The sequence below is a fragment of the Notolepis coatsorum genome, assembly GCF_963971535.1.
Source record: "Notolepis coatsorum genome assembly, chromosome: 2".
NCBI classification, from domain to species: domain Eukaryota; kingdom Metazoa; phylum Chordata; class Actinopteri; order Aulopiformes; family Paralepididae; genus Notolepis; species Notolepis coatsorum.
In genome coordinates this window covers 127,097,857-127,314,907 of record NC_140166.1, presented here as the reverse complement: position 1 = coordinate 127,314,907, position 217,051 = coordinate 127,097,857, and the positions used below count along the sequence as shown (strand labels likewise).

The following is a 217,051-nucleotide window of genomic DNA, read 5'->3' as shown; positions in this document are numbered from 1 at the left end:
GTGGAGAAAGGAGGAGGTTCTGCCGGGAGGAAGAAAGAAGGGGGGAAGTTTGTTGGGAAAAGAGGACACGAAGGGGAAAGTGCAAAGGACTTGGGAGACTTGGAATATTAGTTTTGACTTGCATGCGCATCCGCAGGGATTTAGGCTGTTTAGTCCTGTTCTAGAATCAGAATTTTGCACAATCTGGTGTCAATTTGATGGCAGTATTGGATTGTGGTTGATGAATAAGCAGAGACTATGGGTGGTATATAAATAGACCAATGCAGGCTAATGTAGAGTTTAGGAGGAGTAGGCTGTGCCTTACTGATCTTTATACAACGGCATGCAAATTTCTCGATTCTGATTGGCTGAAACAGTCCATTTACACGTATGTATAGGGCACAATCCACGCTCCTGGTCCCAGGACCCGCCCACAACCGAATCACATCACTCCGCCGTGCGGATTCTTCGGAGAAAACAAGATGGCGGACAATAATCTTTAACAAATGGATATGTTGATAGCGTCATAACGACTAATATAAAGCGATTCTGTCACGGCGAACGTCTTAGTCCTTTAAACAATGTTGGATGATGTAATTGATGGGTCATGAGTCATTGTAGAACAAAAGAAAAATCGCGGATTGATTGATTGATTTTATGCAATTTTATTTTAAATTTCTTCTTCCTTCCCCCTGACTGCAGAGCTCACTCTCACACTGTCTGGCACACCCACACACACACACACACACACACACACACACACACACACACACACACACTCCTGTCTGCAACGGCGGAGGAGAGTCAGACTGAGAGAGAGCTGGGTGTTGCGATGTTTTAAGTGAGCATGGCCTATTGAATTGATTGATTGGCTGATTGCTAATTTTATTACTGTACGCCTGGTTTCCAACTGGTTAAGTTTAGGCCCTCTAAAGTAGGTTTAAAAAAATAAATAAAAAAATAGGGCGAAGAAAACTTTTTTTTTCCTATAGGGCAAAGAAAACCTTTTAAATTGTTTTACCTACTTTCTATAGAAGCATCTAAGAATGAAGTTATATAGAAAGTAGGTCTGCATCCCCTTAACAATTGTGTGTATTGAGCCGTACTGTATTGTACCCATTCTGCATCTGGTAATAAAATGTTCAATCAATCATTCCAATAACACACAGTTGGATGTGTTAGTTGGTTGGATGCACTTCCGAGCTGCTTCCACATGAGGCAACTTCTCTCAATCATTCCAATAACACACAGTTGGATGTGTTAGTTGGTTGGATGCACTTCCGAGCTGCTTCCACATGGAGGCAACTTCTCTCAATCATTCCAATAACACACAGTTGGATGTGTTAGTTGGTTGGATGCACTTCCGAGCTGCTTCCACATGAGGCAACTTCTCTCAATCATTCCAATAACACACAGTTGGATGTGTTAGTTGGTTGGATGCACTTCCGAGCTGCTTCCACATGAGGCAACTTCTCTCAATCATTCCAATAACACACAGTTGGATGTGTTAGTTGGTTGGATGCACTTCCGAGCTGCTTCCACATGGAGGCAACTTGTCTTTTTTGTTGTTGTGGGAACTACTTTTTCTGGCGGATGGTTTTTTCAATAAATCTTCGATTAATGTGTGCTTATTGTATAGCAATAAGGTTGGATGAATGTGGCAGTTGTATAAAAGCATTACACCACTTGCAGTCGTGATTTGTGAACAATAAACCATGCCTTCACAAACCACTCCTGCGCGTGATGTAATGCTTAAATAGGGTCACTGGCCTGCAGTTCCCTTTGATCATCTCCTTCATAGTGGCTTGAAAAGGGCAAAACTGATTACTAGCGGTAATGCTGCTCAGATAACTTTATTAATCTCCAGAGGGAAGCGGATCATTATCAGTAGCAACAGGCACATCAACAAGCATACAGCTGTGTGTACAAAGACCAATCAAGATATACCAAGAGATCCAAAATAATAGGGATAAAAAAAATTGTAAGACAAAAAAATACAAAATAAGAAGTTGCTCTACACTGTCTGTTTGCATATTTAATGATTTACATAATATGTTTATTGTAGGGCTGTCCATGACTAAAGGAATTCTTAGTTGACTAATAGTCATGACTTTGTCAACTAATCAATCGGTTGATTTATTCGACAAAGCTGTAAAATTGTGTTTTCCACATGCAATCATGCAGACCTCTTGAAGTCTAGCGCTTATCAGAGATGTGCTTATTATCTCTCAGGAACTAATGAATTCATCATTGAGGAAAAAAAATAAAGACTGATGAACAAATTAAGTCTTGGTCGACTAAGAACAAACTGAGCGACTAATTGACTAAGAGGAGACAGCCCGTATCTATTCATATATATTATACATTGTGCATAATTAGCGGATGTGCAGAATATGTCTATTCATAATATATACTGACATACTGGCTTACAGAAGTCTGGAGATTTGTCGTGCAAAATACCGACTTGTGTGCAGTGTGGTCATTCTTTGTAATTCTATACTTAAGGTCAAGTTCTGAGGTGCAACAAGTCTGGCAGAGAGAGAGATCTTAGGGTCATAGACTATAGTAGTTTAAAATAATCCTGCTTTGGGGGGGGGGGGGGGGGGGGGCGCCCTCGTGGCGCATACCATAGTGCCTCGCGCACCTACGCGGCCGACCCGGGCTCGATCCCAGCTCCCGTCGTTATTTGTCGCATGTCCTCCCCACCTCTCCTCCCGTTCGCCCTCTCCTCTGTCGGTCCTGCGTGACCAATAAAGCTGTAAAAATGCTAAAAAAATAAATAAAAAAAAAAATGCTAAAAAAAAAAAAAAAAAAAATATATATATATATAATCCTGCTTTCACACCACGATGCTCAGAGGTAGCAATCACACCATAAGATCGCTAACGAGAACTAACAAAGAGCCCCCACCCACCCGAGATGAGATATTAAATGTCCGCCGCTATTTCTTCAGCTTTACCCGTGCTGGAGGTCTGTCCCCCCCCCCCCCACCCAAACACATCCACTATCCTTTATTTATCCTTCAATCATCTCAGCCTCTCGCCACCTCCTTGGCCTGTTATCCCTCTCTCCCACTCGTTTCACCAAGAACTCTTTCCTCTCTTTCATCCTCTCTCCATCTGCTTCCTACCCCCGCCCCCTCCTCCTCCTCGCTCTCTCCTCCTGGACCTTCCTCCCTTAGTCCTCTGTCCCTATCCCCCCCCCCCCCCCCCCCCCCCCCCCCCAGTGATAAATGAGGCTGTCTGCTGGGTGCAGTTCATATTTACTGAGCAGGGGAGCGCACACTGTCAGTCTCCACATCTCTATCGCTGCGCTAAACAGACAGAGAGAGCAAAAGGTTACGGTGTGATGAGAGTAGGAGGGAGGCCGTCGGTCCAGAGATCCACTGCGGACAAGTCGCCACGGTCCTGAAGCACGGCTTCCCACAGTGTGCTATAGTGGCTGGAGGTGATTGGAGGAGAGGAGTGTGAGGAGCTCCTGAGAGCCAACTGTCAACGTGGTGACGCTAATAGGGAATAAACAGGGTCTTATTCATCCATTTGTGTGCAAACGCTGAGCGTTTTTCAAACCGGGTGTTTCAACAGCCTACTCTCGGCACTCAACGCAAAACACAATTTAATGCTCTTTTCTTATTCCTTTGTGTAGGCCATGCTTTTAGGCACATGTGGACTTGAGAGGGAGACAAGTAAAGAGATGTTACCAGCTGCGGCTTCTTACCAAAGGCCCACAAAATACCCGGTTCCATCTACACCCACGCATCAGTGTGTTGCGGGGAGTCAAGCGGGGTGTTTTGACCCATGCGCTGACCCCTTCATGAATGAGGGGAGTGGATGTGGGCCTGCCGGAGCCCAAAGGGACCGGCCGAGAGCCGCCCCAAAACCCCGCAGAGCCACCGTCTCTTCCCACACAGTGACCTCCGGGGCCAGCCGACGCCAAAACCACCGGAGCGTGACGACACCGGTGACACCTCGGCGCCGATGCGGGCAATGTGTTCCTCTGCCAAATTGACAAAAATATAGACAGTAAATACAAGGGAAAATTGGATAGCTCAAATTACATCACAAAAAGAAAATCCCCCCCCAAACTGGACTTTTATAAGATCCAATATGGGGTAATTCAATTTTCAGACTGCAACCTAAAAAGACCACCAACTGTCTGTCGGAGGGACAGATTGAAAATGCCTTTGCCGTTTGGCTCTGGGACAGGGACGGCTAAATAAATGTTAGGTTTTATGTTTCGATTTGTTGATGATTTGCAGTAGACTGGCAGCCACCATAGTGCATCTATATCTGCACTGATGAAACATAATGTCATTGTAGACATTCATAGTGTGTAGTAGAGCATCACAAATACATCTATGGACATACAGAAATATAACTGGTGGGGGATAAGAGACGAGAAGGAAAGAAAGTAGTATATTGCAAAGGAGGGAAGGAAAGCATCATGCCATAATCATCTCAATATTAGGGGAAATTGGACACGGGAAAAGAGAAAATTGGACATGGGAAAGATTTTAGAGCAAAAAAAAAGTGAATACATCAAATGTGAATACAATGACCAATATCAAAAAACAGAACCATCTGGTTATAACACATGGTGTTATATATATATATATATATAGCCCATCCTTCTAAAAGCTACCGTAGCTGGACAAATGACAGGGTCATGGCCGCGTGTTATACAGGGTGCATACAGCCATGTTGAGTCGCCTAACATTTGTGACAGAAGAGGAGACATGCCGTTCCTTTGAGGGGAGAGAAAAACCTCTTCCGCTTCCCCCACATGAAACACCGTCCTTACACTCCTTCTATTGCCCATCTATTGAGTTATAGCTCTTCTCACTGCCGGGGCTGAACTAAAGAGGGAGAGACAGATTCCTGATCTGGCCTATTCCCAGAAGCACACTTTACACGGCTATCGGTTTCCCCCTGGTGTCTCCAGAGAGGAACTACTGCCGTTCCATCAGGGCCTTTCAGGGACAATCCACCGGCCGACTCATCTGCATTACGGCTGATCTAGGCCTCAAACTGTCACATATCCGGCCATCACCCGCCGCCCCAAAAACTAAAATGAGAAACACTCACTGCACGTGCGGGCTGAACAATAACACTGTTATCTGTTAGGATGCGTTCTCTGCCGCCCTGTGTGTGTGTGTGTGTGTGCGCTCCTTCCAGCTCAGTCTTAGATCATATTTGTCCATCTGGCTGCCAAACCAATGGAACATTCCAAAAACGTCAGCTGTGCAATCTATCACAATTTTCTAAATCTATTAACTTTCTTTTTTTGTGGCCGGCCTCTCCCGAAGCCCGATCTTTAAAAACCGTGGTTGTTCAACAATTATGATAACTGCAACAGGGGGAATTAGAGGACCTCCGCCTCATTCATCTCCCGGCCCCTCCTCCGCAGCGACACGGCTAAATGAAAAATGGACATGCTTTAAGAAGTATTGATTCCAGCTTTAAACAAAAGGTACACTCAATATTATTTAGCCCTAAATACATCTTTGTTATCTGTGCAGGAGTCGCAGTTACTGCTCCGTCCTCATAATCGTGGGCACAAAAATAATAGGCCAATTCCCTCCGAATTGACCTGGACAGGCATGTTTGGGCTCCTTCTCCAAGTGATGCATAACCTGGGTGTATAGTAACGCTGGCTTTCGATGACTACCCAAATTGAGTGAGACAAATTGATCCATCCTAATCTTAACAAAAGTACTATTAAATCAATGAGACACATTGGACATTAGGATTACAGGCATGCAGCACTTTTTTATTTTTTGTGTATGGAACTTGAAATATTGAACTCACAAATCATTTATTGACATAGTTTGCTTGTTTGTTATCACGATATTTCTCAAAGGAAAGAGGTGATTTTAAAAGGGGACTGTAGAAATCTCATGTCTTAGGCTAGATTTACACTGCCAATTCAAATCAATTTTATATTTTCAATGCCGTTTAAGAATGAAAAAAGGAAGAAAACAAACTTGGGAGGTGCGTCACGTTTCTTGAAAAGATAACAGTCGGGGTAAACGGTCAAAACGAAGCTAGGCAGCACATACGGTAAGTTATTACCACTCAACGACTTCAGGGGAGGATTCAACACATTCATACCGGAATATCATAATAGTTAAAACTAACTTCACGGTTAGGGTTTAGGCGAGGCTATCAAAAAAGTGGGTCTCAGTAGTCAATCATAATCATTAATCATAATCATGATATTCAAGTACAAGGACCTCCATTTAATGACATATTCAAAACTAATTTAAAGGGTTCATGGCTAGAAAAACAAATCATCAAAACTATCATCAATGATGTGAATCAGAGAACAGGGGAAGCCAATTTCTATATGATTTTAAAGAAAATTGGAAAAAACATTCGCAAATCGTCAAATTATAGTAACTATTTGTAGCCTATATTCCCATACAATAGACCTACATGATACAGTATTTCTCAGGGCAACAAAAAAAACATACAGAATTATAATTCTTTGGGATCAGCCATGATTTAGTTCCAAACCACAACAAAAAAATATCAACCATTTACAGTTTCTTATTAAATCACTGATAAAGAGACAACATTTTGAAATTATTTTCCACTTTCATTGTCCGAATGAACAAAATGTTCAGCACCAAGTAGAAATATTGTCCCACACCTCAGCAGCACACATTAATTTCTCAGCTTCTTTCTTTTCTCATAACGGTTTGTGCAACACTGACATTACTTTGTCCTAATACTTTTTGCAATGAAGTATCCAAGCCCAATGAAGTTAGCACTTTGGAGTGATGACTACACAATCCATAATCTTAACATCATAAATAGAGGTCTGTTTTACTTTAGTGTTTACAAATATAAAAAAATGTAAACAACCCTTTTATGTTTAGCTGTCTTACATGACTAAAGAAATATCTTCTATCCAATAAATCACTATGTAAAATAAAAATAAAAAAGCAGTGGGGTGACAATGTTGGAACAGTGGGGGCTGCATACGGGCGATCGTGGATTGTGTCGTCACTGCCTGATCTCTCAAACTCCTTATTCAACCAGCTTCCGCTCATTTGCATGGAAGACCATTACAGTACAGGTATATCTACCAAAGGTCTCCATCCCACTGTCAAAAGCCAGGCAACAAATCTGGTCATATAGGCTTTACCACTGCCATCAATCAACCAGACCCCGTTTCTCTATTAATACTATGGCTTTCCTTTTAAGACATCTGCCGAGATGCTTCCTGAGGTGCTCGTTGCGGCTGAAGCCCCTGCCGCAGTAAAGGCACGGATACGGCTTCTCCCCCGAGTGGATCTTCCTGTGAGTCTTCACCTGTGCCTTGTAACGAAAGCTGTTCCCACAAATGTCACACGTGTACGGACGCGCGTCGGAGTGGACGGCCATGTGCAAGTCCCGCGACCCTTTGCAGCTGAAGGCGCGGCCGCAAATGGCGCACGCGTAGGGCTTCTCCCCGGTGTGTCTCCTCTTGTGTTTGGTGAGGTCCCCGGACTGAGCAAAGCGCGCCTCACACTGGTCACACGCGTAGGGTCTCTCGCCGGTGTGGGTGCGTCGGTGGTTGTAGAGGTGGGCCAGGCGCTTGAAGCGCTTGTTGCAGACCGTGCAGTGGTACGGCCTCTCGCCCGTGTGTTTGCGCAGGTGGATCTTGAGTATCCCCAGGCTGGCCACCTTCAGGCCACACTCCCCGCACTGGTGCCTCTTGTCGTGGATCCTGCGGTGATACTTCAGGTTGTTCTTGCTACTGAAGCTCTTGCCGCACTCCGAACAGGCGAACGTCTCGCTGGACGGGAAATGGACAAGCGTGTGTCTGTTTAGAGTCTGCTTGTAGGCGAACGTCTGCCCGCATTCCGAGCAGGAGAAGGGTTTCTCGCCGGTGTGCATGATCATGTGTTTGCGCAGGATGGCCGCCTCCGAGAACTTCTTCTCGCACACCTTGCACTCGTGCGGCTTGAGCCCGGTGTGTATCTTCATGTGTTTACGGAGAGAACCCACATCCGAAGAGGTCTTACCGCACTCTTTACAGGAAAACGGCTTCTCGCCGGTGTGCAGAAGCATGTGCCTACGCAGACTCTGAGGGGTTTTCATGGTCTTGCCGCACTCTTTACACTTCACACCTATGACGAGGGACACCGGCTTTGTGAATTCAGGATGAGCGAAGCTGGTTTTGGTCTTCCTGCCGACACACTGGTGGGGCCCCTGTCCCCAGGACTTCCTGAAGCTCCTCCTGCAGTCGGAGCACCGCAGGTGGCCCCTGTGCATGTGGACAGACATGTCGTGCCAACTCTGACAGTGGTTCCTTAGGTTCCTCAAGTAATCAAAGCTACAGGCGCAGACGGGGCACGTGTAGAGTTTCTTGGGAGGAGCGGTAGGGTGCGCCTGGTTCACGTGCACAATTAGTTGCCTCGAAAGCGGGAAAGTGCACGTGCACTGGGAACAGCCGTGTGCGGCCGCGGGTTCCTGTTGGGCCTGGCGCCTGGAGGACTGTCGTCTCACCGTGTCGATGTACTCCTCGCGGTGGTGAGACTTCACATGCTGCTCCAGGAACGACGCCTCGGTGAAGGAGTTGGTGCAGTATGGACACGGGTAGAACTCTGGGATTTGAGCTAGAGGGGGAATAGAGATGGAAAAAAAAACAAGGCGGAAAGCAAAAGGTGATACGTGAGGACATGGAAGAGAAAACAGAAGTAAAAATATGCTAGATTCTGCATTACGGACGCATCGGCAGACAATCGACCCGTCTCAAACCCTGCCCTCTTCTCTTGATTCTCTAGTGACAACTGTCGCAAACAGTGTGTCAGAGGGAAGCAACCGTTGTGATTGGAGGATCAAAAAAAAGAGGGTTGGGTTTGAGATATGTCAACTGGCATCGGACGATATAAAAAGCACAATTGGTGCAATCTTATTTTTACAGACGCTATTTAGCCGATTGTAGAATTGGCATTCTTTTCAGACCTTTATACGGTTAAGTTTTGCTCGGTGTGCGTGTTAAGCGAGCAAAAGAATAACACTGACGAGGAGCTTTCTGGGTCATTTGCTTTCTGTAATATATATTAATGATATTTCCTATGTATTGGCCAATTCTCTGGGGCACTACAGTATATTTGCAGATGATATAACAGTGTATACTGCAGAAGACTTTTAAGGAGAAATAGGAGACGTATTAAAACTGGAGCTTGGGAGAGTCAAAATAATCTGAATAAGCTTGTGCATTTTTATTTATTTATTATGTTTTTAGTTTTTTTTATTGGCCTTTTACTACCGGGCAGTCCGGTAGAGAGAGAGAGAGCGCGAGGAAGAACTGGAGATAGACGGGGGGGGGGGAGACATTCAGCAAGGGTCGTCGGGTCCGGGAGTCGAACCCGGGACGGCCGTGTTGCGAGGCAGCGCAGTACATGGTGTGCTACTTGAGCACCCCATGCTTGTGCATTTTCTAATCCGAATCCTTTACTTCTGTTGTGATAATTGGACATAAATCTTATATACATATACCAATGTGTCCTGAGAGCTTGGCTCTCAGCCGCCCCAAGAATCTCCACCGACAGACGTCACCTGGCAGAGAGCAGCCTTCTAGCGACCTGCAGACTATCTTCAATTGTAGTAGGAGGCACAACAGGAGAAATGTTGAGGATATAGTACCTGCAGTTCAATGGAGGTCGACTCTCCACTAAGTGATGTCATCCAGGGGAGTTTCTTGGGGGACGATAAGGCCAAGCTCTCGACACACAGTATCACAACTATCACATGACCTCCTCACAATAGGACGATTCAGGTGAAAATGCCCAAAATGCCCCTTTAACATGAAGAAAACTAAAGTGATGGTGATTATTAGTGATGCAGACACCGATACTGGTATCGGATACCGGTCTGATCCAACGCTAAAATAGAATATCAGTATCAGAGAATTTTCTGGATACTAAAATCGGACACCAAGAAACATGCAGAAGAGGCCGGAAACCAAAGCAGTGACTTTGATTTGCTGCAATTTTTACACGTTAACTATCTCTCATGGAGAACAACAATGTATTATATATCAATCAGGGCTGTCATCTTTTAACATTCAAAGCTTCTATTGAAGTATTCGAACGAAGCTTCGAATGTCTATAATAAAAAAATTCAGAAAATTTTAATTACATTTCGAAGTATTCGAACGAAGCTTCGAATGTCTATAATAAAAAAATTCGAAAATTTTTAATTACATTTCTTTTTTATAGACATTCGAAGCTTCGTTCGAATACTTCAATAGAAGCTTCGAATGTTAAAAAATGACATTGGGTACAGCCCTGATTGATATATAATACATTGTTCTCCATGAGAGTTAGTTAACGTGTACAAATTGCAGCAAATCAAAGTCACTGCTTTTGAATAAAGTGATTAATCTGATTAAATGAGTATTTTTCTTTTATTAAATCAACTTTCTTCATCAGTTTCGTCAATAAATAATCCAATAAGGGCACGGTTGGTATGAAAGTGATGGTGACGTCTTATAGTATAATATTATAATATTAGTGTAGCCTATTCTTTAACTGCAACTGTGAAGAAACCCCCCATTGGTTTAAACAGATTGAATAGACAGAAAAAAAGATTTTAAAAATAAATAAATAATTATTAAAAATTAAAGATTCTAATGTTGATTTAGAATTCGAATGTCAACATTATGATCGAAGCTTCGAAGCATTCGGTACAGCCCATCATGCGGAAGCGGAGCTAATGATGGAGCATCGCCGTCGGTTGTGTGATAGTAAAGGGTTAACCGTCTGTCGTGTGGCAGTGAAAGGGTTAAAAGTAATAGATTCGATCAGTACTCGGTATCGGCCGATACCCAAAGCCCAGGTAAAGGACTGAAAAAGTTGGATCGGTGCATCCCTACTCCCTAGTAATTATCTCTAGTAGGAAAAGGCTAATTCAGCCCTCTCAGTGCAGAAGGAGTATTCTGTCAAACAACCAGAATGGCCCAGAATGGGCTGTTTTTTTACCTCAAAACGGGTGCTTTTCAAAATGCTCTCAAACGGAAATGAAGCGATAAAAACCAATCTGCCTGGACAGCACTGACTGAAAATGATTCTTTGATAAGCGACGGGCAGATTAGACACATAGCCATAATTTAAAACATAGATTAGGCGATATTAACGTTAACATTGAAGTGGATGGTGGCATTCAAGCACTAAGTCGTGCGCCCCCTGGGCACTGAAAGTGTTAATGAAAAAGAAAATCTATGCATATTCAGCATGATAATAGGGAGGTGTAGTGGTTATGTCATTGGTGTTTCCCGTGCAGTCCACCCTCCTTGAAATTGCCTTGCATTTCCAATGGACCCATTTCTAAATCATCTCGTCTAAAACAAATAACGATCACGCAAGTAATCGTAAAAGTAGCAAAATAACAACGTTTATGTTTTCGTTCACTGAGGAACTACGTTCACTTTGGCGCTGCTGACTGACGTCACCACAGCGTAGACTCCTGGCTGTATTAAGATGACAGCACTGAACGACAGGCTGGTAAGTGTAGTTATTTTTTAACAACAAAATAAAACCCTTATAACTAACTTTATTTCAACCAAAAATGCTTTTTTTCTTTTTTCCCCTCCATTTTCCTCCGATTTTCTCCCATCCCAATGTTAGTCGTTATGCCAATTCCCAATCCCCTTCCCGGTCGCTGCGCACTTACCCCCCACAGTCGGTCTGGGAGAGTGGAGGCTACCACGTGCTTCCTCCGACACACGTCCAGCCAATCAACCGCTTCTTTTCACCTGGCAGCGCGGATTCTCATTGAGAGGGCGTAGCGTGTGGAAGGATCACACTATCCGCGCTTAGCAGGCGCCCCGACCGAACTGTATGAGTCGCTGTTTACAACGACCCGGACCCACCCCGCCAGCTTCTCCCACCCTCTAATACTGCCAATTGTATTAGTGTGAACGGCCAGCCAAGCTGGTGACAACCCCGGAGCTGTGAGCTGGATTCGAACAGGCGAATCCAGCTCACAGCTCCGGGGTTGGTGACGAACGCAATCTCCGCTACGCCACCTAACCGGCCTAACCAAAAATGCTTTTAACAATAATGTTAATGATAGAACGGAACTCATTTTGTGCAAAAATGGAAAGCTTGCCAATGTTCATCATGAGGCAGAATTATTACAATAGCCGATAATAGGGCTGCACGATTAATCATTTTTTAATCAAAATCGTGATTTGGAATGATGCAATTATCAAATCGCAAAAAAAAAATATTCGCAATTTTTTTAACCAGGAAGTCCCATTGAGATACAAGATCGGTTTGGGAGAGGGAGGTAAGGGCTTTTAGATTGTGTGTGTTGTGAAGTTTACACTTCAGAGAGGGAGAGTAAAGTACAGAAAAAAAGGTACCGTTGGGTACCGGTATCGATTCCCAGGTAAAAAGAAACATTTTCAGACTCCGTGTCCTGAAGAGAAGACCCACCGCGTAGGACAGATGCAAGCCGCATTTTACAATAAACCTCTGTGGGGCTGCTTTAAAAAAATGATAATCGCAAATTTAATCACAATCGCAATATCTGTCAGAAAAATCGCAATTAGATTATTTCCCAAAATCGTGCAGCCCTAGCCGATGATACATTTTCCCAATGATAAATCCCTATACGGGCGGACCGCACAGGAAACTAAAGTGACGTCAGACTACACCTCCCTATAGCTGCATTATGACTTACTTGCAGCGCCCGTCTCTGGGATCATCCCTCTCTCACTTTCTCTCTTCACGACGGTGTCCAGACCTTCAAACATCCATTTCCCAATCCCTGTTCCAATAGCACCCGGCGGTTCCTTTTTCATTTGCTTTAAGTTGAGACTATATATGTTCTCTTGGTTATTGTCCAGTTCTTCTCTATTGCTACACTGTGGAATATTCTTCAAAGGACTTCCAGGGCCTTTTGTCATCATCTTGTTGACAACACGATGGTCCACCTCAGTTTGTAAATAATCATCTTTGGGGAGTGCATGTCCCCTTTTTGTTGATTTGGTTACCTTGTTGATTGTGTGACGGTCCTCTTCAATTTGTACAGTTTTCTTTTTAGGTCGTCCTGGGCCCTTTTTAAGGAGACAATGATTATCGTTTTGTAGTGTACTCTTCTTTACCTTAATAGTAGACTTGATCCTTTTGTCAACCAGGGAGAATTGTTCCTCCTCAGTTGACTGGCCTATCATAACTGTCTTTTTAGGTCGTCCCGGGCCCTTTTTAAGGAGACAATGATTATCATTTAGTAGTGTACTCTTCTTTACCTTAATAATAGACTTGGTCCTCTTTTTGAGATGTCCAGGTCCTCTTTTGGCTGATTGAGTCATCTCTGTGACTGATAAGGAACTTTCTTCCACTACTTGTTTAGTCTTTTTGGGACGTCCAGGTCCTCTTTTGGCTGATTGAGTCATCTCTGTGACAGATAACGAACATTCTTCCTCCACTTGTTTAGTCTTTTTGAGATGTCCCGGTCCTCTTTTGGCAGACTTGATAATGCCATTGACTAATGGCGTACCTTCCTTCTCAGCATGTGCAGTTTCGTTAGTGTACTTTGTTCTCCTTTTCACTGATTTCATAAGTTCATTGTACAGTGAGGAACAATTGCATGTGTGCTCTGCAGTCTTTTTTAGTCGTCCTGGCCCTATTTTGGCAGACTGAGTGTCAAACTCATGCAAGCAGGGATGGTCTTCATCAGTCTGTGCAATCTTTTTGGGGCGTCCAGGTCCCCTTTTTGTTGATTTGATCATCTTTACTCGGCTTGGAGTCTTGGCCTCTTCCTCTTTGGTCAATCTCTACACACAAGACAAAATAGATTGATTGATTGATTGAAAACTTTATTAACAGATTGCAGAATGGGTACATTACAGTTCAATACATACAATTGTTAAGGGGATGCAGACCAGAGAAAGACGTTCGTCTTGTTTACATCAGGGTCCCCCATTTCCAATTCATCATAACATAGTAAAACATAGTAAGGTGTTGAGCAGCACAGTAGATGAGTATACAGCTAGCCAGCAAAACACTACAGGGCTATCATGCAGCTAACTAACGTGGTTGCTTAGAATATAAACCTACACATTCCAATTAAACTTTAACGTTAGCCATGAACCCAATGTATGCTTCGTCATCAGACTAAATGCTATAATGTCACATACCCTGCTAGTTATTATTATTTTATTTAAATAAGGGTCCGTGGTCCTGGTCCATATTTAGCCTGCTGGCCACGTTAGCTCGCCTCGGAGTCTGGAGTGTTTTCAGTGCTAACGTTATAGCTGACTGGCTAACAAACTTGCATCCCATAATAAACCTACATCATGGCCTTTTACGCGTCTGTTTCTACCCGTTTGCCACGCTGTGCATGTAGCTTAAACTCACACCACCGGTAAGCTACAGGAAAAACACATACTCCTCGCGACTAATGAATCGTGCAATACTCACAAAGTTATAATAATAACAATAACCGCTGCTAGGTAGCGAGACGAGAGGACGACCACAACACTCACTGCAGGCTCGAGCCACGCCACGCCCACATGTGTAGCGCGCGCTCAGAGAGTAGGGGGTATCTGCAGAGCCGCAGAGCCAGGCTGGACAATAGGGGGTATCTGCAGAGCCGGAGAGCCAGGCTGGACAATAGGGGGTATCTGCAGAGCCGCAGAGCCAGGCTGGACCAATAGGGGGTATCTGCAGAGCCGCAGAGCCAGGCTGGACCAATAGGGGGTATCTGCAGAGCCGCAGAGCCAGGCTGGACCAATAGGGGGTATCTGCAGAGCCGCAGAGCCAGGCTGGACCAATAGGGGGTATCTGCAGAGCCGCAGAGCCAGGCTGGACGGGTTGGAGGCGGTCTGGACAAGTATTAGTGGTCTGGACAAGTATTTGCACTACTGCGCACCATTTTCAACTTCACTTTCGTCTCGTTTACATAGATCCCCCATTTTCAACTTACCTTCCCCCATTTTCAACCTTAACTTTCGTCTCGTTTACATAGGTACATAGACAGTAATGTTACATCTAGACATTTATGACATGTAATAATAGAGTAAACTTGTACATAGACAGTAATGTTACATCTAGACATACCAGATCTAGTAATAATAGAGTAAACTTAACTTTCGTCTCAGTAACAATGTTCATAAAGTGTACATCTAGACATTTATGACATACCAGATCTAGTAATAAATAGAGTAAACTTAACTTTCGTCTCAGTAACAATGTTCATAAAGTGTTGAGTGCTACAGTGTAGGTTAGTTTATTAGGACAAGTGCATGACAGTAAGGTTAGTTAGGGTTAGATTTTTTTTATTTAGATAATGGTTGAAGTAGTGAGTCTTTAGTCGACGGCGAAAGATTAGATGGGATTCGGCTGTCCTAACTGGGGTGGGTAGTTCATTCCACCATTGTGGGGCAAGGACTGAGAATAGGCGACTTCTCTTTGATGACCCGACTTCTCTTTGATGACCCTCCCGGAGCTTGGATAGGAGTAGGAATAAACTGTACATATACAGCACTGTTTGAACCTGGCACACAACATACTTCACATGTCATTTTTCTTTTTGTGGAGACGAAGATATTGAGTACCGGTCTTCTCCTCAGACATATAAAATCAGTTTTTCAATACAAGTACGACTCAAGACACAGAACATTAGTATGCAAAATAAAAAATGAACACAGATTTTGAGTGTGAATGAAAACTTTATTTCAACAAGATTGCAGAATGGGTACAAATAATACAGTACGGCTCAATACACACAATTGTTAAGGGGATGCAGTCCAGAGAAAGACGTTTGTCTTGTCTTCTCGTACTGAAAACGTGACTGTTAGCACAGAGACGGCTGCAGTTACACACAGGGCCATTTTCTTGTTCTGCCGGCGCAGTGCGCCCACCACACTGTGAACGAGTTCTTCTTCTTCTTCTTCTTCTTGTGATGTGAGAAAGAGTTAGGAAAAAATTGACTCTTTATACTCTCATTGCGCACCAGGGACGTGCACAGGACTTTAGAGGGGCAGGTGCTCAAAGGCTGAAAAGGGCACTACACTTGTGTGTATATATTAACCGAGCGCGCGTAGCACGCAAGCACGATTTTTAAGGGCCCTTTTCGGGCGGGGGGGCCCCTTTTTATGCTTTTTGGGGGGTTTTGGTGATCAAATATTGAATATTAATAATAATCAGTGCAGGAGCTCACTTATCCTTGAAAGACACTTTTATCACTGACTTAAAAGGCCCATACATCTCCATAAATGTTCAGGGGGGAGGGAATAAGTGCTTACCCTACAGACCCCAAGAAGTGCTGTATATTCTGTATTGTTTAATATAAATGCATTTTTTATTCCAATCCCGATTTGTATTTGAGATTCCCAAATCCCATCGGACTTGACTTCTTCGTGTCCCTCAATACTTGTCCAGACCACTAATACTTGTCCAGACCACTAATACTTGTCCAGACCGCCTTCAACCCGTCCAGCCTGTTGGACCAGCCAATAGGGGGTATCTGCAGAGCCGCAGAGCCAGGCTGGACGGGTTGGAGGCGGTCTGGACAAGTATTAGTGGTCTGGACAAGTATTGCGGATGGGGGGGGGGGAGGCTCTCTCGCTAATGTGTTGGAGTGCGCAACAGGCACGTGCACACATAGAGGCCAAGGGGTGCCTGAGCACCTGCCTTTTTGAGCCTCATCAAAAAAGTGTCCTTTTTGGAAAAAAATAAAACAAATTTTTTTTTTTTTTTTACCATTACGCATATAGACTGCCCTTCCAACTGAAAAATGTCAGGATAGAATCAAAATATTAGGTAAAGAGAGAGAGATGCCCCATATTCCATTGCAGTTTGCACGGCCTCCTCAGCGTGCATCTCCGCAGACCTATATATTTTATGCATAGCGTGGGTGGTGATGATGATGATGATAGAAACCGCTGTTGAATGCTGGTATTCCACTCATTGAGGGACACGAAGAAGTCAAGTCCGATGGGATTTGGGAATCTCAAATACAAATCGGGATTGGAATAAAAAATGCATTTATATTAAACAATACAGAATATACAGCACTTCTTGGGGTCTGTAGGGTAAGCACTTATTCCCTCCCCCCTGAAGATTTATGGAGATGTGTGGGCCTTTTAAGTCAGTGATAAAAGTGTCTTTCAAGGATAAGTGAGCTCCTGCACTGATTATTATTAATATTCAATATTTGATCACCAAAACCCCCCAAAAAGCATAAAAAGGGGCCCCCCCGCCCGAAAAGGGCCCTTAAAAATTGTGCTTGCGCGCTACGCGCGCTCGGTTAATATATACACACAAGTGTAGTGCCCTTTTCAGCCTTTGAGCACCTGCCCCTCTAAAGTCCTGTGCACGTCCCTGGTGCGCAATGTGTATGCGCATGCGTGTGGACTGGAGCACGTGAGAGTATAAAGAGTCAATTTTTTCCTAACTCTTTCTCACATCACAAGAAGAAGAAGAAGAAGAAGAAGAAGAAGAAGAAGAAGAAGAAGAACTCGTTCACAGTGTGGTGGGCGCACTGCGCCGGCAGAACAAGAAAATGGCCCTGTGTGTAACTGCAGCCGTCTCTGTGCTAACAGTCACGTTTTCAGTACGAGAAGACAAGACAAACGTCTTTCTCTGGTCTGCATCCCCTTAACAATTGTGTGTATTGAGCCGTACTGTATTGTACCCAATCTGCAATCTTGTTGAAATAAAGTTTTCATTCACACTCAAAATCTGTGTTCATTTTTTATTTTGCATACTAATGTTCTGTGTCTTGAGTCGTACTTGTATTGAAAAACTGATTTTATGTCTGAGGAGAAGACCGGTACTCATCATCTTCGTCTCCACAAAAAGAAAAATGACATGTGAAGTATGTTGTGTGCCAGGTTCAAACAGTGCTGTATATGTACAGTTTATTCCTACTCCTATCCAAGCTCCGGGAGGGTCATCAAAGAGAAGTCGGGTCATCAAAGAGAAGTCGCCTATTCTCAGTCCTTGCCCCACAATGGTGGAATGAACTACCCACCCCAGTTAGGACAGCCGAATCCCGTCTAATCTTTCGCCGTCGACTAAAGACTCACTACTTCAACCATTATCTAAATAAAAAAAATCTAACCCTAACTAACCTTACTGTCATGCACTTGTCCTAATAAACTAACCTACACTGTAGCACTCAACACTTTGTGAACATTGTTACTGAGACGAAAGTTAAGTTTACTCTATTTATTACTAGATCTGGTATGTCATAAATGTCTAGATGTACACTTTATGAACATTGTTACTGAGACGAAAGTTAAGTTTACTCTATTATTACTAGATCTGGTATGTCATAAATGTCTAGATGTACACTTTATGAACATTGTTACTGAGACGAAAGTTAAGTTTACTCTATTATTACTAGATCTGGTATGTCTAGATGTAACATTACTGTCTATGTACAAGTTTACTCTATTATTACATGTCATAAATGTCTAGATGTAACATTACTGTCTATGTACCTATGTAAACGAGACGAAAGTTAAGGTTGAAAATGGGGGAAGGTAAGTTGAAAATGGGGGATCTATGTAAACGAGACGAAAGTGAAGTTGAAAATGGTGCGCAGTAGTGCAAATACTTGTCCAGACCACTAATACTTGTCCAGACCGCCTCCAACCCGTCCAGCCTGGCTCTGCGACTCTGCAGATACCCCCTATTGGTCCAGCCTGGCTCTGCGGCTCTGCAGATACCCCCTATTGGTCCAGCCTGGCTCTGCGGCTCTGCAGATACCCCCTATTGGTCCAGCCTGGCTCTGCGGCTCTGCAGATACCCCCTATTGCGCTCAGATGAAATTGTAGGCGTGTTTTGTTTCTAGCGGAACCCCGTGGGGGTTTGATTGATTGATTGAAAACTTTATTAACAGATTTTTTATTTTCAATTCATCATAACATATGACATACACGACATACAGACAGTACTGCTACATCTATACATTTATGACATACCAGATTTGCAAATACAGTACTGTCTGTGAGGACAGTGATACAAAAAGAGTCCAGAAAAGAGAGTATATACATTTGACGTAGAAACCGTACATTGGAGGAGGTTGGGTAGGTGGGGTGGGGTGGGGCGGTGGGGGGGGGACTGTACATTGGAGGTGGTTGGGTGGGTAGGGTGGGGGGGGGGCGGTAGGAGGGGTGGGTGGGGGACACTGTACAACTGTACAAGCAAAACTGTACATTGGAATATTGACAAAACCATACTTGGTAATTTACTGTACATTGGAGGGGGTTGGGTTAGGACATTTACAGGGGCCAGTTTCGAATTGCAGTCTCCCGTAGCCTACGGGCCGTAGGTGTTCTTTGAGAGTGGTTTTGAAAGTGGATAGTGATTCACATTCCTTTACAGCTTTGGGTAGGGCGTTCCACATCGATGTGGCATAATTGCTAAACGTGTTTAGTCCCTTGTTTGAGCCGAATCTGGGTTTAACATGATTTGTGGAGCTCTGTAGACCAGGCCCATTGCAAGTTGCTGTACTCGTTCGTCTACTCTAAGCCATCCTAGGTTGTCAAAGTGGGCAGGGGTGAGGTGGGTTCTAAGAGTAAGGTCAAGCAGTAGTCTGACCAGTTTGTTTTGAGATGTTTGTAATTTTGTTTTTAACACATTTGAGGTGCTTTGGTACCATGAGGTGCAACTGCATAGTTGTAGTACCCTTGAATGAGTGCTCCTGCCAGAGTCTTCAGGGTATTCTTGTTTACCAGAGAGGAGATCCGGTACAAGAATCGAGTTCGTTGGTTGACTTTTTTTTATTACATTGGATGCCATTTTGTCACAGGAAAGATTAGCCTCTAGGATGGAGGCCAGGTAGGTAATTTCTTCTTTCCTTGTGACAATATTGTCACCCACTGTAACTGAGAAGCCGTCGGTCTTGCTGAGTTTGTTATTTGAACCGAAGAGAATGGACTCTGTTTTGCCCATGTGTAATGATAGTTTGTTATCAGCGAGCCATATGCAGATTTTGCCTAGTTCCGAGCTGAGGGTTTTTTCAACCTGTAACTTGTTCTTGTCAGAGACCAGCAGGGCTGAGTCGTCCGCAAACAGGAACAAGTTGCAGTCACAAGCTGACGACATGACATTTGCATAAATTAGGAACAATAGCGGTCCTAGTATGCTTCCTTGTGGAACACCACAGCTCACTGTGAGGGGGGGGGATAGGGTACCGTTTACCTCCACCATCTGTTCTCTCCCCTCCAGGTAGGATTGCATCCAGCTCACTGATAGACTATCAAAACCAATTGCTTTTAGCTTGTCAATCAGAATGGTGTGATTGACAGTGTCGAAGGCCTTTTGTAGGTCCAGCATGACCATGCCGCAGTATTTGCCCGCGTCCACCTCTTGCTTGATGTGGTCGTTTAAATAGAGAAGGCATGTGTCAGTGGAGTGGGATGTTCTGAAGCCAGATTGGAATTCGTAGATTAGATTTTTTTCCGCGAGGTACTTTTCGACCTGTTCGTATACTATTTTTTCCATGACTTTCGAGATGGAGGTAAGGATAGAAACAGGGCGGTAGTTGCCTGCATGGGTCTAATTTGCTGCCCTTTTTGTGGGTGGAGTCGGTCGGGATGCCCTGCGATTTAAATCAGCGCTCATGTCTCTACACCTTCTATCACTAACATTATTGTTTAAGCATTGGTTGGTTTAAATAAAATTCTGTCATTTTCTTTACGATTAATTGCGAATATTTTCATGTTGAGCTATATATTGTGGATGAATACGCACAGAAAGGTACACCATTCAAATGTTCATGCTTTATTTGCGAGACGATTTATGGGCAATGGGGAAATACGTTGCAATTTTGCGAGGTGGACTGGCCGGAAACGGCAATGATAATAATAATAATGGCTTGGATTTATATAGCGCTCTTCATGACACCCAGAACGCTTCACAGAGTCCATTATTCGTTCATACACAGTCATACCGGTGGTGGTAAGCTACAATTGCAGCCAGAGCTGCCCTGAGGCAGACTCACGATGATGATGTAACCACTACACCTCCACCCACCCCACCCAACAACCACCTCCAATGTACAGTTCCCCCCCCCCCCCCCCACCCCACCTATACCCAACCTCCTCCAATGTGTTTCTTCGTCAAATGTATATACTCTCTTTTTTGTATCACAAGCAGTACTGTATTTGTAAATCTGGTATGTCATAAATGTATAGATGTAGGGGCGTAGCTGGGGGGGGGTAGCTTAGGATGATTCCAAGGGCCCAGCACTGGGGGGGGGGCCCCCCAAAAAAAAAAAACATCACTCAGGTGTATTATTGATGCTCTCATTGATACTATGTTTGTTTCTGAAGTGTGTGTGTGTGTGTGTATGTGTGTGTGTGTGAGATATATAGAGAGAGAGGGGGGGCTTTGGTAGACTATTGCATTGGTCCATTCATTGAAGATGAACGCAATGCGACATCCTTTACTAGGCTCACCCACCAACAGTGCAGGTGCTGAACTGCTGATCCGAATGTATAGGTAAAAACCATATTATGCGTTTTCATTAATAAAAAAATTGCCCAAAAAAATTCCGCTCACGCGCGCTCGCATTCACTGGGGGCCTACAAATACATTCTTTCATGGGGCCCAGAATCTGGAGCTACACCCTAGCAGTACTGTCTATCTGTATGTCATGTATGTCATATGTTATGATGAATTGAAAATGGGGGACCCTGATGTAAACAAGATGAAAGTCTTTCTCTGGTCTGCATCCCCTTAACAATTGTGTGTATTGAGCCGTACTGTATTGTACCCATTCTGCAATCTGTTAATAAAATGTTCAATCAATCAATCAATCAATCAATCAATCAATCAATCAATCAATCAATCAATCAATCAATTAATCAATCCCTAAAACAAACCGTCGATTAATGAGTGAAGGCCAGGAGAGCTAGGTTATGTTCTAATCTAGACAGTACTCACACTCCGAGGCGGCAAATATATACCGGGAATACCACCTAAATTAATAATCCAAATGTTATTATTTCCATGGCCTATGAAAGCTCGATCAATATTTGTGAACATGAGCTCCTCCCTCGAAGCCAGCAGAGAAGTAAAGTATCAAAGGTGTGATGTCAAGTGGCGGCTGGGTGGCGCAGCGGAGATTGCGCTCGTCACCAATGCAAGAGACTCCGGTCTCGAATCCGGGTGTCAGCGTTGCCTCCAGCTTGGGCCGGCCGTCATACTGGCTCAATTGGCAGAGCCAGCGGGTGGAAGTCGATGGGTGGGGATTTGGACGATGTGGACAGCGACTCCTACAGGTCGGTTGGGGGACGCCTGCACAGCAGAGACAGGAAGTAGTGGGGGTAGTGTGAGCCTCGTGCTGGCAGGTGAAAAGATGCGACAGGCTGCCTCCTCGTGTACCGGAGGGGACACATGATGCAAGGCTTCTATCCTTCCTACAACCGACCAGTGGGAGGCATAGTCGAGCAACGTTCAAGACAGGGGAGGGGAGAATTGGAAACACGAAATTGGGATGGGAGAAAAATAGAAAAAATAAGGAGAAAAAGTGGATTAAAAAAAAAGGTGTGATGTCATCAAATATAAAATATGTGACAATGAATGGAAGACTGAATTTGTGGAGCCACAGAATGTTTGTTTTCTTTGTATATAGACGGTTTCAAAGTGACAACAATGATATTCTAAACCTAAATGGACCAATTTCCTGTTGCAATGTTTACTAATGCAAGAGTTGACAGGAAATACATTTGGGTCCAAACTGGCCCCTAGCAACAGACCGTCTATCAGTGTTTTCAGTTCTGAAACAGAAAATGTCCCCATACTCAGAACATTTCCCTGGGTGTTCTCAATGTCACCTATAACATCTCCCCCAATTAATTGTTTATGGAGCAATTCCATACTTTATATTTGATGACATCACAAATTTGAGTTTTAGCACTCAGATGTGGGTGTTTTTTTTTCTCGGATAGAGTGCTTTCGTTCATTGAATTAACTAATAGCTATATTTGTTAGGTTTGTTTTGAATTATGGACATTTTAGTATATATTTCCATATCTATCTCATCGTACCACGGTGACATCGTCTCAACCCCCTCCAGAATTCTGTTGCCTATATACTCAATTAACTTATTTACTGCCTACAACGGTCTTACACTGCACTCATATCTACTTTCATTGTACCACTATATTCAACATAAAACTGTAACACTGTATAATAACAATGTGCAATAACACTGTACACTCTGCATATACATTTATCTCGATGACACAGTAAATGAGGGTTGCCTCTGCTCTGTGTCAAAATAAAGATTGAATGAATGAATTAAACTATCTGTATATATATATATATCCATATCTACTCATATTAGTTAAACCACCGGCTAGATTGATCTATTATCATAGTGTATTCATACTTATACCACTGTATATAATAATACTGTACATATAGTTTAGCATATTAAAAATGTTGGCATATATAATCAATATATTCACATGTTATACTGTGTACAGCAATGTACTTTATTGCTCTGGTTAGATGGCAACTTAATTTAGTTGCACTCTGTACTGAAAAAAAGCTGCAAGAAAACGGTAAATGTCTGGCATCAATGGTTTCCAAATACTTACTGTCAAATTACAGTAAAATCAAATACATTTACAGATTACAACCTTTATTTAATGGTTAATATTTTGATAAAAGGTAATTTACTGTATTGTTATGGTATTTACACTTAAAGTAGAAAAACAAAGGTAATCTGTAAAATAATAGTGAATTTCCTGTTTACAGTGACAATACATTTAATAAAATGTAATCTCAGTTTCATTTTATTCTATGTAGTTATTGTGTGGGTGTTGTACTGGCCCTGGAAATTCTGTTAGCACCTTCTGAATCCTCCAAACTCACTTCATCGAGACATTTTTGTTTTGGTTCATTAACTGATTTTAGATTTTTTTTATGGAGATACAAATTGCACTTCTATATTTTCTGTTTTCTAATGTTTGGTGTCTGGCGGTTCTCTTCAATATAACTATTTGGTCCCATGCAGCTATATGCATAGGCAACAGTGGGTCAGGAGGTAGAGCAGTCATCTGGTAATCTGGAGGTTCCCGGTTCGATTCCCGCTTCTCTGGGCAGTGTGTCGAAGTGTCCTTGAGCAAGACACTCAACCCCCAACTGCTCCCGATGAGCAGGTTGGCACCTTGCATGGTTGCCTCCGTCGGTGTGAGAATGAGAGTGAATGGGTAAAAATGTGAACAACAAATTGTAAAGCGATTTGGGTAAAAGCACTATATTAATGCACCATTTACAGTGTAAACCAGGGTAACTTTTTCTACCAATAATCCCAATTTTGTGGGCACTTGTTGAATTTAAGAGACAAGAGCATGTTTGTTCCAAGCCCTTGTTCATTATATATTTCTACACTTGCAGTGACATATTTGTCTAGCCACTAGTTTTCCCATGCATGGATTGGAACTGGCAACCTTCTGTTCACATTAGCTTCACTAAAATGCCATCCAGCATCTAAGGATGCGCCAATCCAATACTGAGTAGTGGTCCGATACTGACCAAAAACACTGGATCAGATATCAGAAAAAATAGGATCCATTTACAAATGTATACAAAAACGATCACTTGAATGCTTGTAGCTTCACTTTCAGAAACATATCGTACTTGAATGTTTGAATGCCGCTAAAAGATATTCTGTGTGTGAAAAGGTTTTGACTCAATAAAAAGCAGCATAACTGAGTCATGTTGTGAGCAATGTATTTCTTCCCGTTTTGCAGATGTAAACTGGATTAAATTTAACTAAATAATAGCTTTACAGATTACCAAGACAAAGCACTGATTTGCCATGGGTCTGCCAAAGATAGTGATGACTTTAATAATGAGCTGGACAACAGATAATAATGTCCCATAATAATGTTCCACATTGTTACAAATTACGCTTAGTTCATGCATTAAATAAATAATTTATTACATTGCTGCAAATCACAAAACATTGTATGCAGTAGTGACGCTTTGGAATTTGGGCCAGCAGGTTTAGATGGCTGCCATCTCGGCCAGCCACCAAATTCTGCAGTCAGGGATGGGCATTTGAAGGCATACCAATAATCGAATAGCACCCCAATAAAATAGATCAATGAAATTGAACTAAATAGCTTTACAGATTACCAAGACAAAGCACTGACTTGCTATGGGTCTGCCAAGATAGTGATGACTTTAATAATCAGCTGGACAACAGATAATAATGTCCCACATTGTTACAAATTACACTTAGTTCATGCATTAAATAAATAATTTATTACATTGCTGCCAATCACAAAACATTGTATGCAGTAGTGAAGCTTTGGAATCTGGGCCAGCAGGTTTAGAGGGCTGCCATCTCGGCCAGCCACCACATTCTGCAGTCAGGGATGGGCATTTGAAGGCATACCAATAATCAAATACCCCCCCCCAATAAAATAGATCAATTGGTTAACCATACTACCAAAAGAAAAGCACTTGTACAGTAATGTAGCCTGAAGGGCATCTATAATCTTCACCTTCACTAAGCAAGCATAAATGTGATTAGTGCGTTTTGAATTTATTAGTCAACTGAACGTTGTATTAGGGCCATTTTGGGTAAAGAAATATATATTTATGGAACCGTGGGAGGGTGGTAATATTTCTGAGAAAATAAACTTGGATATTCTCGGAGATTAAAGTAATACATTTGCTAGAAAGGTTTAAAGTCACAAATCTATGAGAAAAAAAACACTTCTAAAGTAAGAAATTTACAGGAAAACCTGTTACCACATTTCCCCTGAAACTGTATTATACGAACATTGATTTTTCAAATGACAATTACGCCTCTTGCGTCAGTGTGGGTCATTGGCATTACCATGACCTCCAGTACGGTTTGGTCTGCTGCAAGGACTATAGTCAGTCCTTTTGCTCCGCGGCCTCTCCAGGTAGAAATCTCCAACTATCATTTTATTTAAAATAGGCAAGAGCATGTCTGTTTTCGAGCCCTTGCTCATTACCTATATATTTCTACACTTCCCAGGCACATATTTGTCTAGTAGCCACTATAGTTTTCCCATGCGTGGATTGGAACTGGCAACCTTTTGTTCACACTAGCTTTTAATTAAATCTTATTTTTCATACCAGCACTTGTATTCCTATGCTTTTTTGTTATTAGTTGTATTATTATTTGAATAAAGAAAAACTGAAATACTTTAGATACTATTGCTACCATGTATATGTGTTTATATTATGTTTCTTCTTGATCTATGAAGCCCATGGGGCAATTTGTTGTGATTTCGGGCTATACAAAATACAATTTTGATTTGATATACACACAGAGGAATGCCATTGGGACTTTATTATCCCAAATAAACTCAACTTTGCACCTAAAGCCTTCATGGTTGTTCAGTGAGAAAATGCACTCTGCACCTGCTCTTCCATTGCCTAGCAAGTCTTTTTTCTTGTAAATTTACGACTTTAATCTCAGAAATTCCGTTTCTTCTCTGAATATTAGCCCCCCTCACATGGCTCCGAATCCCTTTTTATTTTATTTTGTTTGACCTACAACGGCCCTAATATGCTGCCATAGGCAAATCAGTGCAGTTGACACAAACAAAACCATCAGCTATCATCGAATACCTACATTATTACAAATAGTTGAATATTCAAATAACCGTGCCCATCCCTATTCAGGGCAGTTGAGCACAGGTCTGGGGGGAAAACATACTAGCCACAGGCAACGCATCTCCAATGCATTGAATATTATTCATATTTTCTAATCATTTTACAGTTGCTTCAGGAAAATGAGTTGCATCCACTTCATATAATTATTTACAGCCGTCTTGTTGAGATTAACACATTCATTTAGTGAAATAGCCTAATATAACAGACTCGTAGGCGAACAGCTGCCACACACAGCTCCCATCTTGCACCATTTGCACAGATTTTATAGAGCAGTTTAGCCTAAATGGAGGGGTGGACCAAGAAGCAGTCTCAGTTCAAAGAATTATATTATATATACAGTACATACCTCAGTCAGTTGAATGGGATTTTGCCAGACATTTAAAAAAAATATATATTTTTAAACATATCTAGCAAGCAGACTTATTAGCAAGCAGTCATTTTGAAATAAGAGTTGTATTTTGTGCTGCGATTCCAAATGTTAAGATATGGGCTTGTTTATTTGCATGCCCCCAATTTAAAAGAAAACTCCCAACATTTTGGGAAATTACCGTAGCTTATTTGCCATCTACCCTGGAGTTAGACAAGAAGATACATACCTTTTTTCTTCTCTGTGCATGCAGTAGGAGTAGGAAGACGCGCACCGTTAGCCTAGCTTAGCGTCAGTCACTGGAAGTAGGTTCCTCCATTACTAGCCTAGTTCCCAACGTCTTCCTACTCCTACTGCATGCACAGAGAAGAAAAAGGTATGCATCTTCTTGTCTAACTCCAGGGTAGATGGCAAATAAGCTAATTTCAAAGTAATTCAAATAATTTCAAATAAGCTAATTTCCCAAAATGTTGGAGTTTTCCTTTAAAGGGGAACTATTTTACTATTTCTTTCACTATTTGGGCACTTTTACACAATTCCTGTGAGTCTATGGAACACCTCTGTAATATATATTTTTTTTTATTCATTGTTTTGTATTTCTAATCAAGTCCTCAAAAACAGCATTTTTCTACCTCAAGATCTCGAGCCGTTTTGAGCCTGGGCTCCTAAACCACTGTGTGCAGCTCATCTTGTATCTCAACATTATCATGCAGCGGTGTCTCTCTGACATCACAAATCATCACATTTTCAGATGACTCAGTTCAGTGAGGGTGAATATTGTGAGAGGAGAATTGGAAGAATGCGCCAATATGAGAATTAGAGACATAGATCATATTAATATAAGTTCACATAGCTAGGAAACAATGCTAAACACTCAAAAAGGCCATTTATAAGATAGTTCACCTTTAAGGAAGTCAGGAAGAGCCAATCTTGCTTTTCCCTAACTTATCTGGTACAATTATAATGTTGGCCCTTCTACCTGATGGTGAGGAGGTCCAAACTAGAGAGCAAATAAGCTAATTTCCCAAAATGTTTGAGTGTTCCTTTAACCAACACTCCCTAATGTAGTCCTCCGTCTGTGGCGAGTCAGCGACACCTGGCCATGTGGCCGGAGAGGTGATGAGAGCGGGCGAACCTCCTCAGGCAGTTGGGGCAGGAGTACGGCTTCTCGCCCGTGTGCGTCAACATGTGTGTCTTTAAATGTCCCGACAAGCGGAAGCTTTTCCCGCACTCTTGACACGTGTGAGGGCGCAGGTTATTGTGGCTCCTCATGTGCTTCCCCAGGTCTCCAGAGTTAGTGTAGCAACGGTGGCAATGCAGACATTCAAAGGGCTTTTCCCCAGAGTGTGTCCTCTTGTGCTTCACCAGGTCACCCGACTGGACAAAACTCTTGCTACATTCGGTACATTTGTAGGGCCTCTCGCCGGTGTGGGTGCGTTGATGGTTTCTCAGGTGCGAAAGGCGGATGAACCTATTACCACACACCGTGCAGTGGTAAGGCCTTTCCCCGGTGTGAGTCCGCAAGTGTATCTTTAACGCGCCGAGATCTCCGATTTTCAGTCCGCATTCCCCACACTGGTGGACCTTCTCGTTGGTGTGGAGCTTGGTGTGCATCCTCAGGTTCCTCCTGGTGTTAAAGGTCTTACCGCACACCGTGCAGTTGAAGGGTTTCTCGCCCGAATGGGACTTCAGGTGGAGATTCAGACTGGCCTTGAGGCCAAACTGCTTCCCACATTCAGAGCACGAGTATTCCTTCTTGCCAGAGTGCGTGGTCAAATGGTACTTCAGGTGATGCGATCGCAAAAAGGCCTTCCCACAGACCTGACATTTGTACGGCTTCTCCCCCGTGTGTATCAGCATGTGCTGGCGCCAACCGCTGGGCTCGGTGAAGGTCTTGCCACAGTCCTTGCAGGCGAAAGGCCTGGCTCCGGTGTGGGTGTGCATGTGATGTGCTAAGCTCTGAGGTGTGCCCAGCCTCTTGCCACATTCCAAGCACTGCACACGAGTGTCCAGGCAGATGGGCCTGTCGTCAGGCTTCTTATCTTCCTCGGGTTTGTTACAGAGATGAGGCCCTTGTCCCCACGTCGTCTTGAAACTCTTCCCACAGTCGGCACAACCGAGGTGCCCGCCTCTGGTGACCACGGCCATGTTGTGCCAACGATGACAGTGATTCTTCAGATTCTTCATGTACTGGAAACTGCGGGCGCAGGTCGGGCAGGGGTACCGTCTCCGGGGCGGGGAAGAAGGGTGCGTCTCACGCAAGTGGATCCCGAGTTGTATTTTGGAGCGAAAGGTGCCGCTACATATGCTACAGTCGTGCACCGGGGGAGGCTCCACTTTGCAGCCGGAGGAGGATTGGTTGAGCATGGCGAGATACTGTTTCTGGTGGACCCACTTGACGTGCTTCTCCAAGAAGTCCTGGTCGGTGAAGGACACGGTGCAGTGTGGACAAGGGAAGAACTGAGATGAGGACTCTGGGAAAGACAAGGGACCAGAGGGGAAAGAGAGACAAACATTAGAAAGTATCAGGGAAAGAGGACATTTCTGTCCCTCCCTGCAAAGACTCCATCAGATCACTGGTGTTGACAAGAAAGCTGTTGATCAACTTATGAGGTTAACTCACAGTTAAAGATTAGCAGCTTTACTTTGTTTCACTACTACATGTATGTGTTCTAGAAAACTTTTGTTTGTCCAAGGAAAACAAAGGAACAGTTGTAATTGGAGGTTCGAGAAAAGAGTACGGAGCTTGATAGGTAAAATTGTTTAGATAATAGATACTGACAGAATGATTGTCTCGCACACTTCTCTCAGTGCACAAAATACTACTTTATTTGACCAATATATTGTGACTGTGCCCGGTGTGCCCTCATCAAGGTGTGCCCTCATCAAGGTGTGCCCTCATCAAGGTGCAACTGAAAACATACATGTTGGTCCAACAAATAACCCTTTTTTTTTTTTTTTTTTTTATTTAATGGAGAAAGGTATGCGATTATCAGCAGGGGTGTAAAGTGAAAGTATGGGTACTGTCTCAAAATCTGACTCAAGTAAAAGTCAAAGTATCTGGCTAAAAACACACTTGAGTAAAAGTAAAAAAAGTCCTACTTTTAAATGTACTTAAGTACTAAAAAGTAAGAGTAAATATTTTTTTGAAAGGGATAGACCAGGGGTCTCAAACTCATTCCATCGTGGGCCAAGTTTTCATTTTAACTATACATTGCACCAGGTGAGTTAGTTGAAGAGGTGAGCCAATTAGTGAAATCATCAGCTGGTGTTTAGGCAAGGCTGGAATGAAACCAAGCAGACACTCTGCCCACAATGGAATGTGTTCTGCGATAGACAATGCTGAAATTAAAGAACGGAGGACACTTTTTTTTGCATAAAAATTATTTAATGCACTTCTCCATTGAAGGTAAACTAACATGGACGGCATTCACATCACAGCATGAATAATATCACAATATTAAAGACCGATTACTGTAGTATCCTGAATAATATGACAATATTAAAAACAGAATGGTGTATCCTGAATAATATCACAATATTAACCACAGCATACTGGATTATCCTGAATAATATCACAATATTAAAAGCAGAATACTGGAGTACCCTGAATAATATCACAATATTAAAGACAGAATACTGGAGTACCCTGAATAATATCACAATATTAATAATGCAGATCTGACCGTCTATTCTTCTGATATCAGGTATTTAATCAAAGATCCCCGCTTTCTAGTGTTGCACAAGGACCAATCAGCATGGGTATGGGCGGGTTCATTTTCCATTGATGGGGATTTGATTGGCTGTTTACCTGCGGTCGCAGGATTAATAACATTAACGTTAGTTCGGCCAGATAAACAATTAAAATATACTAATTAAAATGGTTGGACCTGTGAGATTTGTACTTTGTACTTTGTAGGTCTGCATTTTAAATGTAAGGAGTAAAAAGTATGTTTTTCTTCTCTGAAATGTAATGGAGTAAAAGTACAAAGTATATAGTATAAATACTCGAGTAAAGTGCAAATCCCCCAAAACAGTACTTAAGTATTGTAACGAAGTACAATTACTCAAGTACTTTACAGTACACCCCTGATTATCAGTCTATTATTTTATTAACTTTATTGGGAACTACACCCAATTTAAGAATTCATACATTCATATTCCCATAGTCTAAGACAGTCAAAAATGATTAGTGACCACCACAAACAACTGCATGCCAACCCTAAAAACAAGAGTGCTAAAACTCTAGTCTAAGTCTGAGGCTGCTCCATAAACAATGAATTGGGAAAAATAGTAAATATGACACAGAGGCACACAGGTAAACATTCAGATTATAAAACGTACAGGGCTGATAACACTACAATAAAGCTACTTTGGGTATATCAAAGAAAATGAACATCCATTGTCAATGGAGAAGCTCCAGACTTTAAACCTGATGATGGTGGAGGTGAACGGTACACTGTCCCCCCTCCTCCCAGTGAGCTGTTGTGTTCCACAAGGAAGCATACTAGGACCGTTACTGTTCCTAATCTATGCAAATGACATGTCATCAGCTTATGATTGCAACTTGTTCCTGTTCGCGGACGACTCTGCCCTTCTGGTCTCTGACAGGGACAAGTTGCAGGTTGAAAAAGCCCTCAGCTCTGAACTCGGCAGAATCTGCACCTGGCTCGCTGATAACAAACTATCATTACACCTGGGTAAAACGGAATCCATTCTCTTTGGATCAAATAACATCGCAGCGACAACCAGAACCTGCAGATTCCTCCTGAGCAACGTCAGAAGGATCCGCCCCTTCCTGACAAAAGAAGCCACCAAACTCCTCATCCAATCAACAGTCATCTCCCGCCTCGACTACTGCAACGCACTGCTAGCTGGCCTCCCGGCCACTGCCACCGAGCCTCTTCAACTCATTCAAAACGCAGCGGCCCGCCTGATCTCAAACCTACCAAAGTCGGCCCATGTCACCCCACTTCTTAGGGACCTGCACTGGCTCCTCATTGCTGCACGTATCCGCTTCAAGGCCCTTGACCTAGCATACCGTGCGGCAAAGGGAACCACTCCCGCCTACCTCTGGTCAATGGTCTCTAACTAAACACACCCTCAAGGCCCCTACGCTCTGCATCTTCTGGCCGCCTCAGACCTACTCCTATCAAAGCTCCCGGAGGGTCATCAAAGAGAAGCCGCCTATTCTCACTCCTTGTCCCACAATGGTGGAATGAACTACCCACCCCAGTTAGGACAGCCGAATCCCGTCCAATCTTTCGCCGTCGACTAAAGATGCACTTCTTCAACCATTATCTGAAATAATAATAAAAAGGTAAAAAAAAATCTAACCCTAACTAACCTTACCGTCATGCACTTGTCCTAATAAACTAACCTACACTGTACACGCAACACTTTGATGAATATTGTTACTCAGAGTTGTACCCTTCCTGATGACCAGAACTTGTAAAGTCGATTTGGATAAAAGCGTCAGCTAAATGCTAAATGTAATGTAAATAACAAATATCAGCAAGGCCAACGGCTTCTCTGTTACAGTGGATGACAATATTGTCACAAGGAAAGATGAAATTACGTACCTGGGTTCCATCCTAGAGGCAAATCTTTTCTGTGACAAAATGGCAACCAATGTAATCAAAAGAGTCAACCAACGAACACGATTTTTGTACAGGATCTCCTCTCTGGTAAATAAGAATACCTTGAAGACTCTAACAGGAGCACTCATTCAAGGGTTATATGACTATGCTTGCACCTCATGGTACCAAAGCACCTCAAAAGGCCCTAAAAACAAGGCTACAAACATCACAAAACAAACTGGCCAGACTACTGCTTGGCCTTACTCCTAAAACCCACCTCACCCCTGCCCATTTTGACAATTTAGGATGGCTTAGAGTAGACAACAGAGTACAGCAACTTGCAATGGGCCTGGTCTACAAGATACACTACACGACATGTCGAAATACTTCCTAACGTAAAGGTCAGTGAAGCCCACGACCACAACACCAGAGGGAGTTCCACAAATCACGTCCAACCCAGATTCGGCTCAAACCTCAAACAAGGGACGAAACGGAGCTAACAATATACTCGTTATTATCACCATACATAACGCTCGCTTATATTGAAACACGTTGAGATTAGGGCCGTTCTTTCAACCTGAAAGTGCACTTTCTTCAACCTCGAAGTAAACAAATCACAGAACGGTAGCCACTGCCGGCACCATCCAGGTATCAACGTGAGCTAACGGTAGCTAGTTAGCCGGCACCATCCAGGTATCAACGTGAGCTAACGGTAGCTAGTAGTTAGCCGGCACCATCCAGGTATCAACGTGAGCTAACGGTAGCTAGTTACTTAGCCGGCACCATCCAGGTATCAACGTGAGCTAACGGTAGCTAGTAGTTAGCTCACGTTGATACCTGGATGGTGCCGGCTAACTACTAGCTACCGTTAGCTCACGTTGATACCTGGATGGTGCCGGCTAAGTAACTAGCTACCGTTAGCTCACGTTGATACCTGGATGGTGCCGGCTAACGGTAGCTAGTTACTTAGCCGGCACCATCCAGGTATCAACGTGAGCTAACGGTAGCTAGTTACTTAGCCGGCACCATCCAGGTATCAACGTGAGCTAACGGTAGCTAGTTAGCCGCCGGCCGGCACCATCCAGGTATCAACGTGAGCTAACGGTAGCTAGTTAGCCGCCTGCCAGCACCATCCAGGTATCAACGTGAGCTAACGGTAGCTAGTTACTTAGCCGGCACCATCCAGGTATCAACGTGAGCTAACGGTAGCTAGTTAGCCGCCGGCCGGCACCATCCAGGTATCTACGTGAGCTAACGGTAGCTAGTTAGCCGCCGGCCGGCACCATCCAGGTATCAACGTGAGCTAACGGTAGCTAGTTAGCCGCCTGCCAGCACCATCCAGGTATCAACGTGAGCTAACGGTAGCTAGTTACTTAGCCGGCACCATCCAGGTATCAACGTGAGCTAACGGTAGCTAGTTAGCCGCCGGCCGGCACCATCCAGGTATCTACGTGAGCTAACGGTAGCTAGTTAGCCGCCGGCCGGCACCATCAAGGTATCAACGTGAGCCAGTTGCATTAGGATTAAAAAATGTCAACACTCACTCACCCCGTTTTATATTACATTCCCAAAGAGGTGCCTCTGTCTCGCGTTGTGCTGGATGAAGTCACACTCACTGGCGAGTCGACTCGTGGCGAGGGTTTTGCTTAAATCCGAACAGAGTCCTTTAATTGTCCAAATGCGACAGTGTGTGCAGAAAAGTTTAGCTCTTGTTTGACAAAACGTTAAGCTCATCGTGGGCTGGAGTGACGGTGGTTAACTTCGACGCTTCATCTTTCAATGGTAACGTATTATTATTATTGCTTAAGCTTTAGCAGTCTGCTCAGAGATAGAGGAAATGCATACAGGTTAGTGTGACGCACCTCTGTGTTCTCCTCACGTGACTCACAATAGCCAATCAATCATTAGGAAACAGACGGACCGCCTCCCCTGCCCTCTGCTGGCCGTGCTGTGTGTATGCACTACAACCAATGCCGTCCCTGTCGAAACTCCGTTTCAGTGTAATAGAAACCGAAACCCAATGCCGTCCCTGTCGAAACCCATTCTGCAATCTGTTAATAAAGTTTTCAATCAATCAATCCGGGCCTGTGGCGGTCACGTGTACCCATTCTGCAATCTGTTAATAAAGTTTTCAATCAATCAATCCCGCAGTGCAATACTCCAATTCAGCCATTGGGTGGGACGGTCACGTGACCCAAATCAGCCAATGGAAGCGAGGGTCCTTAACATGTGGGTCCTCAGAGTGTGGGTCTTGAGAGTGTGGGTGCTGTCTGCCTGCAGCTGGATGCATCTCGTCGAAACTCTGTTTCAATGTAATAGAAACTGAAACCCAACTGTGATTTTGACGGTATTGATTTTCAATACCGTGGTATACCGTAATACCGCCCAAGCCTACACACAGGGTACAAAATAGTTAGACGCCCAGCGCCATTGGCTTGTAGATTTATTCTTTGGCGATTAGAATTTAAGGTCTGCCCGCCACCTGGCGGCTAACAAAATACACTGCATGCATCTACCTCGGCCGGCAGGTAATGGGTCGTCAATATGATGCGGCGGTGGTGAGTTGAAACTGTGTGTGTGTGTGTCACGTGTCCGTTCTAATGTTTACAAACAATGAACCTTTAAATGTAAATGAGATGCGCTCTGTTCACGAGGTCAAGTTTGTAACATGAGACGCACATGAGGTCTTACATCACCCGTTCTTTAGCCTACAAGAAAACCCTGCAATCGCGTTTTTGATTGTGCTCTGATATTTTATTATTTCGCATTTGATTTGACCAAATATGTGGAGGCATATTCCCTGCAACAGGTTCAAAGATAACTTCACATTTATTGGCAATTCGTTTCCTTATATCGCTTCCTCCAGGGTTCCAACTTGTGTTGACAAAATGCAACCTTGCTCAGCTACGGAGAATCAGCGCTCTCTCTCTAGACTAGAAAGGTGCACTCAGTAGAGCACAGATGTCCGCCAGGGCGGCAGCCACACATAATAATAATAGATTGGATTTGTAATGCACTTTTTGTTCACTGGGATCCCAAAGTGCTACACTACATGGTTAAAACAGTAAATTTTTTTGAAATAAAATAGTTATTAGTAAAACAAATAAAATAAAATACAGAATAAAAATAAGATAAAAATAGAACAGTTAATTAAAAACATAGTATAAACAGACAATTTAAAAACAAAAGCGCAATCAAATTAAAATAAAAAGCTAACAGTCAAAGGCCTTTTTGAACAGGTAGGTTTTCAGGCCTGCCTTCTCTCTCTCTCTATCTATCTATCTACCTCTCTCTCTCTCTGTTCAATGATTTAAAGTGGCCAAACGTTACAATATAAATACTAATTGGATTTTTGGCTGGTAAAAAATCTGCCCGGCTGGTAGTTTTTAAAATCTACCAGCCAAATGGCTGGTAAGTCAAAAAGTTAAGTTTGTTCCCTGCCTACACAGTACCGTATATTTGTATGTCATAAATGTCTTGATGAATTGAAAATAGAGGACCCTTATGTAAACAAGACGAAAGTCTTTTTCTGGTCTTCGAATTCCAATCTGGCTTCAGAACATCCCACTCCACTGACACATGCCTTCTCTATTTGAACGACCACCAAGAGGTGGACGTGGGCAAATACTGCGGGACCCATCCAACTCCCTCCAATGTACAGTTTCTTCCCCCTCGAATGTATATATTTTCTTTTATGATCTCTGTCTCTTAAACAGTACTGTATATTTGTATATCTTGTATGTCAAATGTCTGGATGTAACAGTACTGTATATCTGTATGTCGTGTATGTCATAAATGTCATGATGAATTGAAAATGGGGGACCCTGATGTAAACAAGACAAGTCTTTCTCTGGTCTGCATCCCCTTAACAATTGTGTGTATTGAGCCGTACTGTATTGTACCCATTCGGCAATCTGTTAATACAGTTTTCAATCAATCAATCAATGACATGACAAGTTTGAATAGTATTTCTCTGGTTTCTGGCTGGTTTATTATGCTGACAAATATTGATTGAACTTTCCAAGGCCATGGAAATAACATGTTGGAATACTTCATTTGGGTGGTGGTGGTGTTCCCCTTTACGTAGGCTACCAATAGTCAGCCTTTTTGGGGACAGCTATATTTTCTGTTTAACTTTTTAAACTGATTATAATATATTTAATTATGAGTATTTACCTTTATCGTCTTCTCTCTCCCCTCTGACATGTACAGAAACATCCCTCTGGGTGTTCTCAGCGACCTGGATCTGTTCCTCATCATCATCGCCCTCCTCACTCTCCTCTTTAACAAGTGAGTCCAGTTCCATCTTAATAACGTGCAGCCCCGTATCATGGATATCATATTCTGCTTCAACATCAGGTTCCAGTTCAACTTTAACGTTTACATCACTCTGTCCGATTTTAACCTGGCTCGGTTCTGACTTGGGCACGACAGCACCAGAGTCATCGCTGGTGTCGGGATCTAACAAACACACGCTCCTTCCATCGTGTTCCTCACTGATCTGGTCCCCTGGTTCCTCACTGATCTGGTGCTGGTCCCCTGGTTCCTCACTGATCTGGTGCTGGTCCCCTGGTTCTTCACTGATCTGGTGGTGATGATCCTCTGGCTCCTCACTGATCTGGTGGTGATGATCCTCTGGTTCCTCACTGATCTGGTGGTGATGATCCTCTGGTTCCTCACTGATCTGGTGGTGATTATCCTCTGGTTCCTCACTGATCTGGTGGTGATGATCCTCTGGTTCCTCCTTGATTTGGATGTTCGGATGATCAACACCATTATTCGTCTGAGCTGGATCGGTGACGGGCTCTTCTTCCAGCTGTGGTTCTTCAGGCTCGGTTTTAATAATTATGATCAGGTCACCGTGTATTTTAGTTTTTTTTGCTTTGTTGCGCAAAGCCGTCCCCCTAGCAGATTTGGGCTTCATGTTGTCACCATTTGAGGATTTCTTCTTCTGCTACCCTGTGAGACAAAGATAGTAATGGGTAAACTGACACGGGGGTTAGTTATATGTAGCAGCGAGCTAATGCGTGCTAGCCTCACACAACAGTTCAAGTGTTACTTGCTTGGTTAGCTAGCGTCGTTGCTAAATACACACTAGCGTTAATTCTCTAGCTAGCTGGCGTTCTTTGCTGCAGTTTCCCGACTGTCATCGATCTCCCCGATGTCTGACAGTCCACCTTGTAGCAGCAAGTCTGTCTCACAGCCAGGCTAACCTTGTGTTAGCTTCCTTTAACAATAACACCGGAAGACCCACCCATCAGGTACTTCCGGTCAGGTGGCTGGACTGCTGGCCAATAAGACTACAGGAGCCAAGATGGTTAGATGAAGACAATTTACATAGAAATATAATTATGGAAATTAACCAGGAAAATGTACTATGCTCTTGTGTTTTAGAGCAGATAATGTATCGTTATTTGCCAAAGGCCCAGCGACATGTATGAAAATAGTCTACGAACAGGTCGAAAAGTACCAGTGACACACAAACAACTCCATGTCAAACCTAAAAACAAGAGTGCTAAAACTCTAGTCTAAGTCTGAGGCTGCTCCTGATGTAAACAACACAAACGTTTCTCTGGTCTGCATCCTCTTAACAATTGTGTGTATTGAGCCGTACTGTATTGTACCCATTCTGCAATCTGTTAAATAAAGTTTTCATTCACTCCATAAACAAGCCCCGGTAAATGTCCAACCCCCTCCAATGTAGTTTCTTCCCCCTAGAATGTATATATTTTTTATGATATCTTTATCTGAAACAGTACTGTATATTTGTATATCTTGTATCAGGGTGTAAAAAGTACCCAGAAATTATACTTAAGTGAAAGTATGGGTACTGTCTCAAAATCTGACTCAAGTAAAAGTCAAAGTGTCTGGCTAAAAACACACTTGAGTAAAAGTTAAAAAGTCCTACTTTTAAATGTACTTAAGTACTAAAAAGTAAAAGTAATTTTTTTAAAGGGATAGACCATGGGTCTCAAACTCATTCCATCATCGGCCAAGTTTTCATTTTAACTATACATTGCACCAGGTGAGTTAGTTGAAGAGGTGAGCCAATTAGTGAAATCATCAGCTGGTGTTTAGGCAAGGCTGGAATGAAACCAAGCATACACTCTGCCCACAATGGAATGTGTTCTGCGATAGACAATGCTGAAATGAAAGAACAGAGGACACTTTTTTTGCATTAAAATTATTTAATGCACTTCTCCATTGAAGGTAAACTAACATGGACGGCATTCACATCACAGCATGAATAATATCACAATATTTAAAACAGAATGGTGTATCCTGAATAATATCACAATATTAACCACAGCATACTGGATTATCCTGAATAATATCACAATATTAAAGGCAGAATACTGGAGTACCCTGAATAATATCACTATATTAAAGACAGAATACTGGAGTACCCTGAATAATATCACAATATTAAAGACAGAATACTGGAGTACCCTGAATAATATCACAATATTAACCACAGCATAATGCGGATCTGACTGTCTATTCTTCTGATAGCAGGTGTTTAATCAAAGATCCCCGCTTTCTAGTGTTGCACAAGGACCAATCAGCATGGGTATGGGCGGGTTCATTTTCCATTGATGGGGATTTGATTGGCTGTTTACCTGCGGTCGCAGGATTAATAACGTTAACGTTAGTTCGGCCAGAGAAACAATTAAAATATACTAATTAAAATTGGACCTGTGAGATTTGTACTTTGTAGGTCTGCATTTTAAATGTAAGGAGTAAAAAGTATGTTTTTTTTCTCTGAAATGTAATATACAAACCTAATAATACTTGAGTAAAGTACAAATCCCCCAAAACAGTACTTAAGTATTGTAACGAAGTACAATTACTCAAGTACTTTACACCCCTGCTTGTATGTCATAAATGTCTGGATGAAACAGTACTGTAGTATGTCATAAATGTCTTGGTGAATTGAAAATGGGGGACCCTGATGTAAACAAGACGAAAGATTTTCTCTGGTCTGCATCCCCTTAACAATTTTTATATTGAGCCGTACTGTATGGTACCCATTCTGCAATCTGTTAAAGTTTTCAATCAATCAATCAAAGCTTGGTACATTGCAGTTCGAGATAGCAAACTAACCTCTTCAGTGACACCGCAGGATGGCTTTGCTCATGTAGTGTAGTAACACCCTCATCCCTCCAGGAAAACACAAGAAATCTCTTTCACAGACTTTATTGTCGCCAACTCATCAGAACAGAGAATCTTCAGTCATACACAACCATCTTCTGTACACTGTTCCCTTATTTGAAAACAAAAACAAACTGTAAAAGAAAGGTATGTACAAAAATAAGAAAAGGTGTTAAAAAAACGAACTAAAAGAAATATACAAGACAAAATGGTATATTAATGCTCTTTTGTGGAAGTCTGTTTATAAATAGTGTGTGACAGTTACATTATCAATTTAACTTAGCTTTATTCTGCTTTATAAGTGTTGAATATTCTGTTCAATAGAATATTGTAATTTGTTTTCTTTGATGAGGAATCCAGTAGCACCGTTCTTATATTTTTTTCACGACATTGTATGTCATCCATCCACCAAGGGGAGCTCTCTCCTAGTGATTCACATGAGTTACGGAGCCCATTGCCTCCATACAGTGCAAAAACAAAGAAAAACAACCATAACAGAAAAAGTAACACAAACCCCTTGAAAATGAAAATACTGATAATTATTCCCGCAATGTGATTTCTTTTCTTTCATACATCTCTCACCAGGAGAAAAGTTTCCACACATATTGTCCCTTTCTGTTATCAATGTAATATCAATATATTTGACACAATCGCCATATAGCTTTTTATCCAATTGACTTTTGTTACATGACCAATTAAAAATATGTTTTTTCTTTTATAATCATTATCAAACTGTAGCTCTGATTGGCTAGTACAATCATCGACCTTATCAAACTGTATGATTGGCTAGTACAATCATCCAAGCAGAAGATCTGCTTAGAGACAAAGCAGTCCAGCGGAAGTAGCCAAATGCCAACATAGATTACACTTCCAAGAAATTTTTTAATTAAATGCTAAAAAATGATACATGAGACCTTCATTCTTGTGAGTTCAATGACAAATGCACGGAGCCTGTGTTTAGGCTGTCAAATCATAATAGCAACAGCAACTGAAGACGGATATCAAAGCAACTTATCCTTCATCTTTTACCAACAAAAAAAAGGTTGTGTACCAAAATGTGAAATGTTAGGTGTATTCAGTCTTCCGTGAGCTGCACCATATAGTACAGAACACAGGAGTTAAGTGTAAAGCCTGTTGACTCACAGACAAAAGGCAATAAGAAGTGAAGGCAGATGAGAAGAAACACAAATACAACATTAACCATGTAACAGGGCATATGAATGAATATGCAAAAGAAAAAAAAGACTCCGGGGCTTTAAGTCAGTTCAACATAGACATGTAGCTTAGAAGCCTGCCATATATTAAGTTACGATTATCATCACTCATATTTACTATGATATAAAACCATCTGACAAACAAGTTTCACTTTGCTCATTTCTCCTACACTGACGAATCAAATCTTGCACATTAGGGTGGACCGATCCTACGGCCACTTGTTCTCAATGGCAAGTTTGATTGTCACTTTTTTCTGTGGGGTATAAAGCACATGTCGGTTCCAAAGTACACAGGGGTCTCCTTCACCACCTCCGTTGGTTGGTCATCGCAAAACAAGACAGTCCAGCTGAAGTCTCTGTGTGACTGGCCGTCCAGTGCGCTCCTCATACCTCTTTAGTGTACACAGACCGGGGGGGGGGGGGGTGGGGGTTGTGACATTGTTGAGCTGATACGTATAGCAGTTGTAGTGCATTCCAGAGATAGCTGGGCTTGGTCAATGTGAAGCATTGAAATATAGCAATACATAAGACAGTAAAACACTCAGTTAATCATACAGTGTATGTACAGGTCTGTTCATAACACTAACCTCCACTGGCTTCTTGCAAGAAATGTTTATAGAATTTTTGGCCTTTTTTTGCTTTGACTTGCAAACTTTCTCTTTCAAATTCCTGACATGTATCCTGTCTCTTACAGTTGTTCCTACATGGCCATAGTGGTGAGGTGTTGGTGACCCAGCAGCCCCTTGCGCCCCCCGCCCCCCCCCGGGTGCCCTCCTCCAGTGCCGTGGCCACAGTACTCTTGCAGGTTCTGGCGTAAGGTGACCAGCGCCGACCCCAGGCAGGCGCGGTTGGGGGCCAGGATGCCCCCGGGCAGCTGGATGAGCACGGTGGCCACGCCCGCCATGCCGTCGTCCGTGGGCTCCAGGGTGATGGGTCCCACCTTGAAGGAGGAGTAGGAGAAGCCCATGAGCTGGGAGAGGAAGGGGTCCGAGCGGCAGAAGTGCTGGTAGCCGCCGTGCGTGGACGGGTGGTGGTGCGAGGTGGGAGTGCCGGTGGTGGTGCCGGCGTAGTGGTGGGTGTTCAGGTAGTGCAGGGGCAGGTGCTGCCCGCCGTTGCCCCCCGTGCCCAGGGCGAGGTGGTGGTGATGGTGGGAGGCGGGTCCGGAGCCCGGGTCGTGCTTGTAGGAGACGGCCCCCGCCCTGCCCCTCTGGCCCGCCACCACTCCCCCCAGCTTGCCGGTGCGGGCATGGGCCAGGGACACGGTGCTGCCGCCCCCCACCCCTCCGCCCGCCGACGGCAGGTAGATGAGCTGCGGCTCCTCGGGCTCCAGGTAGACTGTGAGCTTGGCGAAGGGCCTGGACGCCATCTTGGTCATCTCCTGGATGTGGCGGCGCTGCTCCCGGCGGAAGTCCAGGAACTGCTTCACCTTCCAGAGGAGGACGCAGACGGACAGGAAGAGGAAGAAGCAGGAGAAGAAGACGGAGAAGAAGACAAAGAGGTCGATGTGGGCCTGGTCCTGGCGCAGGAACAGCAGGCCCTGGGACTCGCCCTGCTCCTCCGCGGTGCCCAGCCCCCGCAGGGCGATGTAGAAGCGGCTGGACTTCAGGGAGTGGACCTCGTGGGGGAAGGTGATGACCACGCGGTCTCGAACGTCGCGGACGACCAGCACCGTCTGTGGTTTCCACACGGTGATGTAGGAGATGAGCCCCTGGGCGCGCTCCTCCCTCACCTCCCTCTCCGCCCCCGGGGGCTTAGCTTGCAGCTGCAGGGGGTTGCTGGTGAGCACGGGACCCCCGAGACTGGACGAGGCGTTGGCCAACACCTTTATAGGGGAGGGGGGCGAGTCCTTATCCGCCCCGCTCCGAGCCGCCGACGACTCATCCTCGATCTTGACGGTGTGGATTCCCGTGTGGCGGTCGACGTCCACGATGAAGGTGTCGTGAGAGTTGGACACGTACACCTCCACCCAGCCGAACGTAACGTCGATGGTGACGCGGATGTCCACGTTGGTGAACTTGGGCTGGGCGGCGAAGAAGACGGTGCGCCCCTTGGGCAGATTGCGGAGGCTGGGGTCGTGGAAGCAGTTGGTCTGGGACGTGGGGTCGAAGCAGTACTCGCTGTCCACGTTGAACTGGCGGTAGCACTGGCGCCCGTTCACCGGAGTGCCGTTGAAAGAGTCTTTGCACTTGGCGCACTAGGGGGTGTTTGTAAGAGAGAGAGAGAGCGAGAGAGAGAGAACATACGGTAAATATAAAGGAGTAGATACCGGATTACCGCATTGCTAAATTCTGAGAATACAGGAGCCCAATAGTTCAATCACACAATACACATTTGATGGTATGGGTTAGTTTAAAAAAATTATCCAAGATGGCGCTGCGCTGTTCAGCTGCCTCTCTGTCTTCTACCTCATTATTGCACTTAGTTTTTTGCACATTTTAGCTTTGTATATTGTATATCTTGTATAGTGTTTGGTCTATATTCTTAAATCTTTCTACTGTATGATGCACAATCTCAGGAGGGTCATACAGAACCAAGCATTTCACTATAATGTACATGCGTCTTATATGTGACAAATAAAACAAAACTTGAACTTTGTGCATATATACCTGTTGTCTGTAGCAGTCTTTGCGGTCGGTCTGGCTGGCGAGGCAGTTGGAGGTCTCCGTGTTGTTCTGACAGGGACAGCCCGTGCCGTCGTGCTCGTTACAGGTGTCCGCATGGCCGTTACACTGACACCTGTCGAGAAGCAGGTCAGAAGAGCCATTCATCTTCTATTATCTTGCTTCCCCCAATGTATCCAAAACGTTTTGGGTAAAAAACTCTAGCTCGGTTTCACAGTCGGCGACTAAGCGTTGTTGTAGACTGTAAAAGCCCCCCTACACTAAAGACCACCATCACTTTGTCGTATATTATCTAGATGAAACATGTAAAATATCAATGAAAACTGTACAAAATTATACTAGACGGAAATACTGGTGGAAAATTGTAAGGCATTTGGCAGAGGGGCCACAGGGGCTCCGGGAGACATGGTGTCAGCTGGCACCAGGCCTAAAGGAGAATAATCCTCCCCCACGATCGAACCCATTTGGTAGGAGACTAGAGAGTCAGGTATTATCTTTAAAACAGGCATCAACAGGATCAGCTCGGGGGGGATACATTCTGTAGGATGATGAAACCTAGAATTTGAAGGCTCAGAGATTGTAGAGGTTAAAAGGGTCAAAGCGCAGAGGTCTTGTAGACAATAGCTGACCAGCCGTTGGGCCCTTAAGGACTGGAGGGTAAATCCAGGCTACGGCAGCTGGTCAGAGATTAGGCTTCAGAGTATAGAAAATTAAACAATACAAGTATCATATAAAAATACTAAAGGTTAGTTTAGAAGCAAGGGAGTTTCAGAAACATTCAGTTAGGTATCAAACATGATTAACATTGGACACTAGAAAAACCAAATAGAGTTAAATACATTCTAGAATTAATGCCTAGCATACTTAACTACAAGTAAACTGTCATACAAAATCACATTAGATAATAGGTTAGCAAGCCTGAAAAGTTGACAACAAGTGAACCAAATAATAAGACATAGGTAGTAAATTAAGGTTTAAGCTAAAATAAGGTTAAAGGAAAGGTTATTACTAAGAGAACAGACAAACCATCAGTAGGATGGAAACATTTAATAAGGCAATTACGAGTTACCATATGGCAGGGCTATTCAACTGGCGGGACCGGCCCGCCAAAGATTACATGATAATAATAAAAAAAAAAAAAAAAAAATTCATCTGACACAGACGATGATAGAAGATCGCCTTGCAGCAGGGGAGCCAGACTCCACCGAGCCTAGACGAAATCAAGCGCTCCCAGCTTGGAGAATCACGGAGACCAAGGTTGCCTTGGCAACCAGCCACCACCAAGAGTGCCTCGTGTTGTCTGGACAACCCGAGACCAACAGCACCACCACTGGAGAAACGAGTCGGACGGCATCCGCCGATCAGAACGGGACCAACTGCTCCACCACCAAAGAGACGATTAGATATACCATGAAGACCCTGTACTTGTTTGATTCATAGATATGTTTTAGTAAGAATGGAATAAACACCCCAGTTTGTTTGATTCAGACCACCTCGTCTGCGTTTTCCTTCATAGAACCGAACACCTGAAAATGCAAACAATGCAGAGAGAAGGGTAAAGACTATCGCGCTTTCCGATCACCAGAACTTAGATAAATGAAGGGAAGACACTTCAACTTACTTGTCACACTTGGCTTGGAGCAGGAAGTAGCCACTGAGACAGCTCTCACACTTGTCACCCACACTGTTGTTCTGGCAACTCACGCAAACCGCGTTCTCCTCCGTCGGACCCTCCGACACCCAGTTCTGAATCTGATGGGAGCCAATAAAAGTTGACCAGAGCCACAGAGAAAGGGTTGAGCAAGGCAAGAAATAGGACAACGTATTTATATTTATACAGGAATCTCAGTGGGAATACATTGGATTTAAAAAAAAATATATATACATTTATTTTGTGATTATACGTTTTTAGTGAAAAATGAATGTCAGAATGTAGTGGTGTAATGATAACATTTCAGTCTATACGATTTTCGATTTTAAGGTCACGACTCAATTAGATTTTTAGATGATCCAATTATAAGTTGTAATACACATACATATACACACACTGCACAGCTTGGTTTGGCTCAGATTTTTTTTATTATTTTTATCTCAAAGTCGTAAACAATGAAAATGAGGCCTAACATTATGCTAATAGGGTAGCCGTACCATACCACAAGTTAAACTGAGAGAATAATTAGACCCAAGGAAGAGAACGAGAGAAGAATCGCCGATATAGTTTTAAATCTCGATACACTGTATTGAACATACTTTCTTCTTCAAATTCATTACATCCCCATCAGAATTGCTAATGAACTTAAGAACTTCAAGGGTCAGAAATCTCACTTTATATTACTAAAAACAGGACTCAATTTAGAATCTTTAGACTTTGGCACAGATTATTAGATGATTATATGTTTATATATTATACGATTATATGTATTCGTGCATGACTTGAAGGAGCGACTGAAAGAGAAGAGGCCGTGCCATTAAATATGACCCTCTTGTGGTTCAATGACTGAAAACATGGCAAACATGGAGGATAAGAGACAGCTCCTAACAATAAACTGATAATCGAGAAAATGCTGTTGACTCAAATGACAGGTTCCTGCTCACGGGACAAAACCAGCGACCCCAGAAAGTGTGGTGGAGAATACACTTTAAATGCTTATATATATAGGTAATATATTTGCTGTATTTAGATGGTGTACTGTGTCTTCATAAATGTTGCTCTCACTAACTAAGCAATGAGAGCAAGGTAGGAAGTGCAGGAAAAGACAGGAAGCGGCCAAGGACAGGCGCCAGGGAGCTCCGATCATAATGACCCTTACACACATGTGTACACTCACATACTCACACACACATACACACACACATACATACACACACATAGACACGCACACCCATCAGTTATGTAATTAACAGGAAACATCAGAGAGAGACGTTAGGCGCCAGTAACACACACACACACATACACACATACACTTTATACACGTGGACACACAGATACCCCGATTTAGAGCGGTTATGTAAGGGGGCCTTTAGACATTAGGCGTCAGTAAGCCACACACACAGACACATACACACATGTTGACATACGGTCTTTTGCACCATATGCCGGTAAGCCTCTGATCAGCTATATGTAGGAACGGAGGGAGGCCTATAGGATACTATAATACTGTAGGGCTATAATTATGAACTATGCTATATTTAAGTAAATGGACCCTGTTGTGTGAACTGTTGTGCAATCACTAATAGGAGACAGTCCGTCTCATTTGGATTTGATAACTACAATAGAAGGATATTACATAACAGTAGCGCTAGCACACACACCTTTACACGCACGCACATATACACGCACGCACACACACATGAACTCACACACACTCACACCAGCATAAAGTCATTTGCACACATTTTGCGCCCATTTTGGTAAACAACTTAAACACGTAAGTCTGACGCATGTCTGACGTAGGTTATGTGTAATATTTTCTATAAAAGACAAGATGCTAGTTTTGGACATTAGGATTTTCTGGGTTGTGTTGTTCGGTGATCACTGCAATAAACCTTTGTCCTCCACGGCTGTTACAATTGAGTCCTGTGTTCTGACGTCTCCTTTAAACAATGAGCTATAAACAGACAGCTCTTATCTTCTATATATTGGCGACCACGAAGGTTGAATTAGCACTTGAAGGACTCGAGACCGTGAGACAAAAAAGACAGCGGCTAGCAAAAATAAACAAACAGAAGGTGAGATTTCTCTAAATTTACTTTAAAATGCTGTGTTTTTGTCTGACGGACCGATACTGGAAAGATGTTTTTTCAAAATAACCTAAGAAAAATTGAGATGGGAGACTGGATTCAATTGTGAATAATTAAATGCTGTGTTCTTTTCTTTTTTCTTTCTTTCTTTCTAAAAGGCTAGAAATGTTTTCTTTTTCTGTTTTTTTGTTGTTGGACAGTAATTATCTGTGGAATCAGTGATATGAAATATACCAAGCATTATGACCCTATTATAGTTACAGAAATGCAGGAAGTGGGACTGTGAGGTGACTGGGCATAGGGCCAACAGCTGTTTTTCAATTGTGTGGGAGAGCAGGAAGAGAGTCTGTGACTCTCCAAAAAACTGCATGCAGACACAGACGAGTATTATGGTTGTAAAAAGAGCATGAAATCATGGTTTTATCTTTTGAACAAAAGTTGCTTGTCAGACAAAATGTGTTGTTGTTTGTGCTACAGGGGCTGGTTGGTTCAAAGAGACAGTTGATTTTCTTGAAACTACATGGTTTTATCTTTTGAACAAAAGTTGCTTGTCAGACAAAATGTGTTGTTGTTTGTGCTACAGGGGCTGGTTGGTTCAAAGAGACACAGACAAGTGTTATAGTTGTGTTTTATTTGGTTTAAGGAAAAAGCTGTAGTGTGATACAGGCTGTTGTGTGAGTTGTCTCTTTGAGGAGGCTGAGTTGTCTCTTTGGGGAGGCTGAGTGTCTTGTTGATGAGACTGAGTTGTTTATATAAGTTGTCTCTTTGAGGAGGCTGAGTTGTCTCTTTGGGGAGGCTGAGTGTCTTGTTGATGAGACTGAGTTGTTTATATAAGTTGTCTCTTTGAGGAGGCTGAGTTGTCTCTTTGAGGAGGCTGAGTGTCTTGTTGATGAGACTGAGTTGTTTATATAAGTTGTCTCTTTGAGGAGGCTGAGTTGTCTCTTTGAGGAGGCTGAGTGTCTTGTTGATGAGACTGAGTTGTTTATATAAGTTGTCTCTTTGAGGAGGCTGAGTTGTCTCTTTGAGGAGGCTGAGTGTCTTGTTGATGAGACCGAGTTGTTTATATAAGTTGTCTCTTTGAGGAGGCTGAGTTGTCTCTTTGAGGAGGCTGAGTGTCTTGTTGATTAGACTGAGTTGTTTATATAAGTTGTCTCTTTGAGGAGGCTGAGTGTCTTGTTGAAAAGACTGAGTTATTTGTATACGGTGTCTTGTTGATGAGGCTGAGACAGACTGTGGTTTAGAAGAGCTGTTGGAAGAGACAGTTCGTTGTTTATTTGTGAAACAGGAGTCACGCTGTTGGAAGAGACAGTTCGTTGTTTATTTGTGAAACAAGAGCGCTTTGTGCAGAGGTAACACGTTGACTCTGGGTTTTTAAGTGATTTAAGTGATTAAGTACTTTTCCTCTGGGGAGATCTTGTGAGAATCTAGCCCTGGACAGAGGAAAGGAGTCAGATCTGTATTTTGACAGAGGTAACGAGTTGACTCTGTGTGTTTTAGTGATTGTTTTATTTTTGGAATTCCCTTTTTTTCTTCTTTTTTTCGAAGCCATAAGGCTGTGCGCGCGGATGTAAGAGAGAGCGAGGCAGTAGGTGTGTGAGGGACGGAGGCGGATCTCAAGTGAGCTGAGTTTCTAAAAACAAACAGACAAGATCTAGAGGGCGGAGCCTCACAACTCACAAAAGTGGGGGCCACGAGGTCTGTGACTTTTCGAATGCACCAAGTTACAGACAGACAATACAGTACATGTCAAAGTTCTTTTTCAAGTTCTGGAAGGCTTCTCAGAGTTAAGAAGATATATTTGTGATTCAAAGTGAAATGAATTAATCATTGTTTTTGTTATTCCTTTTTTTCTTTCTTTCCTTTTCCAACAAACGAAAACAACGAACCAAAACAACCATCGACCATGCAATGAGAGGTGATGACACAGGAGATTTCAAATAGCAGGTTGTATAAATTGGTCAAACGTATGGATCAGCTACCCTCCAGAAGTGTCCTCTAATCTCATTACATGCAAATAGTTGATTTATATTATGGTCATTTGATTAATTGTATGTATAATCATTGTACCCAACACATGAAATAAGTGGGCAGATTGAGATAATTAGACTATCATGTGACATGACACTGTGTGTTTTGTCAATTATAAATAAATAAATAAATTCCAAGTTGTGTTTTTCCCCCCAAAAACTGTATTCACTGTATAAGTCGAGGCATCTATCTATGGCGGATCTATAGCTGGCAGTGGGATGTCTGAGGGTCATATTTGTGAAACAGAGAACTAATTGCAACCCTAGTTGAGAGTCACTAGGAGAAAGAGTGTAGATGTTGAGACAGTCATTAGTCATTCTGTGATCTTTTGAGCACGGCTCTGAGCATAAGGCGTATAACAGGCTGATCACGTGTTGCAATAATTAAGGCTAATCATGGTAGCCTGATTGTTATTGTAATTTTTAGACTGTAAAACCTAGTTTAGGGAGTGGCCCTGGAAAAGATATAGTCTGTGGGAACTATTAGGAAGTGTCCCTGTACAGATCTGGGGGAAATGATTAGAGTGGCCCTGTACAGATTATTGTCGTACTGTAGCTCTGAGCCAGACCAGAGGGTTGATAGGCACAGAGTGGAGAGTTTTGGCTCGGAGCTTGCATGCTGGAGTCTCAGTTGTAGAAGAGGAGGAGGACTGTGAATAGTCAAACAGGGGATCCCACAGGACCCACCCGACAATAGAGTTTTAGAACTGATAAGCCTATAGAATCATGTCAATAACTTACAAATTCTGTTGTCGGTCCTGAAAAGACCTGTTTGGTTCAAGAATCCTAATCCAGCATAGATTTATATAAGGGATGTGTAAGAAGGGGGGTACATAGGTTGGTATGTTAAAGCAGAGGAAAATGATATCTGTGTCACAGTTTAATAGAAAGTGAAAACATAAATATAAGAAATGTCAGAGTCAACTATTGTATTTGCCATGTATGGACAAATCCGCATTGGGATACAGGTACAGAGCAAACACTGTGTGTCTACAACTAATCCAATACAGGAGTAGAGTAGAAACAGTACAGAAAAAATATGTAAAAACATATGACAAAGAGGCCTGCGGCTGGGTGACCAGAGGGGTCGTTGATAATGCCAGAGGCACGGGAAAGCAGCCTGGCGCCATAGATCTAGTCTAGAGCTGGCAGGCTAACCCCCGATTGTCTTGCGTGCGAGACGCACAATCCTGATCAGAGATTTCTTCTCCTGGTCTGTAATGTTACCAAACTATAGTAGTTGTGTAGAATCACCCTGTTATTTGTGAACTCTTTCAGTTTCCTAAGGAAGAAAAGACGTTGCTGGGACTTTTTAATAATGGTTCTGGTATTATAGAAATTTAAAACTGAACTGCGTGGTGAATTGGCAGTGAGTTTGTGAGAATGGGTTTAGGCAGAGCCCAATAGCTGAACACAGGAGAAGAGAGAAGGGAGAATGAGGAGGAGTGAAGAAGGTGTGGTGGAAAAGGGAGGATGAGGAGGAGTGAAGAAGGTTTTGCTGTGAGTATGACAGAGTTTCAATAAGACAATCACCTAAGCAGGAAACAGGGTCATTTCCCCACAGGAAGTCTGGGCTACAGGCCAAGTTATGTGCATGTGTAAATCCGAGCCGCTTGTAGCCGCTAAAGCTGTAGGATGGACACAGATGGAAACCATCTTTTGCCTAAAATATTTATAAAGAGATGGATTCAGATTCAGATTCCTTTATTGAGCCATTTGTGTAAAACACATTGGTAATTGTTGCAGCAATACAGTGTATGCATTCTTTCTTTTTTCACAGTAAACAAACACCAACACAGACAAGAAAGCGCTTTTATTAGTTTTCATGCGATTACCTCATAACAAGTAGTAAGCATTTGCACAGGTTAGATGGAGCTCTTCAGAATTTAGCAGAGAGCTGTCAGCATTAGGTTAGCTGTTACATATAGATAGATAGCACTTCATATCATACAGATGATCAAGGGAGGGTGAACATGCATTAGTAAAAAGAAAAACAACAACTGCTGCAGTGTTTATGACGAGACCGTTAACCTGGTTGTTCCCGCAGCACTGACGGGGGACCAAGCCGGTCCATGTTGTACGATGTGATTTTGGATCTCCCTACAAAACTAAGCAATTATTTTTGTTTGTATTTTCATTTAAAACCTTTAGTTAACCAGGAAGGCCCATTGAGATACAAGATGTTTGCAAGAAAGACCTGGCCAATATGACAGCAGTAACATTTGCAATATATCAGATAGCAGTAAGATATGCAATACATCACACAGGGACATGGTAGGGGTTTTTGAGTGGGGATTTTAAGGAGTGCAGGGATGTAGCGCTACGGATGTTTGGAGGGAGTGAGTTCCAGAGGGTGAGCAGCCACAGAGAAGGCTCTGAGACCAACAGTCCGCATGTTGGTGGTGGAGATGGAGAGGAGACCGGAGTCAGAGGGCCGCAGCCTCCGGGGCGGTCTGTAGGAATAGAGGAGGTCCACTAGGTACCAGGGGCGAAGGGCTTGGTAGGTAATGTGTAGGGTGAAACATTTTCTATGCTTCGTTTAGCGTAATAATATGAACATGATTCACTGGCTGTGAGCGAGCCCTTGTGAACACCATGAATTTAGTTTTCTTTACATTTAAAACTAGTTTAAAGGGGAACTATCTTATAAATGGCCTTTTTTCAGTGTTTAGCAGTTTCCTGGCTATGTGGACTTATATTATATTAATAGGATATATATCTAAAATGTACAGATTTCTCAGCTGCATAATAATGTGGCAGTTGATGTGGCAGTTGGCACCAGGCCACACAGTGGTTGGAGCCCAGCCTCAAAACGGCTTAAGATCTTGAGGTAGACAAATGCTGTTTTTGAGTGCTTGATTAGAAATACAAAACAATAAAAAAAAAATTGGAAAAAGGAGGGAGTACTTGTATACAGGACGGTGACGTCCGTATAAAAGATGCAGCTTGGCTGTATGGCTTTTATTGTCCATGTCATTTATAAAAACATAGAATAAAACCGGAGCCGAAAGTAGACTCTGGGGAAACACCTTTGTGATTTTTAAATTTGTATTTTAAGATCAATTACCAGAGACGTGGAAAAGGCAATATGGATGTAGTAAAGGGACAAGAATGGAGCAGGTTTCATTTTCACGATGTGAAATGTGAAAACGGGGGAGGATGAGAAGAGAGAGAACAACAAGACGTTATAAAGACAAGAGTTGTGGGACAAATGACAAAGTGGGTAAAAGAAGTGAATTGATTATGGTAAATAGGAGTGAATGTGTAAGTATGGGCGCGCCATGGATGCTAAATAATGTTTTCTGAATATCGCTAACCGATTGTTTTTCTCTAATAGGTTGTGGAGAGTACGGGGGAAATTGTTTTTGTTTTTCTCTAATAGGTTTGCGGAGAGTACGGAGGAAATCCTGTTAACTATGGTTTAGGTCACAGGCCTATAGTGAAAAGGGGGTAACTATTAGGAGAACTGTTTAGAAGAACTAACCTGTGCAAATGCTTACTACTTGTTATGAGGTAATCGCATGAAAACTAATAAAAGCGCTAAGATAACATAACAGGCCAATGCAGCTTAAAAGGTCCTGCATAGGACTTTTGCATGAGCAGCCCGTTGCCAACGACAAACAGGCCACTGCAAGCCATGCAATGCAGCTTAAAAGGTCCTGCATAGGACTTTTGCATGAGCAGCCTGTTGCAAACAGTGCAGAAAAGGCAGTCTGTCAAGATCCTGTGAAGGAGAGAGAGACCAAAGTGGGGCGAGCCAATCCAACAACAGTCCGAGACAAAGAAGCACGACTCTGGCATCACCTGGAAGCGACACGGAGTTCTGCACAGAAACAAGGACAGTGTTGTAATAAGATAATGATCAACAAAATTACCATGTGCAAGCCAGCCAGATGGTGTAAGTGTTTTGTTCTACAATCAGGAAAATCGAGTGGGACAAGCAGAAGGGACAGCAGAGGCTGGACCAGCAGAGACTGAAGGCCCTGGGGTGACCAGGGGAAGATGCATGGGACAGAAGGTCAAGTCCTCATCGAAACACCAAAACCATGAACCCAAAGCTAAGTACAATGCAACTACACCTGTGCTAGGCCATTGAGAGGGTCATCTTGCCAGCAATCTCACTGTATGAACATATAATAGTCTATAAGGACATATGAAGGAAGTGTATAAAATATGAGGTGACACCTTGTTGCCCTTAAAGTGGAAATGAAGCAGTGAGCAATGTGATCCTAGTTTGTTTGTTGTGTACCTTGTGTAAGACAGGGTTCTATAATCAAATGTGAAATCTATCTTATTTGTCTGAAAAATCAAATATAATATCCCTGTTTTCAACATGGGCGCCGCCATTTTGTTGCTGACGTCATGGCTGACGTCATGGAGCTTGTTTGGTGTATACACTGCTGGTTAGTTGCCTATAGTGAATGGGTCAGTCAGTAAATAAAATGTTGCCTACAAAACAATGGGACCGCGGTGGTTCTGTTTGTATTGCTCCTGGCTGTTCAAACTAATTTTACCATGTGAGAGAGAGGAAAGTTGGTTAATTTCCACAAACTACCAGTGAAAAAAACAGTGTTGTTGGCATGTTGGCTCAGGCTGGCTGCACTCAGGCGGCGTGATCAGCCTGTTGGACAGGGAAGGAGGATCTGCAGCGAACACTTCATTGCCTCGGATTATGTTGTTGGGGGTGGAAGGTTTGTCCAGAAGACCACTAATCAGCTGAAGCCTGATGCGGTTCCCTCGGTCTTCGACAGACAGACCGGCGTTAGCTCTCGGGAGCGATCGCTAGCTAGTTGGCACCAGCCGGGGACGCCGGGCGTCGGCGTTAGCTCTCGGGAGCGATCGCTAGCTAGTTAGCACCAGCCGGGGACCGGCGTTAGCAACCGGGAGCGTCGCGGAGCATTCAGCCTGCTGGCTACCTAGATCCACTTCAACCAGCCGAGCGTCGGGAGCTCCAGCAGCTTGTCGATGTGCTAATAGCCTGGAGCCAGCTACCGTTAGCTTGCAGAGGCTCCAGCACACCGACAAGCTGTGTAGCCAGCTACCGTTAGCTTGCAGAGGCTATTAGCACACCGACAAGCTGTGTAGCCAGCAGGCTGAATGCTCCGCGACGCTCCCGGTTGCTAACGCCGGTCCCCGGCTGGTGCTAACTAGCTAGCAATCGCTCCCGAGAGCTAACGCCGACGCCCGGCGTCCCCGGCTGGTGCCAACTAGCTAGCGATCGCTCCCGAGAGCTAACGCCGGTCTGTCTGTCGAAGACCGAGGGAACCACATCAGGCTTCAGCTGATTAGTGGTCTTCTGGACAAACCTTCCACCCCCAACAACATAATCCGAGGCAATGAAGTGTTCGCTGCAGATCCTCCTTCCCTGTCCAACAGGCTGATCACGCCGCCTGAGTGCAGCCAGCCTGAGCCAACATGCCAACAACACTGTTTTTTTCACTGGTAGTTTGTGGAAATTAACCAACTTTCCTCTCTCTCACATGGTAAAATTAGTTTGAACAGCCAGGAGCAATACAAACAGAACCACCGCGGTCCCGTTGTTTTGTAGGCAACATTTTATTTACCGACTGACCCATTCACTATAGGCAACTAACCAGCAGTGTATACACCAAACAAGCTCCATGACGTCAGCAACAAAATGGCCGCGCCCATAATGCTAAATGCTTCAGAAATGCACACAACAAATCGTTTTTTCTTAGAAACTGCTTATTTTTATAACGTGATTTCTTCTGTGGCTTATCTAAATACTAATGTGATGCTATGAATATGTATTTATCGCACTGCTTCATTTCCACTTTAAGGTCACAGTGCTTTGTACAAGAGAGCAACAGGAAGCCTCCATAGGCATAAAAATTAGCAACGCCGGTGACAATATAGCACGGCTAAACAAGATATGAGCAGAATAAATATGAGTATCATAAAAAATATGATATGACGATGACATGACCCTCAACGATACTATGAAGAAAAAAAAGAAGAGACCAGAGAAAAAAAACATGTCTATGAAAGGGAGGACTAGACACACATAGAATCATAGCTCTATAACTGGTCTCATCGTCAGGAGAAGGGACGGGCAGAACATTGTCCACAAATTTGATTATATGTTAATAGTCCGGGTGACTAATAAAGTCAGTAATGAAAACAAGGAGTAGCAGATGTGTAATGACACACCAAGGGAATAGTGTTGAAAACTCGCACTTATGCTATAAACACGCAAAACAATACATCTGGTCTATTCATTGTGACTGGTCCAATGTAGCTGTGGTGTCCATTTTAAATAAAGGTTTTCATTCATTAAGGTGCCCCAATTTGAGGGCCAAACGATAAGGATAGTCATGACGGCTGTGATGTATTTACCACGGAATGTGATGAAGTCAATGTGGGGAATATGCAGATGTAGCAGATGTACTACTGTGATGTTGTGCAAAGCATGAGAAAAGTGTCAAAGTGCTAACGACAGTGCCTATTGTTAAGTCTGCACATACATTGTTTCCTCAGAATTGTGAAGTTCAGGTATTAAAGGGGAACCATCTTATAAATGGCTTTTTGAGTGTTTAGCATTGTTTCCTAGCTATGTGAACTTATATTAATATGTTCTATGTCTCAAAATTCTCATATTGGCGCATTCTTCCAATTCTCCTCTCACAATATTCACCCTCACTGAACTGAGTCATTTGAAAATGTGCCCTATATGTGATGTCATAAAGACACTGCTGCATGTTAATGTTCAGGCGGCGGGGAAGTGGCGCAGTGGTTTAGGTGCCCAGGCTCAAAACAGCTCGAGATCTTGAGGTAGAAAAATGCTGTTTTTGAGTACTTGATTAGAAATACAAAACAATGAATAAAAAAAAATTATATATTACAGAGGTGTTCCATAGACTCACAGGAATTGTGTAAAAGTGCCCAAATAGTGAAAGAAATAGTAAAATAGTTCCCCTTTAAAGAAGCTATATATTTCAACTAGCTTTTTTTGCTATTCCTGTTTCCGCTCTTCAGTGTTTCAAAGCATTGTAGAAAGTGATATATGCATGAACAAAGAGTGCGTCACCTACAAAGTATGCCAGAGTAACTTCCATTATCATTAATAAGCCAAGATAATTTGGGAGCCCTGTATCACTGAGTGAATAAATGTAATTATGCTGTGGAACATATTATGATTATGTACATCCACTATACATTCCTCTTCTCTATTTCAGTGGGCTCAGTGCCACGAGTAAGCAGTTGCATAGTCACAAAGCATTAGCAACTGAGGGGGGTGTGTCCTAAGGGACAAAGAGGTGTACTCTACCAAAGGGAGGATCTAAGGGACAAAGAGGGGTACCCTACACAAGCAGGTTCTAAAGGTCAAAGAACCTGTGGTGGTCAAAGTGAACCAAACAAATTAAAGGGTCTTATTCATCATTTCTTTCAATGTATTATAGAATTGGATATTTCCAGTAAGCAGTTACTGCACAAGTCTGGTTTAGCAACTAATTGTGTCAAATGTGTGGAAATTGGTTGTGCATTTATTATATTTCCATTTAGGGTGTGAGGACACAAACCAGAGCTAAGGGCAGTGACTGATGCTACGACACATCACCTGACTGTTAGAAGTTGTATGTTAAAGCCGATATGACTAGGAGAGAGGTTTAAGGTGGAAGTTGAGTTTAATAATACTATTATGTGTATTAAATATACAGGGAAGATGTTGGCACGAGACTATACAATGGAGCTTGGCTAGATCAAATTTAGAAGGGGAATAGTGGGATAAACAAGCAGTTATATATGGGAATTTCTAATTGTAATTTTCCTGTTGGACATGTTGCATTGGCCTGGCGAGATGGTGTGGACGGATGATGGACAGACTGTGGGTCTACGAGCAGGCCAGAGGTGGAGAAGGAGGACTTCGCTGCAGACTGTCCTCGCTTACAGAGGATTGGGTTGTGGCCATTCCAAACCTGAACACGGTTGATCTGATCTTAGAAGCTAAGCAGGTTCGAGGCTGAGTCCCTGGTGTGGTAACATCAGGAAAGCGCATGACAAGATGGAAAAATGAAAAGACTGAGCCATGGACTATGGACTGGACAGAGACATTGAGTGGACAGTGATAAAGAGTGTTTGTTATAATCATGCCATTTTAGGTATTCACGGTTGTTGTTTGTGCTTTTTGTAAAATAATCATGTTTATATGATCCTTTTTTCCTTTAATGTTTAAACTAAGTATTGAAGGGGGAGTTACTGGCGTAAGTAAGTCACGATAGGTTGAGTTTTTACCTCTCTTACAACTTTTGACATCAGGGAGTTAATTTTTCTCCTGTAAGGGCGGAAGTTTGCTTAACATATTGTGGGCCTTTTGACCGGAATACCTCGAATTGACTTAGATTGGTAGGTCTCTGAATTAGATAGGCCCGAGCGGTGATCTTCACTGCTTGGTCGACGTATTTCTGTCTCTGAGCACGGTAACTGGGGGGAGTTGCTATAAGGGAGGGGTCAGAAAGTGTTTTGAAGTATGGAGAGAGTCAACACACATAATGCTAGCATAAAAAAGCATTAGTATGTATACTCACTTTGCATTGTCATGGCATTCTGCCATGAAAGGGAGGATTATGTGGTGGAGAATACACTTTAAATGCTTATATATATAGGTAATATATTTGCTGTATTTAGATGGTGTACTGTGTCTTCATAAATGTTGCTCTCACTAACTAAGCAATGAGAGCAAGGTAGGAAGTGCAGGAAAAGACCGGAAGCGGCCAAGGACAGGCGCCAGGGAGCTCCGATCATAATGACCCTTACACACATGTGTACACTCACATACTCACACACACATACACACACACATACACACACACACATAGACACACGCACACCCATCAGTTATGTAATTAACAGGAAACATCAGAGAGAGACATTAGGCGCCAGTAACACACACACACACATACATAGACACACACACATACACTTTATACACATGGACACACAGATACCCCGATTTAGAGCGGTTATGTAAGGGGGCCTTTAGACATTAGGCGTCAGTAAGCCACACACACAGACACATACACACACACACACGTTGACATACGGTCTTTTGCACCATATGCCGGTAAGCCTCTGATCAGCTATATGTAGAAACGGAGGGAGGCCTATAGGATACTATAATACTGTAGGGCTATAATTATGAACTATGCTATATTTAAGTAAATGGACCCTGTTGTGTGAACTGTTGTGCAATCACTAATAGGAGACAGTCTGTCTCATTTGGATTTGATAACTACAATAGAAGGATATTACATAACAGTAGCGCTAGCACACACACCTTTACACGCACGCACATATACACGCACGCACACACACACACATGAACTCACACACGCTCACACCAGCATAAAGTCATTTGCACGCATAAACACGTAAGTCTGACGCATGTCTGACGTAGGTTATGTGTCATATTTTCTATAAAAGACAAGATGCTAGTTTTGTACATTAGGATTTTCTGGGTTGTGTTGTTCGGTGATCACTGCAATAAACCTTTGTCCTCCACGGCTGTTACAATTGAGTCCTGTGTTCTGACGTCTCCTTTAAACAATGAGCTATAAACAGACAGCTCTTATCTTCTATAAAAGATGCCGGACACTTACGCTCACGGAGTCCAGAGGGTAGAGGCGCGGGTTCTCTTGGGCTTTCTTGTGTTCGTCCCGGGACAGACACACGGCGCTGTTCCCCCTGCAGAACTCTCGACAGGGACGGCAAGTCCCGCCTCCTTTGGCGGAGCCCACGTACAGAGGCTTACACTTCTCACAGTGCTTGCCCTGGAAACATGTGGGGAAAGGACGGTTGCAGTCAGTACACATCAGATTATGGACCGCTGGATATAAGATAGAGGAATGTTTATATGCGTGTGTGCAGGGGAGGAAACAAACTTTTTGGCTTACCAGCCAACTGGCGAGTATCTGATTTTTTTTACCAGCCAAACAGATTTTTTACCAGACAAACAAAATCGCTAATTGTGATAATTACTTCTTTGTATGTCAAGCCGCGTCAATGTTGTGTATGCATCTGGGTAGGCACACTGTGCCTTTAAGACAGCACGGTGGTCTTACGACAGTGCTGTGAAGTACCGTCAAGTGTTGTGGTAACGTCAGTTGGGTTGGTGTGCTGTTGACGTTGTGCACAGTGCACTGGTTGAGCTAGCCCCTTTCGTGACTGCGATGTGCAAGCCAGGGGCTTTTGAGCATGAAATAAAATGTCTAACCTTACGTCGTAGTCCGGTGCTTTTTCGGAAACATTATAGTCATAACAGATACACCTAGCTGGCTGCTTTGAGCACACGGGCCTAACGTTAGCTAGCAAGCAGCTATATAACGCTAACTAGAAGCTAACCACTGTATACAGTTCCAGTAGACAACATTACACCTCTGTGATTTAAATGTGTCCTTAGTAACTTATACTCGATGGTTGTACTAGGGTTGGATGCAGTTCCCCGTTGGTCAGTCTGTCTGTTTTCCATATTCTGCTGTGTTTAACGTTATCTGTTTGCGAGTGCTCCTGATGGCTAGCCTAGTAGTACCGCGGGACTTTTATTATTATATGTCCGCGGGTTGGCCAGTACTGCGCAAACGTTTATTAAACATTATATGTCCGCGGGTGGTCTTGTGCAGTGCTCTCGTGGCACTGTCAACTAAAGCGAACACTCAGAAGACGCGCACTGTTTGCCAGTGCAGTGATTGCAGAATGTTTTATTTTTTTGTATACTCGCCAGACTGGCGAGTGGTCTTCATGAATCACTCGCCAAACGTAAAAAATACTCGCATTTGGCGAGTAAAGTGGCCTAATTTCCTCCCCTGCGTGTGTGCGTGTGTGTTGCCTATCCACTCACTATGGTGTTATTGTGGCACTCCAGGCACACGTCTGGCTTGTTCACACTGGCACAGTTGCTGTGTTTGTTGCAGCTGCACTGTGAGGAACAGTTCTCCCCCACGAAGCCAAAGTGACACTGGCACACCCCTGGTGACACGCACGTCCCGTTCACACAGCCCTGCGCACACACCGGCTCGCACTGGCCAGAAACACTGGACAGGAGGGAGGGAGAGAGGGAGGGGGAGAGAGAGAGAGAGAGGGAGGGAGAGGGAGAGGGAGAGGGAGAGAGAGAGAGAGGCAGGGGCACGGGTCACACTTGTCCAGGTATTGTGAAGAGACCATCAAAAAGGACCATACCGGTATGGTTGATAAACCTGGATTAAATCCATTCCCCCACCAACCAAGACGTAGCCTCCTAGCACAGAAACTGATGCGTGCGTTGGACTACGGAGAGCGGTGAACTTGGGAGTTTTGAATTAAATTCTGCACGCCAAAAAAAAAGTTCTGCACGTGCGTAAGTTAGTGGTTAGCATACCGTTGCAATCGTTCGGTACACAGCCGTACTGAACCAAAGGTCCAGTACTGAAACGGTTCAATACGGACACGTGTACCGTTACACCCCCATCACTCACACATTCACACACCGACCGCGGAGGCGACCATGCAAGGTGCCAACCTGCTCATCGAGAGCAATTAGGGGTTAAGTGTCTTGCTCAAGGACACATCAACACACTGCCCGGGAGGAGCGGGAATCGAACCGGGAACCTCCGGATTGCCAGATGGCTGCTCTACCTCCCGAGCCACTGTCGGCCCATAAATAATAAGTAATAATTATTACTTATTACTAATAGTAATCATTATTACTAATGATTTATACTTTATTTATTACTTGGTTCAATGGTGCAGAAATCCTCAACCTCCTGCAGGTGTGGGACGTAGCCTGGTGAGGCTTACCCACTGAGGGCGTAGCCTGGTCTTACCCACTGAGGACGTAGCCTGGTCTTACCCACTGAGGGCGTAGCCTGGTCTTACCCACTGAGGGCGTAGCCTGGTCTTACCCACTGAGGGCGTAGCCTGGTCTTACCCACTGAGGACGTAGCCTGGTCTTACCCACTGAGGGCGTAGCCTGGTCTTACCCACTGAGGGCGTAGCCTGGTCTTACCCACTGAGGGTGTAGCCTGGTCTTACCCACTGAGGGCGTAGCCTGGTCTTACCCACTGAGGACATAGCCTGGTCTTACCCACTGAGGGCGTAGCCTGGTCTTACCCACTGAGGACGTAGCCTGGTCTTACCCACTGAGGGCGTAGCCTGGTCTTACCCACTGAGGACGTAGCCTGGTCTTACCCACTGAGGACTAGCCTGGTGAGGCTTACCCACTGAGGGCGTAGCCTGGTCTTACCCACTGAGGGCGTAGCCTGGTCTTACCCACTGAGGGCGTAGCCTGGTCTTACCCACTGAGGGCGTAGCCTGGTCTTACCCACTGAGGGCGTAGCCTGGTCTTACCCACTGAGGACGTAGCCTGGTCTTACCCACTGAGGACGTAGCCTGGTCTTACCCACTGAGGACGTAACCTGGTCTTACCCACTGAGGACGTAACCTGGTCTTACCCACTGAGGGCGTAGCCTGGTCTTACCCACTGAGGGCGTAACCTGGTCTTACCCACTGAGGGCGTAGCCTGGTCTTACCCACTGAGGACGTAGCCTGGTCTTACCCACTGAGGACTAGCCTGGTCTTACCCACTGAGGACGTAGCCTGGTCTTACCCACTGAGGACTAGCCTGGTCTTACCCACTGAGGACTAGCCTGGTCTTACCCACTGAGGACGTAGCCTGGTCTTACCCACTGAGGACGTAACCTGGTCTTACCCACTGAGGACGTAGCCTGGTCTTACCCACTGAGGGTGTAGCCTGGTCTTACCCACTGAGGACGTAGCCTGGTCTTACCCACTGAGGACGTAGCCTGGTCTTACCCACTGAAGACGTAGCCTGGTCTTATCCACTGAGGACGTAACGTGGTCTTATCCACTGAGGACGTAGCCTGGTCTTACCCACTGAGGACGTAGCCTGGTCTTACCCACTGAGGACTAACCTGGTCTTACCCACTGAGGACGTAGCCTGGTCTTACCCACTGAGGACGTAGCCTGGTCTTACCCACTGAGGACTAACCTGGTCTTATCCACTGAGGACGTAGCCTGGTCTTACCCACTGAGGACGTAGCCTGGTCTTACCCACTGAGGGCGTAGCCTGGTCTTATCCACTGAGGGCGTAGCCTGGTCTTACCCACTGAGGACGTAGCCTGGTCTTATCCACTGAGGACGTAGCCTGGTCTTACCCACTGAGGGCGTAGCCTGGTCTTACCCACTGAGGGCGTAACCTGGTCTTACCCACTGAGGACGTAACTAGAGATGTTCCGATACCATTTTTTCCTTTCCGATCCGATTCCGATACCTAAGCTTTGGGTATCGGCCGATACCGATATTTATCCGATACCAGTGCATACATAAAAAAAAAAAAAAACGATATTATATAAATTTTTTATAAATATATTTTTTTTTTTTTTTTTTTAACAAATACTGTTTTATATATACTGTTTTTTAGTCATAACTAGAAAGTAATGGTATTTATTCAACAACAGGTGATTGTATAGATTTGTATTAGTATCATTAATCAATGAGTATGGGGCTTCAGCACTGCAGATATACCCTACTCCAATGATCCACACGGACATTATACGTTGCTGCACTCGCTACCCACTGGCTCTGCAGATATACCCTACTCAGTCTGTCTACAAGGCTCCGTTCAGTAGCAGTCGCATCTGTTGTGATTTTTGCACAATAAATATTCAACATTCTCTTTTGAGACTCCGCCTCAGACTCTTATCATTTGGCACTAAAAGCTAAACATTGTCGCCGATATGGCTGTCGGCAACATGTCATTAATTGTGTACGCGACGTGCAATTGTGCAATGACAACGTTACCGTTAGCTAGCATGAGCTACCGGTATATGGGAAGACCATAGAAGACTGTAACGTTACTGGTGACATTGTGATTTAACTTGGAATACTCCTTTGCCAACTTGCTGTACTTTGCTTGCAGGTCTGCAGCCATTATTGCTGGATTATATGAATAGCCCCAACTTTAGCCAAGGTAATGTTAAAGCTAGCTTTCGGTTAGCTGTTCAATGCTAATAGTAATAACACCAGCCACCAAGCGAACCCATGAGCTCTCCGTCAACACCGCTCTGTCGGGACGATGACATTTAAGAAAGTATCTGCTGTTAAAATGACAAATGGCATTGACACTTTAATCGATTAAGCACACGTTTGTTTTATAATGCTTACTCAACAGACCACAGTGTTGTTGATAAATTACGTCATATGGTATCGGAGCGCAGCATTAGAGGGTACTCGCCGATACCGATACCAGCATTTTAGCCAGTATCGGCGGCTTTTCCGATACTCGTATCGGTATCGGAACAACTCTAGACGTAACGTGGTCTTACCCACTGAGGACGTAGCCTGGTCTTACCCACTGAGGACGTAGCCTGGTCTTACCCACTGAGGACGTAGCCTGGTCTTACCCACTGAGGGCGTAGCCTGGTCTTACCCACTGAGGACGTAGCCTGGTCTTACCCACTGAGGGCGTAGCCTGGTCTTACCCACTGAGGACGTAGCCTGGTCTTACCCACTGAGGACGTAGCCTGGTCTTACCCGCTGAGGGCGTAGCCTGGTCTTACCCACTGAGGACGTAGCCTGGTCTTACCCACTGAGGACGTAGCCTGGTCTTACCCACTGAGGACGTAGCCTGGTCTTACCCACTGAGGGCGTAGCCTGGTCTTACCCACTGAGGACGTAGCCTGGTCTTACCCACTGAGGACGTAGCCTGGTCTTACCCACTGAGGGCGTAGCCTGGTCTTACCCACTGAGGACGTAGCCTGGTCTTACCCACTGAGGACGTAACGTAACCTGGTCTTACCCACTGAGGGCGTAGCCTGGTCTTACCCACTGAGGACGTAGCCTGGTCTTACCCACTGAGGACGTAGCCTGGTCTTACCCACTGAGGACGTAGCCTGGTCTTACCCACTGAGGGCGTAGCCTGGTCTTACCCACTGAGGACGTAGCCTGGTCTTACCCACTGAGGACGTAGCCGTGCTTGCAGGTGCAGTGGTAGCCCCGGGCCAGGTCGTGGCAGTCCTGGGTGCTGTTGCAGTGGTGATGGCTGTTGGCACACTCATCCTCCTCAGGACAGTGGAGGAAAGACCAGCTGCTGTTCCTCAGGGGACACACCCCCTCACTCACCCCTGGGAGGGAGAGAGGGGAGGAGGGGGGTGAGAGAGTTAGATGCTAGAGGTGAGTCGTATCCTAAGATCCTTTTAAAAAGAGGGGGGGGGGGGGGTGGATGGAGTGCCCTCAAAAAAGGGCCGGGAGAAAAATAATAATAAAATAAATAAATAAAAAGCTTTAACCCTCCATCGTTTCGTGTCCAGATTTATGTGTGGTGTGTTGCAGTAAAGCCACATACGTTGCGAGGGCACAAACCAATGCTGGAAGAAGTACCTAAACCCTTTACCGAAGTAAAAGTAGAAATACTCTGATACTCTGATCAAAGTAAATGTCCTCAGTATATCTATTTTATGGACTGACTGCATGTCTTGAATGCAAACCCTTCTATTGAAACGAACACTTGCAGGTGTTACAGATAAATAACGTAAAAAGTAGAAGATTTCCTTTGAAAGTACAAATACCTCATAATTAAGTGCAGTACTAGTCAAATGTAGTGGGCTACTTTCTACCTCAGACTTCCCTCTTACCGTCTAGCCCCCCCTGCAGGCAGCGTCCGGCTCCGTTCCCCCCGTGGCCAGCGCACCAGCCACACTGGGGCCTGGCGATACACTGGGAGCACTGGGTGAGCTGGGAGCACTGTGGGGAGCAGGAGTCGCCCCCGGAGAGCAGGCGGCCGCACTGACCCGCCTCGCAGCGCAGGGGCACGAAGGACGGACTCATACACTGAGGCACGAGGGAGAGAGGACAAATGTGGAGAATAGAGATTCGATTACATTTAGTCATGCATCTTGTCCAGAAGAAAGTCACTGACAATCGACTATGTTATTAGATTGATTGATTGATTGATTGAAAACTTTATTAACAGATTGCAGAATGGGTACAATACAGTACAGCTCAATACACACAATTGTTAAGGGGATGCAGACCAGAGAAAGACTTTCGTCTTGTTTACATCAGGGTCCCCCATTTTCAATTCATCAGGACATATATGACATACATGACATACAGATAGTCAGTACTGCTACATCTATACATTTATGACATACCAGATTTGCAAATACAGTACTGTTTGTGATACAGAAGGAGTCAGGAAAAGGGAGTATATACATTTGACGTAGAAACTGTACATTGGAGGAGGTTGGGTGGGGGGGGTTGGGTACACTGGGATATTGACAACCATACTGGGTAATCTACATTGGAGGTGGTTGGGGGGGGGGGGGGGGCACACTGTATATACAAGCAAAACTGTACATTGAGGGGGGGGGGGGGGGGAGACACTGTACAAACAAACAAAATTGTACATTGGACTATTGACAAAACCATACTAGGTAAATGACTGTACATTGGAGGGGGTTGGGTTAGGATATTTACAGGGGCCAGTGTTGAATTGCAGTCTCCCGTAGGTGTCCCTTGAGAGAGCTATAATATTTAATATAGTTTTAGCACTGCAAACACCGGCATTTATCCCCATTGAACAAAGCGCTGGCACACAACGGCCATACGCCCACAGCGACCTCTGGCGCTGAACCTGTTAACACAATGGGGACGAACAACGGATATATACGTGTTTCGAGAGGCTTGGTGGCAGTGGCCGGGAGGCGATTACCGGTAGATGAAACTGTATCGTCATTATACATACAGCACAATAGGCGAGTCAATATATGGTTTAACCCCAAAAAAATGTATACAAAAGGTTTTTCAATGGATTCTGGTAGTATTGGGCGTGCTAAATAACATACTAAAAGTCGACCAAAATCGACCACTCCGAAAGCCGTCATTTCCAAGATGGCGTCGCAGATGGCGCCGGGGCGATTAAAATGGCTATATCTCAAATTAAGAAAATGGTGCAAAGGATTTCTCAACTGATTCTGGTACCTCTGGGCATGCTCACTAACATACTAAAAATCTAGGAAAATACACCTTCCAGAAAGGCTTCATTTTCAAGATGGCGTCCAAAATTGCGGCTGGCCAAGCTTAAAATGGCTATATATATGTCAATATAAAAATTATATAAATGATTTTGTCATTTGATTCTGGTACCCCAAGTACCCCTAGACATACTTAGGAACATACTAAAGTTTTAGGGAAATACACCTTCCGAAGAGGCTTAATTTTCAAAATGGTGTCCAAAATGACGACTGGGAGCTTAATGCCTATATCTCAAATGGGAAAACATTTCTAAAGGATTTATAAACTGATTCTGGCACCTCTATACATTAATAACGAGCAAAATATCTAGCTAAATATATCTGCTAGGAATGCATCATTTGCATCATCAAAATGGCTGCCTGTAGCATATTTTGGCTAAAATTAAAATTGGTTATTATATTCAACCTAGAAAGCTGGCTTTGGTGTTGAACACAAAATAAATGACCCACTTATTGTGGTCTTTAGGCCTACTCATCATCATCTTCAGGATCCTCTGGGAGAAACTTGTTATGTGGATTGTCACATTCATGAAGTTGACATGGTCCACAGACAGTAGTACAAGGTAGTCCATATTTTCTGCATGAGCAGCGAAGTGTCTTGCAGGCAGTGGTACAGTTACAATGAATGACCTTCAAGAGACTGTCTGGAGCAGCATTCATTGTTGACATGAGTGGGACAAATCTATTGTCCTGCAGGTTCCAGCCCCAGTCTAGAGCATCTATACCATCATCTGTTCCCATCCAGACCATGACCTGGTAGTATGCTCTACGACAGTGGAATTTGGTAGCAGATTCAGTTGGTGGTAGACGTTCAGGCGTTACCGTTGATGAAGCTGAGACAACCTTCTTGCTGAAAATGTTATATCTCATTTTTGCAAGCGAATCTGTGCACTTTTCACCAAAAAAGACAGCCATTGCTTGGCACCCAAGGTCATCGATCACATCTGTTGTCTGGTTTGGTACAGTGAATGCATTGGCACAAGCCTGAAGGACAGGATCCCCTTTTACAAGTTTTTGGAATGCTGTCTTTTTGCCAACTCCGAAGATCCGGGAAGTTGTGTCACAGCCAGTCACAGCATGGATGAACAGCAACTGAGAACACACATCCTGTCCGAGTACTTCTTTCAAATGGTTTATGGCGTACACTTTAAAACTGCCATCAGCTTTCGACTTGTCTGATCTGAAATAAAGGCCCTTGCTATCTCTCTGTGCATAGTAAAGAAGTAAGACGAGGAGATCAGTATCTTCTCCAATCAGCGTCGTGGTGTGAAGAAGAGATGATCCCACTGCGGCCCTTACTATGTCTACATCAGCATCTCCAAGTGAATTGACCACAGTGCAATCCCGTTCTTTCAGTTCATCACTTATCATGTGGATCAGTTTCTGTTTATTCAGATCTCTTGACAGGAACTCCTCCTTCTTACCTGAGAACTCTGTCTCAGCAGTGAAGTTGACAATGGGATGAATATTGTTTCCTCTTCTTTGATGTGTGTTGTCTTTAATGGATGGCCCATCCTCATAGCCATCAAACACAATGGTTGTAGCTGAGCCATAATGTTGGATGGTGAAGTCTGCATATGACTGTGCAATTTTACCATAGCTTTGTCCGTGCTTCCATTGTATTCGGTGAAGGAGTGAACCACCATCAAGAACATAATGCTCCGTTTCTGGTACAGAATCTAGGATTGCATCACTTGCATGATCACAGATCGTGTGCGCTAGTTGTGGTTTATCAGCTTTGCGGAAGACGTTTCCGGCTTCAAAGAGGGCAGGAGGGAAAGGACTGAGTTCGTAACGCATAACCTCCTCCAATGACAGCTCTCCAGTTTGTGAGACAATAAGGAAACGTTGAAAAAGAAGTGCAGAATCAATGATTCGATCAGGAGCAACCTTGATAGACGATTTTTGTCCAAGGGTTATGGCTTTATCCTTTCTACTAAATGAAAATGTGAATGCCGGCTGTCCGATAATTTTGTGCATGATGTTGCGTCCAACAGAGTCATAATCATGCACGTTCACTCCATCCTCAGCGACAACACCTGTAACAACATTCCTTAAAGAAGAGTCTGGAGAGAAAGGTGAACATATAGCAAGTTTTGAAGTGATCTTCTCCAGGTCAGCAGCATCCCTTTTCATCCTTGCCTCTGTTGAATCCTTGTGCTGTTCTGATGTTGTGTATGTCTGGTTTGAGAACTCCTGCATTGCGGTGTTATACTCTGATGTTATGCCCTTTGACATTGTCCAAAGGGATCTCTGATTGTCGGTCATTCCACTTCCATGTGTCATCCCTCCTGTAGTCTTCAATGACCTCATCAATGTTGTTTCGATTACAAGGTCTGAGCTGAGGCCTGCCCATGATTGGCTGCTGCGACGGATAACATGAAAACCCTTTTCAAATTGTCTGAAGACATCTGGGTGGTTGATGTGAAGCTGACTCATCTCTTGGACATAAAAGTGTGCCGATTTCAAGTAATTGTAATGCCCAGCCGCAGAGAATATCGGCATGCATTCAGAAACAGCGCGTAGGTGCAAAAGCCAGGAACCTGTGCGATCTGCTGTTATCAGTGACCTAGCAACTTCTAACATGTGTTGGTAATTTAGCCACAACTGACTAGTTTTGGATCTAGCACACAGTTCCATCTTCCTTTTTCCCAGCTCTTCATTTTTTGTAATGAGGGTCTCTGATGTGAACACTGTTTCCAATGGCATTTCACCCTTAACTATTGAGGTATACATTGCTTCAGACTGTTCAACCATTGCTGCAAATTCATGACTATCATCTACCATTTCTGATATTATCATGCGGTTAAGACATTTGTCAACCAGAAGATGGCCACGGAATGCTCTCTGAACTGATTTGCCTGTCATCATATGGGCTACTGAGTTCTCCCCATAGACTACCCCTAGAATGTCCTTAAGTCCTGTACCGTCCATCAGTGTACCAATTGCTCCTAGCAAATTCATAAATGTGTGAAGGTGTATTTTCCTAGATTTTTAGTATGTTCACAAGCATGTCTAGAGGTACCAGAATCAAGTGAAAAATCATAGTTATATATTTTTTTCTATTGAGATTCCATCTTGAAATCCTTTGCACCATATTCTCAATTTGAGATATAGCCATTTTAATATCTCCACCGCCATCTTGGAAATGGCGGCTTTCGGGGGGGTCGATTTTGGTCGACTTTTAGTATGTTATTTAGCACGCCCAATACTATCGGAATCCATTGAAAAACCTTTTGTATCAATTTCTTTTGGGTTAAGTGCTTTTTTTTCATAGATTGACTCGCCTACAAGTACAGCACAACGGAAAAAAAGTCTGGCAGCCAGAGTGCAAATGTAACAGTAAAGTGAAATAGTAATATACAATGTATGGGTGATTAAACTGGGTATAAAATATATAACAGAGTTGTAATATTTGATTTGAAATCTTTATTTCGAACATGTAAATACAAACAATATAAAACAAAAACATCATTGATCTCTAGCAATGAAATGTAATTTCTTTTATAAAAAGAAAAAAATAAATAAAAAAATAAACATAACTCAATTTACATGTTCGAAAAGGAGTAGGAAGTATACGTAAGGGATAATGTATAGCTACGAGGTCATTGTCGCAAAATAATTGACCGACACGGTGTTCTAAACGCAGTGAAGGTCAATTATTTTGCGACAATGACAGAGTAAAGCTATACATTATCCCACTTATTACAGGGCTAACTTACTAACAATATAGGTAATTCATTTTACACCATCGACAAGACAAGATCAAATGCAGACGCAGTTGTTCTGTTGCTCCTCTGTCATCGCCGGCAGGTGTGTGGACTTGATTGCACCTGATGTAGTGCAGCTGTGCATAATGGTAAAGCTTAGCTTTCGTGACTGCGATCAAAATGCTTGATTGTGATTGGTCAATAGCGCTCTGTTGCCCCTAACAGCGGTCATTATTGCCCGTAGCAGCGGTGAATTATCGAGAAATAATTGATCGCTGTTAGGGGCAACTGAGCGCTATTGACCAATCACAATCAAGCATTTTGGCGAATGTTAAAACGCCATGTAATAAACTTATTTAATCCTACCCCTTTTCCACTACTCAAAATTAATGTACTAATTTAAAACCTTACAAAACAAATATATATGCAAAACATAAAGAAACAATTTTAAACATAAAAAAATTATATATATTAAACACCCATGAAATAAATAATAGTAATAAATATTAATGTACAGGTATAAACTAAGACAGTAACTAGTAAGAGTAGGTCAGTGATATGTACAGATATAGTATCTACAGATATGTAAAAGGATTATGTGCAGGTATATAGAGACAGAAATGGATAGATATATACACGGTAAGAATAAATATATATAATATCCTTCTGTACTATTACTGAATGATCTCTCTAAATTACCGACCTCTATACAGGTGAAAAAACTAATTTTGGCCGGCCTCACAGCCGCAAAAAAATTGATTGCCTCACGTTGGTTTCATCCAGATAGACTCTGTCCAAAGGTATGGTTTCTCACCTACCTTGATGTGATCTATTTGGAGATATCCACGGCACGTGTTATAGGGGTTAGGGAATCTGATATCGTAATTTGGTTGGCTACAGTGGCAAAGTTGAGGGAACGCATATAAGTTTGGAAATGTTTGTTTAGATTCTTGTTTTTTTTTGCTGAGTGATGTATTGTGATGTATTATGAGTGTGACTCATGTTGAGGTCCTGGGGTGAGCGGGGGGAGGGGGGGGGGGGGGAAGAGAACGAGCGAGTGTCCATGTTAGGATGATCACTGTACAGTTGTATCAGTGGTTGTCTTGTCATGTGGTGTTGAGTAAGTCTTTTTATGTATTGTTGTTGTTGTATTGTGATATGTTTTGTTTCATGTTGGAAAAAAGAAAAGAATAAAAATATTTGATCAAAAAAAGAATAAATATATATGGTATATACAGCACTGTCATACATGCTATCATACAGAGTTATATTGGTAGACTATAGTATGAGGTAGGAAGTTATTACTATTATTTCAGTGTAGGGCAGTTGTAGACAGTGAAAGCAATAAGTAGGCATACGTTGAGTAGGCAACAGAGAGGGGGAGGGCTGTCATTATGGCACAGAGTTCAGAGAGATAACAGAGTGAGAGATTAAGAGTGAGAGATTAAGAGTGAGAGATTAAGAGTGAGAGATTAAGAGTGAGATTAAGAGTGCGAGATTTAAGTGAGAGATTAAGAGTGAGAGATTAAGAGTGAGAGATTAAGAGTGAGAGAGAGTGAGAGATTAAGAGTGATAGATTAAGAGTGAGAGATTAAGAGTGAGAGAGAGTGAGATTAAGAGTGAGATTAAGAGTGAGAGATTAAGAGTGAGGGATTAAGAGTGAGGGATTAAGAGTGAGAGAGTGAGATATTAAGAGTGAGAGATTAAGAGTGAGAGAGAGTGAGATATTAAGAGTGAGAGATTAAGAGTGAGATAGAGTGAGATATTAAGAGTGAGAGATTAAGAGTGAGATATTAAGAGTGAGAGAGAGTGAGAGAGAGTGAGAGATTAAGAGTGAGAGATTAAGAGTGAGAGATTAAGAGTGCGAGATTAAGAGTGAGAGTGAGAGATTAAGAGTGAGAGAGAGTGAGAGATTAAGAGTGAGAGAGAGTGAGAGATTAAGAGTGAGAGATTAAGAGTGAGAGATTAAGAGTGAGAGATTAAGAGTGAGAGATTATGAGTGAGAGATTAAGAGAGAGAGAGATTAAGAGTGAGAGAGAGTGATAGATTAAGAGTGAGAGAGAGTGAGAGATTAAGAGTGAGAGAGAGTGAGAGATTAAGAGTGAGAGATTAAGAGTGAGAGATTAAGAGTGAGAGATTAAGAGTGAGAGATTAAGAGTGAGAGATTAAGAGTGAGAGATTAAGAGTGAGAGAGAGTGAGAGATTAAGAGTGAGAGATTAAGAGTGAGAGATTAAGAGTGAGAGATTAAGAGTGAGAGAGAGAGTGAGAGATTAAGAGTGAGATATTAAGAGTGAGAGATTAAGAGTGAGCGAGAGATTAAGAGTGCGAGAGAGTGAGATATTAAGAGTGAGAGATTAAGAGTGAGAGATTAAGAGTGAGAGATTAAGAGTGAGAGATTAAGAGTGAGAGATTAAGAGTGAGGGATTAAGAGTGAGAGAGTGAGAGATTAAGAGTGAGAGAGAGTGAGAGATTAAGAGTGAGATATTAAGAGTGAGATATTAAGAGTGAGAGAGTGAGACATTAAGAGTGAGATATTAAGAGTGAGATACGTACGGGCCGTTAGGGGGAAGATGGCGGCGTAGAGGAAGGACATAGTGGAACGGGCTCCTACACAAAAATCCTGAAAAACCTGATGTATCGAACATACTCCGCCTAACTTCAGTTTATGTTAACCCACGCTTATTAAGCACATAACCAACAAAGAAATGCCACCCAAAAGGACCGAACCGAGCAGGAAGACGGTGACATCGCCCACGTTAGCAATAGTGCTTGCGAGACCGCAAGGAGCTAACGCACCGGCTAACGGGGAAGCTAATGCAGCTAACGTCGAAGCTAACGATGAAACACCGCCGATATGGTTTACTGGGGAACTGGAGAAAGTATTCGACAGAATTCAAGCCATGATGGAACTTAAGATGAACTCTCTAAGCATCTCGGTGGAAAGACTTATCAGTGACAACCAGGCACTGGGGCAACGTGTTAAGGAAATGGAGGGAGTGCAAGCTAGCTTCGGTGATAGCCTCGACTACCTACAACAAGACCTCAGCGATCATAGGAAAGACACAGAGGAGGAGATCTGCGGTCTGAGGGAAAAGCTGGACGAATTGGAAAACAGAGGGAGAAGAAAGAATCTGCGACTGGTGGGATTCCCAGAAGGTGTGGAGGGGAAAAGCTCTATCGATTTCCTACAGGAATGGCTCCCCAAAATACTGGAGCTGGACACCGGGCAAACCATTGAGATAGAGCGGGCTCACCGTACGCTCCAACGCCGTCCCGAAGAAGGCAGCCTCCCCCGAGCCATAGTGATCCAGCTACTCCGTTTCACCGATGTGACGAGAATCCTGGACGCGGCGTGGAAAAAGAAATCACTGGCATACGGTAATTCTACTATCAAGATCTTCAAGGATATGTCCACGGCCCTCTACAAGAAGAGAAAAGCTTTCATGCCGTTGAAGAAGAAGCTACACGAGAACAACGTATCCTTCAAGCTGCTCCATCCCACTAACTTGAGCGTGGAGCTACCGGAGGGCAGACGTACTTTTACTTCTCCGGGGTCGGCAGAGACGTATCTGAGTAAGCACCACCCGGCTATGCTGAAGTGATCCAGCGGTCGTCACTCAACCATAAAGGAGCGGTAAATAAAGACACATACCAGGCAATAAGCCTCATACTCTAATTACTTTTTGAAATGTTAACCGCCGGGTAATACATGTCGTTATTGGCGACACTGGACTTGAGATGTTGTTAAGCCTCACGGGACCTTTTGTTGTGAGTTCATATTACTAAGTTTAATTTCAAGACGGTTATGTGCTAATGGGTATATGTAGGTGTACATGTTTATTCATACATGTGTGCACATTACATTTATGCATTTTAAGCGTTGATATTACCCCTGGGGAAAAAAAAAGATATTAAAAAAAAAAAGGGTGTGTATATATATATATACATGTTTTGAAATGCTTAAAGGAGATGTTCGTACCCACACCTTTAATTACTTAACCTAAACCTGGTAGGGAGCCCGGCTCCGCTTGGTAGGATAGGGTATGGTACTACGCAAGATTACGGGAGGATTTATAGGCCAGGGGGATTTTTTATTTTTTTTTTGGGAAGGGGGGGGGGGGGGGGGGGCATTAAGGGGAAAAGGGAGGGGTTCAGACAGGACTGTTTTTGTGAATTGGTTTATAATGTTTACACATCTAGGTATTGTATACCATGTTTTCAGGTATCCCAGTGTCCTACTAAACAGCTATACCAACCACATGGGTGAATGACATACTCGTTTCTGAGTTGGAATATTAATGGTCTTAACCGGCAAGTTAAACGCCGTAAAGTGCTTAGCTTCATCAGAAGACATCAAATAGACGTGGCCTTCCTGCAAGAGTCTCACTTGGATGACGCAGAGCACAGTAAACTGGGGAAACAATGGCAAGGGCAAATATTTTTCTCCTCATTCACATCGTCAGCAAGGGGGGTGGCTATTCTGGTAAGAAGAGGGATCCCCTTCCAACCGAACCTAGTTGAAAAGGATAAAGGGGGAAGATATATTTTAGTCAGGGGATATATGGGAGACCAACTGGTCACTATGCTGAATGTATATGGTCCGAACCACGATGACCCTAACTTCTATGTGAACCTTTTTCTTAAAGTGACATGCGCCCCTTCAGAACTTATAATTGGTGGTGACTTTAACCTGGTATTAGACCCTGCTATGGACAGATCCTCCCCTACCCCTAAACCTTTGACCTCAGCGGCCAAGGCTCTTAAAAAAGAACTTATGGATCTTAATTTGTTGGATACATGGCGGGAGGGGCATGCATCTCAAAGGGAATACAGCTTCTACTCACACATGCACAATAGCTACTCTAGGATTGATACGTTCTTTATACATACAGCAAAACTCCATCTTGTTTCGTCCTGCGAATACTTAGCCATGACACACTCAGACCACGCCCCCCTTTTGACTAAAATAGCCTTAAGCGACTCTCACACAAACTCCAAACGCTGGAGGTTTCCTAATTTTCTAAATAACGATGAGGATTTTGTCAAATTAATTAACAAACAGTTGGACTGGTATTTATTGAGTAATAGGGGCTCGGCCTCACCAGCTATAGTCTGGGAGACCCTTAAAGCTTACATAAGAGGCTACATTATTAGTTACTCTTCCTGGAAAAAGAAACAATATCAAACCAAATTACGCTCACTAGAGTCTGATATAAAAGCGCTTGAAAATCAACACTCCCTATTACAATCACAGACCTTATTGGTTCAGATAACGGCAAAAAAGGCAGAATATAACACTATCACCTCGCGAGAGGTAGAAAACGCTATGTCAAGGTTGAAACATCGCTACTATGAGCAGGGTGACAAGGCAGGGAAACTACTAGCGTGGCAAATTAGAAGGGAGGATGCCGCTAGGTGTATTCCGGCCATTAGGGTAAGCGACAAAGGGGAGTTGACCCGGAACCCACTGCTCATAAATCGGGCCTTCTCAGACTTCTACAAGTCTCTCTACTCCTCGCAGGGGGAGAAGAGACAGGAGATGTGTGAGTTCTTGGACAACCTAGACATACCTACGATAACAAAAGGCACAAGGGGGGTCCTTGACGAGGCGATAACTAAGCAAGAAATACTAGATGCCTTATCAAAACTGACGCCAGGGAAAGCTCCAGGGCCGGACGGCTTCTCCATAGACTTCTACAAGGCATTTAATAGCAAATTGATAGACCCTCTCCTAGAAATGTTCAACTACTCTATTGAGAATGACCAACTACCTGATACCCTTGAGCAAGCTCTTATTATAGTCCTGCCAAAACCAGGGAAGGACCCTACCTTATGCGGGTCGTACAGACCAATTTCGATCCTTTCCAACGAATATAAAATATTTACTAAAATCATAGCCACTCGACTTGAGAGAGTAACCTCCTCACTTATTAATACGGACCAGACCGGTTTCATACAAAATCGCTCATTAATAGACAACGTGAGAAGATTTCTTAACTTGACGCATTGTGCCAAATCCATAGAAGACCCAGTCATAGCGATCTCGTTGGACGCGGAGAAGGCATTTGACCGAGTAGAGTGGCACTTTCTCTTCGCTGTTCTACAAAAAATGAACTTTGGCCCAAATATGCTAAGAATGATCCATATGCTGTACCTTAACCCTACAGCCAGGATACAGACCAACTCAGAGATTTCACCTTCTTTCCCTCTAAGGCGCGGTACTAGGCAGGGTTGCCCTCTTTCCCCGACACTTTTTGCGCTGGTAATCGAACCCCTGGCTATAGCAATAAGGTCACATAAAGCTATTAGTGGGATCAAGGTGGGTCCTGAGAGCCATGTCATCTCTTTATACGCGGACGACATAGTCCTGTTTCTAACCAATCTCGACTCATCCATGCCTGCCCTTATGGAAACACTGTCAAAGTATAATGTAATCTCAGGCTACAAGATTAATGCACAAAAAAGCGTGGCCATGCCACTTAACTCACTAGCCGAAAAAATGCCAAGGTCCAATTTCCCCTTCCAGTGGAACTCACAATTTGTAACATATTTGGGTCTAAAAATCCCGAACCAAATAGATACAATTTTCTTACTAAATCATGACCCACTACTTAAAAAGGTGGAGAAGGACCTAGATAGATGGATGCAGCTGCCTCTCTCGCTAATCGGACGTGTGAACTGCATTAAGATGAACATCCTACCTAAATTTCTCTATCTTTTTCAAACCCTCCCTATATCTATACATAAGAACTTCTTCAAGAAATTACAAAGGATAATATCTGCATTCATATGGAGAAGGAAGGTCCCTAGAATTAAAATTAAAACCCTATATAATTCCCCCCAGTGTGGTGGACTGAAACTCCCGGACTTCCAACGCTATTACTGGGCTGCACAGACAAGGGCTCTGTGGATTTGGCAGAATGAGTCGACTAATTCCCCTGCCTGGAGACAAATAGAACAATGCCATACGATGGACGTACCGCTGGCCGGAATTCCTTTTATCAGGAAGTACCACACCCTGAAGAATTGTTCAGATAACCCATTTATTAAACACACAGCAAGAACATGGTTTGAGATTCAGACACATCTTGGTAGCTTTATTGCATTTCACAGGAAGACCCCCTTCCACAACAATCCAGCTTTGCCAGAATCACTTAGAGATGGCATCACCAAGAAGTGGTACACTCAGGGAATTAAAACTTTTGGGGACCTATTTGATAATAACATACTTATGTCCTTTGAACAGTTACGTGCCGCCTTCCACCTTCCAACTACTAATTTCTTTAAATACCTACAGGTCAGACACTTCATAGGTACAGGTCAGGGAGGAAACGCCACTCTTCCAAAACCCCTCCTCATAGATGATATTCTAAAAGGAGTTATTCACACTAGAGGCATCCTATCATTAACATATGATAGAATCCTGACCAGTACAGAAATTATACCCCTAAATGCCAAGAACAAATGGGAGCGGGACCTGGACTGTACCTTTGATGAAGATGAATGGGAATCACTATGTGAGTCTGCACTATCTTTTTCATATAACACTCGACATAAACTTATGCAATTTAACATTCTCCATAGAACCTATTTTACGCCGGAAAGACTTCACAGGATGAATGAGGCTATCTCTGACCTTTGCCCTAGGTGCTCAACGGAAACAGGTAGCCTGCTCCACATGTTCTGGGAATGTAACAAACTGAGACCTTACTGGGGCTCAATTTGGGAGACTCTCGAAGAGGTCACAGGCCTTGAGATCCCATGTACACCTAAATTAGCATTATTAGGAGACATGTCTGACATTTCTCCAGATAAGAGAGGCAAGGTGCGGATCATTAAATTGGCCATGATTGCAGGGAACAAGTGTATTGCCATGCTGTGGAAAAGTGCTGAATCCCCCCCCATGTCTATGTGGCTTAGTGAAATCTCTTCGTACATGGCATCAGAGAAAATAATGTTCAATCTTAAGAAAAAACCACGTCTCTTTGATAAATGCTGGGCTGGGTTTAGGCAATACTTAGAACAGATTACATAGTAGGTTGATGATATAGGCTATTATTGAAGCTCCCTTTTGTCTTTCTGAAGGGTATATATTGCAATGAATGATACTGTAAATGTTATTAGTTGCTCTTTGAAGAGAAAAGATGTAATGGTAGACATTTATTTGTTTGGTGTAGTATGGGCACCTGTTAGACGGGTGTAACTGGGTTTACAAAACTCTTAAAATGTGTAAAAAAAGAAAAAACTGAATTTGTCGAGGTCCTAGTCTGGGGGGAGGGAGGGGGGGGTCTGGCCGATTTTTTTTTTTTTTCAGGGGGGGGGGGGTTAATATGCATTTATTTTTCTGTAACTCGGGGAGGGGGGGGGGGCAGTTGGCAGCATTTCCTTTTGTATGGTTGTTGAACTGATGCTGTTAAACTGAAAAAAAAAAAAAAAATACCTATAAACATATTGTTTAAAAAAAAGAATGAAAAGGGAACAAGGGAACTATAAAATAAATTGAAATGTAAATTAACAAGGTAAAGATAGAATTGACCGTTGAACCCATGTCACCCCCTCTCTTTTATTTTTGTTTTCTTTTTTAGTGATGCACGATATATTGGCCGCTGACATAATATCGGCCGATATGGCCGTTTTTTTTTTACACATCGGTATCGGCCCGATATCAAGATAGGGCCGATATGGGCCGATATAATTTCTTCTTTTTTTTTTTTTTTATTAAAATGTAATATTATTTTTTCTTTTTACATGTTTTGGCCTTAAATTGTTTCAAAATATCAGTAATTTCTGAAAATAAGTTACAAAAGTAAAAAAAAAGTATGCGTTTTGGAAAGTAGCTCTTTGTTTGATTATCATAAAAAAGTGTTTTCTGTGCAGAGATGTCGACATCGGTGGATGTCGGTGCCGACCAGAACAGCAATATTAATGTCGGTTAGCGGTATCGGCCACCATTTTCACATCGGTGCATCACTATTCTTTTGGATGTTATAATTTTCTCTTTATTGTTTCTGTCTGTTTAATTGTATTGTCTGAGATGTCTGTAAATCAAAAATGCAAATAAAAATATAAGTAAAAAAAAAAAAAAATAGTGAGATATTAAGAGTGAGATATTAAGAGTGAGATATTAAGAGTGAGAGATTAAGAGTGAGATATAGTGCGCATGAGAGAGAGAGTGAGAGATTAAGAGATTAAGAGTGAGAGATTAAGAGTGAGATAGAGTGAGATAGAGTGAGAGATTAAGAGTGAGAGAGAGTGAGAGATTAAGAGTGAGAGATTAAGAGTGAGAGATTAAGAGTTAACCTGCTGTTGCGTGGCAGTGAAATGGTTAACCCGCTGTCCGGTGGCAGTGAAATGGTTAACCCGCTGTCGCGTGGCAGTGAAATGGTTAACCCGCTGTCACGTGGCAGTGAAAGGGTTAACCCGCTGTCGCGTGGCAGGGTTAACCCGCTGTCCGGTGGCAGTGAAAGGGTTAACCCACTGTTGCGTGGCAGTGAAAGGGTTAACCCGCTGTTGCGTGGCAGTGAAAGGGTTAACCCGCTGTTGCGTGGCAGTGAAAGGGTTAACCCGCTGTCACGTGGCAGTGAAAGGGTTAACCGGCTGTTGCGTGGCAGTGAAAGGGTTAAGCCGCTGTTGCGTGGCAGTGAAAGGGTTAACCCGCTGTTGCGTGGCCGTGAAAGGGTTAACCCGCTGTCGCGTGGCAGTGAAAGGGTTAACCCGCTGTAGTGTGGCAGTGAAAGAGTTAACCCGCTGTTGCGTGGCAGTGAAAGGGTTAACCCGCTGTCGCGTGGCAGTGAAAGGGTTAACCCGCTGTCGCGTGGCAGTGAAAGGGTTAACCCGCTGTCCGGTGGCAGTGAAAGGGTTAACCCGCTGTCGCGTGGCAGTGAAAGGGTTAACCCGCTGTCACGTGGCAGTGAAAGGGTTAACCCGCTGTCCAGTGGCAGTGAAAGGGTTAACCCGCTGTAGTGTGGCAGTTCGTCCCCATTGTGTTAACAGGTTCAGCGCCAGAGGTCGCTGTGGGCGTATGGCCGTTGTGTGCCAGCGCTTTGTTCAATGGGGGTAGATGCCGGTGTTTGTAGTGCTAAAACTATATTAAATATTATAGCTATGGATCTAATAACATAGTGGATTGTCAGTGACTTTCTTCTGGACAAGATGCAAAAAACAGATAATCTTTTTCATCCATACATTTCCGTTTTATACCGTGGTGAATATGAGTATAGTTTTAGAGTGATTATGTGTAATCCCAGGAAACTCCGCCAAACAGCGCTTTACTGCATTCCACTATAAATCGTGCCATTTCTCACCTGGATCAATAATCAATCTGAAATCAATGCTAAATTATCTGTATTATGTTTCATCATGCATGCATGAAAGGGCGGGGGGGGGGTAGTTTTTCTATGCTTCGATCGCCACCAACGGAATACGCTACACAGTACATTACAGACACACGCTCCGATCACGGGGAAATAATTATCGGATCAACGCAAGATTGATAACATATAGTCCTTACCTTGTCTATGATGTACTGCAAAAAGAATAATCCAATTATCTAATCGCCATTCCAAATACTGATCGCGATCGTGTTTCCAACGTAATCCACCAAAGAACACCAAAAGTTTCCTGGCATTAAAGGTAATGTGTATCCCGGTCTGTGCCAGGGAAGATTTTGAGCAGGATCATCCTGGAAAGACTGTCCAAAGAAGTGGACAAAGAATTCCGAGAAGAACAAGCAGGTTTCCGACAGGACAGATCATGTACAGATCACATTGCCACCCTCCGCATTATCATAGAACAGACCCTGGAATGGAACACATCTCTCCACCTCACATTCATCGACTTCCACAAAGCATTCGACAGTCTAGACAGAGACACTATATGGAAACTCATAGCACATTACGGTATCCCAACGAAGTTCATAACCATCATCCAACACCTGTACCTACAATCATCCTGCAGAGTAATACACAACGGCCAGCTCACAGACCGCTTTACAGTAGAGACAGGAGTCAGACAGGGCTGCCTACTGTCCCCTTTCCTCTTTCTTCTGGCAGTCGACTGGATCATGAAACAAACCACAGCCGAACAAAATCTGGGCATTCAGTGGACAATGTGGTCTCAATTAGAGGATTTAGACTTTGCCGACGACATAGTCCTCCTCTCACACACACAAACACAAATGCAGACCAAACTCACAAAACTTGCCACAATTGCAGCTACCACAGGACTACACATCAATAAAGCAAAAACAAAGGAGATGAAGATGAACCACAATTTAGAAGAGGCCGTACAACTGGATGGAGAAGCACTGGACGAGGTGGACACCTTCACATACCTGGGAAGCATCGTGGGGAAGGACGGAGGCAGCGACAAAGACATCAAAGCAAGAATAGGGAAGGCAAGAACAGCATTTTTAATATTGAAGCAAACATGGAATTCAAACCACATCTCCACAAAGACCAAACTCCGCATCTTCAACACCAATGTCAAATCAGTTCTATTATACGGAGCAGAAACATGGAGAACAACAAAAGCAACCTCAAACAAACTGCAAACCTTCATAAACAGATGTTTACGACAGATCCTGGGAATCTACTGGGCAAACACCATCACAAACGCACAGCTCTGGCAAACCACTCAACAAGAACCACTTGAAACCCTAATCAAACGCAGGAAATGGGGCTGGATTGGACACACTCTGAGAAAACCATCCTCCAACACAACCAGGCAGGCCTTAACCTGGAACCCACAGGGGAAGAGAAAGCCAGGAAGACCCAGAACCAGCTGGAGAAGGTCTGTCGAGGCGGATCTCAAGGAAGAAAGAACATCATGGAAGGAAGCAGAGAAAATCGCCCAACACCGAACCAGCTGGAGAGATTTCATGAATGACCTATGCTCCCCAAAGAGCAAAAGGGTTTAAGTCAAGTAAGTCAAGTATCCCGGTCTAAATGGGTTAACTAAAAACCTGCAAGGTCGAAGCCAGTCATGATGACTCAGGCAGGACTATGATGAAAAACAGATAAGAGAAGGAAACTCAAGTCATTAACCAGAGACAGATGATTGAAGAAGAAAAGAAAACTCAGTCATTAACCAGAGACTGATGATTAAAGAAGAAAAGGGAACACAGTTGTCAGTATCTAAGAGGTGAAAAGCTGTGCTTCAAACTATACTGACTGAAGACTGAAGAAGATTAATCTCACTGGAACAATGGCGTTCTCGTCTCTACTCAACGCATTCCCTTCAAATATCCACTGTTGTGTTTGGTGATGAAACGTTGTGATTCAGTGTTGACTTGAAAAGCATTGATTTAAAAAAAGAAAAAAAATCATTAGTCGATGAGTCAGAGAGTCTCATCTATTCCGTACCATGTCACTTGTATGTAACGACAGGGGACTAATGTCTGACTTAGTTCAATATGTTGCTCGGAGAATAGTTATAATCCAAGGAATACCATTATCTCCATCAGCTGATGGTTCTTAAAGACTTTTAATTTTGGCGTTTTTGCATGATCCAGTGTTTCCTTTTCTGAATCTTTTGAGGACATGGAATACTGACATGACCTCATAATGATGTCAGATAACACTCTGGAAAGTTAGAGAGATAAAAAATAACTGACTACACTGCTCTGAGTTCTGAAAGGCCTTGCATTTCATCTAGTAAATGTTTCAAACCGTTTCTCATTCATATAATTTATTTTGAAAAGATATTGCCCTAAGGGATACCCTTTCAGTTAAATGAAAACGTAAATCATATACATTTCAGTACGATACAGTATGGAACCACAATACTATCACGGTGATATGTTGATATGTTGAAGAACATGAAAAAATGTAAGTAGCATTTTTTCATTTAAGAAATATTGCCAAGGTGCAGCCATTTTTAAACCAACAGGATGCTGAAAAACGAATTAATGCTTTTATTTCAAGTAGTTTAGATTACTGTAATGCTCTTTTTACTGGTCTTCCAAGAAACTCAATTGAGAAATTAGTTGATTCAAAACTCTGCTTCCAGACTTTTTAAAACACTCCTGTTTTAGCTGCACTACATTGGCTCCCTGTCTCTTTTATCTATCTATCTAGGTCCTCCATGCATCTGGCTAGCTCGCCGGTGCTTTCTGTTCCCGCATCTCTCCCGAGTACGTCCACGTAGGTTAGTGTGGGATGTCCTCGTGATCGATGCCCGTGTTTTGGTTCCCACAGCACAAGTTTGCTGGTTGGCAGCTCATGGTGTCTCTGGCAGTGACCTGCCAGCCTCATTCTCCTGACTGCCACTTTATCGCTCACCTTTAGCACCCCCCCATACAAGTTTGCATTAGTGACATGCTCATCCCTGTTGACGTTGAGCACCACACGCATCATTCTGGTGTAGCACCCATCCAAGGACTTCTGCAGGGTGGGCTTCAGGGTCCAGCATTCACTGCCATACAAAAGGACAGACTCAACTGTTGCATGAAAGAAGTTGAGCTTGATTTGACGGGGGAGGTTGGATTTCCACACACTGGTCATGCCGTTCAGAGCCCTCCACGCAAGTGCCTTCCTCACTTTAAGGTCTTGCTCGGACGAGTTGACCCACGAGCCCAGGTACTTGAAATCACCAACTTCCTTTAGAGCAGAGCCTCCTGTTGTCCTTAGAGGTGGATGATCCGGGAGGATGTTATACATTATGACCTCGGTTTTCTTGGCATTTAGCCTGAGGCCAACCTTGGCGCACTCCGTCTCCACTCTGCACAGGAGTTCCTGTGCTGCTCCACCTGGTCAGAGAGCAGGCTGATGTCGTCCGCGTAGTCAAGGTCTGTTAGGACTATGGCGGGGTGTCGTCTCGATCTCCTTGGGGTTATTGTGAGACCAAGTTCCTGCTCCCGTCCATTGATGGCCTTCCTGAGCGCATAGTCGAGGACTATGATGAAAAGGAAGGGGGCAAGGGTGTCCCCTTGCATCACTCCAGCCAGGATGTCAAATTCTTCACTGTTGCCCGTCTGGGGTTACCACCTTGGCCCTTGTACCCGTGTGCATGGTCCCTATGGCCCGGAGTAGATTGGGAGGGACTCCGTAGGCCTCGAGTATCCTCATCATCACGGCTCTGTGTATCGAGTCAAAAGCCTTTTTCGAGCCAAAATAATTGATTTAAAAGTTCCTTTACTTGTGTATAAGGCCTTAAATTACTTAGCACCATTTTATATCACAGAGTCTCTGCTGTTTATTTTTTTTTTTACTTCATTTTTTAGCGTTTTATCGCTTTTCTGGTCAAGCATGACCGACAGTTGTAGGGTGAAACGGGAGAGAGAGCAGGGGAAGACATTCGGCAAATGACGGCGAGTCCGGGAATCGAACTCGGAGTCAACCAGATCCGTGACGCAGCACGGTATTCTGCGACGCAGCGCGGTACATGGTGTGCTACTGGAGCACCCCGAGTCTCTGCTGTTTAACACCCCTTCAAGAACACTTAGGTCCTCTGAAGAAAGTCTTTTAATTGTCCCCAAGGTGCCCCACAGAAAGATTGCAGAATCAGCGTTCTTTTACTATGCACCGAAACTGTGGAACACTTTATCTAAAGAAATTAGAGAGGTGGGGACAATGGACCTTTTTAACACTTTGTATGCCACTCACGGCTTTTCTCGGGTTTACGCCCCGACCGTTGAATGCCACGTCACGAGTATTCTCTGGGTTTTTTATTTTTTATATTAGCGATCTGAAATCATATTGCATCACGCGAGCCTACCGTTGGAGATCCAGGGACCGCCGGTGCTCAGATCTGAAAAAAGCGCCCCCTATCGTCTCTCAGATGGTAAATCACCCTTTTGGAATGGACTCAATGAAAGTGAATGGGAGAACGGATTTCTGACTCCACATTTTACTTCTCACTGATGCAGCCGGGGTCTACCAGAGTTCATTCTGGAGCCTCTGAGCCACGGCGAATATGGGTTATACTGTACACACGATGGATCAATACAATTATAAATTTTTTCAAATGGCGATCGGAAATTGGAATAAACCATTTGGATACCATCTGATCTCAGGTAAGGAATCTATGTTATCAGTGTTAGGATAATCAGACTCGTTTTCACGGATATATAAGCGTTTATGTGATATGTGATATGGCTGTTTTGACTGTAAAAGCCATGAGGAAATAAGAGCAGCGATTATCAGCGCACGGCACGAGCGTGCGTGCGCACACATATACTATCGATCATCTAGCGTTTATTTGAAAACGATTCATAAATAGGCCAACAAATGACAACGTTCTGGAATATTCCAGTAAAAGGCGATTATCATAGGCATGGGTTGTTTTTTCCCCGAAAACGGGTGATTTTCAAAATGCTATCAAACGGAAATGAAGCGATAAAAATACAATCTGCCTTGACAATGTTGACTGGAAAATGATTCTTTGATAAGCGACGGGCAGATTAGACACATAGCCATAATTTAAAACATAGATTAACGTTAACATTGGCCGTGGATGGTGGCATTCAAGGGGGTAAAAAGGAAAACACGGCTGGCGCTCAAAGTGTTAAACAGCATTTGAAAACACATATTTATATTTTTCTATTCATTTTATTGCTTGTGATATGCAATTTGTCTACCGAGTCCTGCATTTCATTATTAATTTGTAAATTGAATCGTTTGTTTTGTCAAAGCACTCTGGGCTGCTTTTATTGCATGAAAAGTGCTTTATAAATATAGTTTATCATTGATATTATGTTATTGGGGAGCTCTCTGGTGATTTCCACTTACATACATTTTACATAAATGTAAAAAAAATAATAATAAAAATTTAAGATTCTGCGAACAACAGAAGCAGGTCAGTGTTACCTGTTGCAGAGCCATGCTCCACACACAGTGCTGCCACCCCCCATCAGAGCCTCGCGACCCCAGACAGAGGCTACAGTTGTGGAGGCCGTGGCATTGGGGAGGGCAGGGCAGAGGGGGCGAGGACTCCACCTGCATGGGGGAGACGTTGAGCAGGGCGTAGCTGAAACACGTCCAGTCGTAGGTGGGATTCACGCTCAGGATACGCCTGGTCTCACCTGTAGGAACAGCAACGAGGTGTGTGGTTGTGAATCGGTAGTCAAGGAACCACTCAAACCTACATGTCTCTCAAAGTCCGCTGCAACCTAACGTTTTGTGTATCATACCACCAGCCAGTTTGACAATCAAAAGAACCTTTTTGTGTTCCAATAAAAAAAATGTCACCCTCTTAACACTATCCCCCCCGATTGCCCCATACCTGTGCGTTTGAACTGGCGAGTCCACATGCACTTCCCCGAGGCGGTACACTTGGGGCAGTCGGAGGCCTCGCAGCTGGTCTCAGTGCAGTTGCTGGACAAGAAGATCTCCCTCTGGTTGATCCTGCAGTCGTGTTCCGACGTGCAGCTGACGGAGCTGCTGATGCAGGCTCCCTCTGGACAGTTGGTGCACCACTTGCACTGCAGGGCCGGCTGCGGGAGGACAACAGCAGAGAGAAGAGAGTTTAGCGACAGCTCGCGCTCCGTCCGTGTTCGGAGGTCAGCGGCGGGCGGTGTGGGACCGCGTGTGATCGTGGGTTATACCTGTGCCGGGCTGGAGAAGGTCCTGGGGTGCCTGGCCAGACACTCGCTGCAGGTCTTCAGTCTGCGACACTGGTCTGGTAGACGAGGGGTCGGGGAGCAGGGGGACTGGCCGGGGGAACAGCCCATTCTGATGGAGAGGGGGGGGGGGGGGGGGGGGGAGAGAGGTCAGTGGCTGGTCTGACTCACCAGGGAGGAGTTACACTGATGGAGGGGGGGGAGGAGTTACACTGATGGAGGGGGGGGAGGAGTTACACTGATGGAGGGGGGGGGGAGGAGTTACACTGATGGAAGGGGGGGGAGGAGTTACACTGATGGAGGGGGGGGGAGGAGTTACACTGATGGGGGGGGGGGGGGGGGCATGCCATCTGACACACACACCCCCCCCCTAACCCTAGTGACCTCATCTAGTGACGTGTTCTCATCTAGTGACGTGTTCTCATCTAGTGACGTGTTCTCATCTAGTGACGTGTTCTCATCTAGTGACGTGTTCTCATCTAGTGACGTGTTCTCATCTAGTGACGTGTTCTCATCTAGTGACCGTGTTCTCATCTAGTGACGTGTTCTCATCTAGTGACGTGTTCTCATCTAGTGACGTGTTCTCATCTAGTGACGTGTTCTCATGTAGTGACCGTGTTCTCATCTAGTGACGTGTTCTCATCTAGTGACGTGTTCTCATCTAGTGACGTGTTCTCATGTAGTGACCGTGTTCTCATCTAGTGACGTGTTCTCATCTAGTGACGTGTTCTCATCTAGTGACGTGTTCTCATGTAGTGACCGTGTTCTCATGTAATGAATTACTTCTAACTCATGAGCACCGCAGGTAGCAACAAAAACAAAAAGAGAACCCAGAAGGTGGCACCTCTCAGCAGCGTCCGAGGAGGCGCAGGTCCCCCGACACCAGACGCAGCTGCCCGTGGTGGTGTTGCAGGCCTCCGGTGTGGTCAGCAGGGCACAGGGGTCAGAGGGCAGGGTCAGGGTCAGCAGGCGGCCCAGCGTCACCCCGTTAAAACCTCCCGACAGGTAGAGACGACCGCCCCAGCCCGTCATAGCCAGAGACACCGAGCGGTTAACAGGCTCGCCCACCGCTGAGGCTAGAGAGAGAGAGAGAGAGATGGAGAAAGAAGCAACGAGATTACAAAAAGGACAAAGTATGTTTCTAGGAGTTTCATTGAGAATACAAACCGATGGGCCACAGAGAGCTACCTGGCTGGATCCATGTGTTACAGTTGATCTGGTAGAGGGACACGGAGTTACTGTAGTCCTCGTCTTCTGTCCTCCCTCCCACGATCACCATGGTGTCTCTGATCAGGGCCGCGGTGTGGAAGAAACGGGACAGGGGCTGAACAGAGACGAGGGCGAGAGAGCAGAGGGAAAGCTGTATGAGAAAACTATTTGACAATCGACTTGTTTCTGGATCAATTTAGACCGGGTTGGGATAGCTAGCATACTGATTCAAGATATGTATTTATCATATGCACAGTTAAACAGACAAGTTAAACCGTACAATGAAAATCTGACTTTGCTAGTCCCCCCCTTCACACAGAATCACAAAATATAGACTTAAACTAATATATATATATATTAGGGGTGTCAGTTTATCGCGTTAATTAGATTAATTAATTCTACAGCAAATTATCACGTTCTTGGTATCTGATTCTAGGGACATCTATGGATCTCAGGGAATGTATTCCCAGTGTCAGAAATACTGTCTGTTACTAGGCTTGAGTAAATTGTAATGAACCAAATGAGAATATCAATTACATTTTTTTAAATCTTTGACTGTGAATAACACCATGCTCAAATTGACCAGACCTGAAAAATCTAAGCAAATTAATAGATGGAAGATGATTAAACAGAAGGTTTTGTAGATACAGTACTGAATTCTGCCATCCGGACACATGCAATTTGAAATATGATTATAGAATATCAGGCATAAAATGGTTATGCGATTAAAATGCGATTACATTTTTTTAATCGCCTGACAGCACTATTATATATATATTAGGGATGCACGATAATTATCGGGCCAATATCAGCAATTATGACGTCATCCCGATAACATTATTGATAGCTCTGATAATATATAATAAATTTTTTGGTTAAAAGAAATCCGGTGTGGGTGGATTGGGATGAAGGGCGTTTGTTTTTACTGTAGGCTCCTCCCGTTTTGCCAGTACTGTGGTACGACTGATAGCATGTGGTTTAGGAAGAGGGAGTTTTTCACAAATCCAGCGCTCCCTTTCTCATGCCTGGCTGTGACGTAGCCACGTAAGTTTCAGAAGCAGCACAGATAGTAAACAAAGATGGCGTCGTCAGACTTTTTCAAAGTTTCAGAGGGAAACAATTTGCTTGCTATTTGTAACAAATGCAGAAGTTCCACGAGGAGGGAAAGGGGCAACAAGCTATAACACATCCAACCTAATAAGTCACCTGAAAACATCACCACCGATACGATGGTGTATTAAAATCAGACGACGCCGAGCAGCTAAAGGCTAAGCTAATCCAAAGCCAGCTGCAAAGGAACTGGTGCGGCTTGTACCTATTGACGAGGCGTTTGCAAAATTAAAGACGTTTGACAGAGATGATTTGTCTGGTTTATTTAATTCTTTTTGAGGCGTGCTGTCCTATAAATGCCAAGTAATAGTTGTTTCATGGACCAAGACCACAACAGTCTCCTCTCCTATAGCGTCAAATGTTTTATCTGCTGATAAAGCACAATACCTGTTGGTTTTTAGTTCACTCATTGTTCAGGGAAACACATTGTTAATGACATTGACGGATTGTGAATTTTGTGATTGACTCAAATAATATTTATTTAGAAAAATAAATATACCGGTAGTCACTTTATTTGAAGAGTCAAAACTGTTCTCTTGGCTTTGTTTTGTTCATAGTAGTAACGCTCATGTCATGATAAATCTGGTTAGGTCAAAACTACAGGAATATACATAAAAAAAAAAAAATTATAATACAATAAATATATATATATTATCGGTTATCGACCTTGCGGAGCAGAAAGTTATCGGTATCGATATCGGGGTAAAAAAATCAATATCGTGCACCCCTAATATATATATATATGTAACGGTTGTGAGATCGACGCCTCAAACTTCGATGCCCCGAGGGAGTTTCGAACCCGGGTCTCCCACGCCGTGGGCAACACACAAACCGCTATACAAAGAGGTGAATTCCCCTCGTTGAGAAACCTGCCCGCCGTTCCCCACCCAGTCCATGGCTGACAGATCCAGTGAGAGAACAAAGACAGGTCCTGAGAGCGGCTGAGAGGAAGTATAGAAAGTCACGCCTCACTGCTGACATAGACACATATCACAACCTCTTGTTAACATTCTCCAAAACCATTACTAATGCCAAAGCTTCCTTCTTTCACCATAGGATCGAGGCCTCTGCCAAGAATCTTCACAAACTGCATGCTACCATGTCCTCCCTCCTCACTCCCCCCCACCCCCTCCCCCCTCATCTTTCTCTGCCGAAGACTTCGCAATCTTCGTGGAGGAAAAAGTGGAGAACATCCGCAGCTCCTTCTCCCAACCCCCACCCATTCCAAATGCTGAATCGAGAACCTCATCCTTCACTCTGTCATCTTTCTCTCCCATTACAGACGCAGAGTCCCTGACACTGGTAACGTCGAACCGTCCGACTACATGCCAGCTGGACCAGCTACCCTCCCCACTCCTCCAGACCATAGCACCGGACATCCTCCCATTCCTAACTGCAACCATCAACTCCTCACTCAACTCGGGGGTGGTCACCACCTCCCTAAAACAAGCCAGAGTCACGCCGCTCATAAAAAAACCAACCCTGAACCCCACCGTCATAGGCAACTATTGTCCTGTCTCTCTTCTCTCCTTCCTTTCTAAAACACTTGAACGTGCTGTATCCAACCAACTTACTGCTTATCTCTTACAGAATGACCTCCTAGACCCTAATCAGTCTGGCTTCCGGACTGGCCACTCCACAGAAACGGCCCTCATTGCGGTCACAGAGGCACTTCACTTAGCAAAAGCGAAAGGCCTCTCCTCTGTCCTGATTCTCCTAGATCTATCTGCAGCCTTCGACACAGTCAACCATCAGATCCTCCTCGCGGCCCTCGCAGGAATGGGTGTCCCCCAGGGCTCGGTTCTAGGACCCCTTCTCTTCTCCCTCTACACTAAATCACTGGGTAACATTATCACGTCTCATGGCTTCTCCTACCATCGTTATGCCGACGATACTCAACTCTTCCTCTCCTTCCCTCCCTCAGATATCCACGTCTCTGAGCGGATCTCGGCCTGTCTGTCCCACATCTCCGCCTGGATGACGACCAACCACCTCAAACTGAACCTAAGCAAAACAGAATTGCTCCACCTGCCGGCCAAATCCTCCCCCCTGACCGACCTTTCCATCACAGTCGAGAATGCAGCTGTGACCGCGTCCCCGACCGCCAAGAACCTTGGTGTTGTCCTCGACGACCAGTTGAACTTCTCTGCTCACATCGGAGCAACAACCAGAACCTGCAGATTCCTCCTGAGCAACGTCAGAAAGATACGCCCCTTCCTGACAAAAGAAGCCACCCAACTCCTCGTCCAATCAACAGGCATCTCCCGCCTCGACTACTGCAACTCACTGCTCGCTGGCCTCCCGGCCACTGCCACCAAGCCTCTTCAACTCATTCAAAACGCAGCGGCCAGCCTGATCTCAAACCTACCGAAGTCGGCCCATGTCACCCCACTTCTTAGGGACGAATCCGCTTCAAGGCCCTCGACCTGGCATACCGTGCGGCAAAGGGAACCGCTCCCCCTTACCTCCGGTCAATGGTCTCCAACTACACACCCTCAAGACCCCTACGCTCTGCATCTTCTGGCCGCCTCAGATCTACTCCTATCCGAGCTCCGGGAGGGTCATCAAAGAGAAGTCGCCTATTCTCAGTCCTTGCCCCACAATGGTGGAATGAACTACCCACCCCAGTTAGAACAGCTGAAACCCGTCCAATCTTTCGCCGTCGACTAAAAGACGCACTTCTTCAACCATTATATAAAAACATATATATATCTAACCCTAACTAACCTTACTGTCATGCACTTGTCCTAATAAACTAACCTACACTGTAGCACTCAACACTTTGATGAACATTGTTACTCAGCTGATAGAGTTGTGCCCTTCCTGATGACTTGTCGTACAGAACCTGTAAGTCGCTTTGGATAAAAGCGTCAGCTAAATGACTAAATGTAAATTCACTGCTTTGTAACGTGTCTATGTGTCTTTTGAGGATGAGAGTGAGTTTAACCCATAGTACGGCTACCGCTACTCACTCCAGCCACTTCACAACATCTGAAGTCCATCGTGACTGCGCTTCGCGGTACCATCCGTTACATATATATAGACTTAAATGCTAAAATGAAGAATCTTAAAAAAAGATAAAAATAAAGTAGAAAGATAAGGCACAGAGTAACAGCATTGCACATTCACTTCACAGTGTAGTGGTAGAAGGATATACAGTACTGGCCTATAAGAAAGCAGGACGGACGACAGAGTACAGAGCTACCTACTAGGGGTGGACGGTATGGTCTAAAATTTATATCACGGTATAATTTGAAGCATGGACGGTAACGGTATATATCACGGTATCGGTGTTTCCGTTAGAATAATTTTTTTTGCCTGATAGGCAGGCTATATAAAGAATGACATCCTCAAGGCATGTAGATTTATAATATTTTAACTTAAAACTAGGCTACTTTTGCGTATAAAGTCATTATATTCCAAATAAAATAAGTCCCGAGTCGAGACTCCGTGCTGCTCCCATTGCAAACAGCGGGGCTGGATTTTGCTAGAAGCATATGTAGCTGCAGAGCCACAGAGCCAGGGGCTCTTTCAGGTCAATTCAGGGCAATTCAGCCGTTGGGTGGGGGGGCGCTGTTGAGCGGCCTGTGACCAGACCTGAAAGAGCCCCTGGCTCTGCGGCTCTGCAGCTGCATGCTATTTTGCAAATCCACTGCTGCAGCCGTCCTCCCGTCCTCTCGTTATCATAACACTACACGTACACGCATATCATAATGTTTACAGCAAACTGTAGTTGATCACCAGGTATGTTTTATTAATGTAGAATAATTCATATAAGAAAAACGATAGGTAAGATCTCTTACCTTTCTCCACTGGTTAAAAATGCCAGGAACTGAAATTGAAACTTGCTGTGCGCCGCGGTGATATGTGTTTATTATGAAATGACAATTGCGTGTTGACTGCGCGAAGCCTCCTAAATAACTTTTTCCAGTTTGCACATATCTATTATCTTTTTTTTTTTTGTATTTTATTTTTTTATTATTTTTTAAACAAACACATAAACAAACATGACAACACACAATAGGATATACAAATACACATATGCTCCAGCTCGTACCCCCCTCTCCCGGACCCCCCATTGGATAATCCAACCATTATAATTTGTTCCTAACCAGACACTACCATTATATGCTGGCTTTTATTCTCTCCACCACTTCTAACCACATTGCCATTTTGGATTCATTGAGACCCAAAATTCTAGCTGTTGATATTTCTTGATAAATCACATCGAGATATGTAAGAATCCAGACCTTACGGCACATTTTTTCCGGTTGAAACCATCGTGATGCTATCAGCTTTTTAGCCACTGTGATACCGGATAAAACCAATCTCTTTAGCTGTGGAGGTACTGCATGCTCAAAGACATCATTCAGCAGTAATACAGAGGGGTGTACAGGTATATCCAGAGTTAAGATATTTGACAATTGCTGGGTCACTTCTTTCCAAAATATCTTAACTGGTGGGCAGTCCCAGTACATGTGCATAAATGTCCCTTCGTCCCCATTTGTACATAAGGAGCATTTGGAGTCTTGTTTAAGACCCATTTTGTTCAGTCTTGTAAAAGTTAAGTATGTCCTGTGAATATAGTTAAGATTGATTTGTTGATGGTCCGGGTTCCTTGATGCAAGGCGTACATTTGCCCAGGCTTCTTGCCAGTCAAAGTCTATCTCCAGGTCTGGTATATCCCTCCTCCAGACTGAGTCTAGATGTAGGGTTTCATACGAGGCCGTTAGTAATTGATGATAAAAATCTGAAACAAAACCTCTCGATGTCTCTCTTTCATAGAAGAATTTGTGGTATCTGTGGTGTACAATTGGTATCCTTAATGGAACACCGTGAGCCTTCAAACATGCCAATAACTGTGCGTAAAAATAATATGAGGACTTGGTGAGATTAAATTTTTTGCATATCTCATCAAAACTACAAAAACCCTGTTTGTTGAAAACGTCTCCTAATGTGTGTATGCCTTGCTTTTCCCATCTAGGGAATCTTATAGGTTGTTTTCCAATCAAGAGTGCATTGTTATTGAATAAGGGAGTATGATTATGCCATTTATGTGGGATAGAGTCTTTTTTTTGTGTTTCACGCCATATCCGGATTGCATGAGTGATTATGGGGCCAAATTTCCGTTCGCATTGCTTAATTGATAATTTGGTGTACACTATGTCCTTCAGCCTATGTGGAGCTACTATATTTTCTTCTAAATTTCTCCAGGATACTGATGCTTGGGGATCAAACCATGTTGTCAGTGGTCTTAAAGTGTATGCCTTAAAATAGTGGTGGAAATCTGGAAATGCCATACCACCGTCTGCTTTGTTTCTCTGTGCGGTGGATCTTTTTATACGTGGTGGTTTGTTATTCCAAATAAATTTGTATGTGGAGGAGTGTAATTCTTTCCAGTAACCCTTTGGAGGGGGTAACGGTAGCATTGAGCTGAAGAAGTTGATTCTAGGTAGGACGTCCATCTTAATTATTGATATCCGTGCTTGTACTGAGTTTTTAAGTTTTGACCACCTGACAAGGTCGTATTTGATTTTGTTTTGGATTTTTATGTAATTGTGCTTCACCGTTTGGCTTATGGTAGGGAATATTTCAACTCCCAAACATCTAAAGTGTTTTACCATCGGTATCTCTTCTGGGAGGGTTATATTTCTTTTTGCAGGGGCGTTAAGTGGGAGGAAGGCCGACTTCGGCCAATTTATCCTAAATCCCGATAAATCTCCAAAGTCCTCAATCAACTTGAGAAGATGAGGCAGTGCAGTGTTGGGGTTTTGCATGAACAGTATTACGTCGTCCGCATATAAACTAATTTTGTGTTGTGTGCCCTTGATTACGATTGGTTCTATGGATTGGGATTGTCTTATATATTGTGCTAAAGGCTCTAATGATAGATCGAATAGTCCGGGACTAAGGGGGCAACCCTGTCTGGAAGACCGTGATACTGGAAAGATTTCGGAGGTGATTGTACCTGTTGTAATCATGGCCGATGGGTCTTTGTATAATACTTTAATCATATCAATGAATCCTTTTCCTAACCCCATCCTTTCTAATACTGCCCATAAATACGACCATTCAAACCTGTCAAAAGCTTTCATTGCATCCAGGGACAGCATCGCCTTAGGTGTGTTGTCTTCCTTGTTAGCATCTAGTACGTGTAGTAATCGTCTTATGTTATCAGTGATCAGGCGGCCTCTTATGAAGCCTGTTTGGTCCGGATGAATTAAAGACGTCATATGCTTTTGTAGTCTGATGGCTAATACCTTAGAGTACAGTTTGATATCGGTTCCGAGGAGGCTTAAAGGTCTGTAACTACCGCACTCGGTGGGGTCTTTGTCTTTTTTGAGGAGGACTGTTATGAGTGCAATATTGTCATTCTTATGGAAGTTCCCCTCCTTGACTGAGTATAAAATCATATTTAGTAATAAGGGTCCAATTATGTCCCAACAAGAGAGGTACATTTCTGGTGGGATACCGTCTCTTCCAGGGGCCCTTCCACTTTGCATTTCAGATATGGCCTCCCTAAGTTCATCTAGTGTGATCGGTGTTTCTAACCGTTTAGCGTCATCCTCTGAAAGTTTAGGGAGGTTAATTTGATTAAGATATGTGTCCATTTTGTTTTGATCGAAGGTCGTTTCTGATTTGTATAAGTTGGAGTCAAATTCTTTGAATGTCGTGTTTATTTCTTTGGGTTCTGTAACAAGCCCTTGTTGTGCTCTAATGGTAGTTATATCTGCAAATTTTGCGTTGACTCTTAGTCGCATGGCTAATAGGTGACTTGGTTTGGAACCTTGGGAGTACTGCTGTTGTCTTGTGCTACGTATTTGCAATTCAGATTGTTGTCTGTATATGGCGTTAATCTCTTTTTTTAGTATATTGACTTGATTTTCCAGTTGAACCGAGTTGTTGTATTGCAAAGAATTAAATAACGTTCAGTAAAGTGTTTCCAGTTCAGCCAGTTTTGAGCATCGATTCTTGCGTATTTGGGAGGAAAAGCTATCAGTGAAATCCTTGATCATTCCCTTTGTCGACATCCATAATATTCTGGGGTCCTGCACTGAATTGGCATTTATCCGTAGGAATACCGTAAGAGCTTCTTTGATTTGTGTAATGAATTCCTTGTTATTAAGCAGCATCGTGTTAAATCGCCATCTTGGGGCTCGGGATGATAGTATACCAAATGTTCCTTTTAAGAGTAAATAACAGTGATCAGACAATGCATTGGGTATCATTTCCACATCGTAGTTATCAAATAGTCTCGGGGTTGTGAAAACGTAATCTATTCTGGATAATGTATTATGTCTCGCAGATCGACAAGAGTACTTCCGGGTCATGGGGTTGAGTGATCGCCATAAGTCATTTACACCTGTAATCTTCGACCAATCCTTTAATGCATTAGATGCATTTTTTTGTTCATTGGAAAAGGAGGGGTTTGATTTGTCCATCCTTGGGTTCCAAATGGCATTAAAATCCGCACCGATTATAAATGAGTATTCGGGAAGGTCTAACATTGCTCTGGTAAGTGTAGTGAAGAAACTAACTTCGTATAAATTTGGGGCGTATACCGCTACCAACGCTATTTTTCTGTTCTTGTGTAAAATCTTAGCTATAGTTATCCGACCATCTGCATCAGACCATACTCCCTTCAATTCAATATTCAACTTCCGTCTAACGACTATGGCTACTCCCCGAGTTCTCGTTCCAAAGGAAGAGTGACTGATGTTATGATATGTGTTGTCCGCTAACATATCTATGTCTTTCTCTAAAATGTGCGTTTCGCTTAGCAGAGCTATGTCCACCTGTTCTTTTTTCATCAGTGTGAGCACGCTTTTTCGTTTGTGTTGTTTATTTATTCCACCAGTGTTCCATATCATTATGTTCAAACTAGCCATAATCTATACATGTTGTTGTATGGTTGTTGGTAATGCAATATTTTTTTGACGCTTCTATTGAGGCTAATGTGGGCAGGTCTCTAAATGGCTGGAATAAGGGGGAGGTGAACGGAGGGGGGAGGGGGTGAAGTACATAAAACAAAATAACCCTAACGTCTTGCACAGACGGGTTACACATAAAACACATATGGCCCATCCCTAATGGATGGGCTAAAATGATTAACAGAACATACAAACAATAACCCAAGGCCACTCCATTCAAACCCATTAGCCCAAGGGTCTGGGTGAGTAGCCCAACGTTAACCGCATTTCCCTAGCCAAAGATGAGGGAAAATATAATATAATAATATGAGAGAGAGAGAGAGAGAGAGAGAGAGAGAGAGAGAGAGAAAGAGAAAGAGAAAGAGAAAGAGAAAGAGAAAGAGAAAGAGAGAGAGAGAGAGAATCAAACATTGACCTGAAAGAGAGGGTGGAGAGATAAGAAGGAAAAATTAAATAAATGAATTGGAACAAACAAACAAATGGAATGGATATGAGATTGAGAAGAAAAGAAAATCACAAGAGATAAATGAAAAGAAAGGAAGACTTGCATCTGCAGCACTGCATGCAGTGTCCTACGTGTATTCAGTCAGGTCCCGGGTAGTCATAGCAACGAGGACGCCTTGGTGATGATGACATATCTATTATCTATGACTAATTCTATCTATTTTTAGGGGCAAATGCGATTGAAATAGTCGCGCTGTGGTTACATGACGACGACGTCATTGCTATTTTAGAGCTGCTCTACCGGTTACACGGTATAGTCAAAATCCATACCGTAGAGCAAATTCATACCGTTTATACCGTATACCGTTTATACCGTCCACCCCTACTACCTACCTTGTTGCCCTGCGAGGGGACGAGCAGGGACCAGGTGAGGTTGGGGTAGTACAGGCTGTAGAGCTCTCCTGAGGGCTCCACTGTCTCCACGTGGAAGCGGTAGCCTCCAAACACATAGACGGCATCAGTCTGCTCGTGGTACACTGCTGAATGCCCGTACAGACCTGAGGGAAGAGGATAACCAGCAGCCGTCAGTCAAAGTGCCTTCAAGTAGACTTGGAAAGAAGACAAGAACTTCCAAGGAAAAATAACTCTGGCGAACGTACTTCAAAAAAGACACCCACAGAGTTTCTCTCCGTGTCACTTTACCCCACTGGGGGGTGCAGTATTATCCAGAGCCAGCTCTAACCGGAGCCAAGCCCTCTTTGTTACTCATCTGTAGGGTTGATTACCTTTCACATTTGAACCGATAAGCTGTGAATCGATACCGGTACCCAACGGTACCTTTTTTTCTGTACTTTATTTAGTCTCTAAAAATTTAATCTACCTACCTCAGTTGTAAAAAAAAAAAAAAAAAAAAAAATCCAAACTTCAAATTATTTATATCATTATTTATTTAGAACAATTTGTTAATATATATATATAATATATAATATTGCAGCGAGCGTTGTCTGCATCTAGCTTTGTAAAGTGTAACAAGACTTGCGACCGTTTTCGGCTTGCCCCGACTGCTCTGTTGTTGAATCAAGTCAAATCCTAGGTAAGCGTGTAGCACCGACGTGATTCGGTCAGTAGTGGACCCTTAAAAGTACATGATTCGGTAGCCATCCCTACTCATCTGACGTGCTCTTTGACCAAACGGAGAGAGGATCTGTAGGTGGTTTTCATATTATTTAGCAATGAGGTCAATAGACAATGTGCATTTTGGTGACGTTCGATGTCACAAATATACAACCCAGGTATCGAGCACCATCAATCGTAATCGTGGCTTATATGTAAACATAGCCACAGGCTAATAAAGGTTAGCAGCACTTTACTTCACTTTTGAAAAGTAATATAGATCTAATGCGCCGCACTCGATTTGAAAGTTCTACTAATAACCTAGCAGATGAGGCTAGACCATTCAAGTATGTTGAATGGAAAGTGAATACCACTATCTAAGTTTTAAACTAGCGTTCGCTAGTGCCACGTTTATAGCTATAATACGTTTCTAAAGTTACCAATATTGATGCAACTGTAAATTAATTGGAGCCTTGTGGTTTTGAATGTAGACGATTAATTTACTGCCTTATATGCTGATACCAAACACTTCTACACCAAGGTCCAGGAACATGTTACTGCTACTAGCTGACTGGATCCTTGCTATAATTGCAGACAAAAACATTAAAAGTCCAATCGAATGCTCCAGGGTATCTGACCAACAACTTCCAGATGATAACAGGACCAGACGCGTGAAGCCTTTTTACAACGCATCCGCGTTTCCGGCGCTCTGATTGGCCAGGTCATGTGACATGTGCGCCCAATAGAGTGTTTGCCCATTTCCGCGTCGAAAAGCCTGCAAACTACCTGGCGTTCTATCGCCATGCTCTAAGTCTAAGACAAACTCTAACCTTAACCAACTTCGAAGAGTGCCTAAGCTTAACCAGTGTAGAAACTTGCCGTCCCACGATTGGCGCTCATGTCACATGACCTGGCCAATCAGAGCACAAAACGGGAAACCAGGAAACGCGGATGCGTTGTAAAAAGGCTTCAAGCGGACCAGACCCCCAAATCGCTTGGAATGAATGATATGAACTAGGGCAGAAGTGTGATTAAGGGCATGTGATGCTACTACAGGAAGTGCATGCTACTACAGGAAGTGCATGCTACTACAGGAAGTGCATGCTACTACAGGAAGTGCATGCTACTACAGGAAGTGCATGCTACCTCAGTCACTGAGGGAATGAGCAGCAGAGGGCGGCTCACAGCCAATCGTCCGTGACCCAACCAACCATGTGATATTTGAACCAATTGCCAACGGGGAAGGTGTGAACCGCTGCCTAGAGTTGGTGCTGGAAGGAACACCACGACAGAAAAACTATAAAAGTGTCCCTTCTTGTCACCCCATTTGAAAAACGTCTTTTTGATCATAATAAAAATTATATTCTTTGCCGTGTCATAACTCAAACCAGTCAAAGACCTCTTGGTTGGAAGCCAGAGGTGAGGGCAGTGAGATCAACTCAAATAAGATAAGATATTGCTTTATTGATCCCCTTGGGGAAATTCGGGAATGTACCAGGAGCTAAGTTGGGTAACATTATTATGCCTCCAGACCTGTAGGGGGCGTGCCAGTGTGAGAGGCGATGGTCCAGTTCCCAGTCTGGGGGCTGAACTCCAGCAGGTGGTGGTTGAAGCCGTTCTCTGGAGAGTAACCTCCGATCAGCAGCACAGAGGAGCCTCGGCGCACCGTCAGGGTGTGGCCCGCCACCGGGGGCAGCGCTGAGCTCTAACAGAGGAGACACAAGCTCACGTCAACGCTGCCGAGATGGTTCAATATCTTTTCATACTGCCGATATACTCGCTTGTATTTCTACAAACCAATGCTGACCTTGTACTCTCTCCAGACTAAACTGCTGAGGTTGAGACTCCACGCATCCATAGCGACACCCTTCTGAGTGACTCCGCCCACCACCAGCATGAAGTTGTGATTGGCTCCCTGGCCGACAGAGAGAGCCTCGTGAGCGGTCAGCAGGGCGGAGGCGTGGTGGTAGCGAGGGCTGGGGGTGGAGCCATCCTCCACCGAGCTCGTCAACATCTGGGTCCAGCGCCGCTCCGACACGGAATACCTGAACCGACCAATCAGAGGCTTAGTTACGAGGGAGAAACGGTCGGAATAATATCCGACGTCAATGATGTAAATGTCAGTCTTATCAGATACCGTCTTATCTCTCAAATGTGAGCATATTTGCATAAAACGGCATCAACCGTCATCCTCCTACCTGTAGACATTTCCCAGAATGCCCTCTGAGAGAGAGAGTCCTCCGTACATCCAGAGGCTCCCCTGGGGTCCTGACACCAGAGAGTGGCCCATCCTGTGCAGGAACCTGTGGGCATGGTTCTGTGGGGGGGGGGGGAATACACTTTATTTGTATAGCACTTTTCATACAGAAGTTGCAGTTCAAAGTGCTTCACAACAGTAAAAAATACAGGCGTAAGCGAGCATAAAAAAGATAGAGAGGTAGCAATAGTTCAATAAAAATATAACAACAGAGCAGTGCAAAGTTCTAACATACAACAGAGCATCGCTCTTAATACTTTGAGTTTCTTTACAAAGTTCTAACATACAACAGAGTATCGCTCTTAATACTTTGAGTTTCTTTACAAAGTTCTAACATACAACCAAGCAGTGCGTCAGTTTTGAATTATAACAGAGCAGCGCTCTTAAAAGTACAGTGCATAGGAGGTAGTGAGATACAATTTGCATAGAAGGGTGGGGAAACAATGTCGTCGCATACATGTTAAAGATTCATAGATCAGCATTCATATGAAGAGTGTGGTGCGTGAAAACGGAAACGTAAATATGCTGTTGTGACATTTCAGGAAGGTGTGATTATGAATGGCGTGTTATGTCCTCACCACTGTGAGCCGTGACACTTCAGGAAGGTGTGATTATGAATGGCGTGTTATGTCCTCACCACTGTGAGCCGTGACACTTCAGGAAGGTGTGATTATGAATGGCGTGTTATGTCCTCATCACCACTGTGAGCTGTGACACTTCAGGAAGGTGTGATTATGAATGGCGTGTTATGTCCTCACCACTGTGAGCTGTGACACTTCAGGAAGGTGTGATTATGAATGGCGTGTTATGTCCTCACCACTGTGAGCTGTGACACTTCAGGAAGGTGTGATTATGAACGGCGTGTTATGTCCTCACCACTGTGAGCCGTGACACTTCAGGAAGGTGTGATTATGAACGGCGTGTTATGTCCTCACCACTGTGAGCTGTGACACTTCAGGAAGGTGTGATTATGAATGGCGTGTTATGTCCTCACCACTGTGAGCTGTGTGTCCAGCAGCGTCTCCCACACCAAGCTGCTGGAGTCCAGAAGAGTAGAGCAGTCTGAGGCGGCCCAGGCGTCCGAGCACACACACACGCCCAGAGACTGCCACGAGCAAAGAAGTAGAGATATTACGGTTACTGTTTTTTCCTCAAGACTGGTGTATGAGTCCAGGGTGGCCAGTCGATGTACTGTGAGCTTTTCTTGTGTGTGTGTGTCTTCTCATGTTGCATAACCTTTTAATTATACATAAAGCATGTAGCCCATTATTATTAATATTATTATTATAATTAGTATATCATGTGGTCAGCGTTTGTTCTTTCCTACCTTTCATGGTAGACAAAGCAATATTCCAGCACGCCGCTTATGAAAATAGTTGTGGTTATGATAGTATTACCTACAGCTAACCCCCACCGAATGAACCACATCGTCAAAACATCACACCGTTGCAGAGGTCGTGCACATAAGTCCAAGTCAAGTCCAAGTCATTGAGGGGCAAGCTCGAGTCAAGTCTCTCTACTCTCTAATGTATAATTGTTTTTGTCTCAATATAGAGAGTGGGAAAAGATTTATATAGAGACGTTACTCAGGGTAACAGGACATTAATAGGCATGCAATAATAACTGTAACCTATTCTTCAATAACAGTTAAGAGTACAACTATATTATCATCACTCCTTTATCTAAAGTTTGAATGTGGACTGGTGTCTCTCCCGTTGCCATGTACAAAACAATGGTTGCTATGTTAGAGGCAGCCATCCAGGAAGAAAGAGAACTGCAAAGGTCTATATTGTCTAGTGGTCACCAACCCGTCGATCTTGATCGACTGGTCGATCTTTGAGACTGTCCCTGTAGATCCTTCCATGAAAATTAAAAAAAAAAAGAAAAAAAAAATTGTATAGATCTTACCCTGAGAGTCCACATTACAGTTCTACTTTTGTTTTGATGTGAAAAGTGATGCTGCACTTAGCACTGACTGAGAAAGTACACATTACAGTTCGACTTTATAAAATGCTAATTGTAAATATGTTTGTCAATGTTAATAATATGAGAAAGTCCACATTACAGTTCTACTTTTGTTTTGATGTGAAAAGTGATGCTGCATAAGATGACTGCACTTAGCACTGACTGAGAAAGTACATAATAGTTCTACTTTGACGTTTTAATGTTGGACCAAAGCATTGCATGTAATTAGAATACAGGCAAATAAAAGTCATTTAGTTTAAAGTACAATCTTGGCTGTCTTTTTCTCTCAACGCTTCAATAGGTAGATCTTGCCTTCACCAAAAAAAAAGTGATCTTGGGCTTAAAAAGGTTGGTGACCACTGGTCTACATGGACCACCTCATCTCTATCGTCTACATGGACCACCTCATCTCTATCGTCTACATGGACCACCTCATCTCTATCGTCTACATGGACCACCTCATCTCTATCGTCTACATGGACCACCTCATCTCTATGGTCTACATGGACCACCTCATCTCTATCGTCTACATGGACCACCTCATCTCTATCGTCTACATGGACCACCTCATCTCTATGGTCTACATGGACCACCTCATCTCTATCGTCTACATGGACCACCTCATCTCTATGGTCTACATGGACCCCCTCATCTCTATCGTCTACATGGACCACCTCATCTCTATCGTCTACATGGACCACCTCATCTCTATGGTCTACATGGACCACCTCATCTCTATGGTCTACATGGACCACCTCATCTCTATCGTCTACATGGACCACCTCATCTCTATCGTCTACATGGACCACCTCATCTCTATGGTCTACATGGACCACCTCATCTCTATCGTCTACATGGACCACCTCATCTCTATGGTCTACATGGACCACCTCATCTCTATGGTCTACATGGACCACCTCATCTCTATCGTCTACATGGACCACCTCATCTCTATCGTCTACATGGACCACCTCATCTCTATCGTCTACATGGACCACCTCATCTCTATCGTCTACATGGACCACCTCATCTCTATAGTCTACATGGACCACCTCATCTCTATGGTCTACATGGACCACCTCATCTCTATCGTCTACATGGACCACCTCATCTCTATGGTCTACATGGACCACCTCATCTCTATCGTCTACATCAGGGGTCAGCAACCTTTTTGACATGGAGTGCCTGTTTGAAATATAGTTGTAACTAGTGTGCCTCAACAATATTCCATGCATCGTAATTTTTTTTTCTCATAATCAGGTCTTTTTAATGATAATTTTTACATTATTACATCATTATTGTTATTGTTATTATTAACAATATTATTATGATGGTTGTATCAACCCTAAATCTGAGTTGGGGGGGGGGGATGCAATGCAGACAAACAGCTGCATACAGTGCGACCATTTCACTCACATTTGCCCATTCATTTTTGGACACATCACACACCATCGGTGTGTGTCCTGTACGTGTGCTGTCATAGCTCCACCTACAGGCCTAATGGAGAACACCAGGAGAACACCAGGATGTGAATGGAGGGTGAATGTGAGGTATATCGTGTAAATAAGTTTTGATTGATCGCAAGACTACACTGTAAAAAAAAAATTATTAGTTACCAGAACTTAAAAATATTGAGTTCAGTTACTGTGCATTAAGGTTTTCAGTTTTCAATCCATAATAAGTTAACAGAAAAATAAGTACACAACCACATTATTTCATCCTAATAAAACTAAAAAACAATGTTTATTGTCATTGTTTTAAGAACACAAGTTGACTTGGTAATACTCACATTTTGAGTAAAAAAATGGCTTTTAACATGTGCAATGTTCAATGAAATAGAAAAATAAATAATACAATTTGTTGATTAATCCCACTGGTCACAATGGTGACCGTAATAATGTTTTTGTTATAAGGCTCTGCAAATGTTACTGAATGATGTAGCAATGTATTTCCAGCTAAATTGAAATAATAAACAAATAAAGGGTCTCAATTAAATATGTGGAAGTAAAAAGAACCTGTGGGAGGATTTCAACAAGATAAATGCGACAACAGTGCAAAATAGTTCACTATAATATTTCAAAGCAAAATTTTTTTTTTTTTTTTTTTTTTTTTTTTTTTTTAGTGCTGCCCCCTGTGCCTATGCAAATGCCCCCGCGTGCCTATGCAGGCACGCGTGCCTAGGGTTGCCTACCCCTGGTCTACATGGACCACCTCATCTCTATCGTCTACATGGACCACCTCATCTCTATCGTCTACATGGACCACCTCATCTCTATAGTCTACATGGACCACCTCATCTCTATGGTCTACATGGACCACCTCATCTCTATCGTCTACATGGACCACCTCATCTCTATCGTCTACATGGACCACCTCATCTCTATGGTCTACATGGACCACCTCATCTCTATGGTCTACATGGACCACCTCATCTCTATCGTCTACATGGACCACCTCATCTCTATGGTCTACATGGACCCCCTCATCTCTATCGTCTACATGGACCACCTCATCTCTATCGTCTACATGGACCACCTCATCTCTATGGTCTACATGGACCACCTCATCTCTATGGTCTACATGGACCACCTCATCTCTATCGTCTACATGGACCACCTCATCTCTATCGTCTACATGGACCACCTCATCTCTATAGTCTACATGGACCACCTCATCTCTATGGTCTACATGGACCACCTCATCTCTATGGTCTACATGGACCACCTCATCTCTATGGTCTACATGGACCACCTCATCTCTATCGTCTACATGGACCACCTCATCTCTATGGTCTACATGGACCACCTCATCTCTATGGTCTACATGGACCACCTCATCTCTATCGTCTACATGGACCACCTCATCTCTATCGTCTACATGGACCACCTCATCTCTATGGTCTACATGGACCACCTCATCTCTATGGTCTACATGGACCACCTCATCTCTATGGTCTACATGGACCACCTCATCTCTATCGTCTACATGGACCACCTCATCTCTATGGTCTACATGGACCACCTCATCTCTATGGTCTACATGGACCACCTCATCTCTATCGTCTACATGGACCACCTCATCTCTATCGTCTACATGGACCACCTCATCTCTATGGTCTACATGGACCACCTCATCTCTATCGTCTACATGGACCACCTCATCTCTATCGTCTACATGGACCACCTCATCTCTATCGTCTACTCTACACCATGGACCACCTCATCTCTATGGTCTACATGGACCACCTCATCTCTATCGTCTACATGGACCACCTCATCTCTATCGTCTACATGGACCACCTCATCTCTATCGTCTACATGGACCACCTCATCTCTATCGTCTACATGGACCACCTCATCTCTATCGTCTACATGGACCACCTCATCTCTATCGTCTACATGGACCACCTCATCTCTATCGTCTACTCTACACCATGGACCACCTCATCTCTATGGTCTACATGGACCACCTCATCTCTATGGTCTACATGGACCACCTCATCTCTATGGTCTACATGGACCACCTCATCTCTATGGTCTACATGGACCACCTCATCTCTATCGTCTACATGGACCACCTCATCTCTATTGTCTACATGGACCACCTCATCTCTATGGTCTACATGGACCACCTTATCTCTATGGTCTACATGGACCACCTTATCTCTCTCTAGTGTGAGAAACGCCTGCAGTTGTTGCCGATGTTCTCCGTGTCGGAGCCAGAGAGCTTGCGGCCAAAGAAACAGTGGAAAAAAAGCTGAACCCCATGGATGGAATATCATCTGCTTTTCTTACCATGGATCAATGGGACAGAACTGGACTCAGTTATTATAAGTGATAGCTGATGTCAAAAGGAGAGAGGACCTTGGTCGCAGAGTGGAATTAATGTCTTTGTAGAATAAGCTAATATATGACCCTCGCTTACGGAGGCTGGCAGAATAATTATAACTTCGGGTGACTTTTGTTGGAAAACTTTTCTGACACAGAAAATAAAGAATAAAGATTTCGCGTGAGTCCCAAAGCTCGAGTACGAGTCGAGTCGGAGGTCTTTTCAATTAGAGTCTCAAGTCATGTCGGAAGTCTATTATAACAGTCAGACTCGAGTCACGGTGACTTGTGTACATCTCTGTACCCCTGTCCCCGCAATGCCGGGCAGTCCCTTTCACACAGATGCTGGGGGGCGAACGCACATTGTCAATTTGTCTATACCTGAAGAAGACGGCATAATGCATAAACTTTGACCCCCCCATTCCATGTTGGTACCCTTCACACAGAACGGCATGGCGGAATAATGGGGTAAGATTCCCGGCTTGAATGGCCAGTGTGAAAGGGCCCCACAAGGTTGTGTAAGCTAAGCAGGTGAAGTGTTTGCAGGTTAAGTATTTAAAGATCACTATTACTAGGCCACCGTAAGCAGGGTTGTGATTATAGGTGAAGTATTTACAAAATGCAGCATCGATAGGGATAAAATAGGATAAGACTAATACCTGGCGTCACTTTCACACCATATAGTGTATTGAAAATCAAATGGAAGCCTATTCCTCAAGATGAAAAGAACCGGCAGCTCTAATTAATGTTTGTGGGTCTTTATTACACCATGGTGGAAAAGCAGACGACAATGAGCTGAAGGAACAATATAGTTCCATGAAATGTAGTCGCTGGACGAAAGGTTCAGGGTAATTTTGGTCAAAAGGGGTCTTCAGTTGACTAATCGGTGGTTAAAGGTCTTCATCTTTTAATATTTTCAAGTCAGTAATATAATTAATTTTTCTTCAGTTATTACCGGAAAATAACAAGCATGTCAAAGGACATTAGCATGCGACATGTAACTTAAAATATTTGTTGATTACATTATAGATTAATTTTTCAGACTAGGAATTTTAGTTTGAGGAAAGCCGCAATTGACACTAAGCCCATTATAATAAGGGCATAAACTGCCTCCACACATACCGCGTTACAGGTTCCTCTCCCCTCTGCTATTCCACAGTCCTGGGGACAGATTGGCCGGTCGCAGTGGGGTCCTCCGTAGCCCTGGGGACACTGGCACAGATCTCCTTGGCACTGCGCCCCTCCCTGGCATGCTGGCGCCCCATCCTCGCCCCCGTCGGAGGTCTGTCGACAGCGCCGCACCCAGAAAGAGGCATTGAAGCCCTGGGGTCTGTCGGAGGACACATTGGCCTCAAAGTAGACAGAGATCACACCTGGTCGACAAGAGGGTTTAGAGATGGTATGAAAATTCCTCCTACATATTTATTTAGTTGGATTCCAATGCATTTTCTTTTTGTTTCCCATGACTATTACATGACAAATAACACAATTTCCATGACCAATATTTGTTGTTTGTGGTTTATGTTCAGCTAAATATGTTACTGTTGAGAAATTATTTTGGCTTGATTATGGCCAGCTCCAACAATCACTTTGGACTCGAGTAACCAGGAAATATTCTTATTAGGAAAAAGGTTATTAGCGATAAACAAAGCTTGACATGTATCATTTGACCGGGTGAAAACAAGATTATGAACACATTTCTAAGACATTCTGCAAACCCTTTTGGACCTGTATAATTTTCCAGGTCTGGGAAAACCCAAACCCCTACAAATTCCCTGACTTTCCAGATTCTCCCATATGACCGTAGGAACTCTGTTGCCAATGTAGTTTCCTAAAAGTGGCGCCATGTTACTTGTTGCAGCATGGAGCGGCTCAGTAGCCAGCAGGGTCACCTGAGGTCGCCTCCACAGTGACGGGCTGAGTCCTGGTGGTCCCACAGAACGCTCCAATCAGGTTGTGGTCTGAACGGACCACTCCGTTGCTCAGGAAACGAGGCAGGCCATCAAACACGTAGACGTAGGAGCCCTGCAGGACAAACAGGAAGGACGTTGAAGGACAACGCCTTGTGGGAATACTGACGGGATACATGCAGAGCTCTGAAGCTCTAGCACAGTAAACATGTGGATCCTCTCTCTGTGTGTGTGTGTGTGTGTGTGTGTGTGTGTGTGTGTGTGTGTGTGTGTGTGTGTGTGTGTGTGTGTGTGTGTGTGTGTGTGTGTGTGTGTGTCAGAGCATGTGAGCGGAGCGGGCGGTTTTGACGTGAGCGAGGAGTGGGTTTTAAAATGGGTCGGCGCGACGTCCGGAGCGAGAGTTCTCCTCCGCTCCAATCCACTCCGGGCCGCTCACAGTGGTTTAACACTGTTGATGTAATATACATGTAGTACAATGCCAAAGCAACAGGTGGCGATGTACAAACAGCATTGCCTTCGGCTTGGGCCGGCCGTCGTACTCATAGATATATATAGAACACTAGATAGCTTGCCCGCGCTGCCGGCCAATGGAGAGCGACGTCACTGAACCGCCGCCATCTTGCTCCAGTTAGCCTTGAGTGAGAGTGAGTGAGCTGCACAGACAAAAATACTCATAACTCGCTGAAATATTGACGGATTTACAAACTGTTTGGTTTATTACACGCATTATTAACGTGGCTATGATTCAAGCGGTTTGTAAAAAAAAACATCTTTAAAAAATTTCTTTTTTTATAAGTATGCAGTATCATAACTACATCTTTGATGTTTATAGCAAACCAACCCGTTTGTAAATCCGTCAATATTTCAGCGAGTTATGAGTATTTTTGTCTGTGCAGCTCACTCACTCTCACTCAAGGCTGACTGGGGCAAGATGGCGGCGGTTCAGTGACGCTGGTGACTCCGCCTTAAGCTATCTAGTGTTCTATAGATATCTATGGTCGTACTGGCTCATTTGGCAGAGTCGGCGGGTGGAAGTCGATGGGTGGGGATTGGACGTTGTGGACAGCGACTCCTACAGGTCGGTTGGTGCGCCTGCACAGCAGAGACAGGAAGTATCGGGGGCAGCGTGAGCCTCCCACACGTTACTCCTCGCCACTGAGAGTCCGCGCTGTCTGGTGAAAAGATGCGACAGGCTGCCTCCTCGTGTACCGGAGGGGACACGTGATGCAAGGCTTCTATCCTCACTACAACCGACCAGTGGGGGGGCATAGTCTAGCAACGTTCAAGACAGGGGAGGGGAGAATTGGCGATACGAAATTGGGATGGGAGAAAGAATTTTTTTTTTAAAACTAGGAGAAAAAGTGGATAAAAAGAAACTGGGAGAGGAGGAAGGAGAGTTAGTAAGTGGAAGAGGAGAGAGGGAGAGAAGAGGATGAGATTGCTGTGTGCATCATAACCAATGCTGTGTATGTATATGTTTCTGGAAGGAGATCTACGAGTACCACGCTCTCAGAGGCCGGTACAGAGTACTGATCCCATCCATATAGGATATATATACTTAGTTTGGGGTCATTGAATAAAAACATCATTGAGATATATAATAATTTTTTTCTCCATTAGAGAGAGATCTAACACTATGTGTTAAAAATGCAGCACATCAAGTCACTTTTTTTTTTTGGGCCACTTTTTCTCCCATTTTCTATATTTTCTCCCATCCCAATTTCGTATCATCCAATTCAACCCTCCCCTGTCACGAACGCTGTTTCTTGCCTCCCACAAGCCGGCTGCAATGTGGACTAAGTCATACATAGCACAAGTCCCCTCCGGTACTTGAGGTAACAGCAGTCGCATCTTTTCACCTGCGCAGCTCGATCTCTCAGTGGCGAGGAGTAACGCGTGGGAGGCTCACGCTGCCCCCGACACTTCCTGATTCTACTGCGCAGGCGCACCAACCGACCTGTAGGAGTCGCTGTCCACAAGGCCCGATCCCCACCCATCAGTTTCCCACCCCCTAATACGGCCAATGTGTATTAGTACGGACGACCAGCTAAACTGAAAGCAAATGTGGAGCGCTGGGCTCGAACAGGCAAGCCCAGCGTCTCCAGCATTCGTGGCGAGCGCCTTGCCCACTACGCCACGTAGCCGCCGCACATCAAGTCACTTTTACACATTTCTTAGTATTGTATTTTAGTACTGGGGGGGAGGGATCCTCTGATGCGATGCCCTATTTTAGCCCGGTATTGGACTGATACCCAACACCGGTACCGGTGCCAGTGCACCCCCTAGTCGGGTCAGGTCCGTACTTACGGAACACTGCGTGTGGGAGTCCGGGTGCAGAGTGAGGGCCACCGGGGGACACAGCTGGCTGGGCGTGCAGGGCGCCAGGCTCTCCGTCACAGACAGGACCCACAGGCAGTGGGAGAGGCCTCCCGTCCCCCCGGTGCCTCCTCCTCGCCAGCCCAGAGAGGAGGAGAGGGGCAGCGGGGAGGAGGAGGTGGAGGAGGACAGGAGCACGGAGCGCCCCTGACACTGTCTGAAACACGTGCCGTTGTCGCTGCGGAGAGAGAGAGAGAGAGAGAGAGAGAGAGAGAGAGAGAGAGAGAGAGACGCAGATATGGAGATGAGCGGGAAACACACGAGCAAGAAGAACGCCCAACAAAACCACACTTTTCCCACCTCCACCCTCTACCTGCCAGGCTTCACCACCTCCACCCTCTACCTGCCAGGCTTCACCACCTCCACCCTCTACCTGTCAGGCTTCACCACCTCCACCCTCTACCTGCCAGGCTTCACCACCTCCACCCTCTACCTGCCAGGCTTCACCACCTCCACCCTCTACCTGCCAGGCTTCACCACCTCCACCCTCTACCTGCCAGGCTTCACCACCTCCACCCTCTACCTGCCAGGCTGCTTCACCACCTCCACCCTCTACCTGCCAGGCTTCACCACCTCCACCCTCTACCTGCCAGGCTTCACCACCTCCACCCTCTACCTGCCAGGCTTCACCACCTCCACCCTCTACCTGCCAGGCTTCACCACCTCCACCCTCTACCTGCCAGGCTTCACCACCTCCACCCTCTACCTGCTGCCAGGCTTCACCACCTCCACCTGCTGCCAGGCTTCACCACCTCCACCCTCTACCTGCCAGGCTTCACCACCTCTACCCTCTACCTGCCAGGCTTCACCACCTCCACCCTCTACCTGCCAGGCTTCACCACCTCCACCCTCTACCTGCCAGGCTTCACCACCTCCACCCTCTACCTGCCAGGCTTCACCACCTCCACCCTCTACCTGCCAGGCTTCACCACCTCCACCCTCTACCTGCCAGGCTTCACCACCTCCACCCTCTACCTGCCAGGCTTCACCACCTCCACCCTCTACCTGCCAGGCTTCACCACCTCCACCCTCTACCTGCCAGGCTTCCCACCTCCACCCTCTACCTGCCAGGCTTCACCACCTCCACCCTCTACCTGCCAGGCTTCACCACCTCCACCCTCTACCTGCCAGGCTGCTTCACCACCTCCACCCTCTACCTGCCAGGCTTCACCACCGCCACCCTCTACCTGCCAGGCTTCACCACCTCCACCCTCTACCTGCCAGGCTTCACCACCTCCACCCTCTACCTGCCAGGCTGCTTCACCACCTCCTCCACCCTCTACCTGCCAGGCTTCACCACCTCCACCCTCTACCTGCTGCCAGGCTTCACCACCTCCACCCTCTACCTGCCAGGCTTCCCACCTCCACCCTCTACCTGCCAGGCTTCACCACCTCCACCCTCTACCTGCCAGGCTTCACCACCTCCACCCTCTACCTGCCAGGCTTCACCACCTCCACCCTCTACCTGCCAGGCTGCTTCACCACCTCCACCCTCTACCTGCCAGGCTGCTTCACCACCTCCTCCACCCTCTACCTGCCAGGCTTCACCACCTCCACCCTCTACCTGCCAGGCTGCTTCACCACCTCCACCCTCTACCTGCCAGGCTTCACCACCTCCACCCTCTACCTGCCAGGCTGCTTCACCACCTCCACCCTCCACCTGCCAGGCTTCACCACCTCCACCCTCTACCTGCCAGGCTTCACCACCTCCACCCTCTACCTGCCAGGCTGCTTCACCACCTCCACCCTCTACCTGCCAGGCTTCACCACCTCCACCCTCTACCTGCCAGGCTTCACCACCTCCACCCTCTACCTGCCAGGCTTCACCACCTCCACCCTCTACCTGCTGCCAGGCTTCACCACCTCCACCCTCTACCTGCCAGGCTTCACCACCTCCACCCTCTACCTGTCAGGCTTCACCACCTCCACCCTCTACCTGCCAGGCTTCACCACCTCCACCCTCTACCTGCCAGGCTTCACCACCTCCACCCTCCACCTGCCAGGCTTCACCACCTCCACCCTCTACCTGCCAGGCTTCACCACCTCCACCCTCTACCTGCCAGGCTTCACCACCTCCACCCTCTACCTGCCAGGCTTCACCACCACCTCCACCCTCTACCTGCCAGGCTTCACCACCTCCACCCTCTACCTGCCAGGCTTCACCACCTCCACCCTCTACCTGCCAGGCTTCACCACCTCCACCCTCTACCTGCTGCCAGGCTTCACCACCTCCACCCTCTACCTGCCAGGCTTCACCACCTCCACCCTCCACCTGCCAGGCTTCACCACCTCCACCCTCTACCTGCCAGGCTTCACCACCGCCACCCTCTACCTGCCAGGCTAACTTTCTATACGTTGTGCAACATTTCATGAAATTTGGAAACAGTGGCTGCAATCATTTTTTGCGCCGCTGTTTCAGAATTTTACAAAATGTCACGGAATTGCAATTGCCAGACTCTGCGGATCGGTCTGCTCCACTGAACTCCGTTGTCCCTTGTTGTTCGCCTGTTAAAAGATGGTCACGGTGTTGTTAGCCTGTTAACACTTTGAGTGCCAGCAGGGGGCGCACGATTTAGCGTTTGAGTGCCAACGCTGTAGTCAGTGGGAGGGCAAGCACATTTGCGAACGCATAAACTACATCTTAAATTATGGCTATGTGTCTAATATGCCCGTCGCTTATCAATGACTTGTTTGCAGTCAACACTGTCGAAACTGATTGTTTTTTTTAATTGGTACATTTCCGTTTTATACCATTTTGAAAAACTCTGCAGGAATCGCGCTTTAGTGGAATACACAAAACACGTTGTAATTTTTCTGCCTATTTATGAATCGTTTTCAAATAAACGCTAGATTATCGATAGTATATATGTACTTATGCACGCTAGAGAAGCGGGCTGAAAAATCGATTATCTTATTTCCTGATCAGCACACACACACTCACACACACACATATGGGACACGCTGAAATATGTGAAAAAACTCTGATTATCCCAAGACTGGTAAAATAGATTCCTTACCTCAGATCAGATGTTCTCCAAAAAGATTATTCCAATTCCTGATCGCCATTCCAAATATCGATCGCATTTATTGATCCAACGCTGGGTACTGGAAACACATATTCCACGCTGTTCTGCGGCTCGGCAATGAATGGGATCGTCTCCGGTTACATGCCTGACAAGTAAAATGTGGATTCCGGACTCTTTTTTCCCCATCCATTTCATTCAGTCCAATCCAATGGGTGCAATACCATCCGGAGAGACGATCGGGGGCGGTATTTTCCCTGTTCGAGCTCAGATAGATCCCCACAACGTGAGGCTAGATTGATTTCTCGTGGCTGGCACTCAAAGTGTTAAAGATAGTCACAGTGTTGTTAGCCTGTTAAAGATAGTCACAGTGTTGTTCGCCTGTTAAAGATAGTCACAGTGTTGTTCGCCTGTTAAAGATAGTCACGGTGTTGTTCGCTTGTTAAAGATAGTCACAGTGTTGTTCGCCTGTTAAAGATAGTCACGGTGTTGTTCGCCTGTTAAAGATAGTCACGGTGTTGTTAGCCTGTTAAAGATAGTCACGGTGTTGTTCGCCTGTTAAAGATAGTCACGGTGTTGTTCGCCTGTTAAAGATAGTCACGGTGTTGTTCGCTTGTTAAAGATAGTCACGGTGTTGTTAGCTTGTTAAAGATAGTCACGGTGTTGTTCGCTTGTTAAAGATAGTCACGATGTTGTTCACCTGTTAAAGATAGTCATGGTGTTGTTCGCCTGTTAAAGATAGTCACGGTGTTGTTCACCTGTTAAAGATAGTCATGGTGTTGTTCGCCTGTTAAAGATAGTCACGGTGTTGTTCGCCTGTTAAAGATGGTCACGGTATTAGAAGGGGGTTGGGTGGGGTGGGGGAGTGGGGGGGGATTTTGACATTTACAGGGGCCAGTTTCTAATTGCAGCCACCCGTAGGTGCTCTTTGAGAGCGGTTTTGAAGGAGGGTAGGGATTCACATTCCTTTATGGCTGTGGGTAGGGCGTTCCACATTATTGTGGCATAATTGCGAAGCGTGTTTAGTCCCTTGTTTGAGCCGAATCTGGGTTTAACATGATTTGTGGAGCTCCCTCTGGTGTTGTGGTCGTGGTATTCACTGACCTTTAGAAAGTATTTCGACATGTACATGGGTACCTTAGTCGTATAGTGTATCTTGTAGACCAGGCCCATTGCAAGTTGCTGTACTCTGTCGTCTACTCTAAGCCATCCTAGGTTGTCAAAGTGGGCAGGGGTGAGGTGGGTTCTAGGGGTAAGGTCAAGTAGTAGTCTGACCAGTTTGTTTTGTGATGTTTTGTAATCTTGTTTTTAGCGCCTTTGAGGTGCTTTGGTACCATGAGGTGCAAGCATAGTCGTAGTACCCTTGAATGAGTGCTCCTGCCAGAGTCTTCAGGGTATTCTTGTTTACCAGAGAGGAGATCCGGTACAAGAATCTAGTTCGTTGGTTGACTTTTTTTTATTACATTGGATGCCATTTTGTCACAGGAAAGATTTTCCTCTAGGATGGGACCCATGTAGGTAATTTCATCTTTCCTTGTGACAATATTGTCACCCACTGTAACAGAGAAGCCGTCGGTCTTGCTGAGTTTGTTATTTGAACCGAAGAGAATGGACTCTGTTTTGCCCATGTGTAATGATAGTTTGTTATCAGCGAGCCATATGCAGATTCTACCGAGTTCAGAGCTGAGGGCTTTTTCAACCTGCAATTTGTCCCTGTCAGAGACCAGCAGGGCAGAGTCGTCCGGGAACAGGAACAAGTTGCAGTCACATGTCATTTGCATAATGCAAATGTTCACTCTGAACGGCGCCAGCACACCCAGTTACAACAAAACCCCTGGAGGAAACACTGACTTGCACTTGATCTTGTTGAATTTGACTGTGCTCAAATAAAAATAAAACACACACACGCAAAGAAATATCAACTCTGCTTGCCCCTTCCTTGTCCTTCAAGTTCAATGAACTATTGCAGTGCCCCCGGAAGTGCCGCTTGCAGCAGTACTTTTAAAACGTGCCTGTTCACACATGAGGTGCTGCTCAATCATGAGGTTTGTTGTTGCAGCGCCACCGTCTGGCCAAATGGCACCACGATCAACATCTTGGGTCCTCGCCAAGTGTGCCAAGAGTAACACACCAAGTGTGACGTGGATCAGACGAGCGGCTCTGGAGATGTGTGTAAGGTTCATGGGTTAGGATTGTTATCTGGCCAAACGGCACCATTGCACTCCCCATGGTCTTCGGCAAGACGCCCCACCAAGTGTGCTGAACGGTTCTCGAGAGACAGAGATTCCTTTCTTTATAGTTGGATGCTACTTTTATTTTGGAGTAATAGGCAGGCGTTGATTTTGGGCAGAACTTAAGAGAGAAATATTTTCAAATCCTTAAACCGATTTCCGACAACGGCCTTTCCAATCAGAACGCATCAGGATGCCTCCAAAGCCACACCCGCTATGTAGCTAGCAGGCAGCTATGCGTTAGGAGCAAGCCTTTGTGTACATGCGCTGCTGTTATGCGCATAACAAGCTTTTTATTCTGTCAACTATATGTTGATTTTATGCCTATGTTAATTTTCATACTAATTGCCGTGGGGCACTCTGGACTGCGGTCCATGTATGAAAAGTGCTATATGGTTATTCATATTTATTATTATATTGTAAAAAATGTATGCATTGAAATGTCTAAGTCTCGACGACATTGAAAACGAGGGTGACCTCAATTATGCTTTCGAGAATAAATAAAGGTTTGAATTTAATTGAATAGAAAGCGCACGTGTCACTAGATGGTTTGACGGCTCGCTCGTTATAATCATTTGACTTGGTCATTTGATTGAGTGGATGTTACCCCGCCCCTTACAGCCGCAGAGCTTATTTTCTGAGGCTATTGACGGGAGCCCCCCAGTTCCACCACGGAGCTCTCCTCACCTGGGGTCTCCGTAGTAGCCGGGCAGGCAGGCCTCGCAGTGCGGCCCCTGGGTGTTGTGTGTACAGTAGCACTGCCCCGTCTCGTTGTGACAGTAGCCCTGCAGGGGGTCCCCGTGGCCGTTGCACCCACAGGGCACACACCCCCCACCGCCGGCCAAGGCCGAGCCGGAGCTGCCTGGACGACAGTGCTCACAGTGAGGCCCCGTGGTCCAGTCTGAGGAGAAGAGCAGACGAGAAGGATGAGACACGACACAGAAAATCAATAGCAATGTGTAACTGAAAAAAAAAAACACATTCATATAAGTTAGTGAAACAAAGACATCGAAATCCATCCAGCCTATTAGTACTAGAGCGCAACAGTATGCAGAAACCATATTGATATCATTGGTCCCCTTGGGGACATCCAGGTATCCATCATTAGGGCACAAGTATCTTCGTTCTTATTAGAAATTATCACACGGCTATTACCACGATGAAGGGCTTTTAAACTACACAGGAAGGTATTGTAGACTCTAAAGGTCAGGACTATCATAATAAAAATATGACATTTTGTCTAGGGGTGCACAATATTGATTTGTTGAACCCGATATCGATAACTTTCTGCTCCTCAAGGTCGATACCGATAACCGATAATATATATATATTTATTGTATTATATTTTTTTTATGTATATTCCTGTAGTTTTGACCTAACCAGATTTATCATGACATGAGCGTTACTACTATGAACAAAACAAAGCCAAGAGAACAGTTTTGACTCTTCAAATAAAGTGACTATATTTATTTGTCTAAATAAATATAATTTGAGTCGATCACAAAATTCACAATCCGTCAATGTCATTAACAATGTGTTTCCCTGAACAATGAGTGAACTAAAAACCAACAGGTATTGTGCTTTGTCAGCAGATAAAACATTTGACGCTATAGGAGAGGAGACTGTTGTGTTCTTGGTCCATGAAACAACTATTACTTGGCATTTATAGGACAGCACGCCTCAAAAAGAATTAAATAAACCAGACAAATCATCTCTGTCAAACGTCTTTAATTTTGCAAACGCCTCGTCAATAGGTACAAGCCGCGCCGGTTCTTTGCAGCTGGCTTTGGATTAGCTTAGCCTTTAGCTGCTCGCGCGTCGTCGGATTTTAATACACCATCGTAGCGGTGGTGATGTTTTCAGGTGACTTATTAGGTTGGATGTGTTATAGCTTGTTGCCCCTTTCCCTCCTCGTGGAACTTCTGCATTTGTTACAAATAGCAAGCAAACTGTTTCCCTCTGAAACTTTGAAAAAGTCCCACACTACCGACGCCGCCATGTTTGTTTACTATCTGTGCTGCTTCTGAATGTTACGCGACTACGTCACAGCCAGGCATGAGAAAGGGAGCGCTGGATTTGTGAAAAACTCCCTCTTCCTAAACCACACGCATCAGTCGTACCACAGTACTGGCAAAAAGGGAGGAGCCTACAGTAAAAACAAACGCCCTTCATCCCAATCCACCCACACCGGATTTCTTTTAACCAAAAAATGTATTATATATTATCGGAGCTATCAATAATGTTATCGGGTTTATCGGGATGACGTCATAATTGCTGGTATCGGCCCCGATAATTATCGTGCATCCCTAATTTTGTCCATGTGGTTCTGCGCCTCACCCTGGCATTGATCACAGATCCCGGGGGCAGTGATGCAGGTGGAGTGGAAGTTGCAGCCACAGTCCACGTCACACTCCACCCCACTCAGCACCAGGGTGGCCGGGTCAGACGTCCAGCCCAGGGAACACTCGCACTCGAACCGCGGGCTGCCGCTGCACTGGCCCTCACGACACTCGTTGTAACAGCTGGGAGAGGAGAGGGACGGAGAGAGTTAGCTCAGGAGGGCACGTTTATACCGCTGGAGCCTGGAGGACGCAACACAAAGCCTCGAGAGGGAAACAGAGGTCAAGAGAGGGAAAGAGAGAGAGACGAGAGATCAAGAACAGCAGAGAAATCAACGTAAAAAGACTCACGTCTGGTTGCAGTGCAGCGTGCCGTCCCCGGTGTAGCCCCTCTCGCAGTGGCACTCGTAGGAGGTGGGGGTGTTGACGCAGGTGGCGAAGGGGTGGCAGTTGTGAAGGCCCAGCCTGCACTCTTCCACGTCGGGGCAGGCGGGGTAGGACCAGACGGCGTCCCGCTCCCCGTCGTCCATGTGTTCCAGCTCCAGCTCCATCTCCATCTCCATCTCCATGGGCCGTGGCGGGGCGGAGGTGTGGGGCTGCGGGCTGGAGCGGGGGGGCAGAGGGGAGGAGAGCCTGGGTTACGGTGGTTAAAATCTCTGCAGGCATCCGCTGTATTTGTGGTGCAGGCGTCACGGGCACGGGTCCTGTGTATTTATGTGGGAGGGCTGATGGCAAGGAAAACTGACCTATTTCACTATTACTACATTGCTATGGGAACAAAACCCATAATGCTGTCATACGGAAATGTCCTTTTTCAGACTTTCCAGACCCGTGTCAGAACCTCGTGGTAAGACCAAAGAGTCGTATCCTATCAGGTAAGACGGCCACTGTGTGGCATAACAGCGGCGCATTTACATTAGTCATTTAGCCGACGCTTTTATCCAAAGCAACTTCTGTACAACAAGTCAGCTAAGGGTGAGTAAGATTGTTCGTCAAACAGTGTCGAACTTCAGTGCCACAGTCTTGCGTGCATAGTAGTATAGACAAATTAGCATAGTAGCTAGTGGTATAGGGAAGGTAGATTCCTTAGTAGCAAAGTGCATGATAGTAAAATAGTAAATTAGTTTTTTTTTTTTTTTTGATCCACTTTTTCTCCCATTTTCCATATTTTTCTCCCATCCCAATTTCGTATCATCCAATTCAACCCTCCCCTGTCACGAACGCTGTTTCTTGCCTCCCACAAGCCGGCTGCAATGTGGACTAAGTCATACATAGCACAAGTCCCCTCCGGTACTTGAGGTAACAGCAGTCGCATCTTTTCACCTGCGCAGCTCGATCTCTGTGTCGAGGAGTAACGCGTGGGAGGCTCACACTGCCCCCGACACTTCCTGATTCTACTGCGCAGGCGCACCAACCGACTTGTAGGAGTCGCTTGTTCACAACGTTCGATCCCCACCCTTCAGTTTTCCCTCCCCGTAATACGGCCAATGTGTATTACTGCGGACGACCAGCCAAACTGAAAAACAATGTGGAGAGCTGGATTCGAACACGCGAATCCTAGCGTCTCCACACTGGTGGCGAGTGCCTTGCCCACTACACCACCTAGCCGCCCAGTATTCTTTATATTTCTTTCATTTAAGATATTGATTGAAGAAGTTTTCAGTCGACAGTTTCAGCGCAGCAAGAAAAGGCATCTTACTTGGCGACCCGTGCTTCAGCCACAGCCACGGTGCAGTTGTACACAGAGGGGTCGTCCAGTCCTGCCCAGTCTCCTCTCAGACACCTGACAGGAAGGAAGAGAAACACAACACAAAGCATGAGTCTTCACGGGTCGCCGGGAGAGGTTTGAGAAGAAAGGTTGGCGGTTCAAATCTCCTAACTTGCTTGTGCGTCAGTCTACCCTCCCTCTATAACTGCCGTTCAGGTGGCCGTGAGCAAGGCATCGAACCCCCGACTTTCTTCAATGGACCTGCTCAGTGGCCAACAGTAGATGAAGTTGTACTAAGTAGTTCCCAGGTGTGTGTGTGTGTGTGTGTGTGTGTGTGTGTAATGTATGTATGTATGTATGTATGTATGTATGTATGTATGTATGTATGTATGTATGTATGTGTAACGGTTGTGACAACGTCACCTCAAACTTCGATGCCCCGAGGGCGATTCGAACACAGGTCTCCCACGCCGCATGCAACAACACAGACCGCTATACCAAGAGGTGAATTCACTTGTTTGTACCGTGTCTATGAGTCTTTTGAGGATGTGAGAGTGAGTTTAACCCATAGTTTAACCACTCACCCCAGCCCTTCGTGACTGTGTTCACGATACCATCCTGGCACCGCTCCTCACCCCAGCCCTTCTTGACTGCACTTCATGATACCATCCGTTACATATGTATTAGGGGTGGAACGATACGCATTCGAACCGTGTACCGTACGGTACCACCCCCACGGTTCGGGGCGTCTTGTTAATAAAAAAATAAAAAAATTTCATTTGGCACGGAGCCGGGAGAGGTGAGCGCTGGCTGCAGCAGCAGCAGCCAGGACCAGATGCTAGTCAGTTTGTGTAAAAATGGCAAGCACAATATAAATCAATCTTCATTACGACTTTAAAAACATAGCCATTAACATTACATAGGCCTACACACATCTTGCCATAGCGTTAACAGTTTGTACAACACAACGCATGTTGAACTATGGTAGCCCGCCAGCTAATACAGTCAATGCAATGTTATCGTAGCTACTAGCTAGCAGAGGAGAAAATGGGAGTCTGAGAGGCGGGGTGTTGAAAGACAATGATAGGCGTTTATTCAACATCCAAGAAGGCTAACATACAACTGTGTTTTACTAACTCCAACCGGGACTATTGCCGCTTTTCCACTGCATGCCATCACCTCCTAACGTTACCGGAGCTGATATAACGTTGGCTGAGCTGAAGGTCCGTGACACTAAGGGTGTGTTCACATCTGAAAGTCCGGACTTTCCGTGGATAGTCCGGACTTTCTGGTCGACCAAATGTGAAAATGATACATTGTTTAATTTTGGTCTGCGTTCACACTACCCTGTTTGGTGCGGATCTAATTTGTAAACAAAGGACATGCTGTCGCATCTATTGGACTATAGCACTCACAAATGTAATCAGTTGCCGGCAGCGTAATGAGAGAGATACTATTATGAGAACGGCGCTAGTCGACGAGAGAGAGAGAGAGAGAGAGAGAGAGAGAGAGAGACCTTCCCTTCCTGCGTAAGCTGTCAACTACTAGACAGCTGCATAGAAGCAGCTCGAGATGCGTTGTTGTTACAGAGCTGGTCCACGCTGCTATTATGAAATTACCCAAAAAGTATGTACGCTTTTTTTTTCTTTATCTGAGAGAATGTCCGCGAATGTCCTCCTCATGCAGGAGAAAGTTGGGGGGTGCGCGCGGCGCGAGTCTATAGAGAGAGAGGAAGAGAGAGACTGCGTCTAGAGAGGAGAGAGAGAGAGGGAGGAAGAGAGAGACTGTCCGCGTGCGGCGCCAGTCTAGAGAGGAGTAGGCTACTTTGCTTCCTGGATTAGGTACTATAGTTCGATTGAAACGAACCAAGTCCCAACTTTTCAAGAGGACCATGGTTCGGTTGTTTGGTCCTCATTATAGTTCGGTTTGCGTTCACACCTGTACAAACCAAACGGACTATCGATCTAAAGGGACCATGGTCCACTTAAAGGGACCATGGTCCACTTAAAGTGGACCAAACAGAGTAGGTGTGAACACGCCCTAAAATGTCCGTGGGGACCCGCCAACCCATAGATAGTTCCAACTCACCGAATTACGTAATCAACCACAGTTGCACTCAATATTTAAATAATGTTGGTCTAAATAAATGTAGACAGATAATGTACGTATTTTAATTTATATTGATGCCGGTCTTCTAATTTGTTTATTTATTTATTTTAAATAACAGTGACACTTTTCCCTTTGATAAGAAATCCAGCCATATTCCTTTCATTGTATTTCAAATAGTGCACTTTAATTTCAAGCGGAAAATGAATCTTTCTATTAAGAACTGACAATCAGGGAATTTAAACATTGTTGACATTGTTTTTTTGTGTTTATATTAAAGAAAGGAAAGTCTAGTGCTGGCTGAGCATATTGTTTGTTTGCACTAAGTTAATACTTTGACAAATGTAGCCTATATTTTTCAGTCAGTTCGGTCTTTGTGTGCCAAACATTATTTAAGGATGTAAACACTAACACTTTAAACGTTTTTTTTTTTTTTTTATAAATGTTTAGATTTTTGAGTGTTACATATTTTTTTTATATAAAAAACAACATATATCGAACCGAACCGAAAACCGTGACCCCAAAACCGTGATACGAACCGAACCGTCCATTTTGTGAACCGTTTCACCCCTAATATGTATGTATGTATGTATGTATGTATGTATGTATGTATGTATGTATGTACCGTATGTGTGTGTGTAACCCTCTGCCTGCAACTCCTTCCCCAGGCCACAGCTGTAATTATGAATGTATTAAGACAATTTGCATGACCAATGAAAGGTAAAAACAATAACAAATAAGTTATCTGCTCTCAGTCAGATTAGCATGTGCTCTATTCATCAATGTGTGTCTGTCAAAAGTACTTTTGTCCCTTGGCCGTTCCTTACTTTCCAATGGTGGGATTGTTGTAGTCGCCACACCAGCCACACTGGAAGGTCTGCAGACAGTCTGTACACGTGTTCAAGGTAGAGCACTGCTTGCACTGCGGAACAGAGTGGACACTGGAAGGCAGGAGAGATGGTAGAACAAGTGAGAATACAACAGTGAGTTCAACTGAGTTCATCATGTATTCCCCCCTAATTATTCAGTCACAAAAATAAAAAAATATATACAGTGTATACATTTTTTCATTCATACATTGTTGTGTTAATACCGTCATGAATATAAGTATGTTTTTAAGGTTTTCTACAGCAATTCCTAAAACGCGAGTTATAGGCCCTGACACATATGATAGATTATCGATTGGCGTTTCTTTCCTATACACGCTATATAAAAAAATTCAAATGTATATGATCGGTATACATTATGCGTCATCATGCGTGAAGGAAAGGGAGGGGGGGGGGTCGTTTATAATTCCTTGATCGTCAGTGACGGCTTTATTTAGTATGGGTTGATACGTTGATCAGACCGATTGCAAACAAAGAAATGGACAATCGGGCTGAAAATAACGTTAGATTCCTCTTACCGTTCGCCAATGAGACTGGAGGAAAAATATTCCAATTATTTGACGTCGATCTGCTAGATCCATTTCCCGTTTGTATGACGCAATAAACGCCGAAATCATATTGATTATTGTGTTTCGAAAGCAATCCCAATGCACTCGATTGTGTATCTAGACCCACGTTACAATATATCTCTGGCGGAGGAATTTCCCTGATGCACCGAGCAACACTTCCGGTTTGGCGTAGAGTGTAACTCGCCCAAAATCCACCAGGCGGCGGTATTGAGGCGTTGCAATATCAGAACAGGGTCCAGCTGCGTCCCGGAGGGAGGCTGGATGAATTATTAATGCCATGGCGGAAAAATTAAATATTGATCCCAAAAACGAATTCCCTCGTTGTTGGCGCACAACGCATGGCGGGCAATAACGAGTATACTCGTTGTTGGCGTCCAAAGTGTTAAGAGTTTGATCTGTATTTGGACATTTCTTAGCCCGTTGCTAATGGGAATATAGGTCTGTTACTCCAGTCTTTGCAAACATTACTAATATAAAGAAACAAACCTTTTTATAGCCACAAAATGTAGCAAATACAATTGAAAACTTAAATTTGTTTATTTTTGGATCCCCGATTGATTGTGCTCAACTTTTGATAGTCGACGTTACCTGTCATACCAGTCCCTGCACTCTCCGTAGGGGTACTTGGTGAGGTAGGCAGCAAAGTAGAAGCAGGCCTGGGCTGACTCACACCAGGCACACTGACTAGAGTTAGACAGACACTCCCCGCATGTCTTCCTCCTGTGCAATGAGAGAGAAAGAGATCTTTCAATGATCTATATATTTTCTATGAATGTGTATTTCATACTCTGAACTGTTCATTTTGAACACTCATCACTCTTACTTTCGCTACTCACTACTACGAGACACTCATCACTCTTACTTTCACTACTAATTACTATGAGACACTCATCACTCTTACTTTCACTACTAATTACTACGAGACACTCATCACTCTTACTTTCACTACTAATTACTACGAGACACTCATCACTCTTACTTTCACTACTAATTACTATGAGACACTCATCACTCTTACTTTCACTACTAATTACTATGAGACACTCATCACTCTTACTTTCACTACTAATTACTATGAGACACTCATCACTCTTACTTTCACTACTGATTACTACGAGACACTCATCAACTCTTACTTTCACTACTACAAGACACTCAACACTCTTTCACTACTCACCTCACTACCACGAGAGAAATACACAAATCACTCTTAACTTTCATGGCTCTAACCCTACTGTATGCCATGCTGCTTATAATGATGCATAATAGTGCTAAATGTATCGAGCGAGGTATAGTCTACTTTCTATTCTTTAGCTTCCTGTACCTACAAATTTGATGAAACGTCAAGCTGTCTTTGGAACTGTTGTGTCTGTCATACTGTGGAACTTTGAGAGTTGTTGATATGTCTGTCCAAACAAATGTCACATTCCAGGTCCATCCATGGAGTTAGGTGAATAAAGTGCTTCTGAATGGATCCATCTCAACAAGCCCTGCCCTCTTTTCTCGATCCTCCAACCACAACTGTTGCTTTCCTGAGGGCGGGGCCTGAGGTAGGACCAGAATGGCTACTCACTGGTTGCAGACTTTAGGACACCCCCCTGGGTCACGGATGGACCCGTCCAGTCTCCCCCGTCGGCTGCACTGGTAGTCGCCTTTCTTGCTCAAGTTGATCTGCCACTCGCAGTATGGGTCCTACAGACCAGAGTTCACATCATCGTTGGTGACAAATACTGTGCATAACTAGAGAGAGACACTTGAGGGAGATGTATACACCCGTTAACAACAAGATGGCAGTGACCAAATGGAAAACATAAACTTTCACTGCCACACTACAGAAGGTTAACCCTTTAACTGCCACACTACAGAAGGTTAACCCTTTAACTGCCACGCTACAGAAGGTTAACCCTTTCATTACCACTGTGATAGTGAAAGGTTAACCTTCTGTAGTGAGGTAGTGAAAGCGTTAACCCTTTGTAGTGTGGTAGTGAAATAAAATCTGTTGTTTTATGAGCTTTACTTCACAAGCTCTCAAATCAAACGAAGATGCAACGCTGTGACATCACACACTGCCTGAAATGCGTGTTTTATTGTGGACAGTCACAGTAATGCACTAGCTAGTAACAGTGATAAAACAACTTACAATTATTTTCACCATTCTGCATGTTTAATTCATATTCACAGACATATTGATGGGCAGACGACAGGTGATTGTAATGAAATAACAAGCCATGGCACTGTGCCATAATGCTAGGAAGTGAATGTCCACTGATCTAGATCGCTCATTATACAATAAATCATGGGATATTTGAAGAAAATATCTCCTTTTGCAGAATAACAACTTATACATACATTAGATGGAATTCCCCTTTAAATTGTATAGTGACATCATTGGCAGCAGAGTGCGGTGTACCTGAGTGCACGCAGAGCAGTCCCTGTACTCCTCACACAGGGTGCAGTGCTGTGGCGCTAACAGCAGATGGCGCTGCCCGCCACCCTGCTCCTCGGGACAGGGCTCCAGGTCTGGACCGGCCCGCAGCAAGCAACGGGACAGGGACGGGCACCAGCCGCAGGAGAGGTCCGACAGACAGGCCAGGCAGGACATGTACCCCGAGCAGGAGCCTGACCGGTAGGGTTCCAAGAAGAGGAAGGAGATCTCCTACAGGGGAGAGGAGGGGTACCAGGAGAGACCAGGATGGGACAAATATTGAAAAAGAGATCAGGGTTTAATTTTCTGGGGAATTTAATTGAACCCTAACCCTAGTTTCACAGGTCATACTGGTTACTGGGTGACCCCCATATTTCAGAGATATATGAAAGCTATGGCAATTACACAGTCCAAATGTTCTGCGTAAAGCGATAGTACAGATGTTTCATTCCTTATGAAGACATAAGTATGATGTTCTTTTCTCAGGGGGGCAGAAACAGAGCTGCTCTTGTTGTAATTTGGTCAACGACGCCTCAGGCAAGGCCAGGCTTCTGTGGCTTCTGGACAGAGCAAAGACCATGGGAAGCACTTTCGCTTTCAACTAGGGATGTCCGATATTATCGGTAGGCCGATAATATCGGCCGATATCGGCATTAAAATGTGATATCGGAAAATATCGGTATCGGTTTTCAAAAAAAAATTATATATATATATATATATTTTTTTTTTACATTTCTATAACCTTTATTTACCCAGGCAAGCAAGTAAGAACAAATTCTGATTTTATTTATTGTCAAAAGTATGCATAATGTTGTGTTAATTCCACAACAAGAGATATGTAATGTTAATTACCTGAAATTATAAAAAAAAAATGGGGGGGGGGGGGAACCCTGCATATATCGGTATCGGTTGATATGGGTATCGGAAATTAAGAGTTGGACAATATCGGTATATCGGTATCGGTAAAAAAGCCAATATCGAGCATCCCTACTTTCAACCTAACTAAGTGAATTGTTCAAGGGACTGTATTACTATCAGTGACACCTCACATTAGATCAAGTTTCAAGTTCAAGTTTGTTTATTAATTATCACAATAAAATACACGTACGTTACGGTGAAATGCTTGGTTCTGTATGAGCCCCTGAGAGTGTGCTTCATACCGTAAAAAGAAAAAGGAAGTAAAGAGGAATATACAATATATTATATACAATACAATATGCAATCTAAAGTACAACCTAGGTGCAATCTTAAGTACAGTGAGTAAAAATGAGTAACAAAACAGTGAGGTACAATGCAGAAAATGAGGTACAAAACTTTAAGGTAAGGTGCAAATGCAAATGAGGTATGAATGTAGTGCTAATCTCTTTAATAATAGATAAATATTCTGATCCCGACATGGGTTGTGAAAACCTGCTTTAGACGAGGGACGCACCCATCCACACCCCTTGTTGCCTGCTTTGACTACTTTAGCATCAGTCGATAATACAGAGCACTGCTCCGACGCGTTGCTCTTACTGAACAGCGTAGACCGAGACCATGAGGTTGAGGTCACTGAACTAAGGTCTTTGAGATATAATCCACTTTCCTCCATTAGAGGAAAGAGCAAGTCTCTTCTTCGATTTCTGACATGTTACACGCGATACTTGGTATTGGATTCTAGTATTTGGGGGAAATTCTCCGACATCGATACCGCATTTTACGTGACAGACGGTACTGGTTCACCCCTACTCTAGCCCAGTGGTTCCCAAAGTCGGGGTCGTGACCCAAAGGTGGGCCGCGAGCAGCCACGGGAGATGATTTATAAAAAAAAAATAATAATAATTCAGGTCACTGAACTTAGAAGCAGGCCAGGACAGTGTTTCTAGTTGTATTCTAAAATTCTATTGTATTCTAAAATGTGACTATATGGTTTTATATTAACTTAATAAATAAACAAAAACGAAAAATCTACTTATTTCAACAAACATTTCAAACTAAATAACAGATTATGCACATAAAACGCTGAAAACAATAGTATTTTAATGAGGCTATTATTATTATCATTATTATTTTGCAACAAGTTAGCCCTCTCATAAATAGCACATATAAATGAATAACGAACTTGAACTAACTTAATAGGATTGAAGTGATATTTGGCTTAAAAAATCGGTCGCCTGGCAAAAAAAAAAAAGAAAGAAAGCCTGACGATGTGCATTGGGCCGCGGCTCTCTGACGCCTTATTTTCTGGGTCCTGGCCTGAAAAGTTTGGGAACCCCAGCTCTAGCCTATAGATCTCAGACCGCCAGCACTCACGCTCCCTCCGGGCAGGGCGGTCCTGTTCCAGATGAGGGCCATCTCGCTGGTCTGCCCCGAGCCGGAGTTGTTGAGGTAGCCCTCGGCCTGCACCAGGTAGTGGTTCCCCCGGGTCAGGTTGGGGAACAAGCGGCCGCCGTCCGGACGGGCCAGCAGCTTCTGCTCCTTCTCCTGCTGGGCCGCCCAGCGACCCACCACCTCCTGCTCAGCCAGGGAGGGGAGGGAGAGAGAGAGAGAGAATTAGAGCCGCTAGTTGGAGAAGAGCTCATTAAAATGGCAATGAAAACAAGTATTGAAACGAAAGAACATCGTAATAGTGTTAACGATAGCACTCAGTTTAACCACCGTGGGCGGCTACGTGGCGTAGTGGGCAAGGCGCTCGCCACGAATGCGGAGACGCTGGGCTTGCCTGTTCGAGCCCAGCGCTCCACATTGCTTTCAGTTTGGCTGGTCGTCCGTACTAATACACATTGGCCGTATTAGGGGGTGGGAAACTGATGGGTGGGGATCGGGCGTTGTGGACAGCGACTCCCACAGGTCGGTTGGTGCGCCTGCGCAGTAGAATCAGGAAGTGTCGGGGGCAGCGTGAGCCTCCCACGCGTTACTCCTCGCCACTGAGAGATCGAGCTGCGCAGGTGAAAAGATGCGACTGCTGTTACCTCAAGTACCGGAGGGGACTTGTGCTCTGTATGACTTAGTCCACATTGCAGCCGGCTTGTGGGAGGCAAGAAACAGCGTTCGTGACAGGGGAGGGTTGAATTGGATGATACGAAATTGGGATGGGAGAAAATATAGAAAAATGGGAGAAAAAATTTATAAAAAAAAGGCACTCAGTTTAACCACCTGTACACTGTATATTGCTGTTGCACTTTACTGCTACATTTGCACTCTGGTTGGATGGCAAACTTCTTTTCGTTGTGCCGTATAATGACAATAAATTGGAATGGAATCTAATCCAACAAACTCTAAAGAACATCGCTCACCAGCTGGTTGGAGTTGGGCCCGGCGGCCATGCGAGCCTCAAAGTGGAGCCTCTGGATGCGAGCCCACATGGAGACGGTCTCGGTGGGGGGAGGGGCAGGGGGCGGGGCCCCCCACAGTGGGTGGATGAAGCCCCTGAACTGCAGGGCTACGTCCATCTCCGTGTTGGGGCTGAGGATGATGGTGGTGCTGCGAAGGATGGACACCTGGGGACAGAGAGAGAGGAGGAGAGGAGGAGGAGGAGGAGGAGGAGGAGGGTGGCAGAGGATGGGACGGGAGTGGAGACACATCAACAGAAGCACTATCATCTACAGACGGCTGCACAGGTTCGACCACAACAAGCCACATGAAGAGGGGAAGCCTCTCTACGAGTGCGTCGCGAGAAGGAGAAGAAAACACAGAAATGAGGCGTGAGCGACGGAAAGAACAAGACATGATGGAAATGAATCGGGAGAGAATCGATTCCAACATCTTGCGTTAAGGCGTCTGCAGTGAAGTCAACGTGCCAAACAGGGCCGACCCAAACGCTCCGAACCGAAGCCTCGAGCCCTGCCACAGTAATCAATGCCAAAATAAAGATTCCAACGCTTAGTTTTTGTTGTTTTCTTGGCTGGATCAGCGCAAGAAATTACTTAACAGAAATGATAATCCAAAATACATTTTTAAAACCAGTTCTTCTCAAGACGAGGACATTTAGTCACGAGAACTTTCAGAAAGCCTCTCCGCCCCACAGCGCTCTCATTTACCTGCTGCATTGAAACTTAAGTGTGAGAATGAATCCTCAATTATTCGCTGATAATTACCACTGAAGCTACCAGGCAGAGAGGGTGGTAGTGTTGGACTCCGTACCTTGTCGGGCTGCGAGTCGTTGCGTGGGTGCTGGAAGGTGAGCAGGTGCAGTCCTTACCTTGTCGGGCTGCGAGTCGTTGCGTGGGTGCTGGAAGGTGAGCAGGTGCAGTCCTTACCTTGTCGGGCTGGGAGTCGTTGCGTGGGTGCTGGAAGGTGAGCAGGTGCAGTCCTTACCTTGTCGGGCTGGGAGTCGTTGCGTGGGTGCTGGAAGGTGAGCAGGTGCAGTCCTTACCTTGTCGGGCTGGGAGTCGTTGCGTGGGTGCTGGAAGGTGAGCAGGTCCAGTCCTTACCTTGTCGGGCTGGGAGTCGTTGCGTGGGTGCTGGAAGGTGAGCAGGTGCAGTCCGGGCACGTAGTTCTCTGTGCGACAGGCGTGGAGGGAGGTGAGGAAGCGGGTACGCTCGCCCCACCAGCCGTACGCCCCCGAGATCTGGTCCACGCGGCACGCACTGCGCTCTGCCAGGCCGAGAGAGAGGTCAGCACACAGAGACACACCCCACCTCTCGTGTATATAATCTTGTATTTAATACAACAATTTCCAAAAAAAAATCTAGTAAAAAGACGAGGTGACCCGACTACTAGTGATGCACCGATGTGAAAATTGTGGCCGATACCGATAACAGATATTAATATTGCTGTTCTGGCCGATACCGATATTTACCGATGTCGATATCTCTGTATAGAAAACACTTTTTTATGATAATCAAATAAAGAGCTATTTTCCAAAACGCATACTTTTTTTACTTTTGTAACTTATTTTCAGAAATTACTGATATTTTGAAACTATTTAAGGCCAAAACATGTAAAAAGAAGAAAAAAAATTAATATCGGACCGATACCGATGTGTAAAAAAACTGCCATATCGGCCGATATTATATCGGCGGCCGATATATCGTGCATCACTACCGACTACAGTATGTTTGTGAGGAGAAGTGACTCAAATCGCCGTCCGAGTGACTGGTCCGATCGCAGCCGAATGTAGTCGAGTCACCTCGTCTCTCTGACACCGGTCAACCCCCCGCTTTTGACCGCTTCAGTTTGGACACAGCCCCTCGGTCTTCTCCTCGTCCCTCCTTTACTCTCCCTCCCTGGGTCTCACCTGACACCGGGAGACAGGACTCATTCTGGACACACCAGCCGAAGTCACCGGGGGCACGGGGCAAGGAGGCCGGCGTGCCACTGAACACCAAGCAGGACTGGCAGTCGGACAGGAAGCGTGCCAGGCCCATGCACCCGGTGCTGCCACACTGTGGGACACACACAGACCTGGGGTCAGCCACGACAAGGGCAGTCTCTACTGGCGCGCACGCACACACACACACACACACACACACACACACACACACACACACACACACACACACACACACACACACACACACACACACACACACACACACACACACACACACACACACACACACACACACACACACACACACACACACACACACACACACAGTATAAAATATTGTGATCATGGTCATCATAGTATTAATACATTTAATCTAAAATAATGATGTTTCAAAGATTGTATTTCGACACTGAACTTGTGGATTTGTAGAACTGCGACATAGTCTCCTCTAGTTGTGTTAAACACAGTGGGATTTAAAGCCTTGTCTAGTTGTGTTAAACACAGTGGGATTTAAAGCCTTGTCTAGTTGTGTTAAACAGTGGGATTTAAAGCCTTGTCTAGTTGTGTTAAACACAGTGGGATTTAAAGCCTTGTCTAGTTGTGTTAAACACAGTGGGATTTAAAGCCTTGTCTAGTTGTGTTAAACACAGTGGGATTTAAAGCCTTGTCTAGTTGTGTTAAACACAGTGGGATTTAAAGCCTTGTCTAGTTGTGTTAAACACTGTGGGATTTAAAGCCTTGTCTAGTTGTGTTAAACACAGTGGGATTTAAAGCCTTGTCTAGTTGTGTTAAACACAGTGGGATTTAAAGCCTTGTCTAGTTGTGTTAAACACAGTGGGATTTAAAGCCTTGTCTAGTTGTGTTAAACACAGTGGGATTTAAAGCCTTGTCTAGTTGTGTTAAACACAGTGGGATTTAAAGCCTTGTCTAGTTGTGTTAAACAGTGGGATTTAAAGCCTTGTCTAGTTGTGTTAAACACTGTGGGATTTAAAGCCTTGTCTAGTTGTGTTAAACACAGTGGGATTTAAAGCCTTGTCTAGTTGTGTTAAACACAGGGATTTAAAGCCTTGTCTAGTTGTGTTAAACACTGTGGGATTTAAAGCCTTGTCTAGTTGTGTTAAACACAGTGGGATTTAAAGCCTTGTCTAGTTGTGTTAAACACAGTGGGATTTAAAGCCTTGTCTAGTTGTGTTAAACACTGTGGGATTTAAAGCCTTGTCTAGTTGTGTTAAACAGTGGGATTTAAAGCCTTGTCTAGTTGTGTTAAACACTGTGGGATTTAAAGCCTTGTCTAGTTGTGTTAAACACAGTGGGATTTAAAGCCTTGTCTAGTTGTGTTAAACACAGTGGGATTTAAAGCCTTGTCTAGTTGTGTTAAACACTGTGGGATTTAAAGCCTTGTCTAGTTGTGTTAAACACTGTGGGATTTAAAGCCTTGTCTAGTTGTGTTAAACACAGTGGGATTTAAAGCCTTGTCTAGTTGTGTTAAACACAGTGGGATTTAAAGCCTTGTCTAGTTGTGTTAAACACTGTGGGATTTAAAGCCTTGTCTAGTTGTGTTAAACACTGTGGGATTTAAAGCCTTGTCTAGTTGTGTTAAACACAGTGGGATTTAAAGCCTTGTCTAGTTGTGTTAAACACAGTGGGATTTAAAGCCTTGTCTAGTTGTGTTAAACACAGGGATTTAAAGCCTTGTCTAGTTGTGTTAAACACTGTGGGATTTAAAGCCTTGTCTAGTTGTGTTAAACACAGTGGGATTTAAAGCCTTGTCTAGTTGTGTTAAACACTGTGGGATTTAAAGCCTTGTCTAGTTGTGTTAAACAGTGGGATTTAAAGCCTTGTCTAGTTGTGTTAAACACAGTGGGATTTAAAGCCTTGTCTAGTTGTGTTAAACACAGTGGGATTTAAAGCCTTGTCTAGTTGTGTTAAACACAGTGGGATTTAAAGCCTTGTCTAGTTGTGTTAAACACAGTGGGATTTAAAGCCTTGTCTAGTTGTGTTAAACACAGTGGGATTTAAAGCCTTGTCTAGTTGTGTTAAACAGTGGGATTTAAAGCCTTGTCTAGTTGTGTTAAACACAGTGGGATTTAAAGCCTTGTCTAGTTGTGTTAAACACAGTGGGATTTAAAGCCTTGTCTAGTTGTGTTAAACACAGTGGGATTTAAAGCCTTGTCTAGTTGTGTTAAACACTGTGGGATTTAAAGCCTTGTCTAGTTGTGTTAAACACTGTGGGATTTAAAGCCTTGTCTAGTTGTGTTAAACACAGTGGGATTTAAAGCCTTGTCTAGTTGTGTTAAACACAGTGGGATTTAAAGCCTTGTCTAGTTGTGTTAAACACAGGGATTTAAAGCCTTGTCTAGTTGTGTTAAACACTGTGGGATTTAAAGCCTTGTCTAGTTGTGTTAAACACAGTGGGATTTAAAGCCTTGTCTAGTTGTGTTAAACACTGTGGGATTTAAAGCCTTGTCTAGTTGTGTTAAACAGTGGGATTTAAAGCCTTGTCTAGTTGTGTTAAACACAGTGGGATTTAAAGCCTTGTCTAGTTGTGTTAAACACAGTGGGATTTAAAGCCTTGTCTAGTTGTGTTAAACACAGTGGGATTTAAAGCCTTGTCTAGTTGTGTTAAACAGTGGGATTTAAAGCCTTGTCTAGTTGTGTTAAACACAGTGGGATTTAAAGCCTTGTCTAGTTGTGTTAAACAGTGGGATTTAAAGCCTTGTCTAGTTGTGTTAAACACAGTGGGATTTAAAGCCTTGTCTAGTTGTGTTAAACAGTGGGATTTAAAGCCTTGTCTAGTTGTGTTAAACAGTGGGATTTAAAGCCTTGTCTAGTTGTGTTAAACACAGTGGGATTTAAAGCCTCGTCTAGTTGTGTTAAACACAGTGGGATTTAAAGCCTTGTCTAGTTGTGTTAAACAGTGGGATTTAAAGCCTTGTCTAGTTGTGTTAAACACTGTGGGATTTAAAGCCTTGTCTAGTTGTGTTAAACAGAGATTTAAAGCCTTGTCTAGTTGTGTTAAACACAGTGGGATTTAAAGCCTTGTCTAGTTGTGTTAAACAGTGGGATTTAAAGCCTTGTCTAGTTGTGTTAAACACAGGGATTTAAAGCCTTGTCTAGTTGTGTTAAACACTGTGGGATTTAAAGCCTTGTCTAGTTGTGTTAAACACAGTGGGATTTAAAGCCTTGTCTAGTTGTGTTAAACAGTGGGATTTAAAGTCTTGTCTAGTTGTGTTAAACACAGTGGGATTTAAAGCCTTGTCTAGTTGTGTTAAACACAGTGGGATTTAAAGCCTTGTCTAGTTGTGTTAAACACAGGGATTTAAAGCCTTGTCTAGTTGTGTTAAACACTGTGGGATTTAAAGCCTTGTCTAGTTGTGTTAAACACTGTGGGATTTAAAGCCTTGTCTAGTTGTGTTAAACAGTGGGATTTAAAGCCTTGTCTAGTTGTGTTAAACACAGTGGGATTTAAAGCCTTGTCTAGTTGTGTTAAACACAGTGGGATTTAAAGCCTTGTCTAGTTGTGTTAAACACAGTGGGATTTAAAGCCTTGTCTAGTTGTGTTAAACACAGTGGGATTTAAAGCCTTGTCTAGTTGTGTTAAACACTGTGGGATTTAAAGCCTTGTCTAGTTGTGTTAAACACTGTGGGATTTAAAGCCTTGTCTAGTTGTGTTAAACACAGTGGGATTTAAAGCCTTGTCTAGTTGTGTTAAACACAGTGGGATTTAAAGCCTTGTCTAGTTGTGTTAAACACAGTGGGATTTAAAGCCTTGTCTAGTTGTGTTAAACACAGTGGGATTTAAAGCCTTGTCTAGTTGTGTTAAACAGTGGGATTTAAAGCCTTGTCTAGTTGTGTTAAACACTGTGGGATTTAAAGCCTTGTCTAGTTGTGTTAAACACAGTGGGATTTAAAGCCTTGTCTAGTTGTGTTAAACACAGGGATTTAAAGCCTTGTCTAGTTGTGTTAAACACTGTGGGATTTAAAGCCTTGTCTAGTTGTGTTAAACACAGTGGGATTTAAAGCCTTGTCTAGTTGTGTTAAACACAGTGGGATTTAAAGCCTTGTCTAGTTGTGTTAAACACTGTGGGATTTAAAGCCTTGTCTAGTTGTGTTAAACAGTGGGATTTAAAGCCTTGTCTAGTTGTGTTAAACACTGTGGGATTTAAAGCCTTGTCTAGTTGTGTTAAACACAGTGGGATTTAAAGCCTTGTCTAGTTGTGTTAAACACAGTGGGATTTAAAGCCTTGTCTAGTTGTGTTAAACACTGTGGGATTTAAAGCCTTGTCTAGTTGTGTTAAACACTGTGGGATTTAAAGCCTTGTCTAGTTGTGTTAAACACAGTGGGATTTAAAGCCTTGTCTAGTTGTGTTAAACACAGTGGGATTTAAAGCCTTGTCTAGTTGTGTTAAACACTGTGGGATTTAAAGCCTTGTCTAGTTGTGTTAAACACTGTGGGATTTAAAGCCTTGTCTAGTTGTGTTAAACACAGTGGGATTTAAAGCCTTGTCTAGTTGTGTTAAACACAGTGGGATTTAAAGCCTTGTCTAGTTGTGTTAAACACAGTGGGATTTAAAGCCTTGTCTAGTTGTGTTAAACACAGGGATTTAAAGCCTTGTCTAGTTGTGTTAAACACTGTGGGATTTAAAGCCTTGTCTAGTTGTGTTAAACACAGTGGGATTTAAAGCCTTGTCTAGTTGTGTTAAACACTGTGGGATTTAAAGCCTTGTCTAGTTGTGTTAAACAGTGGGATTTAAAGCCTTGTCTAGTTGTGTTAAACACAGTGGGATTTAAAGCCTTGTCTAGTTGTGTTAAACACAGTGGGATTTAAAGCCTTGTCTAGTTGTGTTAAACACAGTGGGATTTAAAGCCTTGTCTAGTTGTGTTAAACAGTGGGATTTAAAGCCTTGTCTAGTTGTGTTAAACACAGTGGGATTTAAAGCCTTGTCTAGTTGTGTTAAACAGTGGGATTTAAAGCCTTGTCTAGTTGTGTTAAACACAGTGGGATTTAAAGCCTTGTCTAGTTGTGTTAAACAGTGGGATTTAAAGCCTTGTCTAGTTGTGTTAAACAGTGGGATTTAAAGCCTTGTCTAGTTGTGTTAAACACAGTGGGATTTAAAGCCTCGTCTAGTTGTGTTAAACACAGTGGGATTTAAAGCCTTGTCTAGTTGTGTTAAACAGTGGGATTTAAAGCCTTGTCTAGTTGTGTTAAACACTGTGGGATTTAAAGCCTTGTCTAGTTGTGTTAAACAGAGATTTAAAGCCTTGTCTAGTTGTGTTAAACACAGTGGGATTTAAAGCCTTGTCTAGTTGTGTTAAACAGTGGGATTTAAAGCCTTGTCTAGTTGTGTTAAACACAGGGATTTAAAGCCTTGTCTAGTTGTGTTAAACACTGTGGGATTTAAAGCCTTGTCTAGTTGTGTTAAACACAGTGGGATTTAAAGCCTTGTCTAGTTGTGTTAAACAGTGGGATTTAAAGTCTTGTCTAGTTGTGTTAAACACAGTGGGATTTAAAGCCTTGTCTAGTTGTGTTAAACACAGTGGGATTTAAAGCCTTGTCTAGTTGTGTTAAACACAGGGATTTAAAGCCTTGTCTAGTTGTGTTAAACACTGTGGGATTTAAAGCCTTGTCTAGTTGTGTTAAACACTGTGGGATTTAAAGCCTTGTCTAGTTGTGTTAAACAGTGGGATTTAAAGCCTTGTCTAGTTGTGTTAAACACAGTGGGATTTAAAGCCTTGTCTAGTTGTGTTAAACACAGTGGGATTTAAAGCCTTGTCTAGTTGTGTTAAACACAGTGGGATTTAAAGCCTTGTCTAGTTGTGTTAAACACAGTGGGATTTAAAGCCTTGTCTAGTTGTGTTAAACACTGTGGGATTTAAAGCCTTGTCTAGTTGTGTTAAACACTGTGGGATTTAAAGCCTTGTCTAGTTGTGTTAAACACAGTGGGATTTAAAGCCTTGTCTAGTTGTGTTAAACACAGTGGGATTTAAAGCCTTGTCTAGTTGTGTTAAACACTGTGGGATTTAAAGCCTTGTCTAGTTGTGTCAAACAGTGGGATTTAAAGCCTTGTCTAGTTGTGTTAAACACAGTGGGATTTAAAGCCTTGTCTAGTTGTGTTAAACACAGTGGGATTTAAAGCCTTGTCTAGTTGTGTTAAACACAGTGGGATTTAAAGCCTTGTCTAGTTGTGTTAAACAGTGGGATTTAAAGCCTTGTCTAGTTGTGTTAAACACAGTGGGATTTAAAGCCTTGTCTAGTTGTGTTAAACACAGTGGGATTTAAAGCCTTGTCTAGTTGTGTTAAACACAGTGGGATTTAAAGCCTTGTCTAGTTGTGTTAAACAGTGGGATTTAAAGCCTTGTCTAGTTGTGTTAAACAGTGGGATTTAAAGCCTTGTCTAGTTGTGTTAAACACAGTGGGATTTAAAGCCTCGTCTAGTTGTGTTAAACACAGTGGGATTTAAAGCCTTGTCTAGTTGTGTTAAACACTGTGGGATTTAAAGCCTTGTCTAGTTGTGTTAAACACAGTGGGATTTAAAGCCTTGTCTAGTTGTGTTAAACACACTGGGATTTAAAGCCTTGTCTAGTTGTGTTAAACACTGTGGGATTTAAAGCCTTGTCTAGTTGTGTTAAACAGTGGGATTTAAAGCCTTGTCTAGTTGTGTTAAACACAGTGGGATTTAAAGCCTTGTCTAGTTGTGTTAAACACAGTGGGATTTAAAGCCTTGTCTAGTTGTGTTAAACACAGTGGGATTTAAAGCCTTGTCTAGTTGTGTTAAACAGTGGGATTTAAAGCCTTGTCTAGTTGTGTTAAACACAGTGGGATTTAAAGCCTTGTCTAGTTGTGTTAAACAGTGGGATTTAAAGCCTTGTCTAGTTGTGTTAAACACAGTGGGATTTAAAGCCTTGTCTAGTTGTGTTAAACAGTGGGATTTAAAGCCTTGTCTAGTTGTGTTAAACAGTGGGATTTAAAGCCTTGTCTAGTTGTGTTAAACACAGTGGGATTTAAAGCCTTGTCTAGTTGTGTTAAACACTGTGGGATTTAAAGCCTTGTCTAGTTGTGTTAAACAGAGATTTAAAGCCTTGTCTAGTTGTGTTAAACACAGTGGGATTTAAAGCCTTGTCTAGTTGTGTTAAACAGTGGGATTTAAAGCCTTGTCTAGTTGTGTTAAACACAGTGGGATTTAAAGCCTTGTCTAGTTGTGTTAAACAGTGGGATTTAAAGCCTTGTCTAGTTGTGTTAAACACTGTGGGATTTAAAGCCTTGTCTAGTTGTGTTAAACAGAGATTTAAAGCCTTGTCTAGTTGTGTTAAACACAGTGGGATTTAAAGCCTTGTCTAGTTGTGTTAAACAGTGGGATTTAAAGCCTTGTCTAGTTGTGTTAAACACAGTGGGATTTAAAGCCTTGTCTAGTTGTGTTAAACAGTGGGATTTAAAGCCTTGTCTAGTTGTGTTAAACACTGTGGGATTTAAAGCCTTGTCTAGTTGTGTTAAACAGTGGGATTTAAAGCCTTGTCTAGTTGTGTTAAACACTGTGGGATTTAAAGCCTTGTCTAGTTGTGTTAAACACTGTGGGATTTAAAGCCTTGTCTAGTTGTGTTAAACAGTGGGATTTAAAGCCTTGTCTAGTTGTGTTAAACACTGTGGGATTTAAAGCCTTGTCTAGTTGTGTTAAACACTGTGGGATTTAAAGCCTTGTCTAGTTGTGTTAAACAGTGGGATTTAAAGCCTTGTCTAGTTGTGTTAAACACAGTGGGATTTAAAGCCTTGTCTAGTTGTGTTAAACAGTGGGATTTAAAGCCTTGTCTAGTTGTGTTAAACACAGTGGGATTTAAAGCCTTGTCTAGTTGTGTTAAACAGTGGGATTTAAAGCCTTGTCTAGTTGTGTTAAACAGTGGGATTTAAAGCCTTGTCTAGTTGTGTTAAACACAGTGGGATTTAAAGCCTTGTCTAGTTGTGTTAAACACTGTGGGATTTAAAGCCTTGTCTAGTTGTGTTAAACAGAGATTTAAAGCCTTGTCTAGTTGTGTTAAACACAGTGGGATTTAAAGCCTTGTCTAGTTGTGTTAAACAGTGGGATTTAAAGCCTTGTCTAGTTGTGTTAAACACAGTGGGATTTAAAGCCTTGTCTAGTTGTGTTAAACAGTGGGATTTAAAGCCTCGTCTAGTTGTGTTAAACACTGTGGGATTTAAAGCCTTGTCTAGTTGTGTTAAACAGAGATTTAAAGCCTTGTCTAGTTGTGTTAAACACAGTGGGATTTAAAGCCTTGTCTAGTTGTGTTAAACAGTGGGATTTAAAGCCTTGTCTAGTTGTGTTAAACACAGTGGGATTTAAAGCCTTGTCTAGTTGTGTTAAACAGTGGGATTTAAAGCCTTGTCTAGTTGTGTTAAACACTGTGGGATTTAAAGCCTTGTCTAGTTGTGTTAAACAGTGGGATTTAAAGCCTTGTCTAGTTGTGTTAAACACTGTGGGATTTAAAGCCTTGTCTAGTTGTGTTAAACACTGTGGGATTTAAAGCCTTGTCTAGTTGTGTTAAACAGTGGGATTTAAAGCCTTGTCTAGTTGTGTTAAACACTGTGGGATTTAAAGCCTTGTCTAGTTGTGTTAAACACTGTGGGATTTAGCGTGATCTTCAGGCTGGTAAAGGGTTACTGGGTTGGTATTCAGTAGTGTGTGATGTGTGAGTTACCGGGTTGGTGGGCTGGTATTCAGTAGTGTGTGATGTGTGAGTTACTGGGTTGGTATTCAGTAGTGTGTGATGTGTGAGTTACCGGGTTGGTGGGCTGGTATTCAGTGTTGTGTGATGTGTGAGTTACTGGGTTGGTGGGCTGGTATTCAGTGTTGTGTGATGTGTGAGTTACCGGGTTGGTGGGCTGGTATTCCCGACAGCGGCCTTCACACCAGCTGCATTCTGGGTTCTTCAGACACATGCTCTCGTCTGGCGCCTCGGCACAAACGGCATCCTGATCAACAGAATCACACATCATCACAGCGTTAATACGACGTTTAACAACATACTTCAGGTGAACTTCTCTAAGCTTTCTCCTTATACATGATTGTTTCTCCATCGTTCTCCTTATGCTCTGTAGACTAGGGACGCCGCAAAACTGGAATGGGATTTCTGCTGCTGAGCTCCGGTATCCTGATCAACTTTGATCAATTACCAAGACAGCTGGCTAGGTAACCCTCAAGGTAGGCCTAATCTTTTACTATTATAACTTGTGCTCCGAATCTCCGATTCCTTGACGCTGGTCATGCAGATGAGGGAGGAGGGTTATCCTTTTAATAGGTAGTAGGCATTGCTGCACTGGCTTGAAATAACAAATAATATATATATTTTTTTTAAACATTAGTTTAACTCAAGATAGGTAGTTAATCAAGTATTCACTATATTGAAAATAAACCATTCTCCATATGCCAGTGTGCAAATGACGTATGCGTCAACTTTGGCACACATGTTATCACGTAGCAGACCCCTACTCTAGGTCAATATTATTCATTATTACATGGCGTTTTTAACATTCGCCGAAATGCTTGATTGTGATTGGTCAATAGCTCTCGGTTGCCCATAGCAGCGGTCCGTTATTACTCGATAACGGACCGCTGCCAGGGGCAACCGAGCAATAATGACCGCTGTTCGCAGCTGGAGCAATCAAACCCACTGACACACACTGCATCAGTGCAATCAGACACACCTGCCGGCGAATGTGTTAGTTTCTTAAACAATGTTGGATTATGTAATTGGTGGGTCATGAGTCATTGTGGAACAAAATAAAAATTGTGCGAATTGATTGATTGATTGATTGATTAATTGCAAATTGTATTACTGTCCACCTTGTTTCCAACTGGTTAAGCTTGGCGACTCTTTCGAAGTCGCTCTCTTTGGAAGTTGGTTAAGGTTAGAGTTTGTCTTTAGAGCAGGGCGATAGACCACCAGCCCTGATTCCAAACTCTAAGCTTAACCAACTTCGAAAGAGAGCGACTTCGAAAGAGTCGCCAAGCTTAACCAGTTGGAAACAAGGCGGACAGTAATAAAATTAGCAATCAATCAATTCAATAATCCACGCTCACTTAAAACAGCGCACCTCCCAGCTGCTTCTATAGAAAGGAGGTTTAAAAAAAATTTAATAAAAAAATCCCTCCTATAGGGCAAAGAAAACTTTTTTTCTTTTGTTTTACCTACTTTCTATAGAAGCATCTAAGAATGAAGTTCTATAGAAAGTAGGTACAAAAAAAAGTTGGATGTGTTAGTTTGTTGGATGTCTTAGTTGAGAGACAGTTGGATGTGTTAGTTTGTTGGATGTCTTAGTTGAGAGACAGTTGGATGTGTTAGTTTGTTGGATGTCTTAGTTGAAAGACAGTTGGATGTGTTAGTTTGTTGGATGTCTTAGTTGAAAGACAGTTGGATGTGTTAGTTTGTTGGATGTCTTACTGAGAACAGTTGGATGTGTTAGTTTGTTGGATGTCTTAGTTGAAAGACAGTTGGATGTGTTAGTTTGTTGGATGTCTTAGTTGAGAGACAGTTGGATGTGTTAGTTTGTTGGATGTCTTAGTTGAGAGACAGTTGGATGTGTTAGTTTGTTGGATGTCTTACTGAGAACAGTTGGATGCACTTCCGAGCTGCTTCCACATGGAGGCAACTTCTCCTTTTTTTTTGTGGGAACTACTTTGTCTGCGGATGGTTGTCAATAAATCTTCAATTAATGTGTGTTTATTGTATAGCAATAAGGTTGGATGACATCGGCCATTGTATAAAAGCCATTACACCACGTGCAGTCGTGGGTTATGAGAATTAGACCATGCCTAACAACCACCCCTAGGCATGGTCTAATTCTCATAACCCACTCCTGCGCGTGATGTAATGCTTTATTCTCTAATGACGTGAATGGCGTGCGCTGAGTTTTCAGTGAGGACATGGCCTCCCATTAATTTCCCTCCTGTCCTCCCTCTTTGGTATCGCTGCTTCCCCGGCGGGGCAGACTGTTCCGTCCCCAACGCTGCACCACCCGTCTGCCTGTGCCCCTGGTTCCTGCAGCAGCTTCCTCACTCACCCGGTCTCCTGGGTCACTACTGACAAACAGTGGGACTTTGTAGGCCACCAGGTCTCTGCGGGCAACGCCGCTGTAACCCCCGGCAACCAGCAGCACTCGCCCCTCCATCACAGCGGCGACGTGGGAGTAACGACCCCTGACGGTCTCCCCTCCTGAGGGGAAGAGAAATGAAAAAGGACGTCAGTGTGTGATCGTACACGTGCCTTCGTGTTTGTGGATGGATTAGTTAGGACAGAGTTGGGTCGACTGGGACTCACTGTGCAACAGGCTCTCCCCCGCAGAAACCCACTGGTGGCATCCCAGGTGGTAGAAGAAGATCTCCTCGTCATAACACTTCTCCTCTTGGTAGTGAATATGTACGTTCCCCCCTGAGAGGGAGAGAGGGAGAGAGGGGGGGGGGGGAGAAAGGGAGAGAGAGAGGGGGCGGGGGAGAGAGGGAGGGAGAGGAGAGAGGGGGGGAGAAAGAGAGAGGGAGGGAGGGAGAGAGAGCGAGAGAAAGAGAGAGGGGGACAGGAGAGAGAGAGAGGGAGGGAGAGAGCGAGAGGGGGAGAGAAAGAGAGAGGGGGACAGGAGAGAGAGAGACCAAGGTGAAAAGGCTGGACAGCTCGGTTGCCAAAGCTCGGCTTGTGCAATAATTCAATATTATCAATTATCGTTTTTCAGATGACACAAGTATTAATGGCAAATCTCACAAAATGAAATCTGTAATATTTGAAAATGACATTGTTTTGGTTTGATATTACACTTAATATTACATGAACTGTATAATTTAACATGTGATTCTGTATTCATCGGCATATAAAATAAATCCTTAGGAGCGTGAAATGAATATCTTCCACATCGCCCGCTCCTACCTTCACGCCCCGCAATTGATCTCAGACCCCACTCTCTTTTCTTAATCCTCCAATCACAACTACTGACTTTCTCTATGCAACCTCACTCACCGTACACCACCATGTAATTTCCGATGACCGTGGCTGAGTGGAAGGCCCTCTCTCTGGGGCCGGTCGCTGGAAAGCGGGAACGGAATGAGGTCCAGAAGCGTCGGTCGACGTGGAACATGTCGGTGTTGTTCACCCTCACGCTGAACCTTAAGTCAGAGCAGAGGGACAGGGAGGTGCTTCCACAGTGAGCGACGTGGGAACAGCTGGACACGCTTCATTACATCGACACAGGATGCTGTGAAAGTGCCATGTGTCGTTTGATGAAATGTAAAAGAAGAAAAGTCTTTCAGAGACACGCGTGATCATCTGTCGTCGTTCGATTGCTTGGCTGTTGCTAATATTCTAAAAGCATAATCTCATAATATGTTCTACTAAAATATAAAACTATATTATTGTATAACTAACTATATATTGTATAATCATGATGTATTTCAAACAGATTCTTTCCTCTTATTGTCATGGTATTGCATGTTAGGAAGGGACTACAGAAAACTAGCTCATTAGCTAATTCTGGTACATTTACATTGATGAGGAAACTGAAGATGTTGATTAATGTGCACTCTCCCTGGGTACAAAATAAATAGATAAACTTAGATGTTTTGGTATCAAGTATCAAATATTTTGTGGCGTCTGTGGTAACACAATTTTATTTTTATGTTTTGTTTTATTGTTTGTTATTTCCGTTGTCGTTATTGTTGTTACTATGTCCTGTGAAGTCCTGTTTATTGTTGTTATTACTGTATTGTGTTGTCTTGTTTCATGGAAAAAAAATTATATATATATTTTATCACAAAAAAAAGAAGAATTTTAATACTGAAGTTGAATTTAATATCGTATTCAAGTACAAAAACCCTAATACCATGATGACACCAATAGCAATAGCACATAGTCACTCCCCCGTGCAAACACACACACACACACAGACACACAGATGCTGCGTATGATAAGGCAGCAACCTGCCCTCTCCGCGATTAACGACCCGCGATAGAAAAACACCCCCACACATTTATGCAAAGTGGTGACACATAACGACCTCACCACCTCTCACTCGGGGGCTGTGGGTAGTTTACCTGGCGGTGGTGACACATAACGACCTCACCACCTCTCACTCGGGGGCTGTGGGTAGTTTACCTGGCGGTGGTGACACATAACGACCTCACCACCTCTCACTCGGGGGCTGTGGGTAGTTTACCTGGCGGTGGTGACACATAACGACCTCACCACCTCTCACTCGGGGGCTGTGGGTAGTTTACCTGGCGGTGGTGACACATAACGACCTCACCACCTCTCACTCGGGGGCTGTGGGTAGTTTACCTGGCGGTGGTGACACATAACGACCTCACCGTCTCTCACTCGGGGGCTGTGGGTAGTTTACCTGGCGGTGGTGACACATAACGACCTCACCACCTCTCACTCGGGGGGGGGGGGGTAGTTTACCTGGCGGTGGTGACACATAACGACCTCACCACCTCTCACTCGGGGGCTGTGGGTAGTTTACCTGGCGGTGGTGACACATAACGACCTCACCGTCTCTCACTCGGGGGCTGTGGGTAGTTTACCTGGCGGTGGTGACACATAACGACCTCACCGTCTCTCACTCGGGGGCTGTGGGTAGTTTACCTGGCGGTGGTGACACATAACGACCTCACCGTCTCTCACTCGGGGGCTGTGGGTAGTTTACCTGGCGGTGGTGACACATAACGACCTCACCGTCTCTCACTCGGGGGCTGTGGGTAGTTTACCTGGCGGTGGTGACACATAACGACCTCACCGTCTCTCACTCGGGGGCTGTGGGTAGTTTACCTGGCGGTGGTGACACATAACGACCTCACCGTCTCTCACTCTGGGGCTGTGGGTAGTTTACCTGGCGGTGGTGACACATAACGACCTCACCGTCTCTCACTCGGGGGCTGTGGGTAGTTTACCTGGCGGTGGTGACACATAACGACCTCACCGTCTCTCACTCGGGGGCTGTGGGTAGTTTACCTGGCGGTGGTGACACATAACGACCTCACCGTCTCTCACTCGGGGGCTGTGGGTAGTTTACCTGGCGGTGGTGACACATAACGACCTCACCGTCTCTCACTCGGGGGCTGTGGGTAGTTTACCTGGCGGTGGTGACACATAACGACCTCACCGTCTCTCACTCGGGGGCTGTGGGTAGTTTACCTGGCGGTGGTGACACATAACGACCTCACCGTCTCTCACTCTGGGGCTGTGGGTAGTTTACCTGGCGGTGGTGACACATAACGACCTCACCGTCTCTCACTCGGGGGCTGTGGGTAGTTTACCTGGCGGTGGTGACACATAACGACCTCACCGTCTCTCACTCGGGGGCTGTGGGTAGTTTACCTGGCGGTGGTGACACATAACGACCTCACCGTCTCTCACTCGGGGGCTGTGGGTAGTTTACCTGGCGGTGGTGACACATAACGACCTCACCGTCTCTCACTCGGGGGCTGTGGGTAGTTTACCTGGCGGTGGTGACACATAACGACCTCACCGTCTCTCACTCGGGGGCTGTGGGTAGTTTACCTGGCGGTGGTGACACATAACGACCTCACCGTCTCTCACTCGGGGGCTGTGGGTAGTTTACCTGGCGGTGGTGACACATAACGACCTCACCGTCTCTCACTCGGGGGCTGTGGGTAGTTTACCTGGTGGTGGTGACACATAACGACCTCACCGTCTCTCACTCGGGGGCTGTGGGTAGTTTACCTGGTGGTGGTGACACATAACGACCTCACCGTCTCTCACTCGGGGGCTGTGGGTAGTTTACCTGGCGGTGGTGACACATAACGACCTCACCACCTCTCACTCGGGGGCTGTGGGTAGTTTACCTGGCGGTGGTGGGCCTGTGGTGTAAGGCCGTCCCCGAAGCCTGTTTTTGGGATTCGAACTTCGTCAGGGTTTTTCGAACTAATGTTTGAACCTTCGTTTAAAAAATTATCTTTTCCCCCCTCCTTTTTTCCGATTTTTCTCCCATCCCACTGTTAGTCGTTATGCCAATTCCCAACCCCCTTCCTGGTTATTGCGCACCCCCCCCCCTACTGTTGGTCCGGGAGGCCGGAGACTGTCACATGCTTTCCTCCGACACATGTGCAGCCAGCCGGCAGCGCAGACTCTCACTGGGAGAGTGTAACGCGTGGAAGGTCCCTCCAGATCCTTCCCTTGCTGTGCAGGCGCCCCGACCGAACTGTAGGAGTCGCTATTTACAACGCCCAGGACCCACCCACCAGCTTTCCCACCCCTAACACTGCCAATTGTGTTAGTATGAGCGACCAGCCAAACTGGTAGCAACGCCGAAAGCTGGGCTCGAACCCAGCGTCTCCTGCGTTGGTGGCGAGTGCCTTGCCCACTACACCACCTAGCCGCCCTGAACCTTCGTTTTTAATTAAAAAAATATATAAAAAATAAAATTATATTATTATATTTTTTTTTTTATCCTCAAACTAAATCCTCAATTTGAATAAAGTGATTAAATTCGTTTTTTTTTTTTATTAAATCAACTTTCCAGCCCCAGACCCAGCCCAGGGCAAAGCCCCATCCCAACTAAATCAACTTTCTTTAATGTCAGTTTCTTTTAATACTATAATATTAGTGTAGCCTAATCTTTATCTGCAACTGTGAAGAAAAACCCCATTTTGGTTTAAAGGAAAACTCCAACATTTTGGGAAATTAGCTTACCGTATTTGGCATCTACCCTGGAGTTAGACAAGAAGATACATACCTTTTTCTTCTCTGTGCATGCAGTAGGAGTAGGAAGACACGCACCGTTAGCCTAGCTTAGCGTCAGTCACTGGAAGTAGGTATTACTATTGTATTATGCACAATCGTTGCGGGCAAGACCCCTCGCATTTCATTGTATACTTGTATGCCGTGACAAATAAAACTCTTGACTTGACTTGACTAGGTTCCTCCATTAGCCTAGTTCCCAACGTCTTCCTACTCCTACTGCATGCACAGAGAAGAAAAAGGTATGCATCTTCTTGTCTAACTCCAGGGTAGATGGCAAATAAGCTAATTTCCCAAAATGTTGGAGTTTTCCTTTAAACAGAATTAATAGAAATAAAAAAAATATATATATATTTAAATTCGAATGTTGATTTAGAATTCGAATGCCAACGTAATGAACGAAGGTTGGAACATTCGAACGTTTGGGCTCAGCCCTGCTGTGGTGACACATAACGACCTCACCGTCCCTCAGTCGGTGGGTAGTTCACCTGGCGGCAGGGCTGTCCCTGACTGAGGGTCTGGATAGTTGACTTTGACTGGCCGAAATGTGCTGATAGTCGACTGGTACTCAACTACCCACCCGAATGCAAAAAAATATTTAAAAAAATTATACTTTTTTTATCATTCCATTTGGGCTGTGGGGGGTGCTTACTGTCTGAAGGAGCCGACTGAAGGCTTCTTGTTCTCTGTGAAAGCATGCAATTGGTCCACTGATGGATACATCTTGATATTTGTCTAGTCTAGTGTGTTCATTAAAGAGGTGAAATCCTCTTTCAGTGCCTCTGTGCCTGTTTTCTTAGGCAGTTAGCCTCTGGTATGCGCGCCATTAGCGTTAGCCACGCTTCTAGGCCTCTTTGCTTTTGGAAAGAACGATAAAGAAATATATATCATACATTTAAATTTTTTTTGCATTCGACTAAGAGGTTGGCCAGTCGCCTACGGCTCCTTTCGATCGATTAGTCGACTATTCGACTAGTGGAGGTCAGCCCTAGAGGTGAGTGTAGGGTAGTTTACCTGGTGGTGGTGACACATATCGACCTCACCGTCTCTCACTCGGGGGGGGGGGGGGGGGGGGGCTGTGGGTAGTTTACCTGGTGGTGGTGACACATATCGACCTCACCGTCTCTCACTCGGGGGGGGGGGGGGGGGGCTGTGGGTAGTTTACCTGGTGGTGGTGACACACATCGACCTCACCGTCTCTCACTCGGGGGGGGGGGGGGGGGGCTGTGGGTAGTTTACCTGGTGGTGGTGACACACATCGACCTCACCGTCTCTCACTCGGGGGGGGGGGGGTGCTGTGGGTAATTTACCTGGCGGTGGTGACACACGTCGACCTCACCGTCTCTCACTCGGGGGGGAGGGGGGGGCTGTGGGTAGTTTACCTGGAGGTGGTGACACATATCAACCTCACCGTCTCTCACTCGGGGGGGGGGGGGGGGGGGGGCTGTGGGTAGTTTACCTGGTGGTGGTGACACACATGGACCTCACCGTCTCTCACTCGGGGGGGGGGGGTGGGGGGGGGGGGGGGGTGTACCTGGCGGTGGTGGGCCGGTGGCCCCCGTAGACCAGCAGGCTCCTGGAGGGGCCGTGGAACACCATGGAGTGGCCGGCGGTGGCGGGGGGCTTCCCCCCCGTGGGCTGCACGGCCTCCCACAGCCCCGAGCCACGCAGGCTGAACCGGTAGAGAGAGGACGAGAACATGTCCTCCTCCGTACGACCTGGGTGTGAGAGAGGGAGGGGGGGGGGGTGGGGGCTGGTTAGCGGAGAACATGTACCGTTTACCTGGCCAGGCAGCCTCTGTTGCCATGGCATCCATCGGGATGTTTTTTTTTTTGTGAAAACCAGATTCAATTGGTTGATCGTTTTGTCGTTGCTCTGTTCCGTACTTTTCTACTAGTACTTTCTAATAATAATTATTCCTCGAATACATAGCAAGTACTAGTCGAAAAGTAATTATTAGGGATGAGCACAGTGTCCTTTGTCGTTGTTCTTCATCTATACCAACGGCAGGGCCCTCAGATCGACTGACAAGAGTCTCCTAACTCAGTGGTTCCCAAAGATGATTTCCCAAAAAAAAATTATATATTGTCAGGCCACTGAACTTAGAAGCAGGCCAGGACAGTGTTTCTAGTTGTATTCTAAAATTCTATTCTATTGTATTCTAAAATGTGACTATATGGTTTTTTTTTCTTTTTTTTTTCTTTTTTTTTTTTAAACTTTGACCAGTCAGCTGGTTCTTTTAGCGTTTATCGCTTTTTCTGGTCAAGCATGACCGACAGAAACAGGTTGAATGGGGTATAGGTCGGGGGAAAGACACTGAGAAAATACGGCGAGTCCGGGAGTCGAACTCGTGTACCCCAGATCCGTGACGCGCACGGTTGTCCCCGACGCCGAAATAGCGTCCGAGGTACGCAGTGAGCTACTGGAGCTCCCCGACTATATGGTTTTATATTAACTTAATAAATAAACAAAAACGAAAAATCTACTTATTTCAACGAACATTTCAAACTAAATAACAGATTATGCACATAAAACGCTGAAAACAACCGAAGCAACAATAGTATTTTAATGAGGCTATTATTATTATCATTATTATTTTGCAACAAGTTAGCCCTCTCATAAATAGCACATATAAATGAATAACTAACTTGAACTAACTTAATAGGATTGAAGTGATATTTGGCTTAAAAAATCAGTCGCCTGGCAAAAAAAGAAAAGAAAAAAGCCTGACGATGTGCATTGGGCCGCGGCTCTCTGACGCCTTATTTTATGGGTCCTGGCCTGAAAAGTTTGGGAACCCCTGTCCTAACTACCCGTAGTCCCAATACCAAGTCTAGGGGGGGGGGGGCGTGCTTTTGCTGTCACAGGCCCTGACCTCTGGAACAGCATCCCCATGTCCATCAAATCTGCCCCCTCCATTAGGGATGGGTACCTTTCACATTTGAACCGATACGGTACCGGTACCTGTGAATCGATACCGGTACCCAACGGTACCTTTTTTCAGTACTTTAGTCTCAAGAAATTTAATTTACCTACCTCAGTCGTGAAAGAAAATATCCAAACTTCAAATAACTACAATTTCGACAGTTTTCGGCTTGTCATTGTTCCGACTGCTTTGTTGTTGAATCAAGTCAAATCCTAGGTAAGCATATATTGTGCGTGTGAACGTTGACATGAAAAGAAAAAAGTAAAAAAAAAGAAAAAAGTTAGAAAAAAAAATTGTGTTGTTTTGTTTCTTTGTCTGTCCGTTGGTTGTTTATATTTTCTGTTTATTCTATACTTTAGCACTTTCCTTTGTTTTTAGCTATGCGACTTACTGTGAAGCACTTTGGTTGACAAGTGTCATGTCTAAATGTGCTATACAAATACATTTGATTGATTGATTGTATAGATCAAATATATAGTGTATTATATTTGGTTTCCAGTGATTCGGTCATCATGAAAGACAACGCTTGAGAACATAAATAGGAAAATGTGATAATGAGGCTTTCACATTTTTATTAGAGTTTAATTTTGGCGCTTTGTGTTCATTTTGGATCCTGCTTACAGCATTCAATAAGTGAATATTAAAGACCTACCCAAGCTGAATTTAAGACTATTTAATGGTTTTTAAGGCCTTTAATTAGTCAAAGTTAATTTAAGACTATTTAAATGGTTATCAGGCTGAGCAGTTTTCATTCATAATTGTGAAATATGAGAATAGCTTTTCCTTCCATAAAACATTTTGAACTGTTCAATTAAAAGTTGTAGATCCGACAGTAGATTGACTATGTACCGCTGACTATGAGGCTCTCGATAATCGATTATTCATACACATCCCTAGGTTTAAATCCTGACCGGTTATCGTGACAGCCTTTCAGAAAATAGTCAAATAACGTGCATAGGCCATGATGTGAGAAGTCATCAAGTTAAACTCACCCCCAAAAACATACAGATAATTGTCCACCACAGCCGCCGCATGATTGGCTAATTTAGGTGCCCCGAGTGAATTTGATAGGCCGAGCTGCTGCCAGTCGTCCTGCAGGGGGCGGTACATCCAGACGTCACTGGCCAGGGCGCCGTTAGCCAGCTCTCCTCCGAAGATAACCATGTTACCGTTCCAATCCACTGCCGTGTGGGAGTGACGCGCCACCTGACGGAGTGACACGGAACAAGAGGAGGGGGATTAAGAGAAAGTAGACCATGAGGAATAGGACACAAGAGAACAGAGTGGGAAGCAGCAAGCGGGGAGGGGGGGGGGGGGGGGGACAGGGACGGAGGGAGAAATCAAGTTAACCAAGAGATCACTTTAAAAAGGAGCTATAGTTAACATTCCGCCACTAGATGTCACACTGGAGCACCAGCATGTCATTTTATCCAATCAGGCGCATTCCACGTGGGGATACATGCCTTTGATTTGGAGATAGTAGTGGGTCCAGGGACGAAACGCCAATGGTTTTAGTAGAATTCACGTTGTGCCCTGTAGCCAGCCTCCCGGGAATTAGCCCGGATCATTCCGAAATTATACTTATATTCACCACGGGATAACACGTGAACGTATTCATGAAAAGATGTTTTCTTTTTTGCATCTTGAACGGAAGATAGTTACTGTCAAAATGACCATGGTATTGTATCCATAGCTATAATATAAAATATTGATTTAGCGCTACAAACAAGGTGACACACAGTGAAACTATGTAATGGAAAGCTGGCCCAGCTATAGCTAGATGGGGAAATCGAATGGCCGCGAATGTGTTAAGAGGAAAAAGATGAAGAGTATTTCAGATGAAACAAAACGGTCGTGCCGTGATATCAAATACTAGGACACATTTCCTACATGTTCATGTCTGTGTGTTTGTTGTTTCCTTTATACAGGCACTTACAGGGGAGTGGCCATAGGACCTGTTCTCCCACTGGTTGGAGCTGAAGTTGTATTTCACCAGATCCCCCAGCGCTCTGTTCAGGTCGAAGCCTGGGGGTTCAAAACACACGGTTATCATCAAACAGCACAAAACACCATCACATAAACCCAGATGAGAAAAATAACATAACCACTCCATTGGCTTTTAGTGATTTATATGGGAAATATTATGAAAGTAATTCATATGACAAAGTTAAACGAAAAGGAAAGTAATTTATATGAAAAGTTATTCATAATTGGCTAATAAAATGGTAAATGGTGCATTTATATAGCACTTTTATCCAAACCACTTTACAATTTTGTTCCTCACATTCACCCGTTCACACACCGATGGTGGAGCCAACCATGCAAAGATCCAACCTGCACATCGGGAGCAATTAGGGGCGAAGTCAAGTGTCTCAAGGACACCCGGGAATCGAACCGGGAACCTTCCGACTACCAGACGACCACTCAGCCTCCTGAGCCACTGTCGCCCCACGCCCCAATTCATATGACAAAGGCTCACAATGAAAGTCTGTAGTGGACCTCAGACAAACAGGTGGCCTCCATGCAGAAGGTTCATCTGGTAACATTTAGATTGATCAACCATCTACATTAACATTTGAATTGTTAACGGGTAGTGATGCACGATATATCGGCCGATATGGCCGTTTTTTACACATCGGTATTGGTCCGATATCAAGATAGGGCTGATATGGGCCGATATTAAAATAAATAAAAAAAATTAAAAAAAAAAATTAATGTAATCTTTTTATTTTCTTTTTACATGTTTTGGCCTTAGGCAATCAAAGTGTTAAATAGTTTCAAAATATCAGTCATTTCTGAAAATAAGTTACAAAAGTAAAAGCGTTTTGGAAAATAGCTCTTTATTTGATTATCATAAAAAGTGTTTTCTATACAGAGATATCGACATCGGTAAATATCGGTATCGGCCAGAACAGCAATGTTAATATCGGTTATCGGTATCGGCCACAATTTTCACATCGGTGCATCACTATTAACAGGTGTTCTTTCAACGTGGAGGTGAGTGAATAAAAGACCACACAGGTGTTCTTATGCTACGCAATGGGATAATCTTACTTGATAACAATTAAGAACCAGGTGTGTCAAAATAAATGGAACGAGAGTGGGTAAAAAGAATAATAAACAAGTGTGTGTGGCCCTCACCCCCAAACAGGTACATGGCTCCGGTGGAGGACAGGTAGACCCCAGCGGAGGCCGTCCTGGGAGGGGTGTAGGGGTTGCCCTCGCTCACACGCCACCACTGCCCCGCGCCGCTGTCGTCACGGAGACCGAGCTGGCAGCTCTGACCCAGGAAGCCTGAACTACACAGACAGCTCTCTCCTTTCTAAAGACAGAGGCAGAACGTGAGAGGAGGAGGAGTTCAACTAAAGATGGAAATTCACCATCACTCAGTAATCCTCCAATGACTTGTTGATAGAGCTCATTCGGGGGGGGGGGGGGTCATTACGTCAGAACACCAGCGTTCTAACGCTCTGCTTGGTGGCAGACTTTGGTGCCAGTTCTATTGACGCCTGTGGGAGATGCATGGAGAAGCAAAATATACAAGCTATTTGAGGAAATATACATCAACCGATATATCAAACGTTAGCTAGTTAACAATGCAACAAATTTCTGATGATTCCGACAACGGAGGTAATAACCTGTTTATATGATAGGTCAGCGGTTCCCAAACTGTTTTGGCCGTGCACCCCCTGTCACCTCCCGACCTAGCTGACGCACCCCCCAATGGGTTTCTGTTAGAAAAAAATTGTTGCTGGTCTCCGTGCACAGATTTAATTTTTTATTTTATCTCTTCCCACGGCGACTATGGATAGGGAATTTCTTTATTTAATTAAAATGTTCACGACAATACTCTGCCAGCATTTTTAATATCCATAATACTAAAAGTTTTACTAAGATTTGTATGACATTTTATTGTAAAAAAAAAAAAAAAAATTTACCACCATTAGCCTTTTCATGTCACGCATGAGGGCGCTCGCGCACCACAGTTTGGGAACCACTGTGATAGGTCATAAACGAGCAGATGGTTAATCCCGTTCAACTCAATGTCGGCAGAACTGAAGGTTTTCACACTTGGCACCAATGTGCGTCCACAGTGATGCAATGACCCTTCCTTCTTTTACAGTTCCCTTGGTTTGCTGGACATTGACCATGTTCACACAGAGCACCAGGCGTCAATGTGGTCAATGGTGCCCGTTCACTTGAGACCCGCCTCCTCTCACTCACCTTGTCACACTGGCCGTGTAGGGCGCAGGCCTGGGAGCACAGAGAGGCGGTACAGTCCACGCCACCCCAGCCCTGGTGGCACTGGCACTGGGTTGTAGCGGGGTCACAGCGCCCGTGGCCCCCGCACGCCCCGGGGCACAACGAGAAGGCGTAGGTGGCGTTGAAGCCCAGGAGGTTGTAGTTGGCGTCGCTGAAGAGATGGAGCAGCATCTGGAGAGACGGGGGGGCGAGGGAACGGACGGAGGAGACACGGGCACACGGTTGACATCGTGAAGGACGTTCCTCGGTTTCATTCATTCATCTGTGGGGAATAATTACGGGATGCACAGACGCCAATACTGGCACCGGATATCTGTCCGATAACAGGTTAAAAATGTAATATTGATACTAAAAGTCTGATACCAAGAAACAGGTGTAACATGCCAGAAATCAAAGGAAAGTGACTTGATTTGCTGCATTTTTTTACACGAAAAAATTATTATTTCTCAAAAAAATGTGTCCAAATTACCCCAAAAAGACAATCCAAGTCTATACTGTCCATTAAAAGTAATGGATCGGATCGGCACTCGCTATCGGCCGATACTCAAAAGCCCAGGTATCAGTACATTTACATTTAGTCATTTAGCTGACGCTTTTATCCAAAGCGACTTACAAGTTCTGTACGACAAGACAGCAAGAAGGGTACAACTCTATCAGCTGAGTAACAATGTTCATCAAAGTGTTGCGTGTTACAGTGTAGGTTCGTTTATTAGGACACGTGCATGACAGTAAGGTTAGTCAGGGTTGCGGTATCGGGGCTGAAAAAGTCGGATCGATGCATCCTTAGAGATTGTGTGTGCGTGTCGACAGAATACCTTGCCAGACTTGGCCTCCATGGGCTGCGGCACGGTGTTGCCACTCAGACTGGCTATGAGGGGACTCTGGTAGGAATCTCCATCGTAGATAAACAGGTAGTCATAGGTGCACTCGGTGTCCATGAAGGTGAAATTCAGGACAATGCGATGGCTGTCGCTGGGAGCTATAAGACAAAGGAGAGAAATGCCAATGTGAGTCGGCTCGATTTTTGGAGCTCTAATGTCACATCAGATTAGCAAACATGCTAAAACAATAAGAGGCATAGTACCTGTAGTGTACATTACAAACAATCTTATGTAACACTGACACATGCATATATGAGACTACAGCCCCTTTCACACATGCACTGGACTCCTGAACGTACCTGCACAGTACCCGGAGGGGCTGTATGTGCCAACGCAAATGTTCAAATTATTCAGCCTGGATTTTACCCTCCCAGCACCCAAGGCCTATATACAGCAGATCATCGTTTGCAGTGGGCGTGTTGATTAACATAGACAAACGTTTCCGTAGACAATGATGTTGCGTACAGTTGGTATTTTTCCCTGCCGATAGTAAATTTAAAGGCTCATAATAATATCAAGTACTTCTGATGTCTTTATAGGCTCAAAAGCATTTAGAGAAGCACACTCTTTACTTATAAAATCAGTGGGAGAACCAAGAGCATTGGTTCAAGAAGAAGTTGTTAAAAATTATTCACAATTTGGGATGGCTCTGTTATCTTATCCGTACCATCCTGAAATTCAGCTGGGGATGGAGAAGAGGAGTGTCTCATATTGAGCAATGTTTTCAGGGTGTCCCATGTCGATTTAATGTCGTTTGTAGAGCTAATAAATTGGTCACTATAATAATCCTGTTTGGCATTTCTAAGAAGATGGTTATGTTTATTCTTGTGCGTCTTGTATGAAGCATACTTTAAGGGAGTAGGACTTTGTAGATATTTTTATATAATCTATTTTTCTTTAGAGCAGATTTCCTAAGTTCAATGGTGAACCATGGTTTGTTCAAGTTTGCAACGTTTTTGTTACGGTTAGTTATAAGAGGAAAACATTGGACAAAAACTAAATAGAACTTGGTATAAAGATTATTATAAATGTATTTGCATTTTGTGCCTCATATACTGTTTCCCAGGACAATTCTGCCAACATCTCTCTGAAGTTGTTAATATGTATATCATTGAACCTTCGAAATGAAGACCTCTTTGGTTTAGACATACGGTAATTGACTTATCATGGATAATAGAAAGTTGAAAAACAGGCATATGATCGGAGATATCAGTATAAAGAATGCCGGATTTTACAACATGAAGGAATGCATTTGTAAAAATATGATCTATTAGTGTAGAAGATGTACGAGTTATTCTTGTAGGCTTGCTAATTAAAGGATAAAAGTAATTGGAAGACAGTATGTTTAAGAGGTCATCTATGTGGTGTTTTATTTCCTCATTTAGAAGGTTGATATTAAAATCACCTAGTAAATAACACATTTCACTCTCCTTATCAACTTGTTCCAAGATATCTAATAGACTGTTGGGGAAAATGTGTATGGGGTGGACTAGTTTAATATAGGTCAACTAGCAGTGCTGAAAGACGGTCTGGCTGACGTTCTTAAAACAACTTGGACAGATGGACATTTCAGTACGGCACGTTGTGTGCTGGTAATCTCGTACATCGTATCGCTTTCATATCTTGTTCTTTTCTCTCTTTCATACATACACAGCACACACACACAGACACACGGACACACACATACACAGCACACACACACAGACACAGCACACACACACAGACACACAGACACACACAGTCACACACACACACACAGTCGCACAGACATACACACCGACACACACACACACATTCCCTGTGACACAATACACACATACAATACACATACGTCTGTACGCAGACGCACACACACACAGACACACACACACATACACACACACACACACACACATCTCACTCTCTCTTCAATGTTCTTAAATGTTTTACATCATATCGTGTGTGTACATCATATCTTGTTTATCTCTCTTCATGTTCTTAATGTTCTTATCTCTCTCCGATGTTAAATCTACGTATCATCTTAATGTACGTCATGTCAGATCTGACATGATATGATACGTCATCATATCTGTCATGGGGGGGCAGGACTGAGAGGGGATTTAGGGGACGAGCAGAGGGATTGAGAGTTAGAGTGTTTTTTGTTCAAGCTGTGGTGATCCTCTGCTCGAACCATAGCTTCTGCTGTTAAGAACTTCTTTTCTTAAATAAATTACCTACTTGTTACAATTGGAAATATCGTCTCCTGCTGTGTTAAACAACCTTCAGCCACAACATTTGGTGACCCTTGACCTGTAGACCGCCCTGCCGGGCCCCCTCACACGGCCAGCTCCGGACCTCTCCCGTAGAAATTCTGCCGGTTGTCGACAAAAAAAGGTAAGCGTTGGGCTTGTTATTATAAATATCCGTCAGAGTTTCTGCGGGAGGAAAAAGTTGAGCTGACTGTGTTGACGAGGTCTGGATGGACGGCTAAAACGAACACGACTGGTGAGGTGTTTACACTGGGGCGATTCCTCTTTTAACAGTGGCGGCCACTAATCAATTTTAATTGCATGTTTTCTCTCTCTCTCTCTCTCTCTCTCTCTCTCTCTCTCTCTCTCTCTCTCTCTCTCTCTCTCTCTCTCTCTCTCTCTCTGGCAGTAATGGTGTCATCTGCTACCTCTCCACCCATGCGGGACAAGGGACCCCCGCCTGCACCTCAGGTAGTGAGAAGCTATGGCTATAGTTCACAGAACCAGGCGTCCAGGCGGCAGGCAGGGAATGGGCAATCAGGCCCACGGTTTACACAGGGACCGGGGAACGAACAACAGTTTCCCCGTTTCCACTGTTGGAACTGCGGCATGCAGGGACACAGGGAAATGAGATGTAGGCAACCATACCGTCCCGGCTCGGAGTATGGAAGACCCGTGCGCCAGGGGGAGTCACAAGGGCCCCACGACCAGGGGGAGACAGGAGGGCCCCGAAACCAGGGGGGTAATCACTAGGGGTGCCCAGAGAATGCGACGGGGGGAAATCAAATGATTGTGGTTTCCAAGGGAGCTGAGCAAGAACCTATTCTGCAGGTCCTAGTGGAGGGCAAATTAACAGAGATGATGGCAGACACTGGAGCAGGTTTTTCCTGCATAAAGCAAAAATACGCCGCTCACTTACCCCAGTCTGGACAGTATGTTCGGACGGTCGGATTCTCGGGAAAAACACAATTAATACCCACATCAGATCCAATCTCTATGACGTATAACAACAAGACCATAACAATACCTGTATTAATTTCGGACAGCACCCCGCGCAATCTCTTGGGACGAGATGCAATGTGTAAACTAGGCTGTAAAATCCTATGTACGCCTGAGGGGATTCAAATTGAACAAGACGTGTACCAAATGATGCTACAAGGGACGGGGGAGAAAGAGGCCACTGTGTTCTGGCTGGGCAACATAGATGCAGAGCTGCAAAGGGTCTGTGCCCCCTGGGAGCCATTTCTGAAAACCCAACTGCCTCAGTCTAGACAAACAAACATGGAGGCACATTGCACACTACAATATTTGACGAATAGTGACCTAGTTAGGAACAAGGCATGGTTGCAGGGACAGCCCGAGCAGGTGCAGATTAACTCATCTACGATAATTGTAGGGAGACAGGGCGCGGCGTTGAGGGTTAACACGGGTAAGTATCTACGGGAACAACATAGACTAAGAGACGCCGCCCCACACATCACTCTGAGAATAAATCCTGGTTACGAATCCGAACATCTAGGTTCAATGATACAGGAATCCGAGACTCAAAGGTGGGTCTCCACGGAATCTCTGCTAATTTGGAACAGCGCAGATGGGAGTTTCATAAAAATAATGATTTCCTTTTCAGTTTTGGCAAAACCGCAAGTAATCAGATTACCAGGAGACCCTTGCGTTATTCCAGAGGCGGATGCTTTGCTGGAACAGGACATGTTGGCGCGCACCCCGGAACGGTTGTGGTCAAAACACGACACAGATGTGGGTCTAATATTGTCGGCACAGCCAGTGAAGGTCAGGTTAAAGAAGGGTTGTAGACCACCCTTTATCAGACAGTATACAATGAAGCCAGAGTCGGAGGAAGCTATATCACATCAGATTGAGGGACTGTTAAAGGGGGGAGTGCTCGTCCCTTTCAAATCCAGATGTAATACACCTATCCACCCAGTGCTAAAGGCGGACAGGGCTAGGTACAGACTGGTACACGATTTGAGGGCGGTGAACGACGTGGTGTCTGGACCAGAGGCGGAAGTCGCTAATCCACACACCCTCCTGACAAACATCCCGAGTAGCTCGCAGTACTATACGGTCATTGATCTCACGCAGGCATTCTTCAGTGTTCCATTGGAAAAAGAGTCTCAGTATCCGTTTGCTTTTACCCACAGGGGGAAACAATACTCTTACACCCGGTTGCCACAAGGGTTCGCGCACTCGCCGCATTACTTCTCGAAGGCGCTCAAGGAAGACTTGCAAGGAGTGTGCGACACACTACTCAGCACGGTTTTACTGTATGCAGATGACATTCTAATCTGCTCGGATACACGTCAGCAGTGCCATGAGGACTCCATCAAAGTTTTGAGTGGATTAGCCGTGGGAGGCCACAAGGCATCCCGTTCAAAACTGCAGTACTGCCAGCCAAAAGTTGAGTACTTGTCTCGCGTCATTCAAAAGGGCATAAAAAACATCTCACCCACGCAACTCGAAGCTGTATCCAAGGCACCTAGGCCATTGACGGTCCGACAGATGATGACGTTTTTAGGGATGACTGGGTACAGCTCTGAGTGGGTGGAGGACTATACGATAGCGACAGCGCCGTTGAGGATGATGATAAAAGAGGCGGGTACAGACAAGCTTCGCGCTCCCTTGACATGGACCGAGGAGGGGGAGGACGCGTTCATAAACATTAAGCGTCTGTTGTTACAGGCCCCTGCCCTGGCGCTGCCGGATTATGAGAAGTGTTTCCACCTATTCGTCTCACATAGAACGCAGCATGCGACAGCTGTCCTGACTCAAACACAGGGGGGGGGAGTGGGAAAAAACAACCGATAGCATATTACTCTAGAGCTCTTTCGCCGGTGGAGCAGGGTCTGCCACCTTGTTATCAGGCCCTGGCCGCAGCACATTTGATGTATGAGAAGGCAACGGCCGTGACAATGGGATATGACATTTGCATTTGGACACATCACAAATTGGCAAACTTGATTGAAAGAGGCAAATTTGTTCTGACCAGCCAACGGCAACAGGCTTACATGAGGCTCCTGCAGTACTCGGACGTTACGATAAAAACATGCCACGGCAGTAACCCGGCGGATCTGGTACCACTCCCGAGCGAGGGTCAACCGCATGAGTGTGAGGTGGAGGTACAGGCTTTCGTGAAACTCCGTCCTGATTTGGGAGTCGACCCGCTCGCGATAGCAGAACTCTCGCTTTTTGTGGATGGGTCCTGCTATCGGGAGGGGGAAAATTTAAGGTCAGGATACGCCGTCGTACAGTGCAAACCTAACGGAGAAACACTAACAAGAAAGGCCGAACAATGCATGCAACCATGTTCGGCCCAGCTTGCAGAACTAATAGCACTAACAGAAGCATGCATAATAGCTAAAGATCGCACGGTTAACATCTTTACAGACTCTGCGTATGGGCATGGCGTATGCCACCTATTCGCGGCCATTTGGAAGGCAAGAGGCTTTAAGAAATCGGACGGCTCACCGATCCTTCACCACAAGCAGGTTGTGGCGCTTATTCAGGCTGTAAAGTTGCCCAAAAGCATTGCTATCGTAAAGTGCCAGGCACACAGAAAAGACCTGTCCTTTGTGACGACGGGAAACAACGCGGCGGACGAGGCCGCGAAGGCGGCGGCTGCGGTGCCGTCCACGGCTGTTCTGATGTTTGCGGCCGAACTGACGACTGAGGTAACTGAGGATAATTTGAGTGATCTTCAGGACTCAGCCACGCAGGCCGAGAAACAGTCGTGGACGGAGAGGGGGGCTGTAAGGGGGGCAGATGGTCTGTGGAGGAGTCATAACGGTTTGATAGTCGCCTCCATCGATCTTCTGTCCTTAGTGATACCTGAGGCTCATGGTGTTGATCACTGTGGAAGAGCAGAGACCCTGAAACGAATCACGAAAATGGGATTTTGGTCCCCAAAGCTTCAGGCACAAATTGACGTTACACTAGCCAGGTGTTTAACATGCTTACAGGGCAATGTGCGCAAAGGAGTACCGACAGTGGCGGCTTACACACCCCTCCCTGAGGGACCATTCAGACATCTGATTATGGACTATACAGACATGATAACGCCAGTGCAGGGCAAACGATACCTCCTGGTAGTAGAGGACTGCTTTAGTCGCTGGATTGAGGCCATTCCATCTAAACACAAGAACGCGGACACAGTGATCAAGTTCCTGTGTCGCGAGGTCATTCCGAGATTTGGAATTCCCACGATATTACAAAGCGATAATGGCCGGGAGTTCATCGACAAGGTGGTTAAAGGGCTGATGCAGAAATTAGGTATAAGACAGCGCCTTTCCTGTGTCTATAGTCCCGGGTCGCAGGGGAAGGTGGAAAGGGCCAATCTGGTCATTAAAAACAAACTGTTGAAAATCTGTATGCAAACTAAGCTTAACTGGATTGATGCTTTGCCACTTGCTCTGATGGCTATTGGAAGCAGCGTAAACCGCCAAACACAGCTAACACCGCATGAAATGCTTACAGGCCGCAGCATGCCAGCACCGCCATTTAGACACCTGGCTAGGGGCCCGGCATTAGATATTTTTGAGCAAGATCTGAAAAAATATCTTCAGCAAGTGACTAAAATACATGAAGCTGTGTTTCGACAGGAGCAGAGAAAGGAGAGAAAGGGGGTGAAGGAGGCGGAGAAGGAAGCCACCAAACCGAGACTGATCCCTGGGGACTTGGTCTTCGTAAAGGTCCACAAGAGAAAGTGGTCATCACCCCGGAGAGAGGGCCCGTACGAGGTGATCCGATCGACTGGAACGGCAGTCCAAGTCAAAGGATCAGCGACCTGGTTCCACTTCAATCACTGCATAAAGGCCAGCGGCGATCTCTTGGGGGATACAATCGATCGCAGTTATGCAGAACCCGACATGGAGGGTCCGAGACGGCAACTGGAAGGTGCAGTGCCTGCTGATGCTCCCGCAGATGTTGGCAGCAGTGTGCGGACGGTCGGCCGGGCACAACGACGTCATTAAGAACCGTCACGGTCGACCCGTCCTTGAGGATGACGGGTTTGAGTGGGTAGGAGTCCCACGGGGTCCCGCTCAGGCTCAAGTACCAGCAGGCTTTCATGACCAGGCTCAGAATCAGGCGCCCCCTCTTCCCTCCATCGAGGAAGGGGGGGAGAAGATAAGACTACAACCAAAAGGGGTGTTTCCCGTAGGACCGCAAGGGCATGTTTTTGATTTTGACCATTCCCCCGTTACAGGCGGGGATACTTACCATTATACTAACAAGGATCGGGTTGTGGGGGTAGATAGGAGAGTTGAGCCTGTCCCGAACCAATCACAGGGGACAGGGGTGAGGGGAAAAAGGGAGGTCAAGGACACTGAGTCGGAAGAGGTGGGGGGACAGGATATGTTCCAGAGGACAGCCGGAACGTTGAGGGACTCAGTGGGCTCACTCTGGGCCAGGTTGAGGGGTTTGCTTCCTTCCGGGGAACAAGATGGGGGCGACTATGACTATGACGAGGAAGACCCGGAGGCTGACCCGATGTATAGGGCGGCTTTAGGGAATGAGTGGTTTAAGTGGGTCCAGTACACGAGCGCGCAGAATCAGATAGAGGATTGTTATGTCTGCTCCAAGGCACGTCCGGATAGGCTGCTGGTGAAGGGCGAAGTTCAGTTGGGCTCAGTGTGACAGGGACGCAGAGGCATGGGAGGGGCCCCATAATAGTCGCCCTTGGTGCGAGGCAGAGTGTTTGGGGTTTCTCGGCTCTAGTCGTTTTAAGGCGGCAGGAAACGTCACGGATTTCAAGGATGTCACTATGCGGGAACGTTGTAGGAAATTGGATGTACGTGTGCAGGGGGTAGCGACGGGGTTGCCAATACCCAGAGGTGTCAAACTATGGCTGACCAAGGATTTCGAGTGCTTGCAAAAGGAGGGGACCCGGGATGTAGGGGAGGTGGCAGAGGGGCGGTGCACTACTATTTGGAGCATCACGACTAACTGCACGAAAGAAGGAAAGTGTGGACACGGGGTCGTGTTAAAGGGAGTGGATACCAACCCACGGCCTGTAGCTTGCCCTTTTCATGTCCAGGATATGGCACTGGCGGACCAATACTGGCTCTGCGGCGGTAGGAGGTTGAGGAATACACTTCCTTTAGATTGGTCAGGTAGATGTGCCCGGGTTCAGGCGATCATGCCAATGGTGGTCCTACCATTATCAGTGACGGAAGGACCTTCTGAGTCTCCTATCTCTCGAACGAAGCGTAGCTACAAGGCAGACCCAAGGGTGTATCTGGACAGCATAGGACAGCCAAGGGGCATTCCAGCCGAGTTCATGGCTAAGAATGAGATTGCGGCAGGGTTTGAGTCTATTCTGCCATGGATATCGGTCAATAAGAACACCGGGTGGATCAACTATTTGTTTTACAATCAGCAGCGGTATCTCAACTACACCGAGGAGGCGTTGGATGCAATGGGGGACCAGATGCACGCGACCAGTACGGTGGCGTGGCAGAATAGACAGGCTCTGAACTGGTTAATGGCGGAGAAGGGTGGAGTCTGTTCCATGTTTGGACAGTACTGCTGCACATTCATTCCGACGAATGTGGGGCCAGGGGGAAAGTTCTCCGAGGCCATGGCTAAGCTGAAGGATTTGAGGGAGGAGTTGAGGGGGAATTCTGGCCGGAATGAAGAATGGTGGGGGAGTGGGGTGTTGGAAAGATTGGGACAGTGGGGAAGCATAGTGATGCAGACGGGGATATCCATTGGGGTGGCAGGGTTGATATTGGTTCTCCTTTTCTGTTGTGGTATGCCTCTCTTGGGTAGGCTGGTAACTTCACACGTAACGAGCCAAATGCTGATGGTGGGACAGAAAGAGATTGAGCCACAAATCGGGCCATATCCTCAGCTTTATGCTGCCTTAGAGGGAGACGAGGGGATAGAGGATTAGGGGTATGGTGAGGTAGGGACATTTTCTTTTTGTTGGTTCTTTCCTTTAAGAGTGACGGGGGATGGTCTGAGTGCAGTTTTGTTGGTTTATTCCTTTAACTAGGAATTTTAGTCTGATTTTCTAATGATCCTTCGGCATAGAGATTGCAACCATTGAAAATCATTGCATTATTTTTTATTTTTTTATTATTATTTTTTGTTTATTTTACTCGTGGTCCTGGTCAAACCGGAATGGGAAGGGGCATCGGCAGAGTGTCGGTTCTGAGCCTGAGGAAGCATTGAGAAGAAGTGGTCTGGGGATCGGTTCTGGGGACTGGAGGGACAAAGGGGGGGGCTAACGCAGTGGGCAAGATGGGCACCTCCCGTCGAAGATGGGGGGACACATGGTGAGGTCGGTACCAGCGCCTCCCGTCCAGGCATGGGGACATGCTTCTACGAGGACTGGAGGTGTGGCGTGGTGGTTGCTGTATTGGCAAAATGTGACTTTTGGCAATACGGTGAGGAGACTATGGCGTGGGCATGGAAGGGGGGCTGAGCGATGGACACTGGGACTCAATGTTATGGAAGAGACAATGTCATTTTTTTTGGGAGGGATGTTCTATGTTTAGTTCTGACGGTCAACTTCTCCTTTCCCTGATGAGTCGCGGTTTCCGGCCGGAACTGTGGCTCATTTGGTAAGCGGTGGAGGTTGGGGGGATTTGTCTGTCAGGTTAGGATTATAAATTGGGGTATTTTTTTTTGATGTTTTATTATTACTCTTGTTTTGAGCGGTTTTGTGTTTATTGTGAGAACGGTAGTCAGCCTTTGTTGGTCCGTTAGGGGTCCAGTGAATGAAGTAAGGTTTCTTGTTTAGTTAGACATTTAAAATTTATTATATGGCTAGGTTTCTTGTTTAGATCAGCCATTTAAACTTTTATTATATAAATATGGTTTCTCGTTTAGTTAGACGTTCACATTTTCTTGGTTATATGATTTGGGTGGGACTAGGGATAGCCCCAAATGGGGGAATGTTGGGGAAAATGTGTATGGGGTGGACTAGTTTAATATAGGTCAACTAGCAGTGCTGAAAGACGGTCTGGCTGACGTTCTTAAAACAACTTGGACAGATGGACATTTCAGTACGGCACGTTGTGTGCTGGTAATCTCGTACATCGTATCGCTTTCATATCTTGTTCTTTTCTCTCTTTCATACATACACAGCACACACACACAGGCACAGCACACACACACAGACACACGGACACACACATACACAGCACACACACACAGACACAGCACACACACACAGACACACACAGTCACACACACACACACACACACACACACACACAGTCGCACAGACATACACACCGACACACACACACACACACACATTCCCTGTGACACAATACACACATACAATACACATACGTCTGTACGCAGACGCACACACACACAGACACACACACACATACACACACACACACACACACACACACACACACACACACATCTCACTCTCTCTTCAATGTTCTTAAATGTTTTACATCATATCGTGTGTGTACATCATATCTTGTTTATCTCTCTTCATGTTCTTAATGTTCTTATCTCTCTCCGATGTTAAATCTACGTATCATCTTAATGTACGTCATGTCAGATCTGACATGATATGATACGTCATCATATCTGTCATGGGGGGGCAGGACTGAGAGGGGATTTAGGGGACGAGCAGAGGGATTGAGAGTTAGAGTGTTTTTTGTTCAAGCTGTGGTGATCCTCTGCTCGAACCATAGCTTCTGCTGTTAAGAACTTCTTTTCTTAAATAAATTACCTACTTGTTACAATTGGAAATATCGTCTCCTGCTGTGTTAAACAACCTTCAGCCACAACAAGACCTACTTTGAACTGGTTGACGTCTGTATTAGGAGGACGATATATACAACCTACAATCATTATTTTTTTCTCATTCATACTACAGTCTGGTTCAAACAGAAGTCTGAAATCCCGCGAGGCGGGAGATATAAAACATGGTTGCGCTCATATCTGAATTGTACCAAGAAAATGTCGAGCCACACCTCGCGCAGTTTTCATAGACTACCGTTTTTGGATAGGGACATGCTGAAAGTGTGGCTAGTTATGCTACAAATGGATTGTACACTGCGTCTTGATACGCCAATGACTAATGCCAGTCAAAGAGAAGAAAACCTATACCAAAACACCTTTTCCTAAAGAAAAATGCTAAAGTTATTGTGTCGCCCTGGCATCAGTACACACACGAAAGCTTGACAGGATAACGGCAAAAACAATCACTCGATAAGGTAGTAGTATGTACAAAATATTTTGTCATTTGTTTCGGATTGATTGTAAACCGTGTAGTTTCGTGTTTTTTTTTGCACTGTAAGGAACACCGCTGGTTGCTTCTTTCACTCTGTACAGAACGCCGTCGATCCTCATTTCATTTCCAGTCGAGGTTGCCCTTATTCGTAATAACGTAGAGTTACATGCCAGTTAAATAAACATTTAAAACGATGACCTGGCGGAGGAGGAGGTGCTTTTCCCTTTCTGCGTCATGCCCTTGTGGAGCAAACCAAGTGGAGCAGATTCCATCTTACCTTTGATAAGCCACTCGCAGTTTCCATTGACGGAGTAGTTCCCTGGTCCATCTGTGACGTAGCCTGGGGGTGCCCTCAGCACGTGCCGGTGGCCCTTACAGTCGCCTGCCTGGCATCCAGGGGCCGCAGCCAGGAGCACCGTCAACAGCACCAGGGAGACAGGAAGGAGGGAGGTCATCCTCTCCACCACCTGAAGGAGAGGAGAGTGGAGAAGGAGGAGGAGCTGTTGTCATCTGTGACATATTTAAAACACAAAGCAAGGATGCAAGTCAACACACCAAATAATGACAATGCTGTACGACGAGACGGATGCAGAAATAAAAATTTTCATGGCAAGTCAAGTGATCTGATTTGACAATAGCTATTCATTCTCAAAGTGTGCCTTGTTTTTCCAAAGAATGTTGTTTTTTTGACAGCTGTCAATCGATGACCATGCCTCTAACATAGCGCTAGACTCAGAAAGTTCCAGAGACTTGTTCGCTAACTTGGCTAACCTGCCTTGTGCGCCATCAAATGTTAACGTTGGTAAACAAACACACACATTGACTGGTGGTAAAGCTAACTAACGTTTAGGTTGAACGTTAACTTAGTTTCGACGTTATTGACCAACGCTGGAATTAGATTGACTTTTCTAACGTTGGGGGTGGATTTACAGTCGTCTAACATTAGCTCATGTTAAATCACTGCTATGTAGTAACATCAGCGTTGAAGTTAAATGCATGGACAAACAAGGACAGCAACGGTAACGTTTCAAGTTCAAGTTTCTTTATTAGTTGTCATACAGAAGTACAGAATACTTTTATATGAAATGCTTCTTTCTGTTTTGCTCCAGAGATTGTGCTAGATAAAAATAGACGAGTATAAAATAAGTATAGTAAGTCTAAAATAGAAGTCAAGTACGTAGACAAAAGTGTTCAACATATATACAATGCAGAGTATAGAAAAGTAGCTGAGTTACAATACAATATACTATACAGTACAATGTAGAAATGGGATGAGGTACAATTTACAGTAAGGTGTAATGAGGTATGGGTTGTGTAGTGCAAATTCTTTACCAATGAATATAAAGTGTGTTTAGGTGTTCTAAAGTGAGTAAAGTGGGTGCTGCAGTGAGTTTAAAGAGAGTGTGTGTGCGTGTGTGTGTGGATGTGTGTGCTGTGAGTGCATTTGGTGGTTTGTTGATTGATTGATTGATTGAAAACTTTATTAACAGATTGCAGAATGGGTACAATACAGTACAGCTCAATACACACAATTGTTAAGGGAATGCAGACCAGAGAAAGACTTTCGTCTTGTTTACATCGGGGGTCCCACATTTTCAAGTCATCCGGAATATTGTTACAGTGTTAATTGTCATTTAGCATCCTGATGGTGGCCTGGTTTAACAGCTGAGCTGCAGCACATTGTACATCTAACGTAACGTATAACCACGTTAACAATAAGCTAGTGTGTCAGCTCAGCTAAACCCTTGATGGTGTCGTGCTGCTGCAGGAAGAGAAGGACCGTTAGCTGTTCTTACAGCAACACACTCACGTCTCGACCACAACACTACTCACCACTTCCCGTCTCTTCGGCTCCATCGTCATTCACATCTTCAGCTTCGTCCAGCTTTACCACAACGGCTATGGCTAACTAACCGTGCACGCTACAGCTGTTACTAGTTCGCTACTAGTGATATTATTAAACTAACCGAGAGCCGGATCAGAGGCCTAATGGAGCAGCTTCTCCAGATGCGCGATCATCGGAGGCACAACAAGCTGTGTTCTTGCGGATCATTTTCCACGATTGGGTGCCTTTTACTAGTAGTAACCACTGCAACTGCATTCTATGTAGACTAGCGATCGAGAGACGATAATGTGCTCGAACTAGCCAACCGCTACTCCTCAGTTCCCGTGGTCCATCTTGGGAGAGAGGTGGCTGTTGTTGTGGTCGTTGCTTAGGTTGATATTCGTTGCCAAAACACAAAAGACGGCTCCGCCATTTTATCAGTCTACACTGCCCCCTAGCGGCGGTTGTATTAAAGGCAGCGCTATCTATGGTCGGCGTCAGCATTTCCAATGAATGAATGAAAACTTTATTTAACAGATTGCAGAATGGGTACAAAACGTACAATACAATACAGTACGGCTCAATACACACAATTGTTAAGGGGGGATGCAGAGACCAGAGAATACATCAGGGTCCCCCATTTTCAATTCATAGTGACATTTATGACAACATACACAATATGACATCATCATGACATTTATGGCATAGGGACATACATGACATACAGGTATATATAGTATTAAATACCTGTATGTCTGTCCATATACCAATTTATGGTATTGTAAGAATAATGGCCTAATTTAGCTCAATGCAGAAACCAATGCAACATAATAATCGTAACTGAACAAATCTTTTACAGTTTATTAACAGAGCAGTGATTTGGTTAAACAGGATTTTCCGGTTTAGAATACAATAGAGCAAAGGCAATACAATTGTTTTAAAGAGCCAGTACAATGATGTTAATTCAGTCAGAAAAAGGTTATTATGTGGAATGTTAATGTTATAAGTGTTATTTCTTCAGCTACAGATTTCATTTTATGTTATAGCTGCTTTAGTGCACCTTTTTCTGAGCACAGCCAACTCTCAGTATGTTGAGGCCCTCTGTGCATAAGCTTTCAAGTTACAGTAGTATATTATACACATATAACACATGGAATTCCAAATGTAAACCAATTCATGAGCTCAGTTGCTATGGTAGATTAACATTGGCTAACTGTGCTAGCAGGTGGTGAATACATTGTAAGTTGCTGTGGATGTTTTTGAACCACTAAAATTAAATAGTAAAGCAAACTAGTTTCATTACTTGTTTGTGGACTAGCTATAGTTGATATCCTTTACAACTACTGACAACTGACAGACTGACTGACTGACTCAATTCTGTAAGGTAATGAATTCCACTAAGAATACAAATGTTATTTACTGCCTACGCATGTAAATTCTGGTCAGTTATCTGATCACAAGGTCCAGACTGAATTTGGTCGTTAAAGAACCCAGGGCGCCTATCTAGAGTAGGGGGTTCCCCAACATTCAATCAATAAAGGAATATCTTATCTTATCTTATCTTATTCCTGGCGAAATTCCCAATCAGGTCTCTGACATCAAGGCCACCCAATCATCCCTCCCCCTAAATTGGCTGATATCAATCCCTGTCTCTTGAGCCTTTCAGCCATTGGGTAGTGTGATGTGTGACTGCCTGGTGCCAGTTTATGGTAGCCATTGAGCCTGCGTAGCCCAAGGTTGGGTGCTACTAGTACTACACAGTGGTGGTGAAGGAGGCTATTTCCACCCTACATTGTAAAAAGCGCTTTGAGTGTCTATAAAGAACTATATAAATGCAACGATCATTCATTCAAGGTGTGGATGAATCCTTTTTGGTTGCCCCAAACAGTAGCTTACATGTCACACCTTGATGAGAGCCAAGGGGCTACGGCCCCCACCCCTCTCTACTCTTTAAGCTCATTGTCCTCTTCTCTTCCTCAGTGTCGATGATAGCACTCCTCTTATAGCCAAGCTCATTAACCTACAATCATGTACCTTGTATATGTGTTTTCCCTATTAAACCTATATTGATCATGAAGATCTGTCTACGACATAATTGACGAGTTCGGTTCCACCACAAAGGAAATATGCACAGCTTTTAATAAACATTTTGCTGCAGCTGGTCACCTTTTTGAAAATGGGAGCATGGTCTCTCGTAAATCTCATACTCTCATCTGCACCTTGACGTATTTACACTGCTTACTTGCCCATATGTGCATACTCAGAGTTAATTAGATTGTTATATTGTTTACACTGCCTATTTTATTTTTTACTTCTCCACTGTACTATCTATGACCTGTATCATGTCTTCTACTATCACATGTACCTGTACCTCCCCTCCCCCATGCTGCTATGATGCCTGAATTTCTCTAAGGTGATCAATGAAGTAATATCTTGGCGGCTGGGTGGCGCAGCGGACATTGCGCTCATCACCAACGCAAGAGACACTGGGTTCGACTCCGGCTGTCGGCGTTGCCTCCGGCTTGAGCCAGCCGTCATACTAACTCAATTGGCAGAGTTTGTCATAATCACAGCACGGGCATACTTCACTCCCCCTCCTTTTCCCCTCACGTTCTCCACACGCTCCTCTTCATCCCCCTCTCCATCCACTACACACTCCTCCTCATCCTCTCCTTCTCCATCCACCCTCCATTTACCCTTATACGACCAGCATCACTTAACTTCACGCCACTTAGCCCGGCTGCACTCCATCCCCCTAATTCACACGCGGTCAGGCACCTCACTCTTCACAGCTGCACCCTATCCTCCCCTGATGAGGTGCCTACTTCTACTTCTCGACGCTGACCAGAAGTCGTCGTGGTATTAGATACCAAAGTACCCAGGTACGACGTCTCTACCTGAAGCTCTGCTGGAATCTACTCTTTGTATTGCCTTGACAACAACAAGTTACAGGTTGAAAAAGCCCTCAGCTCAGAACTAGGCAAAATCTGCATATGGCTCGCCGACAACAAACTATCATTACACATGGGCAAAACAGAGTCCATTCTCTTCGGTTCAAATAACAAACTCAGCAAGACCGACGGCTTCTCGGTTACAGTGGGTGACAATATTGTCACAAGGAAAGATGAAATTACCTACCTGGGTTCCATCCTAGAGGCTAATCTTTCCTGTGACAAAATGGCAGCCAATGTAATAAAAAAAGTCAACCAACGAACTCGATTCTTGTACCGGATCTCCTCTCTGGTAAACAAGAATACCCTGAAGACTCTGGCAGGAGCACTCATTCAAGGGTACTACGACTATGCTTGCACCTCATGGTACCAAAGCACCTCAAAGGCACTAAAAAACAAATTACAAACATCTCAAAACAAGCTAGTCAGACTACTGCTTGACCTTACTCCTAGAACCCACCTCACCCCTGCCCACTTTGACAACCTAGGATGGCTTAGAGTAGACGACAGAGTACAGCAACTTGCAATGGGCCTGGTCTACAAGATACACTACGCAACCAAGGTACCCATGTACATGTCAAAATACTTCCCAAAGGTCAGTGAATACCACGATCACAACACCAGAGGGAGCTCCACAAATCATGTTAAACCAGATTCGGCTCAAACAAGGGACTAAACACGTTTCGCAATTATGCCACATCAATGTGGAACGCCCTACCCAAAGCTGTAAAGGAATGTGAATCACTACCCACTTTCAAAAACACTCTCAAAGAACACCTACGGGAGACTGCAATTCGAAACTGGCCCCTACAAATGTTTTAACCCAGTTGTACAGTAAATGAGTATGTCTTTGTCTATGTCGAGTATGGCTTTGTCAGTATTCCAATGTACAGTGTACAGTGTCCCCCCTACCCAACCCCCCCCCCCCCCCCACCTCCAATGTACAGCCCCCCCCCCACCCAACCCCACCCACCCAACCTCCCCCAATGTACAGTTTCTACGTCAAATGTATATACACTCTTTTTCTGGACACTTTTTGTATCACAAACAGTACTGTATTTGCAAATCTGATATGTCATAAATGTATAGATGTAGCAGTACTGTCTATCTGTATGTCAATTTACAGTACGCATTATTATTATTATTATTATTATTATTATTATTATTATTATTATTATTATTATTATTATTATTATTATTATTATTATTATTATTATTATTATTATTATTATTATTATTATTATTATTATTATTATTGTTACAAAGGGTCAGATTAAACCGAATATATATATTTATTACTTGAGATATATTGTATAATATTTGTATATTGTCTGATATCCCTTGTATATTCTTTGTACATATACACGGAATATCCCTTTACATACCTAGGTACAGGCCAGACCATAATATTCGTTCTCCTATTGGACCGCGACCCCCTAGGCGCCACGGCCATACCCCCAATGTCTAGTTCAAAGCCACCGCTAAGACATGTCTCAACATGCCCAGGTTTGCGCAGTAATACGAGACAGAAATAAGGTTGGCCCTAGTTTATTCACCTTACGTATAAATACGTCGCAGGTGGATACAGCAGTAGTCTTGTCTTATCCTAAAACGTTCGTTCAACGTATCGTCCGTTCATTACGTTAAAGCCTTCATCACGAGTCAACGACCAAGTGAAGTGAGCAACCTTGCATCTAAATAGAGCACTTAGAACCGCGTGCGAATAGGATAGTAAAAGTGTCAGAGCTTAGTGAAATAACGTCAAGTTCGACCTAGTTAAATGTGAAGTACCGTGCACAGGAGAATCTACACCGGCAAATGCAGAGCCCTTTCCGGCTGGATTATTATTGCTTTGGTACCGTGGCTGCTGGAGCAGAGAACCGTCTACCCCACTGCTGTGTGGGATTTACCCGTGAGGAGCATCACTCGAGCCCGTCTCTAGGAAGAGGCTGGCTGGCTTCCATCTATGCTGTCGCGCATACTTGGATTATAGCTGCTGCTTTTGTCTGCTGATCGAGGGGAGTATATGTACCGACTCCCGTAGCTGGAGCTTATTGATTCCTCGTTGATCCAGACTTTTGCATCCGGACATTCCTCTCCCCTGCTGGCTTACAACCGGAGGGAACCCCCTTAGTATCTCCAGCTGACCTACGAGCGTGCCTTATATAATTCTTATGCTACAGGTGGTATTAATTATCCCCATCGTAATATGCTCATGGACTTACGCTCTTGACCTATTCATGCACATTCTTCGTCTTACAAGCGCGACTCTAATTCTCAATACTGTAATATAATATTGCTGCTCTTCTAATAAATATTCCAAACAGGACTTTCTTTGTTAAGCCGTGTTATTGTGTGGGTGTTCATCACATATACCTGTGTACTGTATGGCCAGTAGTAAAGTACATAACTCAGTAGTGGTTTAATGATACCATACTTATTCAATACAGTCAGGGAATTGTACCCCTCAGTTACAATTATTATTATTATTATTATTATTATTATTATTATTATTATTATTATTATTATTATTATTATTATTATTATTATTATTATTATTATTATTATTATTATTATTATATTGCTGTGCCAGGTTGGTTCAACACCCCCCCCCCCCCCCCCCCCTTCCCTTGACTGCCCCTGGTTTGAGTTTTAGGAAACCCCTTCACTGCTTTATCCCCAACTACTTTACTGCAATATACATCCGCTACCGTATATAGTTCTCAGTGTCGGATGCATGTTAGTTAGATGTGGATATTGTTAGTTTTCTTTTCAGACAACCGTTTGTTGCAATTAAATCGCACGTTCTATGATACCTGATGCGATTTTCGTCCTCAAAGTCTGTTTCTGTGTTGTTATTATTATTATCGTCCCCGCACCGTTTAGCCCACCACCGCCACCACCGCAGAAAGTAGTCCCGGCGGGCTGATCTGAAGCGCTTCTTCTTTCCATCGAGGAGCTTCAGCAGCGTCGGTCGGATCATGTCGAGCGAGTCTGCGGATTACACCAGGTACAGTAAACAGCCCGTTCTGATGCGGATCACACCAGGTACAGTAAACAGCCCGTTCTGATGCACAAACACACAGCTGCGTGCAGGATGCAGGGTGTGGGTTTGAAGCTCGGTGAAGCCCCCTGAGCTGCTGCAGCTGGTGGGGTTGGTACAGTAGGTACAGTAGGCCTGTAATGCTGTCATCTTAATGACAAGTGTGGAGATCTGCACATCTGCCTGCAGCCGGTGAGATCAGCGCAGTTATTAAATACCTAGCTGATATGGTCAGATGTTGAAATCTGTTGCCTTTCTTTGGTAAATTTGCTCAATTTATACCTAATCTACTGGCACTGCACTGTATAATCATCAACTACCTATAGTCCTATATACCCATAATATTACTGTTTGCATTCCTGTATGATAGCCATGTACAATAATGCTATTATACTGAATATATAATGTGTGTATATATATATCTACAAGTACTGTTGGATATATCTGCATATATTCCTGTTCACATGCCTGTGATATATATCTCCCATACCACTCTTACTAGGCCAGCATGCCTTATTACCATAGTATGTATACCTGTATCACTGTACATACATCAGTTTAGCATATATTACTCAGTGGCTTGTTATATATATCACATTTAATCACTTGTACATTGTATATATATATATTTCTTTGTATCTACTTGCCCCTTTTCTTGATCCTCCAATCACAGCTGTCGCTTACCGGGGAAGTCCGAGGTAAGCGACAGCTGTGATTGGAGGATCAAGAAAAGAGGGCAGGGTTTGAGATAGGTCCATTCTTCCCTCCCCTGTCTTGAACGTTGCTAGACCATGCTCTCTGATTGGCCACTGACTGATGCTCTCTGATTGGCCACTGACATGTGCGCCCAATCGCGTGACGAGCTGTGTCTTTGCCCATTTCCGGGTCTAACAGCCTGCAAACTACCTAACGCCTATGTAGACACCTGAATATGTCTAACAATAATTCAATGTGTCTAACTCTAATTCCTTGTACTCTACTGTGTTCATGATAACGTTGTGTAACTTGCTGGCCCGTCTTGATTCTCCATCTCCTAATATTGACATTTAGTAGTGGGACATGGCACTGGACTGCCGCCAGGGGGAGCTGGTGCGACGTTGGGCTGGTGACGGCAGGTGAGGCAGAGGCTGGCGGAAGGAGGAGCTCAGACAACGAGATGTTCTCTTCGTTGTTTTCCATTGAAGCAAGCAGACGTGTGGAGCAGGAGCTCCCGATACTAAAGACACGCAAAATACGACTCCCGTCACGGTGTGGGATAGTAACGTCGTATGCGATAGTTTAGCTTCCAGTATAGCGCTTAGGGTACGTTTGAACCAAGAAGAAGACGTCCTACTGCCGGAGAGTGCTGTGGATATTGCACGCGCTGCGTTTAGTAAAGTATAGGCGGAAGGCTAGGGGGTCGCACTGACCCAAAGCTTAGCTTCAAGTATAGGCCTGTTAGCACAGTTAGCTCGCGCGTCGCTCCACCGTCTCCCAGCCCCGCAGCGGACACCGCAACAGACGTCGCCGGACCGCACCCGCCTCCAGCCTTCTCCTAGCCGACAGCCAGTCCAGCTTTCGCCTGCCTAAACGTCAGCCCAGCCAGCCCCTTGCTATCACAGCTGACAACCACGGGACCGTTCGACGACCATCTCGCAGCACGGACATTCGTTGCGGGAGCAGGCCAGCACTTGGTTGGTACACTCAAGCCAGGTACTGTTAGCGCTCCGAGCGCTGGAACTTTATCGGCGAACATTCTCCTTTTCGAGAGCATGCCCTCTTAAGGGCGAAGAGAATAGATACGTTGAACTGGCACGTGCACCAGTGACTAGGGGCGCCCCAACGTTTGTTGTTTTGGGTAATGCCGGCTTAGATAGGATTTTTGTTTCAACTGTGGGCCCACTGTATTTTCTGGTTACATGTGTTGTGCGGTTAAAGGTTAGGGATGCACGATAATTATCGGGTGTGGGAGGGTGTGGGAAGTATTAGGGGAAGTGTGGGTGTTTGGGGAATTACTGTAAGTCGCCCTGGAGGGCAAGAAGGACCAGCGCACCACCCCTAGGTTAGTAAATCCTAGGCCCCATCCACTCCCTCTGCTAAAGCTCCACTCTAATACTCCTGCACTACAGTCGGGGACTCAGCCGGACTCAGATCTGCTGTGTTCCCACTACCTGGTGCACATCTACTCTCATAAAGTAGGGATAATCCACCCTTCTACACCTAGTTTATCACTGGTTAAGCTTAGGCGACTCTTTCGAAGTTGGTTAAGGTTAGAGTTTGGAATCAGGGCTGGTGTTCTATCGCCATGCTCTAAGACAAACTCTAAACTTAACCAACTTCGAAAGAGTGCCTAAGCTTAACCGGTGTAGAAACAGGCGTCACACAATTGGGCGCACATGTCACATGAAGTGGCCAATCAGAGAGCGTCTCCGCAAAATGCGGCTACGAAAAGAAATAACGCCACGCTGCCCCCGATACTTCCTCGGAGGTAAGCGACAGTTGTGATTGGAGGATCAAGAAAAGGGGCAGGGTTTGAGATAGGTCTATTGTGTTAGTATGACGACTGGCCAAGCTGGTAGCAACGCCGAGAGCTGGGCTCGAACCCAGCATCTCCTGCGTTAGTGGCGAGCGCCTTGCCCACTGCGCCACTTAGCCGCCCTACATTGTATATTGTTAATGCACTTTACTGTTACATTTACACGCCAACTTCTTTCCGTTGTACTGTACTTGTGCTGTACGATGACAATACATTTTAATCTAATTTAATGTGCGGTCACTCAGTGATAGCTTCAGACTTGTCTTGTCAAATCCCTCCTTGATAACTTTCACTAACTAGAGCTAAATATCTACCATCTTGTCTATTTGGCACAACTTGACATTTGATCAGCAGGCAGTTGATTTGGCAAGTGACACAAAGAGACCATGGTTGTTTGAAGATGCCTCTTGTGTGCAAGATGTTGAACACGCTTTGACCACACAGCTCCGATGTGTTATTGATAAAGAAGGGTATAACGTTACCCCTCCTTCCTCTGCCCTCCTCAGCTCTAGAGACAGAGACCATGGCGGGGATGGACCTGAGGGGATGGAGCCTGATGGTATCATTGAGGTGAGTTACAGTAGAGACTCCACCGTAATACAAACACCATGGCTTGATTTAGTTGAGCTTTCAGCGAGAGAGACCTTCTTCAGAACATGCTGGAGAGTGGAATGACACACAATCCAAGTACACTCCAGAGTGGAGGTGTGAAAGAGTGTAGACGGGTGTACTCAATTAGCGATCAGCAAGTCTTATCAGGTATTGTCAACAGAGTCATGAAGATGGACCAATTGTTATGGTCTTAACACTTGAGGGCCCACATGTGGGCCCTCTTGAGGACGATTTCCCCACCGCCACTTTGCCGACCTCTAGTGGCTCGGGTGTGCATTTCTTTTAATACAATGTATAGAATTAAAGCCATATTTGTTGCCTGTCGATAGCCGTTTCAGGCGACAAAATCCGCTCAGCGGTTCTCGAGTTACATGCCGATATGCGAGGCGTGCGCCAAAGTACACAGCAGAGTCACATTACCACCCCCGACTCCCGGGGCTCTAGCTCCGTCAATCATTTGGCGATCTCAAAAATTATTGGACAGGGTTGTAGCCCTTTCCAATGATACCCCAGCTGGGGATTTACGAATCAGGGATCTTGATGAAAGATTACAAGCGAAAACGGGAAGAGAAAAAACGCAGAATGGATTGAAGTCTGAGGAAAAGGAAAACAGGAACGCTACACAGTTTACCAAAATCGCTCCTAATCACTCGTTTCTGAATGGATTTTTATTTTGGACATGTACTACATAATACTTCAGGCTATGGACCCAGTGTATTTTCTCAGCCATACCGTACCATACCATATTTTCTTGGAAATATACTTTTGGATATTGCAACTACTAAAGAAAAACGTGAGTAACAAGTTTTTCTACAAACTCTATTTATTAATTTTTTTAAACTTAAATTTTTATTAACATTTATAGACAAACAACACTTACACAAAAATGAAACTAACAACACAATAAGAAAGAATGCAGTGAACATAAATGGTTACATGGGTAGCATGGTTAGTTGTACGGTTCTGCTACAGTTGTTTTTCCAGGTACTTAATACAAAGACTGATTGTATACCGCCCTTAAACAGGCATAAAAAAAAATACCTCCTCAAAAGGATTAAATACTGACTAAGGCAATCATGTGTGATATGGGCCTCAGCATGTGCGTTATCCTCTCCATATCCTGTATCTCCTCTACTATTCCTACCCATTGTGCTATTGTCGGTGGGTCTTCCTTGTACCACAGTCTCGTTATTGCTTTTCTGGCCGATATCAACATTATCTTTATTAAATACTTGTCCCCCCCCTGTATTCCCTCGTGTGTCAGGTCCCCTAAGTAAAGCACCAGTCCCGTTTGTGGTAATCCGTCAAACTCTATTTCATTAGCACTAAAAGTGATCTTTCCTTATTGTATCAGAAACTTCAGAATGTTATCTTTCAAAAGAGACCAGGCCTATGCATGTGCTATAAGTATAAAGTATAGTATTTTGGTTTGCAAGAAAAGTATGCAGTCCTCAAAAACGAAAACAAAAATGGCCAGTTTTCTGCCCAAAATACCATAGGCCAGAAGTGGCTTTGTTATGACACTGCCTTGGTTTGCGCTGATGGCGCAAAGTTTCAGTAATTCAGTCGGTCCTTTGTAGTGCAATGTTTATAATCTTTTCCTCAAACTGAGCTATGCAATCTGACACATGAGGAGACAACAGAGCCCTTCCCCCTTTTTTTCATGACATGTTTGCCCACAATCACCAAATTCATAATTACCCCACACGTAGTTCCTGTTTGCTTAGACCACCCTTTTCCCACACTTCCCAATCTCAGTTTTGTTTGCTCTACCGAGGGTCAAAGTTGTGGAACTCTTTGCCTCCACATATTTTGGAATTTTCTTTTCTGAAATTCAAAAGAGCACTGAAATCTCATCTCCTAGATCACCAATACTTCCCATATGGACTTCCTTTACAAACTGTGGTCTGATGGCTTGTTGTATTTTGTTATTATATTTTCGTTTTATTATATATTCTTCCTGTCATTAATTGTTTTCTCTACCAGAAATCGTATGGCATGGGGTGCCTGCTTCGGTGTCTATGTAGGCCTGCTTGTGTGTGTTTGTTTGTTTGGGGGGGGGGGGGGGGGGGGGGTTATATTTTATCTTGATATAATGTAATTTTGCTTCCTGGTGAATGCCACATGTAAGCCCCTTGAGGGTTTTTAGGCAATTCTCCTACACATCCCTTGTGGATTATATTGTATTATATATGTAATTGTTTTTATATGTGTAAATAAACAAACAAACAAACAAACTGCATTTTCAGGTGACCAAAATTAGGGTCCTATGGGTTTCTCCAATTTACCTGCTGGTCAATAAATCTTTGCATGGCAAGTCACCTGCATATGTCAGATTGTGTAGCTCCGTTTGAGGAAAAGCCATACAGCAAACAAGTCAAGTCAAGTCAAGTCAAGTCAAGTCAAGTCAAACAGTGCTGGGATTATAAACATTGCACTTTACAAACAAACTGAATATTGCATCTTTGGGCCACCAGTGTGGCCAAGGGAGTGTCATAACGAAGATGGCAACATAAACTTTTTAGATTTTAAAAACTACCAGCCAGAGATTTTTTACCAGACAAAAATTATAAATAGCTTTTTAGTATATCTCTTATATTGTGTGTTATCTCCACACTATGGTATTGCTTGTGCCAGCACAGGAGATGCGATTACATTTTTATTTATTATATATATATATATATATATATATATATATATATATATATATATATATATATATATATATATATATATATATATAGGCTATATACAGTACATATTTAAGTCAATATCTTTCTTTTAAATAAAATAGGCTCAGTGTAACTGAGGGGTTACAAAACCCTGACTGTATTAAAGATTGTGATAGATTAAACCACTGCTAGTTATGTACTTTAATTACTGGCCAGACAGTACATCGAATATAGATGGTGAACACTCACAAGAACACGGCATTGACAAAGAAATAGTATTTGAGGGTATTTTATTATTATGCAACATTAGGTTACAGAATGAGAATTAGGGTCGCGCTTGTATGGCGAAGAATATGCGTAAAGTCAGTCAATAGCATGAGTCACTAAGAATAGCAGGAATCCTACGATGGGTCTAAATTGACACCACCTGTCGTATAATAGCAACTATATAAGGCAACGCTGGTACCGCCTGGAGACAATGGGTTCCCTCCGGGGTGTAAGGCCTGGAGGGTAGAGGAATGTTCGGATACTCAGTCTGATTCAATAAGGAATAAAGAGACTCCAGGTACAGGAGTCGGTCCTTGTAAATCCCACGATCAGCAGCAAAGCAATAATTGTAATCCAAATGCTCGATAGCATTGATGACAGCTAGCCAGCCTCCGTCCACGAGGCCAGCCCGAGTTGTAATCCTCACGAGGTTGAATCCCAAACGATAGTGGAAATTAACGAGGCTCTTCTCCGGGTACCACGTTCCAAATCAATATAATCCAACCGGTAATGGTTCTGCAATCGCCGACGTTGGTTCTCCTGTGTACATGTCCAACGGTTCTCCGCCTAGGACTCCTCGGGTGTGGGCACGTATTTAGGCCACACACCCTGGCTAAGGTACACTAGCTAAAACACGACGAACCGCTGGGTAATGCTACACACGAACGAACTGTGGCTGCACGATATACAATAAATGAATGACTATTTACTTCACATTAGATTAAGTCGAACTTGACGTTACTGCATTAAACTCTGACACTTTACTATTCTATTCGCACATGGCTCTCAACGCTCTGTTAGACGTATGGTTGCTCACTTCACTGTTACCGAGCACAGACAGACTTTAGACGAACGCACTGCTGTTGTGCGCAACTGCGCCGTATATATACTTAAGTGGTTATCTAGTCCCAAACCGCAGTCTTTGTCTGGTATCAATACGCTGTCTCCGGGCATGTTCTGACATGCCTGAACTTGTCTTTGAACCTGGCATTGGGGGCCTGCGAGCTGGCGCCTAGGGGCGCTGTCCAATAAGGAGAGCGAATATTACTCTGGTTTGAACGCAGGTAAAGGGATATTCCGTGTATATATAAATAATATACAAAGTATATCAAACAATAAAGGTAGATTCTCAGTTTTAATCTGGCCCTTCACAACACTCAGGAATCAGGATTGTTAAATACTTTACAATATTTTTGCTAATGAATTGAAATATTTGTTATCATCAACTATCCAGTTCGTTTTTATAGTGTAATGCTACTTCAAATCATTAAACGTACAGGGCTGAAGAGATGGATGTCAAAGCTTCTCAATTTAAGGTGGGGGGTATTGGACTCAGCCCCTCCCTTCCAGCTGGAGTTGACGTGAAACACGAAAGTGATCAAATGCGAGCGAAACGCACACTGTCGAGTCCTGGGTCTAGGCAGAATCACGAACAGGGGCTTAAGAGAAGTTATTTATAGTTTGAACGTGATTCATTGCGCACTAGTTAGATTATACGTTGCGCATGTTATAACTTTGAACGTCTGCCATTTCCACCGCAAAAAGGCATACGAGTAACAACAATACGATGCGTCAAGTACACTTTAATTATATTCATAGAACATATCTCACCCCTAGGAAGCTGTGTGTGATGGGTCTGGTGGCTGACTCCTGGTGCATGAAACAAAGCGGGGCTCGCAACTCACTTGTTGTTCCAAGGTGTTTTAATTGACAAAAAGGCACCCTGTGCGCTCTGAGGGCCGCTGGCAGCCACCTGCACATGTTCTGGGAATGTCCACCGGTGGCTCGATTTTGGAAAACCATAACCATTAAGCTTTCGGATATATGTGACAAGTCCACTATCCGCAACAACACTACTCCTGAATGATGTCTCCCAGCTGCCGGCTCCCATACAACAAAAAATGGGGGGCGGGAAGAAATGGCTTTTGTAATGTCTGTGGCAATATAATTACATTTTTATATTCTGTTTTTATTATTTCTAATTGATCTATTATTGTCTTGTTATTATTGTAATAAGTTACTGTCCTGTGATGTCTTTTTATTAGTGGTGGGACTCGATTAAAAATGTTAATCGAATTAATTCAAGACTTTATAGTTAATTAATCTAAATTAATCACATTTTAATCGCATATCAATATTTGATGCGAAAAGCAAAAATTTTCAATTTAAATGAATTTTGCTATACGAGTGAATCAATGAATATACATTATACATACGTTTAAGCAGCAAAATCCTGTATTAGCTAGACCAGGGGTCAGCAACCTTTTTGACATGAAGTGCCTGTTTGAAATATAGTTGTAACTAGTGTGCCTCAACAATATTCCATGCATTGTAAAAAACATTTCTCATAATCAGGTATTTTTAATGATAATTTTTACATTATTACATCATTATTGTTATTGTTATTATTAACAATATTATTATGATGGTTGTATCAACCCTAAATCTGAGTTGGGGCGTGGGTGCAATGCAGACGAACAGTTTTGCTTTACTGAGCTCCGTTATCTGGGGGCTGTAGTTGGTCACTTTAAGCTGCACACCGGAGCATCTTTTAATCCAGCTGTTTGCTGTTCTCTGACATTTTCTGACATTTCGTTGATGCGTCGCTCGACACTTCAAGCTGACATGGGGATATTTTTTATCCTTGATTTGATTGTCTCTTTGTTTGGCAAGCCTTCAAACAAAACATCTGAGCTACAGAGAAAAGCCTCCTTGATATACTCGACTTAAAAAAAAAGAACCTGTGGGAGGATTTCAACAAGATAAATGCGACAACAGTGCAAAATATTTCACTATAATATTTCAAAGCAAAAAAAAAATATATATATATAATTTTCTTTTATTTTTAATTTTTTTTTTAATGCTGCCCCCTGTGTCAATGAAAATGCCCCCGCGTGCCTATGCAGGCACGCGTGCCTAGGGTTGCCTACCCCTGAGCTAGACCAACAGATCATCAATGCAATTTTTAACAAAGTGCAGCAATTTTAGGAATAATATATATATATATAGCGCAAAGGACCTTTTGTAAACTCAAGCACTTTCGAGGTAAAAGTAAAACACAGTACTTTCAAGTACATTACAGAAGAGTTGACCATTGAAAAAAAAAAAACTCTTGATTGATCTCAATTTCTCTTATTTTATAAAATGTTATGAACAAACCAGAATAAGAAAAAAAGTAATTTGCGATTTATTATACTTATAGCACATGCATGAGTCTGGTCTCCTTTGAAAGGTAACATTCTTACTAGTGCTGTCAGGCGATTAAAAAAATTAATCTAATTAATTACAGGATTTGTAATTAATTAATCTAATTAATCGCATTTTAATCGCATAACCATTTTATGCCTGATATTCTATATTCTATAATCATATTTCAAATTGCAAATTGGATGGCAGAATTCAGTACTGTATCTACAAAACCTTCTGTTTAATCATCTTCCATCTATTAATTTGCTTAGATTTTTCAGGTCTGGTCAATTTGAGCATAGTGTTATTCACAGTCAAAGATAAAAAAAAGAATTGTATTGATATTCTCATTTGGTTCATTACAATTTACTCAAGCCTAGTAACAGATACAGTATTTCTGACACTGGCAATACATTCCCTGAGATCCATAGATGTCCCTAGAATCAGATACCAAGAACGTGCAAATGGACCATATAAAAAAAAGTCTGTAATGTGTATTCTACGTTCTTATGGAATGAATGAGATAAAAAAAAAAGAAAAAAAATCTTTTTTTTTGTAATTAATTTTGAGTTAATTTTCATAACGCGATCATTTGCTGTGTAATTAATTCATCTAATTAACGCGATAAATTGACAGCCCTAATTCTTACACAATAAAGAAAAGTCACTTTTCCTGCTTTGGGAAGAGAGAGAGGGGGGGCAGAGAGGGGGAGTGAGAGAGAGAGAGATAGGGGGGGCAGAGAGAGAGAGAGAGAGAGAGGAGGGGAAAAAATCATCATGCGATTAAATGCATACATTTTTAAAACTTTTAATTCTTTCTGTAGTTAATTAATCGAAATTAATGCGATAAAGTCCCAGCCCTACTTTTTATGTATTATTATTGTATTGTGTTGTGTTTCATGTGAAAAAAAGAAAAAAAATTGTATCACAAAAAAAACAATACGATGCGTTGTGGATATCTTAGCCAACCTACTGTTCCATGTCATGACTTGTTTGATATTCATGTTTGTAGCTTAATATGACTATTCATGAGTCTCTTATGTTGCCTCTCCTTGCGGTTCTCGACTGATGGGTGTCTGTGTGACGATGTTTGATTGACTTATAGTTAGGGATGCACGATAATTATCGGGCCGATATCAGCAATTATGACGTCATCCCGATAAACCCGATAACGTTATTGATAGCTCCGATAATATAATATATTTTTTTGTAAAAAAAAAATCGGTGTGGGTGAATTGGGATGAAGGGCGTTTGTTTTTACTGTAGGCTCCTCCCGTTTTGCCAGTACAGTGGTACGACTGATAGCGCGTGGTTTAGGAAGAGGGCGTTTTTACACAAATCCAGCGCTCCCTTTCTTGGCTGTGACGTAGCCACGTAAGTTTCAGACGCAGCGCGGATGTAAACAAAGATGGCGTCAGTAGTGTGGGAATAGTTTCAGAGGAAAAAAGTTTGCTTGCTATTTGTAACAAATGCAATGCAGAAGTTCCACGAGGAGGGAAAAGGGCAACAACTTATAATACATCCAACCTAACAAGTCACCTGCAACATCACCACCGCTACGACGGTGTGTTATTGTGTTAAAGCCTAGAGCTAAAGCTGCTGCAAATCTAGCCCCTTTCATGACTGTGATGCAACCCTTGGTTGAATACGCAGTCACTTATTGCTCCGTGGTAGCCAGGTTAATTTGCACCACCAAGCACTGCTTAAAAGCTAGCGGCTTGAGCCCTTGGGTCATTTCTGTCAAACTACTTTAATTTAGCAAACGCCTCGTCAATAGGTACAAACGCTGCGGGTTCCTTTGTAGCTGGCTTTGGATTCACATTTAGCTGCTCGCGCGTCGTCGCAGGCTTTTAACACACCATCGTAGCGGTGGTGATGTTGCAGGTGACTTGTTAGGTTGGATGTATTATAAGTTATTAACGGATTGTGAATTTTCTGATTCAAATTATATTTATTTGGAAAAATAAATATGGTCACTTTATCAGTCAAAACTGTTGTCTTGGCTTTGTTTTGTTCATGGTAGTAACGCTCATGTCATGATAAATCTGGTTAGGTCAAAACTACAAGAATATACATTTAAAAAAAAAAGTGTATAATACAATAAATATCGGGTATCGGTATCGGCCTTGAGGAGCATAAAGTTATCGTATCGGGGTCAACAAATCAATATCGTGCACCCCTACTTATAGTTATATATACGTTACCTATTCTGTTTTGTATATGGGACTATTTAAGGCTTTTACCATTGGTCTAACTGCATGCCACTGTGTCGACGATGCCTGATGGACCTGCTGGTTCCTAATTAAGTACACTCGTCCACACCTCCCGTGAGTACAAATTAAGAAAAAGGATACGCTCTTTAAACACGAAGCGGTTCTCATAATCCTCCAGTTGAGACCCATCCGGTGAGCTGTGTTCCAACACGTGTTTCCCCGTCTCTGTGGAGTGAAACCAGTTCTGCTGGCGTGGCCCTCACAGGGCTCCAGGTGGAACTGTTCTGCTGGTGTGGCCCTCACAGGGCTCCAGGTGGAACTGTTCTGCTGGCGTGGCCCTCACAGGGCTCCAGGTGGAACTGCTCTGCTGGCGTGGCCCTCACAGGGCTCGAGGTGGAACTGTTCTGCTGGCCTGGCCCTCACAGGGCTCACAGGTGGAACTGTTCTGCTGGCCTGGCCCTCACAGGGCTCCAGGTGGAACTGTTCTGCTGGTGTGGCCCTCACAGGGCTCCAGGTGGAACTGTTCTGCTGGTGTGGCCCTCACAGGGCTCACAGGGCTCCAGGTGGAACTGTTCTGCTGGCGTGGCCCTCACAGGGCTCCAGGTGGAACTGTTCTGCTGGCGTGGCCCTCACAGGGCTCACAGGGCTCCAGGTGGAACTGTTCTGCTGGTGTGGCCCTCACAGGGCTCACAGGGCTCCAGGTGGAACTGTTCTGCTGGCGTGGCCCTCACAGGTCTGCTGGCGTGGCCCTCACAGGTCTGCTGGCGTGGCCCTCACAGGTCTGCTGGCGTGGCCCTCACAGGTCTGCTGGCGTGGCCCTCACAGGTCTGCTGGCGTGGCCCTCACAGGTCTGCTGGCGTGGCCCTCACAGGTCTGCTGGCGTGGCCCTCACAGGTCTGCTGGCGTGGCCCTCACAGGTCTGCTGGCGTGGCCCTCACAGGGCTCGAGGTGGAACTGCTCTGGGAGTGGAGCCCTGAGGAAACATGGATTCCTCCACTAACTTGTTCAGTCAGGAACACTTGTCATAATAATTAAAACAAGTATTGTGACAAATGCTTATACAGTTGCATTTGGTGGTATAGGCTCTGCTCTCAAGGCTGTAACAGGTTTGGTTGTGTTGATAATGTTTAAGAAAAACAGGCCTATATTTTGAGTTATGATCTTCTTAAATGCCTAATTAACATAATATATATCTTAACTCGTCAACGTTGTGAATAAACTCAACATTTAGATGGTGACATGAATCACGTATTGTGTCTTTTTAAGAATAATTAGGCCTATAACTACTAACTCACACTTACACACACAGACACACTCACACAGACACACCTACACAGACACACACTCACACAGACACACTTACACTCACACAGACACACTCACACAGACACACTCACACTCACACTCACACAGACACTTACACTCACACAGACACACTCACACTCACACAGACACACTCACACAGACACTTACACTCACACAGACACACTCACACAGACACACTCACACAGACACACTTACACAGACACACTCACACAGACACACTTACACAGACACACTCACACAGACACACTTACACTCACACAGACACACTCACACAGACACACTTACACTCACACAGACACACTCACACAGACACAGACACACATACACTCACACAGACACACACTCACACAGACACACAAACACAAACACACTTACACAGACACACACTCACACAGACACACTTACACTCACACACACACAGACACACAAACACAAACACACTTACACAGACACACTCACACAGACACACTTACACTCACACACTCACACAGACACACTCACACAGACACACTCACACAGACACACTCACACAGACACACTTACACAGACACACAGACACACTCACACAGACACACTTACACTCACACACTCACACTCACACAGACACACTCACACAGACACACTTACACTCACACAGACACACTCACACAGACACACTTACACAGACACACACTCACACTCACACAGACACACTCACACAGACACACTTACACTCACACAGACACACTCACACAGACACACTTACACTCACACAGACACACTCACACAGACACACTTACACTCACACAGACACACTCACACAGACACACTTACACAGACACACACACAGACACACACAGACACACACACAGACACACTTACACAGACACACTCACACAGACACACTTACACAGACACACACACAGACACACACACAGACACACACAGACACACTTACACAGACACACTTACACTTACACAGACACACACTCACACTCACACACTCACACTCACACTCACACAGACACACTCACACAGACACACTTACAGACACAGGACTTACACACCTATCTGTGTCTGCTGCTCAGAGCACCTGGACCGAGATCACAGACAACTTTGATGACATGAACCTGAGGGAGGCACTTCTGAGAGGAATCTACGCCTACGGGTTCGAGAAGCCGTCAGCCATCCAGCAGAGGGCCATCATCCCCTGCATCAAAGGTACAGTAATACACATATATATGCATGCAATGATATGTTCCCATCTGTCGTACTGCATCACCAGCTGGTCCCAGGCAGGGTTAACTGTCGTACTGCATCACCAGCTGGTCCCAGGCAGGGTTAACTGTCGTGCTGCATCACAAGCTGGTCCCAGGCAGGGTTAACTGTCGTACTGCATCACCAGCTGGTCCCAGGCAGGGTTAACTGTCGTGCTGCATCACCAGCTGGTCCCAGGCAGGGTTAACTGTCGTGCTGCATCACCAGCTGGTCCCAGGCAGGGTTAACTGTCGTACTGCATCACAAGCTGGTCCCAGGCAGGGTTAACTGTCGTACTGCATCACCAGCTGGTCCCAGGCAGGGTTAACCAATTTTAATAAACTTGAGTCCCTATATAACCCTTGTGGCTTCCTGGTCATGATTTCTACTTTCTTGAAATGTTTTGTGTGTGTGTGTGTGTGAGCACAGCGGTGTCTGTGTTTATTATTATTTCATGAAATTGGGAAAATATCTTCATTTTACATATATTTTCATTATGTCAAAAGCTTATGATTTGAAACGCTCTAAAACAAAAGTTATTAGCATAGGGTACCCACCGTGTACCTGGCGTCAGTTTTCATCTGCACCGCTCCCATGTTAAAAGGCATTTTTAATCTGCTCTCATTCGTTCAATTCTAGATAGAATTACCAAATGCTATGTCTAATGTCTAATGCAATCCTAGGACACATTTTAAAAGGTGCTGTTCACGATGTCGAACACACGGTGGCGCTATTACTCTACAGCTCACTTTGCCAGCAACTAAGCAGGCAGGGGGCGTTGATCATGCCGGGGAAAGTGGCTCAAAAGGCACCATTCTGCCTTGGTGGGTGGGGGGGGGGGGTGCGAGCGAGCTTTCAACACAAAAGCACCATAAGATCCACCTCTCCTCCACTCCCTCTGCCCTATCGCGTGTACACACGCTGAAATACGAGCCCCCCGGGCCCGCGTCGCTTCAATGAGGAAGTGTCACTGGCGGAGGAGCTCTGGAACTCGGCCGACCAGCGACCTGTGTTCAGAATTCTACCGGGAGATTGAATAATGATCGCCCGCAGAATATACTACTAATAATAAGCGCTTACTACCGTTTAGCGTCTCCGCTATTTCTGACCGAATAATCAACCTTTCTTTTTTCTAATGGCAGATTCTTATTCAGAGGTATTTCGTCGAGTTTACATACGCTGTAATGTGGTATCAGAAATGTATAGAAATATGATAAATATGACTATTTATCCGTTTTTTTTCAATAAAAACGGACGTGGTATCAAACGAACACGAATTTAAGTGGTTAAAATTCCGAAATATATGTAATTTGTTACAGATATCTTGAGATTAGGCTATTAATGTTAATCATGGGGGATTTTTTTTTTTTAAATAGTAAACAGTTAAAATTATATGGCTTTGATCCAAGGCCCATTTTTGTCAAAATCCAGTAAACATGTTGGACAAGAAGCCTCACAGGTATCACCACTGCCATCGGTTAGAGCAGGGGTCGGCAACCTGCGGCTCCGAGGCGCGTCTCTACTTTTCGTAGCTCCATTTTCTGCAGACCCCTCTCTGATTGGTTGAGCCCATTTCTGCAGACCCCTCTCTGATTGGCCGAGCGCGCGCATGCGCATGAGCCGCGACAAGGTCCTCTAGCCAGGAGTCGAAACTCCGTTAAGCTCCAGAGAGAGAGGCTGAAAACCCACAGTTCTTGCCCGACGGATGGGAGCCGAATCCCGGATCCGAGTTTTCTGATGAATAGCCCCAAAACATGGAGGTCGCGAACGCAATTTATACGCATGGAAGTATTGATTACGCCATAACGAATCATTAAAAAATATATACCGTTAACTGGAATATGTTGTGTGTGCCTTTACACATATGTTGGATTATGTAATTGGTTTGTCATTAAAAACCAATAATAATCGCTCGCATCAGCGGCTTCGCTGACCAGAGCTCTCTCAGATTCAAAGTTTTAATTGCAGCCTGGAACATGTTTCGGAACCAATGTGTAACTAGACAGTTACAATATAACATTTATATTAATTAACCCAGTTAATGCCTTAAGAGAAAGAGTCTGGTGGTCAATTGCTACGGAAATGTTGTGTCTTACTAATAATAACTAATTCCTTGGTCAATAGAAGTCTCTGTGATACTTTCTGAATATGATTTGGGAACATCAAATGGGCAGGGTTATAATAGAAGAAAGACAGTGTAAACAATATAATTAACTCTGAATATAATAGTGATTCAAACCCCCTCAATGTAGAGTTTCTGACAGCTGGGCTGTGTTGAACTTGTCACGTGAAATAACGTTATGTGAATAAACCGCGAAATAACATAACGTTATGTAATATAACGTTACAATGTACAGTTTCTGACAGCTGGCTGTGTTGTGAAATGTGCATAACGTTATGAATAAACCGCGAAGTCACGCGAAATAACGTTATACGCGAATCTGGTAGTACATTTCTTTTTATCTTCTTGATATGATAACATTACATCCGCCTTTTACCGCGTGACGAGCTAAACCAATCAGAGAGGGGCTTCGCTCAACCAATCAGAGAGGGGTCTGCAGAAATGGAGCTACGAAAAGTAGAGACGCCTCCGAGGCCGCATGCGGCTCTTTAGCCAATTAGCTGCGGCTCCCTGGCCCAAAAAAAAGAATCAAATTTTTTCATCAATATTTCATCAACTAAGATATTTAGTCAACAAAAGGCTTACCTGTATGAAAAATTTACTTTCTTTTTATTTTATAGATTTTCCACAAATAAGGGAAGGACTCAGTCTAGGTCAACACAGCCAGTATTTTTTCTCCTCTTCATAAGAGTCTGAGGCTTCCCTTTGTTATAACAGGTAAAAACAGCAATAAAAAGTCAACATTTGTCTTTTTGTTGCTTTATAATCCCATTAATGCAACAAACTGTGTGCTATAAGTATAAAGTATAATAAATTGCAAATTACTTTGGGTATGCAATTGTCAGGCGTTTAATGCTAAATGTGGGGTATGCTTGGGGATATATAAAACGTTATACACTGTTATCTTCATTTTAAGGGTAAATAGGTTGTGCGGCTCCCTGAGCATTTAATTTTGTGGGACAGGGGAAAAGTGGCTCTTTTGATAGTAATGGTTGCTGCCCCCTGGGTTAGAGCCACACAGTACTGGAACACTATGCCTACACATATCCAGACCAGTAACACACTTGAACAATTAAACAAACATTTTTAAAACCGGGCTCAAAGAACACCAGAGCTGCACCCACAGCTAAATGCATTAACTGTGTGTGTATGCAATTCAGCTTTATTCTGTTTTTATATGTGTATTTACTATTTTTTAAACTCAGTAAGGACAAAATCATTACCAGAATACTTGAAGTAAGGATAAAATCATTACCAGAATATTGAAGTACGGATAAAATCATTACCAGAATACTTGAAGTAAGGATAAAATCATTACCAGAATACTTGAAGTAAGGACAAAATCATTACCAGAATACTTGAAGTAAGGACAAAATCATTACCAGAATACTTGAAGTAAGGACAAAATCATTACCAGAATATTGAAGTACGGATAAAATCATTACCAGAATACTTGAAGTAAGGATAAAATCATTACCAGAATACTTGAAGTAAGGATAAAATCATTACCAGAATACTTGAAGTAAGGATAAAATCATTACCAGAATACTTTTTTTTTAATCCACTTTTTCTTTTATTTTTTTTCAATTTTTCTCCCATCCCAATTTCGCCTCGCCAATTCTCCCTTCAATTCTCCCCTCCCCTGTCTCAAACGTTTCTAGACTATGCCTCCCACTGGTCGGCTGCAGTGAGGACCAAGCCTTGCATCACGTGTCCCCTCCGGTACACGAGGAGGCAGCTGTCGCATCTTTTCACCAGACAGCGCAATCTCTCAGTGGCGAGGAGTAGCGCGTGGGAGGCTCACGCTGCCCCCGTTACTTCCTGATTCTGCTGTACAGGCGGCCTGAATACTTTTACCAATGGATTTCCAGTTCCGCATTTGCGTTCTGCGCTCTGATTGGCCACTGACGTTTCTGGTCGCGCCAATCGTGTGACGCCTATTTCTATCACTGGTTAAGCTTAGGCACTCTTTCGAAGTTGGTTAAGGTTAGAGTTTGTCTTAGAGCAGGGCGATAGAACACCAGCCCTGATTCCATACTCTAACCTTAACCAACTTTGAAAGAGTCGCCTAAGCTTAACCAGTGATAAACTAGGCGTTAGGTAGTTTGCTGCTGTTCGAGGCGGAAATGGGCAAGTCACGCGATTGGGCACACATGTCACATGACCAAATTAAATAATTTGAATATATATACAGGTGCAGCTCGATAAATTAGAATATCGTGGAAAAGTTATTCTATTTCAGTAATTCAATTCAAAAAGCGAAACTCTCATAGATTATAGATTCATTACACACAAAGTGAAATATTTCAAGCCTTTATTTGTTTTAATTTTGATGATTATGTCTTACAGCTCATGAAAGCCCAAAAGTCTGTATCACCAATACAAATTTTAAAATAGATGTATTTTTCTTTTGTATATAGAAATGTCTGGCTTCTGAAAAGTATGTTCATGTATGTTCACTCAATACTTGGTTGGGGCTCCTTTTGCACAAATGACTGCATCAATACAGCTATATATATAGACTTTTCCACGATATTCTAATTTATTGAGCTGCACCTGTATATTTTTTGGGATCATTCTTTCCAAAAGCAAAGAGGCCTAGAAGCGTGGCTAACGCTAATGGCACGCATACCAGAGGCTACCAGAGGCTAACTGCCTAAGAAAACAGGCACAGAGGCACTGAAAGAGGATTTCACCATCTAATGAACACACTAGACTAGACAAATATCAAGATGTATCCATCAGTGGACCAATTGCATGCTTTCACAGAGGACAAGAAGCCTTCAGTCGACTCCCTCACACATTAAGCACCCCCCACAGCCCAAATGGAATGATCTGGAAAAAAAGATATATATATATTTATTTATACATTTTTTTTTGCATTCTTGGGGGTAGGCACATTTTGGCCAATCAAAGTCGACTATACAAATCTTTAGTTGGGGACAGGCCTAACTTGAAGTAAGAATAAAGTGAAGATAAAGTCTGAAGTATGAAAAGTGCTATTCAGTGTAGATAATGCATTTTTTTAAACGATAAAGAGTTGGACAGATGGTAATGTTTGGTTGGACTATTAAAACTACATGTACCAATTCCATTAACCTGACTGTCTTGTTCTTTGTGAATAGTTCTCAGTTAATAGACTGAGACTGGAGAATGTCGCTGGAGACATTTAATAATAATAATAATAATAATAATAATAATACAGGACCTGTCGCAGAGGTCTTTAATTGGCATGCAATTATCCTCACTGTTAGCGGTTAGCATACATGGTTAGCACACACACAGACACCGGAACACACACGCATGCATTGTTTTTGTAGGATCGCCAATGCGATACTCTGCGCTTAACCCATCCCATCGTCCTTCCCCCCCAAGGGCAGCCGGGAGCAGACGAGGGCTGTGGCGTGAGCCACGCCCGGGGACCAATCCAAGTGCCCCTGCTGTGAGAACTGGGGTCTGGAGCACAGCCCAATTGCTGAACACACGAGAGGAGATAGGAGCGGTTTCAAGGGTGTTTAATTGTCAAATGAGCAACACAGGAATTTGGGGGAATAGAACAGGGTTATGTTCTGTCTTGTGGCTGCTGTGGCGGCAGCGAGCGAGCAAGCGGTCCTTGTGCTTGTCTTGGAAGCTGCTGGGCTGCAGCGGGAGAACAAGTGTTCCTCTTCGGGGACAGGAGACGTCCAGGCAGGGACGGCGGTCCTTTGGGGCACAGGAGAGAACAGGTTAGAGTAAGCAAATACAAGGTTGGAAACCAGCAGAGCTTCAGGCAGAGACGTCGTACCTGGGCAGTGGTAATTAATACCACGACCGCTTCTGGTCAGCGTCGAGGGGTAGAAGTAGTCCCCCCATCAGGGAAAGATTGAGTGCAGCTGTGGAGAGTGGGGTGCCTGACCGCGTGCGAATTAGGGGGATGGAGTACAGCTGGGCGTATGAGGGTAAAGGAAGGGGTGGCTGGAGAAGGAGAGGATGAGGAGGAGTGTGCAGTGGGTGGAGAGGGGGATGAAGAGGAGCGTGTGGAGGACGTGAGGGGAAAAGGAGGGGGAGTGAAGTAGGCCCGTGCTGTGATTATGACACCTGCCCATCTTCGTCACGGACGCGACAGCGTTAGCGATCTGTTGTTGTGCATGTTTTTCCATTGGGTTTATCTTATCGGGAGGGGGAACCCTTGCGAGCACGGGGAGAACATGCAAACTCCACACAGAAAGGCCTGGGAGATACCCCACCTGGGTACCTGGCATCATGGAAACCTGGTCCCCAAGCGGGACTCGAACCCTGGACCTTCTTGCTGTGAGTGTGTTAACCACTACACCACCGTGCCGTCTAAAAACCCGCTTTTATTCCCTAGCCTTCAATAAACCCTGATTTTCCCACACACTCCCATGCTATTGTATCCTGCCCCCTCCCTCCCTCTTGTATCTCTTCTTGTGCTCCTCTGTCCCCTGTGTGCTATACTGTACTCTGTGCTCCTCTGTCCCCTGTGTGCTATACTGTACTTTGTGCTCCTCTGTCCCCTGTGTGCTATACTGTACTTTGTGCTCCTCTGTCCCCTGTGTGCTATACTGTACTTTGTGCTCCTCTGTCCCCTGTGTGCTATACTGTACTCTGTGCTCCTCTGTCCCCTGTGTGCTATACTGTACTCTGTGCTCCTCTGTCCCCTGTGTGCTATACTGTACTTTGTGCTATACTGTACTGTGTGCTATACTGTACTTTGTGCTCCTCTGTCCCCTGTGTGCTATACTGTACTTTGTGCTCCTCTGTCCCCTGTGTGCTATACTGTACTTTGTGCTCCTCTGTCCCCTGTGTGCTGTACTGTACTTTGTGCTCCTCTGTCCCCTGTGTGCTATACTGTACTCTGTGCTCCTCTGTCCCCTGTGTGCTATACTGTACTTTGTGCTCCTCTGTCCCCTGTGTGCTATACTGTACTTTGTGCTCCTCTGTCCCCTGTGTGCTATACTGTACTTTGTGCTCCTCTGTCCCCTGTGTGCTATACTGTACTTTGTGCTCCTCTGTCCCCTGTGTGCTATACTGTACTCTGTGCTATACTGTACTGTGTGCTATACTGTACCTTGTGCTCCTCTGTCCCCTGTGTGCTACACTGTACTCTGTGCTCCTCTGTCCCCTGTGTGCTATACTGTACTTTGTGCTCCTCTGTCCCCTGTGTGCTATACTGTACTCTGTGCTCCTCTGTCCCCTGTGTGCTGTACTGTACTTTGTGCTCCTCTGTCCCCTGTGTGTTATACTGTACTCTGTGCTCCTCTGTCCCCTGTGTGCTATACTGTACTCTGTGCTCCTCTGTCCCCTGTGTGCTATACTGTACTTTGTGCTATACTGTACTCTGTGCTATACTGTACTTTGTGCTCCTCTGTCCCCTGTGTGCTATACTGTACTTTGTGCTCCTCTGTCCCCTGTGTGCTATACTGTACTTTGTGCTCCTCTGTCCCCTGTGTGCTATACTGTACTTTGTGCTCCTCTGTCCCCTGTGTGCTATACTGTACTTTGTGCTCCTCTGTCCCCTGTGTGCTGTACTGTACGCTGTGCTCCTCTGTCCCCTGTGTGCTGTACTGTACTTTGTGCTCCTCTGTCCCCTGTGTGCTATACTGTACTTTGTGCTCCTCTGTCCCCTGTGTGCTGTACTGTACTCTGTGCTCCTCTGTCCCCTGTGTGCTATACTGTACTCTGTGCTCCTCTGTCCCCTGTGTGCTATACTGTACTTTGTGCTCCTCTGTCCCCTGTGTGCTATACTGTACTCTGTGCTCCTCTGTCCCCTGTGTGCTATACTGTACTTTGTGCTCCTCTGTCCCCTGTGTGCTATACTGTACTTTGTGCTCCTCTGTCCCCTGTGTGCTGTACTGTACTTTGTGCTCCTCTGTCCCCTGTGTGCTATACTGTACTTTGTGCTCCTCTGTCCCCTGTGTGCTGTACTGTACGCTGTGCTCCCCTATCCGCTTGTTGGTCTTCTGTTGTCCTATTCTCTGAATGTACCGTATTGTCCTGTTGTGCCTTTTTTCTATTTTTGTATTTGTGTATTTTATATTAGGACATTGATCCTATGCTTTGATTGTACAGCACTTTGGTTGGCTCTTGAGTTTTTAAACATGCTTTATAAATAAATTACTTGACTTGACTATGGCTAGTTATCCATAGGATTTAGGAGTAAAATGATGGCATATCGTCTTTTCTGGCCTGACCTCAACCACAGTTCTCTTGGAATACTTTACACTTGCAAGACCTTGAAACCATTTTGGATAATCATGCAGAATTAACGCCGGTACACACATTACAAAAACATTTGTGAAACACTCATTTCCTGTGGGATTATTAGAATTTTTTTGATCCACTTTTTCTCCTCTTTTTCAATTTTTCTCCCATCCCAATTTTTCGCTGTGCCAATTCTTCCCTCCCCTGTCTTGAGCGTTGCTCGCATATGCCCCCCACTGGCCGGTTGTAGGGAGGATAGAAGCCTTGCATCTAGGGATGCTCGATATTGGCTTTTTTACCGATACCGATATACCGATATTGTCCAACTCTTAATTTCCGATACCGATATCAACCGATATCACATTTGAATGCCGATATCGGCCGATAATATCGGTAGGACGATAATATCGGACATCATTTCTATAGAAATGTAAAAAAAAAATTTAATTTAAAATTTAAAACCGATACCGATATTTTCCGATATCACATTTTAATGCCGATATCGGCCGATAATATCGGTAGGCCGATAATATCGGACATCCCTACTTGCATCACGTGTCCCCTCCGTTACACAAGGAGGCAGCCTGTCACTTCTTTTCACCTGCCAGCGCGGACTCTCATTAGTGGGAGGCTCACACTACCCCCGCCATTTTCCTGTCTCTGCTGTGCAGGCGCCCCAACCGACCTGTAGGAGTCGCTGTCCACAATGTCCAGATTACCACCCATCGACTTCCACCCGCTGACTCTGCCAATTGAGTCAGTATGACGGCCAGCCCAAGCCGGAGGCTCCTACCGCTCAGCTGGAATGTAACCCTTTCACTGCCACACTACTAAACGGTTAACCCTTTCACTGCGACAATACACAGAAGGTTAACCCTTTCATTGCCACACAACATCATGTTAACCCTTTCACTGCCACACTACAGAAGGTTAACCCTTTACTATCACACTACAGACGGTAACCGTCGGTAGTGTGATAGTAAAGGGTTAATCTTCTGTACCGTCGGTAGTGTGATAGTAAAGGGTTAATCTTCTGTAGTGTGGCAGTGAAAGGGTTAATGGCTTCACTCATACGAAGTAATAGCAGAATGAGAACTTGAGGCTTGTTTTGCACCTTATCTCCACAAGCTGCACCGCGACCATCAATGTGCCATGTTGTTCTGTCACCAATCACCATGTTGTTCTGTCACCAATCAATCACCATGTTGTTCTGTCACCAATCAATCACCATGTTGTTCTGTCACCAATCACCATGTTGTTCTATCACCAATCAATCACCATGTTGTTCTGTCACCAATCACCATGTTGTTCTATCACCAATCACCATGTTGTTCTATCACCAATCACCATGTTGTTCTATCACCAATCACCATGTTGTTCTATCACCAATCACCATGTTGTTCTATCACCAATCAATCACCATGTTGTTCTATCACCAATCACCATGTTGTTCTGTCACCAATCAATCACCATGTTGTTCTGTCACCAATCACCATGTTGTTCTATCACCAATCACCATGTTGTTCTATCACCAATCAATCACCATGTTGTTCTATCACCAATCACCATGTTGTTCTGTCACCAATCACCATGTTGTTCTGTCACCAATCAATCACCATGTTGTTCTATCACCAATCACCATGTTGTTCTGTCACCAATCACCATGTTGTTCTGTCACCAATCAATCACCATGTTGTTCTATCACCAATCACCATGTTGTTCTATCACCAATCACCATGTTGTTCTGTCACCAATCACCATGTTGTTCTGTCACCAATCACCATGTTGTTCTGTCACCAATCACCATGTTGTTCTGTCACCAATCACCATGTTGTTCTGTCACCAATCACCATGTTGTTCTATCACCAATCACCATGTTGTTCTGTCACCAATCACCATGTTGTTCTGTCACCAATCACCATGTTGTTCTGTCACCAATCACCATGTTGTTCTGTCACCAATCACCATGTTGTTCTATCACCAATCACCATGTTGTTCTATCACCAATCACCATGTTGTTCTATCACCAATCACCATGTTGTTCTGTCACCAATCACCATGTTGTTCTGTCACCAATCACCATGCCTATTTGTTCCCCTCCCTTAAACCCCGTCCTCCAGGCTACGATGTCATCGCTCAGGCCCAATCGGGAACAGGGAAGACGGCCACGTTCGCCATCTCCATCCTACAGCAGCTAGAGATCGAGGACAAGGACAAGGAGACCCGGGATTCCCACACGCAGGCCCTGGTGCTGGCCCCTACCAGGGAGCTGGCCCAGCAGGTAGGCCCCACTCAGGCTCCACTCAGGCTCCACTCAGGCCCCACTCAGGCCCCACTCAGGCTCCTCTCAGGCTCCACTCAGGCCCCACGCAGGCCCCACTCAGGCTCCACTCAGGCCCCACTCAGGCTCCACGCAGGCTCCACTCAGGCTCCACTCAGGCCTCACTCAGGCCTCACTCAGGCTCCACTCAGGCCTCACTCAGGCCTCACTCAGGCCTCACTCAGGCTCCACGCAGGCCTCACTCAGGCCCCACTCAGGCCCCACTCAGGCCTCACTCAGGCCTCACTCAGGCTCCACTCAGGCCCCACTCAGGCTCTACTCGGGCTCCACTCAGGCCCCACGCAGGCCCCACGCAGGCCCCACTCAGGCCCCACGCAGGCCCCACGCAGGCCCCACTCAGGCTCCACTCAGGCCTCACTCAGGCTCTACTCGGGCTCCACTCAGGCCCCACACAGGCCCCACTCAGGCCCCACGCAGGCCCCACGCAGGCCCCACTCAGGCTCCACTCAGGCCTCACTCAGGCTCTACTCGGGCTCCACTCAGGCCCCACTCAGGCCTCACTCAGGCTCCACTCAGGCCCCACGCAGGCCCCACTCAGGCCCCACTCAGGCCCCACGCAGGCCCCACTCAGGCCCCACGCAGGCCCCACGCAGGCCCCACGCAGGCCCCACGCAGGCCCCACTCAGGCTCCACTCAGGCCTCACTCAGGCCCCACGCAGGCCCCACTCAGGCTCCACTCAGGCCTCACTCAGGCTCTACTCAGGCTCCACGCAGGCCCCACTCAGGCCTCACTCAGGCCTCACTCAGGCCCCACTCAGGCCCCACTCAGGCCCCACGCAGGCCCCACTCAGGCCCCACTCAGGCCCCACTCAGGCTCCACTCAGGCTGCACTCAGGCCTCACTCAGGCCTCACTCAGGCTCCACTCAGGCCCCACGCAGGCCCCACTCAGGCCCCACGCAGGCCCCACGCAGGCTCCACTCAGGCCTCACTCAGGCTCCACTCAGGCTCCACTCAGGCTCCACTCAGGCTCCACTCAGGCCTCACTCAGGCTCCACTCAGGCTCCACTCAGGCTCCACTCAGGCTCCACTCAGGCCCCACTCAGGCTCCACTCAGGCCTCACTCAGGCTCCACGCAGGCCCCACTCAGGCTCCACTCAGGCCTCACTCAGGCTCCACTCAGGCCTCACTCAGGCTCTACTCGGGCTCCACTCAGGCCCCACGCAGGCCCCACGCAGGCCCCACTCAGGCCCCACGCAGGCCCCACGCAGGCCCCACTCAGGCCCCACTCAGGCCCCACGCAGGCCCCACTCAGGCCCCACGCAGGCCCCACTCAGGCCCCACTCAGGCCTCACTCAGGCTCCACTCAGGCCCCACTCAGGCCCCACTCAGGCTCCACTCAGGCCTCACTCAGGCTCCACGCAGGCCCCACTCAGGCTCCACTCAGGCCTCACTCAGGCTCTACTCGGGCTCCACTCAGGCTCCACTCAGGCTCCACTCAGGCTCCACTCAGGCCTCACTCAGGCCCCACTCAGGCCTCACTCAGGCTCCACTCAGGCTCCACTCAGGCCCCACTCAGGCCTCACTCAGGCCCCACTCAGGCTCCACTCAGGCCCCACTCAGGCTCCACTCAGGCCTCACTCAGGCCCCACTCAGGCTCCACTCAGGCCCCACTCAGGCTCCACTCAGGCTCCACTCAGGCCCCACTCAGGCCTCACTCAGGCTCCACTCAGGCTCCACTCAGGCCCCACGCAGGCCCCACTCAGGCTCCACTCAGGCTCCACTCAGGCCCCACTCAGGCTCCACTCAGGCCCCACTCAGGCCCCACTCAGGCCCCACTCAGGCTCCACTCAGGCTCCACTCAGGCTCCACTCAGGCTCCTCTCAGGCTCCACTCAGGCTCCACTCAGGCCCCACTCAGGCCCCACTCAGGCCCCACTCAGGCTCCACTCAGGCCCCACTCAGGCCCCACTCAGGCTCCACTCAGGCTCCACTCAGGCCTCACTCAGGCCCCACTCAGGCCCCACTCAGGCTCCACTCAGGCCCCACTCAGGCTCCACTCAGGCTCCACTCAGGCTCCACTCAGGCCCCACGCAGGCCCCACTCAGGCTCCACTCAGGCTCCACGCAGGCTCCACTCAGGCTCCACTCAGGCTCCACTCAGGCCTCACTCAGGCCTCACTCAGGCTCCACTCAGGCTCCACTCAGGCTCCACTCAGGCTCCACTCAGGCCCCACTCAGGCTCCACTCAGGCCCCACTCAGGCCTCACTCAGGCCCCACTCAGGCTCCACTCAGGCTCCACTCAGGCCCCACTCAGGCCCCACTCAGGCCCCACTCAGGCCCCACTCAGGCTCCACTCAGGCCCCACTCAGGCCCCACTCAGGCTCCACTCAGGCCCCACTCAGGCCCCACTCAGGCTCCACTCAGGCCCCACTCAGGCCCCACTCAGGCTCCACTCAGGCCCCACTCAGGCCCCACTCAGGCTCCACTCAGGCTCCACTCAGGCTCCACTCAGGCCCCACTCAGGCTCCACTCAGGCTCCACTCAGGCCTCACTCAGGCCCCACTCAGGCCCCACTCAGGCTCCACTCAGGCCTCACTCAGGCCCCACTCTGTCTCCTCTCTGTCTCCTCTCTGTCTCCTCTCTGTCTCCTCTCTCTGCCTCCTCTCTAGGGATGGGTATCGTTAGGATTTTATCGATACTACTACTCTTATCGATACTGCTTAACGGTTCGGTACTTTATCGATACTCTTATCGGTTCTTTTTGGTTCTTTTTTTGCAAGAAAAAAAGACAATTAATTAAGAACAGAATCAACATTGCTTTATTATTTATAAATACAACTTTATAAATAAGTATTATAAATAAATATAATTTCTTCAGCAACAGCAGCAGCAATGTTCTTTTATATAACTTTATAAATAAATATAATAAATTAATATAATTTCTTCAGCAACAGCAGCAACAATGTTTTAAATGTGTCTGACTCTGAATTATAGACTTTTTATAATAAACAACAAATGCAAAAGGCTAACAGAACTGTGACACTGGTTCACCCTATCCTCTGTCATCCTTCCTCTAGCTGCTAGGGATAAAGGACTTTGGGTGGTGGAGGGAGGTAGAGGGAGGATGTGGTGGCCCTGGGCTCACTGGCCTGGGACATAGTGGCTGACGCCTCAGCTTGACGATCTATACAAAGTTTAGATTGTAGTATTTGTAGCTAAACAATTGTTTTGTTTATTAGCCTATTTGTAATAATTCGTTATTAGCCTAGGCAACTCCGTATCTTGGCTTACGGTTACGGCTGCAGTGGATGCAGATGGAACACTGCGCGCAAGGCAGTCGAATACGCGCATTTCTGCACACTAATATCATGTTTTGCCAACAGATGTTTTGATAAATTGATTTGCTCGTATTGCCACCCTTACTGGCAAATGTTTTGTTGCACTTGTGGCAACGTGCATTGTCGGCATTGACCCTTGTAAAGTATATCCATACTTTAGAACGCTTCGCTCTATCCGCCATGATCACGACTCAGTGCATGCAGAGCTGCTGTCTGTGTGCAGAGCGCTATAGCACGGGGCGTCGGGGACTTTCATTAAGGAGTACCCGTATGTAGTACCCGGATGTCTATGTGTAGCACTAGCGAGCGACTCGCGAGGAGTGTGTGTAATAATTGACTCGCTGGCTGCGGCTCGCTTCTCGTGCAGAGACAGAGAGGATCGTTCGCAACTTTTAAATAATAATAATAATAATAATAATTTCTCTAGAGTATCGATAGCAGTACCGAGGACGTCAGAGCTTATAAATACTCCGGTATTTTCTAATATAGTACCGGTACCCGTTTAAAACCGGGGTCCGGGGGGCATCCCTACTCCTCTCTGTCTCTCTGTCTCCTCTCTGTCTCCTCTCTGTCTCCTCTCTGTCTCCTCTCTGTTTCCTCTCTGTCTCTCTGTCTCCTCTCTGTCTCCTCTCTGTCTCTCTGTCTCTCTGCCTCTCTGTCTCCTCTCTGTCTCCTCTCTGTCTCCTCTCTGTCTCCTCTCTGTCTCTCTGTCTCCTCTCTGTCTCCTCTCTGTCTCTCTGTCTCCTCTCTGTCTCCTCTCTGTCTCCTCTCTGTCTCTCTGTCTCCTCTCTGTCTCCTCTCTGTCTCTCTGTCTCCTCTCTGTCTCCTCTCTGTCTCTCTGTCTCCTCTCTGTCTCCTCTCTGTCTCCTCTCTGTCTCCTCTCTGTCTCCTCTCTGTCTCCTCTCTGTCTCCTCTCTGCCTCTCTGTCTCTCTGTCTCCTCTCTGTCTCCTCTCTGTCTCCTCTCTGTCTTCTCTCTGTCTCCTCTCTGTCTCCTCTCTGTCTCCTCTCTGTCTCCTCTCTGTCTCCTCTCTGCCCCCCCTCTGTCTCCTCTCTGCCCCCTCTCTGCCCCCCCTCTGCCCCCTCTCAAACGGCCCACGGTCCAAACTGCAGTAAAACACCTGGTTTGTGAAAAGAAAAGCAGCGGTTATTGTTGGCCTGTGTTTGCTCAGATCCAGAAGGTGATCCTGGCGCTGGGCGACTACATGGGTGCTGGCTGCCACGCCTGCATCGGGGGCACCAACGTGCGCAGCGAGATGCAGAAGCTCACGGTGGAGGCTCCCCACATCATCGTGGGCACGCCCGGGCGCGTCTTTGACATGCTCAACCGGGGATACCTCTGTGAGTAGCACCACACACCCACCCTGACCCTGACCTGCCTGCTCCATCTTGATGACTAATGATGCCATACAAATAATGTGCAGCATGGAAGTAACTTTATGGCCTTGTTTCTGTGAAGTGATGGATGGTCTTGAGCAACGTTAGTCCATTGTTTGTTTACACAGATCAGATCTTGGCAAAAATGCAGATTTGAAAAGGTGTTATATTTTAAATATTTCAAGTGCTTTTTAAGTGGTAGTTACTTATACAGGTATAGGACCGTCTTTTGTGTACATACTGTACCTCTATAGGAATTAATAAATGATCAATCAATATTACCTGCTCTATGGACCAATAGTTACTATTACTCACTCAGTTTCCATTTGTAAATCTAGTCTATTCTGACATTCAAATCAGGCAAAGTTCACCCAGATAATATTGTGCGTGCGTGCGTGCGTGCGTGCGTGCGTGCTTAACCTCTTAAGCCCGGAGCCCTATTTTCTGAAAATCTGCCTAAAATACATATCTAAGTAAATGGAAGATTGCTCCACTTCTACAAGGTCCATTTGCATGTTCTTGGTATCTAGGGACATCTATGGATCTGAGGGAATGTATTCCCAGTGTCAAAAATATTGTGTCTATTATTAGGCTTGCTTAAACTGTGATGAAACAAAGGAGAATATGAATTATGATGACTTTGACAGTGAATAACACCATGCTAAAAATGACCAGACATGAAAAACTGCCACTGAGCTCGTTCAGTACCTTTTTGAGATCACGTGTACAAAAGATCTAAGGAAATGAATAAAGGGAAGATGATTAAACAGAAGGTTTTGTAGATACAGTACTGAATTCTCCCATCCGGACCAATGCAATTTGAAATATGATTATAGAATATAGAATAGCTGGGCGCTGACTCGCTAGGTGTCCTTGGCGGCTGGTTCCAGTAGTTTGCTCCACACTGCGCGTGTCTGCCGTGACATCAGACGTTCAGCAGGGGAGCCTAGTGTTGAGTCACGGGGGACGTTTCTGAGGTTTAGGAGATTGAAGAAGACATCAGACGTTCCATCTCTATGAGATTTCTCCATCAGATGCTTGGCACTTGGGACCGCCCTCTCTGCGAGCCCGTTAGACTGTGGGAACTCTGGGCTGCTGGTGGTTTGGACAAAATCCCATTGTTTGGCAAAGTCCTTGAAACTCTGACTGGTGTATTGTCTAGCATTGTCAGAGAAGAGGGTGTGCGGTGAGCCGTGGACTAAAAAAAATTCTTTTCAACGTAGATATCACAGCCGATGATGTCAGGCTGTGGAGAAGGTGGATTTCGTACCAGCCAGAATACGAATCTACTAGCACTTGGTAGTGTTTACCATGCCATTCAAACATGTCCGTGGCAACTGTAGACCATGGGAGGTCTGGAACTGATTGAAGTTTCAGAGGTTCCTTTTGCTGGTGGGACTTGGTGCTGTTGCACATGAGAGCAGCTCTTCAGCGATGTCAGTCGACATTGCCGGCCAGAATATGATGCCTCTAGCTCTGCGCTTTGTGGCTTCAACACCTGGGTGACCTTTGTGCACGATGTTGATGTACTCTCTGTGCAGAGACTGGGGGATGACTGTCTTGTGGCCTTTCATGATGATTCCATCCTCCACTGCGAGTTCGTCTCTGTAAGGGAAGAAGGGAACGACAGCAGGCTGGAGCTGGCTTTCTCTAGCGGGCCATCCTCTCTGAATGACCGCGCTGAGGGTCTGTAACATCTCATCCTCTGCTGTGTGCTTTCTGAGTTCTTCTAGGCGAGCGGTGGAGATGCAACTCACTGGGTTAAGGTAGAGACTGGTGAATGAAGTTGGGTTCAGGTAGAGTGGTGCGTCACGCATAAAGCTCCACAGGACCGTTTTATCCACCCATATCTGCTCTCCCCCCCATGCTTCTCAAAAACTTTCCTGAATAAACAACAAATAGCATAGTTAGTGAAAGTCCATATTAATTTCACTGGTGAAGATTTAATGAATTTGCCATAGGGCATTATAAAACAAATGGCAACCAATGTAGGTTAGAGAAAAACTGTTACATCAACAAGCTGATTCTAACAATATATCATAGTCAATCCAGTGTCCAATCATTACTCCGATGTTGATACTAGGGCTGAGCCCAAATGTTCGAACCTTCGTTCGTTATGTTGGCATTCGAATTCTAAATCAACATTCGAATTTATTTTTTATTAAAAATAAATAATTTTTTATTTGAATATTTCTTTCTATTTATCATTCTGTTTAAACCAATGGGGTTTTTCTTCACAGTTGCAGATAAAGATTAGACTACACTAATATTATAATATTAAAAACTGATGAGTTATATTCATTAAAGAAAGTTGATTTAATTGATTTAGTTGGGCTGGGGCTTCTCCCTGGGCTGGGTCTGGGGCTGGAAAGTTGATTTAATAAAAAGAAAAGACTAATTTAATCAGATTAATCACTTTATTCAAATTGAGGATTTAGTTTGAGGATATTTATAAATAATAATAATAATAATAATAATAATAATAATAATAATAATAATAATAATAATAATAATAATAATAATAATAATAATAATAATAATAATAATAATAATAATAATAAAAAAATAAAATGAAATTGAAATTGTTTTAATTAAAAAACGAAGGTTCGAACGTCCGTTCGAAAAACCCTGACGAAGTTTGAATCCCAAAAACAGGCTTCGGGGACGGCCTTATTTGATACAGTATGTGGCCTTGTTCTTCACCGACTAAATAGACTTCCAATACACCGTTAATAGAAAGTGAAAGTATTCCTGCAGGCTTGAGAAAGCACCATTTTTAGACTGCTTTCCAACACGACCACCAGTGACATATTATGAGGTGACTGGAGTTGAGTTACATTAGAAGAACAACCAAACCTTACAGTATTACCAAACATATTTGCCTAATTCTCTCGATGTCTACATTTGCCTAGCTCATTAATATCTGTAACAGACATGTCTATGTACAGTAGAGAGACCGGTCGAAAGGCTCTACTGCGTAAGCACGCACACACCAGGCCAGGCGTACACGCATGTGTTTGGATGACAACTCATTTTGGTCATTGCAGGCAAATGCACAGAATATTATCTTGAAAATTAAACTAAAGAAAATGTTTCTTTTATTTAGGCTGTGCCATTATCTTACATTGTTCACGAGTCCCTAAAAAGTTTTTTATTTGACTGAGAACTGGGAGGTGACTCAGTGAGAACTGAGTGGTCAGCTCTGAAGTCTCTGGTCAGCTCTGGTCAGCTCTGGTCACATGCTTTGCTAACACAACCAGGTAACCAGTGATGTAACATCAGCTCTGGAAACAGACAGACTTGGATCAGGGGCAGAAAACATGATGGGACTTATTCTAGATGCTTTGCTAGAATTCCTGTGGTTCACCATGAAGCCTCTGGGTTAACGTCAACAACAGATCTTAATCACATAACGTGCAACGGCCCGGGCCCTCTTTAGGACGATTTGCCCACCGGCGCGACACGGCACTTTGCGAGCGTCTAGTGGCTCAGGTCTGCATTCTTTATAAAACATATAATATATAGAATTAAAGCCCTATTTGTTGCCGTTCGAATGCCACCTCACCCGACCAGACCTGTTCAGCGGTTCTCGAGTTACATGCCGATATGTCAGGCGTGCGACTTTGTACATGCGAGCCTCAGATTACCACCCCTGACTCCCGAGGCTCTGGAACTGTTGATCATTCGCTGATTGAGAAATTTATTGAACAGGCTTGTAGCCAATGAGTGTAGCTTTCCAATGATACCCAACTTGGGGTTGTGCGAATCAGGGAAAATTGATGAGCGAAAACAGGAAGTGAAAAACACGCGGAATGCATTGCCGTCAATGAGGAAATGGATTACTGGAGAATTTACACAGTTTACAAAAATCACTCTAAATCACCCATTTCTGAACGGATTATTATGAAACTCGGACCTGTACTACATAAGACTTCAGGCTATGGATTTTTGGGATATTGCAACTACTACAGAAAAACGTGAGTACACAATTACAAGTACCACTCAAGTTCAGCCCTATGTTACTCTATTTCATTAGCACTAAAACAGATTTTTCTTTATTGTGTAAGAAGCTTCAGAATGTTATCTTTCAAAAGAGACCAGGCTTATGCATGTGCTATAAGTATAAAGATATGCCTTTTAAAAAGAAGTATGCATTCAAGTTCAAGTTTAAAAATTGCCACTTTTCTGGGTGCCTGTTAAGAGGTTAATGAAATCCTGACATGGTTCAAATTTCTTACTGGAATATGTTCATGAGATCCTGGCATGGAGCAAATTTCTAAATTAAATAGTTGTATCAACTGATCTTTATATACAATTTGTTCAAACGGATAAGCTATTTAGCTTTATGAAAACATAAGACCGTATTGTATCATGAAATGTGTCAAAATACTGTGATATTATGAGATTAAATTAAAATGTCTACCCACATTAACTACTTTGTCTGTAAGCACTTCTGATATATGTCACCTTTTTAAATCTGGTTTAAATCGATCATCCAGTCGCAGTCTCCATGTAACTGAAGTTGATAAGATGCATGAATGGAGGTTCTGAGTAGGGCTGGGCGATTCATCGATTTTATCGATTAATCCGAATTCATGATTTAGGACGATGTTTAAAAATGAAAATCTATTTTAACTTAATTATTATTATTATTTTCTTTTTTTTCAAGTCACCTTTTATTTTACAAAAAGTGATGTTTGGTGAAAGTTAGACATTTTGCACTTTATTAATCCCAATATGGAAATGCATTCTTGTTTGATGATCAAGAGGCACCTTTTATTTATTTTAAGTGAAGTTTGGTGAAAAAGCTAGTTATTGCACTATTAATCACAATAGGGACATTCATCTTTGTTTGATCAAGAGTAACCCTTTATATATACATAATTTCTTTAAGTGAAGATTGGTGAAAGTTAGGTTTGCACTTCAATCCCAATAGGTACATTCCTCTTGGTTTGATAATTATTTTGTGTCAAATAAAAACAAAGCTTATTTGAATGATTTCCTTGGCGTTTCTAGTTTTTAAGAGAGAAAAAATCTATGTAAATCGGATGTGGTGTGAAAAAATCGGAGATTTTATTTTTAGGCCATATCGCCCAGCCCTAGTTCTGAGTATGTTAGCTTTACTTTCTTGCACTCGGATGACAAGGTTTTGGACATTGCAGTAAAGCTGGTGACCAATGGTGGGTTTTCCTCTCATTCTGTTGCTCAGCTCCGAAGTGGATCAAGATGTTTGTCTTGGATGAAGCTGATGAAATGTTGAGTCGAGGATTCAAGGATCAGATCTATGAAATTTTTCAAAAATTGCCAACCAGCATCCAAGTGAGTTGTTGTTTTCACTCAAGTTTTTACCATTATTTTCCCTTTTCATCCTATTCCTTTTCACCTGGAATATTGGACGAGGGGAGACTTGAGGGAGGGTGTTTCGACTCAGCGGTGCACGTTAAAAACCTTGATGCAACGGGAGTTCATCTCGGATAACAAAAACTCTGCCAGGGTTGGGGTCAATACAATTCAAATCAATTCAGTGAAGATGTGTATTTTCTTTAATGTTGGAAGAGAAACAAAAGGTCCTGAGATTGTTGTATCCTATCCAACCTATTTACAAATTAGTGATAAGGGCTGTTGACAATTCAAGTGACTGTGAATTGAGCCCAATCCTGATTTGAGCTCTACCCGCTTGCAGACGAGATGTCAAAAGGACAAAAGTCCTCTGATCTCACTTTCTTTTTTATATAAAGAATATAATAAATGTTTTCTCCATCACAAAACAAGGTTGCCCACCAGATACTCCTGTACCCATCCTTGCCCTCAGTGATGCACCCGACAATAGAGGTGTTCACCCGAGGACAGCTGGTTGGCGCGGAGTTGAACCTGAAGTGAACAGGAGAGGTGACAGGGGACAGCCCTGTCCTGTCGCCTTCCCCGTTCACACACGTAAAAAAGAAAAAACAAGAACATTGTGAGGGATAAAAGATAAACAAGACCTAAAGGTAATGTCTAATAAATTGGATTATCAAAAGAACTTTGAATTTAAATGTCATGCTGTAGAGTAACCGGCCCACACACATACGTCCACCGTCAAATATATTGGCACCCCGTTTGTTCATGGACACTGAAGGACAACGAGATACTTTCTTCCCTCACAATGCGTCTGGTAAAGACGAGGTCACTGAAATGCAGAATGCCAAGTTATCTGTTCGATGGGCCTCATTTAAATATACCCTATCAAACAAATTTCATCTTCAAACTGAAATGATACAGAGTCCTTGGAAACCGTTGGCATGCATATTTAGTGTTTTTAAAGTAATTGTGGCACAGCATCTTATCAATTTCAATATGCATGTACAGAAATCTGGATAAATACGGCCCAGTAAGCTTAACTCTGGAAGGAACATTCCTGTACCTGGCCTCTAGGTGGTGCTGCTGTCAGCCACCATGCCAGCCGAGGTGCTGGAGGTCACCAAGAAGTTCATGAGGGAGCCGGTTCAGATCCTGGTCAAGAAGGAGGAGCTGACCCTGGAGGGGATCAAACAGTTCTACATCAACGTGGAGAGAGAGGTGAGAATCATGACCGTGCCATTTTGGATCCTAAATGAACTCTTTACAAGCTGTAGGAGCCAAATCCTATGATGATAAATTGTATCTTTATTGCCCCATTAGACATATAGTTTATTATGGTATTTGTGCTTTGTGTTTATTAATATATGTCATAATGAATTCCAAGATGGAGACTTACCTGGTCAACTCCCCTTTTTTTCCCACGTCCCCCCTAACCACTCCTATAACATGGCAGGTAATTTAGAGTTCAGGTAGGCCCAGGTAGAGCGGTACCATATAGTTTTTGATCGCACTTAATTCGCACTTAATTTGCACTTAATTCGCACTTGATTGACAGTTTACGTTCATTTACAAACCCCTTTTTGTTTGTTTTATAGTGGTAGGCAGCTATTGGGGCTGTTGTGATTCGCTTTCCAATAAATTCCGTTTGTTTTGACAAAGTACATTGGACCAGCGTCATCTTCTCTTTTGGACTGCAATTCGGAGCGTGTCGGACTAACAACGCATTACCTGGAGCCTCAAGGCAACTTTGGTTCGTAGGATTGCCTTTACATTGTCAAAAACTACCGCTGACAAAATGCCGACAGACAACTTCTAAGCGCAACAAAGACGGGGGTAACGTAAAGAATGGATGTTTGTTTCGGATCGCCAACTATAAGCTGTTGCGTCTGAACTGTAGAATGGATGTGATGAACATAAACGGCGCGGCCGTCTTTATTGTTTGAAGGTATCATTCTTGTACTGGCGAAGAGGAAAATATAATACGGACTCTATCTCTGTGGTTGACAGCAAGTCGGTGTGTGCGTTTGAGAGTGGATGACGTCATGAGCAGCATTCGCCAAGTGCGCTGTTTCCCACGCCCTAGCTGCTTCATTCATAAATCACTGTTCTGTTTTAAATGCATACAACGCCGCTGCTCATCTGAATTAAGAGGTTTTCGTTAGCTGCCCACATTATGGCGGAAATGGAGAGTGGTATTTTTGAGGATCCTTTACAAAAATTAAAAGGATCAAGAAGTGCAAAACTGGGTGCACTTACTAAAAAAAGGAATGAAATCACTGAACTTATGGGAAATCATGGAAATGTAGAATTGGTTCACTATGTATGATCTGATGTTGACCGGATGGGGGGGGGGTCGTTTATAATTCCGTGGGCAACGTTATATCATTCATCTAGTGTGGGTGATATGATCATTAGAGCAGTTAGTATCGAAGACATTAAAAAATAACGCTGAAACTCACCGTAGCTTCCTCTCGCCGTTGGGAGATGAGCGTGGAACAGAAAAATTTCTATTATGGGATGTCGAAATATCCGATCCATTTCCAGGTTGTATAATAGTATATACGTCCAAATCATGTTGTTTATCGAGTTATTGGTAACCGATCGACATCCATTGTGTCAAGATGGAGTCCTGCTAATGATAGCGAGTGCCCGGACGAAATATGGGTGAGCACCACTTCATCCGCATCACTTCCTGTTTGGGCGAGCGGCCGATCGGCCACCAGATGGCGCTCTTGAACCGTTGGAGAATTGAGAGGTGCTCACCAGTACATATAATGTCTCCGGGGGAGAAATATGATTTCGATCACAGATTTTTGAAATATTGATATCAAAGACGCTGTCCAGCGTCTTCGGCAGAATAAGCATGGCGGGGAAAGACGCTGAACAGCGTCTCGGGCGATTAAAGTGTTAAAAGCAAGGGGAATGTCATTCGGATCAGAGATCACGCAGTCATTTATCGTAATACTAAGGGGCAGAGTGCTAGAAGGCAGATTTTTGGTCAAATTAACTGCACCCCAGAACTTGGCAGGATTAGAATAGGAGGTGGTTACAAGATTTAAAAAGTAATCAGTCTTAGCTTTCCTTACAGCTGAAGTGCATTTATTTCTGAGCTGTGTAATGACAGCCAGTGCTGGGGATCATGTGTGCGTCTGGCACGGGACCAGGCATTACTCCTATCATTAAGGAGGGTAGACAGCTCATGAGTAACCCATGGCACCACCCTATCTTTGATCCTAGTCATTTTATATGGGGCATGCTTATCTACAAAGCAATTAAATGCACATATAAAGGAGTTAAGAGCGTCCTCTATCTCAGTGGTTCCCAAAGTCGGGGTCGCGACCCAAAGGTGCAGCCGCGAGATGATTAAAAAGAAAATAAATAAAAAAATCCAATTTTTTTTTTTTTTTTTTTTGTCAGGCCACTGAACTTAGAAGCAGGCCAGGACAGTGTTTCTAGTTGTATTCTAAAATTTTATTCTATTGTATTCTAAAATGTGACTATATGGTTTTATATTAACTTAATAAATAAACAAAAACGAAAAATCTACTTATTTCAACGAACATTTCAAACTAAATAACAGATTATGCACATAAAACGCTGAAAACAACCGAAGCAACAATAGTATTTTAATGAGGCTATTATTATTATCATTATTATTTTGCAACAAGTTAGCCCTCTCATAAATAGCACATATAAATGAATAACTAACTTGAACTAACTTAATAGGATTGAAGTGATATTTGGCTTAGAAAAATCGGTCGCCTGGCAAAAAAAAGGAAAAAAAAGCCTGACGATGTGCATTGGGCCGCGGCTCTCTGACGCCTTATTTTCTGGGTCCCGGCCTGAAAAGTTTGGGAACCCCTGCTCTATCTCATCGAATTGGCCCAGACAACTCCAATCCCAGTCATCCAGATCCCCCAGGAACCCCTCTGTAACAAACCTCTTAAAGTTCCTCTTAGAAACCAGCTGAGATGTAGTCTTTTTCACTGTTATATTTCTCACACATGCAATGGTACAGTGGTCACTGACTCCCAATGCAAAGACACCACTGGTATATTTGCTAGTCCTGTTGGTGAAGATTAGATCTAAAAGGGAGGATTTTGAGTAATCTTTGGGGTTTGGTCTGGTTGGTTCAGTAATTAGTTGTGATAAGTTGATGCTGCAGGTTTGATTTTTAAGCTGCAGAGAAACATCACTTAGCCCAGTTGAGATTTAGGTCACCTAAAACGAGCAGTTCATCTTCACAGAACTTCGACAGCAGATTCACCAAAGTGTCGGTTGCATGAGTCAGCTGAAGGAGGGCGGTAAATGCCGACTACTGTTATTGGGTCCGGACCATGGTAGACTTTAAGCGCGAGAAATTCAAAACAATTGGGAAGAGAAACTGATTTTAAAATTGAAGCTGAGAGATGAGATTTAAGATAAATTCCAACCCCACCCCCCCTACTTGAACGATCCATTCTATAAAAATTATAATTACAAAGTGCCACATCAGCACTATCTATATTCTCCCTGAGCCAGGTTTCACCCAACACAAGAACATCAGGAGAAGTCAGCTCCACAAGAATGGTTATGTGGTCCAAGTTCTTAAGCAGGCTTCGTATTAAACCAAGTCCATTGCGTGTCTTAAAACGTAAAGGAGTAAAGGGAGGGTCAGTGGCAACAGATGTACTAGGTTTACCCGCGGGAGTCGGCCGTGGACACACCGTGATTAAATTGGCTTTGAAGAATTTCGTTTTTCTGTGTCTTTTCACAACTGGATTCCTTTGTCTGGTTGGCATGGTTTGTTTGTCCATTTTATGACCAACAAGGCTGCGACTGTTCCAATGGGACACAATAATTACAGGGGAGGGAGGGTGTTGGTCCAGCTGAGCATCCAACACAGAGAAGGTGTTATGTCAGGCCACGACGCTGGAGATGTGACATGCAAATCTTTTGGCCAGAACTGCAATCCCATTGTGATTGGGGTGGAGTTTGTCATGTTTGTAGAGTTTAGACTCTGTCCAAAATGAGTCAAAGTGGCTGATAAAGCCGTGTCCACAAGTTGAGCTGAAATGTCGCAGCCACTGATCGGCACTGTATAGCCGACTAAAATGTTCTGAGCTCTGTCTAAGGGTGGGGATTAGACCGGAGAATGTGCAGGTTTTTCCAAGGCTCTCTATCAGCTCTGCCAGCGCTTTGTAGTCTTTGGTGAGTTTGATGTGCCCGTATGTCTCGCGATGGTCTGCTGATTGTTTACACCTGAGGCTGACATCATTCACTCCCACATGCACAATTACTGTATGAGCAGATGGGTAGCGCTCCACAATGGATGGGATATGTTGGATTAGGTCAAGAACTTTTGCACCAGAAAAGGAGTAAGAGATACCCTTGGGAATCGGGACATCTCTCACGATGGAATCCCCCACGAGGATGTATTCGGGAGGAGAAAAGAAAGAGGGCTTGCCAATATTTGCGGTAGCAGGAGGAGGTGGGTGACTAGCATCAGCTATGCTAGCTGTAGCAGCGTTAGCAACATGTGAGTAATCGGGAGAGGCTGTGGGGGCCAGCGGGGAGCATTTTCGGGGACGCTTACCGGAGGGAGAGAGAGAAGCAGACCGTGAACTGGAAGAGTTGCTGCCGGCAGAAGTGCGTTTCCTACGCAAGGTAGCCCCGTCACTCTTCACCATCTTGGACCAGGCAGCTCGTCCAGCGGCGCTGCGCGGCCTAATTGGAGATATCTCGGGGCAGTGAGACGGTGGCGTTTCACCGTGGAGATGAAAGGGTTCCTCATCACTCAGAGGATCAGGAATCAGCGGCGAGGTCAGCCTCCTTCTCTTTGGTCCCAATCCATTTGTCTCCACCGAGGCCCGGGAGGATGCGGTGTGGGGTTTGCTACCTGTGGCTAGCGTTAGCCCAGGGTAGGCAGCCAGCGAAGCAGCGCCGCCACGCCGGGGAGTCCGATCTGGGGAAGCTGCTCCCTGGATAACACCATGCTCGCCAGAAGAAGGTGATCCTGAGGCGCCTGAGCGTTCTGACAGTGGAGCATAACGGTTAGAGAGCAGTGGGGGGTCCATGGGGTGGAAGAGAGGAAGGGATACCTTTCTCTTCCTCCTCACAACTGTGGCCCAGGAGGAGCGAGCAGGCGAGGGGACAGCGGCCGACGGCTCCAGACTATCCAGCCGGGACAGGAGCTCGTTTTGACCACTGAGAAGTTCCACAATGAGGTGCTCAATGGAGTTAAGCGTCCGAAGTCGGTGCCATACTTCCGCGTCAGCGCCAACAAGCCAACAAGCCAGTAAGTAAACAACCTCCGAAATGTCCGATTGTTGCCGAGTTTAGCAGAGAGTGGTAAAACAGGGTACAATCGGATAAAACACTTGATAAAAACAGGCTAAAAGCACTTAAAACAGAGTGACCGCAGCCCAATGCAGCAAACATTCCATGTGACATCACTTCCGCCTTCCCGGCATTCCCGAATTCTGGATGAAGAATTCTGGATGAAGAAAAAACACCTTTGGTGTGAAAGACTAAAACCACTTTAGCTGAATTAAAGGTTGTTATACCTACATACGTACTTTCTGTTATAACCATAATGAAAACCAGTTATATATCTTTCAGCCTTTTGGAAAAATCCCTCTTAGTTTCTTGGTTCAAGTGTGCATCTGGATGAGAGATGATATGTTGGAGAGAAAAATAGTGGGAAAGACTATGTTACTACCTCTTCTATTGGTACATTAGGTTTCCTTGCACTGTGGGTGAACAGTTTGCAGCAATGTCCGGTTTCCCCAAGCGCAATTGTGGTTTATATTTCATATTTCATTGTGCCATGATTTGACATGGGGAACATCTTGATATTTGATATTTGTTCTAAATTAAACAAGATAAACCTGAATAAGGTTTCTGACCGGTTTCCTTTTAATCAGTCAAGCCCTGCGTGCAATTAAAGCACATTTCTATGCGTGTGTAATGACTGCTTGGTGCTGTTGGTGATGATATGTTTACTGACGCAGCAGGTTAGGGGAGTGGGTTTACTGACGCAGCAGGTTAGGGGAGTGGGTTTACTGACGCAGCAGGTTAGGGGAGTGGGTTTACTGACGCAGCAGGTTAGGGGAGTGGGTTTACTGACGCAGCAGGTTAAGGGAGTGGGTTTACTGACGCACCAGGTTAGGGGAGTGGGTTTACTGACGCACCAGGTTAGGGGAGTGGGTTTACTGATGCACCAGGTTAGGGGAGTGGGTTTACTGACGCACCAGGTTAGGGGAGTGGGTTTACTGACGCAGCAGGTTAGGGGAGTGGGTTTACTGACGCACCAGGTTAGGGGAGTGGGTTTACTGACGCAGCAGGTTAGGGGAGTGGGTTTACTGACGCACCAGGTTAGGGGAGTGGGTTTACTGACGCACCAGGTTAGGGGAGTGGGTTTACTGACGCACCAGGTTAGGGGAGTGGGTTTACTGACGCATCAGGTTAGGGGAGTGGGTTTACTGACGCACCAGGTTAGGGGAGTGGGTTTACTGACGCAGCAGGTTAGGGGAGAGGGTTTACTGACGCACCAGGTTAGGGGAGTGGGTTTACTGACGCAGCAGGTAGGATCACAAGTCGGTGACTATGTCACAGATGCACCTGAAACGGACCACATTAGAAATGATTTCACGCTGTCGCCTCGTCCAACATCTGTGCTTGTCGTAGTCTCCACAAGTTTTAGCACATTGTTTTTTTTTCATTTATTAAAAAAACAAATCTAATGTTAGGGACGTGGGACGTGACTTCTGCTCTTCTATTATTGGTATTATATACATTTTGAATGACTGAATTACCACACATTTGTCCTTTTTCTTTTCTTTCTCCAGAAAAGTGGCCATTCTTTTTACTTGAACTTGAGGACTGCATGCTTTTTTTTGCAAAGCTTTATACTTATAGCACATGCATAAGCCTGGTCTCTTTTGAAAGATAACATTCTGAAGTTACTAATGCAAAAAAGGAAATTCACTTTTAGTGCTAATGAAATAGAGTAACGG

General features: G+C 44.5%; 4 protein-coding genes across 4 annotated transcripts in view; 1 reads left to right on the top strand and 3 right to left on the bottom strand.

The window, feature by feature from the left end:
• Nucleotides 1-5,739: 5,739 nt before the first annotated feature.
• Nucleotides 5,740-13,686, bottom strand: LOC311223939 (uncharacterized protein). The gene is made up of 2 exons (XM_084308715.1): nucleotides 12,660-13,686; nucleotides 5,740-8,584 (listed from the first exon to the last, which is right to left on the bottom strand). Exons 1-2 carry the CDS (start codon nucleotides 13,537-13,539, stop codon nucleotides 7,137-7,139), a joined length of 2,328 nt encoding a protein of 775 aa, XP_084164841.1. The 5' UTR covers nucleotides 13,540-13,686; the 3' UTR covers nucleotides 5,740-7,136.
• Nucleotides 13,687-24,925: 11,239 nt separating this feature from the next.
• Nucleotides 24,926-37,704, bottom strand: LOC311223940 (uncharacterized protein). The gene is made up of 2 exons (XM_084308716.1): nucleotides 36,728-37,704; nucleotides 24,926-29,446 (listed from the first exon to the last, which is right to left on the bottom strand). Exons 1-2 carry the CDS (start codon nucleotides 37,473-37,475, stop codon nucleotides 28,059-28,061), a joined length of 2,136 nt encoding a protein of 711 aa, XP_084164842.1. The 5' UTR covers nucleotides 37,476-37,704; the 3' UTR covers nucleotides 24,926-28,058.
• Nucleotides 37,705-39,732: 2,028 nt separating this feature from the next.
• megf8 (multiple EGF-like-domains 8) lies at nucleotides 39,733-168,737 on the bottom strand. The gene is made up of 44 exons (XM_084308713.1): nucleotides 168,386-168,737; nucleotides 166,830-167,019; nucleotides 155,039-155,202; nucleotides 154,185-154,394; nucleotides 153,102-153,282; nucleotides 151,897-151,985; nucleotides 150,953-151,166; nucleotides 148,569-148,752; nucleotides 143,300-143,445; nucleotides 142,613-142,723; nucleotides 142,356-142,507; nucleotides 140,166-140,267; nucleotides 131,270-131,417; nucleotides 130,463-130,626; nucleotides 129,326-129,529; nucleotides 128,343-128,543; nucleotides 126,036-126,281; nucleotides 125,199-125,317; nucleotides 124,214-124,345; nucleotides 122,997-123,110; nucleotides 120,055-120,138; nucleotides 118,707-118,958; nucleotides 118,354-118,538; nucleotides 116,704-116,917; nucleotides 110,694-110,940; nucleotides 108,369-108,501; nucleotides 107,599-107,849; nucleotides 101,679-101,789; nucleotides 100,626-100,744; nucleotides 100,235-100,472; nucleotides 99,961-100,132; nucleotides 97,708-97,871; nucleotides 87,809-87,944; nucleotides 87,465-87,696; nucleotides 86,606-86,732; nucleotides 86,284-86,494; nucleotides 85,869-86,083; nucleotides 64,951-65,146; nucleotides 64,272-64,440; nucleotides 60,162-60,354; nucleotides 58,924-59,094; nucleotides 45,160-45,290; nucleotides 43,524-43,653; nucleotides 39,733-43,111 (listed from the first exon to the last, which is right to left on the bottom strand). The coding sequence occupies exons 1-44, from the start codon at nucleotides 168,413-168,415 to the stop codon at nucleotides 41,618-41,620; spliced, it is 8,676 nt and encodes a 2,891-aa protein (XP_084164839.1). The 5' UTR covers nucleotides 168,416-168,737; the 3' UTR covers nucleotides 39,733-41,617.
• Nucleotides 168,738-174,257: 5,520 nt separating this feature from the next.
• Nucleotides 174,258-217,051, top strand: part of LOC311223941 (eukaryotic initiation factor 4A-II-like) — a 51,948-nt gene continuing 9,154 nt past the window's right edge. Inside the window, exons 1-7 of the mRNA XM_084308717.1 lie at nucleotides 174,258-174,338; nucleotides 177,393-177,456; nucleotides 188,229-188,361; nucleotides 198,841-199,001; nucleotides 203,510-203,678; nucleotides 208,924-209,033; nucleotides 210,129-210,272. Coding sequence (XP_084164843.1) covers nucleotides 174,310-174,338; nucleotides 177,393-177,456; nucleotides 188,229-188,361; nucleotides 198,841-199,001; nucleotides 203,510-203,678; nucleotides 208,924-209,033; nucleotides 210,129-210,272 — 810 coding nt within the window. The 5' untranslated portion in view covers nucleotides 174,258-174,309. The remainder of the gene's footprint in view (nucleotides 174,339-177,392; nucleotides 177,457-188,228; nucleotides 188,362-198,840; nucleotides 199,002-203,509; nucleotides 203,679-208,923; nucleotides 209,034-210,128; nucleotides 210,273-217,051) is intronic.

Bases quoted from the DNA above. Each gene is read 5' to 3' on its own strand.
- LOC311223939 (XM_084308715.1), bottom strand. From the start codon at position 13,539: ATGAAATCAGTGAAAAGGAGAACAAAGTACACTAACGAAACTGCACAT. The intron at 8,585-12,659 runs GTAAGTCATAAT...TTCCCCCTCTAG, and splicing joins CCCAGAGACGGGCGCTGCAA to CTCAAATCCCAGAGTTCTAC.
- LOC311223940 (XM_084308716.1), bottom strand. From the start codon at position 37,475: ATGAAGCCCAAATCTGCTAGGGGGACGGCTTTGCGCAACAAAGCAAAA. The intron at 29,447-36,727 runs GTAAATACTCAT...TGTCTTTCCCAG, and splicing joins GGAGAGAGAAGACGATAAAG to AGTCCTCATCTCAGTTCTTC.
- megf8 (XM_084308713.1), bottom strand. From the start codon at position 168,415: ATGACGATGGAGCCGAAGAGACGGGAAGTG. The intron at 129,530-130,462 runs GTAAGGACTGGA...CTCTGTCCCCAG, and splicing joins ACGACTCCCAGCCCGACAAG to GTGTCCATCCTTCGCAGCAC. The intron at 123,111-124,213 runs GTAACGTCGACT...CCTGCCTTCCAG, and splicing joins TGCAGGGACTGGTATGACAG to TGTCCACTCTGTTCCGCAGT.